The 288,358-nt window shown below is 38.0% G+C and overlaps 2 pseudogenes; both read left to right on the top strand.

Moving 5' to 3' along the window:
• The first annotated feature begins 64,728 nt into the window (after window positions 1–64,728).
• On the top strand, window positions 64,729–65,184 carry LOC119618759 (cyclin-dependent kinases regulatory subunit 1 pseudogene; annotated as a pseudogene).
• Window positions 65,185–78,231: 13,047 nt separating this feature from the next.
• On the top strand, window positions 78,232–79,408 carry LOC103238139 (MICOS complex subunit MIC19 pseudogene; annotated as a pseudogene).
• Window positions 79,409–288,358: the final 208,950 nt, after the last annotated feature.

Here is a 288,358-nt window from a genome sequence, read left to right on the forward strand (position 1 = left end):
TATGTAATGTGTCTTTTTCCTCTGGCTGTTTCAAAGATTTTTTCTTTAGCACTGGTTTTGAACAACTTGATACGTGTGCCTTGGTGTGGTTTTCTACATGTTCCTAATATCTCGGATTTGTTAACCTTCTTCAATCTCTGGGTTTATAGTTTTCATTAAATGTGCAAAAATTTCAGCCATTATTTCTTCAATTAATTTTCTTCCCCTTCTTCTCTTTTGGAGACTCCAATTACATATATATAATATATATAACTATACATATATAAAATATATATAACATATCTAATATATGGGAAAATTTCGAGCAATCATATATATAAATATATATTTATTTTGTTTATTTTATTTTATGTTATGTTGATGTTTTGTTTATTTACTATATATAAATATATATATTAATATATACGATTGCTCGAAATTTTCCCATAGCTCAGTGATACATCATTTTTTAAAATTCTTTTTTCTCTGTATTTTTTTTTGGACAGTTTCTATTGTTATGTTGTCGAGTTGATTACTGCTTTCTTCTATAACATCTAATCTGCCATTAATCCCATCTAGTGAGATTTCCTTTTCACACACATTGATTTTTCATTTCTAGTAGTTGGCCTTAAGTCTTTTCTATATTGTCCACCTTTCTGTTTAACTTTTGAAACGAATGAAATCGGTTTGTAACAATGCTTTTAATGTCCTTGTCGGCTACTAGTTTTAGTATCTGTGTCTGTTATAGGTCTGATTGACAGCTTTTTCCTTTGTTCTTTGCATGCCTGATATTTTTTGATTGAATGCTAGACATTGTGAATCTCACCTTATTAAGTGTTGGATATTTTTCTTTTCTAGGGGTATTCTTAAGCTTTGTTCTGAGATGTAGACAAGTTACTTAGAAACAGTTCGATCCTTTTTGGGTCTTGTTTTTCAATTTTGGTAGGTGAACTGGAGCAGTGGTTACTTTAGGACTAATTCTTCTCTACTACTGAGGAAAGATCCATTTGTGTACTCTACTGAGGGCCCTGTGAATCTTGAGGTTTTCCAATCTGGCTCTTGGAAGTAGACACCATTCCCAGCCTTGGATGAGTGCCAGGCACTGTGACCTGATCGTTTCAGGTGGTTCTTTTCCTGGACTTCACATTGCATACGCTGATCAGAACTAAGTTGAATGGCAGAAGGAAACACTGTAGATCCTGGCATTCGCTCTATGTGTAGCTGTCTCCTGTTTGATGCTTTATCCTTCAAATACTAGCTGCCTTGACCCCCAGAGCCTCAATTCCATCTTCACAACTCATGGATCATGCCAAGTTTGATCTGAGTTCCCCTTTGCGTCCACTGTGGCCTGCAAACTCTCTCGAGGAAGTAAGCTGGGACAATTGTAAGGCTCGTTTTATTTGTTCTCCATCTTTTAATAATAATTCTCCTTTATTTTCCTATATCCAAGGTCTCATGGATCATAATTTCATATATTTTGTCAAGTTTTTGATTGTTTTAGGTGAGAAGGAAATTTGAATGCCTTTATTCCATCTTGACTAGGTTATCTTGGTTTTCTTGACTAGGTTATCTTGGTTTGAAATTATATTTCCCACATTCTTCTAGAATATATGATTCTTAGGCTAGAATTAAGTCCAATTACCCAATCTTCTTATATTTTTTTAACAATCTTTTTTGCTTTTTTTGCTTTATTTTTTTCTCAATAGCATGATTGCAACTTGCTAAAGCAAAGTGATTTTTCTGAATAATAAGCTGATAGTTCTGTAAGCTTTTTCTTTACCTCGTTCCACAAATCATTATCCTTAACCACTGGAGAATTTTAATACTGATCTGTAAAAATGTCCTTGGCAAAACATGTCCTGCCATCTTCACCTTTATTTCACCTCATTGTATCATATGATGTTTTATTACAGGTGGAATGTGTGTGCAAATTGTGACCAAGAAGGTTAAGAACAGTATTTACAAATTTATTGAGTAATTAGAAATAATATATCTAATATTTCATACTTTGAATAATGTTACTACTATCCTCATGATAGTGGTGAATTTATATTTGATTCTTTCCCATTCTTCCCCATCATCTTGACACCCGATGTCAAATTATATCAACTGTGTTTTTACAAAATTATTCTCATCTGTTACTCCTCTGCACTTCTGCTTCCTAGTTTAGGCTCTCATAAAATATCACTTGAATTGCCCTAAGAGTCTCTCCTCTCAACAGCCTGTATACACTCAACAAGTTCTCAAACATGAATTGAATATGTTCTTGTTTCAAGAAGTGTTGAGAACTGACTCGGAATATACCAATCATGTTAAACCAAAACTTTAATGTTTGCTCCTCCTGTTAAAAATCCCTTCACGAATTCCATCCTCTGAGAAAACGAAATTCAAATGCATTTGTGTGACAGTCATAAGATCTTATACAACGTACCTTTTTGGTTAAATCAAACAGCTTTTTGTTCTCTCTGTACATCAAATATTCTCTTTGCTTTGTTAAACTTTAATGGAATGCGCATTCTTTTTTTTTTTTTTTTCCACTTCCAAGCTCTAACTCAAAAGCCTCTTTCCCACGCAGCCTCATTTGATCCTCTCCAGATTGAAAGTTTTATTCTCTTATGGCTCCTCCTACTTTTTACTTTATACTATTTTTATTTATGTATCTATCTTATCTCCTTTATTGACTATACAACAGTTTGAGGGCAAGGTAGGCTTAAGACTTATTCCTCTATCTTCTACTCTGCTTTGCACTGAATAATTGGTGTTCGACAAAAGCCTGAAGAATGGTAAGTGAAGGGGCACAAAGAGTCGCTTAAATCAATTTTATCCAAATAATTCTAAATGAATGAAAAATTTCAGGAATGTTAGGTCTGGTGCCTACTGGTGACCATGGGAGGAAATATAACTCCGGGTGCATTGGGTTGAGCAGGAAAGAACAACTTTTCGAGATTTTTTTTTTTTTTTTTTGATGGTTTTGTTTTAGGTCAAAGAAGATTAGTATATTAATAACTGAACACTAAAGCTTAACTGGAAAAACACCAAGGTGCTTGGTGTAGTGGTACTATAATCCAGTGTAGTGATCTTCTTAACTTCATTTTTCTAAAACTATCACTTTGGAAGTTGAGCTAAGACCAAGATAGTTTGACAACAAGTGGAGACACTTGCTTGGCACATTTACATGTAGAATAGATTTCTTTTCTTTTAAATAAAGGTTATGGATTCCATGAGGTCACGGAAGTGAGAAATATTGAAAATATTTTAGAAAAGCTTAAAATTTCACTTGATCGATAAACTCTCAGCTCTACCACTTTCTGTGTCCTTGAGTAAGTAACTTAACCTAAGTTTTAGTTTTCTCATCCATAAAATAGGGATAATAACACTCTACAGTGTTGTAAGAGTAAATTAGTTATTTTTAGTGAAGTTCTTAGTATAGTAGTTTTTGTGATGATAACCAGCATTATATAAGTTTTAACTATTATATATACCATGACTTACAAGAGTAGCTACATTTGCCTTTTCATTTCTTTCTTTGGTTGTAGGCTACATGCATGAGACACCTTATCTCTACTATTTAATACACTGTGTAGATGTTGAAATTGCTCAAATGATGTTTGTTTATTAAATGAGTACATTGAGGCCTTCTGTGGTGCTTAGTAACTATTAAAACCTTGTCATGGGAAGGGTTTAGATTAGAAATCATTCCATGATGGCAGGTGATATTAAACATTGAAATGAGAGGAAAAGGTAGGGGGTGAATCTGTTCATTGAAGTCTTTGGGATTAAGATAGTAGTTCACTTTTCTGAGTCATCGTAGAATCCTGCTAGAACAGTAGAGAAGACTAAAGGGCAGATGAAATCTTTTCTATTTCATGTTTTAAAACTGCAAATAACAATGGTCCAGTAGTATAGACAATGCCTCTTAGCATATTATTTATATTCAGGCTATCTACTTCAGAGAATATTAATTAAATAATCTTAGGGGCATGACATTTGCTAAATTCCTCCAACCCAATATTTTAAATTGCAAGCTACTACTTAACTTCAACACCTGAAATATAATACGATAACTGACAAAAATATGTGGAAAGCTATATATGTAAATGGGTCCCTAAAGTGCTGAGAAGCTCCCTAAGTCATTTAGTGCTGCTGTACCAGATTACCCTAAACTTGGAGGGCTAAACAACAAATGTTTATTTCTCACAGTCGTGGAGCCTGGAAATCCGCAATCAAAGTGCTGGCAGATCTTGCATCTAGCAAGGCCTCTCTTCCTGGTTTGCAGATGGCTGCCTTCTTGCTGTATCCTCATGTGGTGGAGAGCAGAGAGAAGGGCCAAGCTCTCTGGTATCTCATCTTATAAGGACACTAATCCTGTCATGAGGGCTCCACTCTCATGACCTAATTACCTTCCGAAGGTCCTACCTCCTCATACCCTCCCATTGTGGGGGCTAGGGGTTCAACATATGAATTTTGTGGGGAAGGGTCACAAACATTCAGTCCGTAACACCACCTGATTTCCAAATATACGCTTCTTCTGCTTGTCGTGATGCCTAAAACTCCATTGTTATAAATCCATTCTTTTCGAACAACATGCTTGACTGGAATTATCTATCCACTTTGACTTGCTGTTATCACAAACAGGCCAACACTAAGTCTTAGAACTATTCAGTTCTTAGACGCATTGTCTTAGTCTGTTCTCACACCGGTATGAAGAAATACCTGAGGCTGCGTAATTTGCAAAGAAAAAAGGTTTCATTGGCTCATGTTTCCGCAGGCTGTACAAGAAGCATGGTAGCATCTGCCCAGCTTCAGTCATGGCAGAAGGCGAAGGGGAAGTTGGCACTTCATATGCCGGAGCAGGAGGAAGAGAGGAATGAGGAGAGGTGCTCCACACCTTTTTTTTGTGTGTGTGTGTGTGTGTGCGCCCATTGTTGGCTAATGCTACACCTTTTAAACAACCAGATTGTGTGAGAACTCCATCACCAGACAGCACTAGCGGGATGGTGCTAGACCATTAGAAACTGCCCCCATGACCCAGTGACTTCCCACCAGGTCCCTCCTCCGACACTGGGAATTACAATTAGCGATGAGACGTGGGTGGGGACACTGAGCCAAACCATATCACATTTTTTCTTGATAGAGAGGGGAAGAGAGCATGGATATAAAGTGCTAATTTTAAATTAAATGGGGAGGAGTTGAATACTTTTTGGGTAGAGCACACAGGACTTTTGATGAGGGAAGGCCGCAGTGATTCTTCCAAGAGTGGCTTGGATGTCTGAGGTGCAGAATTGGAGGCAGGTAAAAAGTGGGACAAAGAAGCTACTGAAGTGGGACATCTCTGACTTGTCACTACTTTTTAAAGCCAGGTCTCATTTAAATTGAAGGTATTCGATTAGATACAGTGCTTCTCAGCCCACGTTGTACTCTGACCTTACACATCCACCCTGGTGAGAAGGAATGGAGAAGAGAAGTTTGGGTGGAATGAAGACCTGGATCACGACTACTGTCACAGTAGAGGAAGCACTTGTGAGTCCTTATTTTTGCCGACTTCTGTTTTTCTTGTCTGTGGTTGGGGGTTGAGATCCTGAGCTATGTCCTATCCAAGGTCCCCCCAGCTAGAACATGCTTGGATTCTATAAATTGTTTTCTGTGTAATATTCTTCCACGTAGATACTAAAGTTCACCAATTGAAAATTGATGACTACAACTCTTTTCAGCAACTTCACACCACCATACAGGTGCATGCGTATGTGACGTGATAAATTGAGTCAATTATAAGCACAATTCTGCGAAAACAAAGACAAGCAAAATTTAGTGCATCTTCCTCACTTATCTCTTTATTTCAAGCTCTAGAAGCTTTAGGGTCTGAATTATCTACATGAATTGTCCCAGCATCCCCCCTTCAATTTCTATATGGAGATAACTCAAATTATGGCCAATATTACTGCTGCCCCCAATCTCTTTTTGGCTTTGAGATAATAAACATCTCCTAACAACTTAAAAAAATTGAGATGCCCTTTTCACTTTGACCATACAGATGGAAAAATTGTAAATAACAGATCCTTGACACTCTTCAGAAATAAAATGTGATGAAGAGTTCAGTTGTCTGATTAAATTCTCCCCATAAAATCTCACCTAGCCTATTCTTACCCCAGGGATAAGGACTGTGCACACAATGGACATTATTTTTCTTTTGAACATACTCGTATCTTGTCAAGATGTCATCAATACAAATACCTTGACGTTTTTAGTGCAATGATTGGGAAGCAGGTTGAATTTTTCAATCCTCCCAGCCAATATAAGTCAGTCTGAGATACTTAATTTCTATTTGAGATCCTTCGTTTCTATTATAAACAGATCCCACAGTGGGAGATAAATTTCATGGTAACAGTTTGGACTTTTTTATGAACCACCTGCAAGTTTTCTGCAAACAACATGTTTTATGGGAGCTCAAGGCAATGTTCACCCATCAAGGCCTGACAGTAAGAGGAGGATGGATGAGGCCTTATCTCAGGCACACACGTAACCTTCCCTGTCCCCTGGCCTGACCTCCCTCTGCACTCATTTATGAAAATGATTCATCTTTAAAGAGCTTCCTTGCTCTGCCTGCAGGCTGTAGATCTTTTTGCACTGAACTTGTGTAGGCTGAGGTTATAAACTTCAGTTTGTAAGCCATTTGGAGGGGCTTAATTTTGAATATTGGAAAAAGAAAGTACAATACATGTACTTTCTTAAAGGAACAGTCTCATCCTGAGACTCTCTTCTACAGAAAGATGGTCCCAAGAGATCTATTGGAAAAAAAAAAACATCATTAGGATTCAATTTGTATTTATTTTGCTAAAGTCTTGCCTCAGCACATTTAAATAGAGAGTGGACAAGTAGTGCCGGCATTGGGCTGACGTTATCATGCCGTTCTCTCCCCATATCGAGAAAGTGGCTTTGGAGCACACATTTCATGTTGGTGGAAGGCACTGCAAAGGGTGTCATTTGTGTCAGGTCTGGTGGAAATCACTAGGTTTCTCTAGAATACTCCTTTGAACTGAAAAGCCTTAGGAGGTAAGGGGTATTAACTAGAAATAAGGAGAATAAGATCTCAACAAAAGTAGACATAGGAAAAGGGAGAATAAGAAACTATGAATTGGGTCATTTTTTAGGCTAAATCTGTGGATTGTAAGAGCCAGTATTTTCATAGTACTTGTGTGTGGGATTTCATATTGGAAATATGGCAAAAAATAAATATGTGTGAGAGTTTGAAGTTAAGAAAGAGAGGATAGAATAGGTTCATAGCATGGTTTTTAAAATTCAGTTTGTGTGTGTGTGTGTGTGTGTAATGCAATTTAAATAGGAATGAGATATCCTAGACCTGATATCTAGATACCTAGAGTGACAAACATTTTCTGTGTAGGGATAGATACTCACTTGTTTTTAGGCTTTGCAGGCCTTGTGATCTCTGTCACAACTACTCAATTCTGCCAATGTAGCACTGAAATAGACGTAGTCAGTATGCTTGGACATGGGTGTGTGCCAGTGAAACCTCATTTATAATGCTATCAAGCAGCCCGGATTTGGCCTGTGGCCCATAGCTTGCCCACCCCAGTCTTAGATTACTCTGGCCTCACACCAAGCCTCAACTAGACCTGTGCCTGCTTCCGTGTTCCCAGACCGAGACCGATGACACAAGTGTAGCCATAACTAAAGAGTGGCATTTTGCTACTTAGCAGTCATCAAAATGAGTCCCATGGGAGCCTGTGTTCTGAAAGGTGGCAACTGGTGTTCCTCGAAAAAGGTGTCTGTGGTTAAGCAAGTTTGGTAAATATAGGTGAGACTTCTTGGACTTACAATTTTTAAAATGCATTGAGAATGTGAAAGAGAAGATGAAGGAGGCAGCATTTCCCAAACCTGCTCATTCGTAGAACCTTCTTGTACTCCTGCCTCTTACCATCTTCAAAACACTATGGTTCCTTGGAACACACTTTGAGCAACCCTACCAGGGTGTGTCCCCCGGGGAGATTAGAGTCTCTGATGTTGTCTACCCTGCCCCATGACAGTAACTGAATTATGTGCTGCCTGAAACCAGATGTCTGCCCTACACAAGCTGGCTTCAGACACTCTCCCAAACTCCAAAAGCCATTCAGGTTGAATTTTTCCTCTGTCTCATACACTGATAGCTATTTTTCTTCTTATGCCAGCTTACCTTTCCCTAATAGGTATTAGTGGAGCATGACTGTGTGCCCACTGGCCTTCCAGATGACCACAAAATAGGAGTAGTAGAAATGAGCTCTTCCAACATTCCATTTATTGGAATAATTACAAAGATTCCTGTAAGGACTTGCCCCCTGGCAATCCCTAATGATGTAAAGCCCTACTCCAAGAAAGTCATGTCCTAATGTCTTACCTGAAGGAGAGTTTTCCTGTGCTCATAGACAGCAATGATAAAACATGGTGGCGGCCGGGCGCGGTGGCTCACACCTGTAATCCCAGCACTTTGGGAGGCCGAGACAGGCGGATCATGAAGTCAGGAGATCGAGACCATCCTGGCTAACATGGTGAAACCCCATCTCTACTGAAAATACACACACACACACACACACACACACACAAACATGGTGGCTGTGGAAATTCATAGAGGATGCTGGCTGTTCTCTGGCATAATGTTCTATGTGATGGAGTGCTGAGGAATTCAGTTCATCTCTGCTGAACACCCTTCATGTCCATGGCACAGGACAAAGTGCTATTGAAATTAGTAAAATTAAGAAGATATTGTTCTTGTCTTTGAGGAAATTCAAATTATGCAGGGATTAAAGGAGTACAGTAGTAAAATCATTTTCAAATCGTGGAACCCAGAAAAGGTACAGTTTCCTCAGGAGCGAGGGATGGTAATCTGTGTGGTTTCTGGATTCCGCAATCTTGCTTCAGTCAGAGTAGCTCTGATGTTATCTATTTTATGTACTAGAAAAATAATAGGTGTTGGAGTCAGACACATCTCTTCTATTTACTATGGTGCTGCTTAATCCTTCTGAGCTTGTTTGCTTATCTATTTAAAGTGGATAACACCCAGGCTTCACAGATTTGTTGTGAGGATGGAATAAATGAATGTACATGAAGTGCCCAGCCCAGTTCCTGGCACACAGCAGCACCTCAGTAAAGGCCAGCCAGGACAATAGAGTAGACCATGGTGAAAACCACAAGAAAACCACCGAGCGCCTTCCATTTCATCTCACAAACAGTTGGGCTGAAAATATTTGTTGGGAAAAACATTGAATAAAATACAAAGGAATGAATGAGAGAGAGGATTGGGGACATCTGGATGGGGGATCTTGGAAGACCCTGCAGGAGGGGGAGCATTTATGTTGCACTTTGACTCCAGGTCCTGAGGACAGAGGGTTTCTTGCCACCAGGTGACTTAGTGGGATAAAAGAGGTAGCCTGGGCCACGCAGATGCCTCAGAATCATTGAGAAGTCTTCTTCAGTGTGGCCAGGTGATATCAGGAAAAGACTTTCCTAGAGAAACATAGAATATAGGAGAATAAAAGAATGGGAGGGCAGAAGAAGGTGGAGAGAGCAAAAGAGGGACACACACACACATGCACACACACATGCACACACATGCACACACATGTGCACACACATGCACACACATGCACACACACATGCACACACACGCACACATGCACACACACACATGCACACACACAAGCACGCATATGCACACACACACGCACACACATACACACACACATGCACGCATGTGCACACACATGTACACACAACACATGCATTCACACATGCACACACATACACACACACACGCACACACACGCACACACGTGCACACACACGCACACACACATACACTCCCACACACACAGAAACTACAGTTCTAAAACAACACACCAGCTCTGAACAACAATCCTAATTTTATGATTTAATTTTCCTTCTAAGCAAGCACAGTGGGTTTTCTCTGATTCTTTACTCTGTAATTACAATAAATAGGTCACTGGTTTTTCCCTCCCAATAGATGATTTAGAATAGTTTTGAATTTAGGAACTAAGTTTATCCTAACTCCTCAATCCCCCAAATACTAATTGAATGGGAGACAGTTGTGTTTACCATTTGCGAGAGAAAAAATTTAAATGCCATTATATTGGATGTTATAGATGGGTAGAAGCAAAATTAGGGGAAAAAGAATAAGGTTAAGAGTGTCCTCAGGTTCTAAGTAGAGACAAGGGAATCCCTAGCATTCAATATTTCCTCATCTGAGAAATAGAAAAGACATTCTGTAATTTTCTTTCAAGTCTTTACTTACATGAAGCATGCCTCCCTCTTTCCAATACTTACACAGTGGATTTGATCAAGGCCTGTAGCTTTCTCTCTATGGTTTCTTCTGTGAAACTGATAGTTTTATGGCAATATTGTAAATTGAAACAAAATCACAACTACAATCTGAATTTTGTTGGGTGGTATTCCTGTTTCCTTTAAAACCTCCTGCACCAATTACCCTCCTTTCCCCTTCCCCTCCTTGCCCCCCATAACTAGAAGTTCCTGGGGACATTGCACCTGTGCACACAACATAACTCATCTGTGTCCCTTCCCTTGGAGCCAGGAGATTGGTTACTTTAATTCAGCTTCAGTCTGTCGCTTGGCTGGACACGTCTTGCTCGCTGGGTCTCTGGCACTGCTACAGTTACAATCTACAGCTACAGACCTCACCAATAAAGACCCTGGCCCTCTTAAAAAATTTTACTTATAAACTCTGAACTTAACTATCACATACTTTCAGTTGTGCTTACTTAAAGATGCTTTATTTCACCAATTAAACTCTTGGTAGAATCAGTCGTTGTATACCGTTTTATACCAAGGCTGGGTTTCAACGTGACAGTTGGCTGCCTGCATATGGCTTCCAGGCACTCAGTTCAACCAAGTCCTGCCCTTTCTCTACCCCTGCAGATCTACTTACGTCCTCAAAGGGCTTAAACCACGCAATGCTATGGGATGCCTCTCTCTACTTGAGATCCTACATTCCATTGGTTGACTATGAGTCTTACAGGGGCAAAGATGGCAGGGGAATCCAAGTACCAGACACCACGCTGCATCAGAATCACTTGCTCCTCTAACACTAAGGCTTTGTAATTGGGCCAAGTGTGTTTTCATGATGATTCTATTCTCAAGGAAGAATCATCCTGCAAGAGTCTCCTCAGTCATTATGCAAACGGATTTTTTATTCTTTGCCATTTTATTATTTCTGCAAGTGTACTCAGAAACTAAGGTGTGTCTTTCAATGATAGGTTTAGTTTAAGCTCAGTCTGAGATTCCCTTTCTAAATAAGAACAGACCTAATATTTGCAGTATCACTAGGGTATTCTTTCCTGTTATCTTGCTCCATAAATTGGAAAATGGAAAAACACATCTTGGAGTTATTTCTACGTTCAAAAAATAGCTGTTTTAGCCTTTAAAAAAGAACAATAGAATCTGAACCGGAAGAAAACTTAGAGCTTATCTCAGGCAATATCCTCATTTCACAGATGAAGAAAGTGAGCTCCAGCAGGACCACATGCCTTACCCAGTGTCCTCAACAGTTTTTTTCACGGCAGAACTGAGACCAGAATTCAGGTCTCATAATACTTGGTCCAGTATAATTTGGCACTGTATCATATTGCCCATTAGAAGTGTGTAGATACCCATTCGTTCGATGATTTTGTTAATCATTTAAGAAGGAAAAAATGAGGATGATTTTTATGCTCTTCTTTTTCAATTAAATGGTATACCTGAGGTTCATCTGCAGCACTTTTTTTTTTTTTTTTTTTGATATGGAGTCTTGCTCTGTTGCCCAGGCTGGAGTGCAGTGGTGCAGTCTGGGCTCACTGCAAGCTCTGCCTCCCGGGTTCCCGCCATTCTCCTGCCTCAGCCTCCCGAGTAGCTGGGACTACAGGTGCCCACCACCACACCTGGCTAATTTTTTTTTTTTTTTGTACTTTTAGTGGAGATGGGGTTTCACCATGTTAGCCAGGATGGTCTCGATCTCCTGACCTTGTGATTCGCCCGTCTCGGCCTCCCAAAGTGCTGGGATTACAGGCATGAGCCACCATGTCCAGCCATCTGTAGCATTCTTATAGTGGAAAGTCTCAGTGACTCAAGGCTAGGGTATCCTACCACATACTCAGCCATATCCCTTTTTTCACCTCCTTTTTCCTTAAACTCCTTGGCTTTGAACCTCAACCAGAGAAGAATGGGGTAATAAAGAGCGATAAAGATCAAAACAATAAGTGTAGTCATGTGGGAGGATAAGCATGCCATGGGGGTTTGGATGATCTGCAGATTGCACTTAGCTGTATTCAATTGTGGTTACTGCAAAAGGAGACACAAATGCTGGTGTCTGCATGCATCAATCCATAGCTACAGATCTCACCAATGAAGACCCTGGCCATCTGAAAAATAATTTGATTTATAAACTCTGAACTTAATCAATCACATACTTTGATTTTGATTACTGATAGATGCTTTATTTCACCACTTAAACGCTTGGTAGAATAAGTCTTTGTACGCTGTGCATTTTGGAAACACATCAACTCCAAGAGATGAGATGTTTCCATCACTGGAAATATGGTTTGCTCTGTTTACTTCTAAAATATTGACTTCTAGATTCTTGTTCTTTCATTTGAAATTTCCTGTTAGCCCAGTTACCACCTCACCATGGTTTTTACAGCATTTGCACAGGCCCTTTCCTTTTCAAGAGGTCTCTGTCGCAGTTCTAAAGCTGTTGTAGAAGCTAGCTGAAAATAAATGAGGCTCAGTGATAGAAAAACCATCCAGGTACCTGCTTCGAAAATGCTTTTGCGTTAAGTCTGGTCTTAATGCTAACAATGGCATTCAAAAACTCGTCTGGGTCTTTTCATCTTCCAAGTTCTTTGCATACATTAACTAATTTATCCTTATAACACTCTTGTCAGGTAACAGGTATAATCACTGTGGATTAGAATGTTTGGGGATCCAGAAGTTATTAAAATCTTAGATTCTCGGTCTTCTCAATAACGCCTCCAAACAGAAGTCCCTTCAGTGGTAACCAGGTTTCCACGGTACCCCTGTTTCAAAGGAGATACTCCCTTTACTGGCTCCAAATTTTAGAAAGCGTGGATCTTAGCAAGATAAAAAATTGAATACCTATAAAATATCTACCTTACTGAGCTGCCGAGAAGCGTTACATTTTTTCTTTCATTCGAATAAATTAAGGTATGAGTTACAAGTCACCCTTTTTTTAGTGCATGCTTTGGCATGACTTTTCACAAACGTTACAGTTGAGCAACCATCACACATAATCGAGACATAGAACAAGTCCATGACGCCCTCCAAATCCCCCCGTCACTTTTAGCCGATGCCTCCTCCTGCCCCCGATCACAGGCAATTCTGTCTCTATAGCTCTGCCTTGGCAAGAGGATTATAAATGTCATCATATAATATGCAGCCTTTGAACTCTGGTTTCTTCCTCTTGGTGGAATGCTTTTGATTTCATCCATGTTGTTGCATGTTTTCGTAGTGTACTTGCAATGTTGGGAGGTACCACAGTTAGTTAATTGATTCTGCACGTGAGGAACATTTGGATTTTTTTTCTAGTTTTTGATGAATGCAAATGAAGCCACTATAAACATTGCACACAGATGGACATGTTGTGTGGACACGAGTTTTCATTTCTCTTCGGTAGGCTTATAGTTTTAAAATTTACTTATCTTCAGGTGGAAAAATAAGAATAAATATGACACACGAAGCAATGTACAGAGGAAATCATTGTTGACATCCTGGGTATCCTGACACTTAAACTTTCTGGATGAGAGTTTCCTTAGATCCTAACTCACTAGGCACCCAGGGCAAAGAAGTGTGTCTTCAGGCTGCTTTCGAGTACTTGGTATATGCAAGCACCTTTCAGTCATTTAACAAATATTAATTGAGCAGTTACTATGTACTAGCCATTTTTTTACACACTATTCTTGATAACGAAGTAAGGAACAAGGATGTTTCTGAACAAATAGTGACACATACTTGGTTATCTGTATGTGCCAGTATTCTGTACTCCAATTACTCTGTCATAAAGTCTCTGTGTGTGTGTGTGTGTGTGTGTGTGTGAGAGAGAGAGAGAGAGAGACAGAGAGAGAGAGAGAGAGAGAGAGAGAGAGAGAGAGAAGGAAAACAAGAAGACTTTCCCACAAATCTATATCTTCTGACATGCAATGGTAAGTTGCATTTCAATTATCTGTTAATTCCTTGGAAGATTTCAGAGCTTTCTTTATGGTGCTCACTAATCTCTCCTATCATGACCCCAAAGTTGTGTAATGGATTGTGAACCAAGTGGCACCATGCACATAGACCAAGTAAATCAGGAGATGGCCTACTGGTATGAGGTGAGAGATCCTTGGAAGAGTCCTACCGATAAATTTCATCCCCACTGTGTTGTTATAAATGTGTAAGGTGCTGTTATTAGATATTTCCTGTTTTGTGTTCATCATTATTGTTGTTTTCAATAAAATATCAGATTGTACTGGAAGGGAGAGTGCAGACCACAGCATTATCTTATTTGTGTTAACTAAGAGGAATCTGGATGCATGAAAGCCACTCCCAAGAAAGTAACTATGAGGAAAGGAGAGAGAAGAGAAGCTTAGAGATGGGAATATGTGAGAGGTAAACTCTTCACATTATTGCCTGAGATTGATCTCCTGGGGAAAAAAGAGATGGAACTCTGTCGAATCATCTCTCGGTTCATTCTGTAGCGTGCTCAATTTTACAATCAAATCAAGACATTGACTAGGCCACTAGGTTTATTACCAAGTCTTCAATTCATTGAATAATTTTGTGTTTCTAGAAAACAAATAAAATAAAATATTTGATCAACAGAATTGTAATATGTGTGTGTGTATGTATATATATGTTTGTGTATAAACTTGTGTACCAGTTTGTGTATATGCAAATATACACAAACTGGTTTGGGAAGCAGGAAAAGCTTTTACTTCACACAACAAATATAGAGAAGATATTTGAAATGATGGGGTTAGCCCTAGAGAGGAGGGTGGGCGTTTGTCTGCTAATGTACACTGAATAATCTGGGTTTGCTCTAAACATTTCCCATTGAAATACTGAATGATTCCAATTATCTGGGCTACGATTATATGATTTTATATGAACACACTTTCAAAATTATGAAAAGCCCATTTCCTTCTCAGAAAGGACCAGGATCCCTCTTGCTGTCCCAGACCACCAGAGCTAACATTGGGTTCCAGTGAAATGGAAACATTGAAATGACAAGTAAGGCATTTTCGGGGAACCACCACTTGCTCCTTTCCTTGATGAATTGTCATGCTTTTCTGAGAACATAACCCATCACTCCTCTGAAATAGGGGATCAGATAACCAGGTCATGCTCAGCTGATTTGCCAGCCGATAAATGGTGAACTTTACTGAGGCTCCCTGCCCACAAGTTTCTTTTGAGAAGAAAAGGACCAGAGTCAGAGATAATGAGGCAGCCTCATGACTTTCAGCATAGTCATGGTTTCCTCGGCCCCCACATTGATAGCAGTAACTTCCTTGTCATCATCAACATCCTATTTGTCCATTTCATCTGTAGCAGCAAATGCTGCCGTAACAGAAATGATTAGAGGAACCGTGCCGGAGATGCAGTGAACATTCAATAAATATTAGAGAATGAGGCTAATAGCGGTGATGAGAGCTCTTCTCAGTGATTTAAGCAACGTGCTTCAGGAGGTGTGTTGCCTTTCCTACCAACCCGAAGTAGCATTCTACACACATATAGCCTGATGAAATGAGATATCAACATGGTTGTTCAGAGAGGGTATATTCCCGAGGTCTTGTATCTCCTTGCTCTTACTGTGATCCATGAGCATTGCAAATAAGTACCAAAAACGCTAAAGACCGGTGAGTGAAATGTCAGTCAGAATTGCAGATTGGAACGCATCTGATTATTGTAGGATAGTAAGCTTGAGAAAAGTAGCAAGAACTCTGTTAGGTGCTACACATAGGAGATGTTTTGTCTAGAATGGTGAGAGCATAGAGTAAGGTGGATTTTTTTTTTCTGTGGGGCTGTGTTTGGGGTGTGATAGAGTGATAGTATAGTGGGGACCAGGGAAAGGAGATTTAGAGGACCTTTAAAATTCACCTTCTAGGGAGAGATTTTGTCAATAGCAAATTGCAGAGGTACATGACAGGGGATGCGCTCTTTCTGATTTTTAAGTCTGGGGTGATAATACTAGTACTGCTAATAATAATAGCTGTAATAAGAGTTAATATTTATTGAGAAGTTACACTGCTTGGGAGCTGTGATAACTGCTTAACATTTATTATTTAATTTAATGCCTACTATATTAGTCTATTTTTATATTGCTATAAAGAACTACCTGAGACTGGGTAACTTATAAACAGAAGAAGTTTAATTGACTCACAGTTCCACATGGCTAGGGAGGCCTCAGGAAACTTACAATCGCGGCAGAAGGCGAAAGGGAAGCAGGCACCTTCTTCACAAGGTGGCAGGAGAGAGAAAGAGAGTGAGTTTGGGAACTACCAAATACTTTAAAACAATCTGAGCTTATGAGAACTCACTCCTATCACAATAACAGCATGGGGGAAACTGCCCCCATGACCTAATCACCTCCCACCAGGTCCCTTCCTTGACACGTGGAGATTACAATTTGAGATGAGATTCGGGTGGGGACACAGAGCCAAACCATATCACCTACAACAACCAATTAAGTTGGATAACTACTGTTGTTGCAAGGAGGTAGTTGTGGCTTAGATTTAAGTAAACTGCCCAACACCACACAGCTTGCTAAACAGGGAGATTTGAACCAGGTTCTGGAGTTGGACTGTGTGGGTTCAGATGGTATCAAAAGGAAGGATGGACAGCTTAATTTTCAGATTGAAATAAATGCAGTGTAAAAGTGGCAGAGATAACATTATGATTAATATTTCCCTCCAAATGTCTTTGCTTTTATTTTCTTTCAGTCCTCTTGATCAAGGGTCACAGACTACGGCTTGTGGATTAAATCTGGCCTGACCCCTGTTTTCATAGGGACTGTAAGCTAAGAATTGTTTGTATGTTTTTAAATGGTTGAAAAAAAAATTAAAAGAATATTTGAAGAAATGTGAAAATGGTATGACATTCAAATTTCAGTGTTTACACATAAAGATTTTTATTTTTTCATATTTAAAAGTAAATACAAAATAAAGAAGAAAGTCTATTATAAAAATATTTTTCTCATATATACATAAAGTTTTACTGGAACACAGAAAAGCCTACTAATTTAAGTATTGTCGATAGCTGCTTTCGATTTACAATGAAAGAGTTGAGTGGTTGTGAGAGGAACTATACAGTGTGCAAAGCCTAATGTGTGATTGTTCACAGATAAACCTTACCAATCTTTGCTTTGATTGCTGAGAATAAAGTACTTAAGGAGAAAGATTTTGTGTTTTTAGTAGAGGTGGGGTTTCAGCATGTTGGTCAAGGTGGTCTTGATCTTTTGATCTCATGATCCACCGGTAGGCAGTTGTTTCTAAGAGGCGATTCTAAGGGGCTTGGTCAGGAAGTATGCCATGTCGACTCCATTGCCTGTCATTCTACCTTCAGGGATTCTACTTTCTGGGAGACTGCTGGGATTGTGTTCTGTCTCCCTCACTTACTATGTAAGTTTGGTAAACGTTGCTTAACCTTTCTACGTTTCAGTTTCCACATCTGTAAAATAGTGAGAATAGCACCAACTTCAAAGGATTGCAGTAAGGATATTAAATGAGATAATCTGGTAAGGAGTTCAGAACAATGCCTGGCACATGGTCAGAGCATACACACATGTTAACTGATTGTCTTTATCATGCCAGTAAGTTTTTCCTATGACTGGCGCTTATCGCACTTGTTAACACCTGGTAGCTCCATCACTGAATTGTTCAATTAAGTCAGATGCATCTCTTCTTGACCTCCATTACCTCTTCCCTTATCAGAACTAGAATGGTTTCCTTAGCTTCTCTTGGCTCAGGTCAGGAGCAGGCAAAGCAGAGATACCAAGTCCTCAACTACATCTCCTCAACTACGGTTGGTTCTCTCCTCACTGGCTCCTGGGGCCAGTGTAACTATTCAGGTGGGCATGGGAAAAATCCTGTGAACTTGGAGACTGAAGCCTGACTTGGTAAATGCGTTCATGATCTCTAAAGGCTGGGAGACTTAGCAGGCTAAGCCTCATTTCCTTAACACTGAAGGAAATGAGCTGTCTCATGGGCAAGTGGGTTAAGTAGTTCTTTCGTTCGTTCTCTTTCTTTCTTTCTTTCTTTCTTTCTTTCTTTCTTTCTTTCTTTCTTTCTTTCTTTTTCTTTCTTCCTTCCTTTCTTCCTTCCTTCCTTCCTTCCTTTTCTCCTTTTCCCCTTCCTTTCTTCCTTCCTTTTCTCCTTTTTTCTTTTCTCCTTCCTTCTCTTCTTTCTTTCTTTCTTTCTTTCTTTCTTTCTTTCTTTCTTTCTTTCTTTCTTTCTTTCTTTCTTTCTTCCTTCCTTCCTTCCTTCCTTCCTTCCATCCTTCCTTCCTTCTTTCCTTTTCTCCTTTTTTCTCCTTTTCTCCTTTTCCCCTTCCTTCCTTCCCTCCTTCTTTCCTTCCTTTTCTCCTTTTTTCACCTTTTCTCCTTCCTTCCTTCCCTCCTTCCTTCCTTTTCTCCTTTTTTCACCTTTTCTCCTTCCTTCCTTCCTTCCTTCCTTCCTTCCTTCCTTCCTTCCTTCCTCCTTCCTTCCTTCCTTCCTTCCTTCCTTCCTTCCTTCCTTCCTTCCTTTCTCTTTCTTTCTTCTTTCCAGAGTCTTGCTCTGTCACCAGGCTGGAGTGCAGTGGTGCAATCTCGGCTTACTGAAACCTTCGCCTTCAAGGGATTCTCCTGCCTCAGCCTCCTAAGTAGCTAGGACTACAGGCATGTGCCACCATGCCCAGCTAATTTTTGTATCTTTAGTAGAGATAGAGTTTCTGCATGTTGGTCATGGTGGTCTCGATCTCTTGACTTCACGATCCACCCGGTAGGCAGCTGTTTCTAAGAGGTGACTCTAAGGGGCTTAGTCAGGAACTATGTCATGTCAACTTCATTGGCTGTCATTCTACCTTCAGGGATTTGTCACTTCACCAGCATGATGAGGGCAGGGGTAGGGATGGGAGTGGGAGTGGGGAACACTGGGAGGAAGAGTGGGACATGGCACCGAAATCCAGTCTTGCCTACTTGAGAGTGTTGCAGGGGCCAACTCCAATTATGTCGTCAGCATGGCATAAAGAAAGGGTGGGCTATGACAAGGTGCAGTGGCTCATGCCTGCAATCCCAACCATTTGGGAGGCTGAGGCAGGAGGATCACTTGAGCTCATGAGTTTGAGATGAGCCTGGGGAACATAGTGAGAACACAGTGAGACCCCGACTCTACAAAAAATTAAAAAGGCATGGTGACATGCACCTGTAGTCCCAGCTACTCCGGAGGCTGTGGCTAGAGGACTGCTTGAGCCCAGGAGGTAGAGGCTGCAGTGAGTTATGATCGTGCCACCGTACTCCAGTCTGGGTGAAAGAAGAGACCCTTTCCCAAAACAAAAACAAAAGCAAAAAAGAAAGTATAAGCCGCAGTGTCAGTATGGAAGACGATTTCCTCTTCTTCAGAGCTCCTGAGATGGGATCTTTCTAGAGTATGATAGATTTGATCCTTAAGCAGGGTAAGGACTTGATATGATTATTTCAAAATAAGTAATTACCAGCTAACTGGTCACTGTAACAGACTCCTCACAGTCACAGAGCAGTAGTGAAATGTTCTCATTCATTATTCAAAACCCACTCTCTGTATTTATTCAGTGCTTTATTCTGTCTCTTGTTCATCTGTGTTTTGTTTCTTAGGGGAATTGCACTAGAATAGGATTGGCAAACTTAGGCTCATAGGTCCTAGCTTCTAATTCGATTAATGACCTTCGGTATGACTTTGAGTTTTTGAGACTGTTAGTTTACCCCTTCTTATTCTTGAAGGAGAGACGGGGATAAATTCAGAGGCATTGTCGTGGATGGATTCTGGGTTCAGATCCAAGTTATTCAATTCATATCTTCATGATCCTGAATGAAGAAATTCACCTTTCTGTGTCTGTGTTTCCCCATCTGTAAAGTAGGCATATTTATAGTATCCCCCACATGAAGTTGTTGACAGGATCAAGTGAGTTAGCTGATTTAGCTAGAATGTTTAGAAGGGTAAATGTTATCAGATTGTTTGCTTATTGTTGCCATGATTATTTCTGAAAGACGTAGTCCTGTCTAGCATTGAATAGATTGCTACAATCAATCCACACGGCTCTCCTCTGACGTCGTTTTTGTCCCAATAGATGGAATCATGGCTCTATGAAGTAGAAGGACTTGCTTAAGGTCACTCAGCTAATAGGCGAGAGGGCAGGTATTCAAATCCAGTCTCCTTAACTGGAGAACCCATGCACGTTCTGTGAATACTTTCACTTCTAAGATCCATCAATTCTGTATTCAGACTGGGCCTAATAATGCAAGTTCGAACAAGTATTTGAATAATGAACAAGGTAGCACACTATCACTTGAATATTTTCAGGTGAAGTGTTTTCCTTACGTTCTCCTTATTAGAGCATTGAACTGTGAAGCTGAATAGCATGTGCTGTTTCAGATCAAGCTGCATGCCTCTTAGGGCTAGGTTTTGAGACATTTTTTTCCTACTGCCAGGCATGATACAGACAAGCCATAGACATTTTCTTTCTTATCTCTCTCCCGTGAGTGCCAAGCAAGTGAACCTCAGGTGAGTTTGCAACTCAGACGGAGTGTGTGGCCAGGTGGAACGTGTGATTGAGTGCTGGTGGAGGTGGGAGTGGGAAAGGCGAAAAACATAATTAATTGTTACCAGAGGGAAAGTTGAACTGGGTGGAGGTTTAGAATGAGTCACCTGGATCTTTGACTCAAGTGACTTAATGAGTTTCTGCAACGCCTTCTGATAAAAGTTTGGCCAAAGAGACTTGTATTTCGTCCAGGGTGTAACCACCCCAAGCCTTGATCACTGTTTAGAAGCAGCGACTGCCATTTTGCAAAATGATGATTCAAAGATTGGAAAGTAAAGGGAAAAGGCTCAGTTTAACTGGGTTGCTGTTTTGGGATACCACACGGCACAGGTGTTAGCTGATTAACCTATCGAGAATAAAGAAATATGATCGAGAAATACCAGAGGTGAAACTAGGCTCAAAAAGTGGGACAGAGGAACCAAGAAGGAGAGAAAAACAGATCAAAGCAGGGGAAGCAAGTCTTCGTTAGAAAATCATCCAAACCAAACAACAAACATGGGTGTTGGCAATCATGGAGTTGCCTTTCTTTGAAAACAACGGGTTCAACAAATATTTGTGAGTTCCTGAGGAGGTGTTTTAAGTCACTGTGCCTCTTACTGCATTTGTAACCACCTACTTAGTATACTGAGCTTGGTAGATAACCCCTGCTATTCATTTTTAAGCTTCTTTTAAAAATATCTAATTCCATTTGTTACATGTCCACAGGAGAAAAATGAGATGCTCCTACCTGCTAAAGGTGCCTTTCTAAAGTCAAACAATTGTGTTAAGCCTTTTCTTACGAACTCTAATGGTTTGTGATTGCAAAAAGAGTTCAGACATAGTAGCCTGATGTACAAGTTGTTTTTTTTTTGTTGTTGTTTGTTTGTTTCAGACAACATTTTGCTCTTCTTGCCCAGGCTGGAGAATAATGCCATGATCTTGGCTCACTGCAACCTCCGCCTCCTGGGCTGTTCAAGTGATTCTCTTGCATCAGCCTCCCCAGTAGCTGGGATTACAGGTGTGCACCACCACGCCCAGCTAATTTTTGTATTTCTAGTAAAGATGGAGTTTCACCATGTTGGCCAGGCTGGTCTCGAACTCCTGACCTCAGGTGATCCGCCTGCCTCAGCCTCCCAAAGTGCTGGGATTACAGGCGTGAGCCACCGCACCCTGTCTATACAGGCTTTTACTACCTGGAGCTGCCTAGTGTTTTCACTTTGCATCTTGTTGCTTCCCCCTGGGACCTCAATACTCTAACTGCTTTGGATTAGGTGACCTTCCCAGGCCATGAGAGTCCTTAGCTTTTTGGCCTCTATTGCATAGAATCTTCTTCTGCCTGGAATCCAAGTCCTCATTTTTCTGCACCTGGGAAACTTCTATTTTCCTTCAAGAAGCAGATTCTGCCACTTCAGAAAGATTGTGTTTTGGTTGTCTATCTTCCTATGCCCATTTAGGAATTTCTGAAAAACAGATACATATTTGTTACAATACAGTATGCATATATCAAAATTTATTTAACCTTTTCCGTAATATTTAGGGAGTTGCCACTTTTTTTCTCTCCTATAAATATAACACAATAATTGTGCTCGCCCATAGATCCCTCTGATTTTTGCCAACGCTTTTCTAGGACAAATTTGTTTTTGAAATGGTAAGAATAAAGAGTTTTAATACTTTCCTGCCCTCGGTACACATGCCATGTTGTTTTCTATACAAGTTTATCTGTTTCAGTGTTGGATCTGTCTCCACCCTGGGTCTCATTCTCAATCAAAAAAAAAAAAAAAGAAAGAAAGGAAAAGAAAAATTTTGCTTATTTTGTAAACAAAAGTGCTGTTTATATTTAATATAGATTTTTCTGATTAGTACTTAGGCTAAAGTTATCTTTCTGTTACTTACGAGTATCAGTATTTCTTCTTCTATGATTTGGCTTTTCTGGCCATTTGCCCATTTAGTTTTCTTTTTTAGAGCTGGGGTCCTGCTCTGTTGCCCAGGTTGGAGTGCAGTGGGATAATCAGAGCTCACTGTGGCCTTGAACTCCCGGGCTCAAGCAATCCTCTCACACCAGTCTCCTGAGTATCTGGGACTACAGACATGCACCACCAGCTAATTCTTTATTTTTATTTTTATTTTTTGTAGAGGCAAGGTCTTCGTTTGTTGCCTAGGCAGGTCTTGAACTCCTGTCCTCAAGTGATTCTCTTGCCTTGGCCTCCCAATGTGCTGGCATTACAGGCATGAACCACTGTACCCAGCCACACTGTTACCATATTTCATTGTACACTGTGGAATACTCTATTGCAGGCTGGGCACAGTGGCTCAAACCTGTAATCCCAGCACTTTGGGAGACCAAGGTGGGCGGATCACCTGAGGTCGGGAGTTTGAGACCAACCTGACCAATATGATGAAACCCTGTCTCTACTAAAAATACAAAAATTAGCCAGGTGTGGTGGTGGGCGCCTGTAGTCCCTCCCAGCTGCTCAGGAGGCTGAGACAGGAGAATAGCTTGAACCCGGGAGGCGGAGGTTGCACTGAGCCGAGATTGAGCCATTGTACTCCAGCCTGGGTGACAGAGTGAGATTTCCTCTAAAACAAACAAACAAACAAAAAATAAAAGAAACAAAATCTGTTGATCTCTTATCATATTCCATATACGTTGCACTGATTATCTCTCCTAATAATACCATGAAGCAGGCACTATTATACCCATTTTAAAGATGAACAAGTTGATGCACAGAGAGGTTAAATAATTATGTAGAGTCACAGAGTCAGTAAGGGATAGGAAAGGGGTACAAATTCCAGCAGCCTGATCTGAGAATCTTCACTCTCAGCAGATACCCTCAACCATTTCACTTCTCCCTTTTCAACATCAGGTTTGTTGAAATGTCACTCTTATTTAGTAAAATCCATCCTTTTAAGGTGTACAGCTCTATGCATTTTGACATCATACCAGAATCAAGATACAGTCACACAATCACCCACTCCTAGTCCGCCGTCTTCCCCTTTCCCAGTCCCTGGCAATTGCTCCTGTGTTTTTTGCTAATATAGTTTTGCCTTTCCCAGAATGTTATACAAGTGGCATTGTGCTGATTGTGCTATATATGGTTTTTGAGTCTTCCTTCTTTTACCTAGCCTCATGCTTCTGAAGTTCTTATCTGATGTAGCACGTGTCAGTAGCTCATTTGTTTTTATTGCTATGTAGTATTTCATTGTGATGGATGTAACTTAATTTTTGTTGTGGTTTTCCTTTTATGTTTGTATCCCTCATTTATACTATGTGCCCTTTGAGGGTACCAGTGATGCGCTGGTCATCTTTAGGATCTCGACACAGCACTTCACGCTTAGTTGTGGTTTGTAGATTTCCATCATAGAAATGAAGTAGTAAGGGACCATGGCAAACAATATACACACTCATTAATAGTAAAATAAATGAAAGTTATCCAAATTTTAGGTATCCATAGATGCCAATTAACCTAGCAAAACCATAGACAATTTTTTAAAAAAATCACTGAATGCTAGGATCCAGGGGACATACATTCATATATGACTGCCATTGGTGGAATTTATAAATTGGTTTAATTTTGCTAGACACAAACCTGCAATGATGTAAAAGGAGCTAGACACTCTTCTAGGTCTAGATCCATTCATTCAATTATTAGGCAGTTATACAAAAGAGAAATCTGAGTAAAGATATATATAGCAGAACGATTTGTAAAATCTCCCATTTTAAGCAATTCAAACACTCCCAAATTAGGAAATATGGAAGCTAACTACATATTCCAGCATAAATGGATACTATGTAGATTAAAAATGAGAATAACATGACTGATGTAATGTGCAAATATATGAAAGTAAGAAATTAGGATTGGTAAGTTTCTATTCATTTTTAAAATTTGTAAAATATATCTTGAAGAGTCATTACCCCAAATTACACACACACACACACACACACACACACACACACACACAGAGTATTTTTACTAAAGTAAGATAAAAAGAAATCTGTCTGTGGCAGGTTAGTTACTCAATCAAATGGTAATTTTGATGCTATGTAGATAGTGGTGCTGGAACAAAAGAATATCTAAAACACAGAGCACACCGTCTGATATTGTGGCCGAGGCATAACTATCTGTATATAATTAAAATTAAATGGAATCAACTTTACAGGTTTTTCAAGCCACTCTCCTTATCTGTTTACTCCCTCTTTTCTCATTTATAGGTTTCCCTCAATTGCTAGACATTTGGTGTGGAATTGCCTAGGTGAATTAATTAAATTGTTTTTATTCAGAATGAACAGAGAGTTTAATACGGATAGATGCAGTTTATTTTCTTTGAAAGTTTCATACTTGGCTGAATATTCACTTTCTATTTGGTTCCAGGTCTTCTCCGTTTTTGGAAGACTGTGCTAGTTTGGTGAGTATTTGACAATTCAAGTTTCTTCTACATAGAAGGCATCAGAATGACATTTCCTAGGAAAATTCATGCTGTGGGCACAGGCTGTGTGACAGTGAAAAGACAATATTGGGTGCTCTGGCTCCATCCTTTCTGTCCCCTTTCAGAACATGTTTTAAATCTATTAAAGACATTTTTCTTTATCGTGAAAGTTAATGTTGACTCTCATAGATCGACAGATCAGTCATTTGTTTTGGTGATGAGCACTTTTGCAATATTTCTTGTGTAGAGCTAGCGAGAACCTGACAGTACTTCTCCTAACAGTTGAGAAGACTGAAGTGTTGAAAACTTCAGTCAAAATTCAAAATGAACCAAAATTCAAAATGAACCAATGAATGGTTCATTCAAAAATGAACCAAACGTTCATTACGTTTGTGTTGGTGTTACCTGAGAGTGAAGAGAGAAAGACACATAATGAACCATGAATCACAGGAGCTCGGGATGTGAACATTGAAAGGGAGGATGGCTGATTCTAACGAGCCTTGAATAAGCACCATATGACTGCTGTGAAGGTAGGAGATCAGAGGCAACTGAAGATTACCCCTGATTGCTTACCCATGCAGTTTACCATTGATGTTAGGATATACTACATACCCAGATCTGAACCTCACAATCTTCTTCTATAGCGTTCCAAAAAGTGCTACATGAGATGCATTCAATGAATACATTCAAAGGTGAGGCAGAATAAGGACTGACTGGAGCAGACTGCATTAGGAAGATTTCCTGAAATAAACATGACTCATGAAATCTTTTTTTTTTTTTTTTTTTTTTTTTTTTTGAGGTGGAGTCCTCCTCTGTCACCCAGGCTGGAGTACAGTGGTGTGATCTTAGCTCCTCTGTCACCCAGGCTGGAGTACAGTGGTGTGATCTTAGCTTGTTGCAACCTCTGTCTCCTGGGTTCCAGCAATTCTTGTGCCTCAGCCTCCCTGGTAGCTGGCATTACAGGCGCCTGCCACTACGCCAATTTTTTTTTTTTTTTTTTTTTTTGTATTTTTAGTAGAGATGGGGTTTCACCATGTTGGCCAGGCTAGTCTTGAACTCTTGACCCCGGGTGATCTGCCTGCCTCGGCTTCCCAAAGTACTGAGATTACAGGAGTGAGCCACCAGGCCTGGCAGTGATTCATGAAATCTAACAGAACAGAAGAGGTGGAATATTTGGGGATAAAGGGAAATATGCAAGAGGAATGGAGAGTACATTGTCTTTCTTATTTATTGAGAGTATATCATGCACCTAACCCTGGAGATGGTGTTTAGGGATCAAGAGTAACCGAGGTAAGTTGGTGAAAGGAATGGTCCTGTCGTGAAGGAGGTTTCAATCTTACGGGGTGTCTAGGCAAGTTGAAGTCAATTATAAGAGTGGGAGAATGTTCATTTGGGCAATTGTAGGGCACTAACCGGTTGATTATTGGATGTGAGTTAATAGAAAAATCTTCTAGGAGACATTGGCAACTAAGTTAAGGCTTAAAGGAAGGGGAGAGAAAACCTGGGTACCAGAGGCTCTGGCTGCCATGTGGAAAAGTTTGGATGTACATTTCATCTTACATCCCCCTTGCAGAGGGAAATGGGGATGCAGTGAAAGTTCCTAAGCCAGGAAGTGATAGGATTAAGTTTGCATCTTTTTATTTTATTTTATTTTATTTTATTTTATTTTATTTTATTTTATTTTATTTTATTTTATTTTTATTATACTTTAAGTTCTAGGGTACATGTGCATAACGTGCAGGTTTGTTACATATGTATACTTGTGCCATGTTGGTGTGCTGCAGCCATCAACTCATCAGCACCCATCAACTCATCATTTACATCAGGTATAACTCCCAATGCCATCCCTCCCCCCTCCCCCCTCCCCATGATAGGCCCCGGTGTGTGATGTTCCCCTTCCCGAGTCCAAGTGATCTCATTGTTCAGTTCCCACCTATGAGTGAGAACATGCGGTGTTTGGTTTTCTGTTCTTGTGATAGTTTGCTAACAATGATGGTTTCCAGCTGCATCCATGTCCCTACAAAGGACACAAACTCATCCTTTTTTATGGCTGCATAGTATTCCATGGTGTATATGTGCCACATTTTCTTAATCCAGTCTGTTGCTGATGGACATTTGGGTTGATTCCAAGTCTTTGCTATTGTGAATAGTGCCACAATAAACATACGTGTGCATGTGTCTTTATAGCAGCATGATTTATAATCCTTTGGGTATATCCCCAGTAATGGCATGGCTGGGTCATATGGTACATCTAGTTCTAGATGCTTGAGGAATCGTCATACTGTTCTCCATAATGGTTGAACTAGTTTACAATCCCACCAACAGTGTAAAAGTGTTCCTATTTCTCCACATCCTCTCCAGCACCTGTTGTTTCCTGACTTTTTAATGATTGCTATTCTAACTGGTGTGAGATGGTATCTCATTGTGGTTTTGATTTGCGTTTCTCTGATGGCCAGTGATGATGAACTTTTTTTCATGTGTCTGTTGGCTGTATGAATGTCTTCTTTTGAGAAATGTCTGTTCATATCCTTTGCCCACTTTTTGATGGGGTTGTTTGTTTTTTTCTTGTAAATTTGTTTGAGTTCTTTGTAGGTTCTGGATATTAGCCCTTTGTCAGATGAGTAGATTGCAAAAATTTTTTCCCATTCTGTAGGTTGCCTGTTCACTCTGATGGTAGTTTCTTTTGCTGTGCAGAAGCTCTTTAGTTTAACGAGATCCCATTTGTCAATTTTGGCTTTTGCTGCCGTTGCTTTTGGTGTTTTAGACATGAAGTCTTTGCCCATGCCTATGTCCTGAATGGTACTACCTAGGTTTTCCTCTAGGGTTTTTATGGTATTAGGTCTAACATTTAAGTCTCTAATCCATCTTGAATTAATTTTCGTATAAGGAGTAAGGAAAGGATCCAGTTTCAGCTTTCTACTTATGGCTAGCCAATTTTCCCAGCACCATTTATTAAATAGGGAATCCTTTCCCCATTTCTTGTTTCTCTCAGGTTTGTCAAAGATCAGATGGCTATAGATGTGTGGTATTATTTCTGAGGACTCTGTTCTGTTCCATTGGTCTATATCTCTGTTTTGGTACCAGTACCATGCTGTTTTGGTTACTGTAGCCTTGTAGTATAGTTTGAAGTCAGGTAGCGTGATGCCTCCAGCTTTGTTCTTTTGACTTAGGATTGTCTTGGAGATGTGGGCTCTTTTTTGGTTCCATATGAACTTTAAAGCAGTTTTTTCCAATTCTGTGAAGAAACTCATTGGTAGCTTGATGAGGATGGCATTGAATCTATAAATAACTTTGGGCAGTATGGCCATTTTCACGATATTGATTCTTCCTATCCATGAGCATGGTATGTTCTTCCATTTGTTTGTGTCCTCTTTTATTTCACTGAGCAGTGGTTTGTAGTTCTTCTTGAAGAGGTCCTTTACATCCCTTGTAAGTTGGATTCCTAGGTATTTTATTCTCTTTGAAGCAATTGTGAATGGAAGTTCATTCATGATTTGGCTCTCTGTTTGTCTGTTACTGGTGTATAAGAATGCTTGTGATTTTTGCACATTAATTTTGTATCCTGAGACTTTGCTGAAGTTGCTTATCAGCTTAAGGAGATTTTGGGCTGAGACAATGGGGTTTTCTAAATATACAATCATGTCATCTGCAAAGAGGGACAATTTGAGTTCTTCTTTTCCTAACTGAATACTCTTGATTTCTTTCTCTTGCCTGATTGCCCTAGCCAGAACTTCCAACACTATGTTGAATAGGAGTGGTGAGAGAGGGCATCCCTGTCTTGTGCCAGTTTTCAAAGGGAATTTTTCCAGTTTTTGCCCATTCAGTATGATATTGGCTGTGGGTTTGTCATAAATAGCTCTTATTATTTTGAGATACGTTCCATCAATATGCATCAATTTATTGAGCGTTTTTAGCATGAAGGGCTGTTGAATTTTGTCAAAAGCCTTTTCTGCATCTATTGAGATAATCATGTGGTTCTTGTCTTTGGTTCTGTTTATATGCTGGATTATGTTTATTGATTTGCGAATGTTGAACCAGCCTTGCATCCCAGGGATGAAGCCCACTTGATCATGGTGGATAAGCTTTTTGATGTGCTGCTGAATCCGGTTTGCCAGTATTTTATTGAGGATTTTTGCATCGATGTTCATCAGGGATATTGGTCTAAAATTCTCTTTTTTTGTTGTGTCTCTGCCAGGCTTTGGTATCAGGATGATGTTGGCCTCATAAAATGAGTTAGGGAGGATTCCCTCTTTTTCTATTGATTGGAATAGTTTCAGAAGGAATGGTACCAGCTCCTCCTTGTACCTCTGGTAGAATTCAGCTGTGAATCCGTCTGGTCCTGGACTTTTTTTCATTGGTAGTCTATTAATTATTGCCTCAATTTCAGAGCCTGCTATTGGTCTATTCAGGGATTCAACTTCTTCCTGGTTTAGTCTTGGAAGAGTGTAAGTGTCCAGGAAAGTATCCATTTCTTCTAGATTTTCTAGTTTATTTGCATAGAGGTGTTTATAGTATTCTCTGATGGTAGTTTGTATTTCTGTGGGGTCGTGGTGATATCCCCTTTATCATTTTTTATTGCATCTATTTGATTCTTCTCTCTTTTCTTCTTTATTAGTCTTGCTAGCGGTCTGTCAATTTTGTTATCTTTTCAAAAAACCAACTCCTGGATTCACTGATTTTTTGGAGGGTTTTTTGTGTCTCTATCTCCTTCAGTTCTGCTCTGATCTTAGTTATTTCTTGCCTTCTGCTAGCTTTTGAATGTGTTTGCTCTTGCTTCTCTAGTTCTTTTAATTGTGATGTTAGAGTGTCAATTTTAGATCTTTCCTGCTTTCTCTTGTGGGCATTTAGTGCTATAAATTTCCCTCTACACACTGCTTTAATGTGTCCCAGAGATTTTGGTATGTTGTATCTTTGTTCTCATTGGTTTCAAAGAACATCTTTATTTCTGCCTTCATTTTGTTATGTACCCAGTAGTCATTCAGGAGCAGGTTGTTCAGTTTCCATGTAGTTGAGCGGTTTTGATTTTCTTAGTCCTAAGTTTTAGTTTGATTGCACTGTGGTCTGAGAGACAGTTTGTTATAATTTCTGTTCTTGTACATTTGCTGAGGAGTGCTTTACTTCCAATTAAAGGGGTTACTCTGGTTACAGAAGAGACAATGGATTGGAGAGAGACAAACTGAAGGTAAGGATAGTCTGAAGATTGTTGCAATCATCGAAGCAATCAATGAGCCAAGCCAAGGTCTCGATGGAGATACAGGAGTGTGTGCGAATTAATAAGATGGACAGGAGACAGAATCGCAGCAGTGCATAAGCCTTGTAAAAGAGTGAGACAAGACTAACTCCCAGGTTTCGGGTTTTGGCCATGGGATAGATGACGCTGCGTGTCCTGAGCTGGACACCACAGGAAGAGTTGTGGGTTTCAGAATATGAGGGGTAGGACAGGAAGAGGCAACAAGCTTAGTTTTTCTTTTCTTGTTTAGTTTTTCTTTTTCTTTCTTTTTTTTTTTTTTTTTTTGAGACAGGGTCCTGCTCTGTCACCCAGGCTTGAGTGCAGTGGCCTGAACATGTCCACTACAGCCTTGACCTCCCTAGCTCAAGTGATCCTCCTGTCTCAGCCTCCCAAGTAGCTGGGACTACAGGACTTACCACCATGCCTGGCTAAATTTTGTATTTTTTGTAGAGATGGTGTTTCACCATGTTGCCCAGGTTGATCTTGAACTTCTGACCTCAAGCAGTCTGCTTGCCTTAGCCCCCTGATTTTCTTAAATTCAAGATTCTTGTGAGACATTCATGTGGAGATGTCTTACAGGAAGTTAGTAATGATGGAATGGCAAAGAGCTGAGCTTATGAGAAAGGGACATGGATTTGGGGGTGATGAGAAGGGTCAGAAAAGACTTTGAAGAGATATGGAACAAATGATGGATTCAGGAATATAATTTATGCTAATGTAGGGTTCTTGGAATTATAGAGAGGAGAAGTTGATATTATCAGTGTCTGCTTATATTAATCCCTAAGAATCAGAACTTTAATGAGGCTTAAAGAAAAGTTTAGGAGGAAGCAGTGGTGCTAACTAGACTCAAAGCTACAAACTGGAACAGGAAAGACGTCTCATATTGGTGCTGTCAGTAATTTTACTTAAGCCATTTGTTTCTAGATAACATCAAACTTCTACCTGTAAGGTGAGGATAGCAGCCTGACCCACAGCACTGTTTAAAATTGATCATAACATACCTTAAAATGATCACCAGTCTTGATCATTTCAGGAGTTCCTCACTGCATTTGATATGGGATTTCTAAAAATAGTGTTTCATTTGCCCAACTAGGAACATTCATATTTGTAAGGTACTTGACATTGTATAAACACCTTCAAAGGCATTACATCATTGGATTCTCTCAGTAATCTAGTGAAATAGGCAAGAGAGTCATTATTATTCTTTCAATTTTACAGATGAGAAAACTGGGGCTATAAGAGGTGAAATGACTTGTCCAAGATAAGTCGCCATCTAGTAAGTGGCAGATCTGGAAATCTATCTAGTTAAGGCATCTGGACTACAAATATGATTACAGTTTTTACCACTATTCCATAACAGTCCATCACTTAGTCTTTGGATTCAGATTAAATGATTTAACTAGATCAACTGGACTATTCAGATTAGCAAATGTATGAGACAATCAGCCACACGCAAGCCATTGGGTAAGGCATTGGAGAGACACAATGACAAGTACAAGACATCTTTGGGAACTGAAAATCTCCTTGAGGCACATAAAAGTGTCTGATCAATTGGAAATAGTAATAGAGACATAAAATGATAGCAATAATCCAAGACATCTTAAAATGTTGGGGATGGACCTTCAGTACTCTATAGATTCAGAGAGAAAGTCATTTCCACAAACTTCGTGGAGGAAGCATGGCTTGAATTTAGCCTAGGAGATAATCAGAGAGAAAAATGAAAGCAGCTAAGGCCAGGACACACACATGGCACAATGGCAATGAGAAGGGACAGTCAAGATTGCTTGACAGGGAGTAGAACCGGTTGGTTGGAACAGATGTTTTATGCAAAGATGTTATGTTGAAAATTCTGTAGAGGTAAAGTGGGCAGTTGTTAAAGAGCTTTGAAATATTAATCTAAGAGGGCTAGTAAAGTTTTTTTTAACCTGTGTTGTTTTATCAGATTTGTTTTTGTTTTTGTTTTTGTTTTTTTGAGATAGAGTCTTGCTTTGTTGCCTAGGCTGGAGTGCAGTGGCATGATCTCAGCTCACTGCAACCTCTGCCTCCCAGGCTTAAGCGATTCTCATGCCTCAGCCTCCAGAGTAGCTAGGGTTACAAGTGGGTACCATCACACTCGGCTAGTTTTTTTATTTTTCAGTAGAGATGAGGTTTCATCAGATTGGCCAGGCTGGTTTCGAAATCCTGACCTCAAGTGATCTGCCTGCCTTGGCCTCCCAAAGTGCTAGGGGTTACAGGCGTGAGCCACTATGTTTGGCCAAGATTAGTTTTTAAAAAATCACATGGTTAATTCAGTGGAAGATTTCTGAAACTTCATGTACTGATTGATTCATTTGTTAAAAATTAATCTCATTTTGTTGTTCAGTTTCCTAACCACAGTGAGGGAAAATCTTCCGTCACCCTCTATTAGAAATCAACTGCATTTAAGTAATAAAAGTTAAACATAGAATTGATGTGCTATTTTCTACTAAATTGCTGAGGTTTTCAAAAAGCAACCTGCTGAGGATCTTTGGAGAATGTTTCATCTGCTAATGGAGAACCTCCCTCCTTTGGGGACTTTCCTGAGAATTTCCTTGAGGTTAGCTCTCATTGCATTCAATGGATCAAGTACTAACACATTGAAAAAGACAACTTTTTCCAACAAGGGAAAGCAAATGTCACAAACTGACAAAAGAAGTCAGAAAATGCGGCAATTCTTTGGCTTACAGTTAGAGAAGATGATGGCATCCGACATTTTAAGCCACCTGTTTAAAGCACACACACATCCCAGTACTTAAGGAAGCTAAAGCTGAGGCTACTTTAAATCTTATCAAAACCACTATCAGAAAAAGATGACAAAAAATGCTGTATGTTTACTGATAGCTCTAGTCACTATTCATGTCTGACAAATTATAGAGCCAGTAGACAACTTTGGGTTATCTCCTGAAGATATCAGTGATGTTACCACATTGGCGATGGCTTAGCCTGAACAGTGAGAAAAGGCTAAAGGCTTCTGTACCGACGTCTGATTATGTAATATTTGACGTGTGCCAAAAACTTCTAATCAGAATAAATGAGTTCTGAGCAGTGAAAAGAAAAATGCATTACCTGTGCTAGCATAGATCCTGAGACGCTTATCAGGAAACACATTTTATGGTCTCAAAAGAGCTGTGTGGTTCTTCTTGGAAAGGCGAGTACTTTCCAACTAGACAAAGGTTTCACTATTACTTGGTGCAACTGAGTCAGGCACTGTTTTGAAAGTAAACTGAGTAAAAGTAACATTCATTTATACAAATTGCAAATCCTTCTGATTCCACGGAAGAGCTAATTTCCACATTCAGAACACATGTGAATTCTTTGGCAGGATACACTTCATTCTACTCCAGCATGAAGTTAAATTAAATCATCCAGAGTAACCAATCTGGGGAACTGTCTTTTTAAAACACTACTTTTTTCTTCTTCTTCTAACAGATCTGGGTCCTATAATACAGGTAATATAAAGATTTCGACTTGAACTACATAAACAATCTTTCAACCACAATGGACCAACAGTAATTCTGAGTGAAGAGATTTATTTCTTGATATATACATTTTTACTATTATTGTACTTTAAGTTCTAGGGTACATGTGCACAACGCGCAGGTTTGTTACATACGTATACACGTGCTATGTTGGTGTGCTGCACCCATTAACTCATCATTTACATTAGGTATATCTCCTAATGCTATCCCTCCCCCTTTCCCCCACCCCACAACAGGCCCCAGTGTGTGATGTTCCCCACCCTGTGTCCAAGTGTTCTCATTGTTCAATTCCCACCTATGAGTGAGAATGTGCGGTGTTTTGTTTTTTGTCCTTGCGATAGTTTGCTGCAAATGATGGTTTCCAGCTGCATCCATGTCCCTACAAAGGACATGAACTCATCCTTTTTCATGGCTGCATAGTATTCCATGGTGTATAAGTGCCACATTTTCTTAATCCAGTCTATCTTGAAGGACATTTGGGTTGGTTCCAAGTCTTTGCTATTGTGAATAGTGCCGTAATAAACATACGTGTGCATGTGTCTTTATGTGCGATTTATAATCCTTTGGGTATATACCCAGTAATGGGATGGCTGGGTCAAATGGTATTTCTGGTTCTAGATCCTTGAGGAATCGCCACACTTGGCTCTGGGATAACTTGTATGTATATTTTCATTGTAAGTGACTTTGAACCTTTGGTATCCGGCCTCTAGAGTTTTGGTGGCTGTGTCTATTTTCAGAAATTTTCTTATGCTACTAACAATAGGGTTATCTGAGATACAACTGAATCTTTTGTGCTAGCAAAAAAAAAAATAAAAATAAAAATAAAAATAAAAATAAAAAAATAAAAAACTAAAAAAAATCACATCTTGGACCAGTTCTGATCTGTGGGCTGCCAGTTTGCAACCACTGATTTAGTTCTAAGTGAGTTACTCATGGACATATAATTCGTTGGTGACAGAGGTAGATCAACAACAGAGGTTCCCCTAATTTTTAGCCTTAAATTTTCCCCATCATATCATGCTCCCAATTTTATTTTATGTATTTCTTCTCAATCAAATGGCTCTGTACCATTAAATTGTGTTTTTAGGAAAATCAAATCTATCTGTTTTCCAGGTTGATTTCTTTCAATAAAACTTGGATTTATAAAAATGCTCATTGCCTTTCTTCTGTTTCATAGGAAATGTTGAAAGGGCTTCATGCTTGATTTTAAGTTAAGATAATAAAGTCACAAAAGACATAAAAACAATGTGTGAGCAAATGTCTTTGCCTGCTGTCGTCACAATTTTTATTTCAGTCATTGCCTGAAATCAATGCTTTGGTGAAGAATGCAGGTGGACTAAAAATGGAAATGCGCTGCAATAATTCCATAGCGAATTACTCACATTGTGAATACTGTTGGTTATCCACCCAACACCTGTGCTCCTGTACTCATTAATTAAGAACCTAATTATACATTCACCCCTCCCTCTGATGACTAAGGAGCAGATGACTTCCTTCTACACTGTGGGAGCAGATCATGCTTAATCTGGGACAGTAAGTGCAGGCACTTCTCTGTTTTCTCTTATTGGCCCAGGGGTAGGTCTATAGTAGTAGACCCGACAGACTGATGGGGGCACCTACACCCAGTTCTTGAGGGAGAGCTTTCTCTCTTGGTCCTGCCAGACATTAACAAGAGAGCTTTGTAGTTCTAATTGCCATGGGCAGCCACCTGATGACCATGAGAGTGACCAACCTTAAGGTGAAATTGATGCCTGTAGAGAGGTAAGACAGAAAGAAACACAGTCGTTGTTGACATGATTGTGCTGATGATCATACTGAGCCTGGAGTCTTCCTTTCACTCTCTGAATTTGCAGTTATGTGAAATAGTACATTTCCTTGAGATTTAAGCTAGTTGGTGTTGGAGCTTTCTATCACCTGCTGCTGAAAAGGTCATTGCAGACATTCTAAAGCTGCTAGAAGAGTGTGAGGAAAGGTGTGTCCACTTGTTTTGCCTTCTCCTCTGTGTGTACAATGGAAATCTGCAGTGCAGGAATGATCTTAACCATGTAGAAAAGCACTGGTGCGGGAGGCAGAAGCCTGGATTCCAGTTTGGGCCCCGGCATATTTATGGTTTCTGTGATGTTGGATTAAACACTTCGCATCACTTAGCTTCTTTTTTTTCTTTTTCTCTTTAAATGGGTATAAAAATACCTGCCCCAACTACCTTATAGGGTTTCTGTAAGAATAAAATAGGATAATGTCAGTGAAACTGCTTTGAAGAGTATAGGCTCTCTGTCTCTCTCTATATATAGTATATATAATGTTTATTTATATATAATATACAAATATAATATATAAAATATAAAATATAAAATATAATATATTATATAAAATATATATCATATATAAAATATAATATATATAAAATATAAAATATAATATATAATATAAAATATATAATATATATAAAATATAATATATTATATATTATATAATATGTATAAAACATAATATATAAAATATAAAATATAATATATTATATAAAATATAATATATAAAATATATATCATATATAAAATATTATATATCATATATAAAACATAATATATCACATATAAAATATAAAATATAATATATAATATAAAATATATAATATATATAAAATATAATATAAAATATATAATATATAAATATAATATAAAATACATATTATATATAAATATAATATATAAAACATAATATAAAATATATATTATATATAAAATATAATATAAAATATATAATATATAAAATACAATATAAAATATATATTATATATAAAATATAATATAAAATGTATATTATATATAGTATATTATATATAATGTATATTATATATATATATTTTTTGAGATGGAGTCTCACTCTGTCGCCCAGGCTGGAGCACAGTGGCGCGATCTCGGCTCACTGCAAGCTTTGACTCCCGGGTTCATGCCCTTCTCCTGCCTCAGCCTCCCAAGGAGCTGGGACTACAGGTGCCCACCACCAGGCCCAGCTAATGTTTTTTTACTTTTTTAGTAGAGACAGGATTTCACTGTGTTAGCCAGGATGGTCTTGATCTTCTGACCTCATGATCCGCTCGCCTTGGCCTCCCAAAGTCCTGGGATTACAGGCATGAGCCACTGTGCCCAGCCTCAATATAGATATTTTGAGTGTTAATCACCCACTCCTATGAGACAGGCTCTTTAAATATGTTTCTGATGAAATCATCACAACAAATCTTGCAGGTGAGTGGTGGTATCCCCAGTATACAAGTGGGAGAAACTGAGCCTCAAAAAGCCTAAATACTTTGCCCAGATGGCAACCAATAGAAAGAGCATTCCAATCTGGGTCTATCTGACTCCAAACCTGTACTTCACCCACTATGCATCCTATGTAGTGTGATGAGCTGTGGTTGGAAAGGCCTGTCAAAATCCTAGATGCAATGAAAATGGCCACCAGGAATTGCTATTACACCTTGAACACCTCCTCTCTCCCGGCTCTGTTGACCTCCCCAGTCTCATTTGCTCCCCTCGACAGCCTTGGGAGGTAAGGCATTACTATTCACATCTTATAGATGAGAAAACGATGTACGAAGTTCAAATATCTTGCCCAAAGTTGCATAGTAGGCAAGTGATTGAGACAGGATTCAGACTTTTATCTAGGTCTCCCAAAGTCTTAATTGAACCCATTACCTCCTAGGTTGGAAAAGAAGCAGGTGATGTGGGGGCCAAGGAAAGAGATCACTATTATTGAGGTGTAAGTGTGAGTGTGGCTGGGGTTTGAAGTCAAATGTACACAGGACAGCCCTGCTGTAATCAGTGCTGGCTACCTGGGTTGTTACTCTCTAATAACACCAATAGGTAGTAAATAGTTGTTACTCTCTAATGGCACTAATAGATAGTAAACAGATGTAATGGCACTAATAGTAAATAGATAGTAAATAATAGATAGTAAACTCTAATGGTAAACTCACACTTACCATTGAGGTGTAAGCATGAATGTGGCTGGAGTTTGAAGTGAAACGTACACACAACAGCAGTGCTGTATCAGTGCTGGCTCCCTGGGTTGTTACTCTCTAATCCCATGTCAGCCTTCCTATTGGGAGAGAACTGTTTTGCACAGCCCTACCCCAGTCGGTGTGGTGCAGGGAGGCCCCACCAGGAGAGACCAGAGAGGGCCAGCAAGTCTGGGAGAGACCTGAACAACAACCAGGGACATTTTTCCCATGAGAAAAACAACCAGAAACTGATAATCCCCGAGCCTATCACATGCTAATAATTTTTGATACAAATAGTTTTCAAATTGATCACTGCCTTAAGCAATACACTAAATGTAATTCAAAAGTTTTTAGTGACTTGGCATCACGGTTGTGCACAGGTACATTATTCTGTGATAGCAATTGTTTAGTCTGTCTTTCCCTAATGCCAAACAATTTGCAATCACTGGCTCCCAACGCATTTTTCTTCAAGCATTCTTTCTCCTTCCTACTTTGGGCATCTGATTTGCTGTAGTCTGAGAAATCGAGTAAATGCAGTTGTTAGAATTGCATGTAAAATAGGAATCAATGAAGCCTGTGCAACTAGCAGTGTGGTGGATGAGCTTTGGTCAATAAAATCTGATGAGGGCTCTGTGGCTGCAGGGATTTTGGGAGGTTGGGCAATCAGTTGCATTCCATATGATAGGGTTTTCCTGAAGACTGACTAAAATAATTCATGAGGTCACTTGGTCCAACCCTCTCATGCAGTGTATGAGGAAACTATGACTCAGCTAATAACAATGGCCAATATTTATTGAGTGCTTATGATGGTCCAAGCAATACTGTACATGCATGATCTCATTCGCTCCCCGCTCCCTGCCGTCACAGCTCTGTGGACTAGAGATTGCTACGCTCATTTCACAGATGAGAAAACAGAGGCACAAGAAGGTTAACTAACTTGCCCAAAGTTACACGGTTCATAAGTAGTTGAGAGAGAGCTCAAATCCACAGTCTGGTTGAGCACGGCCATTGTAACCACTGTGGGCAATTGGAAGTGACTTGCCTGAGGCCAATCAGGAAATCAGAAATCAGTGAAGTGTAAAGATGAGAATTCAGGCCAGACGAGATTATCAGCCTAGGAGTTGTAAACTGTGCCTTGATGTCTAAATCCGGTGTCACTACACACACACAAACACACACACACACACACGCACACAAACACACACACACCTATGCACACAAACACACACACACACAACACAATCATGCTGGTTTACAAACTTCCCAAAGTTATCTTTCAAATCACCTAATATCCCCCCTCACTCTCTCTTTATACCACGTTATAGTGCTTTTTACTACTGGTGAGTAAAGGATTAGATGGGATTTTGGCTGTTTGGAATTCTGCTCTTTGCAAAATGACCAATGAAAATTTGAGAAAGAAAATACCAGGAGAAACCATCCTGAGGATTAGCTTCATAATGAGAAGCCAAAATCAATGTGTAAAAGTTTTTATTAGGTGAGTAAATTTAAACATTTTTTAAGAGGATATTTCTAATCAAACAGTTATCAGCAGTCAATTAAGACTTTCTAGTCTTTTCCAAAGACTTGTGATTGAAGACCCCTCAAATTACTACTTTTTTAAAAAAATCAAATTGTTAAAAAGTAAAGGCAGGATTTGTATCAGGACTTCTCCCTCTTCTGAGGTTGTCTCAACAGGGGTTGTCTTAAGTGTCTGCTTTACTGTGTCAACCCTATACACTTATTTGTCAGAGATAAAGTAAATGGTATAGCCTGCAGTTCTGAACAGACACCTCACCAAAGATCTACAGATGGCAAATAAGCATATAAAAGGCGGTCCATGTCATCTGTCCTCAGGGAAATGCAAATTAAAACAACCATGATAAACCACTACACACCTGTTGGAGATGCTAAAATCCAGAACACTGAGCCCTCATTCACTGCGTATGGAAATGTAAAGTGGTCCATTTGCAGCCACTTAGGAAGACAGTTTGGTGGTTTCTTATAAAACTACACACACTCTTAATTTTTTTTTTTTTTTTTTAAGAGATGAGGTCTTGTTTTGTTGCTCAGGCTGGTCTCAAACTCCTGGGCTCAAGCGATCCTCCCACCTCAGTCTCCCAAAGTGCTGGGATTATAGGGATGAGCCACTACGACTGGCTAAAACCAAATATATCCTTACCATGGAACCAGCACTCACGCGCCTTGGTATTTGTCCAAAGGAGTTGAAAAATTATGTCCACACAAAAACCTGCACACAGATGTTTACAGAAGTTTTATTGATAATTGCCAAAACTTGGAAGCAATCAAGATACCCTTCAGTAGATGAATGGATAAGTCAATAGTGATCCATCCATACGACAGGATATCATTCCGTGCCAACAAGAAATAAGCTATCAAGCCACCAAAAGACACTGAAAAACCTTAAGTGCATATTACTAAGTGGAAGAAATGCATTGAAAAGGTTGCACTCTATGTGACATTTTGGGAAAGGCAAAACTATGGAGACAGTAAAAAGATCAGTGGTTGCCAGGGGTTGGGGGAGGAAGGGAGGAACACGTGGAGCAAAGGGGACTTTCAGGTAGTGAAACCGTTCTGTATGATACTACAGTGATGGACACGTGCCATTGCACATTTGCCCAAACCTACAGAATGTGTAACACGAAGAGTGAGCCCTCATGTGCACTGTGGACTCTGGATGATGACGGCATGTCAGTGTCATGTAACAAATGGACCACTCTAGTGGTAGATATTGTTAACTGGGGAGACTGCGGGTGTAAGGGAGCAGGGAGCATATGGGAAATCTCTGTGTCCTCCATTTGCTGTGACCCTCAAACTGCTCTGAGTAAGGTCTATTTCAAAAAAAATATTTCCTCAGAAGCTTTTATGAATAGCTCAGAAGATCTCTACTGCACAGGATAATTATTGCTGTTGATAAAAATTTCATTTAAGTTTGCAACTCTGCAAGGTTTCATTTTGGCAAATCAACATTTCGCATCAGTAATGCGTATTTCTTTAGACTTCATGTACTGGTGTTACAATTTTGCAAAGATTTCCAGTAGAGCATTTATTTGATCACATATGCATACATACGTATATGCGTGTGCCCACATGTATGAATGCATGTGTCTGAATTTGTACATGTCTTTACAAACACATACATACATGTGTGCCCACTGTATTAGATCTCTGGTGGTCACTGACTATTTACATGCAAATTTTGTCTGTCTCAGTTGTGGTCAATGGTAGTAGCAAACAGAAATCAGGATGTGTGAATGAGGTTATGTGTAACCATTTGCCATTTGCACTGTAATTAATTTTATATTCCATGTATCAACAGTATGTAAAACACCCTCTCTCATTGTCCCTGGAATCTAGGGCTTCTGCTCTGTGACTCCTGACAGTGGGACTCCAAATCTGTTAACAAAGCAGAACAGGAAGTCCTGGTCAGGGCAATGGGGCAGATACTTGGGTACAGCAGTACTTAGACCAGTCCAGGCCACTTCCTGCGCAAGCCTGGGAACCGCATTCCTTCACGTGCTTTGTCTACCTGCTCTCCTCCTCTGAAGTTAGGAGAAAGAGAGAGAGAGAGAGAGAATCATCCTGCAGGAGAGGAATCCTCTGTAGACACATGCTTCGATGGTTCCCAACCTTCAGGAGTTCAGTGGCTGATTCATGCATGTATTTGGAGGTGCCTTATCTAATTATAACTACACGGCTGTAACTGTCTTCTTTCAGCCAGTGTGCCTATCCAAGTTTCCATCTCTGTATCTGCTCTAACAGATCTTTCTGAAATAACTTTCACCATCACATACAAATGTTCACTTTGAAACCTGATAATTAAGTCCACGGAGCACTAGCTGATGTATTCGCTATTTTCCAGTTGGAGTTCTGTTCAAGATATCATTTTGTAGCATTGCGGTTTGTTTTGATGGGAGAGTAGGAACATTTATTTGCTTTGTGAAGTGAGAGGAGGCACCTAAATGCAAGATACATCTGATAGTGGGGAACACGGGGGGAAACGCTCCAATAACAGTTATAAATAGTAGTTGCTATTTATCGATCATCTACCATACATCGAACTCCATGCCAGGGGCTTTGCATACATTCTCGTAATCATCCCAAAGACTGTATAAGGAGGGCTGTATTGTTTCCACTATATGGATGAGGAAACCAGGACTCAATCCTTCTTGGCTATGAAACATATTTTTTGTTTTCTTTTTTTTTGAGACAGAGTCTCACTCTGTTGCCTAGGCTGGACTGCAGTGGTGCCATCTCGGCTCACTGCAACCTCTGCCTCCCAGGTTCAAGCTATTCTCCCCACTCAGCCTCCTGAGTAGCTGGGATTGCAGGTGCGCTCCAGCACTCCTGGCTAATTTTTGTATTTTTAATAGAGATGGGGTTTCACCATGTTGGCCAGGCTGGTCTCGAACTCCTGACCTCGGATCATCCGCCCGCCTCGGCCTCCCAATGTGCTGGGATCACAGGTGTGTGCCACCGCGACTGGCCCATATTTTTTTCAAAGGAGGCTTTAGACATAGAAAATTTGATACATGGATTCAGATTCTCAGAGTTTAATGTGGATTTTGGAAAATCATTCCTCGAGTCTGTTTTTCCCACAACTCTTTTGTATTTAGAGTTTCTATTGGATCCGATTTTACAAATGTGCTGAATGCACCAAAATTTTACTAAACAATGTACCTTTATTGTTTTCAGTGGAGCATGGGGTTAAGAGTGTGGATCTCTAGAATCCAACTTCCTGGCTTTCAATTCTGACCATGCCACTTCCCTGCTCTGTGAACTTGGGCACAGCAACGAATTTCTCTGTGCTTTCATGGTCTGGTCTATAAAATGGGTAATTATGGCTAGCACCCTCCTCAATGAACTGTGATGAGGATGAAACGAGTCCACGTGAGCCACGTTCTCAGAACTGCATTTGGTATACGGTAAGCAACATGTTAAGTAGGTTATTTTTACTTTAATTCACAGGTTTGGTTCCCCAGTTCCTTCCAAGCTACTGGAATGTCCCTCTTCCAAATGTAAATGTGAACAAGGGAAAATACATTCTTTAATACATGCCTTGTTGCATTTTGAATGTTCAGTTGCCATTGAGAACATATCCCTTCGTTATAAAAGGAAGTACTAAAGAAAAAGAGCCTGTGGTCCTAAAGGGCCCCCCAGTCTCAGACAGCTGATTAGCTGGATTATCTTGTCAAGGTTGTGAGAGGAGTGGAAACAACAGGAGTGTCCAGGGCCATTTCATTGCTTTTGTTAAGTACGATGAAAATTGACCAACTAGTAGCCCATGGCAATAGGTTAGTCAAACTGAGACTTGACTAAGAGGCTGATCATAATAATGTAAGGAGAAAAACGAGCAAGACATTTGAATGGCAAGGTTGTGTGGGTGGCAGGCTTGTTGTTGAGGTAACTGATGTTATAACTTTATTGCAAGCTTATTTCAGTCAAGTGAAATATCTCCATGACAAGCCAAGACAGAGCTCTGCAACAATAGACGCTTACTGTTCTGTTCGTTCATTCTTTCTCTTTCATTCTCTCTCCTCTTCTTTCCTTCCTTCCTTCCTTCCTTCCTTCCTTCCTTCCTTCCTTCCTTCCTTCCTTCCTTCCTTCCTTCCTTCCTTCCTTCCTCCCTCCCTCCCTCCCTCCCTCTCTCTCTTTCTCTTTCTTTCTTTCTTTCTTTCTTTCTTTCTTTCTTTCTTTCTTTCTTTCTTTCTTTCTTTCTTTCTTTCTTTCTTTCTCTTTCTTTCCTTCTTTCTTTCTCTCTCTCTCTTTCTTTTCTCTTTTTCTCCTTCTTTCTCTTTTTCCTTCCTTCCTTCCTCTTTTTATCTCTCTTTCCATTTCTCCCTCTTCTCTCCCTTCTTACCTCCCCCTTCTTCCCATTCCTTCCTTCTTCACTTCTTCATTTCCTCCACTCCTCTTTTGAATTTTGGATAATCAGCTCTTCTATTTTCTTAAAATAAATAGCCATCGAAACAACTTTGGTAACACACTCATTATAGGCAGCGACAAATGTGTAGGTGTTCATCTGCCACAAAGGTTAAAGAGCTTTAACCTTTCAATTGTCAGCTTTAACCCGATAATTCCTGTCAGCCCTGAATTATGAAAAATGTATGGTAGATAAATTGTCTAAATGCTTTAAATCAATGCCAGTAACACGTAGAGAATAGTGGAGAAAGTTTGGGCTAAAATGGCTGCACATAACAAAGAAACATTAAAAAAATGAGAAGTTGAATGTAGTCTCCACTTCTTCATTAACTTTGTTTTGATGAATCTGTACCAACTTGTTAGAATTACCATTGCTGTAATATTGGAATGGTATAGTAAGAAAAACAGAGTGTAATTATTCAGTGCACTCAGGGACTTCTGAGACATCCCGCTTCATTTTTTTCTATAGAAGTCAGCAAATTCAGCATCGAACATTCTGACAGGGAAGAAATAAATCAAACCGAACAAAATTTAAAAACCTAACACAAGAAAATATCTTTTAATGTTTGTTTCTGTTGCCCTTTCCTCTGTGATGATCTCACCTCTCAGGTTTTCCTCGGTTAGAAAGTATTTTAAATGAATTAAGGAGAGTCACAAACGAGATGTCAGAGCAAATTCTTACATCAGAAGTAATTATTTACCCACCTCCAAACTCCCTCAGATGTTGAACTGTTCAAAATCTGATTTATTTCTATCCTAGTCATCTTAGGAACTTGCGATCTTACTTTCTGAGCAATCACATAGGATGTATTTATTGCTTTAGTTATTACTTAAGACACATAACCCTCGCATGTCAGGGTTTTTTTTTTTTTTTTTGCTTTTGGGGCAAAGACTTTCTCATGTGTAAATCTTATTTACTTGTGAGATGAGCAGTCTGGACTGTATCTTATGCTGATGTTTCTCCTTGCAACAGTCCCTACATATCATAACAGGCTTCTCAATAGGTCTCTGTACGCCTTGACCTCTTTCTCACGTGAGTCTGTGCCCGGCAACATCAGGACAGCTTCTCATTGGCAGGGGCTGAGTGGTTGCCAGTAACTATACTTTTTTTCTGTCAACAAAAGGAGGAGGCAGTGCCGGGCCCCGTTTGGGATTCAGCCCTCGTCTTGTGCTAATAACGTGATGTGTCATAAACTGGGCTATTCCCACATTCACACAAGGAGCAACCCTAGGTTTGTTTTTCTTGGGAACCCAGGAGACATGACACTCTTGTCTGTAAATTCTCACCGAGTTACACATGACCTTGTTCACACCAGGACATGGTAGGGCTGAGGCTAGAAAGATAAGAGAAGAAGAAGATTCTTGGATTGTGGTCTGGTCTCTCTTCCCTCTCTCCCGCAGCCAAATCCCGGCAAAGGAGAAAGAGGCAGGCATAGCTCGAGGGTGAACATTTATGTTCATAATGAATGAGGCTCTCGGGAGGTCTAAAAATGTAACCCTCTGTCTAGAGAGAGGGGGAAAAATTGGACAGGCAGCTACGTCTTCTTTTATTCCCCATTTGGAAACAGAGTTCGATCAATGCAATTGACTTCAACCCATGAATATCATATGTGCATTTTTCCAGGCTCTTAATTTTAAAGCCAGTGTTTGGAAATGTTCAGTGATGACATACAGGTGACATAGAAGCCAACGACCAAGGTTGAATTTATCCCCGAGTTTTCAGGTCACCTGCTCACCGTTCCAAGTATCTGATTCCAAAGCAAATAGATCTGATTCCAAAGTGAAATATCGTATAGCTCTTAGGATCTCCTTTGGGGCATTTAAGCTAAGTAAAAGGACAAGAAATGATCTACTGCATGGGCTACCACTGCAGTCAAAGTCACTAAAATTTCTGGAGATGAAAATTTTATTTCATTTCTTTTGCATTAAATCATTCATAATGGGCCGGGCGGAGTGGTTCACGCCTGTAATCCCAGCACTTTGGGAGGCCGAGGCGGGCGGATCACGAGGTCACGAGATCGAGACCATCCTGGCTAAAGTGGTGAAACCCCATCTCTACTAAAAATTCAAAATATTGGCCAGGTGTGGTGGCGGGCACCTGTAGTCCCAGCTACTCTGAGGCAGGAGGATGACACGAACCCGGGAGGCTGAGCTTGCAGTGAGCAGAGATCGTGCCACTACACTCCAACCTGGGCGACAGAGCGAGACAACATCTCAAAAAAAAAAAAAAAAAAAAAAATCATTCATAATGGCTTTTCCCTTGTGAAGTTTTATGAACACAGCAACTATTTATTCGGATATGCAGATAAAACTCTAGTAATTTCTATTCTCTGCATAATCGTTACTAGGTCTTTCTGTGATACTGATCAGCTTCATTCATCTGAAAATACCTGACAGCTCCTGTGACCATAGTCAGCTCCCTGGGCCTCGGTTTCTCCATTTGGAAGAAGGTGATGTGAAACTATTGATTTATTAAATATTACTATCTTTTTGATTCATAAAAATAGAGAATTACTATGAGGAGTGCTAGTAACAATTTATTCAGAAGACTTCCCTGGGCAAAATATCTAGAATATTAATTCCATATTGAGAGAAAAATCTATTCATCTACACCCCACTGCTTCCACTTTATGCCTATTTGGTAGAGATGGGGAATGAGAAGCTGCATTTGACTTATGAGACCTATTAGTTTAGAGAAACTTGTATTACATGAAATTTTTATGAACTGACCTCCTACTGGTACTGATGCTGTTTTTTTAAACTTGTTTATTATGGAAACTAGTGGATAGAAGGCCTGGATGATTTCATGTTCTCTATAATAAATCAGAGTTATTAATCACCATGGTGTGTGGTGTAGTTGGTTGCAGTTTTCTCAATCAAAGAGTGAAACAAAGTAATTTTTATATGCTATTTTTAGGCATTTTTGGCTCTATAATGAATATTATTTTCAACATAAAACAGTAATTCAGAAAACAAAGCACTGTATTTTTGTGACTCTGGACTATTTCATCTCCCTCAAAGCAACCTATGTTATAAGCTCTTATCTTTAGAAGTTGCGTTCTTGCAAGGCTATTCTACAAGAATGCACACTTTGCTTAGACTCAAATCCATATGACATATTCAATTCATTATGTTGGGATTGATACTAAAAAATGTCAAATAGTTATTGGATAATTACATATCATTAGAAGATAATGTTTTTCCTTCAGCTTAACATTATTTAACAATTTTTTGACTGCTATGTTTGAAGTTCTTAAGTTACAATTTTTAACCTAGATACTCCTCTAAAGCTTTTGAGATGGCTTTTAAAAATGTTTGTGAACCAGGCACGGTGGCTCACACCTGTAATCCCAGCACTTTGGGAGGTTGAGGCAGGTGGATAATTTGAGGTCAGGAGTTTGAGAGCAGCCTGGCCAACATGGTGAAATCTTGTCTCTACTAAAAATACAAAAATTAACCGGGCCTGGTGGCTCACACCTGTAGTCCCTGCTACTCGGGAGACTGAGCCAGGAGAATCACTTGAACCCAGGAGGTGTAGGTTGCAGTGAGCCAAGATCGCGCCATTACACTCCAGCCTTGGTGACAGAGCAAGACTCTGTCACACAAAAAAAGAGAGTTTGTATAATGCTTGAGTGTTTAAATGGAGCACCAACTGCTGGTTATTGTGCTCATCTATATCTACATAACAGAACTCAGAAAGTCTCTAAGGAGAAGATCACCATGCTTCTTGGAGCTATGCAATGAAGACTCCTTTCTCTATTCTTCTTGGGTATTTTGTGTTGTCAGCATTGAATTTGTTTCAATTAAGTGGGGAGTCACAAACTTCCGCTGGATTTCCCAAACTTGTTTGATCCTCACCTGGGGTGTCTTTAAAAAATGGAGTGCTTAACAAAGGCCTATGTTCAGAATTTTCATTAGAGAGTTTGTCCTTTAGGTCTAAGGCAGTACACAGGAAATTCTTAGGATCAAGCAGATTTGAAAATAGTGTCATTGAGGAAAATCCAGAATCAGTTAATTCTGCATGATGATCTCATTTCCAAGAATGTACTAATCAATTGAGTTGGGCAAAAATACTGTTTAAAATAAAGAATGAAACACTCTACACAAATGCCATAAAATCGGAAGAAAATTCATCTTTCCTTTTAGTCCTTGCAGAACTGTGTGTTTTTAGGAGCATATTGTCAATCTGCAGTATTAGGAACTATAAGACCGTGCAACGCTGATTCTCCTTACAGTTGCTATTGATGAAACAATTCCAGACTGGTTGTTAAAATGACCAAATTCGCTCTTTCACTTGCCTCATGGTCCAGGTGCTTGGCAGAAATAGACCCAATGACCATTTTAAATTTCAGTTGCTAGTACTCCTACTTCGTTTATTCTTGATAATATGGATACTGTCTGGGAGTGTTTTCAGAATTTTCAATCACTTGTAAAATTCTGGATTATGGTGGCTACGGGTGAAAATGGCTATATCTACATAGGTGACTTAGTGAATATGGAACTGTTGTTCTCAATGCTCCAGCCCTTCATTAGGAAATCATGGACAAGCTTGTTTTTCTTGCCTGGGTTTACCACAGCCAAGCTCACGTGGCTGGAGACGAAACTGCCTTCTTTAAAGCATACCAAAAAAGTTTACTGTATGTTTTCTCCTCAATTTTCACAATTTTATTGGTCTTTAATAAGCATTTTCTCAAGAGCTTGGCAGTTTCTAAATGTTTTAAAAATCATTTTTTACTAGCGGCTTCCACGACACACCTGTGGAGTGGGTCTGTGCTCTCAGTCATGTTTTTATGGGACGTGTATGAGCAGAAACGCAAAGAGGAGAGACAGAATCCCACTTTTCAGCTCAGTGCCTTACTTTAACCCACAGGGAGAAAAGGGAGGACTTGCCTGCTCCTTCATGTTTGATGTGCTATGAGCAGCTTCAGTGATGTGGTTTCAACAGGCAGGTGCTTTCATTTCATTCTGTTTCTATTAAAAAACCTCCTCCGAAATGCAATTTATGGTAAATTTGGGAAAGTTGATTTTCCAACTCATAAGGATGAATGTATTGCTTAAAACCTAAGCTAAACAACACCAAACTTTAAAAAACTACCATGTCATTCTGGTCGTAGGGAATAAATCCCACAATATGATTTTTCAGTACGGATAGGTGACAAATTAACGTAATGATATATTGACTTGTGTACATCTATCCTTTACACGAAAGGTGTTTAATTTACTGAAATACAAGCTCGTGATTAAGATCTAAGAATTTTCTTTACTAACTTTCTGATTCTTCAGCCCCGTTCCTAGAAGCAATCCTTTACGTTTGGCCTATTTAAGCTCTCACAAAAACTATTTATCATAATTCTATGTGAGTTCTGAATATTTCTTTGTTTAACCATCTCCAACTTAAAATTTTCTTTAGTCACAATTGCATCATTTATTGGGCATTTGAAAACTTGAGTTTAAAGACCTAATAACCCCTTCATTCCCCTCTTTCTTTTACAACACTTCAGATTGTTAGGAAGAGGAGTTATTAACTCTAAATTAGTTTTTAAAAAAAACCTAAATAAGTAGCTCTTCTAGTAAAATTTATAAGTTTATAGAAAGCACAGAGAGTCTGTCTTCTCCAATCAATATGTGAATTAAGTGATAGTAGTTTTTTGCTCATTAAAAAATGTTTTCAATAAGAAGCAATGTTTTGATAAATGGAGGAAAAAGTTCAAATTACATAAAGCTTTGTAAAATTGTTTTCATTATCATATACATTTATTTTTAGAAGTCTGACTTTGTTATAGAATTATGTTATTTTTGTGATGTTAAAAGTTGAATTTATTTCTGCCTTAGTTAAACTAAATTTAAAACTGCTTTTCATGATTTGCTTTTTATGTAGAAGGTTAGAAAACAAACAGTCCAGCAAATGAGAGTTCAATGTCAATAAAAAATCTCCAATATGTATAACTAATAAATATTGAAAATATTTTTATTGTTAATAACTTGTTAATTGAGAAAATCAATTTCCTTTATCAGAGCAAAAATAAAAATTCATATTTAGAAAAATTTCATTTCTCTTTTCCTATTCATCTAGTCCACAGATCAAAAGCAATCAAAACATGTATTTTGGGGAAATATACAATTATGTGTGTGAATTTTGCTTTTATATAAAGGTAAAATGTAGGACAAAATAGGTTAAAGGAATTTTTGAATTTTTAAATGCAACTACACATATTATTAATATGTATTAGTGTATCTTACTTTGTGTCAGTAATATTTTTACTTACTTCACACATCATGAAGATTTTATATTTATCTCAAATTATGAATTTCAGAATGATGCAATAAAAGTTGACCTACATTTTAGAAATTATTTTACTGAATAACTTTTGATGGTGATATCGTAAGATAAGATAATTCCAGAGAAACACCAATAAACTAAACTTTGTTAAGAGGAAGTTGGTGAGGCTTTAATAAATTAAATAGAGGCAAATTCATTCCACGATAACTTTCAGAACAAGTATACTGCACTGAGATTAATTGTTCTTTTTTGTCTGCCTCTCTTTTAATTAATTTTAATGATCATCATCATCATTCAAAATTTGACATTCCTAATATATTGTCTTTTCACAGAACTTTCCTTGTACATCAAAGGATGGGTCGAGGGTGCTGTCGTCCAATTCTATTCCTCCGATCTCTTCAAATGCAGAGTCATCCAGGCTCTGACAGTTTTGACACATGCATAAGGACTGGCTACTTTGCATTTTTTTTAATATGGCAGAAAATTCGAACTAATATTTTGACAATAAGCACTGAAATGAGGGGCAATATTTCTTTAGATTTCATTGAATGGAAAAAGAATGAGAGAAAGGAAAATGGAAGTAATCTTCGACCTTGTAGAAAATGGGTGAGTTCCCTGGAACTAGGATCAGCTTTTACAACATCCTCCTCAGCCCTTCCTTGTACAGTGTAGGATTTTAGCTTTAAGGTAGAGATTTCTCCCAATATCATAGGATCTAATCGTTCAATGCATCATTCAAGAATGACAACAATAAAGATATAATTAGCCGTCATTGTAGTCAAGTTTACTACATTTCCCAGTAGGAAGCACATCTGTGTTTTTAGTCCCTGTGAAACTGAGGTCCAGTCTATAAGGGTAGATTGCACGCAGATCTTCCAGACGAGTGATTATTTTCTAGGGCAAAGGGATGGATCTTGCAGAGTTAGTTTTCCTGCAGTAATAAGCCTGATGGGATAAATCCAAACGCACTAACCCTGTATCTAAGGAACCCGGAATGGTGAGTGTAACTGAGACCCATCTGGTAGCCGTGATTCAACACACACCTTAGCGGCACTACCCCAAAAAGAAACACGTTGAACCCTTCCAAAAACTCATTCTCAAGGCATGCACATGCAAACAAAGAGAACCCCAACACTCACAGTTCATTTGAATTCACAAGGGAAAATTTTCGGGATGATTGTTGCTTTGACGTTGTCTTACTGTTGCAGAAGGAAGTCAAACCTGTTTTTAATTGCAAAACCAAATGGTTTATGCATGGGCTCTGCATGCTTGTGTGAACATGTTGCTTTTATAACCCCCTCCCCGCTCCACGAACACGAGACTAGGCTTGCCAGCATTGTGTTTGAGCGTGGACACATTTAAAATGAAGAGCCTTGCAGGGGTTTTTGAAGGTGAGTGGGTGGGGGGGGGATGTCAATCTGTCAGAGATGTCACCATAAGTGGATCTATCTGCCTATGTGTTACCACTTGCTAATTATGGATTTGGGTGATAATTGTCATATGCTTTGCCACAAAATGTGCAGTAAAATGCATTTTCTGGGGGTAGAGGGTGATGTGCGGAGAGGGCCGAAGCTAGGCTCTACGGGCTTGTAATCTACAGATTGAAAGGCTGTGCTGTAGAATTGTCTTACTGTTTAATGTTCCAATGAATACACATATTGTTGTGTGTGTCGGGTTGCTTTAGGCAACATTGCTGGCATTCCATTTTAGGAACGATGTGTGTACGCAGAACCGAGTCTGCAGAGAAATTTCTCTTCATATGGCCATAAAGGGCCTTCAAGAATACTGTCTCCTTATGAGTGCTGTCCTGGAGAGGACTCTGAAAGAAGATCAAATAAATGGCTGATGAAATAAGGAGCTTCCTTGTGTTTGTAAGTAGCAGGCCAATCACATCAAAGCTCAATCTTGGAAAAACTTTGAGATGGGTCTTAAATATTTGTTGTTCCAAAGATTACTTACAGATAAGGAAGAGAAAAGCCAGAGAAAAAGGCCAGTGATGTATGAAGGAAATCTATGCTTTTTTGCAAAGCATCTACAATAAAAGGCATAACCTAAATAAATATAGTTTCTGCTTCTGCGTTCAGTCCTTGAAGCTATTGCCACCACCAGCCACTGGTTGATTCATGAACTGTCATTATCACTTCATCTCTACTCAATCTCTGATCACTCTTCCCTCATCTGTTCTCATCTGCACATGTATGCATACACACACATGCATACACACACATGCACACACCCATGCACACACCCATGCATACACACATGCATACACACATGCGCACACATGCACACATGTGCGCACACACATGCACACACACGCACACACATGCACACACACATGCACACACATGCACATACACATGCATACACACATGCACACACACATGCACACACATACATACACACACATGCACACACACATACATACACACATGCGCACACATGCATACATACACATACACACACATGCACACACATGCATACACACACATGCACACACACACGCACAGACACATGCATACACACATGCACACATGCATACACACATGTACACACACATGCATACACACATGCACACACATGCACACACATGCACACACACATGCATGCACACATGTACACACAAGCACACACACATGCATACACACATGCATACACACACATGCACACATACAAACGGCACTTAGTTTGGTAACATAAGTCCCAGTGTTGAGTTTAAGAAGTCCACCCTCTAGTTGGTGAATAAAATTGGTGTTTTGTTCTGATGTTACGTGAAAGACTGTGAGTTGAGTTTTCTTATGGGCAGGGACGATGCCTTGCTTATCCTTCTGCCCTCAAAGTTGGTGTCCACTAAATACTGAGGAAGAAAGGATCCCTCCTAAAAATGCCCTTCTGAAAACTATTATTTTCTACTAAGAGAAGGTGAGTGCCTGGAGATCAGAGTCTCACTGGACACTGACGTTTATTAGTCCTTGATGCAATTAAGTGGCTTTTGGCCTGATCTATAAAAAGGAAACCTTCCCTAAAGGGGGTGAAGTCTCTACCTGTGAGTGACCTGTGCTCAGATTCAGACCACAGAGTCTAAGCAAATACACTGGACATTCTCTACTGACATATGCACAGTTAGCAGGATTCACTGGCCAACGGTTAGTCGTGACTGTTTTGTTCATCTCCAAAAGTATAGGAGTTGAACATGTGCTCTCAAAGCTGGCACTTAATACACGTTCCTGGGTCACCTATCCCTTTGCCCCCTTTGCCCACTGCCTGCCCTTGTGCATAGATTGTCATAGGGATGGATAAACACAGTCATGTGCAAACTCTTGCTTATGCTTTCCTTCTAACCTGGAACACCTACCCCTTACTTCTCATAAAAGACCAGTGGTATTTATTTATTTCAGGGTCCAGCTCATCCATGGACTGTTCTCAATCCGAGAAGCAGGGTGCATCATAATGGTGCTTTGACCCACTGATTTCCTTGGCTCAGGTTCAGGAGCTGGTGCTTGACAACCTTCTCTGGTCTTTGTTGCTTCTAATCTACTCATTCAGAGGATGTAACACCAATGTAGAACCTAAAATATATTAACCTCCCCGAAGACAGGGATAGCAATGATAAAGTCAGTTATGTATTATGAATCAACAAACTGTATGGAAGATGTTACAAAAATGACATGCATATTTCACATCAAGGGTACTATTATTACACATATTTAATAAAATGAAGGCATTAAAGCTCAGATACCTTGAATGGTTTGGCTGGAGGCATTTGTTAGAAGCCAAACTGGGACTCAGATTCAGGTCTGTAAAACTTGACGCTGTCATTTATATGCCGCATTTCCCTTTGATATAAGTGGCATCGTAGAAGAAGAACACTATGAGAAGGAAGAAGAGGCTTATCGGTTGCCAGGGCATGTCAGGTAGAATTAGATTATTTGCCCTTGTGCATAGTCCAATGGGATAATGAAAAGACAACCAAAGAGTTCTATCTTCTACAATTAGGGACTAGGGGAAAAAGGATTTTATTTATAGTACACGCGTAAGGAGGTATATGAAGGGTGGGAGGAGGTGGGCACTGGGAGAATGAGATGTCATTTAGTCTGTGAGTGACTGTCATCTGCAGAGGCCTGTGTTCAGAGTCTGGACATAAGAGGAAGGATGCAGCTCCTTGTCTTCATCATCCAAGAGCTACTTAATAGTCCAGTGAGGAAGAGAAAATGTAGGAACAAAGCCAAATGGAATAAAGAGCGCTTTTTAGTGAAGCTCACCGAGATCATGGCGAACACAGAGGAAGTGGACTTAGCCTAGCCAAGGTGAGGGATGTCTAGGGAATGAGGTAACAGGTGTGATAGATCCGAGGCTCTAGCGCGGTGAGAATATAAGTGACCTGGCTTCCCAAACACATAAGTCCCCCCTGTGCCAAGCAGTGACTCAGGACACGTGGGAATAAACTCCAACAAGAAAGGGGTACCTCAGAAGCACATTGCTCATAGGCACATAGAATGTGCCAACCGGGGATGGCCACATGATTTGGAGACCCAGAGCAAACTAAAAATACAGGGCCTCTTGTTCAAAAAGGCACGAGAAAAGTGCTGTGAAAGGCATTATAAGACAAAGCTTTTTGGGAGGCCGAGGCGAGCGAATCACAAGGTCAGGCGATCAAGACCACTCTGGCTAACACGGTGAAACCCTGTCTCTACTAAAAATACAAAAAAAAAAAAAAAATTAGCTGGGCGTGGTGATGGGTACCAGTAGTCACGGCTACTCAGGAGGCTGAGGCAGGAGAATGGCATGAACCCGGGAAGCGGATCTTGCAGTGAGCCGAGGTCGCGCCACTGCACTCCAGTCTGGGCGACAGAGCAAGACTCCATGTGAAAAAAGAGACAAAGCTTTTTCTTTCCCTCCAGGAACTCACCCTCTCTCGAGAGTGTTTTCTATTTGCATTTGCTGTTTGATACCATTCTTGGTAAAGAAAATTTTAAAAGGTTGATTATCAGTATGGATTTCACCACTCATTTTTATATTGTACAATACTAGTTTTCCTTGAAATTATAAGAGCATTTAACTAGTATGCAAAACGACTGAAATTACACAATGTCTGTTTTGTAGCTCATGTATGCATATGCAGTTTTTGTTACCAGAACAGAGGAAGCACTGCACAGAACTAACTGATCATTTTCTTTTTTTATTTTTTGAGACGGAGTCTCACTCTGTCGCCCAGGCTGGAGTGCAGTGGCGCCATCTCGGCTCACTGCAACCTCCCCCTCCTGGGTTCAAGTGATTCTCCTGCCTCAGCTTCCCGAGAAGCTGAGACTACAGGCACATGCCACAACACCTGGCTAATTTCTGCATTTTTAGTAGAGAGGGGGTTCCACCATGTTGGCCAGGATGGTCTCTATCTCCTGACTTCGTGATCCACCCACCTTGGCCTCCCAAAGTGCTGGGATTACAATTTCACTTCTTGATACATGCACCTTCTAACAACACAATGCACTGATCTTGTGCTCTCGAGTCTCTCTGAATTCCTACACCCCGTGGGTCATGGGGCAACACAGATGTTCAACGTGAATAAGGCAACAGGGAACAGAGGGAACACACATTATGTGTATTTTTGCTGCTTATGCCTGTTCCTCATTATCTCATTGGATGTGATTTATAAAACATTAGAAAAAGATAAAATTATTAAGAGTTTCAAGGCAGTGACAGCAGAGCACTACATCAAGCGTCGGGTCCTCTGGGCCTGGGGGTCTGCTGGGATTGCACAGGTTGCAAGCTCACACATCCAGTCTTGCTGTTAACACAATTCCATCTGTGAGGATGAAGCAAGGTCAATATATCAAACAGGAGTTCTCTGCTCTGTGATGCTTGGGCTGAGAGATCGCCTGTCCTTCATGTTGCTGGAAGTCCAAACCAGGAAAACAAAACTGATATTCATCAGGAAGGATACATTGATGCTCACATATGCCAGTGGGAACTTGAGTGGGACCCAGCTGATTTGACCTTCCTGCTCATCCTGTAGGTTTTCTGCACTGGATGGCTTGATTTTTCCTCTTTGTTAATAATAGGCTCAAGGCCAGCCAGGCGCGGTGGCTCATGCCTGTAATCCCTGCACTTTGGGAGGCCAAGGCAGGTGGATCATCTGAGGTCAGGAGTTCAAGACCAGCCTGGTCAACATGGTGAAACCCCATCTCTACTAAAAATACAAAAAAAAATTAGCCAGGCATGGTGACAGGTGCCTGTAATCCCAGCTACTCGGGAGGCTGAGTCAGGAGGATTGCCTGAACCTGGGAGGCAGAGATTGCAGTGAGCTCAGATTGTGCCATTGCACTCCAGTCTTGGCAACAAGAGCAAAACTCCTTCTAATAATAATAATAATAATGATAATAATAACAAGGTCAAAGTCAGATGCGGTGGCTCACACCTGTAATCCCGGCACTTTAGGAGGCTGAGGTGGGCAGATTGCTTGAGCCTAGGAGTTCGAGACCAGCCTGGGCAACATGGTGAGACCCCCGTCTCTACAAAAAATACAAAAATCAGCTGGGCGTGGTGGTACTTGCCTGTAGTCCCAGCTTCTTGGGAGGCTGAGGTGGGAGAATCGCTTGAGCTCAGGAGGTGGAGGCTGCAGTGAGCCAAGATTGTGCCACTTCACTCCAGCCTCGGTCCCCAAGCAAGAGCTTGTCTCAGAAAACAAATGAATAAATTCAAATAGGATCAGAAAAGAACAAAGGCCTTCTGGTTGTCTGTCATACCTGGGTACTCAGAAGACAAGATGAGGATACTGGAGAGTGATGGGGAGAGAAGGACCAGGAATGTGCTGCGTTGCTTCACTTTCTGCATGCAACCACACACGCCAACTTGGATATGTTGGTTTTCCTCCTGTGCGAGTCAGTAGTCAGTTTAGTTTTCTTCTGGTCAATCATTCTTTTTCATTTTATGCCCCAGTATCTTCTATGCATTTCTTCTGAGCATTAAAACTCTTTGGTGCTCAATTCTAAGTTTAGTTTTCCTTGCAAAACCCCCATTTTAGTAAATGTTCCTCATTCTCTTTTAATGAAATTTTTCTGGAACATGGATTGTTTTGGTTTCATTTGTCACTGGCTTCATATTCTACATTTTGAGAGACAGCAGACTGTAATATTATTAGTAATAATAAAATATTTCTTAAATATTTATTAAATGCTTATCTTGTGCCAGGTACCGCGCTAGGCATTTTATATTTATCAACTCATTTTGATGTTGCTAGAAACTTTGTGAGGTTGGTATTATTGTTAAAACTATTTTAAGGGCCTGGGTTCTTCACCCAGGGTTGGAATCCTGGTTCATCCATTTGCTAGCTGGGAGACTATGGGCAACTTAACCTCCCTGTATTAGTTTGTTCTCATGCTGCTAATAAAGATGTGCCCAAGACTGGGTAATTTACAAAGGAAAGAGGTTAAATGAAGTCACAGTTCCACTGCGAGGCTGGGGATACCTCACCATCATGGTAGAAGATGAAGGAAGAGAAAAGGGACATCTTACATGACACAGGCAAGAGGGCATGTGCAGGAGAACTGCGCTTTATAAAACCATCAGATCTCATAAGACTTATTCACTATCGTGAGAACAGCATAGGACAGACCCGTCCCCATGATTCAATTACCTCCCACCAGGTCCCTCCCATGACACATGGGGATTATGGGAATTATAATTCAAGATGAGATTTGGATGGGGATGCAGCCAAACCGTATCGCTCTCTGTGCCCTGGCTTCCTCACTGAATTCAAGTGAGCTACTTAAAATATACTTAGAATAAAAGCATCGCCCTATTTACAACATGAACTGGAACTCTTCCTCCAAAGCATGTTAATTTATAGCTGATAATTTCAGGTCCTGGACTTTGCAGACACCTTTTCAGCTTCCATCTTTGACTCATCCTGTCATCATCTCAAGACCTCATTTGCTCAGACTTCACTAACAACGGGCTGGCTGAGTCATCTAATTGAATGGCAGAAAACCACTGTTTCCACACCCTCAAATTGATTTTATTAAGTACAAATAAATATCCAATTCATTACAAATGAACTTTTAGAATTTGCAAACAGCCTCATGAGAGCGATACTCACAACCTTGATGGAGAGTATATATTCAAAATATACCAAGAGCTGTATAAAACTTATAATAAATACTCATCTCCTACAAATCAAAGGACTTGGTTTAGGTACAAGTTCAACCAGTATTCAGTTCTGTGACTTTGTATCTCTTATGCCACTTTCCTCCCCTGTGAATTGAGAATAATATTACTTCTATTTACTTTTTCAGAAATAGTGTGAATCCAAGGAGATAAAGTATGTGGATGGAACTTTGCAACTTAGAAACCAGTGAGTCTGTGACAGGTATTATGATCACCTGTTATAATCTACATACACAACACAAATTGAACATATGAAAGGATTTTTTTCTGCCATTCTGCCATCCGAAATATTGATTAGATGTCTAGAATGAAGAAGTGCTTTAGAACTATTTCTGGCTTGTATTTTCTCAACAAAACCACAGTTCTCTACTTTACCTCATAGACACTATTACCACCTGTTATATTTACTTCTAGAGTCTAGCTTAATGGTTTCTCCGAAGAAAAAGACCTGGAAGTGGATTCTGAGTTCATTTTAAGCAGAACCTAACTTGCTTTTCTTTACAAAATACAAATTCCATTTAGTTGTTAGTTTATTCTTTCGAGAAAGGATGTTTAATCTAATTGGCCCTTTTAGAGTTAAGATTCTTTCCCCAGAGGGCAGAGCAGCCCTTGCTTAATCTTTAGTCCACCAGTTGCACAAAATCATAAAATCGCAGTAGTACAGCTGCTCTGAGGCATTTTATGACTCCGAAAGGGAAGCCATCTCTATACAATAGTGATAATAACAGTATCATCTAACAGCTGAATACTGCTTTAGTTTACTGTGCACTGTAGCTTCGATGTGGTGTCTCTGCCAAAACTGATGTTGAAATTTGTTTCCCAATGTGGCAGTGTTGGGAGGTGGGGCCTAGATGGAGGTTTCTGGGTCATGGGGACAGGATCCTCATGAATAAATTAGTACCCTCCTTTGGGGGAGTTCTCCCTTGCCTGAGAATGGATTAGTTTTTGACAACAGGTTGTTAAAGACTCTGACTTCCTCTGTTTCTCACTCTTGAGATGTCATCTCTGGACATGCCCACTCCCCTTCTACTTTCTGCCCTGAGCAGAAGCAGTCAGAGGCCCTCCCAAAAGCCAATCAGATGCTGGCATCATGCTTCTTGTATTAGGTTGGTGCAAAAGTAATTGCAGTTTTTGCCATTGAAAGTAATGGCTGTGCAACCCTCCAAGTGTGAAGTGACAGCCTTGCGTGTGATCTTTCTGACTTCCCCAAGTTTGCATTTTTGACATTAAAGTTTACTTTTTAATTTTAAAAAATAATAATAATCCCAGCCAGGCGCGCTGGCTCACGCCTGCAATCCCAGCACTTCGGGAGGCTAAGACAGGTGGATCACCTGAGGTCAGGAGTTCAAGACCAGCCTGGCCAACATGGTGAAACCCCATCTCTACTAAAACTACAAAAATTAGCTGGGCATGATGGTGCATGCCGGTAATCCCAGCTACTTGGGAGGCTGAGGCACGAGAATCACTTGAACCAGAGAGGCGGAGGTTGCAGTGAGCCGAGATTGCGCCACTGCACTCCAGCCTGAGTGACAGAGTGAGACTCCATCTAAAAAAAAATAAATCTTAGGTAACCCTGATGGTCTCTGGTCTATCTCATCTCTAAATGTTATTAACTTCTTTATTAGCTTGAGTTTCCATTCATTCTATCTCATCTACCTGTACCTACAGGATATTGAGCAGGAGAAGAAAACATGGGTAAGAATGGATGGGCAGATGTTATGGGCGAAGGTAGATACTGTGAAATAGAATGGGAAGGAGGAAGGTCAGGCTGAAATGACCATTTGGACAGCAGAGGATGCTGGGAAGGGGACGGCAGAAGATGGAACAGCAATCCACACGATGCAGAACAAACATGATAGAAGGAGATATCAGAGTATTGATTAGCAGAGACTTCACTCAAGAAAACAGTATAGGCAGAGCGGCTGGTGGTGTTGTTACAGTGCTTCCCAGGGCACCATTATGGACCTAGGGCCGCAATGTTTAGATCAAACAATCTCTTCAGTATGAACATTAGTCACTCTTAAAGCACATATTCATTTACTGATCCATTTGTTGTATGCCAGTAGTTCTATGCAGAAACACTCCTCCAACTTCAAATACATTTGCAGATGTTGCTGTGTAAACATATCTTTTATTATATACACACCTCTATTCATACTTCAACCTTTCATTTAGCTGTAAAAGAGTCCAATGATCCTAGGCTCCATGACAAGGCTATTCCCAGTAATGTTCTCCTGGGTAAATGCTAAGCCATTGACAAGTGCTCTCCGGATGCCTCTGTACGGTGGGCTGTGCATCCCCTGAATAGTTGTGTGGTTTAGATTAGATCTCCCCAGTTTGTTGATGAGAATGTCAGGTAGGACAGAATCAAAGGCTTACAGAAGTCTAGAGAGATTACATCTATTGCATCCTTTTTATCTACAAGGCCTGTCACTCTATCATAGAAGGAAATTAAATTGGTCTGGCATGATTTGTTCCTCTAAAAGCCATGTTGGTTGCTACCCAGTCTGTTATGTTCTTCTGGGTGATTGCAAATTGATCATTTTGTTGATTTATCTTCGTAACTTCCCTGGCACTGTGTTTTAGGCTGACCAATATTTCTTTTCCTTTCTTTCAAAGATTGACATTGTATTTGCTTTTTTTCCTCTTCTTTAAGGATTTTTCCTGATGTGCATGCCTTTTTTATTTCTTTATTATAATTGCTTGAGGTCTGATGCTATGTTCCAAAAATTCATTTGCATATTTTAAATAATCTGTTATTTGATTAATTTTCAAAAATTGGCTTATTTTAGCCTGTTTTCATTCATTTCCTCTGCCCCTCTATTTAGTCACTTAGTCAACATTTATTGAGGACCTAGGACCTGGGAAAACAATGATCAGATAAACAATGAATTAATAAGTCTCTTGTGAAACTAATAGTTAAGTGTGGGAGACATACAAATTAAAGAGGTGACTACGATACAGTGTTGAAAGGACTGTAATGAGGTAAGATGGAACACCTAGAACAGGTATTTACCCCAATCTTGAGTACATCAGGGAAGGCTTCCCAGAGGAGTTGATGTGTAAACTGAGTTTTCTTGGCTAAGTACAAGTTAGCAGAAGCCAGATATGGAAAGTGCTGGAGAGAGAGGGCAGGACAGAAAGTAAGGCATTTCAAGCAGAGAGAACAGCATCAACAAAGGTATAGCTGTGAGAGTGACATGGGTTAGGGGACAGCATGGCAGTTCAGCAGGACTAGAGAGAGACTTCTTATGTCAGACACTGGATAGGCAGGCCTGTAATAACAGAGCTGGAGAATATGGCAGCGGGTGCTCATGAAGTTCTTCAATGCCAACAAAGTAAGTGTGGGCTTCTTCTTGATTGCATAGGAGGCATTCAAACCTCATTCAGTGAATTTTTTCTTTAGTACCTATCATTTTAATGAGAGACATTATCTTAAGGATCAGAAGATATAAAGAAATTTAGGATATATTCTTAAGCCCAAAGTGCCTTGCAAACCACTCAAGGAGTGAGAACTTACAGACATAAAACAATTGAATTGCAATATAAGTATTTTGGCTAAAGACCAAATAAGTCTTTCAGAGAAGCGTTTCTGGGAGTTCAGAGAGACCAATCTTTGAGGTTGGGTTTATCTATGTTATTTAAATTAACAATGAAGTAAGAAACATCTCGGGGTTTAATCACTTGGATGGAATCAAAACAACATACACTCAAATTATGAATGACCCCATATTCCAATGATTGTTTACTACCAGCCACAAACTTTGTTTGCCAATAATCTTAGTCCTCATTGCCATGGCAAGTACTTTAAAAAATGAAGGCAAGTGAAAAAATGCTACTGCTTTTTTTTTGAAAATGACACATTAAATAGCTCAAACCAACTCCCTGGCTGAGAAAAATTAGACTAGCTGGAAAAATATTCTAAAAAGTCTATTTGAATATATTGAAGAGATGACAAATTAGAGATAAATTACTAAACCAGGACCTTGAGGAGGATGGATGTTTAGGGCAATAACTAGAATATTTGGGGGCTTTCCTTTAACCCTGATGTTTTCTTCTCTTCCCTTCCAAGTATGGAGAGATTGAGTGGCACTTTTGACAATCTTTTAGTGCTAAGGCAACAGGTATTGGTTAGCAGGACTCGCTCAAGCTATAGGTATTAGTGAACTACTCTTACTTTAGTTGAGACTCTGAGGGTTGTGTCCTAAGAATACGAATAAACAAAGAGTAGGCCTTACAACTAGAAAAGCGCAGCTTTTTACCATTGCAACCCTTAATATTAGAGTAAGGGTTTCCTGCAGTATTAATGCTTCCAGGTATCTTGCACACTCAAGAAATATAGAACCTTTCTGAAAGAAGATAAAATAGATCTTGGTCTTACATTTTGTCTAGAATAATCATAACATGAGGAAGCAAGACAATATGAAGGAAAACCTGCAGAAAGATCCAATAACAGAAAGAGACCCATAGGATCCCCAGATACTGGAACCTTCAAACATAAACAACAAAAGAGCTTCCCTATGTCCTATATTCAGGAAGATAAAAGATAATTAATAACTTTATTAGAGGACTAGAAAGTCTAACAAGAACTCACATGAAAATTCTAGAATTGAAATAAAGTAATTGAAAATGTGTATACATGGTTTTAATAACAAGTTAGATTTAGGTTACATAGAAGATAAGATGCAGCTAAAAAAAGATTTAAAAGGTTATGAATCAAGAAGCCCTATGAACTCCAAGCAGTATAACTAAAAAGAAAACCACATTTAAGTACATTATAAAAAATCTTACCACCAGAAGCCAGAAGGGGGAAAAAAAGGCATATTGCTTTTAAAGGAGTAATAATGGGCTAATGACTGACTTCTCAATAGAAAAGAAAGTCAGAAGATGATAGAATAATATATTTAAATTGCTGAAGAAAAAAAAAAAAAACCCTGACAATTCAGACTTTTATACCTAGTGAAATTATCCTTTAGGAATGAAACATATTTTGAGACAAAAATGATAACAATTCATTATTTGTTGACTAGCAGTAATGAAAATACTAAATGTTTTTCTCTAATTAGGTAGAAATTGACTCTAGAGTGAGGTCAGAAATTAAGGAAGAAACAGAGAGAAAACAAGGTAGCCAATGGGAGTATATATTCAACATTGGCTGATTGAAATAATAGTTATGCCTTATGAGTATTAAAATGTATGTGGAAATCAAATACATGATAGCAATGTCATTTAAGTTGGGGAGGTGATAAAGTTTTCAGGCCATTGCGTTGTCTAGAAAGAATTGTAAAAGTATCAATTATGTTAGACTTTGAAAAGTCAACCATGTATAATAGAATGTTTAATGTAACCAACAGAAGATGTGTAAAAGACAGTATATCTTGGTGAACTTGAAAACACAGCAATGGAAATGATCAAAAATAAAACACAAAGATAAAGCTGAAAAGGAAAGCATAAAGGATCAATAGTCAGTGGGACAGTTAAAAGAGGCTAATATACACACAATCAGAGTCTCTTATGAAGGAGAAGAGAGTGGGGGAAAACTATGTGAAATATAAAAGTAGAAAATTTTTCTAATTTGATAAAAAGTATAAACAGAAACTCAAGAAGTGTAAGAAATCCTAATTATGAGAAACATTAAGAAAACAACCCCTAATCATATCACATTCAAGTTGCTGGAAACCACTGATAAAGAGAAAATCTTAAAAGTGATAGGAGGAAAAAAAATATAATTACAAAGAATCTATGATAAGAATGATGACAAATTTCTGCTTAGAAACAATCCAAGTGAGAAGACAGTGGAGCAACATCTTCAAATTAATAAAAATCTTCCATTTTAGAATTCCACATTCAACAAAATTATACTTCAAAAACAAAGGCAAAATTAAGTTTTCTTCCAGACATAGAAAATCTGTAAGACTTTATTACTATTTGGTGAATGCTAAAGGTAATCCTTCAAGAAAAAGGAAAATGATACCAGTCAAAACTCTGGATCTGTATTACACACACACGCACACACACACACACACACACACACACACACACACACACAGCACCAGAAATGATAACTATGAGGATAAATTTAAAAATATTTTTCCTATTATTTTAATGTCTTTAAAATATAATTGAGCAAGGAAGAAATAAAAATGTGTTGTATGATTGATAGCATATATAGAAGTAAAACAAATGGCAACAACAGTAAAAAGGGTACAAAGAAACAAGAAAGAGGACGCTTGTAATGTTCTTGTATTTTAAAGGCAGTAGTATAATATTACTTGAATTTAGACTGTGATAAGCTGAAGAGCCATGCTATACACTGTAGGGCAATCACAAAAATAAAACATCAAAGAATTTTAGCTAATTAGTCAACAAAGATAATAAAACTGAAGAATTAAGAAGTATTCAATTGGAGGCCAAAGTGGGTGGGAGCGCGTGCTGCTGGGAGTTGCTTGGAGGTTGGCGGCGCGGGGCTGAAAGGCTAGCAAACCGAGCGATCATGTCGCACAAACAGATTTACTATTCGGACAAATACGACGACAAGGAGTTTGAGTATCGACATGTCATGCTGCCCAAGGACGTAGCCAAGCTGGTCCCTAAAACTCATTTGATGTCTGAATCTGAATGGAGGAATCTTGGCGTTCAGCAGAGTCAGGGATGGGTCCATTATATGATCCATGAACCAGAACCTCACATCTTGCTGTTCCGGCGCCCACTACCCAAGAAGCCAAAGAAATGAAGCTGGCAAGCTACTTTTCAGCCTCAAGCTTTACACAGCTGTCCTTACTTCCTAACATCTTTCTGATAATATTATTATGTTGCCTTCTTGTTTCTCACTTTGATATTTAAAAGATGTTCAATACACTGTTTGAATGTGCTGGTAACTGCTTTGCTTCTTGAGTAGAGCCACCACCACCATAGCCCAGCCAGATGAGTGCTCTGTGGACCCACAGCCTCAGCTGAGTGTGACCCCAGAAGCCACGATGTGCTCTGTACCCAGAACACACTTGGCAGATGGAGGAAGCATCTGAGTTTGAGACCATGGCTGTTAACAGAGATCATGTAAACTTGCTGTTTTTGTTTTTTTCCTGCCGGGTGTTGTATGTATGGTGACTTGTGGATTTATGTTTCAGTGTACTGGAAACTTTCCATTTTATTCAAGAAATCTTCACAAGAACAGAAAACCAAACACCGCTTGTTCTCACTCATAGGTGGGAACTGAACAATGAGATCACTTGGACTCGGGAAGGGGAACATCACACACCGGGGCCTATCATGGGGAGGGGGGAGGGGGGAGGGATTGCACTGGGAGTTATACCTGATGTAAATGACGAGTTGATGGGTGCAGCACACCAACATGGCACAAGTATACATATGTAACAAACCTGCACGTTGTGCACATGTACCCTACAACTTAAAGTATAATAATAATAAATAAATTAAAAAAAAAAAAGAAATCTGTTCATGTTAAAAGCCTTGATTAAAGAGGAAGTTTTTATAATCTTAAAAAAAAAAAAAAAAAAAAAGAAGTATTCAATCTAAAAGAAGGCAGGCTGAGCATAGTGGCTCACACCTGTAATCCCAGAACTTTGGGAAGCTGAGGCAGGAGGACCGTTTGAGGTTAGCAGTTCAAGACTAGCCTGGGCTACATAACAATACTCCATCTCAACAAAAAGATCAAAAATTAGCTGGGTGGTGTCATGTGCCTGTAATTTAAGCTACTTGGGAGACTGAGGTGGGAGGATTACTTAAACCTGAGAATTTGAGGTGAGCTGTGATCATGTCACTGCACTCCAGCCTGGGCATCTACATCTCAAAAAAAAAAAAAAAAAAAAAAAAAAAAGGCAGGCATGGTGGTGCATGCCTGTAATCCCAGCTACTTGGGAGGCTGAGTCAGGAGAATCGCTTGAACCTGGGAGGTGAAGGTTGCAGTGAGCCAAGTGCACGTCATTGCACTCCAACCTGGGTAACAAAGCGAGACTCCATCTCAAAAACAAAAACCAAAAATCAAAAAAAGGCAAAAGAAAAAAAAAAAGAAAGAAAAAGAAAAAGAGAACAAAGAATAGATTATACAAGTAGAAAACAAATCAAAAAACAGGAGACTTAATCCTCCCATAGCAATAACCACATGAAATGTAAATGTTATAAATACCCCAATTAAAAGGCAGTAACTATTAAGTAAGATTTTAAAAAGCAAGACTCAACTATATTCTGCCTATGTGAAGCCAACTTTTAATATAAAAGCACAAATAAGCTAAAAGTAAAATAATGGAAAAAATTCAACCTTAACATTAGTCAGAAGAAAATGAAAATGATGATATTAATATCAGAAAAAACAAAATCCAGAAAAGACTAAAGATTTAAAGAATAGTTTTATAATGACATAAGGATCAATTTATGAAGATTTAACATTATAAACATTTTTTGAACCTATTGAAACTGCTTCAAACTATATAAAGTACAAATAAATAAACCTGTAAAAATAAACAGATAAGTTCATAAATTTTATTCAGATATATCAATTATTGGTAGAATAAGTTGAAAAAATGACTAAAATTGAAGACTTTAATAGTACTACCAATCCACTTTCACAGTCAACAAATCTACTTTATATTTATATAAAGTCGACTGTATTTCTACAGTCAACTAATCAACCTAATGACAGTTTCAGAAAACTCCATCAAATAACAAGAGAATACACATTTTTTTTTCAAGGGGTCTAGAACATATTTACCAAATAGATCATATGCTGGAAATAAACACACTTTTAAAAGTGTACACGGATTGCAGTCATACAAAGTATATTTTCTGACAGCATTGAAACTAAAATGAACAGAAAGATCTTTGGAAAATTCTCAAATATTAAGAAACCAAAGAATACACTCCTAACTTGCTCTTAGGTCAAATAGAAAATCAAAAAAGAAATAGAAAAAACGTTGAATGTAATTAAAATGACAACACAAGATATAAAAATTTGTGGGATGCTACCAAAGCATAATTTAGAGGGAAATTTATAGCACTGAGCAACACATTAGAAAAGAGGAAAGATCACAGATCTTTCCTTAAACAAACCTTAGCTTCTAAATTAAGAAACTAGAAAAGGAAAAGGAAATAAAACTTAAAATAAGCTCAAAATCAAAAATTAATCAATGAAACAAAAAAAAAAAGGAAAAAAAGCAATAGAGAAAAATGAATAAAACCAAATGCTGATCCTTTGAGAAGATTAATAACACTTATATAAACCTCTATTTGTACTGATTAGGAAATAAAGAGAGAAGACACAAAATATCAATATAATGAATAACAAAAGTGACATCTCTTTAAGTTCTACATACATTAAAAGAAAAATAAGAAAACCTTATGAAACATCTTAAGTCATTAATTTTGACCTCTTAGATCAAAGAAACAAACCTTTGCAAGACATAAACTACCAAAGTTCACTAATAAAGATATAATCTCTATATGCCCTTATTTGTTAAATAAATTTATTTTGTGGTTAAAAAATCTTCACCTTTACAAATCCTATGGACAACGTCATGTTTAGTGGTAAAACACTGATTTTGTTTCCCCCAAAGATTAAGAACAAGGCAAAGACTTCCACTCTTAACACCTTGATTCAACATCGTAATAGAGGTTCTAGTCAATGCAATAGGCAAGAAAAGGGAAAAGCATTCCTTTGGTAGAGAGAAACAGAGAGGACGCCAGTAACTGTTCTTATAAGGGCACTAATTTTATTGGATCAGGATGCCACCTGCATGACCTCATTTAATGTTAATTACCTGCAAATATAGTCACATTTGAAGTTAGAGTTTCAGCACATAAATTTGATGGGGTTTGGGGAGAGACACAATTTAGTCCATAGCACCTAGGGTTAGACAAAATGTATTAGCTACAATGCCAAGAACATGATATATTAAAAAAAGAATAAACCATAAACTAACAAGGATCTAGAACCAGAAATCCCACTTGACCCAGCAATTCCATTACCCTGTATATACCCAAAGGATTATAAATCATTCTACTGTAAAGACACATGCACACGTAGGTTTGTTGAGGCACTGTTCACAATAGCAAGGACTTGCAACCAACCCAGATGCCTATCAATGATAGACTGGATAAAGAAAATGTGGCACATATACACCATGGAATACTATGCAGCCATGAAAAAGGATGAGTTCATGTCCTTTGCAGGGACATGGATGAAGCTGGAAACCATCATTCTCAGCAAGGTAACACAAAAACAGAAAACCAAACACGGCATGTTCTCCCTCATAAGTGGGAGAGGAACAATGGGAACACATGGACACAGGGAGGGGAACATCGCATAATAGGGCCTGTCGGGGGATGGGGGGCGAGGGAGGGAAAGCATTAGGAGAAATACCTAACGTAGATGATGGGTTGATGGGCGCAGCAAGCCACCACGGCACGTGGATACCTATGTAACAAACCTGCACGTTCTGCATATGTATCCCAGAACTTGAAGTATAATTTTAAAAAAAAAATTTAAAAAAAGGAAAAAAACAAGCCACAGATTGGAAAAGGAGATTTTTCAAATCGTGTTTCTGATAAAAGACTTATATTTAGAATATATTTAAAAACTATCAAAATTCAACAATAAGAAACTAAAGCATCCAATAAAACAAAATAGGCAAATGACTTGAACAGCTATTTCACCAAAGAAGATACACAGATGGGAAATTAAAAAAAGGAAAGGATGCTCCACATTATTAATTATTAGAGAATTGGAAAGTAAAGCCTCAATTATTAATAGATACAACTCCACTGATTAGACCTATTACAGTATCTAAAATCGGCTAGGTACAGTAGATCATGCCTGTAATCCCAGCAAACTCAAAGCTGAGGCAGGAGGATTGTTGAGCCCAGGAGTTTAAGACCTTCCCTAGAGACAGGGATTCCTAGTTAGGTGTGGTGGTGCACACCTGTGGTCCCAACTACTCGGGAGGCTGAAGTAGGAGGATCACCTGGGCCTGGGAGGTTGAGGCTGCAGTGAGCCATGATTATACCACTGTACTCCAGCCTGGATGACAGAGAGACATCTGTCTTAAAAATAAATGAATAAAAGAAAAGACAGTGCATGAACTTGAATCAGTGAAAACCCTGGTGCACTGCTTGTGGAAATACAAAATGATAATAATATGCAAAAACAGCTTAATGATGTTTTAAAAAAGTTAAACATATACCTATCATGTACTTTAGCCATTCCACTTACAGGTGTTTATACATGAACAAATTAAATCATATGTCCAAACAAAGACTGTCCACAAATGTTCATAGCAGCTTTATCTGTAGTACTGTCAAACTGGAAACAACTCAAATGCATATCAACAGATAATGGATAGTGAAATTGTGATACATCCAGACAACAGAATACCCCTTAATGACAACATGAATAATCTTTAACACATGCAATAGCATGGAAGAATCTCAAAATAATTATGATGAGTGAAAGAAGTCAGACAAAAATGTACATACTGTATGACTCCATTCATAATAGAATTCTAAAAATGAAAACTAATCTGTAGTTCAAAAAGCAATTCAGTGCTTGACTGGGAGCAGAGGGTCATGGGGAAAGGTTGGAGGGTTACAAAAGGTCACAAGGAAACTTTTGGGTGTGATGGATGTGTTCACTATCTTGATTTTGTGATGGTCTCTTGGGTGTATACGTATGTCAATACTAATTAAATTGTACATTTTAAATATGTGTACTTTACTGTATGTAAAATACACCTTAATAAAGTTATTAAAAGCCAATATATGAGAAATGGAATATAAAATTTTAAAAATATACAGTTTACAATAGCATTAAATAACATGAAATATATCAAAGTAAGTTTGATCAAATATGTGAAAGTTCTCACTGGAAACTTTAAAAAATCTATGCAGAAAAATTAAAGATACAATACACACTGGGACATATCATCAAAAGATGTCAAAAATGTCAACTGTCTCAATTTTAATCAAACCACAAACTCTGTGTTTGTGAGTGTGTGTGTGTGTGTGAGAGAGAGAGAGAGAGAGAAAGAAAGAGGGAGAGACAGAGAGATTCTAAATGGACTGTAAAAATAAAAGAAAGACCAAGAATTGAACTATCTGAAGAAGTGCCAGATGGGAGAATTTACTCTAGTAAATATAAAGACATCTTTATAAAAACACAGTAGTTAAGACAGTATAATATTGCCAAAAGGCTTGTATTAGTTCACTTTCATGCTGCTAATAAAGACATACCTGAGACTGGGCAATTTACGAAAGAAAGAGGTTTAATGGACTTACAGTTCCATGTGGCTGGGGAGGCCTCAGAGTCATGGTGGAAGGCAAGGAAGAGCAAGTCACATCTTACATGGATGGCAACAGGCAAAGAGAGAGAGCTTGTGCAGGGAAATGCCCATTTTTAAAACCATCAGATCTCATGTGACTTATCAACTATTGAAAGAACTGCATGGGAAAGACCTGCCCCCATGATTCAACTAACTCCCACTGGGTCCTTCCCACAATACGAGGGAATTATGGGAGCTACACAATTCAAGATGAGATTTGGCTGTGGACACAGTCAAACCATATTAAGGCTCTACCATTGGAACAGAATAGAGAGTTCAGAAATAAACGTATGAGTATTTGGACATTTGTTCTTGACAATGTTGAGTAGTAGAGCAGTGGGGGTCTTTTTGATAAATGATACCGTGTCAATAAAAAAATCACAATTGGCCCAATCTTTCACTTTATGCAAATATTTATTGCAGGTGGATTGTATTAAGCTATAGATTCTGGAAGATCATATAGATATAAATATTTTTATGTTATATAAAGATTTCTTAAACTATATGAAAATTATTATTCATAAAGGAAGAGATTGAGAATTTAGATTACATTAAATGTAAAAACTTCTGCTCATCAAAAGACACAAGAAAGTGAAAATGCAAGTCAAAGAGCAGAAAGATTTTTCAGCACATGTAACTGACAAATATCCAAAATATAATGAGCTCCAATAAATCAAGAATGTAAAAGACATAGGATCCAAATGCTAAATGGGCAAAAAGCTTTAATTGGAACTTTATAAAGAGGCTGCCCAACAGGGCAGTAAACTTCCCCATTTTATAATATTATTAGTAACCAGGGAAATGCTGTGTAAAACCACAATGATATAACACTACTCATTCACCAGAATAGCAATAGTGAAAACAGCAACTACCAAGTATTGCCAATGATAGAAACACTGGAACTAATCTCTAACTTATTGCTTGTGGGAATAAAAATTGGTAGAACCACACTGAGAAGCATTTTGGCCTCATCTATTTAAATTAAACATTTACATTAATCAATGTAAATTTGTTATATTACATTAATTTAAATTGAGCATTTAAATCAAGCATTGTGATCTGCAATTCCATTTCTTGGTATATACCCAATGAAAATGTGTGACTGTCATAAACAAGAATGACCACTTCAGGATTATTTTTCCTTGTCCCAAACTGAAAACGACCCCCAAACCATCAACATGATAGTAGATGTGCTTGTCCAGTGACATTTATATTGTAATGGAAATAAATGAATCAATGCTCTGCTCAAAAATATAGTTGAATGTCACAAACAGTGTTGAGTGAAAGAAGCTAGACATTTAAAAATGCTTGTTGTGTGATCCTATTTATAGAAAATTTAACAAATAGGCAAAACTTTATTAAAGAATTTAGGGATATATGCATAGGTAGTAAAGCTATAAAGAAGAGCAAGAAAGTCAATACTACAAAAATAGGCAGAGTAATTTTTCCAATGCAGGTCAGCAGGGATTTCGAGTGAGATGCAGCAGAAAGAGAGTGCTGTAGATTGCTGTCACCGTTTTATTTCTTGAACATTCAGGTGTTTACACTGGTTTTCAATTTATGGTAATTCACTGAGTTCTATATTGATATGTTGCATACTTTATTATACATGCATTATCTTTCACTTTTTTTTTTTTTTTTTTTTTTTTAGGTGGAGGGATAAAAGAAGCTATGAAAATCAAAAGTGTCTCTGGTGGGAGTGACCTCAGTGGTAGATTTCTAGGTAAGCCTGACTTTATCTTAAAGGATCTTTTCCCCACACTGGCTGTTTCTTTCTACTTCCTTCTGAAATATAATGTGCAATTTCACCAATTATAGTTTCATTCTGCACGTTAATCACCTTTTGGAAAAAGGTAAATGCCTCTGGTTGTTTGAAGGACTGTCATCACAAATCTCTTGTTCCCCTATCCCAGAGTTCTAACACGTCTACAGTAACGCCTTTACATTATGGGTTAAGTCATCCTTCCTGAACTAGTCAGGAACTCCACCGTCATTTAAAAGTGGTTTCTGTAGGGATTAAATTCAGATTTCGAAATAAAATATGTGAATATGATCTATTTGTCATTTTGGGAATGCCTATACAGTGACTGGTATGACATACAGGAGAATTGATGGGATTTAGATTCTGACTAACCAGGCTCAAGTTTTGGTTCTACTCATTATTAGTTACTTTACTGAGAGAAAATTATGAAACCAGATTCCTAAGTTGGAAAATCTGGTAAAAATACCTATCCCCCATAGATGTCATGGGGTGAAAATGATATAAAATATCAAATAAATGTGTGAAATCAAGATTTCAAATTCACAACAGCAAAAATAAAATTAGATATAAGAGATGAAGACAGACAAACGAGAATGTCATACAGGACTAAGTCATTGCTGTGGTTAGCTGGCATTCCTCTGAGGGGAAGTATTCTGAGCAACTGCCTTATAACCAAATCCCTTTCTGTTATCCTTAAAGGCTCAGAAAACATCCACGGAGTACTTTGTACTTACCTTTTGGCAGCTTTTGTGACTTGATATGTATATTTTCATCTGAACTCTTCCCCTGTAATTTCCACAAAGGCAGAGATAAGTGTCTGGCATTTCGTCAAGAACAAAATGTTTGTTGAATTTGGTTAACTCAACTTGAATCTTTCTATCTACAATCTGAACCGCATCTTGACACGGAATGATCTGTATACACCCTCCCTATCTGCTACCTAAAGTATGTACTTTTATTTGTCCTATACCTATATTGTGCATGAAGCTACATTATGCATTGTTCTCAAGCATGAGGCAACCTATGATATATCTAATGAATTATTTTTATATAGTATTTGGTTTTTTTTATAAAGAGATATTAACTTATCATGGACTTTATAGCCTAAGTCTCTACAAACTGATAAAAAAATCGTGTCAGTTTTCAATTCTATTTGCCCAGATTTATGTGCATTGAGAACCTCCTAGTCATGACTTACGGGGTATGCTGGATATGGCCAGTCATTCCATGGGAGTCACAGCTGTGGGCCCACATGGCAAACAGTTCCACGACCTTGTCCTCGGTGGCTCCATGCCAACTCGACCCATTGGTTTTGCCACAGACATAGAAAAGCAGGGGAGGGAGCCACACCCATACCCTATTTGTCACAATAAACATATCCTTTCTAGCAAGCACGGCAATTGCATAACTAGATGTCACAAAACAAAAATGTTTAGCTTTTATATTCCTCCAAAACTTCTATTTCAAAGTTCCCAGTGCAAATAACCGACACCTATTCAACACCGTTTCATTGGTCATGGAGATGGCCTAAGTTCCTTTCCTCTTTGCTGCAACCGTGTGGAAGAACTGTAACAGTATTGTAGCTCAGTATCTCTGCAGGACATGTAACAGCAGGGACTGAATTAGCTCAGAAGCTATGGGCTGGGGTCTGGTGAACCATTCAGAGAAATGGAGGAATCAACAGGATATTCCAAGTGGCCCATTCTTCTGAGAAATTCGCAGTTGTCTCCCTGGAGCTCTTCCCAGAGAGCCTTCAATATAGCTATTTATTATTTGAAGTTAAATCAGACGGCTAATACTTAATGCTTGGATCCTGGCTTTGAGTACTAAATTAATAAAAAACAAAGAGATGCTACATTATATGTATCTCTTACATTGACAAAGATATATATATATATATATATATATTTTTTTTTTTAAGGTGGAGTCTCGCTCTGTTGCCCAGGTTGGAGAGCAGTGGCACGATCTCGCTGCAACCTCCGTCTCCTGGGTTCAAGCGATTCTCCTGTCTCAGCCTCCTGAGTAGCTGGGATTACAGGCAGGTGTCACCACACCTGGCTAATTTTCTTATTTTTAGTAGAGACAGGGTTTCACCATGTTGGTCAGGCTGGTCTCAAACTTCTGACTTCGTGATCCGCCTGCCTCAGCCGCCCAAAGTGTTGGGATTACAGGCGCGAGCCACTGTGTCTGGTCTGTTTTCGTCTTTTCTAGTTTTTGTAGAGACAGTGTCTGGTTATATTGCCCAGACTGGTCTCAAACTCCTGGGCTCAAGTGATCCTCCATCTTGGCCTCCCAAAGTGCTGGGATTACAGGGGTGAGCCGCTGTAATGGCATATGTATACCTTTCCTATCATACAAATCTATCTATTACTCTGTCCCCAGTGGATGGCTTACCTTTTCGGTAAGGAATGAGAAGGGAAGAGAGAAGGGTGAAAGACAGCTGCCTCTTGGGGGTTATGGTTTTTGAATGTTTCCTGGAGATTTTTATTCTTAGTTTCTGTCCACACTAATGAAATAACCTGGTTGTGTTTCTATTGTTTTGGTCCACAGGGTCAGAGGATCTTGTAGATAGAAGGATGGCTGGTTTCATGGTGACCCAAAATTAGCCCGGACTTCAAAGAACTTCCTCTTTTCTCTGCATGAAGAACTCTTTAAATAAGTCCTTTTTCCTTTTACAAGGTGAATGCTTCAAAGCACGTGGGAGGAGTATTTCCTTCTCAGTGTTTACCTTTCAAAGGTGAGGAGTTCACAGACGTTTCTCTGTTTGTACAGTAGAATCCAATCGTTGGTTTGGAGGCGAGGGCTCTCTGCGGTCCTCTCCTACTGTCAGGAGCTTCCCGTGCTCATTTTTCATTTACTGATACACTAAAGGAGCTGTGCCCGGAACCAGAAAAAAAAACTACATTAAATTCCTCTGGAGTATATTTCTGTCAACATTGTATATCCCTAAAAAAAGAACTTGGTCCTGTTTTTCAAAGCTTTTTTACTCTCACAGGTTACAAAATGTTCATGGAGTGGCCAGAAATGACAGGCAAAGTGGATGAGTGGGAAAGTGCATATATTTTCTCATTCCAAAAGGAGGGAGAATGACTATAAAATAAAGTAACAGGTTTCTAGCATATCCGCTTGGATTTATACACTCAATTGAGTATGATCCCCTCAGTTAAGATAACTTTGGGATGTTCTACAAGATATTCAATAATGTGCAAAATGGTGCAATAACAGCTTTGGAAATATCTTGAAATTGTGTTCAGGTCCCCTAGGACATCATTTTATACTATTTTTATCCTTATTTGTAACTTTATTTTATCTTCTGTGGGAAGCTCTGTGAGAGTAAAGGCAGGAACTGTACCTTTTTAGTCTAGAAACTCCCTTTGAGGAATAGAACAGTGACTTGTGCTTTATAGGATTTTTAAAAAATGTGTGGGTTATTTTGCATTCATATGAAAAATCTGAGTTAAATTTGATATTTTGTAATAACTAAAACCCATTTGGAATTGAATCTGGTAAAATACATTATCAATCCTTGTAATACTATATAACAAAACCAATAGATCAATAAAAGTTAATGACAAGAAATAGGTATTGATTTGTACGTATGATACATATGAAATACGTATTGATGAGTATTCATGATTGAAATACTATGATCATGGGTAATAGAACAATGTGTAACACCCACTGAAAAGCAAATGGAAGAAAACATACCAAATGCTAATGTGAGGGTACTTGGATTATGAATGATTTTTTGGTATATTTATAGTAGGAAAAAGTAAATCCACATTTAAAAAAAAAATAACAAATCAGATTTTCTTTTGCAATGATTACATAGTCTCTGCCTGAGGGAAACTGTCAATGAGAAGATCAAAAGTATTTTAAACAATGGAATCAATGTGACAAACGTGTTAATAAAATGAGTGAGAGAGCTGCTGTTTACTGACAAGTTCCTATGCGCCAAGCATAGTGTTATAGATTGCATGCAAATGAACTCTAATCCACAAAATAGCCTGTAAGATAAATATTTTAATTTTGATTTCTATTTTAAAGAAATAGAGAGTTTCTATTTTATAGAAACTGAAGTGTCGAGACAGTAAGTCCTTTGCCTGAGGTCACACCTAGAGTATGGGATTGGGTCTATGCCTTTTTCGCTCTGAAACCCTTGCCCGTTCAATGACATCAGAAAGCCTCTTTCTGTGTCCATTTGGCTTTCCCATTGGCTGAAGGCAAATGCCCTGAAACGAGAGACCTTTTGCAAACTGACCTGTGTCTGTCAATCCTTTCCCTTGTTCCCCAGCCAAACTGGCTGACTCACTCTCTTAATGCTCTTCACAGGCATTCTCACGCCATGCCCTCTTCCTCCCAGGACCTGCAGGATTCTCCATCCTTCTATACCCATGTATAACCAATTCAAAATCTCCAAAGCCATCAACATTTCTGGGCTTCTCCAGCTTGTGGAATCGTGCCCACCTTTGAATTTTTATTGACTCTGCTCTATTCACCTGGCAGTGGCTTAGTGGCAGCTCTTATATTTTCTCATATCACATATCAGTATTTTATGCATGTATAGTTTTCTCTCTACAATTGGAATTTTCTTTTCTTGAGGTCAGCATATGTATTTCATTTATTTTCGTATTCACTGTGGCAGCACAAAAGGGGTAAGTGAACAGAACACAGAGTCCGTGAATCAGAGGCTCTACCACGTCTGAATTATGTGGCCATGAACAACTCATATTGTTTCTTTACATTGTAGTTTCCTTATCTGTAAACTGTGGCTAATAATACTCAGTACTTCACAGATTTGTTGGGAATATTAAACAACATAATAAATGTAAGGCATTTGTACATGTATAGGACATTGGAAGCACTCAATAAATATTATCATTAGTAGTAGTACTCATTAATAAACTATATAATAATAATAATAGAGTGAGCAAAACAAAAGCACATACAGATCTTTTCACATCTCTTTTGGATCTTTTCAACATGCATAGGTTTTTTTTTTCATTAAAAATTTTGCATTTATTTGCTGCATTTATAATACTTATCACAGCGCTAAAATATTTTTAAAAACACTTGATACACATTTGCAGAATGCCTTTGAATAAATGTGGTCACTTTTAAATGATAACCAAAGTAAGAAAAAAAAAAAAGAGAAAAAAGAAACAAAGACCAGAAAATGAGAACTTTCAAAATAATGTCATGATTGGTATTAAGGCATGGGTATATTATAAAAATTAAGCAGTCTTGTACAAATAAATCTTATGTCATGGGTGGAAGGATCTCGAGTGTGTTGTGGTTTTTTCACACTAGCAGTTACTTGATTGTGGAGTGATTCACAAGGAAACAGGTAGCATTCATGTTTGACTTTCTTGTTTGTGTATCAGAGATGGCCAGTGACTCATCTATGGATCAGAGTACATGTCTCTCTTGGAGAGATTATTGGTAAACTATGATGAATGTTTTCAAGCTAATTGGTGATCAAGATGCTCAATGCTGTTAACTCATGTCTCATGAACATTAGGAAAAACAAATGACCTTACCATGCTTGTTTCTCCTGTATTATAAGCAAAGCTCTGGCAGATGGAATTCAATTTTAATCTTAAAATTTTAAAAAGTGGCAATCAAAAGCAATTCTCTGTTATTAATAGCAAAGCAAAGCTGTGTAGCGTCACCAGGAGACAAAAAAATAACTGTGGCATTTCTAGGCCGTCGGCTTCCACCTGGAGTTGGGTCTGTGTGGGTTTGTTCTGCTTCAGGCCTGTGCCTCAGGTGTTACTCTTGTGACTGGCAGGAAGAAGGTGACAAGTTTAGGTTACCATCATGTGTAATGACGGTGATTAGTCAACTGTCCTCCCTCTTCCTAAAAACAGTCGAGTACTTAAAATGCCAATCTGAATTGCAGACAGTTTTCACCGCTATAGACTTAGCAAGGAACCAGACGCACAGTGCCTTAACCCCAGGTGTGTTTATAGCAACATCAATGGTCATGAGCTGTTTCTCAGATGTTAAATTCTGACATTATTCAGAATTGGATGAGTAGAATGCCAATAACGTAATTTACAATGCATTACACAATGTACACACTGCCTCAGGAAGACAAAGCTCACTCGAAAAGTATCTCCTAGGTCGCGGCCTTGCTCCTGCTCTGTGGGAAAATAATCCAGGCCCCTTCATGTGAGTGTGGGCACAGGGGAACTGAAGTGCTCATGGTTCTGCTCTAGGTCTCCACGGGGGCAGGAACAGGAGTCACAGGTGGGACCTTGAGCACCCATTGGGTCACCTTCGAGGTGGACAAGAATGAGAACATCACCCATCACCGTGGTGAAGGGCATTGGGCTTTCAGAACATGTGATTGATTTCATGAAGGAATCCTCTCCATCTGGTTCAAAGTCTCAGTGGTGTTCTGGTGCTTATAATGCCTTGGTTTCTGATGAAGAATTGAAAAGAAGAGTAGCTGATCAGCTGACATTGGAGCAAGTCAAGGAACAAACTGAAGATCAGAAATGACTAAAGCAAGCCACAGAACTGGAGAAAGAGAGGGCTGCTGCCAATGGGCAATTAACCAGACCCATCCTTCGAGAGAGGATATCAAGCCAGGAGGAAGGTGCTAAGGCAATGCACCTGGCTAGGCAGCTGGAAGAGAAAGACCTACTGCTAATGAAGCGGGTTGCATTCTGCAAAGCGGAACTGGCTAGACTGGAGGAGAGGAACTCATAGTTCTGCAAATTTACCACTGAACAATATCAGAAAGTTGCTGAAGAGGTGGAAGCACAATTCAAGTGTATGAGTCTCATCCAGTCTGTGCTGACCTGCAGGCCAAAATTCTTCAGCGTTACTATGAGAACACCCACCAGACCTTCAAATGCTCCACTCTGGTCAATCAGTATATGCACTATGTCAATCATGCCAAACAGAGCATGCTTGAGGAAAAAGTATTAAAAACTTTTAGAACACGCAAAACACCTTCAACTTTAATTTCAGAGAAGGAATATTTTTTTTCCTAGTAAGAAAATAACCCATTTAAAGAGACGAGCACTAATGAGAAGACCATTCAGGAGAGACAGCGAAGAATGGATTCAACAGAATCATATCACATTTTGATGGGCAGAAATTTGAAGGGTGGCCAAAACCTAGATCAGGATTAGTCATCAAAGATGCTCTTCAGTATTAGTAAACCCTTCTTATGATGATTAAAAGAGAAGGGCAGCCCTCTCCACCTTTTGGTACTTTCTATTCAACTTCTACCGACCATAAAATGTTTCTCTTCTAAGTAACCCCCTTCATTTGGTGAACCACCACCCTAACAAAGTGGGATGGGGAGGGTTGGGGGTGTGGGGCTAAAGTAATTGGAGTGTGGAGAGGAGAGAGCCAGAAAACATAGCTCTTGGGCAGCAGTGCTGGGTAGAATTGTCTAGGCCGTGGCATGTTGGTTTTCTTGCTTTTTCTTTTTTCCTTTGATTACATAAGGGTGATTTCATTTTAACTTTTGGTGATCATGCAAGCAAGGAAACAAAAAGGAGAGATGATGTACCTCCTTTACAGAACTAATGTGTATGATCAGAAGTGAAATAAGGTATTTTTGTCAATATAAAGGCAACCTTGACTTACATAACCTCTATCGTGAATACTGACATCTTTACTTCACTCACTACCAATAAAAAACATATTTTCTGATAAAGAACATTTAAAAAGTACCCCCTAAAGAGAACAAATGTGTTATCCCAATCAACAAGAGGCAAATGATTTAATAAACAGTGCCAACTGTCCCCCGTTGGAACCCACTAAGTGCCAGACGCCGCCTCTGACAGCTCATCTTCACTTTTGTTAGAGTGATCTTCCTAAGCAGAGAATCTGAGGGTGACATTTTCCTGCTTGATGCCATGCAATGGCTGTCCATGTCTTTGGGACATGAGTCTAGCCCATCTTGGCACAGGAAATGCTCTTCTGGATCTGATGTCTTCCTACCTCTCCACTGTCTGGAGTCGAACTCTTCCTCCCTGCTCATCACACTCTCACTGCACCTCTCTTCCCTGGTCAGACTGCCTGCTTGCAAATCTTTGGTGGATGGTGTCTGGCTTGCCTCTCAGACTTGCTCTTGATGTCCTCTCTGTGTTGACAAACCACCCCCCCACCCCACCCCCAGTCCCATCCCTCTTTCCAAATACCAGCTTCTTCTTTAGATATCATCACCTTCACAACACCTGCCCCGAACATTTCTTCTCCCCAAGAACAATTCAGGTTTTGTTCTAAGATGTTTCTGTTCTTTAGTCACCACCACCTCCACCATCTCCAGGGCACTTACTGCAGGGTAATTGAATTGCTTGCTTTCCTGTGAGTCTTCCCAGACAGACTTCATGTTGCTTAAGGGCATGGTCTATGTGTCACTAGTGCTTGACATATAGAAAAATTCAATTAATATTTGTCAGTTAGATCTTCACAAGAACCTGTTCAAAATATACATTATCATCCTCACTTTATGGATGTAGAAACATGGACATAGTAAAGGCTGAAAAACATCTTCCAAGTTATGCAGTGAGTGGGTGGCAGAGATTAAATTAAACTAAGATTTATTTGAATGCAAAGCCCATTGGTTTTTAAGAAGCCACTATTGGCCTCTATGTTTAGAGGCAGCTGAACACATACAAATTGGTTATGATAAAACAGTGTGATTATTCGGAGAACTGGTCTTAATTTTGTAAAAAGAAAATCTAATCGATTAAATGAATAAACAATGGTTATGTTTCAAGTTGACTAACACAAGATTGTTAAACTTAGATTGATTGTGACTGTGACGTGCTACAAATGAAATTCTAGAATGTCAGTGAATAGTCTCTGTAGGAAAAGGTTTAACATTCATCTTGTGACAATAGAGCATTTCTACTTGAAAGAAGGCTTATTCCTACCTCTAACTTGCTATTCTCTATTAAGCAATGAGTTGGATGGCTCCAAATTCTTCCAAGTCAACTTGCAAACTGAAGCTTGGAGTTAGGTGATGGTGTGATAGGATGAGCAGGAATTGAGGGCTGGGGCTCTGAAGCCAGAAATTGAGGGTCGGATGTGGAGGTAAGGGACCTCTTACCAACAGAAGTCCTGAATGGCTATTCTTGATCCAGCAAGACTTTTATTCTGAGTGATACAAGAATTTGACCTCTTGTTTTCCCTTGACTTTGTTATGTCCTTTGCTTTCAATCTCTTTCTCACTCTTGGGAATTTGACCATAGTGTTAATAATAAACTGAACAGATTTTTTTTTAAAAGGTTTATTTCTACAACCCTGCCCTTTCCCTTTTTATTTTTCCACTTAGATTTAGTAGGTAAAAGATATATGGAGGAAAGATGGGTGGGTCTTTGGAAATAAAAAAGATGAAAATAAAATTCATTTTATTTCAATGTCATCAAGCCAGCTGTTTTGACAGTGGGGATGAGAGAGAGCTCTGCCATGGGAACCTGGGAGCTGGGATGGAGTGAACCAGAGAGAAATATCTCCCCAATTAGAAGCAGTAAAGAAAAGATAAGAGTGTAGAGGGGAAGAAGAGTCCTCCAGAAACCATTCTGGGCTGTCAGTAGGGTGAAGAATAAGATAAGGGTGAGACCTACCAAATAATAAAGGAGCTTTTAGTGGTGGGGAGGAAGGAGAATGAACAAGAGAGACGAATCCCATTCTATAGCAATGAGGGAAAAGAGGGTGTTCCTGTTTGGAACTACTTACCTTTTTTTTCTTGACATGAAGTCTTGCTCTGTCGCCCAGACTGGAGTGCAGTGATGTGATCTCAGCTCACTACAACCTCTGCCTCCCAGGTTCAAGCAATTCTCCTGCCTCAGTCTCCTGAGTAGCTGGGATTACAGGTGCTCACTGCCATGCCTGGCTAATTTTTGTATTTTTAATACAGACAGAGTTTTACCGTGTTGGCCAGGCTGGTCTTGAACTCCTGAGCTCAGGTGATCTGCCCGCCTCAGCCTCCCGAAGTGCTGGGATTCCAGGTGTGAGCCACCACATCTGGCCTGGAGAGCTACTTTCCTATGATGGTGTTTCCTGGAGCCTTCCAAATGAGGGTACAAATTAATGGTTCTCATATTTTAGCACATTTCTTACCTGGGAGGTTGTTAAAATGAAGATTCCCAAACTTTACCCATAAAGTTTTAAATTCAGTTTTGGATAGGTCAGTGGGGCCCAAGAATCTGAATTTCAAAAAAAATACTGCTGATAATTTGAGTATAGGTGGTTCATGTTCCATAATTTGAAACACATTGACTGTTCCTGTTTTTGAGATTCAGAGTAAGTAACTTTGTGACCTAAAATAGTCATATGACCTTATGCTTTTCTTTAATACATAAAGTTACAGTCTATTAATTAAACAATAGCATTTAATTTAAAATATACACTGTGAACAAAAGACCTATTTTTGTACATCTTAAGCAGATATCATTTATCTTATTGTTGAAAGTTCTATGGTAATGTTGTGCTTTTTCTCCAAATAATTGGCATTGTGACATTCTTCTATCTTCATTTCTTAATGGTTTAATATGATTTTTTTCTCCCTGTTTCTGCTTTCTATTTAATCTGCTACTGTCTGTTAAATCAGCTTCCCTTCACGGCAAAAACTGAGGCTGCTTTTGTTAGATTAAACATTCTTTTTTTATCTGACCCAGCTTTCAGCTTCATCTACTTAGTTATATCATTGGTTGGGTAACAGCAATTGCCAGGATGTCACCCAGTGGGAAAATCAATTCATGAAAGAAGGCCTGGTGCTGTGTGTTTGACTATAGAGCATCTCTTTTCTTTCTCCAAGCATATCTGTCTCAGCACACCTGGGTATTCCTCCCGAGGGCTAAGAAGAAGTTTGAATTGCCCTGCTGTTAATTAACAACATCCCTTTCCCCTTATATTACAGGTGAACTTGATTCATTCTCTTGTATATATTCCTAAGAGAGAGACTCACTGCAAAAGGACACATCACTATAAAATAAAGAGAAGGCCAATGGTGAAGTGCTTGAAAGATAATTCTCTTCTATTGTTCTAGGTGGTTTTTAAAATAAATGTGTCTCATGATAGAATCCAGCATCCAAGTAGGAGCTAAGGATGTTCTCATTCCATGAATTTAGATGTTTCAAAGATACAAGCCCCCACCCCACTCCTGACATTTAATATCTCTTAGCCTTTGAATTGAACTCGATTGTTCTTAATCTGGGCCTATGGCCTTTTACAGGGGGCGCAACAGATAGAGGCTTCATTGGGTCTATGGAATTTGTGTACGTGTCTACGTGCTTTTCTGAAGGAGATCTTTCTAAGCTTGCATGATACCAAAAAGATTAAGAACCATTGAAGCAATGCTCCCATATGTTGGAATATAAAAAATTAATCCTACATTGCAACAGTAGTATTTTTCCAGGGGACTCTGAGTTAATTTACATAGGAAGTTAAACTTAAAAGGGGAGGTTATTTCTTTTCAGGCGAACGTACTTTAGAAGGAAATACAAGATGACCCTCTGTCCTTCGAGCCTAAGGGGCCGTCTATCTGTGAGCTGCGTTCTGTGATCATCTACATGAACCAGTTGTAGGGTGTTCAGTTGGAGTTAATTCTCACACTCAATTTTAAAGTACACACTTTTAAATGCATTGTGACTATTGATCAACATTTAAGGATAGGGAGAGAGAAGGTGGACACTGAAAATATATAACACAAGCAAATTTCCTCTACCCCTCTCTACGTTATAAAACTTTCCAATAAAAGGATTATTTATTTTAAAAGTAATGCTGTAGTTACAAGTGCAGGCTAGTGACTTGTTTATAAAGAGATCAAATATTAGAAAGATATTGAAGAGAAATGGGGAATCTTAATGATCCCTTAAAATGTTTTCCTATTATTTACTGAGTCTATTGTTGCACTTTAAGTTATCTTGCATGCCACATAGAATTTTGATTATGATAAAAATCGATAAATATCATAATATCATATAATATTATAATTCAAGCCAGACACGGTGGCTCACATCTGTAATCCCAGCACTTTGGAAGTCTGAGGCAGGTGGATCACCTCAGGTCAGCAGTTCAAGACCAGCCTGGCCAACATGGTGAAACCCCCTCTCTACTAAAAATACAAAAATTAGCTGGGTATTGTGGTGGCTCAGGAGACTGAGGTATGAGAATCACTTGAACTCAGGAGGCAGAAGTTGCAGCGAACCGAGATCGTGCCACTGCACTCCAGCCTGGGCAACAGAGCGAGACTCCATCTCAAAATAAATAAATAAACAAATATTCAATATTCTTATCTTTAAAATGATGACACTAATACTAACTTTTGTACAGTGTGGGTTATATGAGTATTTAATATAGTAATCCTAGCAAAATGTTTAGAATACAGCCTGGTCCATATGTTTGAAATGTATTTGCTATTATTATTATTATTATATCTGCAGAGTAATTAATTGAGAAATGTAAAAATGGGATGCTTATATTAACAGCTAGCTTTCAATTTTTGTTTAATCTTCAGTGGGTCAGAGTTTTTAATACCTCGTTGGGCTTTGGACAGGGTTCACTTTTGGCTGAATATAGATACACCAGGGTCATGTATTATTTTCTGCTTTCTTGCTTTGTTTCTTACATATTCTTTTCTTTCTTGATATCCCCAGGTTGATTCCATCTTTTTCTCCATCCCCTTCTTTTGATCCAATAAACTTATCTCTCCTGTATTGGACTTCCTCAGGATTTTATGCCTTAGAGTTAAGAAATATTTAAAAATTGTCATCAAACTACTAAACGTTTTGGGCTACCGTGTAAGCTCTAGAAACATTAATGTCTGACACCATTTGCACTTACTGAGGAAATCCTTGGTAGTTGTTTATTGGAAGGACGGACTCTACTAATAGAAATTTGGGGCAAACAGAAGACGGTATTCTAAAGAGCAATATAACTTTCAACCCAAGGACTTTGTAGAAATACCATTCTACCCACTCATGGACATAATGACCATGCATCACAGAGGCAGTTGAGGGTCAGCCTCTGATTCCAGCCTGGATTTTGAATCTCAGCTCCAAGTTAAAAACTGGGTAACCTTGAAAAAGTTACTTAACCTCTCTGTTCCTACATTTTCTCATCTGTAAAGGAAGAAGGAAAAAGAGAGAGTACCTACATTGGAGGGCTATTGTAAGAATTAAAGCTAATGTAATGCAAAGCACCTAGAATAATAGTAAATGCCAAATGCATGTGCTTACCTAACTGTTTGCTATTATCATTTCTAGGGCAATCCCAATTTCATCTCTGTTTTCACTAATCAGAAACTAATCCTTCGTCAAGCCAAGGGTCTTGATTCTGAGTTCAGACTCATTAAGACATCTTTCTATAAAAAAGTTGGTTTTTGTTTTCAACTCTTGTATTAAGATAAAAAGGACCAAGGTCAGACATAATTAAAACCACCTAAAATTTCATTTCATTTCATTATTTTATTTTATTTTACTTTTGAGACAGGGTCTCACTCTATCCCCCAGGCAGGAGTAAGGTGGTGTGATCTCAGCTCACTGCAACCTCTGACTCCCGGACTCAAGCGATTCTTTCGCCTCAGCCTCCCAAGTAGCTGGGATTATAGGCGAGTGCCACCACGCCCAGCTAATTTTCGTATTTTTAGTAGAGAAGTGGTTTTACCATGTTGCCCAGGCTGGTCTCAAACTCCTGAACTCAAGTGATCCGCCCACCTCGGCCTCCCAAAGTGCTGGGATTACAGGTGTGAGCCACTGCGCCTGGCCCTAAAATTTCATTTAAGCATGATGTATCACACTTATTGTTCAAGAAGGCATGGGTGCATTCTGATCACTGTTATACTACTAAAAAAAAAATATTTGAGACCATACTTCCCCATCTCATCAGAATAGACAACAGACAAATGTATTACCACTCCAGGAAACTGACATTAGCAGAGCAACTCATAGGCTATATTTCTAAAGCAATAGAAGTACAAACTGCAAACAGAACAAACCACATGCCACTGCACCATTCTATTAGATTTCAATACAGCACAGCCCATTTCTTTAACTCACAAGTTTCTCTTACAATTTATTTCTCCTACGCCTCTTTCCCTTGTCTTTCTTATATGTTTGGAATGATCAGTGAAGATAAATGACTTGCCTAACACTAACTCAAATCAGATACAACCACCCACTTATATGAAAATTGCACCACATCCCAAATTTATGTCTGATCACAACCACCCAAACACTTTTAAGTTTTCTATTATCTCCTTACTTAGGAATAGGAATACAGAATTTTTTTTTTTTCTTGGAAGTGTTTTATACCCATGACTTAATAAATTAGGCTTTTTTTTTTTTTCTTTCTTTCTTTTTTCAGCAGAGTTTAATTAACCTGTGGAGCCCATGATGATGAGATATCACTCTGGCTTGCAGCATAGATGTTTCTAGCAGGGATTAAATATTTATATATGAAAAAAAAAAAAGAAGAGCATTTGCGGTTGCTCCACTTTGGGTAAAGTTACAGGCCTATCAATCTGAATGCGGCAGAGCATGAAATCGGGAAGTATTTTTCCCTCCACAGAATATTGGATTGCACAGTTAGGTGTATCTGGGGAGTAACGTTTCTGAATGGGATGAAGGATGGAACGTGGAACATACTTAAGGAATCAACCTTCCACTGTGATTTCTGTGCTAGCTCCTATCATGGGTTTTCAATCTCTGCCCCTGGGCACTGAGCTTGGTGAATCACACTCCACTCTTCCCCACTTCTTCTACGTGGCTGTCATTCAAGTTGTTGGCATGCATCTCTATGACAAAAGGGAGATACCCAGGTGGTGGTTGCAAGACAACAGAGACCATTTCTGCCATTGTTGTTGTTTGTTTGTTTGAGAGGAGAGAAACAGATGAAATGAATCATTTGATGGGTATCCTTTTAGCTAAGTACTTTGGCTGGCATGGAGGATAAAACCTTATTATAGAAGCAAAAAGAGAGAGACAAGCAAATTTTTTTTTTTTTTTTTTTTAAACGGAGTCTTGCTCCGTCGCCAGGCTGAAGGCAGTGGTGGAATCTCGGCTCACCGCAACCTCTGCCTCTTGGGTTCAAGAGATTCTCCTGCCTCAGCCTCCCGAGTAGCTGGGACTACAGGTGCACGCCACCACGCTCAGCTAACATTTGTATTTTTAACAGAGACGGGGTTTCACCATGTTGGCCAAGATAGTCTCCATCTCCTGACCTTGTGATCCGCCCACCTCAGCCTCCCAAAGGGCTGGGACTACAGGCCTGAGCCACCGCGCTGGCCTCTTTTTGGTGTGTTATTGCAGCTGCTAACTGGTTGATTTATGACTGTGCATCTCTTTGTAATGAGACTTGCGGACAAATTAAATACATTACAAATCTTATCTAAGGAATGCTTTTGGTTGCTACTCCATAGAAGGCTGGCAAGAGAAGATCTATATTTGTGCTGTCCTGTGCAGTGCTGCTAGCAACAGGTGACTATGGAGCATTTGAAATGCGGCTAGTCTGACTGAAATGTGTTGTAAGTCTAAATTACACACAAGATTTCACAGACTTCAAATGAAAGATAACTCAATATGTTTTATGTTTATTGTATGTTGAAATGACAATATTTTGGATATAGTTCGTTAAATAAAATGAATTTTTAAAACCAATGTCATCTATTTTTTAAAATTTATTATTATTTTTTATTTTACTTTAAGTTCCGGGATACGCGTGCTGAACGTGCAGGTTTGTTATATAGGTATGCTTGTGCTATGGTGGTTTGCTGCACCTGTCAACCTGTCATCTAGGTGTTAAGCCCTGCATGCATTAGGTATTTGTTCTAATGCTCACCCTCCCCCAGTCCCCTACCCTTACATAGGCCCCACTGTGTGATGTTTCCCTCCCTGTGTCCATGTGTTCTCATTGTTCAATTCCCACTTACGAGTGAGAACACGCAGTGTTTGGTTTTCTGTTCCTGTGTTAGTTTGCTGAGATTGATGGTTTTCCGGCTTCATCCATGTCCCTGCAAAGGACATGAGCTCATCCTTTTTTATGGCTGCACAGTACTTCATGGTGTATTTGTGCCACATTTTCTTTATCCTGTCTATCATTGATAGGCATCTGGGTTGGTTCCAAGTCTTTGGTATTATAAGTAGTGCTGCAATAAACATACATATGCATGTGTCTTAATAGTAGAATGGTTTTTTAACTGTGGCTATTAGAAAATGTAAAATTACACTTGGGGTTTGCACTTGCAGCTTGCATTATGTTCCTATCGGATAGCACTGACCAAAATCATCTGATTCAACAGCTCAAAGTTTCAAGTTAGCATTCACAGCTGGATCAAGTACCAAAGCACCCTTTTCACCATGACCGCAAGTCAACATTATTTGTATTCTTGTCGTTGGAAGGGAACAAAACAACCTACTCTAATGGACTTATTTGGTGAAATTGCCTCCCATTTTCCCAACGTCAGTTGTTGAATATGTACCTAATTACAAAGACTTCTTTTTTAAAAGTTAAAGTTCTGGAGGCAGCATAGTTCTGTTTCTTGAAGATATGAGTTCTACCGGACATGATGCCATTTGCTCGTGGGTAAGAGGAGTGTTTGTAGGCAATAATGATACAAGGATGAATTCAATGTGTGTGAAAGAGAGGGAGAGAGGTGGGAGGGGGAGAGAGAGAGAAAGAGAGAGAGAGAGACAGAGAGAGATTGAGAGAGAGAGAGAGAGGAGAGAGAACACAGGTGTTTCGGAGCAATTCTTGTAAATATTTCATAGATCAAAATTTAGGGGATTTCATACAGGTCTTGGTGCAAAAAGGAATTTTTCAAAGTGACACAAAGAGGAATAATTAAGGATGCATTTGAAAGTTAAGATTTCAATAATCAGACAACTTAAATTAGCTAGTCATCTACTACTTAGATTGCATTATTTTTAAATTATTAACAAATACTTACTCCAGGTGTGGTGGCTCACTCCTGTAATCCCAGCACTTTTGGAGGCTGAGACAGGTAGATCATGAGGTGAGGAGTTCGAGACCAGCCTGGTCAACTTGTTGAAACCCTGTCTCTACTAAAAATACAAAAATTAGCATGCACCTATAATCCCAGCTACTTGGGAGGCTGAGGCAGGAGGCAGAGTTTGCAGTGAGCCAAGATCTTGCCACTGTACGCCAGTCTGGGCGACACAGCAAGATTCTATCTCAAAAAAAAAAAAAGTTTAATTATATAATATAGAGACGGGGTCTCACTTTGTTGTCGAGACTGGTCTCAAACTTCTGGGCTCAAGCAATCCTCTTGTCTTGGCCTCCAAAAATGCTAGGATTACAGGCATGAGACACCACGTGTGGCCTGAAATAATTTTTGAATTAACACTTATTTGTCTCTTCAACTAATAGATAACCAAGAGGTTGAGCAGCTAACTAGAACCATGCTTTCTTTTTTTAAAATTTTTTATTATTATACTTTATGTTCTAGGGTACAGGTGCACTACATGCAGGTTTGTTACATATGTATACATGTGCCATGTTGGTGTGCTGCACCCATTAACTCATCATTTGAATTAGGTATATCTCCTAATGCTATCCTTCCCACCTCCCCCTACCCTACGACAGGCCCCGGTGTGTGATGTTCCCCATCCGGTGTCCAAGTGTTCTCATTGTTCAATTCCCACCTATGAGTGAGAACATGCAGTGTTTGGTTTTCTGTCCTTGCAAAAGTTTGCTCAGAATGATGGTTTCCAGCTTCATCCATGTCCCTACAAAGGACATGAACTCATCCTTTTTTATGACTGCACAGTATTCCATGGTGTATATGTGCCACATTTTCTTAATTGAGTCTATCATTGATGGACATTCGGGTTGTAGAACCACAGTTTTGACATTGATGCAATTAATGTATAGTACCTAAATTTGGAGTGCTAATCAATCAATGATGTCAGACCTGAATTATGAGCAAGAATGCATAAGACATGACAATGATTTTAGGTTAGTGCAGACTTTATTGTTCAAGTTTCTTTTCATGTACTAAAGCAGAGAATAAACTAGTCAAGATCTTTTGTTCTGCATCATTTGAATACCCATGAGTAAATTCTACTATAGCTCAGTTATAGTCCATAGAATTTCAGGAAGTTTAATAACAAACAATCCAACATAAATTTTTATTTGGTACCTGGTTGAGAGATTTAATAGTGATCTTTTTTCATAAACTTCCCAACATTTTTTGAATGGAAGTTATAGTAACTGGAAGGTGATTAAAACCTTTGATATGGATGTCAAGAAAAATAAAAAAAGAGAAAACATATATAACATAAAATTATAACATACTGGGCCATGTAAAGGTTTTGGGAGCTACAGATTCTAATTCTGACCCCATGTTAATCCGCAGTCTGATGGTAGATGACTAGATTATTATTTTTCTTTTCTATAACACATTGATAAACTGTGCTATTTCATGGAGCTTTTGGGAAAGAGAACAAAGCCCCAAAATATTAAAGCAATTGACACAAATAAAAGTCCTATATAAGACAACAGAAAAGCAGTGACTGATGAAATGAGAAGTTTTACCTCTGACTTATACCCCAGTGAGACTTAAGATACTATCAGAGGATGCCAAGCCAAGAGTTCTTTAAAGAAAATCAAGAATCCTCTGCTTCTGGGGTTGGTAAAATGCTGTATGAACTCAAAGTGTGGAAGTCCACTTTAAATGTCACTGTAATTCCTTGACATCCTTTAAAAAATTGTGTGCATTAAGCATCAATAAATACTTCTTGATGTCCATAAATCAATAAAATAATAATTAGTAGTATGTATTAAGGCCTAAAACCTCAACATATTTAGTAATATAAAGTACTACTATATTGTAATATGTTGAGTGGAAACTGTAGAAATGTCCTAATATGAGATGACATATGGTGTTGTGCTTTACAGGGAACTCTTATAGCTAAAGGCTAGAAGCCTGCTCAGGGAAAAAGCTAACAATCAGTCAAGCAATAGTAATTGAGTTCCTACCAAGTCCTAGCACTGTGCACAAACCGAAGGTCAGGCCTCAACTAGGTGGGAGTAATGGCACAGGACTACGAAAAAGCACAAAGTAACATGTAATTAAAAATAAACTAGCATGGTGAAGTCTGGTGATGTGGTAGTCAAGGGAATAGAGAGAGGGCACAGGTGGAGGGAATGAGGGTGTCCTGTTAAAGCACCCCAGGTAAGAGAGAACACAGTGAGATTCAGGAGGGAGCAACGCTCAGTGATTGCTGTATGCTTAGTGTGGGGGAAGCACTAAATGCCTTAAAGTCAGAAAACCTGGAAATGAGCACCAGGCTTTTTTCTTTAGCATTTGTATAACTTTGGGCAGACCTCTTCATCAAGCCTCTTTCATCATTGGTAAAATAAGAATAAAAGTTGGCCGTCCTTCAAACATGGTGATCAAGTTGGGTAAATGTACTCCAAAAACTGTAGTCTGAGTTAGCAGAGTTAGCTTAGGGAGTGGAAGGAGCTGGGTATGGTAGGGGCAGAGGTTGTGTGACGAGAATGGCAAGCTGTACAAATGGAGAGAAGGAAGCAAGCCAGATCTCAAAGTGCTCTGGGTACTCCACTGTGGAGTTTGCTTATTATCTTGTAAGTTAGAGGGAAGCACGAAAAAGATTAAGCAGGGGAAAGATATGATTGGATTTGCATTCTGCAATGCACAATGACCACATGCACAATGGGTTGGTTGGTGGGTGGCCGGGAGGTGAGGACAGACAGGGGGATGTGTACACTGGCCATGGCAATGGTTTAAGTGAGAAAAAAAATTGAGGTTGTGACACAGGGAAGGATGATGAGTTTGTGAACTTTTTTTTTAAAGAAAGAAAAGGCAGGCCTTACCAACTAGTTAAAAGTGGGGGCATGAGTGAAATTTGGGCATCTAGAATAATTCCCAGATTTCTGTACTGAGTGAGATAGTGAACACAAGAGAAGCACATTTAGAGAAAGGGAGAAATGATGATTTCTATCAGAACTTGTTGGATGTGAGGTGTTTGTAGAACATCCAAGGAGAATTATCCAGTAAGTGGGAGGATCTAAGCATCAGAACACTTATGTTCTACCTAACACAAGACTCTATAGAATGAACCTAACACAAGATTCTATACGATGCATTTCATCTTAGCATCAAAAGAAAGGCCTGGAACCTTCATACTACGTGGCAGGTGAGAATGTAAAATGGTGCCATCATTTTGGAAAAACAGTTTACCAGTTCCTCAGAAAGTTAAAATAGGGTTGCTATATGATCTAAAAGTTCCCTTTCTCATGTATCCCCAAAATGAAAACATGTGTTTACATGAAGTCTTGCACACAAATGTTGATAGCAACATTATTCATAATAAAAAAGTGAAAACAATGCAAATGTCCATGAACATGGATAAACAAAATGTGGTCTAGCTATTCAATATTATTCAATATTGGAATATTGGAATATTATTCAATAATAAAAGGGAATGAAGTACTGATATATTCTACAACATAGATGGACCTTGGAAACACAGTGCTAAGTGAAAGAAGCTGGGCATAAAAGGGCACATATTGTATGATTCCATTTATATGAAATGTCCTACATAGGCCAATTTAAAGAGACAGAAAGTAGATTAGTGATTGCCTAAGGCCGGGTTGGGTAGGAAAAATCGGGGAGTGAATACTAATGAGTTTGGCTTTTCTGTGGTGATAAAAATGTTTTAAAATTGACTGTGGTCATTGTTGTACAACTCTATAAATGGGCTAAAACCCATGAAATTATTTCCTCTAAAGGGTAAATTTTATGGTATGTGAAATATTTCTCAATAGAGCTGTTGAAAGCAAAAGGCCATCGGCACATAGGTAGGTGAACCTTTCCATTCCCACCCCATTGAACCCATCGAGTAAGAATGCATGATTCAGACGAGAGGACTTCGCTTTTGGCAATGTGATTGTCTAAACTAAGACACACATTCCAGTAATCATATCTAGAAATACTGAGTAAAACATCACAAAAAAGTTTAAGACACCACCTAAGCCTGCATGAAAGATGGGTTTTATAGGTGTCAGATATTGGAACTACAAGTACTGTTTAAGTAGGTGAACAAATTGGGAGGCGACAGGTTGGTTCCAATACAAAGCAAGAGACTGTTTTTTTTTCTTTTTTTTTTTTTTTTTTAAACCAACTGTGCTCAAGTGGCAGACAAGACCTTGTGAAGAGGGAGCTGTTATGGAAACCCCAGCTTACAGCGAGGGCTACACACTCAGCAAATGGAAAATGGAAAAAAAATCTACTCGCCACCTGAGAGAGACCAAAAAAAAAAAATTTAAAAAAATCTTATTTCTTGCTGATTTCCAGGCAGAGCAAAATTTTCTTATAAGAAATCAGAACCCAAGTCTTGTTCCTTAAGTAGGTTTGGAGTCTGAATTTCTAGCTAAGAAATTAACATACACTTGGTCAAAAGCCAGTGCTATTCCTGAGATATCTGGAAGCATCACACGCAAAGTTGCTGCAGAGGGGACTTTCCCTCAACCTAGGCAGTTAGGACTCACCATAGAACAAAATCCCACTGAAGATGAGCTCACAATCCAACATTTAAAGAGATGCCAGGAACAAATTCCTCACAATCAAAAGTCTCTAATTCAACAAATCAGAATACTGCCCTTAACCCCCAAAACTTGGCATAGTAAAACCAAATCTGAAAGAGACTATAAAATAAACATGTTTTAAAGAGATGAATTGTTAAGCAGTTTGAAGTCATGAAGTAGAGGCATATATGCTAACATGGAAAGGTGTTAAAAAGAGTGCTGAATTCAACAAAGAAGAAGAAGAATGTGAACCCTCTAGCACAAAACCATGTAGAGAAGAAGAGAATAGGAATGGGGATTGGGCTAAAAAAATAAATAAAGTCAAATAATAATAACAGCTCCTGCATGGACTGACGATGACAGCAGGCCATGACCGAAGGCACCATCACATATAGAGAAGTGCAAAGGCCTCAGATTCAAATCCTGGAGCTGCTACCTCATTGACAAGGTCACCTTGGATAAGTAAGTTGCTTAATCAATCTGTGCCTCAGTTTCTTCCTTTGTAAATTACCATTTACCACAGTACTCCTCCATGGGAGTGTTGAGAAAATGTATCATGCTTGGCAAATCATTTTAGCCATTGCAGCAGCCCCTGTGATGTACTGCCCAGGCCATGTGCAGGATAGAGGGATCCCCTCCTCCTGGTGTGGAGAGTACTGTAGGCATAAGTACTGTAGGCAGTACTGAGCTGCTTTGGGGAATCACCTGTCTGCAGACAGCTGCCTTACCTGAAGATACCCTCCCTTCCTGAGGTGGCCTATCCCCAATATGTGAGATGACGGAATCTGACCTCTTGTCCCTTCTGAAGACATCTCTGAAGGAACATCTTAGCCCTGCCTCCTACTGGGGTGGGATACACTTATATATGTTTCAAGGATCTCATATTTTAGAATAAAACTAAAGTAAGCATGATGCATGGACTTCATAAATCTGGGCTGCCTGGATTATTCTCCCACCATGACAGTGTGTCTCTAATTTTTCACTCTAATCTCAATGGTCTTTCACTTTCAGAATGGTAGATTCCACACAAGCGTACACCTTCATCATGCTGGTACCCACTATGCTTTGCTTCCTAGTAGATCTTTTTCTTTTAAACAAATAGTAACATTTAGTTCCCATTTTAGAAACCTAAATTCTGTATTTACTTTGTTTATAATATGCATACATAGATTGTTCCTGACAAGTTTCCTAAGATAGTCACTGCTTTGGAAGCTGCTCATCCACTTTGTTGCAGCCATATTGTCCCTACAATTTATCTTTAGTTTTTTTTCTTTCTGGATTTCTCACTCTCTGTTCCTTGAATTCAGTGTCCTTTCTTGATGGCATCTCGGAGCCTCTGACAAAAAACTTCCCACCTGTTCTTTGTAAAATAAACTCCTCTGCTCAGTCAGTATGCTTGCCATTAAACCGTAACTCTAACATGAGAAAGGGTTCTCTCTCTTCCTATATATATTGTACTTTTTTTTCATTTACTATAAATCACAAGGGCTTAATTTAGAAAAAAAATGTTGATTATTACTCTACCATCGACTGAACTGATTGTTAAAAACTCTATCATCTTTTCTGAAATCAAGTCTTATGATGAAAGAGGAATTCAGACATTAACTGTGCCCTCAGGTCTCTATTTCTTGACCTGAGCTTCAAAGTCTCCAGAGATACATGGTAGATTTTTAATGATTGTATCATATGTTCCTACATGAATCAGCAGAGGTGGGTAGTGATCATCGTCTGATTAGTCCTGGCAGGTTGTCTGCCGTAGCTTGCATCGGTGCTGTGGGAAGATGGTGGAATTCCCAACGTACTTCTGCAAAATTGTATGTATTCATCCCCCTCTGCTCTCAGTCGAGTGTTACCACCTACAGATCCTTTGCTTTCCCCGCTGGATACTAACAACCTTTTTCATCATTGCTAGTACCTATGGAATTGAGTGTTGAATGGAGCAGACAATAGTCTTTCTCTGTAATGTCGGAGTTATTCATAAGAAGAGGCAGTGTTAGACATAAGAAAGAGCAGTGGGCAAAGAATCAGACAACCAGAATTTGGTTCCATTCTTTTATTATCGAGGAAAAAAAAAATCAATATTATTTTAATATACAGTCCTGAGTCTCAAAAGGAATTTGAAAGCTTCCAGGGTCTGATCTAGGCCATGCCCATTCTGTCTTCCCTTGCTGTGTGCCCCTGACATAAGCGTGGAAACACGTATTCACTTACCTTTGCCCTTGGGAACACTTTGGTGGGGAAAATATTGATATAGGTTAGTATTTTTATAAACTGTCAAGTTGTATGTATATAAATTAATAGGAAAGTTTTAATGAAAAGTGTCCTTCCCTGGGGTAAATAATTCCTCCCTGTCTTTCTGCTGTGCTCTGTCACTCCATACTCGCACTCACTGGCATCGCTTCCCTTATCCTCTGGGAAACTTCCTCTTTCTGGCTTTCTTCCTAGAATTTTTTTCTCCCTTCTTCTTTAAGAATCCTTTATTGTACAAACTGGGCAACACAGTGAAAGCCTGTCTCTACTAAAAGTACAAAATGGTGGTGCTTGCCTGCACTTCAGCTACCAGAGGCTGAGGTGGGATGATTGCCTGAGCCTGAGAGGTCCATGCTACAGTGAGCTGAGATCACGCCACTGCACTCCAGTCTGAGCGACTGGAGTGAGACTCTGTCTCAAAAATTAAAAAAAACAAAAAAACAAAACAAAAAAAACCACGAAAAAAAACACTGTAGAGAATAATCTGGAGTGCTGAGAGGTATTATGTGAGGCCCTTTATCTCACCCTCTAGCGGGGAGATGCGCTTGCATCTGTATCAAGTAGAGTTGGTCATAAGCTGTTTTGCAGGACACAGTATCTGCTCCGAGAGCCTCTAACTGAACTCACAATTGTTAAGATTCCCCCATGGACTCTCCGGGGAAATTTATTTGTCATCATTTGCTGACAAGTTCTTACCCCATAGCAATTAAGTGCTGGGGAGAAATTTCATGTTGCTGGGAGAAAACATACTGTGTGGCCTGGAGGCCTCAGAATATTTCCATAAACAGCAGATGTTTGATTCCTGCTGCAGTGATTCATGAAGCCAGACTTGCACTCATGATAAGAATTTGAATGAGAAATCAAACTTTTACTTCAATCAAAGAAATGATTAGTGTCCATAAGATAGAAGTTTATGCATGCATTAGTGATGAGGCCCTGATCTAGTTGATTATGATATTTAAAGTCAACCAAAAGGGGCCTTATTTTCTGTTTTAAAAGTAATTGTAGAAAATTTGGAATATACAAAGTACAAAGATGGAAATGAAAAATCTGCAAATCCATCCTGCCCCTCCCAAGGACAAGTGTATCTTTAGTGATAAGAGACTGATAATAGGGAAAGGGCATTGTCAACGTAATACCAGACACCGTGTCGCCATCTCAGTGACCGAGATGGAATGCCAACCCAGGCAGACTGTTCATCATCTGTGCTCCTAATCCTTTGCGGCACTGCTCCCAACTGACAGTATCTGAAAGAGTGCTTCTAGGATCCCAGAATAATCGTAATGCAAATGACCAAGGTGCCAGGCACCAACCATGGGTCATCCTAGTTAATCCCCTTAATAACCCTTTGAGGAAGATACTATGATTATCTCTGCTTCTTAGGTGAGGAAACTGGGGCTTAGAGAGGTGATAAACCTGCCCAAGGCCAAGTTTACACAGCTCATGAGCAGGGCAGCTGGGATTCAAAACAGATCTTTTGAGCAGAATCCTTACTCTTGGGAACCATAATGAACATTTACGGCTTTCCTGGACTGTTAGAGTTAGAGGGGATCCTAGCAGTCATCTTTTCCAAATTGCTTATTTTATAAAACGGGCAATTGAGAATCAGAGACCTCAAGCAATTTGCCAAAGGAAATAGAGTCGGTCAACAGCCATGCCTAACATCCAAATCTCCTGGCTAGCAGCATGGTGTTCCTTCAGTTGAGCAGGGCTCCAGTTGCAGGAAGCAGAAAGGAGTTTCTGAACCTTGGGCAGTTTCTTTCAGAGGAACAGTTTTATATCATTTCTTACATCATTTTCTTGGATCATCCTCCATGACACACACACAACTTCTCATATTTCCTTTATTTTTCACATGCTAGGAATTCATCTAGGAAAAGTACAGTTCAGCTGGGTGCAGTGGCTCACTCCTGTAATCCTAGCACTTCGGGAGGCCGAGGTGGATGGATTACCTGAGGTCGGGAGTTCAAGACCAGCATGGCCAACACGGTGAAACCCTGTCTCTACTAAAAAATATGAACAATTAGCAGGTGCAGTGGTGAGTATCTGTAATTCCAGCTGCTTGGGAGGCTGAGGCAGGAGAATCACCTGAAAATGGGAGGCAGAAGGTTGCAGTGAGCTGAGATCATGCCACTGCACTGTAGCCTGGGCTACAGGGCAGGGCTTTGAAAAAGAAAGAAAGAAAGAGAAAGAAGGAAAGAAAGAAAGAAGGAAGGAAAAAAGAAAGAAAGAAAGAAAGAAAGAAAGAAAGAAAGAAAGAAAGAAAGAAAGAAAGAAAGAGAAAGAAAGAAAGAAAGGAAAGAAAGAAAGAAAGAAAGAAAGAAAGAAAGAAAGAAAGAAAGAAAAGAAAGAAAGAAGAAAAAGAAACAAGAAAGAAAGAAAAAGAAAGGAAAGAGAGAGAGAGAAAGAAAGAAAGAAAGAAGAAAGAAAGAAAGAAAGAAAGAAAGAAAGAAAGAAAGAAAGAAAGAAAGAAAGAAAGAAAGAAAGAGAAGTTTAGCCCCTAGGGTGTTAAACTCCACTTCCCAGAAACTCAAGGCAGTGTATGAAAGCCAAAATTCCATTCCCATATAAGTCATTGGATGGACTTTTAACTCTCTTGTTCCAAATGTACAGGAAGAGATCAAACACAAGAGAAAAATCGCCAGAACACTATGTCCCTAACTATGGGAGCAAACCTTTCTTTGTGCTAAATAGATGAAAGGTAACGGACGCTTGAACCTTAGCTCTGGTGAGACAGATCCAGGTGAAGTGTCATCATTGTCTGAATGGCCACATAGCTCCATTTTTCAATCAACAGAAGCTCCATGTATGGAAGAGGGGAGCAAGGCACAAAGGCAAAGGAACGAGGCGGTAAGTGAAATATTTAAGGTCATGAGGTGACGGAGACTTAGAAGCCAAGAAAAGAATTCCAGAGGAATCATCCTCAAGAAACAATGAATTATGTCTTCTCCAAACAATGTATTGAACAGACAAGCTCACGTTGGGCAATCTCACCGCTTTCTTCTTGAATTCCTTATTCTCTGTCTCTGTCTCTCACCCTTTTACCTCTTACACAATGTATTTCTTTAACCCCATATTTGCATTGAAGAGTAGGGTAAAGGCTCACAAAATCTGCTGCTTACCAGAGGTCTTGCCAATAGAGTATCAGGAAGACAGCCAAATATTCTCAGCGGCTGAGCTGACCTAACAATCAAGAGTGTATGCCTCGATGCAGTTGTTATCTTTCCTGGGTGTACCTTTTAGGTGCAGCCTTCTTTTGCACCTAAGTACGCCTAGAAAAAAGAAGTCTTCCAGGTTTTTCTGTATCCTGGAATTTCTTGTCTCACTTCCCCCAGTAAGTGACATAGCACCTGCTCTTTTACTGGTTGTACGTGTGTTTTTAATTAGACACATGTCTTTTGGAGGCATTTCAGGAGCCATTAAACTTTTTTTTTCTCTTTTTGAATGTAAAAAAAAAAAACAATTCCCAATTACTTCACTGCTTGTGTCAGGCTTGATTTTGACTGTGGCAGCCAAACATGTATCATGTTTCAAGTTATGTCAGTTGCATGATTTTTAACAAAGAAAAGTCATCTGGTGGATGACCATGCTTGACAAAAATCAAAGTAATGTTTACCATGTAGATCAATTTATTCAACTTACTGGAAATTTGGATAGAGGAAGAGAAAAATCTCTAATATTAGAAACTTCAGCATCCCTAAAGGGAAGTGCCGGACACGTCATTTGTAAGTCCTGGTTTATGGTATTTCCTCTTTTCCAGTGCTCAGGTCACTCTTAAACATTTGGCATAAAGTAGTGCATTAAACCTCTAATTCCCCTAGGGTACTAAATGATACCTCCCTATTTTGAATATCTGATGGTGGGTTGGCTTTCAGAAATCTACCAGACCTGCTTCTCCTCCCATGATAGTTTATCAATTCCATTATCATTCAACTAAGTAGAGTGGCCTAGAATTGCCTGAGTTTCCTGAAGAAGTAAAGATAATCATCATCAATAAATATTTATTGAACACCCTCTTTCTGGTTAAGAGACTGTGCCAGGCACTGTACAAAATCTGATTATAGCTCCACAGCTACTGCCCAAAGGGGCTTGCAATCTAATTATAGACAGCCCAGATGAGATAAGCACTGATGACAAGCTCTGGCCAGGCAATCCTGTGTTGTTCATCTAAAAGAGAGAGAGGATTTAAAAAACATAGTGTACTTTGTTGAGTTAAAGGAAAAATGACTTTCCCTCTCCTTCAATCCTTTGTGTTTATTTTCAGTCTGGGTTTAGGGAAATAAGTTTGAATTTGTGTAAATGTTGCTATCCATGAAGTCTTATCCACTGCTTTATAAAGTCCGAGGCACATTTCATAATTTTTGCTGTTCTCTCCCTTCCTTTCTTCTTGTACACCCCCAGGCCTTGAGCAGGACTTAATACCACTTAAAGCAGAAACAAGTGGTATCTAAGAAATAGCCTTTTCATAGCAACAAGGTTTTGGCCTTCCTTATGTTCTGAAGCACCAAAGCAGCAGAGAGACTCAGAGGAGAAATCATATAATGAAGGGAGAGTAACAAAGACCCGTCATGCTTTATACCAGCGTTTTCTCCAACAGCAACTCCTGAACCACAGCACTGACACCATCTGGAAACTTTTAGAAATGTGCATCTTCAGGCCCCACTTCACATGGACTGAACCAGGACTTGCAATGGGACTCAACCACTTGGGCTTTGAAGAGCCCCACCAGTGATGCTGAGGTGCTCTCTGGCTGAGAAGAGCTGCTTGTGCTCTGTGACTGAGAATCGCTGCTTTGTATGCTCCACAATCACAGGGGTTTTGAGACAGCTCTGTCACTGCTCCTATTTGGTGCCTACTGGTATACAAATCCCAAAGCAGACATGCTCCTAGAATGTCGTTTGACCGGAGTTGGAAAGGCATCTCCATAAACTCAAAACAAGCAGATTTAGGACATTAACAAGAAAGGACTGAATGAAATTTGTGAGAAGGGGGAGAGGCCAGAGGCGTTTGGAAGAATCTTGTTTCCTAGGTGGACCCCAGTTTGCTCTGGAAGAATCTGAGAGTGAATACAGGGATAGAAGCCCCTGTGATCTGCTATGGTGTCTTTAGTTCCACTGGAAGTTTGTAAAGTACAAAAGCCACTGTCAGTGTATTCACCCAAGTGACCTAATGATTCATCAGTGATGACCTTGTGAGTGAAAATTACCTCGGCTGTAGGAGACGATTGCTTGCCAGGACCTGGTACCAGGAGTTGCAAAGTTGGACATCTTAGATGTGGAAAAAGAGATGGCCAAGGCAACACAGAGCAAGACTGTTAGCCCACTTTCATGCTGCTGATAAAGACATACCTGAGACTGGGCAATTTACAAAAGAAGGAGGTTTAATGGACTCACAGTTCCACATGGCTGGGGAGGCCTCACAATCATTGCTGAAGGCAAGGAGGAGCAAGTCGTGTCTTACATGGATGGCAGCAGGCAAAGAGAGAGAGCGTGTGCAGGGGAACTCCTCTTTATAAAACCATCAGATCTCATGAGACTTACTCACTATCATGAGAACAGCACGGGAAAGACTTGCCCCATGTTTCAATGATCTCCCACTGGGTTCCTCTCACAACACATGGGAATTATGGGAGCTACAATTCAAGACAAGATTTGGGTGGGGACACAGGTAAACCATATCAAAGACCGACCAAGGAGAGCAGGAAGACCTGACATTCCTCTGAGAAATGGAAATGCAACTGTTGTGTTGAGCCCCCACTAACTTGCATAGAGAAGGCACAGGTTCAAGACGTGAAAGAAGAGACCCAGAGCCAACGAATGAGACAGAGAGCTTTATTAGGGGCTAAGACACAGGGCAGAGAGTCCAGTGGCAGTCGGCTGCATAGGAGAACCACCTTACGTACGGTCCAGTGGCAGCAGGCTGGGAAGGAAAACCATCATCACTTGCAAACAACATGCAGTCTATACGACATTTTCATTTAACATCCTCCCCTTAATGACCTCCACCTGGCAACCTTCATCCAACCCAAAACTCAGGGCCTCAATCCCATGTATGGCCTGTGTTCCACTGGACAGGCAGAAGGGCTCAAATGTTCTTCACAGACAAGGAGTGAATCTCAGGGTTGGCCACTTCAGGATTCCCTGGCTGGGAACACACATTCAGGTGCATCTGCCGTACATATTCAGGGCCATTCTCAGGGTATGCTTAAGCTATTGCTATCAGGTACGTTTATCATACAGCAACCATATGACTCTGTGTGGTCCTTACACAATGGATAGGTTTATGACTTGATTATCTAAGGAGGGAACGAAAGGGAAGAGGAAACAAATAAAAGTGCGGGAACCAATGGGAGGTATTTAGGGGCGGATCAAGGGAGTCCTAACAACTTTGTATACAGTATCTCATTTAATACTGACTCCTAAAGAGAGTTAGGTGACTGACTCAAAGTTTCTACCATCTGTCCATTTTGCAGTCAGGAGTTGAGCTTAGGTCTGATTGACTTCAAACCCTGTAGAATGCCAAAACGTATCAGATTCCTATTATAAGTGAGGCATGGAACTCTAAGAATTGTAAATACTTACTTCTCGCAATTTCACAATGACTCTCTTTTTTTGGCGTGATTATCACCCCCAATGTAGGAAACAGCCTGAGAGCCAGGAAACAGTAATGGAGTTAGGGGAACAGAGCCCTGTGACTTCCACCTTCACCTCTGATATAGTCGAGGAATGAGAGCTCCAGTAGATGTAAAAGCAATGGCGGACCTCAGTAAAGGGGGAACCACACGCACCGGAGGAAAGATGCTCCATGGTAAAATTATGAGGCTGTGCTCCGATTTCTTGGTTGGGGGAGACCTTACTTAGCTCATCCTGGAAGGATTTCTGGAGCCCAGAAAAGGACTCTGACTTTAATATCTCATTGGGATGATGGAGACTAAGCCTTACAACTCAAGACAGCAGAGGGTTTATACAGCCTGGTATTGTTCTTTTCAGTGTAATTTAAGTGGCTACTTTCAGTACAGAAAAGACTGACTGAAAAGCCAATAGTGATTCCAGGACCGAGAATGGAGAAGCTTTTTGATTTAGGGTCCCAGGAATTCCTACGTCTAGAAGAAATGTGCTTCAGGACTCGGAGCATCCTCAGAGAGCTCTATAAGACTCACGGGATTACTGAACCAATTCAGAACTCTAACATCTCTGCATCTCAAATTTCTTTTCAAGGATAATTTAAATAGGGAAACCCTTCTGGAAATATAGGACTTGAAAGCAAATAAAGGCATTCTATTAAGAATTAACTAAAATTAATACAGGAATATATTCCGTTAATTTCAATTTAAATTAATAGGGGCATATTATAAGACTTTGGTATTACTAGGATACTCAACATGAACAACATTTAGTTTTACAATGAATGTAAAAGCTTCCGTCTCTTAATGTTTTATATAATGCAGTTAAAAAAAGAATTCATTTAGCTATAATGTGCACATATATATTTTTAATATAATTATGTGTGTATGCCACAGCTATCCATTTATAGATTTAACTATGTATAATTTAAAAAATTTAAGCATATACAAATATAACATTTATAAAGACTTATTCATTTTAGATACATATGTCTATGTATATCATTCGTATAAAAATGACTGCAGAGGAAAACATTGAGTATGTTGTTTTCAGTTTATATCTTGCTATATTTTGAGGAGTAACATTTTAAAGATTGGCTTGCTTTAAAATACCATGGTAAAGTTATCTATTAATATAGTGCATTGGTTTGTTTGATAAAGAATTATGTCATTTAAAGAAATACTGGGCCATTATGTCCTAATGACAAGCCTAATGAGAAATGTCTGTCTCCAAATTTCACAAGAATAGAGAAAAAGTTGTTATGCAGCTGAGCCAAATTATGCTCTCCACTCCATCTGAGTAATTTAAACCCAGGCTGAATTGGGACAGGGACAGGTGTAATTGGCCTAGTGTCTGCTATTTCCAGCCTTGCAATTACCGTAATAAGGTTGTCTATAGAGAGGTCAGAAGCTAACGGCCAGTTTGGCTGTTGCCTTCTAAGACTGTCATCGATGGGAGAACAAGGAGTCCATTGGGTCAGAAGGAAAAGCTGAATAGATGGTGGTAATTGGTCTAGTGACAGGAAGATCTACCAGAAGACAACAGAAATAGTCAGCAGTGTTGAAAGACAAGGTAGCTACAGGGAAGCAATGTGGGATGAATGACGTCAGTGGATTTATAATTATAGCATAAATGAGGCTGAGGAGAGGCTGTGGGCCTGTAGTTAACAATCCAAAAAAAATGTTATGTGCTGGCTGTAAATTCATTAGAAAAAGAAACGTGTAGCCATAACCAGCTCTCTTGACTTATCCTACATGTCCAGGTCATAATGCAAATCTCAGAGGAAGAGAAAGTGCTGCTAGTCGATTTGGGAAGTGTCAAGCGTTCCGTAACGGACGGCTCTGGGGGAGTGTTTTAGAATGAAATTCTAAAAGGGGGTCTCTTTAAGCACAGACTATTTTACTTTCCTGAAAAAATCACACTGGTGACACTAGTTTCCTGGGGTGACTGACTTTCACAGCGCATAGATGGTGCCCAAGGATGCGGATAGTGCAAACTAGTTTCATTCCTAACGGCTTTGGACCTGCGTAAATCTTTCCATAGCCTAGACCAAGAGCCCACTATCTCTTGCTGCCTCCACCCTTTTCATTGTAGGTCTGTCTACATCTGTTGTCTTAGGTTCAGTCCCCTTTGTGAATTAAAATTTGCAGAACTGTTTACTGATGCTTTTCTACCAGTCTTGGAGCCTCCCCTTTTCACTGAACGAGTTCCAGTTCAACCAGAACTTTATTCATGGTACTCCTTTTCGATAACTCTGTAGTGATGAACAGTAGTTGTTACAATAAAATTCAGTCCAGTGGCAGTCTTCAAGTGTGCTGCTGTGGATTTCTAAGAATAGTTCCTCCAACGTACCTTGTATACTAGGAAAATAGAATTGACTTAAGAAGAGAAGAGGCTTTTGTTACTCTTAGTTTTTCGCCCTGTTGACTATGGAAACCACTTCATCTCTGCTATAACACTCCTACTGCGTCTCCCTATTCATTCCGGATATGGAAACCACTTCATCTCTGCTATAACACTCCTACTGCATCTCCCTATTCATCTCTGATATGGAAACCACTTCATCTCTGCTATAACACTCCTACTGTGTCTCCCTATTCATTTTGGATAATGTACTACCTTAACATCCGCTGAACGAATGCTTCCCCCCACCCTCTTCTTTTTCTTTTTCTTTTTTTTCTTAAGACAGGGTATCATTCTCATCCAGGCTGGAGTGCAGTGGTGTGACCATGGCTCACTGAAATCTCTGCCTCCCAGATTCAGCGATTCTCCCATCTCAGCCTCCTGAGTAGCTGGGACTACAGGTACACCATGCCTGGCTAATTTCTGCATTTTTTTGTAGAGATGGGGTTTCGTCATGTCACCCAGGCTGGTCTCGACCTCCCGAGCTCAAGAAATCCACCCACATTGGCCTCACAAAGTGCTGGGATTACAGGCATGAGGCATCGGGCCTGGCCTTTACAGATGCTTCTTAAATGGATGAACGAATCACAGAAGAAGATCTTTAAATGTAAAAGGACTCTTGTATATTAATATAGGTGACCTTTTGTTGAAAGTTGCAAAAATCTTTTCTGCAAATTTTCTATTGTCATTATGGAAAGGCGTGAAATTAGTTCACAGCATGCATGAAAGAAACTGCTGCTTTGTTTTCAGATGAGGCATGACAGAGCCGGTTTTTTACAAGTCAAAAAATGTATATTCTTGTGAAGGAGATTGGTGACTAAAGAGTGATATATATATATATATAAATTATATATATATGTATATATACGCACACATATATCACTAAAGAGTGATATATAATATATATAACATATATATATTACTCCTAGCGTAATACACACAAACACACATACACACACATATATGTTTAGTACAAATATATACATATGATTCTAGGAGTATAGAGAAGAGACACTTAATCCAGCCAGGTTCGTGGATAGCTGGGAGTGTCTGATATGTGTTTGAGATAAGTAAGAGACAAATTAATTAGTTAAGGCTTTCTGGATGAAGTGAAAAACTTAAGCAAAGAAACAGTCACCTAAGTAGGAAAATGAGATGGTAGAAAGAGATGGAACATGATGTCAGAGAGACAGAAAATGGTTGTATCATGAAGACATTTGTGAAATGTACTTATAGATTAAAGCATGGATTGAATATCTACAGGATGCCATTTGAATTGAATATTTACAGGATGCCATGTGATAATTTAAGACGGGAATACCCTGGCCACATTTATATTTTCTGCATGTAATGTAACTCTGGTATACAGTTGTGATACGCTTTTATTATGAAGTGTAAAATTCTTTATATCTTTTATATTTTACTATAAGATGCAAATTTTTCTTATAGTAAAATATAAAAGAATGGGATGCTCAGTTAAGTTTGAATTTTTTTTTCTTTTTTTAGAGACAAGGTCTTCCTGTGTTGCCCAGGCTGGTCTCGAACTCCCAGTCTCAAGCCATCCTTCCACTTTGGCTTCCCAAAGTTCTGGGATTACAGATGTGAGCCATGGTAACTGTCCAAGTTTGAATTTTAGATAAATAAGGAGTAACATTTCAGCATGAAACATACCTATACAGTATTAAATCTTGTGTGTTATTTATCTGAATTTCAAATTTACCCAGACTTCCTGTATTTTATCTGACCACACTGTTCCAGGGCAGTGTGAGCGATGGGTTCAGGGGACGCTAGGCAGGAAACGTGGAGCCCAATTAGCTGGGCAGAGAGTGGCTTGAATTAAGGCTGGGTAGTGGGAATGTTGGAGGAAACTGAGGCTCAGCTGGATGAACGAGTCCGTTCATCCCAAAGGACCCCAGCTAGGCAAAACCAAATTTGATTCTAGGTTTCTTCAACTTAAAAACCCATGCTTTTAATCCCCAATGGTTTATTCATCCATTAACTGGCATACTCACCCTGTTTTCTCATTTAAATGACAGAGACCAACTGGTCTAATGATTACGATCATTATTATTATGCAAAACTGCCTCAGTAGGTACCAACCCACTTTGAAGATTGGCTGTCCCTACATAAGGTTATCACTTCTGGATCAGTTAATGGTTGACCCCTTGCTCAAGGTCAACCGAGGGTTCCTTTTCTTTGCAAGCACTGCATGCACGGCAGATTCTGTGAGGTGCATGCCAAACCCAGGGAGAAAAATGGTGGAAATTGGAAAGTTACAAGGGTGATATTTTCCCGTGATTTGCTCTTTCCTCTATTGCTAATGCTGGTTGACTGACTAAGATCTTGACATATGTAAGGTTTTAAAAAATTTTCCTGTCAACCATAGGAGGTAGGTTTTATTATTATTTTTGATTTACAGAGGGGAAACCGGAAACACGGCGGGTTAGGTAATTTCCCCAAGTAAGCAAGTTCGCAAAGCCTCTAGTGAGTGCCTATCTCCAGGATGTATGGGTGTGTGAAGATGGAAATGAGAAATGTTTAGGATCAATAAAAATCATCCCCAAACTTAAAAGTAGCTATGGGAACAGATCTCAACAGTGTAGAGGCGGAGATATAACTTGGTAAGGCTTTCTTCTTAGCTGGGTGAGCTTGAGCAGGTTCCTTAAACACAGGATTTGTAAAATGGGAAAAATCCTCTCTTCATAGCCTCTTTAGGAGAAGAGCCTGTTTTTTAAGCCCAAAACTGTTTTATTAATGTTGCTATAATATAGTTTTAAGGTTTTTAAAAATTGTTATTTTACTTTAAGTTCTAGGGTACATATGCACAACGTGCAGGTTTGGTACATATGTATACATGTGCCATGTTGGTGTGCTGTACTCGTTAACTCATTTACATTGGGTATATCTCCTAATGCTATCCCTCCCCTGTCCCCCCTCCCCCTATCCCCTGGTGATGTTCCCCACCTTGTGTCCATGTGCTCTCATTGTTCAGTTCCCACCTATGAGTGAGAACATGAGGTGTTTGGTTTTCTGTTGTGGCGATAGTTTGCCCAGAATGATGGTTCCTAGCTGCATCCATGTCCCTCTAAAGGACATGAACTCATCCTTTTTTATGGCTGCATAGTATTCCACGGTGTATACGTGTCACATTTTCTTAATCCAGTCTATCATTGATGGACATTTGGGTTGGTTCCAAGTCTTAAGGTGATTTTTTAACTCAATGGTAATTTCCTGCCTATAAGCCAAGTAACGTTATCACAATTTGAAATACCTAGTTCTATTGATTATTAAATTATTACAAGATAATAAGATAATTTGTGATTATTAAGCAATTCAGCAAAAAACACTTCATGATTTAGTATCGTTAATATCATTCTTAGCTTCAACTTTTTTTCCCTAATATGCTTTTTATTATACTTTTTAGAAAGTGAGATTTAAGTTTCATCTCACCTGGACCTTGTCTAAAGTTTTTAGTTCTTGAATACAAAAATGATGTCATTAAATGAAGGGGTGGCCTGCCCCTCCACACCTGTGGGCGTTTCTCGTTAGGTAGAACGAGAGACTTGAGAAAAGAAATGAGACACAGAGACAAAGTATAGAGAAAGAAAAACTGGGCCCAGGGGACCGGCGCTCAGCATACAGAGAGAGGACCCACGCCGGCCCAGGTCTCTGAGTTCCCTCAGTATTTATTGATCATTATCTTTACCATCTTAGAAAAACGAAGTGGCAGGATAATAGGATCAACGTAGGGAGAAGGTCAGCAGTAAGACATATGAATAAGTTTAAGGAAAAGTGCTGTGCCTTGATATGCATATGTAAACATCTCCATAAACCTTTTTAGTGCATGAAAAGCAGCATTGCCGCTAGCACGTCCCACCTTCAGTCCTAAGACGGTTTTCTCCTCTCAGTAAACAGAACATACAATCGGGTTTTACACCGCGATGTTCCATTGCCCAGGGACGGGCAGGAGACAGATGCTTTTCTCTATCTCAACTGCCAAGAGGCCTTCTTTCCTCTTATGCTAGTCCTCCTCAGCACAGACCCTTCACGGGTGTCAGGCTGGGGGACCATCAGGTCTTTCCCTTCTCATGAGGCCATATTTCAGACTATCACATGGGGAGAAACCTTGGACAATACCTAGCTTTCCTAGGCAGAGGTCCCTGCGACCTTTGGCAGTGTACCTGTCCCTGGGTACTTGAGATTAAGAGAATGGTGATGACTTTTCACAAGCATACTGCCTTCAGGCACTTGTTTAACAAAGCGCACCCTGCACAGCCCAAAATCCTTTAAACCTTGAGTCACCACAGCACATGTCTCTTGCAAGGACAAGGTTGGGGGTAGGGTCAAAGATTAACAGCATCTCAAATACAGAGCAAAATGGAGCCTCTTATGTCTATTTCTTTCTATATAGACACAGTAACAGTCTGATCTCTCTTTTCCCCACAATTAAATGTGCTCATCACCATGTAAGGGATCCTACATAATGCATACTTAGGATAGAATAATTTAAAGCCTCCAGTGTTATGTAGCTTTGATCTTATTCTCCTTGTAATAAGAGATATTAACTAAATCAAGTAACATCTTTAAAAAATAAGCAGATTAAGATATATCTACATGAAATAACCAAATGGGTCAAGCTATGTACATTTTGTATGTTGATTAACGGAATGATCCAATACAATTTGACTACGGAAATAAGTAGGTCACGCATGAGGCAGTAATATAGACAGAAACCCAAAGCTACTTACTGTGAAAGTAAAGAAACCTAAAATCTCATATCAAACATCTTTACTTCTCCACACCTGTGTTGTTGTGTTTTAAAACTTGAATGACTCAAAGTTTTCTAAATAAATACATGCCTAGTTTTTTTTTTTTTTTTAGTTTAACTAACTCAAAATTATTCTGTAAGTTACTAGAAACTGTTCAAACACTGCTTCTTGAAAGAAAATCTTTTTTTTTTTCTTCTGGGAAATATACATTGGCTTTAAAACAAGATTCTATAGCAAATTAAGAAAGGGGATAGGGGCTTTTATCCATTTCTTTGGAAATGGACATAGAGACAATGAAATAAAACAAATAAGGCCAAGACAACAGTATTGTTTTATTATTTCTCAGAGTGAACTTCAGATCTTAGGGCTGAAGGCTGGCAGGGCTGTGTTATTTTAGGCTTGGTTACACATCTGGGTAATTTAAGAAGACAGTTTGTTTCTAGCTTTCCTGGGCTCTACAGCCGCTGTCCTTTTCCTTCCCCGTACCAATTCAAAGGCCAACTGCAGGTCAAATTTGGAGGACCAAAGCTGGTAATATAAATACATGTTGCTGGGCGATGTTGAGAACGGAGTCTGCAGCCTACAGTCTGTCCTCTGACTTTTAGTTCTTCATTTGGGGAGAGAAAGTTGATTGAAGTCTTTAAAAGCATTTTAGGCTGGCATACTTTCAATTTCTCAGGCCAAGTGGCAATTATCTGGAGAAAAGTAGTTGATTACATCTATATGAAACTTTTCATCTGGGTTTGCCAAGGCATTTTTAGTAATACAAATTAATTAACTTCACTAAAGTTAAAGGCAGTGTAGCATTTTTATTATGACCCATGGAAGGATTAGGCCATACAACTGGGAGGCTGCATGGTGTAATTCAATGTGTGGTTGTAGGGGTCACTAGCAGTAGTGTTTGTGGAGTCCAAAATAGATGTTCCAGTCACCAGCCTGAAGGCTTGAAGACCAGTGGAAGCTTTGGAATTGGTCTTCAAGCCTTCAAGCTGATGACTGGAACATCTATTTTGTAAAATGAAGTAAATTTGTAAAATGTAGGTAAATTTGTTTACCTTCATTCCTCTCTCCCTATTACTGTGCCTCAAACCTATGTGTGGAAACCTACCCTATCTAGATATGCAAATATGGAACCCCATGATAAACCTATGTTGTCCAAATACGGCCTCTATTCTCCATGTTTCCCAAAACTGCTGTAATCTGTGATATGTTCAATGAATTGTTTCTGAGTATTCTGATGTTTTAATAAATTTGTCAATAGCCATGGCTACGGATGGAACATCTTCTTGAAAAATTAAAAGACTTTTTAGTTAGATTTTAAATGCAGTATGAAGATATTAGTAGCTCACTTACCTTTACACTTAGGTGCATTTCAAAGTGAGTTTGCTTTTCTGAATAAATGTAAACTGACACGAGGAAAATTGGCATGTTAAGAGACAAGGGTAGGATTAAAAATGTGTTAGTTCACTGGTAAATTATTTAAACCATTGTGGCAAAGTGGGTGTTGACTCTATTTTTCTTGCTGGGCTCACCAGAATATTAAAGGGTGGTAATGTATTTCAGCAGACTTTTGTGTGAGTAGCTATAAATTGCAGAACTTCTGCCACAGATTATTAATTTTTCTTAACTTTAATTTCTGAAAATGAGAAAAAAGTGAGATAGTAATGCTGAATTTTGAGAACAATAAGGGAAACATGATACCTAATTTGGGAAAGTAATTTATAAACAGGAAATACGTGAAATGCATAAGATATTTAATAATAATATTCTGCAGTCTTCCTGGAAAATTAAAAACAATTAATAACACATTCATTTTAATGAAATACATTTGAAGTTTAAGTGGTGATATCGTAATTCATCATAAGGCATTAGATCATTATGAATCTAAAAAAGGGTATGTTTACAAGCATCCTATTTCTCTTAGACAGTTTTTGCAAATTCTCATAATTGGAGGGCCTAGCTCTTAATTGCCTTAAGAAGAGCATGCATTTGCCAGTTTTCCTTTCAGCCTTTTCCCTACTATGGTCTGCAGACAAAGATCCTGTATTTGATTTGATAATTTATTTAATTGACAGTTTAATGGGTCATGTTTCCTGGTTCCAATTTTAATAACAGTGTTTGTGGTTCATAGCTTTCTTTTTTAAAATTTATGTCTGTCCCTAGTCCAGGCTAGCAATTAGGCAATTTGTTTGTTTACAAATGATCCCTCCAAAAATATCAAATAGTATATTGATGATTTTGGGTCACGTCTGCACATTGACCCTGAATGTGATATGGTTAGAAGACTGTGAGAGAGTAATAGGCTTGGCCCAGAGTGAAAAAATCTAACTTAGATTCAAGAAGCCTGACTCCGACACTCATTGGGTTGAGTGATCTCAGAGCAATCATCAAGTCTACAGATCACTTCTTACGTTTGGAAAATGGGGTCGGCCTAGTCCCCCTCCCCCAGAATAGACGTGTAATAAATGAATGTTGAGTGCAGTTTCCTTCAATATAAAACAATTCTCTAATTCTATGATTATTGTTATTACAGACTTACAGAATCTCAGGGCTGGAATGAATTTTTGGCTCCACCAATTCAAACTTGACCAACATTTTCTCCAGTTGCAAAGTAAAGGGGGAAGAAACAAAGAAAGAAAAAGTAGATATGCAAGTCAGAAAGGCAATTTCTTCTCTCTCTTTTATGCTATAATCAATAAAATATTTCCCTATGATACATTCATCACCTCCCTCAGATTACATGTAAATGTCATCCACTGTACAGAAAGGACTGGGCTCTCTCTGGTTGACTTTGATACACGTCATATCTGAAACTCTGAGTTTGATTATCTTATGCAATTTATGTCCACCTTTTACAATTTTGTACAAAATCCAGCATATGCAGTAATTTGGTTACTTGGTGGTTACTTTCTGGTTTTATTGATTTGGAATTGGCCCAAGACCCTCCTGGTTTGTCATACATTTGGTTTCGGAATTAAAACAGGAAATACTGAAACAGATTAGAATGGAAACAACAACAAAGTGGTATTTTCCAAACATGAATAAAATATTGGTTTAAAGTAGAGGGGATTTCCATGACCAAAATCTTTTTTTATTTCCCTAGCTCCAAAAGAATTGTTTTCCCAATCTGGAATTGTGATATTCCACTGTCAGGCACTGATGAAATATGAGCTAGAGATAAAAAGATGCCTCAGGAAGGAATGAAACCAGAGGCTCACACCCAGGGGAGGGGCACAGTGCACCTGAAGATTGCCCAGGTGCCCATGGGGCTTGATGTTCACAGTTTTTTTGTTTTGTTTTTAGAGAATACCTCAGCTATGCAACATAGCTATGGCTTTGTGCCTGTGCTCGGTACAGGGATTTGACTGATAAAGTTCCCACTACATTAGACCTGGAGGCTGAGCCCAACATCTGGAGCCAAGTTTTGCAATCTAGTCTTTATATTGCTAGTGAAGAAATGCTCTCTGCAAATAGGCAGCAAACCACATAGTGTTCCTTCACAGCGTGAACGATTGGCCTGGGCATTTGTTATGGCATTTCTTTCTATGGTGCTTTCCATTTCAGATGAAGCACTAGTAAGAACTGTGTTTCTCTCTTTATTTTTAAGAAAAATAGCAAGAGAGGGTGTTGCTATGTTGCCCAGGCTCAAACTTGGGACTCAAGCAATCCTCCCGCCTCATCCTCCCAAAGTGCCAGGACTACAGACCCGAGCCACCACATGAGCCTGGCCAAATGAGAACTTTCTGAAAAAGACATTGTCATCTAGAAAACTTCTTCCCCTAAAGTCTTAGAATTTGATACTCAAATGGTTTCCTATTCAAAAAAATTTATGATTAGATGTTTTGGTAAGACAAAGAGATTTATTCTGAGAATCACGGCAGTCACGCTCTTTGATGGGTATAAATGGTCTCTGTGAAATGCTTTGTCTACTACACAAACATGACTCAATAAAGATTTCTTTTAGCAAATGTTAAACCCATTGATGGAATTGACTCAAAGAAGAATGGTCCTACATATTCCCTGACTAATTCAAATACCTTGTAGTCAAAATAGTAGTAATGCATTTATTTGTCAATACTTTATTTCTTTATCCCAAGGAAATAATTGGGTTGACTTGTCCCTTTGTGGTATTTTGTAAGATAACTGAAGGAAATGGTGCCTTTATGTAGAAATTGGCAGGAGGATGATTTTGTATTTTTCATTTGCTAGTTCTCTTCCCTTGTTAAGGCAGACAAAACTCATGAAGGATTTTTTTTTTTTTTCCCAAAGGCAGAACATAAATGCTGTGTGATGCACCTAGAGGGTTATTTGGATGCCTTCTGGCCTTTTGATGAGTGAACTGAATGAAATGGTGTATGTGAAAACTCTTTGATACATATATAGTTCTAAATAAATGCATAACATTAGTGGTTATTATAGTCTTTCCATCGAGGGTACAGTGTGCTCTCAGTGCCACACTCCTGTGCTGATCTTTTCGGGATAAAACTATCTAGAAAAGCTCCTTCCTTCCACCTTGTCTTTAGTACCACACTGAGTAGATTGTCTTTGTAGCAGATTTAATGTACTCATTGGCCCAAGTCTAGACAAGGAAAGTTACTTATGTGAAACTAAAGAGGAAATTATTGTGGGTAGATTGTTATTAAATTAATATTGAAGTCACATATACCTTTTTAGATGGCCTAATTTGAAGAGAGTTCACCTGCCTTGTCTCTGTGAATGAGAAAAGCCTTAGTTTAGGTCTATTCCTGGCAATCAGGTAACACTATCTCCAAATATAAGGAGGCATGACACTAGGTAGCACTGCATGTTACCAATGGATAAAACCAAGAAGCTCAGACTTGCCTCAAGTCTGTCTAGTTCTGTTTCTACAACTTTGGAAAGAAGTTCAGGAACATATGTATTACTCAAGAGAAGTATATGATGAAAAGCTTACTGCAGTTGTATAGCTTATGACTTCATGAACATTTAAATGCATTTACCACAAAGGGATAATGTTATTTATGTTTTGGCATAAATAGAGTTGAAATAAATATGATAACTATCTGCAAGTATTAACGTCAAGAGGTACGTAAATTCCTTGTATTGAAAAGCATATATATCTGATCTTTCTGTTTGCCACAAGTCTTGAATGATAAGTAACAAACATTTATTTAGAACTCACTGGGAGCAAGGTCCTATGAATAAGAAAATCTACAATGAACTCCTCAACAACTCAACAACAGGAAAAATACAAATAACCCCATTAAAAAGTGGGCAAAGAACATGAACAGACTTTTTCAAAAGAAGACATACAAATGGCCAACAAACCTATGAAAAAATGCTCAACATCGCTGACATCACAGAAGTGCAAGTGAAAACCACAATGAGGTACCATTTTAAACCAGTCAGAATGGCTATTATTAAAAAGTCAAAAACAACAGATGTTGGTGAGGATGTGGAGAGAAGGTAAGGCTTATACATTGTTGGAGGGAAGGTAAGTTAGTTCAGCCTCTATGGAAAACAGTATGGAGATTTCTCAAAGAACTAAAAATAGAACTACCATTAAATCTGGCAATTCCCCTCCTGGGCATATACCCGAAGGAAAACAAATCATTATATCAAAAAGATACCTGCTCTTGTATGTTTACTGCAGCACTATTTACAACAGCAAAGATACGGAATCAACCTACCAGTCCATCAATGGATGATTGGATAAAGAAAATGTGACACACACACACACACACACACACACACCATGGAATACTACTCAACCATAAAAATGAATGAAATCCTGTCTTTTGCATCAGTGTGGATGGAACTAGAGGCCATTCCTTTAAGTGAAATAACTCAGAAGCAGAAGGCAAAGTATTGCACGTTCTCACTTATGAATGGGGAGCTAAATAATGTGTACACGTGGACATACAGAGTAGAATAATAGACATTGGAGACTTGGAAGGTTTGGAGACTGGGTATGAGGGATGAGAAATTACTTAATGGATACAATATACATTATTCAGGTGAGGATTGCACTAAAGACCCCGAACTTCACCTCTTTCATCCAGGTGACAAAACTCCACTTGTATTCCCTAGATTTATACCAAAAAAAAAAAAAAAAAAGCGGGAGAGGGAATGCCATGTCCTCAAGTAACCTATGAGGGGAGAGAGGGAGAAATAAGATATGTAAGGCAAAATATGGGAAGGGCTGTGACTAATGTCATAATCAGGGTACCAGTCTACATACCTCTCTTGGGAACTCTGGGAGTTAGGTCAGGCCATGTGTACAAGACCCTGTACGTCTCCTGGAAGAAACAACAACCGTAAAGTTTGTCACCATTTTTCTAGGTCAAAGGGGAAGATAGGCTCTAAATAAAAGGGGTAGGAAAGTTGGCCTCAGACTCTTTTGTAGGTGCACCCAGAAGGGAGAGAATTTGGCTTGCTTAGAGAAACCTTACGCCCGCAGCCGGGCTGTCAGTTCTGAATGAGGAGGGAGCTACACTTCTGAGCACCCTTTACGCCTCAGTCACACGTTCCCTGTCTGGACCTGGCAATCCCCAGTGCTCTGCTCTGGGCTTGTCTTCTCCTATTCTTTTTACCCACAGTGAAGAGAATTTTTCTGCTCCCTTTTGTCCCTAATTTCTCCTGGTTCTTAAGTTTGGCTTAAATGTCACTTCTTCCAGGAGGCCTCTCTTGACCTCACAATAGGGTGAGGGGGTCTTTTTATATATCCCCATAAGCACCCCGCTTTTTCCATTCAGAGTGCTTATCTCATTGGACATACTTCCCTGTTGACGTGTGTCACTCACTAGACCGGAAGCCCCACGACATTGAGGTATGGGTCTCTCTTTCCACATTTCTTAGGATTCCGAGTCCTGCTTGCCTTCCCTTCAGTGCTGCTGCACCAATTCACAGTTGTGTGGACTCCTCCTGTGGATCTCCCCTCTTGCTCTTTTCACAAACAGTAATACTGTCCTCCTATGTCTTCCTCTCCTCAGTCATGCAGAAAGCTTCTCTTCAGTCTCAGTCTTCATTCATTTATTCTTATTTTTTCGCCCATTGCATCCAGTATTCTCAGGTGGTCTTCTATCCAAGTACTAACCAGGCTGGACCCTGCTTTGCTTCTGAGACTAGAGATTGGGTACATTCACAGTGCTGTGGCTGTAGACTCTTCACTCTTCAGAACCCATCTTCAACACCTAGGACTTCTCAAGGCTCGTTTAGTTGCTCCTGTAGGTCTTCCAGTACCTCCTACATTCATCGGTGCTACCTGCATCATAATTCATATAGAAGTAAAATATAATCACAAATATGAAATACATCTATAACTTGTTATTAATCTTTTGTTTATTTTTTAAAATTATTGTCTTCTTTTATAGAAAATACATTTGTTCAGCGGCCGGGCGCGGTGGCTCAAGCCTGTAATCCCAGCACTTTGGGAGGCCGAGACGGGCGGATCACAAGGTCAAGAGATCGAGACCACCCTGGCTAACACGGTGAAACCCCGTCTCTACTAAAAAATACAAAAAACTAGCCGGGCGAGGCGGCGGGCGCCTGTGGTCCCAGCTACTCCGGAGGCTGAGGCAGGAGAATGGCGTGAACCCGGGAGGCGGAGCTTGCAGTGAGCTGAGATCCGGTCACTGCACTCTAGCCTGGGCGACAGAGCCAGACTCCGTCTCAAAAAAAAAAAAAAAAAAAAAAAAAATTTGTTCATGATTTCTTAACAAAACAAATACTAGAAAATACAAAGAAAAAAAACAACAAATCACCACAAATCTTACCACCCTGAATTATGCAGCAATGATGCTTCATGAACATTATTGCAGCTCTCTCTGCAGCTAGAAATGATTGTTGCAGAACAGAATGTAAATGTTATAAACCTTGACAAAGGAGAAGTAGATCAGTAGACACAGAAACAATTTGATATCAATGGATCATAGTATGCACGCTATTTTCAAGAGAGTTAAATATTTAATTTTACTTTAATCGAATTGGATAAAGAAATTTCTAAAAATAAGATTCATTTCACAAAGGCTATCACACGAAAGGATATTATTACCCATAATGTCATTTAAAAATGAAAAATAAATATGAAAACATTAAGAACCATGATATGTTAAAATTATCTGTTTCAGTTTTAAAGTACACTGATTGTCCATCTTCTATAAATGACTTTGTAATTTCATTGCTTACATTATTTTACTACATTGAGTTACATTATACATAGATGCATAGATATATGTACAATATTTATGCAGATATATATAAATGTTATATATAGATGAACATTTTATATGTATGTATATGTGTGTGTATATATATAAAATTTATATTTTGGTCTGCAATAAAAATTTCCCCAGGGGTTTAGTCTCAAAAACTTTTTTTAACTTTAAAATATCTAGTCTTTTCTTGCTTTGTGTTTTTGTATTTCTTGTTTTGATTGTTTTTGGTTAGCAATGTTTAATCACGTAGTTTTTGTCCAAAAGGGCTCTAACGTACCCCTGGGCATATTCTTATGTAAGCATATCTGCTATTATCTTTACTTTTAAAAGAAAATTTGGCTGGATAATTCTTCCTTTCCCTTAAACTTTCTTTCCTTCAGAACATCCTAAGTGCTGCACCATTGTCTCAAGACGAGCAAAGTTGGAGTAAGGGAATCTGAGCTTTTCCCCAGACCCCTACTCCCATCTAGCATATAGTTCTTGTGGCAACTTGCTTTTTCTTTCCAGAAGTTTTTTTTTTTTGCTAGGAATATGGGATGATGGCACATAATAGCTGTGACTGTGTTTGTGTGTGTGGAGGGGTGTGGGGGTGATGTGGTAAGTATGTTGAAAACAATATATAGGATTTATTGTGGACAAGGAGTATTATTCTGGCTTCAGAGGTTATCTGTGAATTCATAGCAATGATATGGTTTTGAGGGTTTCTTTTTCTTTTAGAGAGAGGAGGAGGAAGATTGTTTAAAGCTTTTTTTTTTCTTTAAACCGAATGAAGTCGAGGTTAGTCCAGAGAAAAGTCTTATCCTTTGACTCTCTTCCAGCTAGAACTTTATTTTTCTTTGATCTATGAGACTGAAAATAATAAATCCCTGTAAACTTAACTCTAAACAAGAACTTGTAGCCATATCATTGAGTAACATGAAGAGACAGTTTTTCTGGGGATGTCTTACATTTCAGCATCAGAACAGTATTCCTGCCGAATCTTTTAACATTTCCTCTGTTGTAATAGGAAGTTTCTCTTGTTAAAAATAATAAATAAAACTAAATGTTAATGATATAAATGCAATTTGTTTTACCTTAGCCAATACATTGTTATTGTTGTTGTTTTATCCACATGTATTGCCATGGTACAACCACAAGATATGATGAGATCATTGGCCCAGCAGCAAGTCTTCAGTTAGGTACGCCTTTCCATGTGATGAATTAGAACATGCTTTTCCACCTATAAACTACAACTTAATTTGCATAACTTAATACAAGCACAATTAATGTAAACATTATACTTATGTAAGGTTATAATTTTGATTGCCATTTGAAGACATAAACACAATTAGTTTCATTATAAAATTACACTATTTACTTGCTACTTTATAACTGTTCATTACCTCCTTAATGGAACACAGATTTTCTCTATGATTTGAGAAAAGTCACTCCACATGTTACCTAGTTATCACACTATATTGGGAAGCAGAAAAAGCTATGAAAGGCTTCTGAGAACCTTAGCATGAAAAACTCTTCCAAAAAGTTTTTTACACTTATCAGTAGTTCCTCTTTACATCAGGTTTATAATCACCAGCAATCTCTTTTCCATGCTTGATTTGTGAGGCTTATTGAAAACAATGGCACTGACCTTCATTCTGACTCATTGGTTTCCATTGTTTTCAGGATTTTTCATCTATGAGAAGCAGCAGAAAGAAAAAGTTAGATTATTAGATTCCATGAAAGCAAAGTAGATTCCATGATTTTACATTTCCCACCAGGGTACAAGTATTTCTACTTTTCTATCTGATTGTCTCTACTTTCCTCCATGTTTATTTCTTTTCTTTTCTTTTTTTTTCTGTCTTTTTTTTTTTTTCCTTGAGACAGAGTCTCACTCTGTCACCCAGGTTGGAGTGCAGTGGCACTATCTCAGCTCACTGCATGCAACCTCCGCCTCCCAGGTTGAAATGATTCTCCTGCCTCAGCCTCCTGAGTAGCTGGGATTACAGATTTGTGCTACCATGCCCGGCTAATTTTTGAATGTTTGATAGAGACAGGTTTTCTCCATGTTGGCCAGGCTGGTCTCGAACTCTTGACCTCTAGTGATCTGCCCGCTTCAGCCTCCCAAAGTGCTCAGATTACAGGCTTGAGCCACTGGGCATTTCTTCTGCCATTCTGACAGCTCATCAATACTGGTTATTTGTAGTTTGTACATACATGCTTCAAATAATCTCTGACTCCCTTATAAACATCACAACCTGGTTCATTTCAAAGGGACCACATTCCTTTCTCAATGGCTGTTGACGTTTTTTGATGCACCTCTGAGTAGGTCCACACAGCAGATTCATATACTAGAACTGCTTTGTATCACAGGAACTCTTCTCATCCAGAGAGAAAACAACAATGACATTTTCTTGTTGCAAGTTACAAAATATTACATTCTAATCCTACAATTCCATTTCAATGGAAGAATCAGATATATGCATAAAGAAGCAGGTGCGAGGATATTCATTTTAGGGACATTTAGAAAACTGGAAAGAATTTGAATGTCTAACAATAAAAAATGTTCAACAAGTGATAACAAACCACGTCATGGGATATCAAATTTCGTATCGTAGTCATTTTACAGAACGGTTAAATACATGGTAATGTTTATAACAATCTGCTAAGCAAACAAAGTAATGTGATCACATTTTTGTAAAAGATATAGTCACACCCAGCAGCACCTTCCCTGCTCTGATGAGGCAACATCGCCTAGAGAAATAAAATATTCTACTGAGGGCTTTCTTTTGAACAATGGATATCCTCTTTACTCACTAACAGAGGCCTTACTAAGAGAAGCAACTTAGATTATTACTCAAATAAGTTCTCCTTCAAGTTTTCTGCTTACAAAAAGAAAAAGCTATCAAGTTATCCCAATTATAACCCAATGATACACATATTCATTTTATGTAGAGTCCAGAAATGTTTTGAAGCTGGAGTTGAAGACGGTTTAGTTCAAGGCTTTACTTTTACAGACAATGAACCTGAATTCCAGAAGAAGGAAGCCTTTAGGACAGACGAGGCTGGCGGAAGAATCAGTGCCTGAATCGGGGTCTGCTGTTGTGGGTGCCTAGTCACATATTCAAGTTTTTATTTTTTTATTCTTTATGCATGGCCAAATGTGGCCAAACGGAATGTCTTTTCTGGTTTCTGGCAAGGAAGCACTATGAACTATCACCAGCTTTAGCAACAGGCACCTTTTGTTCTATAGTAATATACATAAAAAAGTAAGATTGAGCAAGCAGATAAACCTTTTGTGTGCATAATTAATAACTCACACTTGAATTTCTGCATCTCATTAGAGGTAGTTGTCTCACCTTCAACCAGAGAAGACAAGCTTTATTTTTGTAGTGCTTTGCCCCATTCTGTTCAACGATAATAATTCATGGTGACAGATGTAATCCACCAAACTCATTATTTTCAACCCCGATCCATTTATTCTGCATTACCAATACAGTGTTGATGCCTATCGTTCCCTGAACTGGAGTGCCTGATGAAATGTTTTATTGCAATATGTCAGAGTTTAAATAATAGCAGGAATGAGGCTGAAGCCTTCCAAAGTTACTGTGTGTGTTATAAAAAAGTATGTAATGCACCCTGTACCCACAAGAACAGTCTTAGGAGGTGTGATTTTGATTAGCCAATTACATTTGGGAGAAGAAGAATGGACTCTATCTCTAAGAGAAAGCCACATCTTTTCATATATGTATATATGTGTGTGCATATATGTATGTGTGTATGTCTATGTATACGTGTGTATGCATATATACACATATGTATTCAGGTTTTTAATATGTATGTGTGAGTCTGTGTACATATGTATGTACATGTAAATTGTGTATATATATAAAAATTAAAATCACAGTGAGGTACCATCTTACACCAGTCAGAGCGGTTATTACTAAAAAGTCAAAAGCAACAGATGTTGGTGAGGATGTGGAGAAAAGGAAAGGCTTATACATTGTTGGAGAGAATGCAAATTAGTTCAACCTCTATGGAAAACAGTATGGAGATTTCTCAAAGAACTAAACATAGAACCACCATTAAATCTGGCCATCCCACTCCTGGGCATACACCCAAAGGAAAATAAGTCATTACATCAAAAAGATACCTGCTCTTCTATGTTTATTGCAGCACTATTCACAATAGCAAAGATATGGAATCAACCTGTATTTTTACACATATGTGTGTGTATATATGTACACATATGCACACATATATACATATACACACATACACACACACACACAGACACACAATATATAGCAAAGAGAAAAGTAAACAGGATTGGAAACTTTTTCTTTCTTTTTTTTTTTTTTTTTTTGAGATGGAGTCTCGCTCTGTCGCCCAGGCTGGAGGGCAGTGGCGCGATCTCGGCTCACTGCAAGCTCCACCTCCCGGGTTCATGCCATTCTCCTGCCTCAGCCTCCCGAGTAGCTGGGACTACAGGCGCCCGCCACCATGCCCGGCTAATTTTTTGTATTTTTAGTAGAGATGGGGTTTCACCGTGTTAGTCAGGATGGTCTCGATCTCCTGACCTCATGATCCGCCTGCCTCGGCCTCCCAAAGTGTTGGGATTACAGGCGTGAGCCACTGTACCCGGCCAAATTTTTTTCTTTTGAGGAGTTAAATTTCCCAAAATCTGTGGCAAAAAAGCTCACTCATAATTTAACGTATTGTGCTGTAAAACTGTTTTCTTTCTCTTCCTGATTTATATTCTGCCAAATCCTGGGGCGGGACTGGAGGATATTGTCCTCTGATAGGCAGTATAGGACTATGTGACTTCCTTTGACTTTAAAGGAATCGCAGAGAAGTTTGAATTGCAACTATTCAACCTTGAAGGGAGAAAAACTAAATGAAACACCTGTTTCTCTGATTACTGTGCCACAAGGCCTTTTAATTAGTTTGTGGAAATAGAAGTTTTAGTTATTGAAGCATATACTTATTTCCCTCCAAGAGAGTGGACACGTGACTACACACCATTAATTTGTGATTATTATTAAACTAAGAATGCAATTTAAAAGATTGTGTATTAATAGATACATTTTCTAGACTAGAAAGAGCTGCAGAATAAAGTAGGAGAAAAATCCATATAAAATGTCAATCTTTTATATCAGCACCAGTGATTGACTATTTCCATAATGGTGTTCAGAAGATGTATTTACACACATGGGAACTTCAGTTGGATATGCTGAATTAAACTGTTGATAATTATTTTATGGGTATTAATAATTTTAATTTCACGTAATGCCTTTTCCTCAAAGATTTAGACAGCAATATATCAGTGTAGGAAACAACGGCTGGAAAAAATAGGTACGGCCAAGTTGAAAATAACCTTAAAACATTTTCTCCATGTTGTTTTTATCATGTGGTAGACATTTCTCTCCCATGTGTTCAAGTACATGAATGTAGACACTTGGAAAATTCTGCTGGACTGTTAGGAACTCCTTCCACTTAGCTAGATATCATCCTAAATTCTCTGTAAGATTTCATCTCCGTAAAGTCATTGCAAAGCAAAGAGAAACATCTAGCTTTCTGATAGGTTTCCAGACACCTCTGCAACAGAGTTTTGAGAAGGATGTCTCGGTTGGGAGCATTTAGGGTATCAAACTCTTACACCTCATAGATATTAATTAAAATCAGGAAACTTTCATGTTGGATGTGAGATGCATAAGATATCAGTAACTTGGTGATCATGTCTTATACTGTGGTATTTTCCCCGCGTAACTCCTTGCTTTGTGCAGAACGGTCATTCAATCAGCATGTGAGGTTCGAGTTGCTCCCTGGGAAAAGCAATTGAATTACTGCTTAGTACCGACTGAAATAAGTGCAGGCAACTTGGTGAGAGCGTAATAATGTAAGCGCAGAAATGATCCCAGACCGTACAACAACTTTTCTATTAATAAAAATCATGAGAAACTACAAATAAACTACAAGTGTTCCTAGTGGCAGAAATGACTCAGCTGTTGTGAAATTTGAATTTCTCTCACTGTTTATACCTACGTATGAAACATACCTGACAACAGCATGAGACAGAACACGTCTTCTCATTTTTCCAGATAATTTACGCCGTGAGTTTGGCCAAAAGCACTGATTACAAAATACGACTGCAATTGGATAGCATAGCAAAATGGATTTCTACACCTATGGCATAAGGCTTGGTTTGTTTTGATTAAAGACATAATTGTGATCCAATTTCATAATGTTGATCACAGTTTCATCACCTGTGCCTGGAAGGAGAGGAAAATATATGAGGGGTATAGCAAAGTGCAAACTCATTAAAAATTGTCTGCAAGAAATTACGATTGTTACATTTAAAGCAAAGGTGTGGTATTGTGTTTAATTAAACAAAGTTTGTAAAGCGTTTTGTGAACTTTGCTTGGATTGTGCAAACTTGAACAAGGCACTTTATTCAAACTTATGTTTAATGGAATATTTTGAAAACATATAATTTGAGGATCAGATAGATAAATTATCATTAAAAACACCTGGCATAATTTTGTGTTTAGCAAGAGATCTTACTCCAAAAAGGTGACGTGTAGTGTGCTTGTTCAATTCTTTTTTTTTTTTTTATTTTTCTCAAAGACAATATTCTAGGTTTGTAGTGGGGAGTAAGTTTTTTGTTGTCATTTTGTTTCTTTTGAGATGGAGTTTCACTCTGTCACCCAGGCTGGAGTGCAGTGGCATTATCTCGGCTCACTCCAACCTCTGCCTCCCGGGTTCAAGTGCTCCTCCCGCCTCAGCCTCCTGCATAGCTGGGACTACAGGCCTGTGCCACCATGCCTGGCTCATTTTTTGTATTTTTGGTAGAGACTGGGTTTCGCCATGTTGCCCAGGCTGGTCTCTAACTCCTGAGCTGAGACGATTCACCTGCCTTGGCCTCCCAAAGTGCTGGGATTACAGGCTTGAGCCACTGCACCCAGCCTTGTTCAATTCTTGAGTGGCAAAATTAACATATTTGTTCAGAAGATGTTTACAAAAATGTCAAAAAGATATTGTAACAGTTTTCTTTGACTACAAAATAGATGCTTAGAAGATAATAACTCAGTGGCAAGTTTTTAAAAAAAATTTTCATGATGTGATTACACCTAGGTCTATTCTCAGTTAACTGTTTAAAAGCGAATAAAGGAAGATGAATCCTAGGACAACATCGTCAAACTTCAGCAAACTGCCGTCCTTCTCAGCCTCTTCACTCATTGTTTAAATGGAGCTTTCTCTGATGCTAAAGCTTTGGTAGAGTAAGCTACATCCTCCTTCAGTGTCAAATATTTGACTTGAAGAATATTTTAAGTACCTGAAAATCAACTGCATTTGTTGGTAAACACTTTTTAGCAGAATCTCCACCTAAGTTTGGATTAGGGTTTGCCTTCCAAGTTGTGCCTGGGCCTGTTTTTTAAAAATATAATTCCATTAATCAGTTCTATGGGAAAATTTATCATTTTTCATTCATTGGCTTGAGTGATTCATTTTGAGTATATGTAGATGAATTCTGAAAAATAAAAATTACAAATTTAACTTAGAAATTTGCAGTTTTATATTTAGCATAAATATTTTCACAGAAAGTTTACATTAAAGATTTTAAATTACTGAAGTTAATTCTCAATATTTGCATATGTCACAAGGAAGCTTCTCATGTCCCAAGGCTTAGAGAGGGAGAGGGAAAGAGGATCATCAGTCATGGTGTCCAGGGAGCAGCTAACAGGCTGAGTGGTGAGAGGAAGAGCCTATGGAAATGAACATGCAGTGTGTTTCTGCCCCTCACACAGACATGTACAAGAGACCTGGGGAACGCGCATTTGAGATGCAATGAGCAATGGGACATGAGGTCTAACACATGAAACCCTGTCTGGTTGGCAGGGATGATAAATGCCAATGGGTAACAATATTCTATGATTCAAGTCCTAATGATGAATTTGATAGTGATAAATACAGTTAGTAAATTACACTAGTTTAGAGTAAGAGATTTCTTTTAGAAGGTTGAATTTGAGTTGATCTTTAAAGATGAATCAGTTGCACAGGTTGGAGAGAGAATCTTTATGCACAAAGATGCAACTGCAGAAAAGAGGGCAAACATAAGTAGGTTAGACTAGAATAATTATACCCGTGAGCTTCAGAGCAAATGGCAGCTTATGGAACACTTTCACATGCAATAGCTCATATAATTCTTTAAGCAATGCTGTGAAACAGGTGGGGCAGTTGTTATTGCACAATTTACAGATGTGCAAACTGTGGTTCTGCAGAGGTGCCACAAACACTAGAGTTGGATCTCAAACACAAGTGCTTGACATCTTTTTGCTTTCCGGTTTACTGCAATAGGCAAGTCATGGTATGAGGTGTGCTATGATAAGATTAGGTAAAATGGGAAGAGATTTAGAGTCAGCAGAGTTGCTGACAATGCTCGAATTTCTGCAAAAATAAGAAGAAATGGATTTTTGTGTTTTTTTTTTTTTTAAAGAAAAAATCTGAATAATAAAATAAAAGGATCCAAGAATTTATGGTGAGGACTAGTAAAAAAGTAAACTTCATTTAACAATTATTTTTAAGCTAACCTAGGATGAAGATGCACAAGAAATATTAAAAAATGTAAGACATACATGGCAAAAACAAAACCAACAAAAGAAAAATAAAAATAAGAACTGAAAGACTTATCAAGGCCTAGCCGAGAGTTCTATGTGATTTGTACTTCCCAGCCTTTACAGTCTCTGAGGACTGTGGCTTACCTGTTGTAATTCAGATATCTCCATTTATTATGAAGCAGAGCACCTATGTACAATTTACCAGGGACATATGTGACCTTGATAACTATAAAGCATAAAGCCATCGTTCCAATATGTTTCTGTTGAGAAATAGATCATTTAAGCAGAGTGGCATAGTTTTTGGAGGCCAATTTGTCCACCAACATTAGTTTGCCTATCTCAGAATAACATACAGAGGGGCAAGAGTTTGAAATGAATGAAAATATATTCAATCCATAATCAAATGAAAAAGTTTTGGGAATGGTGCCAGAAAGCCTTTCTAAATTAGACTTTCTTCAGCACCTAAATTTAGCCATCTGGCATTCTATTTTAAGAGTCATTCAGATTTTTGAAATGAAGGATTTGCCTTTTAATGAAGACATCCTAATTTCATTATAAATATGGAACACGTTGTCCTTGACTTTGAATATGTTAAATTCCATGTGATGAAAGAGGTGACATCATTAGCCGCATATTTCATAACCAGTGGTGAAAAAAGAAATTTTCAACTTAAAAGGTATTATTCTATAAGTATCCATAATTATTACAATAAAAGTTATTGATTAGAAAAATGCCCAACTTCATTATCAAGGGTTAAATAATTTAAAAATGTGAGCAATATACTACAGGAAGTTTCTTAAATTCTTGCTTATTATGGAAAGAAGTCTGAAATTCTGTTAAAGGACACAGTATTCTTGCATTTTAATCCCATAATGATTATAAAGTATATTTTTAGCAGCATTCACTAATAATAAAAGAATATTACTATTACACACATATATGTATATACACATATATATGTATACACACACACACACACACACACAGACACATATATACACATATATTTTGAGATGGAGTCTTGCCCTATCACTCAGGCTGGAGTGTGATGGCTCAATCTCAGCTCACTGCAGCCTCTACCTCCCCAGTTCTAATGATTCTCCTGCTTCAGCCTCTTGAGTAGCTGAGACTACAGGTGTGTGCCACCACACTAATTTTTGTATTTTTAGTAGAGATAGGATTTCACCATGTTGGCCATGTTGATTTCGAACTCCTGACCTCAAGTCATTCCTCCTTCCTTGGCCTCCCAAAGTGCTGGGATTACAGGTGTGAGCCACTGTGTCCAGCCATATTACAAATATTTTTAAAGCTGAGATATTTTCAACTCAGTTCCATTAATAGTTGTCATTAAAATTTCTTCAGGAATATTGTTCTATGTCATAGAGCCCTCATTTATTTAACAGATAGTATTATTAGGTTATCATATGTCAGATGTTGTTGTAGGTGTCGCGGCTATAATCATGAATACAAGAATGTAACATTTGTTCTAATGAAGCTAACTGTCCAGTGGGAATAATAGTGAAATAAAGCAGCAGTTAACAGAGTGCAGGGATGAGGTTCTTGGCATAACACGCCTGGAAGGTGAATCCACAAGAATATATGCTTCAGATGTAATTATTTTTAAACAAACTGCTATGAATTGCTCTGTTTTTTTAATGTGAACTAGAGTTTTGTTGCATCAATCTTAAGGGTGTCTACTGTTTGCCAAACACCTTATTAAGTTCTTTACCTTCATTAATCCATTTAATTCACACTAATGGCTGCTTGAGGTAGATGGCATTACTCATATTTTGAGAGACTAAAGCTCAGAGGGGTAAAACAGCTGTGCCCTGGCCACACTTTGGCAGTGATTTCACAGAGCCTGTGATCTTTACACTGTGTTCTATATGCTTCCCAAGTCACAATTTTACCACATTGTGGAATAAATGTGTTCTATTGACTTATCAAAATTCTAGATGACAAATTTATTTGTAAAGATTATGTATAAAAACATTTTGACTTACTTTTAAAAAGCCTTAAGCCAAGTGAGTTAGTTATTTATTGCTACATAATAAATTATCCCAAAACTTAGTGGCTTAAAACCTCAAGTTTTTATTATCTACTTTAGTTTCGGAGGTCAGGAATATGTGAGCAGCTTAGTTCTGTGGTTCTGGGTCAGGGGTTCTCAAGTGGCTGAAGTCAAGACGTCAGCTGGGGCTACTGTCTCATGTGAAGGCTCAACTGGGCTGGAGGTTGGAGGCTGTAGCTATTGACCGGAGGCTTTAGCATCTCACTACGTGGGCCTCTGGAATTGCTGCTGAGGTCATGGCAGCTAGCTTCCCCCACCAGCCAATGATCAGAGAATGTGTAACTAGATGGAAGCTACAACGTCTTCTATAATCGAACCCAGACAAAACTGGGTCTGGGTCTGTATTAGTCTATTCTCATGCTGCTATGAAGAAATACCGGAGACTGGGTAATCTTTAAGGAAAACAGGTTTAAATGACTCATAGTACTGCATGGTGGAAGGCACCTCTTCATAGGGCAGCAGGGAAGAGAATGAGTGCAGAGCAAAGGAGTAATCTCTTATAAAACCATCGGATCTATGAGAACTCACTCACCATCACAAGAACAGCATGGGGGAACTGCCCCCATGATCTAATCACCTCCCACGAGGTCCCATCCCCAACTTGTGGAGATTACTTTTGGATTACCATTCAAGATGAGGTTTTGGGTGGGGACACAAAGCCTAACCATATCAGAGTATAATCAGGATAGAGGAACAATACAGCAACTTTGACAGGGGAAGTTTAACATAAAGAATTACTAACCATTGAAAGGGGACTGGAATAATGAGGGATGGACTAGTAAGTATAACCTAATCTGAAGAATATGCAAATAGAAGAAACAAAAGACAACCATGACTTCTAGGGCTGAGAGAGCCTTCAAAGAAGAATCCCCTCCCAGGGCTGAGAATCAGACTTCATTGGGCAGGTGTGACTATGAGTCACTGAATGTCAGAGAAGTCTCTATTGCATTGCACTTGTGGAACCTACTGGAAATATACACTCTGGAACTTTCTGGAAATCTCCCAAAGTTCTAGGGAAAGCTGTTCATGAGGAGGTGTCTCACTGGAAACACAGAAGTCATCTACTCTTCAGGATCTCCTGCTAAGCTGCTATACCCCAGGAGCTGAGAACAGTTGGAGTTGGATGCTAGAGAAGCTATCCTTATTGTAGGAGCTGGACACTAGAGAAGTCCTGTATGATTCAGGAGCTTACCAAGTGAATCCACTCGCACCAGGAAGTGAAAAACATTTCCTTTGGAAAAGTCTCTTCTGCACCCTCTGTTGAGAAAGCTTGACATAACAGCAGGTGGCGAAGAAGGAATATTTAAAGCGCTCATATCCATTTCCACAGAACCGACAAAAAGGTGACTTTGGAGCTGAGAGGCAGTAAACTGATAACCAGCAGAGTAAGATACCATCACTTCAGTTATATTTTATTGGTTACTCAGATTATCTCTGGTACACTGAGGAAGGGTGGAACACAAGGATGCAAACACCAGCAGGCATTGATCATTGAAAGACCATCTTAGAGGCTGGCTACCATAGTCTACCCTCTAGCACACAATGACTCACATTCCTCCCACTTGCGAAATACTTGGGATTAGCTTTCTATCAGTACCATAATAAATTACCACAGATTCAGTGGCTTAAGACAAAACAAATTTATCTTACAGTTCTGTGGCTCAGATTTTGGGTGGGGACGCAAGGCCTAACCATATCACGGTCTAATCAGGATAGAGGAACAATACAGCAACTTCAACAGAGAAAGTTTAACATAAAGAATGACTAACCATTGATAGGGGACTGGAGTAATGACGGATGGACTAACAAGTATAATCTACTCTGAAGAATATAAGAATAGAAGAAACAGACAACCATGACTTCTAGGGCTGAGAGAGCATTCAAAGGGCTGAGAATCAGGCTTCATTGGAGAGCGTGTGACTATAATTCACTGAATGTGAACCATAGCTTTGTGACATGGCTCTCACAAAGCTAAACTCAAAGTGTCAGCAGGGCTGTGTCCCCCTCTGAAGGATCTAGAAGAGAATCCCTTTGCTTACTCGTGAAAGTTGTTTGCATAATTCCATTCCTTGTGGGCATAGGACTGATGTTGCCATGTCCTTGCTAGGAATTAGCAAAATGTTGTGAATATTTATCACAGAAAACAGAAATCACAAAATTACAGTTGAAATGAGTTCACCTCTGAGTTTTAAAAATAACTTGGTCAATTTATGTTCAATATTTTTACATGATTTATAATGGAGTTTTCATAATTACTCAACGTGATACACCTGGCACAGAAAAGACATACTGTGATGTTAGGAATTGTAAACACACTATGAAACACAACTTTTATGAAAAATATTAATGAATGGTAGAAATTAGTTTCGTTTGGGCAAAAATATTGGATAACTTCTAATTTATTGGCCTGTGAGTATTAAAAGTTTGATTCTTTCATATACTCTTTAGTTTTAGTTTATTGTAAAATACTTTTCTGCCAGAAATTGTTTGTATTCTATAAATTATTAACAAATTCATCCCATTTCAAGCAACAAAATGTCTGTCATTGCAGTTTTTCACTTTCATATTCCCTTTCAAGTGATTCCATCTAGGTCATAGTGACCATCACTTTTAGTTTGTTTTAAGAAGCACAGTACATAAGATTCAGTTGTGTAATGATTCTATGTGATGATGAATGATGGAATGATGAATGAATATGGGAAATTAATATGGAGGGAAAGCCACAGACCATTATGTAGAGATAATAAAAAGGAAAACCCAGTATGATCTTTAATCATTTTTAAACTATCATATTGCATCTATATTTTCAATATCTTTCAAAACAACAGTTAACCTAAAGTATGAGTTATTATTATATTTGGGAAGAGTCAGAGTTTCTTATGAGAATATTAATAAAAACTTTGACCACTCTTTCCCCCAAAATGCACATATGTGCAAACATATGCATTTAATTTCAAGCAATTCATGTATCTCCTAAAGCCATAAGTAGAGTTTATGTATGTACTTTAATATACCATGGACTTCAAGTTAAACATTATTAACTGAATATAAAGAGGGGGAATTTATAATAATACCAATATCTTACTGCTATTGTTGATTAAAAGATAATGTTTTTCAATGCCAAGATGTGCTAGACTGCAACAAATTCTTTATAATAAACTTTAGTCCCAATATGGAGTAAATGATATTAAGCTGGACAATACATGGGCAAATATATATTTTATATTTCGTTGAGTGTCTTCTTTTAGGTACACTCTTTCTACGCCACGCCGAAACACTCCTCCTATCCCACCATATACACATATTTATTAATTATCCAGTTTACCAAATGTAGAAATTAGGCTGGACAGATTAAGTAAAACTTCTTTAGAGATTTTGTGTAATAATGGGGTCAAAGATTTCTATGATGTCAGTTTACTTTCCTCTGGGCACAACTTGTCTGATGACGACAAAACGAAAAAGAATGAAATAAAAGGCAAAAAAGTTTCAGATTCACTAATAATAGTGTTGGCTTCTGCGTGAAAATTAGCTCTGGAAAGAAAGTGCAACACAAAGCAAGACAAGCCAGGGCAGAATTTTTCACATTCCAGTGAAAGTTTTCAGGCAATTCTATCCATGGATATACCCTTAAAGGATGTGACCCGGGTGAGACTTACCTGCTGAAGGCAACTCATCCACAATGAGCAAATTATCCTGCCCTGGAGGACAAGCTATAATATTGGTCCCATGCTTCAGGAAGAGAAAATCATGTGTTCCTCCAAGAGAAGGAAACCAGGGGCTAGCAGAGGCTTGCCTAGAAATGGAATTGAAATATAAACTGAGAAGTTTCAGTTGATTTAGAATAGGAGGGTGTTCCAATGACCTTACAAAATGTTTCTGACAGGCAATAGATTCGAGTAAGAGAACAGCAGTGGCATCACACAAAAAGGAATTTAACAAATGTTGGCACTTTCATATCCCCTAGGGAGATGAGTGATGAAGACGAACTTCAAAAGTTGCAACTGGTTTGAGTCCAATATGGCTGGAATAGCTTAAAAAGTAAATATAACAGCCACCTAGTAGAAAATATTTCTTCTTCATTCCCCCAATAACTTTCTTCTTTTCACAAATGTATGCATTTGCAGACATATATGTGTGCCCCCCACCTCCATTCACAAACTACATAAACTTAAGAAACTAAACAGTGCTGATCGAAACTTCCTGGTTACTGAATCCAAAGGACAGGGTTCAACACTTCTACGTAATAGGCGTATTCATGGATAACAAGAATATAAATAAACTGCCTTATAAGATCATTTAATACGTGTGTGAATATCATAAGTATATAAACAAGTGAGGCTGAAGGAGGTATGTTTGTACCTTGGAAATTTAAAATGCTGTTATGTAGTTATCTTGATCAGATTATCTGAAGGAAATTGTCAAATGAATAGAAATACCATTTTAGAATTTAGACATGGTCATTGAAATTTGTGTGTGTGTGTGTGTGTTTTTAGTAAACCTCAAGGTATTATTTAAAACCAGTGTGTCTATGTCAAATAAATGACAGATAGGGGATCATGATGTAAGCATAACATTCCAGCTCTGTGTTGACACTATTGAGAATAAACCACAAATGGCTCAACAGGTAATGCTCACAATGGCTGACCTTTATATCAACTTTTTACTTTCTGTTTACCTGGTATCACTATATAGTCTTCTAAATGATGACTAGCCTCTAACAGAGCAAGTTACAGCAGTCAGAGAAAGAAACAGTGTCGTGATGTTAAATTATTAATATGGAACCACTAATACGCTTTGGACAGATTAAGTCTTCATTCCAAATAGGTCAATTATTTTCTTACTATTATCAAAGAGCTTATATTTTCTTTCTCTTTTTAGCTTTATTTATTTATTTATTTATTTATTTTTGTATAAATATATGAGGTACAAGTGTAATTTTGTTACACGCATAGATTGCATGGCGGTAAAGTCAAGGCTTTTAGGGTTTCCATCACCCAAATAATGTACATTCTTCCCCTAAAGTAATCTTTTGTCATCCACCCTCCTTCTACTCCTTCACCCAGCTGATGGTTTCATAATAACGAAAGCTAGGCTAACTCAGGTGCAGATATAAATATATATATACATACAGATGTGTACACACAGCTGTTAAATAGGCATAGAATTTTCATATGTAATGTAATAAATGTTTAAATATTTAATTATTCATAAGGGCCAGAAGATATTACTTAGAAACTTCAAAACAGGGAAAAATATATTTATAATATGTCTCCACATTTGATTATGTGATTTTATCTGCTATGTTAGTTTAGTTTAAAATGTTCACACATCAATATTTTAATGCCCTTATATTCATCTTTTATGGAACCTTCCTGTTGTTTCTTAGTTTATCCGCTAAAAATCTCCTTTAAAATGTTGTGGACTTCCTATATATCAAATTATGATCAGATGCGTTAGATTATTTGTCACAAACATAATTATAAGTGTCACAATTATGGTCAAAAACCTCTTCTAGACAGGCACTTCCTTATGTTGGCTGTGAGCTGGGATGACGTGCAATAATTCCCTTAAGATTCTTAGAAGCCTTTTGTCCAGACAAGAGCACCCATGAATCACTGACTTAGGTCATTCTGAGGTCTTTACAAGAGAACTTTCAGCTTCATCTTTGATTTAATATTGACCCCAAGGCCAAGTTTTATTGGCAGCCTTCTATTTGTTTCTTTCCTTGAAGTCATTTCTTCCCTTGAAGGTCTTTTGCTAACTGAAGAGACTTTCTGAGCATTTCATTAAATTCTGATTTTAAAAAGGACCCTAAACGGTTCCTTCTTTAGCCTTATTTCTCTCTTACAATACCTTAAACACAGATAATAGATGACAAATAACACTTTTACCATCCCTTCTTGGACTCCTCTTATCCAAATGTTCAGATTTTAGGGTACCTTTCCTGTCTTCTTAGTTAATGTGGGCAGCAGATTCACTAATTTTTCTGCCACTACATAACACGGGTTGCTGTTTTTCCAGCCTTCAAAGCAATTTTCTCACCACCTTTCTAGGCTCTACTAAACAGTCCCTTGCTGCATTCTGGTCTGTGTGCTCCCCACTCCTAAAGCCAATGGCACATATTTTAGGTTTTGTTATAGGAGCACATCACCTCTTTGCACCAACTTCTGCATCCATTGTTTATTGCTGTGTACAAAACATCCCAAAATTACTGGCTTAAAACAATAATTTGTTGTTGTTGTTGTTGCTATTTTATAAGTGAAGAATTTGAAAGAGGTTCAGCAGGAATAGCTTAGCTCTGCTCCACAGTGTCCAAAGTGCCAGGTAGGATGGCTGAGAAGGTTAGGCCCCTCTCCTCCATTGCTGTCACCTTGGACAGTTCAGCTGGGGCTGGAGGATTCAACATGGACTTACTCACTTTCTTACACCTTGATAGTCATCCTTTGCTGTGTTTTCACATGGCAGAAGGAGCGAAGGATCTCTCCGATGTCTCTTTTATAACGGCACTAATCCCATTCATGAGGACTCCGCACTCATGACCTAATCACTTCCCAGAGCCCCACCTCCTAATGCCGTCACACTGGGAGTCAGGATTTCAACATATGAAGTTTATGGGAGGAACATAAACATTCAGTCCATTGCAGTGGTGATGGTTACACAACTCTGAATATACCAGAACCCACTGAAATGTACACTTTAAAAGAGTAAATTTTATGGCATATCAATTATATCTCAATAAACCTGTTATAAAAATTAATTCTAACTTCTTTATAAAACTGTCTTTTAAATGTACACTTTAAAAGAGTAAATTTTATGGCATATCAATTATATCTCAATAAACCTATTATAAAAATTAATTCTAACTTCTTTATAATGCTGTCTTTTAATGTGGCTACTAGAAAACATGAAATTACATATGTGACCTACATTGTATTTCTTCTGGGGGTGCACTGTTCTAGATGATCAAAAGGCAAGCATTTTACGGAAGAGAGTAGTAGAATATTTCAATTCAGTGGTGAGAGTACAATGAGAAGGGAGAGCTGCTGTTTAAGAAGAATAATGTATTGGAAATGTTAACGATACTGCATGGATGAAACAAAAGATTGTGTTTAGAAGCAGATTTGTAGGAGATGACACTTATTCTGGGAACTGTTCTGATGAAAGGAAGTATCTTGAAATCTACAGACAAAAAGCTGGACAGTGAGTATCAAATTTGTACATGCTGCTTTTCTGTTTTACTGGGTGTTACAGAAAATGTTTCTATTTAGAAGACATTTCTTCAGTTCATTATTTTATATGATTGAGAGAACAGTAGCTAGAGTATGTTGATAGGATTTCCTAATATTTTGGGGTCTCCAAAAACTTCAGAGTATACCCCCAAAATAAAATATTAAAAGAAGACATTTGATGTAAAAGAGACCCTGCCATTAAAAAAAAACCTTAGCATCTTATTTGGGTTGTGTTTCTAAGTGATTTTGGCTTTAATGTTGATCAAATTGTCTTCGTTTTTGGCCTATATATTATTTTATAAAATACATTAAAATAACTGAGAATACCAAGCTCCCAGAATGAAAACACGTAATTCTCAGAGAGATATCTTATTAATAGAAACACTTCATCATTTTTGGGTAACTGATACAGAAAAACATTTTAAAACACTTGCTATAATGAAGTTTTCTTGTTAAGTCAATGTATTGTTTGAAATCTCATTACCATCTTTAGGATCTAAAGATGAAATAAATTAACCAGTTGGCCTCTGTAGCGAATTCCCAGCTTGGGGTGGGGATGGGTGTTTTAAACTTAGCAGTGGAAAAAGGGAAATAAATATATATATTTTTCTACTTTTTTTCCTGTTTTTTACTTTGAAACACTTTAACTGCACGTCTTTTGGTCAATGGAGAATATGGAAATTTTAGGCGAGTTAATTTTTTTTTTCAATTTTTGCAGGTACATACAGAGTAGGTCTATATATTTACGGGGTAAATGAGATATTTTGATACAGGCACGCAATGTGTAATAATCATATTATAGCAAATGGAGTTTCCATTCCCTCAAGCATTTATCCTTCATGTTACAAATAATCCAATTATACTCTTTTAGTTATTTTTAAATGTAAAATTAAATTATTATTGATTCTCATTACCCTGTTATTCTATCAAACAGCAGGTGAATTTTGGGAAGTTGATTGAGCTGTTTTGGTTTCAAAGACCCTTGGCATTAAATAACCATTGATAAGCTATTTAGCTTGTCTTGTGTCTGTTTATCTTAAAAATAAGGTGAATAAGTGTTGTAATTATCCATGTCATTTAGTCAGGGATATAATTTTTTGCCTTTTAAAAAAGTATTCAATAGAAAATGATCTGTGCCGATGTTAGAATGGTTTCATTAATTGCCTGCCGTCTCACTTTTTCTTCCACCTTCAGTTAGCTTGACAGTAGCAAGCTCTTGATGAAGTGTCAGCATTTAAGGAAATGCACAAACCTTTGTACTTGTAATACTTTGCTCAAGTCTGGATTTGCCCACTGTGCAAAACAGTTTTCTAAACTATCTGAAAAAAAAAATTCCTTTAAAGAATTATAGATGATAGTCATTATTAAAGTTCAAGTCTATGTGACTTTTAAAAATAAAAATATATAATTTCCTCACTGTTTACTTGGTTTTGAAGCATTAGTAGCGTTTGTATATATAAAAGAATATTTATCTATGATCATCAAAAATATGTCTGAAGGTGAAATTGAATGACAAAGTGAAATGAAATATTATATAGTATTCACGAATATGCGTCTCTTATAAAGCAATCTGCTTTAAGAAAGAGTATAAGAAAATATCACTATATTTATATAAGGCTCATGAAATAATTTTAAAGCTGTATGTTTCATAGTATATCAGTTGTTTTAAATAATAATAATCCAAATTACAGTATAAAGCAATATTACTAACTTGAATTTTCATTTGAACCACAATGGTTCAATTCTTGAATTAATCAGATAAATGAAAACCGATTTTATTGGTTATAATGATGTTAATTGTTTATACTGGAATATTCATAGGGCATTTTAGTATATGTGATCTCATTTAATATATGTATATAGCCATTCCAGTTGGCCCACTTTCATAATTTTCGCATCAATTGCTTATATTCCTACTTAGAACCATAAAGACATTTTTAGGATACAATGTATGACAAATGAAATGCTCCTGGTATATTGAGATCATTGTCATTTTAATCAATCAAGCAGGAAATATCTAAAGCTTCAACTTATGCTAAGCTGCTACAAAACTCCTTGGCCTTCTTGCATGAAAATTTCATCAGACTCATACAATCCCAGCCAAACCTAGTGCCCTTTATCAGAACCCATATTACAACTCATTCTGAGACCTACTGATGTCCTCTTCACCATGAATCACCTTCGGTCAAGGACCAAAATGCAAAGTGGACTCCTGGATCCATCCTAGCTCTGGGCCCTAAGACTTCTTCTGAATGCTGAGGTATCAAGAAGTGCTATTGTGTTATGGTGACGTGAAGTAAAGATTTTGTACAGGTCTTGACTGAAAGTTTCTCCTTTTTCTCCTTACAAATATTTTTCCAATGGTGAATCAGTAACTCTAGGCTCCATGCTCTCCCAAATGTATTAGGAAGACCACAGTATGTCATATTGAAAGAATGTTCCCTTGGAAATCAAGAAACAGGCCATAGTTTTCAATTTTATTATTATGGCATGTTTGTATATATCTCTTTTTACATGTTTTGTTTATCTGTTTTATGTTTCTGCTATTTTCTTGTATGCCCTGTTTCGTACAGAAAAGTTTGCTACACAGAACAGCAACAGATACAAAAATATCAAATGATTATATTTTGAGTTTCAAAACATAGATCCAGCCATAAGATGAAAAGAATTGGAAAAGTGGTCTTTGACTGATTAAAGGTTTCCCAGGAAGGAAAGAAGGAGAGAAAATCCAAGGAGAAAGAGAACTTAAAAGCCCCGTATATTAGTCCATTTTCACACTGCTATAAAGACATACCCGAGACTGCATAATTTATAAAGAAAACAAGTTTAATTGACTCACAGTTCCACACAGCTGGGGAGCCCTCAGGAAACTTACAATCATGGTGGAAGGCAAAGGGGAAGCAAGCCTTCTCACATGGTGGCAGGAGAGAGAGTGAACAAGAGGGGAACTATCAAACACTTACAAAACTATCAAATCTCATGAGAACTCATTTACTATGAGAGTAACTTGGGGGAAACCGCCCCTACGATCTAATTACCTTCGACCTGATCCCTCCCTTGATACGTGGGGATTATGGAGATTACAATTAGAGATGAGATTTGGGTGGGGACACAGAGCCAAACCATATCTCCCAGTTTTTGTGCCCATTCTGCTCGGCTTGGCCAACTTCACGATGGGCAGTGTAGTAGATAACAGAATCCCATGACAGGATTTGAAGATCTGAGAACAGAAACAATCTTTTTACGCTTTTCGAATAGAGACCAGGCTATCCAAGAGAACCTAGAGGGAAACGGAAATGTGTTCAGTATATGTATTAGGTAGAGGGATCTGAAATAATCTCCTGGAGTTTCCATGAGCCTCTAGAGTTGGGTCAGAGAAGAGTAAAATTAGCACCGTCATCCAGGAGAATAGCACAGAGGTAGGAGAAGATTTTAGACATCCCAAAAATGCCCACAGGCACTCAGTGGTGTGGAATTTAACTAAGCAGTCTAGGGCCTCAGCAAACCTCACAGAATGAGGATGAAGGTGTACTCTGCTCCAAGGAAATTGGAGACCTTAGTGTATGCTTGCACTAATGTATCAATATTCCACAAATTCTTGTTAAAGCTTTGACTGTGTGTGGTTTTTTGGACTCCAGTCTGATTTTTTTCTCTCATGGGAGGTTGCCTCTTTTAATCAATATCTCCTGGGAACATTTACCCAAATACCAGAAAGCTACTTCCCTCTTCTTCCTTGCTAAAGGAAGCCTGATTCTGCTCAGGCCTCAGGTGACCACACATTTCAGGGAAAGTGGGAATCTTACCAACTCCAGCAGGTCTTTATCAACAGGCCTAATGTAGTGGTTCTCAAACTGTGGTTCCTTAGATTTGCTACATCAGCTTCTCATGATGTAAACCTATGAACATCATTGCAGACCCACTATATTGGTAACCCAAGGGGTAGGGCCCACAGTCTGTGTTTTAGTCAACCCTCCAGGCTACTCTGATGCATTCTCCAGGTTTGAGAACCACTAGTTGAGGATAATCATGGCAACTCCATTCTCCCTGTAGATGGTTGGTTTAAGATGGGTCAATGCTACAATTCCAGCCAATAAAATCCAAAGTGAATATGGGAGGGCTTTTCTGAAAGTTTCTTCACTCTTAAAAGGAGAACCATGGAAGGAATGAGCCCTGCTATCCCTTTCTGAAATTTGAAGTTATTGTTTGACCATGTGAGTTTCTGCAGCAATTTGTCTGACAATGGGGAGGCAAGTGTGTAGGTGAAGATGAGCACAATGAGGATGAAAGAGTAGGTGGATAGAAAGCACTTTGCTCTTGTTTGACACTGCCCAGCTCCCAGCCTCACCAATTTCTGGAACCTCCCTATCTCTGGATGTCTCGTTGTATGAGATTAAACATTTTCCTTATTTTCTTGTTTGATCTGGCTGAGTCAGATTTTCTGTTAATTGCAGTAAAAAGCATAACTGTTACACGTGGTGAGAGAGAAGACCTATTATTATCATTCAGTCTTCAGTGTGATTTTAGGTCAATTATTATCTCTTTCAAGGGCGTTTGTATGTTAGGTCCTCTATTAGTGAATGAAATACATTATCTGCTCAGCTATAGGAAATAGAAGCATCAGACTAGAAATAGGGGAATTCCATGGCAGTGATTATATGTGCATGTGTGTCTGTGTGAGTGTGAGGAAGGGGTGATTCGTAGATGGTCATTAAGGTAGGTCTAGAAGTACTCTCTAGTGCTAAGCATTTTCAAGGGTGAATTCTATATCCAGGGCTCAAGAAGAAGTTTATATTCTTAACACACAAAATTGCTTATTTCATTCAGAAAATAAAAAATAATTCCAGTTGTTAAAAAATGATTTTCCCTTTTGTTTTGGCAGGAAGAGTGCAGACAAAAAGCATATTGGGGATTCGCACCCTCACCGTCCCGGAAGAAAGCATTTTCAGAAATATCTTCATATATCATGGGAGCTAAACTGGGTGTCCCATTACATTAATCCAAGGCAGACTGAAAGGGACCACCCACCGATGAGGAGATAAACACGACCGCCCCACAGGAGTGAGGGTGGATGAACAAGACACGACTGGTGGCAGTTGGTGTGTTTCCCTCAGCCTCAGGCTGGGGAGGAGTGAAAATGCTTGGAAATGCTTGACTCCCAGAGAAGTCGGTGACAGCACAACATAATTTATAAAATAATTAGGCATAGGTTTTGACTGGTATTTTTGGATATATAAGTCCGTCAGCTGTCAAAAAAGGAATGTTTTTTTCTCATTAGTTTCACTAAAGAACAACCTAATTTTCTTTTTCTTTTTCTTTTGACGGAGTTTTGCTCTTGTCACCCAGGCTGGAGTGCAATGGTGTGATCTTGGCTCACCACGACCTCTGCTTCCCGGGTTCAAGTGATTCTCCTGCCTCAGCCTCCTGAGTAGCTGGGATTACAGGCATGCTCCACCGCACCTAGCTAATTTTTTTTTTTTTTTTTTTTTTTTAGTAGAGACGGGGTGTCTCCACGTTGGTCAGGCTGGTCTCAAACTCCCAACCTCAGGTGATCCGCCCACCTCGGCCTCCCAAAGTCTGGAATTACAGGTGTGAGCTACCACACCCGGCCAAACAACCTAATTTTCTAAGAAGTGAACAGGTACCAGTATAGCCAGAAGGTGCACCAGTGGTATTCACACCATGTGTTAGGCAGAGTTGCTTCTATCTTCTGAGTAGTCCAACGAGATACAGCAATATCATCCAAAGAAATGTGTTGACCTCAGTTCCCTGTAAGCATAATTGTCAATAGTCGACACACTTTTAGAGAACTTATTTTGTGAGCATGTCATCCCTTTCTCTAGCTTTAGTCTAATCCATGGGTAATTTTGAGTGATCTAAACTGTCCAGGACTAATTCAGGAGTATATTTATATATATTACATATATTATATATATATATATTTATATATATAAAGGACCACTTTTTAAAAAAGTATATGCTGGAAATGCTCACACACTGTTGGTGGGCGTGTCAATTAGTACAACTTCTACGGAAAACAGGACAGAGATTTCTTAAAGAAGTAAAAGTTCACAACCATCATTTGATCCAAAAATCCCATGACTGGGTATCTACCCAAAGAAAAATAAGTCATCTAAAAAAGATACCTGTACCTATATGTCTATCACAGCACTATTCACAATTGCAAAGATATTGAATCCACCCAAGTGTCCATCAATAGATGACTGAATAAAGAAAATGTGATACACACACACACATACACACACACACACCCATACACCATGGAATACTACTCATCCATAGAAAATAAAATCATGTCTTTTGCAGCAACATGGATGGAATTAGAGGCCATTATCTTAAGTGAAGTCACTCAAAACTAGAAAGTCAAATACCACATGTTCTCACTTATAAGCAGGAGCTACATAATGTGTACATGTGGACAATGAGAGTGGAATAATAGACACTGAAGACTTAGAAAAGTGGAAAGGTGAGATGGAGACAAGAGACGAGAAATTACTTAATGGGTCCAATGACACTATTTGGGTGGTAGCTATGCTAAAAGCACAGACTTCATTGCAACACAATATATCCATGTAACAAAACGCATTTATACCCTCTAAAATCTATGAAAAGAAAAAATAAACTTAATAAAGAAGTGTCTTCCTTGAAGGAATTTGTAGATGACCTCAAATAAAAACCTGTTTCTTTAGGAACGCTTTTATTAGGTCAATGCAAAAGTTATTGTGGTTTTGGTCATTACTTTTAATGGCAAAAACGGCAATTTATTTTGTGGCAACCTAATATTATCTACAATATTGGGGGTCTCTCTTTGCCATTTGCACTGATGCAATTGTATGCCATCCAGAGGAAGACAGTAGCATGACAAGGGATTTGCAAAACTAGGGGATAGACTTTCTGGAGTTCCCGGAGCTTTTAACATACCCCAAGTGTTGTTTAAAAAAACTTTAAGATTAACGGAGAAATATTATAGAATAGCATATAAAATATGCCTGAATTTTAAAAATAAAATATGATACTTCAAAGATGTATCTTGGTCTCAGAAGGCTGGAGTGCTTTTATGTCTGGAAAGAAGAGCTCATTCTTCTCTTCCATCAGGAGCAGGAAACATGGAAACTGTTGCTTTGGAGAACTGCAATCCGTTAACTCAGCACTGCCACTGCGGGCCTGGATGGATTATCCTTACGGGCAGTTATGTACCCAGGACTCACTTCTAACTGAAAGCTATTTGCCCACAATAAACATTTGGTCTTTACATTTTTTCAATTCTTTAATTTGTTGCTCCACTTAAAAAATAACATCATATGGATTTCTTTACATTATTTTCTGTAATTGTCTTCCCCATAACTGTCCTCAGATCTATGCCGATGTGCTCCATAACCATCATCAACGTCCTCCAACTACCCACCACTTAAATTAGCTTATTTTTTTCACGTTTGAAAGCAAATTCTTTACTTGGCCATGGAGGCTTGCGATGTGCTAGGTCCTGTGCTATGTGCTTGACGTTCTGTATCTCACTGAATAGTCATAACCAATCTGTGAAGCAGATACTAGAAAACGTGTTTCAGAAAACAGAGCTGGTGAGTAGTAGACGAATAATCTGAGCCCAAGTTTTTCCAAACCTGATGTCTGTGCCTAGTGATATCAGCTGGGATTAGGGGAGCAGAAGGGAAGTGTCGTCGAAAGGAAAAAGAATTGGTTTATTTACTGTGGTGAAGATAAAGAAACACATCAAATTGATTGACATCCGATAAATTCAACAAACTAATTTAATGTATCACTTTTAACAAGATGACTGAAGTGCCATGTGAAGGTGACTGATTTTTGTCATGAAAATAGAACTAAAAGGTGGTTGTATGTGAAGTGCAAATGTCAAGGGGCAGTTACAGTGGGGCTCTTTGGTTCCGTGTGAAATTCCATTCCATTTGTGTTCACGGCAACTTCAGAATAAGTGACTTGAGCTAAGTTAACTGGATACTATGTTAGAGGAAACCCAAATAATAGGAATATCAGAATATTTAAGCAACAGACAGTTTAAGGCTTCCATTGCTCAGTAATAATAACGACAAGGTGACATGTGGACAACGTGAACATTTCCTAAGCAATTTTGGAAGAACTATTGCTCTTGACATTTCTTCTTCTTCTCCTTCTTCCCTTTCTCCTCCTCCTCCTCCTCCTCTTCTTCTTCTTCCCCTTCTCCTTTTTCCTCTTCCTCTTCTTCTTCCTCTTCCTCCCCTTCTTCCTTCTCCTCCTCCCCTTCCTCCTCCTCCTCCCCTTGCTCCTCCTACTTCTTCTTTTTCTTTTTCTTCTTCCTCTTCCTCTTTATTTTTTAAGACAGAGTTTTGTTCTTGTTACCCAGGCTGGAGTCCAGTGGCACAATCTTGGCTCACAACAACCTCCGCCTCCTGGGTTAAGCGATTCTCCTGACTCAGCCTCCCGAGTAACTGGGATTACAGGCATGTGCTGCCACGCCCAGCTAATTTTGTATTTTTAGTAGAAACAGAGTTTCTTTATGTTGGCCAGGCTAGTCTCGAACTCCTGACCTCAGGTGATCCACCCGCCTTGGCCTCCCAAGACATTTATTCTTTAATATTCTAAGTGTTTTGTATAAATTCATATATTAGGTCTAAATGACAAGATCTTGTAGGTATATGCACTAATAATGTTGGTCCCAGTGTTGTCAAATCTAAACTGAATGTGATATTTCTTAAGGCTTTAATGGGCACTATGCACTGTAAGGGATACTAAAAGCACAAGGCCTCATCTCAACTTCTCTACATTAAGCACGTTAGTTAGGGGTACACACAGTGGTGCATGCATATGTCTGTGTGTGTACCCAGAAGAGTATTCCCAGCTTAGGGAAGTTCAAGGTGGCATTCCCAGAGCTTCCACTGCTAAGTGGAAGAAGCTGCAGTCTGTTTACATCTATGAGATTTTTCACAGGTAAGATGTCATAGTTAGAGAATTAGCTATATAAATGTGTTAAATTGTATACTATGGTCACCAAATTAATGGAAAATAATCCACTATCATGGAGAGTTCTATAGAGATGAAAACTGAAGTGGACTTCATAGGATGACAAACTTCCAATGTTATTCAAAATAGTGATAATCATAATGGTAATAATAATAAGAGTAAAGTAGCTAATTTTGTTTTGACACCTGTTACGTACCAGGGACTATCCTAAGTACTTTATCTGTACTAACGCATTTACAAAAATCCTCTGATGTGCAAGACAGAGTTTTAGTAATTTGTCTACAGTTGCAGAAATAACACCAACCCATCCGGTGAATCATATCTACTCAGATCTGATTCTTTTTTTAAGTTGCATGAAAATTCCAAGAACCTGTATAATTGTTTTTAATCTAAAAATAAACCATATATATAGATATTTTTCACAGTTAGATAAGGGAACTATACAAAAACTCCTTTTGGTTAGCTCTGCCTGGGAAAAGTTTTTTTTTTTTAATGGTGAAAAACTTTGAGATTGAAAATATTTGATTCATAGACTACTTTAAATACCCTGTACCAAAATATTTCAGGATTACTTGTAGTGCATTTTAGAAATAAAAATAATACTACAAATATGACCACTTCTCCTCTTTCCACAAGTTCTCTTAACACTGCTAATCTTCCTGTAATTTCTACACTAGGGAAATACAAATACATCCACAGTGAATTTCCTCTGGGGTTTCTCTCTCTCTTCACTTCCCCCATCCAAGGTCAAGAGACTAATTCTGACTCTCACTCCTTTATCTGACCCCAGCGATAAAGTAAACAATGGAAAAAGTTTTTAAATATATGAAATCCTGTTCCTGTAATAGAGGGCTTCTTTCAGAAAAAGGGCAGATTCTTTTACTCTGAAGTTTGTAATGAAAAAGGACGAATTTTACAGTAGTATCATCTTGAATAACAGGCAATAAGCCTAATGGAATCAGTCATTACAGTTTGGAAAAGGAGCCCTGAGTAAAGTATTTCACCAAATGCTATGCAATTTACTCTGTGTCTATTTAGACTTGATGTATAGACTCCTGTCAATGACTATGAGTCTTTAGCAGCTCACAACCTCCCATTGAGGAAAGGGTAATGTTAATTCTGGAAATGGGGGCTCGTTCTGGTTAAGCAACTATTGAATTAGTCTTTGGTAACATATGTTAATGCAAAATAGCTATCAGTAGACATTTTAATGAATGTGTGAGACAAAGTGTAAGTTTACTGCAAAAGTTTCTCTTTATCAGGGATTTTGTCGAGCAGTGGAAACACATTTTGCTATGTCCTCCTTTATCCTGATAGAAACACACTAAGCAAAATGAGGACAATTAATGAGAACACTAAGTGTGTGCAAGAACCTTTCTCTCAGAAATTAGAAAACACTTATGAAACCTAGTGAAATAGAATGCTCCAAGGAGAACAAAGTCAAAGAATTTTACAAATTGAAAATGCGAATGTATCAGGGGAAAAAGTTCAAAAAGATCTCCCCAGCATCATTGAACAGATTACAGTTTATATATTCTGTTAAAAAGAAATCATTGGTTATGAAAATATTCAAACAACTGGTCAATACGCAACGATCAAACTATTTGTGGGTTAAATTCTTGAATTAATCAGAGAAATGAAAACTGATTTTATTGGCTATAATGATGCTAATTGTTTCTACTGGGATATTCATACGGCATTTCAGTACATGTGATCTCATTTAATACGTGTATACAGCCATTCCAATTGGCCCACTTTCATAATTTTCTTATCAATTGCTTATATCCCTACTTAGAACCGTAAAGATATTTTTAGGATACTACGTAGGACAAATGCAATGCTCTTGGTATATTGAGATCATTGTCATTTCAATCAATCAAGCAGGAAATATCGAAAACTTCAACTTATGCTAAGTTGTTGGTTATTTTGTATCGTAAGCCAGTCTCCTATTTGATTAATTTAACTTTCGTATTGTTTATTTTTTGCCTTTTTTATGGGTTTTGGCATGAAACAGACAGATTTCTAAAAAAGAACAGGCAGCCTTCAGTGTACAGAGCTGCCCCATACATTCCATTTGTAAATCAGTGAGTAGTTTGGGACCAGGAAAGCACTTTCTCAGGGAGGCAATGCAGGTAAACAGCAGGCGACGCTCCAGTGTGGCCCACAGCAATTTTACCTTGTACATACAGTGCTGGAATAGACATAGAAATTTAGTAGTCCCGAGTTTCATGAAAATCACTACTTTGGATCCGGTTTCAGCCGCAAATACCTCCGATCTCAAGTCCTCATTTCTTTTGAGTCTTTGCCGAGTGTTTGTGCATCTAAACCCCAGAATCACTTGAACCTTCACTCTGAAAAGAGCTGGAGATTTGGTTGGAAGTGGAGTCTGAATAGTTTTGAAGAGTGAGAAACTAAAGTTGGGGAAAGGGTTACATGGGCGACCAGTCGCTCTAATGCAAAAAGACAAGGAGGCGGCCATTGTTCAGTGCCTGGTCAAGCTGTAACAGAGCCTGAGCAAATGGACTTATTAAAATATCCCTCTTGTATTTTGAACCAAATAAAAACAGTTACACCAGTCCTACAGTAAAAAACCTGATATATATAGAAAGCCCCATTTGCTCAAGCTCCTGGCTCTTCCTTCCTTTGTCAACTTCCATAAACCCACTGGGGACCCTGATGGCCTCTTTGCCATGAGGCCAGGGTTGATTGGAGGTGACTCTTCTTGTGTCACTGTAATGTGAGATTGTAAAGCAATCAAACAACAACACGTGCTTACTCTAAAATTTGGTATTTTGTTCATCATGGGTGTCTTACTTTAATTATTATTTTAAAAATATATTGCATTTACATAGTTCCTAACTGGATTACTGAGTATTTTTCGTAATAAATTGCATGCCCCTAGCAAGTGCCTCGCTTACCCCTCTGAACCCTGGCCCTGCCACCATCCGTCCCAATTCAGAGATAGTCTGCTTTTGGAAATGTCTGAGATCTTCAGTATCAATCCAATTTTTAAAAATAAGGAGGAGGGAGAGGAGAAAAGGAGGGAGAGAAAGAGCAGGAGGAGAAGTGGTGGGAATTTTCAAGGGTTGTATTAGCATAAAACTCACTGAAACTAATTTACACTCCCACCAACAGTGTGAAAGCGTTCCTATTTTCTCCACATCCTCTCCAGCATCTGTTGTTTCCTGACTTTTTAACGATTGCCATTCTAACTGGCATGAGGTGGTATCTCACTGTGGTTTTCATTTGCATTGCTCAATCCCATTAGTGGGTATATACCCAAAGGATTATAAATCATTCTACTATAAAGACACATGCACCCGTATGTTTACTGCAGCACTGTTCGCAATAGAAAAGTCTTGGAACCAACCCAAATGCCCATCCATAATAGACTGGATAAAGAAGATGTGACACTTATACACCATGGAATACTATGCAGCCATAAAAAAGGATGAGTTCATGTCCTCTGTAGGGACATGGATGAAACTGGAAGCCATCATTCTCAACAAAGTAACACAAACAGAGAAAACCAAATACCACATGTTCTCACTCATACGTGGGAGTTGAACAATGAGAGCACATGGACACAGGGAGGGGAACATCACACACCTGGGCATGTTGGGAGGCAAGGGGCTAGGGGAGAGATAGCATTAGGAGAAATACCTAATGCAAATGATGAGTTGATGAGTGCAGCAAATCACCGTGGCAGGTGTATACCCATGTAACAAACCTGCACGTTGTGCACATGTACCCCAGTACTTAAAGTAAAACAAACAAACAAAAAAACCCAAAAAACTCGCGGAAAGCAAGTAGAGCCTTCATGTAGGGAACTCAGAGATGTAACTGTATCCTCCAAAGAGCATTGGCAGGACAGGATTTAAATCAGTGTTTCTAAGGTGTCTTGAATGCAATGCATTTCTAAAACAAAATTACACTCCAAGGAAAGGTGGCACATGTGCCCTGTAGAATTAGACACGACTAAAAGCCTTGGTGATGCTTTTTGACTGCGACCTGGAAACGTCAGTCCCGCAGCATAAGCTCTGTATAACTTTTGATGAGAAATCAGAACAAGTAGATGTTACCTACATTCAACTGTGCCTGTACAGATAAGGCCATAGAGACAACCAAGAATAAAGATTTCAAAGTTATGCTTCTCATAATCAGCAAAAGGTACTTATTAAGTTTAAATTGTGCAATGCAAGGTTTTAAGTGTTTTAACAAGTAAGTGGTATCCAGTTTCTCCTGGTGAGCCCCAAATCAGAGAGACAGGCACCTAGCTGACAAAAATATAACATCGCAATGATTGGCCTAAAAACAAACCAACCAACAAAAAGCCTAATGAACGTGGAGTTAAACAAACAAAAATCATGTATATGACATACACGTAGTGACCACTCCAGGTATTGAATTTTTGGGAAAGAGTTCAGTTTTCAAATATCATGTCTCATTGCCTCTGTAGTTACCTCTGTAGACCAATCCAACATACCAATGTATGTAAAAAGTAACATCATATTGGCAAGGCCAGCATTACCTACCTGGTGTATTTTGAGGTGTTATAGGAAGGATACTCTTCCTCTCAAAGTAACTGTTCCTACATTCTTCTCTAAAATGGCCAATATGGCAATGCTTTAACGTCAGGGCTATTGGAAGGATAAAATTTATGCCTAACTATGGTAGGCAGTCACTGCTCACCAAACATCTTGTGCTGGCAGTCAAATGCTTCCATGTCTAAGAACATCATAAACCTACTTAGCTTTGGAGAGGAATTGAGCTGCCAAAAACATTGAGCCTGGATAAAACAACCTTTAAAATTATTATTATTTTAACTTTTTATTTATTTTTAGAGATAGGGTCTCGCTCTGTCTCCCAGGCTGCAGTGCAGTGACACAATCTCAACACTGCAGCCTTGAATTCCCAAGTGCAAGTGATCCCCTCACCTCTGTCTCCTGAGTAGCTGGGACTGCAGGTGCATGCCACCATGCCCAGCTCATTTTCTGCTATATTTTGTTATAGACATGAGGTCTCACCATTTTGCCCAGGCTGGTCTTGAGCTCTTAGGTTCAAGTGATCCCCTTTCCTCAGCTTCCCAAAGTTTTGGGATTACAGTCATGAACCAGTGGTGCCTGGCCCAAATAACCTTTGATGAAACTGAAAACAACTCTTGTGTCTTCAAAATCCCATAAGCTGGAAGTACGCAGAAAAAGCCGATCAGCCTTCAGAGAGGGCATGTTCTTCAGTGCTCACTTTGTATGCGGCCAAGTTGAGATGGACGAGAAGGGAGCTCCCATACCGTGGATCCTGGGAAGCAGTAAGGAACGCAACTGAGGCACTTTTTGAACCCTCAGAGCAGGAGACCTTACAATGTTCTTCCAGCAGCATCTGAGAATTGCCACGAGCTGTGACCGTGGACTGCAGCTGCCTTTTATCTTCTGCTTTTCCCTTTTCTATATGGGAATGTCCATTGTGGTTTTCCTGGCATCATTTCTCCACATGATTTCAAGTGTGAGAGTCTGGGGAATGCATGTTTGTTTTAGTTCATACATTTCCAGATCAAGAAGAGTCATGTCTAGGTTTGATGAAGATACCATTGAGCAACGTCTAGATTTTGAGCTGGGTGCTGTGAATGGTCAGGATTGGGGGTTATCTCTTTCAGGGAAGTGACGGGCATGTTATGCATAGGAAGAAAGGACCAAAGGGTAGTCAAAGGAGCTGAAATAGCGACCAGCCACATGCAGCCCCCATTTCCCACTGCCCTTGTCATCAGGATGAGGCATGTGTCTGGGCCTGGCCAATGGACTGGGAAGGCAAGGAAGACTTTGGAGGCAGTTAAGAGCTGCTGTGACTCCTCCATCTCTCCTGTTCTCTGTGTCACTGACCTTCGAAACTCCAGATCATGGAGCTCCAGGTGCGTGCTGTTACATGCAAAATAAATGATTCTTCAAAATTCTTTAGCAAGAACACACTTTCTTTTTTCAAAAGTAGAGATGAGGTTTAAAAGACAAATACTTCAAGCTGGGAGTGGTGGCTCACGCCTGTAATCCCAGCACTTTGGGAGGCCGAGGTGGGTGGATCACCTGAGGTCAGGAGTTCGAGACTAGCCTGACTAACATGGTGAAACTCCATCTCTACTATAAATACAAAAATTAGCCAGGCCTGGTGGCAAGCGCCTGTAATTCTACCTGCTCAGGAGGCTGAGGCAGGAGAATTGCTTGAACCTGGGAGGCAGAGGTTGCAGTGAACCAAGATGGCGCTATCGCACTCCAGTCCAGCCTGGGCGACAGAACAAGACTCCATTTCCAAAAACAAAGATAAATACTTCAGTGAGAGGGACCACATAGGCCTAAATTCAAATTGTTCTAATACTGACAAAGGTAGATTATTTTATGATTTCATGTTTTGTTCTTGAAAGGGCAGTGGATATTTGAAAATGAGAAGGAAAAATGAATAGAGGAAAAACCAGAGAAGGAAAAAAAAAAAAAAAAAAGGAAAATGAACGGGTTGGTGGGGCATTAGCACACATTTTGCCTTTTCAACTTGGCTTTGGACTGGCCCAGATTTGGGGTTGAGGGACAAAAAGCCATAAATGGACTTTGTATAATGGGAAAGAACAGCTGTAGTAGAAATAAACGTCCTAAATCTAAATAGGGTTATTTTCAAGTAAAATAGTTTCATAAATCTCATACTTTAGTGAAGATCAGAATGTTTGCTCGACTAATTCTATCAAACTATATCAAGAACATAGAGGAAGTTTCCAACATTTTCTAGGAAAAAATAAAAAAGCATTACTGCAAAAATAAAATGATTTAGATGTATGTAGGTAAGAAAACAATGAACTCTTTTAGAGAAGAGTGTTTTGGTTTTCACAGGTCTGTAAAAACAGACTTGACAAATGTATAACTTTTGATTTACTTAGGATACATGAAGTTATTTTGGCATTGTGCATAATAAAAGTTTTAGCTGTATAAAATTGAATATAGTAAAATGCTGAGATATTTCACCAGGATTAAGCTAATCCTTCTCTAACAACAGAAAAAAATGGTTGCCAATAAACTCTATTTTTAACAGCCACTTGAGAGAAACAAGATGAGACTTATGAAAATCCCTTTCAAGAAGTTTTCCAGTACAGTAACAGTTTACACCCAACACATACATAAATACGTTTCAAAAACTTGGGTTCTGCCAAGTTACAAAGTCTGACTTGTTAGAGTTACATCATGTTTTTAAAGTATGTTTGAAATGAAGCTTGTCATATATCAGACTTCAGTGAATCTAGAAGGATTGTCCTTTTCTTAAGAAACTCAATGGGCTGCATTCCCTTCGAGTTTTTTAGAGAATCATTTTAGTATCACAGTGGCACACATGGAATGAAAAGCAACAATGTGTGCTGCATTTTTTAGAATATATTGTTCTTACTCATTCCAATGTACAGTGCAATTGAACTAACTTCCCCAGCCTTTGTAATATTGGAATCGGTATGCGGAGATACAAACCACTATAGAGAAAACACTTTATGAATGTAAACCCTTCAATATGGACCTTTTGCATTATAGTATCAAGGCTCACGAACCAGCATGGCCACAGTAACAGAATTCAAACCTGGCTTCCAAGATTTGTTTACAGAAAAGAAGATTTAAATGAAAGGTATGGGTAAAGGATCAGACACTAGACAGCCCTGAAAGAGCTGGCCCAATAGCAAGACTTATTTTGAAAACCAAGAGACCTATCTAGAAGCAGGTTAAAGTTACAATCTATGCATATTTGTTTTGCTAACACGTATGTAATTTACAAAATGGGCTCTGGATCCAGAATGCCTGGGATCAAATCCCATCCCACCAGTCTTCAATTGTGTGATCTTAGGGTATGTTTCCAACCCACTATGAGCCCATTTCTTGATATTTTTGTAATCTCCTCAACATTCCCTTCCTGGAAATGACCTCTAACTAATTATATTCTAGGTGTGAGTTTTCAATTATTGCTTATCATTCCAATTAAAGTGAAACAGACATGGGTTCTGTCTGTTGACCTCTCCACCATATTATCACTGTCTTTCCCAGTTCCTGGAATTTTGTTGGCCCTCAGTAGAAGACTGTAAAATAAATGGATGAGTGAATGAAGAAATGAGATTTTTAGTTATACCCTATTTCCAGTAGGAATATACCTGACATCAAAGTGGTCTTACGGGCTATGACCTTGGGCTGCCAAAGGCAGTTTTTCTAAAATGAAATATTTTTGAGATTAAATTATATCTTTTCCTTGCTGAAAATGTTGCCCTGTTTGAGTGGGCATTGCTAAGATTTTTTTTTTTTTTTTTTAATTTAAAGATGGTATCTTGCTATGTTGACCAGGCTGGACTTGAACTCCTGAGCTCAAGTGATCTTCCCAATTCAGTCTGGAGGGACTGCAGCTGGGACAACAGCTACACCTGGATTGCTAAGGTCTGCTTTTATGATTCCCTTTTTTTTTTTTTTTTTTTTTTTTTTTTTTTTGCTTCAGGAGTGAGTAACACCTTTCCGTCCACACATTCTTTCTATCGGCATGTTAATATATATCATCCTCTTACTATCCAATCTTTCTGGCTTAGGGTTAATTTTATCTTTTTAAGGTAACTTTGTAAATTTTTGTGGATTCATTAAATTTAAATTTTAAGGTTTGTTTTTCAAATGACATTTCCAATGACTTAAGAGGTAAAAATAGGTGCTTCTCTATATCCCCTATGTGCAAACAGTACTAGCACATCTGTCTTTATTATGGCCCTAGATTTATTTGTAGTGAAAAATACAATCACTGATGATAATTGAATAAATAACATGCTATTTTACTAGGGCTTTATGGACTGATGAAGAATGATTCTGAAAAATTTAAAATTAGATTTGTTTTACAAAAAGAAATACAATTTCATTTATCAGGTCATTTTTCCTATCAGATATAAGGAACGTTTTAGAATGCTGTAATTCTGTTCTAGTACCATAACTACTAAGAGAAAGCTAAATTGAGACTGGTTGAAGTGTTCCAAAGTTAACAACAACAACAAAAATAGCTTGACAATATTTTTAACTTATTCTTCCTCTTGTATCTCCTTTTCAGCATCTGTCTTTCAATTCTTAATTTAAATATCAAACATGTCAATCTTAGATTATAAAGTCTTTAATGTATGCATATATATACATCTTTCATGATCTCAAAACCTCTTTATACTGATAGATGTTTCTTGATGGTCAACTTCTTTACTGGTAAGCTGATTAGGCAAATGAGATGATTAGAAATCCCTGCATTCTGGTTTATCCTTGAAACGTATTTGTAATAAATGTAGCCTAAGACTCTTTCATAATGCCTAAATTAGCCATAGTAATTATCACCCAAAGTTTGTAGTTACTGGGTTTTAAAAACAAATCAGTCTGAAATTACAAAATGATTGTCTTATTTTTGAAGATCTTTGAACTTTCTACAGAAACTCTGTAGTGGAAGAATGTATTTCCTTTACAGTAAAAAAAAAAAAAAAATTTAAAAAATATGGAGAGAGTCTTTACTTTGATAGTCTTTAAATGATACTAATAGTGCAATTTTCACTTTATTACTGTCAAGTTGGGAGTTCCTCTTTTGTTTATGGCTGAGTGAGCTCCAATTGGATTAACCCTCTCACAGATAACTATATATTCCGGATAAAACATAAAGGGAAAAAAAAAAAGCCTATATGAGGGCATTTGGAAAGAGGCCCAGAGCAGGTGGATCCAGGAGGCAAGCTGACACTAGGCGAAGGGAACAGTGAGGTGTGAGTTTCTTGTTTTTATGGCTTTGAGGCTGTTGGCGGGCCTGTCTAAGACATGCTGTACTGCTGACTCGTTGGAACTCTGTGGAAAAATTGTGCACTTTCTGGCTTGAGGAACCGGAGCTGAGTTTGGGGCAGTCACAGCTGCTGGAAAGTGAGATAGTAAAAGAGGGAAACTGAGTAGGGAGCCCTGCATTATATGTACCTTATAGTTTGCTATTATGACTAATAGATGACTCTTCTACAAGGAGGCACATTGTAATATCCATTGGGAAAAAGTGTTAAACCAAATTAGCACCAGACTGTCAATCAATCTAATTCAACATATATGCCATCCTGATGATTATCCAACAGCATGCATATATATATATATATAGGACTTCATATGCTAACAGAAATAGAGCCCTCTCTTCTCAAAATACAAATGATGCATATACATTTAAGGTTTTTGTAGTAGGTTTCCACTTCTGTAACTACAGTTATTGTCTGTCTGGTGATATCTATTTTGATGCGTATATTTTTAGGGTATGGACATGAAAGTTTGTTGACTAGTAAAACGATGTTACATATTATTTTAAGAAGATACTTCTTTAGATACTTCTTTATTCATCTCTTTTTTGCATTTCTAACGTCAATGCATTGCTACTGGCTGAGAAACTTTCAGTGTCTGTCATAAATTGCCTCATGGGTCTTGAATTGTTTGTTTGTTTGTTTGTTTTTATCTGCTATATAACGTGTCCCAAGAATTTGTTAGGTGGCACCTCTCTCTCTGCTTGAACTGCTACTCTGATTTCTAATTCAACTTAATTATATTGTTGGTGCAAAAGTAATTGCTGTTTTTGCTATAAATTTGAATGGTGAAAACCACAATTATCTTTGCACCAACCTAATATTCATTCTTGAAGCTACTCTGCTTCCTCTGTCAATTTAGAATTTAAGCCTGTAGTTGATAGACAAGTCGACATCCTCTGTTAGACTGCATCCACATGGATCCTAGCCCAATATTGAGTGCAGCAGGGATGTTTAACAATTATTGAATGAATACATGAATCACAATTTAATGTCCTAGAGAAAAGCAGGACAGTGTTAAACAGACTAGAAAGGGAGTGATTTCATGGTCGGAATTTTCTTTGCTAGATCCAGACATCAGACTTAGCTTTATAACTGTCTATCAGAAGCGCCATATAGTATAATATTTCTTTCCTTCTTTTCTTTGGAACACCATTTTCTCTGGCCTTCAGGGAAACAACAATAAAAAAAGGTTTTTCTCTTATTTTGCTAAGTGGGTGACAACAGACACTGAAGGTGGACAGACTTAAGGTTAAATTTTGACTCTGCTCCTTATTCATCTGGCCTTTTGCACGTTACCTCTTCTTTCTGAATCTGTCTCCTTCATCTGTAAAGGATGGGTTGCTCTGGGGATTAAACAAGACACAAACAAAAAGTCTGTAGCAAACGGATACATGGTACATAGTAATGATTATATAGTAATGATTATAACTTAGTCTTATTAAGTTTCACTCTGTGCTGGGCACTTTATACATGTTATTTCAGAAAATCCCCATAGCTAGTAGGTACTATTTTTAGGTTCACTTGTGTTACAGGTGAAAGAAAACCTAAGACTTGAAGAGTGGTTTTAACGCTAAATCACTGGCGTTCCCATCCAGACTTCTATAGTGAATTCCAAAGTTTGCTTCCATCTCCTTCTCCATGTTGCTTCTTTAGAAGGTGGTCAGGAGACAGGAGCAGTTACCAATATCACCATCATCAACATTATATTGTTTAAGTATCTGATTTGTGAAACTGTAGACCGCCACTTATCTTTATTTTAAAAGGTGACTATCATCAACTTCATAGGACTAATGGTTGGGAGATGGTTAAAGTTGCCATTAATCAAAAGTTAGTGAAGATTTCTGTGTGACTACATCTGCTTCATGAAGTTCACAAAACTAAATTTTCACATCACACAAATTAGAGGATTGTTTGGCTTTTCCCCCAGAGAACTGTATTTTAAACTGTTCGCTAACTCTATATGAATTTATGTCTCCATGTGCCGTCCATGCCCAAAGGAATATAAATCATTCGATTATAAAGACACATGCATGCATATGTTTATTGCAGCACTATTCACAATAGGAAAGACATGGAATCAACCCAAATGCCCATCAATGAGAGACTGGATAAAGAAAATGTGGTACATATACACCATGGAATACTAGACAGTCATAAAAAAGCAGGAGATCATGTACCTTGTAGGGATGTAGATGGAGCTGGAAGCCATTATCTTTAGCAAACCAATACAGGAACAGAAAACCAAATACTGCATGTTTTCACAGGAGCTAAATGATGAGAACACGTGGGCACACAAAGGAAAACAACACACACTGGGGCCTTTAAGAGGGTGGAGGGTAGAAGGAGGGGGAGGATCAGGAAAAATAACTAATGGATACCAGGGTTAATACCTGGGTGATGAAATAACCTGTACCAACAAACTCCCATGACACAAGTTTACCTGTGTAACCACCTGCCTTTGTGTTCCTGAACTTAAAAGTTAAAAAAGAAAGATGTTTAGAATATGCCTAAATCAAGAAGAATAAATTTTCACTGGATTTATCATATTCAAAGGACAGGTTTTTTGTTGTTGTTGTGTTTTGTTTGTTTTGTTTTCATCTCATCTAAAAAACACACTGTCAAATTCGAGGGGAGTGTTAAACTTAAAGACCTTAGGGGTTGGGTCAATCATGATGACATTTGAGGTCCTGGTTCCAGGAAGTCTAGTTTTGTCTGACAGACGGGCCGCTCCACTAAAGGGTTGCCCTCACACTTCACCCTTGCTTGGCAAATGCATATAGAAATGGATATCCTGAGAAGTGACATTTTTTTGAACATTATTGTTCATTGTCTTTAAGGATTGCTTGATAGAAGACAAGCTATGCACTTTAACTCCACCTCCTTGCTCCCAGCCTACATTCATTAATTTTCTCTCTCCATAAAGATGTCTTAGCTGTCTCTTGATCTAATTTATGCTTCTGTTCTTATTTGGCAATTTACTTTCCTGGTTTAACATCCCAAACAAACAAGAACAGCTCTTCTGGGAATCCTTCACTCTCTTTATTTTATAGTGTTTCTTAAAGTTTGCATCACAGATCTAAATATTTTGTACGTCTTTATCGAATTATCAAATGCTACCTTAATTTCAAACATACTGTGGTGGGGGTGTTTCCTGTTATTAAAAGCTCTGTGAAATTTTGTTTTGGTGTTTCTCATCTGTTAAATATAAAAATTGAACATATTAAGGTTAGGAAAAAAATCTTCAGTAGCTTTGGACTTCTAAAAATAAATGCGACTAACTGAAAATTATAAAAAGGTCAAGATTGGGTTACTGTTTTTCATAACATTGTTTTGAAATACAGAAAGAAGGTTTTGACCTGGGTGGTGGGGCTCTATATTATCATATTTAAGTTTTCCTCTCTCCATCCTTAATTATTAATTTCACAATATTCTTTTATCTTTGTGTAGAGTAGGCCAGGGAGACCCCAAAAAAATACCATAAAACATTTTTGGGGCCAGGCGCAGTGGCTCATGTCTGTAATCCCAGCACTTTGGGAGGCCAAGGTGGGTGGATCACTTGAGGTTAGGAGTTTGAGATCAGCCTGGCCAATGTGGTGAAACCCCGTCTCGACTAAAAACACAAAAGTTAGCCAGTCCTGGTGGTGGGTGCCTGTAACCCCAGCTACTCAGGAGGCTGAGGCAGGAGAATCTCTTGAACCTGGGAGGCGAAGGTTGCAGTGAGCTGAGATTGTGCCACTGCATTCCTGCCTGGGCAACAGAGCGAGACTGTATTTCAAAAAAATAATAATAATAACTTGTATTTTAGTCTTACAGTTTGCATCTGACATGGCAAAAAAATGTGAGAAACTAAGCAGTGTTGTGTAATTCTAGTTTTCGAATTCTACAGCATGAGTTTATTGCAGCAAGGCTACATCTAACTGGTTATTAAGAAGAAGGTGGGTAGATACTTTTCTATTTCAAATGATGGCAAACGGGAATAAGTACACTTGGAGGCTTACCTTTTTGGCATTTTATTTTATTTCATTATAGAGATTATTCCAGACTTTATTTGTTGGATTTAAAATGTTTACCTTGGCTGGACACAGTAGCTCATAGCTGTAATCCCAATATTTTGGGAGGCTGAGGTGGGAGGACTGCTTGAGCTCAGGATTTCAAGACCATAGCTAGATATCATCTCTATGAATTAAAAGAAGTACCCTGGTGTGGTGGCACATGCCTGTAGTCCCAGCTACTTGGGAGGCTGAGGTGAAAGGACTGCTTGAACCCAAGAAGTCAAGGCTGCAGTGAGCCATGACCACGCCACTGCACTGCTGTCTGAGTGATAGAGCAAGACCCTGTCTCAAAAATAATAAATGAATAAAATTAAAAATTAAGTAAAATAGTTCCCTCTGCGTCCTAAGTCCAAAGATTGTTGTCTCTCTGACATTGTTCGTCGGTAAAAGGAAGTTCTTCCCTCATTCTGAAATTGTGAAGAAGACTAGATCTTCAAGCCCCAAAGACACACAAAGCCATATAATGGGTCAGGTTTTCTAAAATAGTGCAAAGGTGGTTTCAGAGAACTAGGACTTGGGAACTTGCACCCTTATTCCCCATTTCCTGGAAAACACACTTTGCCGAAATTTGTCGTCCTCACTAATTTGGGAGCTGCACATCCTTGGCTGCCATTGACTGGTCCAGTAATGGTCAGTTAGAATCTTTCCCTAGGATTTTTCCAAACAGGACTAACTAGAACCAAAGGAAAGAGAGAGAGAGAGAGAGAGAGAGAGAGAGAGAGAGAGAGAGAGAGAGAGAGTGTGAGAGAGGGAGAGAGAGAGAACAGAGAGAGACCATTATTTTCTAGTAGTAGAGCTAAAATGTGTACAATTCCTAGGTTGTTAGTGGTTGTAGTGGATGAATTTTAAGGGGACCACCACATCCCTGTTTCTGGTGTTCATTTGCATAATCCCTTCATTTTGAGCATGGGCAGAACCTGGGACTTGATTCTAACCTTCACTGGGCATGGCAAAGGAGAAGGATGCCATTCTTGTGATTCCATTAATTATAGAAGACTCCATCATGGCCTGGCATTGAGAAGTCCCGTCCATCATGAGCTGGTATTGAGAAGCAAGCTTCCATGAATGCAGCAACCACAAGGAAATGAATTCTACCAGTGACCAGAGAGAGCTGGGAAGCAGATCCTTCCCCAGTCAAACCTCTGATAAGGATCAAGCCCTGGTTGACAGCTTCACTGCAGGCATATGAAGTTCCAGGCAGAAGACCCAGATAAGCCAAGCCGTCATTCTAACCCACAGGAACTCTGAGGTTTATTTATAAAAATAGTTTTACGCTGCTTAGTTTGTGGGAATTTGTTACCTAGCAGCAGACAACTAATAAGATGGCCCCATGTTGCCCACTCTGTGGGGAAAGCTCGTTGGCAGGGTTAGACACAAGTTGATGCGCAGAGAGAACCAAATCAACGTGACTAGTTTTTAGTTCCAGTTACTTGTGAATCCTAACTGAATCTTTGTTCTCTCTGTAGCTTAACTTTCCAAACCTTCCATGCATTCTATGATAAACCAGTCCTCTTTTTCCCCTAAGTCAATTTTTTTTTCAGATCTTTTAACCAAATGAAGCCTAATGTACTCTGTTCACAGAGCTACAAAGAATAGTCACAAAGAATTAAATCCCATGAATCCTTTCCTTCATTTCCAGGTGAAGGCTGAACCTACGAGACACAAAAATAGCCAGATTAAATGAGAGGGGTTAGATTGTCTTTGGGATGTTTGGAGTCTGAATTTGTTAACCTCTCCTCTGTATTTTGGAAAAGCCTAACCATGGAATCATATAGCCAAAACTGCCAGATGTTTCTAGCCATCTGTGTATCAGGTCATACACAGATATATTTACAAGACTAACTTCATGTTTCATCTTTTAAGTGGATGTTTAGATGTTGGGTATAGGCTAAGTTTAAAAGTAACAATGTCAAAAAAACTGGCTGTACCCATTCGATTTAATTTCACTGATTTTATTTATTTTGGCAATTGCCAAATATAAGACTTACGGAAAGTCTTGTAGCCCTTTCTATTCTCAAATTATTCCTCTATATTCCTTTTTTTTTTTTTTTTTTTTGGAGATGGAGTCTTGCTCTGTCACCTAGACTGGTGCACAGCGGTGCAATCTCAGCTCACTGCAACCTCCACCTCCCGGGGTTAAGCAATTCTCCTGCCTCAGCCTCCCAAGTAGCTGGGACTACAGGCACGTGCCACCATGCCCAGCTAAATTTTGTTTTTAGTAGATATAGTGCTTTGCCATGTTGGCCAGGCTGATCTCAAACTCCTGACCTCAGGTAATACGCCTGCCTCGGCCTCCCAAAGTGTTGGGATTACAGGCATGAGTCACTGTGCCTGGCCTATTCCTCTATTTTATAAAATTTAATTTGAGCACAACTGACCTCAATCATGAACATTATTTCATCCTTTCCATCCTTAGCAATAATCTTCTGGTTAAAAAATTCTTAGATGTTTTTCTCAGTCTCCTCATACCCAGTGGAGGATGGAAGTATTATGAAACACAAAGCCATCAATTTAGCGTGGACCATGAGAATTTAGTTTGATTCTCCAAAGTTCCTTAATAACATTACAGGTTTGTAATTTTATGCTTGTTACACCTTTTATTCTTGGACGTAACAACATCAGCTCATCTGACGCTTTCTTTTTTCTTTTCTACTCTTCTAATATCAGAATTCTGGAAGTTGGCCACTCACTATAATATTGTTCGGTTGTGCTAGTAGCAGTTTTAGTCTCCAAAGAAAGTTCTGGATGGCAGAAAAGAAGGAAATGAGTACATTTCTTCATTAACTGCATTTCAGTTAATATACATCAGTGATGTGTACATAAGACTGGGAAAAGATGGAATGTGGAAGCCTTCTCAATCACAATCTTCTCTTGGTTACAGTTTCTTTTTAAAAATTTTTTTAATTTCCACTTTTATTCTAAGTTCAGGGGTATATGTGCAGGATGTGCTGGTTTGTTACATAGGTAAACGTGCCATGGTGGTTTGCTACACAGATTATCCCACCACCTAGGTATTAAGCCCAGCATCCATTAGCTATTCTTCCTGATGCTCTCCCTCCTCCCACTCCCTACCCTCCGACAGGCCCCAGTGTGTATTGTTCCCCGCAATGTGTCCGTGATTTCTCATCATTCAGCTCCCACTTTTAAGTGACAACATGTGGTATTTGGTTTTGCGTTCCCGTGTTAGGTTGATGAGGATAATGGCTTACAGCTCCACACATGTCCCTGCAAAAGACAGGATCTTGTTCCTTTTTATGGCTGCACAGTATTCCATGGTGTACATGTACCACATTTTATTTTCCTCTCTTTTTTTTGAGACATTTAATTATCTTTTCTTTTTCTTTCTTTTCTTTTCCCTTCCTTCCTTCCTTCCTTCCTTCCTTCCTTCCTTCCTTCCTTCCTTCCTTCCTTCCTTCCTTCCTTCCTCTTTCTTTCTTTCCTTCTTTCTTTTCTTTCTTTCTTTCTTTCTTTCTTTCTTTCTTTCTTTCTTTCTTTCTTTCTTTCTTTCTTTCTTTCTTTCTTTCTTTCTTTCTTTCTTTCTTTCTTTTTCTTTTTGAGACGGAGTCTCTCTCTGTCACCAAGGCTGGAGTGCAGAGCATGATCTCAGCTCACTGCAACCTCCACCTCCCAGGTTCAAGCGATTCTCCTGCCTCAGCCTCCTGAGTAGCTGGGACTACAGGCACAAGCCAAAACATCCAGCTAATTTTTGTATTTTTAGTAGAGACAGGGTTTCACCATGTTGGCCAGGTTGGTCTCGAACTCCTGACCTCAAGTGATCCACCTGCTTTGGCCTCCCAAACTGCTGGGATTACAGGTGTTAGCCACTGCCCCTGGCCCCCTACCACAGTTTCTTTATCCAGTCCATCACTGATGGGCATTTAGGTTGATTCCATGTTTTTGCTATTGGGTTATACTTTCTTTAATTAAGCTTGTTCTAAAAGGTAATGAGAGAGAGAGAAATTGTATGAAGATCCTCATTTACTCATTTATCTATTAATTCAGAGATTTACTTAACTGTTAACACAGACATATGAACCACATGTTTAATAAATGCTATTTGATGATAAGTGGGGTCTGCAAATGTGTAGAAAGATTGAAATTCAATATGCAGATGTTACTGTGCAGATCTTTTCTATTTCTTCATTAGAGAGATGCTTCTCTTTCAAGTGGTGTAAGGTGAGACCATATCATGCAATAGATCAATGAGATCAATAGATGCTTTGACTCATAACACATTTATTGTTCCTATTACATCAGTGCAGACAATTTGTATCCCCATTTTATAGAGGTAGGGGTTAAAAAATATAAAATCACAAAAACGGTGACCCAGGGCAGAGCTTCTCAAATTGTGTTCCTTGAATACCATTTTTCTGAAATCTCACTGGGTGCTCTCAGAACAAAATATTTCATGAGTAAATAAGGTTGGAAAATGCCCCTCATGGAATTTTATAATAAACATGAACATATATTAAAGGTTCTGGGCTGGGCACGGTGGCTCATGCTTATAATCCTAGCTCTTTGGGAGGCTGAGGCAGGTGGATCACGAGGTCAAGAGATCAAGACCATCCTGGCCAAGATGGTGAAACCCCGTCTTTACAAAAAATACTAAAGTTAGCCAGGTGTGGTGGTGCATGCCTGTAGTCTCAGCTACTCGGGAGGCTGAGGCAAGAGAATCCTTTGAATCTGGGAGGCGGAGGTTGCAGTGAGCCAAGATCACACCACTGCACTCCAGCCTGACGATAGAGTGAGACTCCATCTCCAAAAAAAAAGAGGTTCTGAGAAACTAAAATGTATAAAATTATAGTCAAGGAAGGATAGAGAAAGGAGAGAAGGTAAGAAGGACTCTACCTGAAGATTAAGTGAGCAAACTTAATGGTACCAAGGTAGACTCTTTCCCAGTATACCCCAAGAAATTTTGGTCCATGCCTGCAAACTCACCATTTTCTCTCCCTCCACTCCCAAAGCTTTGCTCTAAACAGCAGTATGAGAAGCTAGACCTAGGGTCATTCATCAATAAAACAAACATGTACTGAGCCCGTGCTTTGTGCCAGTCTGTGTGGGAGGTACTAGAAGCTTGATGTTGAGTTGGAATGATGGATATCACCTGCCCTCTATGAGAAGGGATTAACAGAAAAATAAACAAGCAGTTGCAGTGAAATATGACGCAGATCACCATCAGGGAAAAGTAAAGGATATTAACAGAGCGTATCAGTGAGGCTAAGGGATGGAGGTGGGCATGGAAGACTTCCTGGAGGAGGGGACACTTAAGCTAAAACCTGAGTGATAGGTTGTTGCTTACCAGATGAAGAAATAGAGGAGAGGTGTCTGTTACAAAAGAGTGACTTTTGCAGGAGAGAAAGGCTGGAGGGAGATTCTTTCACTATGGCTGGAGATGCCATTGAGAGTGTCGGTTGTTAAACAGGCCTAGACTGATTGGTAGGGATCAAATTTTGAAGGACCTTGGAGGATATTTTCTTATGAGAATTTCTTTTAATTGAAATTGGATTTAATTGAATTGGATTACCAATTAAAGTCCCCGCATCCCCCACCATAGACTGGAATTATGAACGTACATTGTTAATGGATCTATTAGCTTCAGAGCGTTAAGAAAGCAGCAGTGGTATGGAGAGCTTCAAAGTGTGCTCTAAGCATTCAGAAGACTCACATCAACTCATTCTATTGAGTGGGATTCAGGAGAATCAAGTTATTTTTAAATAGTTCTGCTTCATCCTAAAACTTTATGAAACTTTTATTTAGCATCTTTCCACCGAAGCCACTGGTAGATCTCCATGCTACCAAATATCAAAGCCAGAGATGCCCACATTTTTGTCCGGCATTTGCTATACTTAAGAGTATTATATGATTGTTCATTTAGCAGCAGTCTCTAAATAAGAAAATATTGCAACACATGCTTGATTTTTTTTCAATTAAGTTTAAAATGAATGCAGAAATCTGAGCGCTTCCTCCTTTTAAATGGTTTAAATTTAACAATACATTTTGCCTTGTGCAATAAAGAAGCAGCTGTAAATGCAATGAATATTTGTTTATGATGTCTTGGCGGTAATTGGGTTTAGCAAGGCATGCAAAGAACCGTTTTCTTCAAATGACTTATTGGAAATGTGAAAGGACGACAAGTTTCCTTTCTACAGGCAAGCTTCCTTTCTTCAACCCCCGCGATGATATTACGAATAAATTGCAGAACAGATTTAATACCACGCATAAAAGACCTTTGTCCCAGATGCACGGACATAACTTATAATTACTATACTATGTAAAGTATGCTATTACTATTTGACTTACATTTGCTATAATTACTGGGTATTATTCTTCAAGTAGCTAGGAATAAATGATCATTAACATGATGTCCTGTGTAATTCTGATATATGATAACTGGCACAATTTTAGGCTTCCCTTTGGAGGTAAAGTGCTTAGCTTATCATAACAAATTAAGACTTGGGAGGGGTCGGGGGATTGAAGCCTGCTTTCTAAAGGATCACTGAAAATGTCTGACCGCTTTCATAAAATGCTACTACTTTATCTATTTTCCTTTAACACGCTTAGTTTTGACCAGGCTATGTTTTTCTAGTGAAGAATCTTGATCCATCAGAACTGACTTTGTCCCAGCTGTAATGGAACTTTTTTTTTTAATTGCTCTGTGAAGACATTCACAGGATGAGACACAATTGTCTTTAATGTTAGAGATTTCACCCGTAACAACGAGGATGACTTTTTTTCCAGTGACTGAATTTTCACCTTCAGATCCCAAAGGTCACACAAAGGTAATGTTTTCCTTAAAACATACCTATTAAAGTGACCAGCCTTAACATAAACAAGATCTTTTAAAATGCAGACACCTGAAAAATCCAGGATTTCAATCCTGGCTCCAGTGTTTGAATAGGAAAAGGAGAACCAGGCGTAATGAAATTCCTTTGAAGCGGGACTTCTAACCCTAATTTAAAAGCAGTATTCGGGTTATTTATATTATGTATTTTCCACAAATGGATCCTCGGCTCAGGTTTTCTTATTTTATTGGAAAAAAAATTCCACTGGCCAATGATAAAATCCTAACTCTTATAAGTTAGCTTTTCCAAGTCTCACGTAATATATTTCTAGTCTAGTTTCATGTAATATATTTCTACTGTGTCATTAGAATGAAACAAACCCCCAACCTTTCATGAAACAAACTTTCCCCAACAACATTATCACAATGGCAATGCAAACATTCCTTCCATTTTTCTGACAGTTTGACTCAGATATAAAAGTTTATGAATACGTGTTGTTTTCAGATAGGATTTAAATAAATAAGAAAGAGGAATGGAAATGAATGTGTATTAAATGCCTACTACGTGTTGAGTGTGTTTATAGAAATATCTTAGCTATTAGTCACTTTGTTTTTAAGGAGAGAGTTTCGAAAGCCTACTTTCTCAGCACTCTTTTTTATGTGACTTGTGGTTTTCTGAACTTTGCAAGGCTCTTGCAATCTACCTTGCAAATTCACTGAAGGGCTGTTTGTCTCAAGCTGGAACTGCCCAGACATGATGGACATGGAGCCATAAAAGCTGGATGGTTCGGCCGTGTGCGGTGACTCACGCCTGTAATCCCAGCACTTTGGGAGGCTGAGGTGGATGGATCACGAGGTCAGGAGTTTGAGACTAGCCTGGCCAACACAGTGAAACCCCGTCTCTACTAAAAACACAAAAAAATACAAATAACAACAAGAAAACCCACTAGCCAGACCTGTTTGGCAGGCACCTGTATTCCCAGCTAATTGGGAGGCTGAGGCAGGAGAATCACTCGAACCTGGGAGGTGGAGTTTGCAGTGAGCGGAGATCGCGCCACTGCACTCCAGCCTGGGTGACAGAGTGAGGCTCCGTCTCAAAAAAAAAAAAAAAAAAGAAAGAGAAAAAGAAAAAGAAAGAAAAAAGCTGAATGGTCTGATTCATTGTAGGTCATCCTAGAGATAAAACCTGTGTTTCCAGTTCCCGGATATAAGACCAACTGAACAAGAAATGGAATTAACTGATTCTTACCATTTAAAAGGATTCAGCCTTATTTTTAGAGTATGGGCTTTACTTCCACAAACAGGAACTAAAAATATGGGGACTCTTGGGAGAGCTCTCCAGGGTAAGGAAATATCACAATTATTATTTTTTTTCCTGATACTATTTGAAAGAAGGACAGTAAAATATGTGGAGGAGGTTGCCTTAATTCTTGTTCTTATTTTATTTCAAAATATTTTTTCCTGATTATAAAAGTCAAACATGCTAATTTTAGAAAGCATAAAGACATATATAAAAGAAAATAAAAGTTGGACACAATGCTGCCATTAGGAAATAACCACATTCATTTAAGTATAGGTATAAATACATACTTTAATATTGGAAGACTTACATAAATATTTTTAAAATTGGGATCATAATACCAGCAACACCAAAAAAACTGACTATGCTTGTATCCTTCTCAGATTTTTATTCACATTGCAATTAGAAAAGCCCCAGAATTTGACTTGAAAAGCTACATAGTCCCAGAGGCAAATATTTTTTTCTGTTTTTTTTTTTTTTTTCCCTGTACATTACTGTGGATATCTTCCAGTGCTATTAAATATATTTGAAAATCTGGTTTTTCATGGATGCTTAGTATTAAGTTCTTTGGCCATAATACAGTTTATTTAGACATCCCTGCATTGTTGAACATTTCATTTGAAACCAATTTTTCATTATTGTAAATAACACCCTCAGAAAGTCTGAGAGGAACGTCCTAGTCTTGCTCACTGCTGTGTCGTAGGGTCTAGCACACTTTGCAGTACAGGTATGGTGAGTACTCAATCAAAAGGCTTTGAATGAATAAATAATTATTTTCTTCTGAATGTCTTCCAGTTCCTTGGTAAATATTTCTAGAAATGGAGTTACCTGGTCAAAGTTTATGAACTTTAAAATAAGGCTCCCTGTAGAAACCTGATTTCTTACTTAACATTAGCACCCATGAAGAGAATGGTTTATTTCTCCTGAAGCTTTTTAATAAACAGAAGTATTTACATTGCGTATTACGAAGATGGCCTCAAAATCCTCCTACAACACTGGAAACCCTTCTGATCTTCAAATGCTACCTGGCAGACAAAAATCAAATCAATTTTATCTTCTTTTTAAAAATGTTTCTTTAATCATTTTTAAAAATTTCTTCTCTTGAACTCCTTACAACTCTTAGTACTGGTTATTCTATACTTCCTTTCCAAGTTATTATTTACTTATGCTATTTAAAAAGATAGTATGGGAAAAAGAAAAAAAGAATCTTTGTATGTGTTTTGATTTTTGGTGTCTTATTATTATTATTCTTTTGCCAGTATTTCATGTGGCAATATTTTATCTCTTCAACTAGACTGTAGGTTCATTGAAGAATAGAGATTGTAGTGATTGAGAGCACAGGTTTTAGAGTCCTTTAATATGACTAACACTTAATGGCTCTGTGACTTCATGTGAGTAACTTAACCCTTAGTTTTCTCATCTGTCAATGGGGCTAATGATACCTTCCTCTCGTGATTGTTTTAAGGCTCAAATGAGAAAATGTGCTTGGCACAGAATCTGACATACATTAAGTGCTGAACAGGTTTTATAACCTTGTGGTTGTCTGGAAGAATATAGACATCATTTTGGAGATTATTGCTTGACTCAATATAATGAAAACATGACCTGCAGGATGGTGTTTCCGGCCCTGTCAGAAACAAATGAATGGGAACTGGGAAGAGGACAGTACATTTTCTGGTATTTACATTCTTACCTCTGGGATGTGCACCATTACCATGACAAACAAATCTAGGATTCTTTTAGGAGTCTCAGTAGTAATCTGTACCAGAAAAATGGGAAGACAAGAATAGTTAGTGCTGTCAATTGAGTTCTCAAAGGATCTCTGAATGCACCCCTTGAATCAAAGTTCTTACATGGGAACAACACGGGATTCACACTGAGATGACCCTTTCATTGGGAGAAAACATCTTGTTCCATTTCTCCCCGTGTTTTTCATAAACTGTTGGTAATACGTGCATACTAGTTTTGTAATCTGGTACTATTCATTGCTAAGACCTGTTTACCAAGATCTGTTTTGATGAGACTTTGGCAAAGTTTGATTAGTCATGAGAACCCTGTTTTCCACTTTTTGCATGTGCTGTCAAAGTACACTACTGTTCAAGAACTAGGTCAGCTTTAAAGCTCCCTCAGCCTACATCCCTCTCAGACTTTTATTCTATCCCAATAATAGAAACCAAACTTACAGCCTAGCAACAGTCATAGTCTCTCTGGACCCACTGATTTATCAGTGATGTTGGGAGGTGAAAAGGTTTTTTGACAAAATAAAACAAGTGAAAGTTCAAAGAACTTCTGACTTTTTAATCATAAAAAAGACTTATTTTCGGAAAAGGATGCAAAAATCTTCAGCACCAAAAAGGATAAAAAAAAAAAAAAAGGAGAAAAATGACAAAAAGTATCTAAAGACAAACATGAACTCAATTTTATCTTCTTTTAAAAAAATTATCTGAAATAATTAAAAAAGTTCTCTCCTCTTGAACTCCTTAAAGCTCTTAGTCATGGTCAAAAGAAAAGAAAAATGGCCAATGTATCTAAAAAGGTATGTTCTTTAAAGTTAGAATGCATATGATAATAAAGATTTTGAGGTCAAATCTTAGATTTTACATTCCTCTATTTTGCTTTACAGCAATAATTAAAAGCTTGAACAAGAAAGGAAGTTTCCACAGGCTTAGTTTTTCCTATTAGTTTCAAGTAATTTTTCTCCAGTGGAAAACTTGTGGATGTACGGAAGCCATACATATGTGTCCAGTTTTCATGTGTTTGAATCACTGCAAAGTCCTCTAGATTTTGAGAGCTGAGGGGTAGCTGAACATTCACTAGAGAAAAACCCAAGCGAATCTTTGAGATGCAGCCGTAGGGGCGGCATTCACCTTTCAGTGATATCTGTACTTCCCCTATCCCACTTCTTTTCTTCTCCTTTCTTCTATGAAAGTAGCACCACAAAGGCAAAGGCAAGTTTATTAGGAATAGAGAGTACATTGCATTTGGGAACAATTTTTGCCTAAGGGAAGGGAGTGGAGCATGGCAGGAAGAAACTTTTAGCCTGTTTTTTAAACAGGTAGGTGTGCTGTTGTTCACAAAAGACTGTTTTCCTGGAGGAGAAATCTGTACAGAAGGATAAAACATCAAAGTTACAGGACAGTTAAACCCATCTTAAAACTTTTGCTACGCTATCAGGTGCAAAAGGAAACAACTTGAGGAGGTGGAACTCAGAACACTTGGGAGAAGACACATTTCCTAAATTGATCAGAGGTCTTTTTACATTTGCAGACTTAGTGATCAAAGGTCTTCTTAAAACAGCAGTGGTAATAGGCACTGTGCAGGGTCACTCATAGGGCCATTTCACAGATGTGCAAATAAAATTAGAACAAATTTCTGTGTGGTCTGATTGAGCCTTGTATGCATAGACACTGCCTATAATCTTTCTGTTTATGACCAGATTTAAAATTCTCCAGATTTTTGAATTAGGATATCAAAAAGAAAAACAACAAACAAAAAACAGGGAAAACTGTTGTAGTATGGTGCGTACCCACCACGTAGCAGTTACATGGTGATTCGAATTCTGCAGCTCCGCGGGTCCCGCTTGGAGGAATTCCACGTTGTGTTTCCTCTCCTTCACCTGTTTCCCAAATGATAACATTGAGGCCAAGAGGGGCAAAAGTCTGACACCGGCCGGGCGCAGTGGCTCAAGCCTGTAATCCCAGCACTTTGGGAGGCCGAGACGGGCGGATCATGAGGTCAGGAGATCGAGACCATCCTGGCTAACACGGTGAAACCCCGTCTCTACTAAAAAATACAAAAAACTAGCCGGGCGTGGTGGCGGCGCCTGTAGTCCCAGCTACTCCGGAGGCTGAGGCAGGAGAATGGCGTAAACCCGGGAGGCGGAGCTTGCAGTGAGCTGAGATCCGGCCACTGGGTTCCAGCCTGGGAGACAGAGGGAGACTCGTCTCAAAAAAAAAAAAAGGGGGGGGGGGAGGGGGGAGGGATTGCAGGGGGGAGGGGGGAGGGATTGCATTGGGAGTTATACCTGATGTAACTCAGTTGATGGCTGAGTTGATGGCTGCAGCACACCAACATGGCACAAGTATACATATGTAACAAACCTGCACGTTATGCACATGTACCCTACAACTTAAAGTATAATAATAATAAATAAATTTTAAAAAAAAAGGTCTGACACCAACAAACAAACAAACAACAAACAAACAAACAACATAAAACAACTCTTACTAATGACGTGGAGTTAACCCGAATTCTCCAAATACCTGTTTGGAGGTAGATGGTGGGCTGTATTTGAATCTCCTCTCTGCCACTCATCTGTGCAAACTTCAGCGAGTCAGCTAATGCTCCAAACCTGCTGCCTTTTCTGCAAAATGAAACTAGGAGGGAATGGCTCCTGAAGGAGTTGTTTTAAGGAGCAAATGAAATGTACCGCAAATGGGCACGAAGTGCTTACCTTGGTGTCATGTATATAACGGACACTCAAAAAGATGGTGGTGATTATGATTACCTCTCTCACCTTTCAATTGATTATCTTTAATCAATATAAACAGGCTCTTGGGTTGCAGGTGTCTGAAAACACATTCTTGGTCCTTTGGTGACAATCATTACATTTTTAAAAAACGAGATTTTTTTTTTTTTTTTTTTTTTTTTTTTTGAGACGGAGTCTCGCTCTGTCGCCCAGGCTGGAGTGCAATGGTGCGATCTCGGCTCACTGCAAGCTCCGCCTCCCGGGTTCACGCCATTCTCCTGCCTCAGCCTCCCGAGTAGCTGGGACCACAGGCGCCGCCACCTCGCCCGGCTAGTTTTTTGTATTTTTAGTAGAGACGGGGTTTCACCGGGTTAGCCAGGATGGTCTCGATCTCCTGACCTCATGATCCGCCCGTCTCGGCCTCCCAAAGTGCTGGGATTGCAGGCGTGAGTCACCGCGCCCGGCGGAAAACGAGACGTCTTTTTTAGGACAGTAAGAAAATCCCATCTTCTGCTACCATTTTTTCTAGATTTTGAACTTAATAAATTTGCTCAGAGAGGAGCTTGGGCTACAGTTTGTTGGTGGCTCATCATGGATGACAAGTTAGGAACGGGTGGATATTTTATGATAACATCACAACGACTGCTATAGCTATTGAGCCTGCCTGCACAATACTTACCAAAAAGACTTGTGTAAATTCAGCATGTATGATCAGAGGACCTGGGCATCACAAAATGTACTTACTGGGGAGCATGTCAATTTGCAACGAATGTTTAGTGAAGCTTAACTCCGCCAAAAACAAACTTTAAATGACGTTATAATGGTGCAATGAACATTCATGTACATGTGTCTTTATGGTAGAATGATTTATATTCCTCTGGGCATATACTCAGTAATGGGATTGCTGGGTCAAATGGTAGTTCTGCTTTTAGCTCTTTGGGTAATTGCAGTACTGCTTTCCACAATGATTGAACTAATTTACACTCCCACCAACAGTGTTCCCTTTTCTCTGCGACCTCGCCAGCATGTTATTTTTCGACTTTTTAATAATGGCAGCCAGCCGGGAGCGATGGCTTACACCTACAATCCCAGCACTTTGGGAGGCCGAGGCAGGTGGATCACGAGGTCAGGAGTTCAAAGCCAGCCTGGCCAAGATGGTGAAACCCGGTAGCTACTAAAAATACAAAAATTAGCCAGGTGTGATGGCAGGTGCCTGTAATCCCAGTTACTCGGTAGGCTGAGGCAGCAGCATCGCTTGAACCTGGGAGGCGGAGGTTGCAGTGAGCAAAGATAGCCCACTGCACTCTATCCTGGTGACAGAGCAAGACCCCATCTCAATAAATAAATAAATAAATAAATAATAATGGCAGTCACAAAAAGGAATGAGATCATGTCTTTTGTAGGAACATGAATGGAGCTGTAGGCCATTATCCTTAGAAAACTAACACAGGGACAGAAAACCAAATATCATACGTTCTCACTTGTGAATGGGAGCTAAACCATGAGAACTCATGAACACAAATAAAGAAACGACAGACATGGGGTCTGCTTGAGGGTGGAGAGTGGGAGGAGGGAGAGGAGCCGAAAAGATGACTAACAGTACTTGGCTTAATACCTGGCTGATGAAATAATCTGTACAACAACCCCCCGTGACACGAGTTTACATATGTAAGAAACCTTCACGTAGACCCTCAAACCTAACATCAAAGTTAAAAAATGACATTTTTGGAAATATCACAAGTATTGTCTCACACACTTGTCAAAAGGGAAACCTGCACAGCCTACTGTGAGAAAGCAGAAAGAGAGGATCTCTGAGTCCAGGAGACCCAGAACAGCTTACATTCAGCTTTAGAGACATTGACTAAGAGGGTGGTTCTCACTTTTTTTTTTTTTTTTTTTTTTTTTTTTTTTTTTTTTTTTTTTGAGACGGAGTCTTGCTCTGTCGCCCGGGCTGGAGTGCAGTGGCCGGATCTCAGCTCACTGCAAGCTCCGCCTCCCGGGTTTACGCCATTCTCCTGCCTCAGCCTCTACAGGCGCCCGCCACCTCGCCCGGCTAGTTTTTTTGTGTTTTTAGTAGAGACGGGGTTTCACTGTGTTAGCCAGGATGGTCTCGATCTCCTGACCTCGTGATCCGCCCGTCTCGGCCTCCCAAAGTGCTGGGATTACAGGCTTGAGCCACCGCGCCCGGCGGTTCTCACTTTTTTATAATACACTTTCTAACTTTTTTTTTTTTAGCATATGCATTTTTCTCAACACTTTCTATTTTTTATTTCTTTTTAAAAAATTAATACTTTCACATTTAAATTTTAGATTCAGGGCATACCTGTGCTTGTCTGTTACATGGGTATTACATGCGTGGTGGTGGGGAGTGAGCTTCTCCTGTACCCATCACCCAAACATTGAACATTGTACGCATCAGGTAGTTTTTCAACCCCCACTTTCCTCCCACCCTTCACTCTAACTTTGTATTTCTTTTGTGAAGCATAATAAACACGTGTCTTTTAAATTCATGGACTTTGTTATTATTTTTATTTTGTAAACAGAGACGATTTTTTCATCCTTTTAAAAACGTTGAATTAATTTGCCATTCTTTCCATATCATCTTTCTCTTAGACTTGTTAATCCTTTTAGCTTTGATTATTGCAAACATTCACGAAATTAGCATTTTAAGTGGCCATTTTCTACAAGTATCTGTTTAGTTTATAACTGCAAATAAAGCTTGGGGAAAAAAATCTTTCTAAGAGCTGCTATTATTTTTTATAGGGTAGAATAATGTCACTTGCACTTGTAGCGACATCCATTCAATGGTATTTATTTTCTCTGGGACCATAGATCAGATCAAAGGGAAATTGTCTTTTCTGGGTGTGAGACCTACCATTGCCTATGGGATTAGGTTTAAACTCCATAAAACTGACCAAATCCTGCAAAGTTGTTTATATTCCATCTATACTATTTTATTGTAATTACTTACACAAATCTAGATCTTCCTTCCTTCCTTCCTTCCTTCCTTCCTTCCTTCCTTCCTTCCTTCCTTCCTTCCTTCCTTCCTTCCTTCCTTCTTTCCTTCCTTCCTTCCTTCCTTCCTTCCCTACCTCCTTGCTTCCTTGCTTCCTTCCTTTTTTTCCTATCTGTTCATCCACTTTTATAGAGAACTTTGCATTCCTTAAAGGCAGGGACTGTGTCCTATTTGGTTTCATAGCTGAAGAAACAAGCACCGTATCATGTTCTTGATAGACACAGAAACCAGGACGTTCTTCATGAATTCTCAGATCCTGACTACTGTGAGCCTACTGGGGGTGGGGAGTAAATAGTGTTCCTTTTTAAATTCCTAGTGTCTAGTATAGCATCTGACACACATGAGATCCAGAAATTACATTTGAGTTAAATACATAAGCAAATACGTTCAGTATATGTAGAAATAAAGCACTGAATTCAAGTGTCATAATTACTTTTGAAAACTATTTCACTTCTAAATTTTGTTACACTGTTGGCTTTTCATCTTTGTTTGTTTGAGACAGGGTACCATTCTTTCACTTAAGCTAGAGTGCAGTGGTGTGATCAGAGCTCACTGCAGCCTCAACCTACTGTGCTCAGGAGATCCTCCTGCCTCAGTCTCCCTAGTAGCTGGGCTGCAGGTGAACACCACCACGCCTGACTAATTTTTTCATTTATCGCAGAGACAGGATCTCACCATGTTGCCTGGGCTGGTCTGGAACTCCTGGGCTCAAGTCATCCTCCTGTGTTGGCCTCCCAAAGCGCTGAGATTATAGGCATGAGCCACCACTTCCAGCCAGCTTTTCATCTCTTGGTGGGACAAGAATTAATTAAGGTATTCCTAATTTTTCTTTTTCTGGTGATTATATACAGGGATTATTCTGAGTGTGTATAATGATGAGGCTGGTCTTTGAAAGACACCTACATAAATGAGTTAATTTCCATGATTGACTTTTGTTGTCATTTGGTTAAAAGTGAGGAGAATTTTGTATTGGCATCTGGAACAAAGTAGAAATAATTATTTAAAAATGGGAAACAAACCTGTCCCTTGGGTACTCCCTTTTCAAAAACCAGTTGTCCATATAAGGATTGATTTCTGGACTCTCAATTCTATTCTATTGACCTGTATGTCTATCTTTATGCCAGTACTGTAGTATCTTGATAACTGTAGCTTTGTAGAAAGTTTTGAAGTAGGGAAGTGTGACTTCCCCAAGTTTGTTCTTTGTTAAGATGTTTGTTTTGTTATGCTTTGCTATTCTGGGTCTTAAATTTCCATGCATGTTTTAGAATCAGTTTCTCAATTCCTGTAAAAAAGACTACTTGAATTTTGATAGAGATCGTGTTGAATCTCCAGATCAGTTTGGGGAGTATTGCCATCTCAACAATATAACATCTTCCAATCTATAAGCACAGGATGTCTTTTCGTTTATTTAGGTCTTCTTTAATTTCTTTTGGGAATTTTTTTTTTTTTTTTTTTTTTTGAGATGGAGTCTCGCTCTGTTGCCAAGGCTGGAGTGCAGAGGCGAGAAATCGGCTCACTGCAAGCTCCGCCTCCTGGGTTCACACCATTCTCCCGCCTCAGCCTCCCGAGTAGCCGGGACTACAGGCGCCTGCCACCACGCCCCACTAATTTTTTGCATTTTTAGTTGAGACGGGGTTTCACCGTGTTAGCCAGGATGGTTTCGATCTCCTGAACTTATGATTCACCTGCCTCAGCCTCCCGAAGTGCTGGGATTACAGGCTTGAGCCACTGTGCCCAGCTTCTTTTGGGACATTTTTCAATGTACATACTTTGCAGTTCTTTTGTTAAATTTATTCCTAAATATTTTATTCTTTTTGATGCTATTATAAATTGAATTGTTTCCTTAATTCCATTTGCAGATTGTTCATTGCCAGTTGATAGCAATGCATTTGATGTTTGTATGTTGCTTTTGTATTCTATGACCTTGCCACACTCATTTTTTCATTCTAATAGTTTTTGGTAGATTCCTTAGAATTTTCTATATACACAATTATGTCATATGCAAATAGAGATAGTTTTACTTCTTCCATTTCAATCTTCTTGCGTTTCATTTCTTTTTCTTGCCTCATTGCTAGAGATAATTTTGAAAAGTAAATTGAATGTTGAAAAGTATGCTTACTTTGTTCTCTGGAAAAATTGTAAAACTTGTTTATCATTTTTTTTTTTGAAAAGTAAGACATGCTATCTTAGTCTAAACATCTTCCGGTCCTGAAGAGGATTTTTTTTTTTCATTTGCTTATCCGACATTTGTACTTTTTTAGTACATTTCTTTTTATATTACATATCTATATGTATTATTTCAGTTTCTTGTATTAATTTGTTAGACCTTTTTATATATTAAGAATAATAACCCTTTGGCTGTGAAATAAATTACAAATATATTGCCTTAGTTTGTTGTTATTTCATTTATATTATGTATTGTATTTCTATGTAATCATATGTATGTATGTATTGTAATCATATGTATGTATGTAATCATATGTATGTATGTATGTAAATGTATTGTATTTCTATGTAATCATACACAGTAGTCCTTTAATCTAGGGATCTGTGGTGTGTATCAGGCCTAGGGGTGTTCCCTTCCCCATCTCTTAAATTATACAACTATTTACCCATGTTTTTCGTGTCTTTTCGTAAGTGCTCTATTTTTGAGAATAGACATTAGAATACCAATACACTAGCTCAGATATTTGATTCTGTAAGCCTTCATGATAAATTCGTTGGACTTCCATTACGTAGGAAAGATGAGTTGTCTGTTGCCTCTTGAGGCGACACTTCCTGACGCCATCTTGCCCCGTGGCAACAGCTCAAAAAATTCTCCCAGATGGAGGCTCAGCAGCTTGCCTTGCAGTCAATTTCCTCTGAGAGAACGCCACCTTTGCTGACTCCAGTCACAAATACAATCCAATTAAAAGCTATTATGTTAATGTGAATAGAGCGGGAGATAGAACAAGACAGCAAAATGTTTCATTTGGGCCCAAATGAGTTGATTTCTCAGGGCATAAAGAATCCCCATTAGGTTGGTTGCCGCAGTGACACAAGAAACATGCAAAGCAGGCTGCTGATTAAAATCTGGGAAAGCGAGATAAAAGGTTTATCGCTGTGACAAGGGCTGGTTGATGGACTATTAGATGACGCATTTGTATGTTTGCTTTAAAACCTTTCGGCTTCTGTCATGCATTGTCATTGAAAAAACTGCTCTTTTCCGTTAAGTTCTTATAGTGCTTATCTGGAAAACACAATTGATATATTCTTAGGAAAGTGGCAGCATGATTTGTCTGAGCACGTAACATTTTGTGTATTTGATGAAGGTGGCTTGAATTTGGAAGTTAGAGCAGTCAAAGAAGTTGAATCCTTTCTCAGGATCATTAAATTTAGTGAGCTGGTATGACTTGTGGAGGGTAAAATCTGCATTGAAGAATGAAAGAAGTAGAGTTTAGAAGATCACATTTTTTCTCTCTAAATTTTACATCATTGCTATTGGTTTAGAAGAAACATTGGAGGTTTTTTTTTATAACTGAGGTCTAATGAAATAAATTCAATCTGATGATGTTACTTCTAAGATCATTCATTTTTGGGTCTCTTATGTAACCCTAATTCTATAAGATTACAATTTCCGGTAGGTTAATGAAACAGATTTGTCATGGCACAGCCTATTTTATTATGTAACATTAAAAAATATTTTCTATTTACTTCCATCTTCTTATGGCTCCTAAGAGTAAGATACCCTAAGCATAGTAGCTGACATTGGGGAGGGGACTACAGTTGTTTGCCAAAGTCCATGTTTACCTTTCTTCCATTTGTCATAGAAGTACCAAGCACATGGCTGGCCGACTAGAATACATTTCCCAGCTTCCCTTGTGTCAGGTGAGTCCCCATGGCTAAGTTCCAGACAGTCAAATGCTAGTGAGAATGAGTGCGCTTCTTCAAGTTCAGACCCAGCCGGGCTTCCCACATCTGGTCCTCCAAGTTCTGTCCCATTCGGTCTGACTGTGCTGTTGAGCTCCATCCAGATGACTTTGGAAGCTGTATATTGAAGACGGAAGAGCCACTGTCAGCCTGAGTCCTGGAACAATCCGTTAAAGGAGGGACACTCTGTGGACATGACTACAACCCCCAGCCTATTTCATGAGCAAGAAACAAGTTTCTGTTATTTTTGAGTGTTTCCTGGTTAGGTCTATGAGTTATAATCCCAACTCATATGGCTTTATCTCCAGTTTATCAATGAGTCAAAAGTAAGATGGGGCTGGGTGCGGTGTCTCACTCCTATAATCCTGGCATTTTGGGAGGCTAAGACTGGTGGGTCATTTGAGCTTAGAAGTTAAAAGCCTGAGAAACAGCTAGACCTTGTCTCTACTAAAATTCAAAAAAATTATCCAGGCATGGTGGCATGCATCTGTAGTCCCAGATACTAGGGAGGCTGAGGTGGGAGGATCACTTGAGCCTGGGAAGTTGAGGCTGCAGTGAGCTGTGACTGAGCCACTGCACTCCAGCTTGAGTGACAGAGCGAGGTCCTGTCTCAAAACCAAAACCTCAACAAGCAACAAAAGGAAGTAAAGTTTGGGAGGCCAAGGTGGATGGATCACCTGAGGTCAGGAGTTTGAGAGCAGGTTGGCCAATGTGGCGAAACCTCATCTCTACTACAAATACAAAAATTAGTCGGGCGTGATGGCACATGCCTGTAATTCCAGCTACTTGGGAGACTGAGACAGGAAAATGGCTTGAACCCAGGAGGCTGAAATAATCAAGTGACTGTTGAGTGTTTACTGCAATACCAACCGTAATACTAAATGCTTTATCTACATTATTTCATTGAATACTTGCAGCCATACTGTGAAATAAGTCTGATTTTGTTGATTATGTTCATATTACAAATGAGAAAATAGAAGAGCATTTAGTGGCTTGTCCTAAAGTTAATAAGTGACTGGGATTGAATTCAAACTCAGATACCTGGTTTCACATAATTCTACTTCTTGTTTCTGATTTGAATGTCTGTTATTTTTCTTTCTTGCCTAATTGTTCTGTCTAGGACATCCAGTACTATGTTAAGTAGAACTGGCAAGCATGGGCAACCTTGTCTTTTTCTTGACCTTAGGGGAAAAGCTTTCTACTTTTAGAGTTGAGTATGATCTTAGCCGTGGGCTTCTCATATATGACCTTTATTATATTGAGGTGCATTCTTTCTATACAAAATTTATTGAGAGTTTTTATCATGAAATAAGCTCAAATTCTGTCAATTGCTTCATCTGTATTTATTGAGATGATTATATGATTTTTATCCTTCATTCTATTAATGTGCTGTATCACATTTATTAATTTACTTATGTTGAACCATTCTTTTATCCTAAGGATAAAGGCTACTTGATCACGTTGTATAATCCTTTGATGTACTGTTGAATTCAGTTTGCTTACGTTTTGTTGAGTTTTTTTGCATCTATATTCATCAAGGATATTGGTCAGTAGTTTTCTTTTCTTGTAGTGTCCTTGTCTGCTTCGGTATCAGGGTAATGCTGGCTTTGTAAAATGAGTTTGGAAGTGTTCTCTTTAACTTTTCGGAAGAGTTTGAGAAGGATTCGTATTAGTTCTTTTTTAAATGCTTGGTAAAATTCATCAGCGAAGTCATCTGGTTCTGGGCTTTTTGTTGTTGTTTTTGGAAGATTTTTAATGACTGTTTCAGTCTTCTTCCCAGTTATAGGTGTATTCAGATTTTCTATTTCTTCATGATTCAACCTTGTTAGTTTGTACGTGTCTAGGAATTTATATATTTCTTCCAGGCCATCTAACTTGTTCAGGTACAATTGTTCGTAGTAGTTTATTATGATCCTTCACATTTCTGTGATATCGGTTGTAACGTCTCTTTCACTTATGTATGTTTGTCGTGTGTGTGTGTGTGTTTGTGCGTAAGAGACAGGGTCATGCTCTGTCACCCCAGCTGAAATGCAGTGGTGCAATCATAGCTCACTGCAACCTTGAACTCCTGGGCTCAAGCAATTCTCCTGCCTCAGTCTCCCAAGTAGCTGGGACTACAGTCACATACTACCATACCTGGCTAGTTTTAAAATTTTTTCTGTAGAGACAAGATGTCGCTATGTTGCCCAGGTTAGTCTCAAACTTCCGGCCTCAAGCTATCCTCCAACCTCAGCCTCCCAAAGTACTGGGATGATACACCTGAGCTATTGTACCCAACCAGTCTTTTCTCTTTTTTTCTTAGTCTAGCTAAAGGTTTAGCGATTTTATTTTATTTTTTTAAAATCAGCTCATAGATTTGTTGATCTTTATTATTGGTTTTCTCATCTCTATTTTATTTATTTCTGTTCTGATCTTTGTTACTTCCTTTTTCTGTTAACTTTGGGCTTAAGTTTTTCTTCTTTTACTGGTTCCTTAAGCTGTAGTGTTGGGTTGTTTATTAGATATAATTTTGTCCTAATGTAGGCATTTATTTTATAAACTTTTCTCTTAGAGCTGATTGGCTGGATTTATGTTTTGGTATGTTGTGTTTCCATTTTTGTCTCATGACATTTTGTAATTTCTGTTTTAATTTATTTTCGAACCCATTGGTTGTTCAAGAGAGTGTTGCTTAAGTTATACTATTTGTGAATTTTCTGTTTTTCCTCTTATTATTAGTTTCTAGTGTCATACTATTGGGGTAAAAAATATTTGATATAATTTCAATTTTCCTAAATTCGTTCAGACTCATTTTGTGACCTAACATATGATCTACACTAGAGATTGTTTGATGTGTGGTTAAGAAGAATATGTATTCTGTTGCTGTAGGATGGAATGTTCTGTGTACGTCTATTAGGTCCATTTGGCCTTAAGCGTAGTTCAAGTTTAATATTTCTTTATTGATTATCTCTTTGGATGATCCATTACCAAAAGTGAGATATTGAGGCCCCCTATTATTATTGCATTGTCTGTTTTTGCCTTCATGTCTATTAATATTTGGTTAATATAGTTAGGTCCTCTGGTTTGGGGTGCATATATAATTATTATATCCTCCAGGTAAATTGACCTCTTTATCTTAATATAATGACCTTTTTTGTCTTGCTATAGTATTTGACTTAAAGTCTATTGTGTCTGATATAAGTATAGTTATCCCAACTCTCTCTGGTTTCCATTTGCATAGAATTCTTTATTCCATATTTTATTTTCAGCCTATGTGTATCCTTAAAGCTGAAGCAAGTCTGTTGTAGACAGCACATAGTTGGGCTTCAAAAAGTAATGATAATACAATATATATATTGCATTGATAGTTGTATTTTTTAAATATATATATATATAGAGAGAGAGAGAGAGAGAGAAGGAGAGAAAGAGAGAGAGGAGAGAGAGAGAGATGGAGTCTCTCAGCATACAGCAACCTCTGCCTGCCAGGTTCAAGCAATTCTCCTGCCTCAGTCTCCAAAGTAGCTGGGATTACAGACACAGGCCACCACACTCATCTCATTTTTCATATTTTTGGTAGAGTGGGTGTCTCACCATGTTGGCCAGGCTGGTCTTGAACTCCTGACCTCAAGTGATCCACCTGCCTTGGCCTCCCAAAATGCTGGGATTACAGGCATGAGCCACTCCACAAGGCCTAAAAAAACACTGTCTATTAGGTCATTCTATGCCTTTTGATTAGAGATTTGATCATTTACATTTAAAGTAATTATTAGTAGGTAGGATCTTTTTTTTTTTTTTTTTTTTTTTTTTGAGACGGAGTCTCGCTCTGTCGCCCAGGCTGGAGTGCAGTGGCGCGATCTCGGCTCACTGCAAGCTCCGCCTCCCGGGTTCACGCCATTCTCCTGCCTCAGCTTCCCGAGTAGCTGGGACTACAGGCGCCCGCCACCTCGCCCGGCTAGTTTTTTGTATTTTTTTTAGTAGAGACGGGGTTTCACCGGTTAGCCAGGATGGTCTCGATCTCCTGACCTCATGATCCGCCCGTCTCGGCCTCCCAAAGTGCTGGGATTACAGGCTTGAGCCACCGCGCCCGGCGCTTACTATTGCCATCTTGTTAATTGTTTTCTGGGTGTCTCGTAGTTATTTTGTTCCCCTTTTCCTCTCTGACTGTTTTCTTTGTGAATTGATTATTCACGGTTGTATACTTTGATTCCTTTCTTTTATCTTTTGTGTATCTATTGCAGGTTTTAGCCTTTTGATTACCATAAGGCCTACTTAAAACATCTTCTAGTTATAACAGTTTTTTTTAAACTGATAGCAACTTAACTTTGATCATATACAAAAATTCTACCCTTTTACTTCACCCTGCCTCAGATTATGTCTTTGATGTCACAATGTGCATCCTTTTATGGTATATTGTGCATTCATTAAGAAATTATTGTAGCTATAGTTACTTTGAATACCTTTGTACTTTAACCTTTAACCTAGATGTAAGTGATGGACACACTACCCACACATATTAGAATATTCTGAACTTGACTTTATATTTTCCTTTACCAGCGAGTTTTATACTTTTATATATTTTTGTGTTACTAGTGGACATCCTTTTATTTCAGCTTGAAACTGAACTTCCTTTATCATTTATTGGAAGGCAGGTCTAATGATAGTGAACTTCATTAGCTTTTGTTTGTCTGGGGAAGTGTTTTCTCTCTGTCAATTCTGAAGGACAGTTTTGCTGAGCAAAGTATTTTGGTTGGCAGTTTCTTTCCTTTCAGTAGTTTGAATATATTTTTCTACTCTCTCCTGGTTTACAAGTTTTCTACTGTTAAATTCACTGATTGTGTCATTGGGGTTCTCTTGTATGAGATGATATTTTTTTCCCTTGCTGCTTTCAAAATTCTCTTTCTGTCTATGATTTTTGACAGTTTAATTATAATGTGTCTTATTGAAGTCCTCTTGGGGTTCAGTCTGTATGAGGCCCTATGAGCTTCGTACACCTGGATGTTCATATCTCTATCCAGATGTGGGAAGTTTTCAGCCATCACTTCTTTAACAAAATTTGTGACCCTTTTCTCTCTCTTTTCCTTCTTCAACTCCCAAAATGCAAATATTGTTTGCTTTATGGTATACAATGATCATGTAGCCTCTCTTCACTCTTTTTCATTCTGTTTTTTTTCTCTCTCTCTTCTAAGTCTTGGCAAGTCTTCAAGTTGAGATTCTTTCCTCTACTTGATCAAGTCTGCTGTTCTCTATTGCATTTTTTATTTCATCCAATATATTCTTCAGCTCAAGAAATTTTTTATATTCTATTTTTCTGTGGAACTTCTCATTTTGTTCATATAATTCTACTTCTTGTTTCTGATTTGAATGCCTGTTCTTTTTCTTTCTCGCCTAATTGTTCTGTCTAGGACATCCAGTACGATGTTATTCTTTTCCTGGTTTTAGTGACTTATCTGTCTGTACTATCTTATAGCTTACTGGGTTTCTATCTTATAGCTTACTGGGCTTTTAAAAATACTTATTTTGAATTCTTTGGCAATTCATAAATCCCCATTGTTGGAAACTGGTCATTGGAAAATTATGGCGTTCTTCTGGCGATGTCATACTTTCTGATTTCTCCCTTCTTGTAGCCTTGCATCGATATTTGCATATTTGATTGAGTGCACCTTTCCAAGGTGCTTGCCAGTGCTTATGAACTGGTTTTGTTGGAGAAAGTCCACCTGAGGGTGGGTGCAAGGGCACTAGCAGAGTGAGGTGTGGCAGTTCTAGCTCTGGGAAGGGCCTATGGCAAACTCCCTGTGCATCTTTGTCAGCTGAGATCAGCATTGGTGAAGATTGCAAGAGTTTTCAACAAACAAGGCTGTGGGAATCCATGGCAGCAGTAAGGGATCTTCAATAGCAAAGGGTGCTAGGGATCCCCTGATGTCTTTTTCTTCTACAGGGGATATCATGTCTGAAGGGATCTTTCTTGATATCAGGTCTAGCTTGCAGGTTTCCTTATTGCAATGGTGGCACTGTTTGACTGTGAGCTGCTGGCACCTGTGCAGTAGCCACAGAGCCAGGTTTGGAGCACAGGTGTGCATGAAGCCAGGGTCTGAAGTGCAGGTACACATGAAATAGGCACAGTTCTGAAGTCAGGGGCATGTGTGGGGTTGCAGGGGTGACATCCCTCATCCCAGGGCAGTGTAACAGTAGCTCATTCTGGGGGAGCATGGAGAAGAATTATCTCCCTTTCTTTGGAGTCTGTGGTAGCAATGGCTGTTGTTTACCCAGTGGTGAAACCTGCCAGTGCCCCCTGCAGAGTAGGCTGCTGGCGTTTGCTACCCAAATTCTGCATTTTACTTTCGTTCATTGATACCTATGAGCTTTTGCTAATATTTTAATTGCACAGCTTCTACTTTGTTTTACTAGCACACTGTTAATGCAAAGTGGTAATCATCCCTGGTAAGGAGCCACCGGTGGAAAATGCAGAACAAGGCAGAGGAGGCCCTAGTATGGATCCAACCTATGGATAACTATCTGAGAACATTTGTGCTCAGCTTCTTTGGTATATTGGCTAGCAGTGTTTGACATGAGGCATTTAGTGTGGGAGCTGGCCAAAGACATATTTGGTGAGAAATACTGACTGCCAGAATAAAGCTCATGGAATCGTTCTGGATTAGATTTGAGTCAACGCACTCATTCAAAATGATTTGCTGAGCAACAAATAAATACAATGAATTTTTCTAGACATTCCATAGCAATGCATTCAGTAAGATATGCTAGGTACAATGTCGTTGCGTTGAAGTTGATGAATATCAGGTAAAGAAAATATTCATACTACTAGATGGAATTTCAAATAATCTTAAGATCTGTATGAAAAAGAGCTAAAGAGGCTTGGAAAAACAAGAGGTTCTATCCAGTTGAGTGTGATGGTTGGTGTATGTGTAAATAATTATTTTTAAGTTGAACTTTTGTTTTTCAGAGATGGAGTCTCATTGTGTTGCACAGGCTGAACTCTAATTCATGCCATCCTCCTGCCTCAGCCTCCTGAGTAGCCAGGGCTACAGCTTCATGCCACTGTGCCTGGCCGGAAATAAATGTTTGAGAAGGCATACTCTGAGGATGTTCTCAAGAGAATACACAAAGGTAAAGAGGGACTCCAGACATACATACTTTTTTCCTTTTCTCCCCACTGCATTGTCTAAACCTGAGAAAACACCTTTCTAAAGCCTCTGTCTTGTTAAAACGTAGCCTCTTGAGTGTGGTCTGAAACAGTGGAATATTTCCTTCTGTACTTGCAAAGAAAAATGTAACTAGGAAATATGTAACTTTGGACATTTTAATATTTACTGTAGTATGTAGTTAATATTTATTATTCAAAATATCAGAGCACATTGTGTAAGCTTTATTCTAGGGTGTAGGTGACCACTGTGTACCCGTGTTGATAGTTTTTTAGCAGAGCGCTGTGGTACTAGCACACTGGGCTGGTTACTGATAGATCTTGGGACACCGTTCCTGTTTCAGAGTCACATGCAAAGCCTGCTTTGTAAAGTCCTCAAATAATGTGAGCTAGGTAAAAGTACAGCTGCCTTTGACTCTACTAATCACATAATAACAGGACATAGTCAGTTTTAAGGGTGGAATGTGATACTTGCAAATTGCTTCACAAAAGGCCAATTGTCTCTTTTGGGATTTGGGCCACTGTTTTAACAAGTTTGCCTGGATGTGCATTCTAACTGCCCAGCCACGGACTGCTAATCCCACTCTACCACTGAAAGAAGACCCAGTTTTGTAATTTGTATCAAAATGGGAAAGGACCACAGGCCTGTAGGTTTTTATGTGGTTCACCTCCTGCCAAAGGGATGGGGAATTTGTGGATTTCCTGAAAAAAGCTGGGGGTGGAAAGAAAGAAGAAGGCACTAAGCCGCCAACTAAGAAGTGTCACAATATATTTGATGACAGTGCAGAGGAAAATAAAACACAAGGCATGCAGAGAAGGAAACCTAAACTGTCCGAAATTTCCACTGAGTGTTTAGGGCAAGGAGTAAACGGCTAAGAGCCATAATAGGGTGAGATATACCATACGATTGAAGAGGATGAGCAACTCTTTGCCCCAGTCACCTAACTTTGGCTTCGCTCCTAAAACTTGCTTAGGGTATCTCTTACAGAGTAGCTGTACTCTATCGAGTGTCTATTATAGTCATAGAATATTAGATCTGGAAGAGGCATTGGAGATCACCTGGTGGCAAAGAGTCGGCCAGACCTTGTGTGAATGCAAAGTGTTCCCTGTCTCTTTCTGTGCATGAGTAATTTTGGAAGAATTCCAGGATTATTCCAGAGCTCCAGGCAACCCAAGGATGTATCTCATGTCTTTTGCACCCTCAGAGACCTCTTGCTTGTTCTTTTTTCTTTTCTTTTTTTCTATATGTAACTTTTATTTTAAGTTCAGGGGCACATGTGCAGGTTTGTTCTATAGGTAGACTTGTGTCATGGGGGTTGGTTGTACAGATTATTTCATCACCCAGGTATCAAACCTGGTACCCATTAGTTATTTTTCGTGATCCTCTCCCTCCTCTCAGCTTCCACCCTCTGGTAGGCCTCAGTGTGTGTTGTTCCCCTCTATGTGTCCGTGTGTTCTCATCATTTAGCTCCCACTTATAAGTGAGGACATGTTGTATCTGGTTTTCTGCTCCTGTGTTAGTTTGCTAAGGATAATGGCCTCCAGCTCTGTATTAGTCTATTCTCACATTGCTATGAATAAATACCTGAGACTGGGTAATTTATAAAAAAAGAAAGAGGTTTAACTGACTCAAAGTTCTGCATGACTGGGGAGGCCTCAGGAAACTTACAATCATTGCAGAAGGCAGAGAAGCAGCAGGCACCTTCTTCACAGGGCAGGAAGACAGAGTGAGTGTAAGCAGGGGAAATGCCTGATGCTTATAAAACCACCATATCTCATGAGATTCACTCATTATCATAACAGTATGGGGGAAACTGCTCCCCTGATCCAGTTACCTCTACCTGGTCACACCCTTGACATATGGAGATTACAAGTCAAGATGAGATTTTGGGTGTGGACACAGCCAAATCATACTGAGCTCCATGCATGTTCTTCCAGAGGACATATTCTTGCTCTTTTTAATGGCTGCATAGTATTCCACAGTGGGTTTTTTTGGTTTTTTATTTTTTATTTATTTATTTTTTTGACAAATTCTCACTCTGTTGCCCAGACTGGAGTGCAGTGGCACCATCATGGCTCACTGCATCCTCAACTTTCCAGACTCAAGCGATCCTCCCACCTCAGTCTCCTGAGTAGCTGGGCCACAGGTGTGCACCACCAAGCCCAGCTAACTTTTGTATTTTTTGTAGACATAGGGTTTCACCATGTTGTCCAGGCAGCTTTCAAATTCCTGGGCTACAGTGCTCCTTCTGCTTCAGCCTCCCACAGTGCTGGGATTCCAAGTGTGAGCCCCTGTCCCAGCTCCCATGCTTGTTCTGATCTACTGCTACTATGAATGAGAGAGGCTCTGTGAGACATTTTCCTTCTCCAACACTCCTTCCTCCAAAGATCCTTCCAGGAATTGAGGTACAACTGATCTTACCATGCTCTCAAACCTTTTGGAAGGCCTAATATCTGCCCCTTTTGCATTGAGACCCGAGCCAGGTGCTGCTAATGGTGGTCACGGTGGACTCCAGGAACCTAGTCGCAATCACTGTTTTTGGATACCCTGGGTACAGAATTGGGTAAAGAGCATGCTCCCATGCCTGGCATGGTTTCACCAAAAACATCATGCCTGAACTGAGTAGATCAAACACCTTGAGAAGAATGTGAAGGCCTGTGTTTCAGGCCCCCACACTCCTCAGCATCTTGTTGCTTGAGACAACATAACTATTGTCAGGAACATTCTAAGAACTTTCCTGCTTTTGCTGCTGAAATTGAAGAGAAGCAAGTACAGCATTCCTAAATCGCTGCTTTCCTTTTTCCTGTGTCTTGATGGATAGTGGTTTACTTTTTGGCAAGAGTGAGTTTGAAGAACTAATAAAGAAATGGCTATTTTGCCCAATGGCATTGGGCAAAGATCTTTGCACACTAAAAATAAAGCAAATTTATAAAAGATTAAAAAACGAGTAGACTAAATGGACTAATTTCTCCATAAAGAATGTAATGGCTCCAGCTAGTAAAGGGATGCTCCAGCTAGTAAAGGGATGCTAACTGGAGGGAATAAGACCTGAGACTGAACAAATATTTGCCTGCCTCCAAAATATTCTTAATTCTTCTCAGCCACATATTCACCTTGAATTTATTTTCTGGTGCATGCAACTAATCACTACTTTAGCAGATTATATGATACAGTTTGGATCTGTGTGCCCCACTCAAATCTCATGTCGAATTGTAATCCCCAATGTTGGGGGGTGCTCGGTGAGAGATTATTGGATCTCTGGGGTGGATTTCTCATGAATGGTCTAACACCATCCCCTTGGTGCCGTTCTCATGGTAGTGAGTGAGTTATCGTGAGATCTGGTTGTTTGAAAGTGTGTAGCACCTGCACTCTCTCTCTGTATTTTTCCTGCCATGTAAGATGAGTCTACTCCTCCTTGGCCTTCTGCCATGGTTGTAAGTTTCTTGAGGCCTCGCCAGAAACTGAGCAGATGCTGGCAGTATGCTTCTTGTATAGCCTGTGGAATTGTGGACAAATGAAACCTCTTTTCTTTATAAATTATCCTATCTCAGGTGTTTGTTTCTAGCAATACAAAATGGACTAATACATTATGTAATAAAAAATGTATTATCTCACAGTTTTCACTGGTCAAGAGTCTGGGTACAGCTTAGCTGGGTCCCCTCCTCAGGGTCCTACAAGTGTGAAATCAGAATGTCAGCCTGGTCTGTGGTCTGATAGGGACATTTCAGCCTGTGTTCAAGCCCCCAGGTTGCTGGCAAAACTCAGTTTCTTGTAAAATTCTTGCTTGCAGGACTAAGGCCCTCAGCTCGCCCATCAGACCCAGCCTCTGGCCCTGTCCACATATGGCAACTTGCTTCTTTAAGGCCAGCTTCTCTGCTGTTTCAGATCTCTTTGGATTTTCGATCTCTGACTGCTAGACTGTCTTTTAAAGAGATCACCTGATTAGGTCAGGTGCACCCAGGATTATTTCCCTTTTAATGAACTCAAAGTCAATTGGTCAAGGACTTTAATTATATCAAACTATCCCCCTTACTCTTGCGATAGAACTACTCAACCATGGAGGTGATGCCGCACCAGATTCACAGGTCCTGCCCACATGCAAAGCGACGAGGGGCAGAAATCTTGAAGGCTGTCTTAGAATTCAGTTTACCACACCTTCCCAGGTCTTATCATTGCTGATGGCATTTTAACCTCATACTTCATCCTCATCTCAACATTCACCCCACCCATGGCTCAGCAGAAGCCTCTGCTTGAGGACACTCTTCCTTTGAGGACCCAAACATGAGCTGATTCTTTTCTTGGTCTTGGGTTTTCTTTATTTTTGAGGAGAATTGTTACAAAAACAGAGAGTTTCACTGTGTCTGGGGACTCCTGTGTGTTTTAGAACAAAGAAGATATTACATTGAGCTAAATGCCTAACCCGGACTTCAAAAGGGAAGAGGGGACCATACCTGATTTGAGTTCAGGCACACCAAAGGCTAAAGCAATTTTGCACTCGATCTTGTCTTGCGTCACATGAGCAAATGTATTGGGCTAGTTGTCATTACTTTTTACCTTTATTTGTTTATTTTCCATTGCACAATGACTCAGCAAATGAGAATACCGTCAGAATGTCAGCCTGTACCACATTTGGAGGTCAGGCTCTTGACATTATGGAAAGTTCATGACCGCTTCTCAGCAAATTTCCCAGAAGAAACCTTCTGAACTCCTGCTCCTCATTCTTGAGAAATGTAAATGTTTTGTAAAATAGTTTTAGATTGTGTCATGGTTGTCAATGGCTCATAAAATTCATCCAGGATGGCTATTAGATAACATTCTCCGCTTCACCTGTTTCTGACTAAAATGGTTTGGGATGGTGTCACCGAGAGACCTGATACCCCTTAAAGCTGGGAAAACAATACATTCTCCTAGAATGGAGTGTGTGAGTAAATGAGATGAACTTTACATTTCTTCTGGAACCTAAAGCTGTATCTAGAATTATGCCCTTGCAGATACAAAACTGTTTATGTCCTGAAAGAAATTATGATTGTGTCATGGTGCTAAAGAAGCTGGTGTGAAAAACGCCAGTCAATGGTCTGTTTGGATATTTTATTTACTTAGCATCGAGTGCCTAAGTATTGCACAATATCTTTAGCTGCTTCTACATCTATATCTGTATCTGTCGCCAACCTTAAATGTCTTACAGAGAAAGCATCGTCTGAGTGGCTTCGGTTGCAGTTTGAAAGACAATTAGCAGTTTTCTTTGGAGCCAAGAAGATTTCAAAGAAAATAATGGCTCCTAATACTCACATGTGGTCTCCCACACATATTTTTTCCTTTATCAGCTAAGTACATGATCACTGCCAGCGAAAATGCTCTTTGCTGCCAAGGTAAGTTCAACAAATGTAGCTACTCTGCTCATTCTTTCCTTTGAGATTGTAACCGTGGTGAAATATGTAAAGGCAATATCTATTAATCCTCCAGCATTAAAATAGTCAATTACCTACTTTCAAGATTAATATGTTTCCTTTTTTAAATGGGGAAGAACTTGGAGTTTGTGACTGTGTGGCTGACATGGCAGCTCAATAAGTTGGCAACAAAAATACTCGCCTTCTGAACAAGATGTGTCTCTCTTTATTAGTATTAACTAGAATGGTAGCCTTGGCAATACCTAAAACCTGGGCTAATGTCTAGACATTGCTCTCCATGACCAGGCATAGCATGCAAATTTCTCGCCATTAAAATTATTTACATGAATTTAAAAAGATCTTTAAGTTTCTCTCTAAAACTTATAAAGAGTATTGGAACAGTATTCTTCCAAATATTACATTGATATTACATTGTATTTGTCTATGTCTTTAAATTAATAAACATTTTTTATTATTAAAGCAATGCACACTCTAGATAAAAATTTCAAATAGTAAAATGCAAAAGAAAAAAATTCACTACTTCTCAGATTCCTCTGTTCCACTACCCAGAAGCAGCCATGGTTAACTGTGTTTCTTTGCAGAAATAAAGGTCTCTCTCTTTCTCTCTCCTTCTTTCTCTCTCTCTCTTCTTTCTCTCTCTCTCTCCTTTCTCTCTCTTTCTCTCTCTCTCTCTGTCACACACACACACACACACACACACACACACTGCACTCACATAAATAGTATCATATGTTTACAAGTCAAAACTCATCAGATAAGTCGTCCCTATTCATAACTCCTTTGAATGTTTCACTAAAATTAAACAGACTTATTTAAATTCTAGGACTTCTCAATTTCATTCTATCCTGGTAAAGAATGTATATTCATTCAGTACAAAAATGCAGGATCATCTGAGGTTATATTTGTCAAGTTGAGATATTCCAAAGCACAGTTTAAAACATCAAAAGTAAATCATGTATACAGTTTATCCCTCAACACTTAATCATGTCTTCCTGCTTACAAATACTGTTATCAATAATTTTAGTTTGCTAAAATCTAAATTGTAATTTTTTTTGTTGCTTGATTTGCTTAAAGTTCTCCAACTGATTTGGAATAAAATGTAACCAAAATTTAGATGGGTAATTTACTAAAAGTTCAATACAATTGTAGAACACATTAGTTGATTTATGAAGTGATTCTTAAAAGACACAAACATTTTGAGAATCCTATAGTGATGGCAGTAATAAAGATCAAGGATTTACTGCCATGCTAAACTGTGTGTGTGTGTGTGTGTGTGTGTGTGTGTGTGTGTGTGTGTGATCAACATCAGCTTCACCATAAAAAAAGTTTTACTATTGCATAATATGGTAAAAGCCTTTGTAAATTTTAAGAAGTATGGCTTACATTTCATTTGGTAGAATATCACTGATATTGTTAATTTAGTAGGAACATAACTTTTAAAATTATAGATTTCTTAATTTAGTAAGGACATTACTTTTATCATATTATACTTCACTAAAGTTATTGGCTCTTTAGTTGTGAATTTTCAACTGAAATTATAATGACATTTATAATAGTAGGAAATGTTTTGCCACAAACAATATAACTTCCATCTATAAATGTCTAGAAAAACTGAACTAATTTTCAAAGTAACTGACTTTTGTTGGAGCATCTTATGATGCTGGTATACCAGTTTTATTGTTTAAGTTCTTTTTTTTTTTAGCAAGCAGATCCAAAATATTAATAGTTACTGCTTTTGTACATGTCCAGGAACACTTGGAATTCAAAATGAGCACAACTAATTTAGAAAGAGTTATCTGATCTAAATGAAAAGTCATGCTTCTCAGAGGAGTATACAGGCTGACTTCCTGCAGAGCACATATGAATCCTCTGTCTCAAACACAGTCTTTCCCACCTAACTACCCACATTTGAAATACCTGTTGGTGCATCTTCACAGAGTGGTGTCTTCTGTGTTTCCTATAGTGATATTACTGTAGTGATAAGAGTATGGTAGGTACATCGAATCATTTTGTGCCAGTTACACATGTATCATCAACTTCTTTTGTTAGATAGAAATTCAGTCATTCATTTTTCATGAAATATACTCTCTCATATTTGAACCCATTATCGCCTAAAGGGTTTATTGCAAAATATACAAGTATAGCCAAACAATAAAGCGAATCAATAATAATAGATCCACACATGGCATGATCTGAGATAATGACAGAAGTTGAACTATAGAGATCTAGGTAATCTACCCTGACTGATTGTATTTCTGCTATTAATACAAATGCATTGGAAAGGAAAACATCCAAGACAAATGCTGAGCCATTCAGGATTCCAGGACAGCAGCCATGACCCAGGACTGCCCTGGGCAAACTGAAATGCATGGTTACTATACCTACAGTGGATGCCTATTAGTTTGTCTCCTGCTGGTCTGTTTTCTTATTTTAGTAATAGTGCCTTACTTTCTTTTTCAGGGAACTGTACTTTCTCAGTCTAAGCTCCTGTGTTTTAGGTCATGGTAAATGCACTCAATGACTTCAGGGACAGGTACATAATCGAGGAGATAGCCAATTGGAATGCTGAATCTCTTAACCTCAAAGATTGGTTCGAAAATAGGAATGTGACCAAGACCGGGTCAATCTGTGCCCTCTGATAGGGAAGTGCTTGGCTGGGACTCCCAAAAAGGGAGCCCTGCCTTCTTCCGGGAATGCAGGTGCCCAGCAACATGGATGCCTAGGACTCCAGATGGCCGTGCTTGTAGCTCAGTGGGAAGAGCCTGCCCAAGAATAAAACCCAAGCAGAGAAAAGTAGAAGCTGAGAGATGCAGGACTAAAAGGAATACAATAAAATCTCTGAATCCAAGAATTGCCGAAAACATTTCTTTTTCTTTTGATCCTCCTAGTTACAGGAGACAATAAATTTTACTACTACCCATTTCAAATCTAGTTTAAATTGTATTTTCATTACTTAAAACCAAACCAACAGAAGCCAGTCTGATATAAAGCTAAGAGTGGCTGTAGTGATGTCATCCACACAAAACTAACCAGGTAATTTAGTTTGTATTTATGGAAAAACTACCTGGTTCTCCTAGGCAGCAGGAGGTGGGAGGGGAAGACTCTCTGTGTTTGGGGAGCAGTAAATGGGAGAGATGTCAAATTTGATTATGGGATAGCACCTTGAGTCAGAGGATGGGTAGGCAATAAAACTTATTTTTTTTTTCCTTATGGTGATTTGTATCCTAAAAGAATGGCTAAATAATAGAGTACCAATTGTTTCAACTGAGAATGGGTTATTTTTGAAACACAAATTAAAGAAAAATAAACAGCTAAAAGATATCCACCCCCACCCCCGGCCCCACCACCGAAGGGAAAAACAATGTGATCAATAACAATGAAAAAAATGGAGGTGCTATTAGAGGTTTTCAATTAAGATGTGCCTAGGTTAATACAGATGTTAATGCAGTTGTGAGTTTTTTAAACCTGAACAACAGGATAGTGAGCAGTGGGCTTGACTTCTTGAGACTATTCTTTTAGAGAATGAAAGAAAAAAAGCATAGGAGAAATTCCTTGTGGGTGAAGAGCAACTGTCCCCTTTAAAAGGCTTATGAAAGTAAGCTATAACAATAATAGATATTTTAAAATTTCTATTATTTTATTTCTGTGATACTTTAAATAAGGAAATGTTGGGAGCAATATAATTCCTGAATGAAGAAAAACCATTCAATAAATTATAGTACCTCCCTAGACTAAAATACGAAAACTCTTTTTTTTAGGAGAAAAATTAATGATGCAACAAATAATACAATGTTAAATTAAAATAATTAGGTCCAAAATATGTAAACATGTTTGATTTTCATGAGAAATAATTATTAATAAGTTTAGAGTCCACTTCTGAAAGGTGAGATAATTGGTGCTTTTTTCTTTCCTAATTATAATTTTTCTATATTTCATATTTTCTACAATAATAGAAAAAATAAATTTTTAAAAATAAATCTAAAAAAAAAAATCTCATGAACTCCAATTCTTAAATGTCTCCAAGGAAGACTATTTAATTATCTTCTGAGTTCATTCCAAATGTCTTATAACATTTCTAATCTGGTGAGAAGGAGGCAAAAAGAAATTCAGAATATCTTTAAATGCAAGATGAGGTGGCAAATTGAGACTATGGTGAGGATTAATCAAACTGCAAATGGCTACAATGGGAGTTATGGAGTCCCTGGTTGCCTGCCTAGTGGGGTTGAGGGACCAGCAGCAGTAAGCTCACTTAGGAGCCTGTTAGAAATGATGACATTGGTCCCGACTCAGACCTACCCAATGAGAATCTGCATTTTAACAAGAGCCCCGAGCGATGTGTAAAACATGCATTTGGAGACCACTGATGCAGAACTTCGGGTTGTAGGAATTTTAGTCGGCCTGTTTTATGCTGCCCTGGGGGTTGCATTGTTGGGGCAGGCACTGTAAGTCACAGCTATTTTATTTTTCTACAGCCATCCGTGGAAGATTAAAAACAAGTACAGGTAATCATTTCTCAACTCTTTTCTATGTTGAGTTATTCTTGATTGAATATTCATAATTTCAGATGATTCAGCTTGGAATGTTACTGGAGAAGAGTCTCGCTTGTCATTTAATGTCTTCATTCCAAACAGGTGTTTTCTCTCTTTTGCTCTGCTATGCAAAGTTAAGAACTTCCTATAAGGGAAAACACAGAGACAAAACTCATTGCAAAATTAGTTTGCTCCCAAGCTACCATGCTGCTTAATCTCACAGGCTGGAATTCCAGCAATGCTGTTTTCATGATTTTGTTAGTGTTAGAAGCATACCTTTGTTTTGTTTTGCGTTGTGTTGTGTTGTGTTGTTTTGTTTTGTGTTGTGTTGTTTTGTGTTGTTTTGCTTTGCTTCATTTTTGCCCCATCCTGAACACAAAGTTGGGTTATACTGGCAGTTGTCATAATAGCTCATTACACCCCTATTTGGCCAAGGATATGGGTTAAGGAATAAATCAGAGTCTTGATGGTTCAGTTCGTGCCACTCCTGGCTATTAGACGTGTGTCACTGAGCAAAGTTCCAATCAAAGCCGGTGGGGAGGCAGCGAGGGATCACAGAGCATGCCTGTGCCTAATTGCCGGGTGGCCGACTAAAGGAAGTTTGTAATAAAAGGCCATTAACTACCAGCCTTTGCAATCAGTGAAGCAAGAATACTAAGAAATTATGTTTATCAACTAACAATTTGAAAGAAAAGCCTTAATGTAAATGATTTTTTCATTCTCCACTCTCATCCTAAAAAGAAAACAACAATAACAACAACAACAACAAAAAACACAACCAATCAACCAACCAAAAACCCCATAGAACATACAGTCAGTTTAATCTTAAATTAGATAGTATGGAATTCACAAAATTTACCTTTTACAGGGTAAAGGATAGGGAGGTTTTTTTCTGATCATTAAAATGTTCTTCCCTAGAGAACGTTGTATAACCCACCCAATGCCTTTTAAGTATGAATTTGTGAAGGAAGATTATTACCATATTTATTTAAAAATGTACTTGGTATAGAAGAAATTAATTCTATAAATCAAGCCTAATTAGCCATTATATAACATATAAAATATCTCTTCAATAGCTTTCCTGGGCATTTTCTCAAAAAGTCTTCTCTGTATTGATATCCTTTCTATTTTTCTATCTCCCCCAACACAAAACTGTTGGGAGAAAAAGTAGATTGAATCTTGGTTTTAGACACAATGGTGTCTGTGGTCCCAATTATTAACTGCTAGGTTACTTGCTATTGAAGCTATGAACCCCAGCTCCATTGGTACGCAACTGGGCAGGAGCTGACCAGCCGTGGACAGAGCAAGGCCAGCTCTTGTGGCAGCCTTATGAAATGCTGGCTGTCATTTTGCCCTTTGACATAAGTGAGTAACTGCCCAAAGTTTGACGGACTCCTGGCTAATCTTATTTATTACCCAAATTGTAGTTGTTATTTTCCTTTCAGAGTTTATTAGGGAATTCTAACAGTATTTATAGCATCCTTTTCCTAAAAGCAACAGCAAAACAATTCAAAGGCACATACATACGAAGTTTTGTTTTCAGTTTTGGGGCTTCATGCGTCTGACCTGCTAAACGTGTTCTGTGAGCTGTTATGTGTTCATGAACCACAGGTAAACAACCTCTGGTTGTTTAAACAATTAGAGGGAAGGAAGACGAAGATGTGGGACCCTGGGACAAGTACCTACAGACATATTTTTCTGCTCACATAGCTCCATTGTTAATATAATGTTTTTTCAAAATATAGTAAGGCTGGGCACAGTGGCTCATACCTGTAATACCACCACTTTGGGAGGCCAAGGCAGGTGGATGACCTGAGGTCAGGAGTTTGAGACCATCCTGGCTGGCCAACATGGTGAAACTCCGTCTCTACCAAAAACACAGAAATTAGCTGCGTGTGGTGGTGCGTGCTTGTAATCCCAGCTACTAGGGAGGCTGAGGCAGGAGAATCGCTTGAACCTGGGAGGCAGAGGTTGCCCTGAGCCGAGATTGCACCATTGCACTCCAGCCTGGGCAACAGAAGGAGACTCTGTCTCAAACACACACACACACACGCATATATATGTAATTAATTTGTGTTGGTTTTTGTCTAGTTCAGCACTTAATCCCAATCACCACAGCACTTTCACATGGTTACAATTACCAGCATCTAACAATCTTAAAAAAACATTGTTTTAGCTGAAATCTTAGTTTGATTTCACAGAGGCAATTTGTAACAGGACAATTAAACAATGACATCCGTGCCCTAAAAGTCAAAGCATTGTTTAGTAGTGAAAGCAGTTTGACACAAGTACATACACAATATGTTGTATAAGTGAAGGCATGTCTTAATTCCTTTCTGCATTCATTTACTTTTTTTTTGTTTTGAGCACTTACACAGCAGCACATTCTGGTGGAGGCGCTGGGAGAGTCTTCTCTTATTGGGAAGGAAGCTTGCATTCCTACCATGGGGGATTCTGTCAAAGGCGAAGAACTCTGTCTGATGAATATTTGACAGAATTATCACTACACATACACAGACATATAAAGAGTAATGTGTATAATCGCTTCAAAATAAGTTCTTACTAGAATCCAATTAAACTAACCTTGCTGGTACCTCTTCTCCCACCTTGCTTTCAACTTTCCTTGCCCTTCTATTTCCATCTCAATTTAGAAAGAAAACACACACACACACACACACACACACACACACACAAAGAAGTATAAATAAGAAAATAATCTTTGGCCTGTAGGGGATATTTTATCCATCTCTTCCAAGGGATGGACTTTTATGCAGAGAGAGAATCTTTGGCAGCTGCTTATAGAATATGCATGTCTTGAAGACAGTAACTATATTTTTTTCACTTGAAGAGAATAATTGTAGATACATGTTGAAGAATAATGTAAAATAATTTCTTTGTGTAACAACTACAACAAATGCTTACATAGCACTAAGAATCACATGCTTTTCTAAATGCTTTACATATATAGTGCAACTGAAGCAAAACTGTGGATTAGCCCTTGAAATATAGAGGGTTATGTTAGGAGAAGAGAGTTTCTGGTGAGAAGATCAGTTCTAGCAAGACTGTGTGATCAAACTAAAGACTTTAAACTTCATCAAATTCTGGAATTATTATTATTATTGTTTCTTTTTTTGAGATGGAGTGCCACTCTGTGGCCCAGGCTGGAGTGCAGTGGTGCAATCTCGACTCACTGCAACCTCCTCTGCCTCCTGGGCTCAAGCGATTCTCCTGCCTCAGTCTCCTAAGTAGCTGGGACTACAGGTGCCCGCCACCAGGCCCGGCTAATTTTTTTGTATTTTTAGTAGAGACGGGGTTTCACTGTGTTAGCTAAGATGGTCTTGATCTCCAGACCTCGTGATCTGCCTGCCTCAGCCTCCCAAAGTGTTGGGATTACAGGCGTGAGCCACCGCACGCGGCCTCTGGAATTATTCTAAGTAGAGCAGTGATTTGACAGTATGCTCTTTGTAAGCAGCTCCCTGGCTGCTCTGTGGGAGGCACTGGGTCTGGAGGTAGGGAGAGGACTCTGTGTGTGGAAGGAGGCTGAAGGAATTCAGGTGGAAGAGGGGAGATATAGATGATTGGGGGTGAGATGTGTACATATGTGGGTATTTAGGGGGAAATTCAGGACAGAAGTCATGTTTTTGGCAATCATAACTGCGCAAAAACCAGTTACCTACAGAAGTGAGATGGAGGGTGAAATGACCGAGGCTGACAGGGCAGGACTCTGGTAACTGAAGAATCTCTGCCTAACAGAAGACAGACAATGTTCTGAGCCTGTTGGATGTTGACATGGGAGATTTGGGGTCCAGGCTGGGTGGATTTTTGCAAAGAACTGGAATATGGATTTTTCTGTAAGATGTTCTTTTTGTTGTTGCTTTTAAAATATTGACAGCTAATTCAAAAGGTGTATATACCATAAAGTTGGCCAAATAAAACACAGGCAGGGACAGCTTGAATTGGGCTGGAGTGTCACAGTTTGTTGTTGCTTTTTGTTTGTTTTTTCCCAAATCTCTGGGGTAGGTGCCGGTATTACTCACTAAGAAAGAAAACAGGGACAAAAATAACTGCATAGGTGTGTTTTTATTTTCTCTCTGACTTCCCCTATTTTCTGGGCCTGAAGACATTAGCATATATTTAATTTAGTATGCATCTGTGTCAGGCACTGTGATCATCACTTCAGTTGCATTAGCAAAGCATGAGCTTAAAAAACCTTCCAACAGAACATCTACTCGATAATTATTTATTGGTTCTGCCAGGAGTCTGGAGCCCAGATAAAAATTTTCCAATATTATCCTTCTATACAGTTTATATCTATGTGATTCCTAGGACAAAATGCATTATGTGGATGTGTGTTTGGGTGTGCTGGAGAGTGGGAAGATCTTAAGTCTTGAGTCTTTATTGAGCAGGAGCTAAATTTAGCAAGAATTTATACCTACCTGAAGGTTTGGAGGATTATCAAGATGGTGGACAAGGACCACTGGGGAATTTAGTGTCTGACTTATTCTGGTTCTTCATAAAAATGTTTATTAACCGCTACTGGAAAAAACATACTTTTACGTTCATTTTCCTTAGTGTCTTGTCTCATGTCTTGTAGTAAAAGGAATTTAATAATCCAAATGGGAAACTTCCATTACCGCTTGTGGGAGAGTGTTGAGTATTATTTTGAGAGAAATGGTACTTTTGTTGCAATATAATTCCAAAGCAGAAGTTGTGAATTCTGTATCCATATGACATGAGAATTCTCTTGATCAATGATTGAAAGGTCTAAACCTGAAATAGTAAGGCAAGTTTTAATTGTTTTAAAAGATGGCAAGATGATCCTGCTTTGTATTGTATTATTTCCAAACAAACTTTTGACATGCCTGAAGGGATAAATACACAGATTTCAGTTTAGGAATTTCATTAGCCAAGCAGGTGATAAACTCACAGTATATAGTACTTTTTTTTTTCACTTTTGTTAGGAAACTTTGGTCTTCAGAATAGAAAGATGAAAGAGAACTAAAAATGATGGCAATCAAAAGCACAGGTTAGCAATATACATTTTTCACTCTTCTCTGCTTGTTCGATTTTGGATAATATATTGATCTGTGGCCACCAGGAACACATTGCCTGAGGGCCACCAGAAGCAATATGGAGTGTGGAAAAGTATTAGGGTTACACTAACCTGGGTTTAGACCAGTGATCTGCCATTTACCTACTGTGTGGTCTTAAGCAAGACATTCAGCAATAAATCATACCACCTCACAGGATTGTAGTGACGACTGCACGTGATGAGTATTCACAGCTTAAAATGTCAGTTGGGATTAATTAATGATAGTCATTCCTATTATTGTTATGATTATGATTTTGGGAATAATGCTTCAACACCTTTTCGAAAACTGATGTGTCGGATTTGACCAGTGCTCCTGTGAATGACCTTAAAAATTTAAAAATCTTTAAAAGTCATCTGAAAATCAGAGATATGACTTTTTATCTGTCTTTTAATTTTTTTGTGGTTTAATTGTATTTTAATTTTATGCCTTTGGTTTTTATAATTTTAAAAACTTGAATAACTATAAACTATGAGATCAAAATACCTGGTCTGTATTTAATGAGCATGTTACTCTGGCTGTAAATGGAGGTTAAAATCTCCATTTTACTATTAAACAGGTGACTTACAAGAAGATTTCATTGTTGAGGAAACCAACTGGGTAAAAAACTTACCTCCTGATGGTTTTGCAATGTGAATAAAAATGTTGGTTTACCTCCTATTAGAAAACATTTAAATTGTGATCTCTCTAAATATTTTATTTTCTACATATTTATGGGTGTTTCAAGAACTTTATATGTAACGTGATTTCAATAGAATCATGTCAAATATATATGTTTATATTTAAGATTGTTCAAAGGAGGGAAATTTGTTTATGTACTGAAGAGCTAACTGCTAGTTAAAGAAGACATATATATCTTTGACATAAATGGTAAGCAGGGCAATAAAGTTCTTATGTACAAAATTGGAAAGTCAATTACAGTGTCAGAATAATCTGTTTTAAATAAACAGTAATTAGGGAGATACTTCTCTATTTCTACAAATTGGCTTGCGTGGATTTCTTTCATTCACCTAATTGTAATTTCTAGATGAATGCTACTGATGATATATCCCCACGCTTTACAATGCGTACTAGGTTACGTTTTCTTGCTATTGTCATTTGTAAGCAGCATCAGGGCCAAAGTTTGACCCTAGTTTTGCATAGATGAATCCCCAGAGGATTTTACTATCCTGAGGGCATCATTTTGTCCTTGAAGCAACATCAAAGTAAATGTGCTTTATTATAGCATGAAAGGTACGTCTTTACACGCCAAAAAATATATTCTAAGAATGTCATGGTAAAGATGAATTACCTATTCTGAATCTCTGTTCTCTGGAGCCTCTATAACATTTCAGAAGAACTGAAATGATTATAAATTTGAAATGAGTGATATGAAACTTCTTAATTTTGGCTATCATTACAATCTATTCAGTTGATTGTGTGGCAGCCTTTATGGATTTATCAGGCAGGCAACCTGAAAAAGAAAACTTTTCTTCTTCCTTTAAATAAAATGTATGAACATAGTTTTGAGATATCCCATAGTTGTTTTATTTTTATTGCTATCCAAATGAGAAAAGTTAATGTGTATGGTCTTATTATTAAGAACTTACAGATATTAAGTAGATGGCTAGAATAACCAATTTAATTTTACTGGTGAATGTTAAAATGTCTTTCCACCATGAGTTTTTAGTAATACAAAGAAAGGAAGAAGGAAAGAAGGAAGAAAAAAAGGATGGAAAGAAGAAAGGAAGCAATAAAGGAGGAAAGATTAGTCTTATTTTAATCATTCAGTCATGTATAATGGATAGGGGCATCTCATTATAAATAAAAACTCAGTGGGATTAACTAGAAACGCATGTGAAGGGCCTAAAGAAAGAAAACAGGGCAACATGTGCAGGTTACGCTGTTACTGCAAGTAACTTTTTAGTTTTTTATGATTTTCAAATAATTTATTACTCTCAAATAAATAACCCAGGAAGGCATTTTCCCTGAAATGAACATTTATTCTAAAGCGTTATAGTATATCAAAGAGTTCTTATATTTCATGTCAGAAAATGCTTTCATATAGCATGAATAAGTATGTGCGTATCAGTGTCATTTATAGCTGATAGCTATAGTTATTTTTTTTTGATATTTAATATGAAGATGTTTGTGTGTGCACATGTGTGAAATGTTTGTTAGTTGTAGGTAGGTACAGCACTGCTTCTGTGAAAGTCGGGTAAGTAGAAGAGGCTAAGAGACATTTGATTCAGCTTAAGAACTGATTTAATTCAGCAAGTGAAGAACTAACATAAGAAAACAAAACAAAACAAAACAAAACAAAAATGCTGGGCTCAGTGGCTCACACCTGTAATCCTAGCACTTTGAAGGGCTGAGGTGGGAGTATAGCTTGAGGTTAGGCATTGCAGACCAGAATGGGCAAGTGAGACCTCTGTCTCTACAAAATAAAAAATAAATTAGTCAGTTGTGGTGGTGTGCACCTGTAGTCCCAGCTACTTGGGAGGTTGAGGCAGGGGGGATCACTTGAGCCCAAGAGTTTGAGGCTGCAGTGAGCTATGATCACACCACTGCACTCCAACCTGGGTGACAGAGTGAGACTCTGTCTCTAAATAAAATAAAAAATAATAAAAAGGAAAAAAAAAGTATAGATTAAAAAAAAAATTAACTAATGCCAGGAGCAGGGAGGGATAACCATGATAGTAACTGCTAGTTAATAGAATTGAACACAGGGACATTTCCATGAAGTGACAACCCAGAGAGCATCACTCTTCAGGTATCTGGAGTCTGCCAAGGACGAGATCCAGACGCACTTAAGGTAAGTCCTACAAAAAACAGGCAGAACGAGATCTTCATTTCGCCGGAGAGCTGAGAGATGGGATGTCAGATCGGATTTGAAGGAAAGCAAGGGGCCTCCCTTGGACAAGAATTGGTGACTTCGGAGAAGCCAGTCAGACAGGGAGAGCACTAGGTTGGAAGAGACAAGCTCAGGGGAATAGAATAATGCCTGACATCAAGTACTCATCTAGTTTTATGTCCTAAATGGCTGATTTTTTTTTCTTTTTTTTTTAAAGAGAGACAGTGTGCTCTGTCATCCAGGCTGGAGTGCAGTGGTGCGATCTCGGCTCACTGCAAGCTCCCTAATCCGCCTCCTGGGTTCAAGCAATTCTCCTGCCTCAGCTTCCTGAGTAGCTGTGATTACAGACACACGCCACCACACTGGGTGTGGTTGCTCATGCCTGTAATCCCAGCACTTTGGGAGGCAGATCACGAGGTCAGGAGTTCGAGACCAGCCTGGCCATCATGATGGGTTCCTATACTACCCTCTCATGCATCTCACTAACCAGCCTGTCTGCAGCTCCAAGTTACTCCCATTGAAGTTGGTGTTCACATCACAGTTTGCAGTGCAGTTGAGGTCTCACTGTGGACATGTGGTGCATGAGAGTTGAGAGGCAAAAATGCATCTCAAAGCCCAAGTCTTAAGAGAGTCTTCTGCCTTGCAACCTGGCACCAGCAGAAATGACAAGTGGTTAAAAAAAAAAAAAAAAAAAAAAAAAGCCTCTTTCCCAGGCACCTGTTTCTCTTTCTGCGGCAATAACTGTAACTATTTGGCTAAGCTGAAAGGTGTCTCTGGGTACATTAATGTTTTAGCTTATGTTCTATGGCTACTGTTTTCTGTGGCTCAATTATGTGGTGCTTAGTTTTCTTCATTAGGGCTTAGAAAACCAATGGGAGAAATCCATGTCTTACAACACCAATTAATTTTGTTAAAATAATCTTTGAGATGTAAACTGGCTTTGCTAATGAATAACCTCGGTGTAATATCTCTGGGCTTTGGTTTCTCATCTGTAAAGTGGAAATAATATTTACCTTACAGATATATTGTAAGGAATTAATGAGACGAGTAAAGCACCTATCTTAATTTCTGGCATATGGCAAGCAGATAATAAATGGTAGCAATTGTTATTGTTAAGACTGAGTGTATGGTAAGTGGATTTATTTATTCCATTAGCTAACTGTTTCCCAAAATAAAAATTTTAATTTGGGAGTAGTAGATAAAGTTGACCTGAAATAATAGGCAAAGTTTGCCCAGAAGCTTCTCTCTAACAGACCATCATTCTATTCTGGATTTCACAACTTTTTAAAAGATAAAAAAGGTTTAATTAGATCCCATTTGTCTATTTTGGCTTTTGTTGCCATTGCTTTTGGTGTTTCAGTCATGAAGTCCTTGCCAATGCCTATGTCCTGAATAGTATTGCTGAGGTTTTCTTCTAGGGTTTTTATGGTTTTAGGTTTAATATTGAAGTCTTTAATCCATCTTGAATCAATTTTTGTATAAGGTGTAAGGAAGGGATCCACTTTCAGCTTTCTACATATGACTAGTCAGTTTTCCCAGCACCATTTATTAAATTGGGAATCCTTTCCCCATTTCTTGTTTTTGTTAGGTTTGTCAAAGATCAGATGGCTGTAGATGTTTGGTGTTATTTCTGAGGCCTCTGTTCTGTTCCATTGGTCTATATATCTGTTTTGGTACCAGTACCATGCTGTTTTGGTTATTGTAGTGTTGTGGTATAGTTTGAAGTCAGGTAGTGTGATGCCTCCAGCTTTGTTCTTTTGGCTTAGGATTGTCTTGGCAATGTGGGCTCTTTTTTGGTTCCATATGAACTTTAAAGTAGTTTTTTTCCAATTCTGTGAAGAAAGCCATTTGTAGCTTAATGGGGATGGCATTGAATCTATAAATTACCTTGGGCAGTATGGTCATTTTCATGATATTGATTCTTCCTATCCATGAACATGGAATGTTCTTCCATTTGTTGGTGTCTTCTTTTATTTCGTTGAGCAGTGGTTTGTAGATCTCCTTGAAGAGGTCCTTCACATCCCTTGTAAGTAGGATTCCTAGGTATTTTATTTTCTTTGTAGCAATTGTGAACTAAAGAGCTTCTGCACGGCAAAAGAAACTACCATCAGAGTGAAGAGGCAACCTACAGAATGGGAGAAAATTTTTGCAATCTACCCATCTGACAAAGGGCTAATATCCAGAATCTACAAAGAACTTAAACAAATTTACAAGAAACAAATAAACAACCCCAGCAAAAAGTGGGCAAAGGATCTGAACAGACACTTCACAAAAGAAGACATTTATGCAGCCAACAGACACATGAAAAAATGCTCATCATCATTAGTCATCAGAGAAATGAAAATCAAAACCACAATGTGATACCATCTCATACCAGTTAGAATGGCGATCATTAAAAAGTCAGGGAACAACAGATGCTGGAGAGGATGTGGAGAAATAGGAATGTTTGTACATTCTTAGTGGGAGTGTAAATTAGTTCAACCCTTGTGGAAGACAGTGTGGCAATTCCTCAAGGATCTAGAACTAGAAATACCAATTGACCCAGCAATCCCATTACTGGGTATATACCCAAAGGATTATAAATCATGCTACTGTAAAGACACATGCACACGTATGTTTATTGCAGCACTATATAATAGCAAAGACTTGGAACCAACCCAAACGTCCATCAATGATAGACTGGATTAAGAAAATGTGGCACATACACACCATGGAATACTATGCAGCCATAAAAAAAGGATGAGTTCGTGTCCTTTGTAGGGACATGGATGAAGCTGGAAACCATCATTCTCAGCAAACTATCACAAGGACGGAAAACAAAACACCACATGTTCTCACTCATAGGTGGGAATTGAACAATGAGAACACTTGGACACAGGGCAAGGAACATCACACACCGGGGCCTGTCAGGGGGTGTGGGGCTGGGGGAGGGATAGCATTAGGAGAAATACCTAATGTAAATGACAAGTTGATGGGTGCAACAAACCAACATGATACATGTAGACCTATGTAACAAACGTGCATGTTGTGCACATGTACCCTCGAACTTGTAGTATATATATGTATAAAGATAAAAAAGGAATATGTTACAGAGCAGGAAATAGAGTGTACTGATGATGTTCATGGTTGTCTATTTATAAATTATGCGTGATTACAGAGGGACAACATAAAAATATATGAAGAACAAGACAGATTTTAAGAAATTAAGAATGAAGTTTGAAAACTATTTTGTAAAAAGGGACAAAAAAAAAAAAAAAAAAAAAACTGTCCAGGAGCATAAAGTAAGATCCTTATTGCAATTTTGAAAATTAAATTTACTTCAAATCTTCTTAGTATCTAAAGGAAAAACGTATATACTGATGGAGCAACTCTTCTGAAAAATGACTCAACATTATGGTTATTTTGTGAAACGGTTTGAGAACTTCTCTTGGAAGTTTTTCACTATTACATTTAGATCTGGCTACAAACTTCGTACTGCTCTTCCTTCTGCGATGTCAAAGGGCATGCAGCTGAGATGTGCATGGCTTACATGCAAGTGAAGTCTAAAGAATAGTGTTGGTTCACATGACTTTCCCCTGTTACTCAGATAACTAATTATAATCTGATAACTAAGTTATCTGAGTCTAATTAACAATGAGGACAGCACTTTTGTTTTGTTTTCCTTTTTTTTTCTTCCTGAGACAAGATCTCACTCTGTCTCTCAGGCTGAAGTGCAGTGATGGGATCATGGCTCACTGCAGCCTTGACCTCCTTGGCTCAAGTGGTCCTCCCACCTCAGCCTCCTGAGTAGCTGGAACCACAGTGTACACCACCACACTTGACTAATTTTCGTATTTTTAGTGGAGATGGAGTTTCCCTATGTTACCCAGGCTGATCTGGAACTCCTGGGTTCAAGTGATCTGCCCACCTCAGTCTCCCGAGTGCTGGAATTACAGAGTGAGCTACTGCACCCAGCCAGCAGTTTCTATTAATTCTTTAGCTTCTAGTCATGAGCTACAAAGGGACTTGAGTACAACCACCCAGTTTCACTTCTCTGGGGGTCTCTGACTCACATTCATTTGGTACAGAACCTTATAGACAGCATATGGGGAAAAATTTGTTGAACTGAATTGAAAAGGTAATAAAATGCTTGGGGAAGTAATTCAGTGCTATTTAAAAATATTTATGTTGACATAGCCTCAGGAATTGCAGATTCTCATAGTCATGATAAAGTTCTCCCTTTGATAGCTCAGACATAAAGTAATTGAAGTAAGTTTAGATTTTGCTTCTGCTAATTACTAGCCATGTGACCCTGGGCAAGTTTCTTAAGTTTGCAAAAAAATACAGTTTCCTCATCCATAAAACCTGAGAAATAATATTACTTGCCTCATAGAATTGTTGTTTATGTTAAATGTGATCATTTATGTAAAATGTTTCATATAGCACCTAGCACCTAGTAAACAGTCAAAAATCTAATTTCTACTATCGCTAATTGGATGTTTAATACAGTCTATTACTGAGGTCATCTTTACTGGATTCCAGTGACAATTTAAAATTTTAGATTGAATAAATATTACAAATATGCAAAATGTAAAATGATATGATCAAATAAATATTTATATGGAAGACTTACTTTATTAAGATTTTAGCTTGCAATACATGATTGAGAATTTTATTTGAGCAGAATCCTCAATTGTGAAAAGAGGGGTTCAGATTCAATAATCACCAAGGTGTTAATATTTAAATTCTGCATAGTACTAATTTTTATTTGAGAAATTTAGTAAGAAATTTATATTTATAATGATATTCAAATTAGATGTCTGATTCATTACTTATATTGATGATTTAGATTCATCCAAATATTCAAGGCATAAATATCTTAACCTAATACAAAACCAACTTGTTGAGATAGAACATATAACACATATTGGGAAAATGTTGAAATAAACTCTAATTACCATTGCAAAACCTGTTTTTTTCCTCTTTAATTTTTGTGGGTAGACAGTGGGTGTATATATTTACGGAGCACATGCGATAGTTTGGTACAAGTATGCGATGCAGAATAATCACATCATGGAAAACTGAGTATCCATCCCCTCAAGCCTTTATCCTTTGCAAAAACCTTTTTTGAGTTTGTTTCCACTGGGTATGTCCTTTAAGTGTACCATTGTGCTTCCTTTATTTTAGAGAGAAAAAAAAGGGAGCAAAGGAAGTAAGACGTAGTGAGGGAGACCAAAATAGAAGACTCTGGAACTCTTGCCAAAGAAATCACTGTGGTAGATTTGCAACCTGATTTCTAGACTGGAATTGTTCAGATGAAGTCAGATAAACTTCACAGAAACATCTGTACTTCATAGCGTTGATCTGAAACACCAAAAACTCTGGCAATTCTCCCATTCCTCTCTCCAGTTTTCTCCAAAGTGAGTGTATGAAAGCTCTGTCCTCCACCACTGCTGCAAACCTCTAATTCCCAATTCTATAATGATTCCAAAAGGCATACACCATGTGACTCTGTGCAAGTTGGATTGAAAGACAAAAGTTTGACTCTTTAAATTTATGTTTGGTTATTTATTGTCCAACATCTATTTTAGAACATAGTCCTTCTTCCTTAGGCCCTCCCTCAAATCACCCAACTGATACCTAAGTCATCTATTGAACGATTTTTTAAAAAATATAAAGTAGTATTTATTTATTGAAGAAATCATAATTGCCTATAATTATACAAAGTGATGTTATGATAAATGCATTCAGTGTGGAATGATTGAATCAGGATAACATATCCATGACTTAAATAATGATCATTTATTCCTCCTGTCTAACTGCAACTTCATGCCCTTTGGCCAACGTCTCCCCATTCTCTCCACTCCCAGCCTCTGTTAACTACTATTCTATTTTCTGTTTCTATGAGTTCAATTGTTTTAGCATCCAGGAATAAGTGAGATCATGTGGTATTTGTATTTTTGTGCCTGCATTATTTCACTTAGCATAGTGTCCTTCAGGTTCATCCATGTTGTCACATATGACAGGATTTCCTTCTCTTTTATGGCAAAATTGTATTCCATTTTATGTGTGTACACACACACACAGAGACACACACACATATCCTAAGGACCTGAAGTCAATATTCAAAGAGATATATGCACTCCTATATATATAACAATGTTTGAATGTTATATATCAATGATTGATTCAGTCATTCCACACTGATTACAAATGTTATACGTGTGTGTGTGTGTGTGTGTGTGTGTGTATATATTCTTTTTTTCTTTATTATTCATCCATTGATGGATACTTGGGCTGATTCCATAACTTGGCTATTTTAAATAATGAGGCAATGAACACAGGAGTGCATATATCTCTTTGAATATTGATTTTAGGTCCTTAGGATATGTACGCCGGATGTAAATTCTTTTTAACATCCTCTTATTCAAACACTCATAGTCTGTGTTGTTCCTCCCTGCAATGAATAGTAAACCCAGATTTTTAGATTGAAAATTGCTCCCAGTATTTAGTATACTATTTTTGTTTTTTAAGATTTGGGATTTTCCTTTCATGAGACAGGGAGTGATAGAGCCTGGGATCCAACCTGCCTGGGTCCATAGTCTCTGCCCTAAAACACACAGAGTAGTTGGTGCAATGGGAAACACTGACATCACTCAGGAATGAGATGCACGTTATCGTGAGACTGGGCTTAGAATAAAACCCGATGGAATATACAAATATAAGGGGAGCTTAGTGGAAGATAAACTGGCAGAAGAACCTGAGAACAAAGAATAGAAGATGTAAGATAAGGCAAGGGAGAAGTGGTGTCAGGAAATTTGAAAAGTGTCACAGGTTGCAGAGAGGTGCAATGAAATAAGTAATGAAAAAAGAAATGCCTACTGGATTTCACAATTGGATGTGTTGGGGAATTCCAGGATGGACTTACAGGAGAAAGCCAGCATTTGTAGAAGTGGAGGAGCACGTGGAGGGTGAGAGGGTAGGGTAAGTGACTCTCCACTGGAGGCAATGAGAGATGGGCTGGAAATCACAGGGAGGTAGAAGTCAACATTTCTATTTCTATATTTCTAACAGAGGAGAAACTTCCACGTTCATACAAATCATGGGGAAAGAGAAGAGAGAGAGGGAGGCTGGAGCTAAAGGCAGAGATAACCACAGAGAAAGAGTAGAGATCTCAAGAGAGAGGAAAGTCCGTCTGGGACATGCATGGAATCAGAGGGCTTCTACTAAGGAGAACCAGCCCTTTTGTTGGTCTGAAGATGCCATGATTCTGGACACAGGTTATTTTGTCAGAGCTCAAGAGGGAACAGGCAGGAAGGTAAGCAAATTCCCGCCTAACGGCCTCATTCTTCTCCGCGACACTAAAAGGGAAGCTGTTTACTGAGACTCTTGGAATACGGGAATTAGTAGCTGTAGGAGAGTGATGGAGACTTTTTAGTAAAGATTTGTGCTTTTGTTTTCTAGCTGAGTATTTTATTTCCTTATTCATAGATTTTTACTTAGGAGGTAGGAGATGAAAGCTGCTGGAATGAAGTTGGATGAGCCCATTTCTTCTATTAAAAGGCTTTACTGGCTGTGCAGTCTCTGAGACTGAAGTTACTCATGTGGGTCATGAGCAGGCAGCTGCTTTAAGGATTTGATCTTGGGTTCTCAGGACCTCTCTGGTGCCTCCCTGGAGCAAGTCCCTGCAGTGACAGATGAAATCTGTAGCAGAGATCAAGTCTGGTAGGGAGAACAATACCTCCTGTCTCCTCAAGATGCTCAGGAGTGAAAAATACAGAGACGTAAAAATGTACAATTACACTCAGACAGTGATTAACAAAGCATCAGTAAATCATTTAATGTAACTCATTGGAATCTGAATTTAAACCCAATGTTATGGGGATTGCACAACTTTTCTATACTTTACAAACCTTCCCCTTGTAAATAATTATTTGGAAATCATTATTTAACATGATAAAATTAGGTCATAGGTCACACTCATACATGGTCACATGTACTCATTACTTTAATTGCAAACCTATGATAATTTGTTGGTGAAGTAAGAAGATGTGAAAAGATGCCCTGGAACAAATTTTCCTTCTATATTTCAATTCAAGCCATCATTGTGAATAGACTAAAATAATTCATATTTCTGCTGAAAACTACATAGGGTTATCAAATAAAATTCGGGACACTCAAATGCATTTGAATTTCAGATAAACAAAGAATAGATTTTTAGTGTTAAGGGTGCCCCAAATATTGCATGGGACATAGCTATAGTAAAAATATATTGTTCTTCATTTTAAATTCAAATTTAATTGAGTATCTCATGTTGTTATTTGCTAAATATGATTACCCTAAAATCTCATTGCTCATAACTTGGTTTTATGGATATAGAACCATTGCGGGAAGGTGGATGGCTAAAGCAGCCTTACTAAGACCTCTCCTAATGTTCTCCTGAAAGAGAAGTGCACATTTTAACCAGCTTCCTAAACTATGGACCCATCACTGTCATTTTCCTTTTCGAAAGATTCCAATGTGAGTAAAACATTGAATTGGAATATTTCGGGTTCCCATTTTGCCTCTGAGCTTATTAGTAGGATTCGTCTGGATCATCTCTAGCCTGAAATACCTGAGGAAATAGATTATATCAAAGGGAGAATTCACAGCATGAACAACAGCAAGCATGATGATTTCTTCAGATATGCTGCAGTACAACTGAAGACACAGGAATCTAGGAAGAAGAGCCAGTCTCTCCATTGTCTTGCCTTTGCACCCAGAAACATGTTTGTTTTAAAGTGAAATTGTTCTAGGAGTTTATGTTCTGCTTTTCCCGCCTTCCTTTGCCCCACAGGCATACATACACGTATGCACACACACACACACACACACACACACACACACACACGAGCTGGGAATTTTGATTTAGAACCCTTTTTTTATTTTTATTTATTTGTTTAGGCACACGGTCTAGGCCTTAGAGGAATACGGTCCAAGATGTCACCAGCGCTGGTAATTCTATTTGCAACCATGGGTCCTTGGGGTCTGGGCCTTGCTACTCTTGGCTAGTATTATGTTGGTAGGCAGGGTTTCCTCTTTCCAAAATGATGACACAAATGAAGCTTATTTTTCTATTCATTATCCTTTATATGCTCTTCATGCCTTCTTGTTCTTTCTTTCAGTTTGATGGAAATCATGAGTCTTTTCTTAAAACCCACCCTCCCCAACACCAAAGCTGTTACCTTCCTTCCCCTATCAAAACATGCTCTCAGAAAAGGGTTCTACATCGCCTTCACTCAGAGGCCTGAGTCTTGATCAAGCTTAACATGGCAACTTGTTCGGCTGGGCGCAGTGGCTCACGCCTGTAATCCCAGCACTTTTGGAGACCGAGGCAGGCGGATCACCTGAGGTCAGGAGTTTGAAACCAGCCTGGCCAACATGGTGAAACCCCTTCTCTACTAAAAATACAAAAATTAGCTGGGTGCAGTGGTGGGTTCCTGTAATTCCAACTACTTGGGAGGCTGAGGCAGGAGAATGGCTTGAACTCAGGAGGCGGAGGTTGCACTGAGCTGATATCGAGCCATTGTACTCCAGCCTGGGACACGGAACAAGGCTCCTTCTTAAAAAAAAAAAAATGCAATTTATTTTCATACTTCTTCCCTTACAGACCTCACAAAAGAAGCAACTCCAATTCTGAAGAAGGTGTTTCTTAGCAGCTGTTGGGAGGGGACAATTTACAAAGAGGAAAAGTCTTCCAAGGACATGGGAGACAGTATTTGGATGGCTGTATATTCTCTCTCCATACCATGCTGCTTCAAACCCAAGAGTCTATAAGAAAAATACAGTCTGTGCACACATGGGCTCAGATGCTTATATTTTTGACTTGTTCTATTGCTGTTTAATTAGGCATATCATGGCTGAGGACTGAAATGCTTGATGACTATAGTGAGTTCTCACTTCACGTCATCCATAGGTTCTTGGAAACTGTGACTTTGAGTGAAACCACATATAATATAACCATTTTAAAAAAAATCATCCACACTATAACTAAACAACATTGAACCAAAGGGCGTTATTTGAGGACCTGCTGTACATTTCTGTTACAGTCATGGTTTCCAAGAACGTACAGATGATATTAAATGAGGACTTACTGTGATTACTTCTTTTTTAAAAAATAAATTGATTTTCATAGGTTTTGGGGGAATGGGTGGTATTTGGTTACATGGGAAAGTTCTTTAGGGGTGATTTGTGAGACTTTTGGTGCACCCATCACCCAAGCAATATACACTGTACCCAGTTTGTAGTCTTTCATCCCTCACCCCCCTCCCACCCTTTCCCTCTGAGTCCCCAGAGTCCATTGTGTCATTCTTATGCTTTTGCATCATCATAGCTTAGTTGCCACTTATGAGTGAGAATATATGATGTTTGGTTTTCCATTCCTGAGTTACTTCACTTAGAATAATAGACTCCAATTACATCCAGGTTGTTGCAGATACTCAAACTCTGCATACACCTGATGGTGAGAGAAGTAACTGAGGGGACTTCAGACAGTCAGTGTCCCAGAATGAACGATGAAAGGTGAACAGTAATTCAGGCTCCTAGAGCCGAAAGAAATATCTGACTTACGAAAGAGAAAACCAAAATCTAGAAACAATAAGCAACTTATCCAAAGTCAGAACTATTTAGTAACAGAAATAAAGATAAAATATAGGCTTCTAAATTGTCTTGTTTAGTTCTAATTTAAAGACTAACCTATTTTATCATACGTGTACCGAAAAGTTTATTAAAAAGCACAGCAAGCTAAACAGTAATTTTCCCAACAGTAGGGACATGTAAAACAAAAATATTTTTTCAAGGAAACAAAACAAAACCCTTTAGAATAATATTTTAGGTAGGTCAGAAATGCAACTATTTCAACCCAGTGCATTTAATTACAGATAATTTTATAATTAAAACTTATCTTTACTCCGAATAAATAATGGCCAAACTTTGCTAATATGGATTAAGGCCCAGGCAATTGGACTTGTATTTAAAGAAATGTCCAGATTTGTCATTAATTAAGTTGAAATTATTACAGCCACTTTTTTCCTTTAATTTAGTAATGATTAAGAATGGCATGTTGCTCAGAGCTAAGGAACAAAGAACAGGTATGCTGTCTTATGATTAGAGAGCAAGGCTAGGAGCCAGACTTGTGAGCCTAATTAGAGAATTTTGTAAAGCACTTTGAAGATGAAAAGAACTATAAAATCCCAAAGAATATTGATATTGCCAGTCTCACTCTTAGTTCTGCCACTGGCTTGCTGTGTGGTCTTGAAAAAGAAGAGAGAGAAAGCAATTGTTAACTTTGAACACAAGGATGCAATGATATATTTCGCTTCAGTTTTACTGTTTTCTTTTTTTTTAATTTAAATATCAATCTAATGAGCAAAAAAAAAAAAAAAAAAAAAAAGAAAAGAAAAATAGAGACAACACACTTTTTTCACCTTAAATAATAGAGTAGGTTTTTAGTCTTAACCATTTGTCTGGAAAACTCCAACTGCATTTCACTTAATTTTTTTTCTCCTAACATAGGCAAGTCTTACTTTTTGTCATAACATGCTCCTTGAAGCTGACACTTAGCATCTCATGTTTCAGTAGAGAATTATCTACTACTTATTTAAAAAATACAGATTTCAGAGCTATTATTCTAACACAGATATTCCAAATACCCTAGTTTAAGGAATAATGTACAAGAAATATCTTAAAGTCAATGATCAAAAGTAGCCAAGTGGACAACGAGTTTGCGCAGCTGCAATCCAGGCATGCAAACTTATTGTCTTCATTTGCCTGAAGGGTATTTGAGGTTTTCATATTTGCACAGTGGCATTGTGCTGACTGGCTACTAATTTCTAGTCAAATGGTTTCAAAAACAGGTTTAAAACATGATTATCATAGAAAAAGGCATTTTTATCCCTTAACATTTCCAAACAACTGAAAAAAATTGAATTCATTTAAACTGTGTAAGACATCTTTAACATGGGAACGCATTTTGATATTCTTTTCTATTTATCTCTTACTCTTAATGGTTTTCTACTGACCCTGAGTTAGGAGGTCTGATGTCCACATGTGACAGGCAAAACACCTCCTTGCACTCTGCCTAACACTTAGGGATGACTTCTACTTTTTCAGAAGCAACCCAGAAAGTAATGTGGAGGAAAAAATTTAAGTCGATGCTTTCTTTCAGAAATAAATGTTTCAAAGATAATACCCAACGGGCCGTGGGACAGTACCATCAAAATATTACGATCATAACTCCTCAGCAAACTGCAACAGGTGTGCAAGACATTTATCCTCAGGGACTGAAAACTTGCTTTGAAACGACACGTAAAGCTCTAAATTTCAGAGACCACAAGCTCCTTGGCTTACAGTGCACCTAATGTGGCAATTGAGAGGTGTGGAGTTCACAAGCTGCGCAGAAAGCAATTTTGCTTTCATACCTGGTGTTCTTGTGCACCCTGACTAGAGGAATCCAAGTGCATAAGTTGTAATCTTTCCAAGAGCAGTAGGTTGATATCAAAGACTCTTCAGTGAAGCAGGGAATTGTGGCAGTACTTCAAGGAGCGGGATTGCAATTAACTCCTAAATACAGATTGAGGGAATGCCCTGCTTGGTTGCTGCAGGCTTTGCTTGTGCTTCAGAGATGAATGAATGGGAAGCACAGAGCATGCAGAGATGATAACCTGCCAGGCTGCAGAGAGTGTGAGCAGAGAGAAAAGTCACAGAGTTGATGGGAACATGTACTCGTTGAAATGGGTTTTGAAATCGGTCATACAAAATATTTTATACAATGTGGTAAACCAAGGCTCTGTTTTCCAATTGTAATAACCAAAAAAAAAAAAAATCAAAATCCTTTTCATATTATTTTTCGTGTGTGAATGTGTGTGTGGAGTGAGAGGTGTGTATGTGTGTGGAATGTGTGTGTGTTGGTGGGCTGGGGAGAGGAATGTGGTTCTGCTAACAAGGTGACTCTGACCCTGTTTTGTGTGGGCAGCAAGATGTGAATAAATGTCACCTAGTAGGGAACTGTTAGTGACTTCCCTTAGCACAAAGTGGGTATAGTGGCACTATCTGGGGGACTGTAGACTCATAGGATATAGAGAAATTAAGCTAAGGAATATATTGTCTAATCGGTAATGCATTCCAGCTTCTTGGGAACAGGAGATAACAATAACAACAACACACACAGCATTATTCTTCCATGAAGAGAGTCCAACTGGCTAAAGAGAGCTTTCCTTAACTCACAGCAGGAACTGAACCTTTTCAGAAAGCAAACTTGATTGCATATAATAAACCAATTCCTTTCTTAATTAATAACCACTTAGAAAAGCAACACAGTAGGCATAAACAACTGTAGGTCACTTTATCTCTGTCTCAGGCTTTGCCGTTTTCAACCATGACAACATCATCCAGTTCACGCAGTTGTCTTACGTTGCCTTGTCTTCTTGTGTCTGGCCAGAAGTGGGACTTAATTAAGGAGAACTAGCTTCTTTTGGGGGCATTCTAGCCTTGTGCCAGGGATGTAGCACCAGCCAAGAGTTTTTGTTTTTTTAAAAATCATTTTCTGGGTCCAGGCATGTGTTTCTGCCTCAGCTGTAAATCCCAGGTAAGAACATTCTGTGTGTGGGCATATATGTATGTATCTGCATACATGGTTGAGAGCAAAGCACTCCATGTAGCCATTCCATTAACATGTCCAGGCAAGTGATAACAAAAATACACCCAATCTAGTAGAAAAAGAAATAGGAAATATAATTTAAAAGTCATCTTGCGTTCTGAATGGTGTGTAGAGATAGCGAGCGTGTTTTTCTAACCCACAATTGGGTGTTACGGACAGCCGGAATGGATCATGTGATTTTGGAAGAGTGTATTTTATGTTTTGAAAATATTTTAAATTTGTAATTCATGACCATTGAAAATATAAAAATGGGGTGTGTTTCCTAGTGCCCCATTTAGTTTTTTCTCTATCAAACTAGTGTGATAATTGTATGAGAATTTTTATTGCCAACACTGGGAAAACTGCCTTTTTTCTCCACTGGCTGCTTTCTGCAGTTCCAGTGATGGGTGTCGGAAGCACCTGTTTTCTCACAGAACTCACTGTGCCTTCTATCTCAGGTTCACCACGAAGCTGAGGTTCCATGCCTAGGAAGGGTATTCCGACTCTAGTGGTGTCAGGACTGGGCTTGGTTCTGTAGTAACAGAGACTCAGGTATAGTGGATTAAATAACATCAAAGTTTACTTAGTTCTCATACAAAAGAAGTCCAGAAGAGATAATAATGTAATTTTCAAGGCAGTAACCATCCTATAGATAGCAATTTTAAATGCCTAAACAAAATTGAAAAGAATAAAGCAATTATTTTAAGGTATTGGAAAGAGACCAACTGCAGGCAGAAATTGGAGAGGATTCAATCCTTGAGATAAAAGTTACACTGGGATAAAACCATGTTGATACAGCTTTTCCTCTGAGCGGACCTCCAGTTCTCAAGCAGCAACATCTAGAACTCAACCAGAAACTTCAACCTTATGGGTTTGAGATGTTCAGAAAACAGAATTCAGAACAGCCAGACTGTTTGTGTGTTTATTTATATTATTTTTCCTTTTTTCCTAACTATTTAATTGTTTGTTTATTTTATTTTAGTCTTGCTATGTTGCTCAGGCTGGTCTTGAAATCCTGGGCTCAAGCAATCCTCCTATCTCAGGCCCTTGAGTAACTGGGATTACAGACATGTGCCACTGCTAGGGAATTGGCAATATTTAGAAATGAAGGGGGAAATCTTAAGTAGAAGGGTAAAACAGAAGGGAGGAGCTTCAAAAATATACATTCGAGTGCTGAGCAAATCCTCGTTTGGCACTGTGCATTCATGAGGGAATATAAGGAAACCAGTGGAAAGCCACAACTGGAAACCCGAAAGAACTAAGCAGAGATTTCAGGTATTGTCCACCACAGAAGAGGTTTGAGTTCTGACCAGGTAGAATGGCTTGGTAAACATCTCAGGAATGGATTGAAATTCCAGAAGGGTTATCCCTTAAGGAATAAAGTCTTGGTCTCAGGATTGAAGGACTCATTTCAGAACAAGAGCAAAACCCACACAGAATCACACGAGCGATGTTAAGACCATCTTTCCACAAGTACATAGTAATCAACCAGAAATTTAATCGCCTGCAAGATCGAAATTCAACACCCTTCTGAGGAATCTATGGAATCTCCAAACTTCAATTTTTAAAGAGTATCATTCAAAATTTCAAGTCTAAATGAAGATTATTAGACATATGAAGAAACAGGAACATGTGATTCGTTTTCAAGAGCAAACTAACCCTGTAGAAATAGAATTTAAGAAGACCAAGATGCTGAGATTATCCGATAGGACTTTCAGGGAATCGAAGGAAAGGAACAGTTTAATTAATGAAGAGATGAGAACTGTCAATAGAGATATAAAAACTATAAACAAGAATGCAAGGAAGATTTTAAAAGTGAAAAGTGAAAAATTTGTTGCATGAAAATAACTGATAGGATGAAAATGTATTTCAATGAAAAATGTGTTTTACAGTTCTAGGAAACTAATACAATCTCCACCCCACCCCCATCTGCACAATTGCTTCCAGAGTCAAGATCCTAGGAGCAAGTAAAGATCTTTGGCTTAGGATCCTATGGTGTTTCTATCATTGAATTCTTTAGTTGTTTTCAATATTATCCAACTTGACCTTTTATTCAGTGGCTCTAAATGGTTTAATGCAAATTTCCTCACTAGGCAGGTTTCTAAAAATATTTCATGCAATGTAAAATTGTATATTAAATAAAATTTTTGGAGAACTTCTTGACTTTTTATAACATTTAATAAAGGTGGTTGGTTAGAAGAAGAAATTAAGATATGGCTATGGTATATGATCATGTCGAATATGACCACTGCATTTGTCAATATACATTTAAATTTTGCTAATTTTTAAAATCATTCACAACTAAATTTAAAGATATCTTCATACTTAGCAGTTCAATGTATTCAAAAGTAGTGTAAAATCAACCAATATGCTAGTACTATGTTTTGATGAGTCAATTAAAACTTCAGCATTAGCCAAATCTAAGGATATGAGAGTTTGTTCATTTGTATCAAATATTTTAAATCAAACCAAATAGATATGGTGGGAATGGAAAAGCATTTTACAAGCATTTGTATGGTATAAAACAAAGGAAATTTCTGGTTGTGCTTTTCTGTTATTAAAATGTAGTAATGCCTTTTTTTCAGGGCTGAACAAACTGAAGTGATTTTTAAGAAATGGAACACTCTTCAGTTTTGAAAACATTATGCACCTCTTCACTTGCAGTATTGGTAAGAGAGCAAGATTTTAAAAATGAAAGAAAACAATTTGATGCTTTAATCCTAAAACTGATATAATCTGGGTATTGGAATTAGAAACCATGATGATCATCCCATGATTTGAACTAAAAATAAAACACAGTATTCCAAAGAATGATTGGAGAGGATGTAAAACTAACATGACTTAATGTCCTCATTGTCCCTGAAAATAGGAGAATTCATAACAATTGGCCAGGCAGTCAGACAACTTGAATTCTAATTCTAGTTCTATTAACTGCAGTTCTGTCCCCACCCCTTCAAACAAAAACAAAAACCAAAACCAAATCTTAAGCCAATTGTGGTTTAGTCTTCTCCTTCACAGCATGAAGCAGGTAGATTACCAGATCATCTCAAGGCCCTTTTCATGTTCTGTGGTTCTATGAATTGGCACAAAATAGTAATTTTTCAAGGATGGTTTCAGGATAAGAGTTAAAATACTCGAATTTTGATTTACGTAAAATGTAGTCAAGAAGTTTCCTAGTTACCATTCAAAGCAATGAGAGTAGATTGAGTTCATTTCCCTCTCTTGTCATTTGCTAACCCTAAGTTCATGAAGCCTGTAGTGATTTGTTTCAGCACAAACATAGGGGGCATATCTGGGTTGAATACTGAAAGTCCTCTGGTTGTACAGAACTCAAGTTAAGCTCAATGCAGAGAGATCTGATGTTCATATCTCACTTTTACGTTTTTGTTCTTTATGTCTCTGTGGAAAAACCTTAAATCTTAAGCAAGGGTGAAACTGACATCTATTCAAAATGATGTAATTTTGAATAGGGGAGATAATATGGAATTGTTTGTGAAGCAATGAACACTGCATAACAAAATCCCAGGTTGCAGTTTCAGCTATTATTAACTTTGCAACCTTAGCATTTTATTTGCTTACCTGTACAAGGAGAGTCCTAAATCCCTTTGGTTCTTTAAATCCCTTTGGTTCTAACACCATAGGGTTGTGTTCCATTTTTATTTAACCTGTCACTTTGGCAATATTCTTTGTATTGTAATTTAAAATTAAAAACCTGACTTAAATATCAAGCATTTCATGAGCACCAAATAAAAGTAGTCATAGCAATTTGAGATCAGCGGTCAACATGGTGAAACCCCGTCTCTATTAAAAATGCAAAAATTAGCCGGGTGTGGTACTGGCCACCTGTATCCCAGCTACTTGGGAGGCTGAGGCAGGAGAATCGCTTGAACCCAGGAGTCGGTGGTTGCAGTGAGCTGAGATCGTGCCATTGCCCTCCAGTTGGGTGACAAGAGTGAAACTCCGTCTCAAAAAAGTAAAAAATAAAACTAAAAAAGTAGTCATAAAGATGGCAAGAAAGGGACCTCATTCTGAAGGACTTGGCATAGTTTACCCTAGATGGAAATTTAACAAGCAATGCTGAGCTCAATGTAGATTTTACACAGTAATCAATATCATATAAGATATTTGCATTAATGTTTCATGGGGAGTGCTTAATTCTTACTTTTGGGAGGTCATTTTTAACATGTTCCTGAAATTTCTTTTCCAGGTGTGTACATTATAACGAAATAACCTAATTAATCTGGGAAACTAGGACACTCACAGAGAAATGGTATAGTTTAAGCTTAAGTTACATTAGTAACAACATTAGAACTATTGAAATGACATTGTACCTATTATTATATTTTGGGGAACTCATATTTACATAGAGCTTTATACAAAAAGAGAGCTTATTCAAAGTTAATAGCTCATATTATTTGTAATATCTTTTTTGTTAAGAGTCGGTTGTGAAATGCCACCAGAAATAAGCTGTTTAGCTTTCCTAGCTATAGATATGTAGATAGAAAGGAAACTTTATTTGCCTTAAAGACACTGAGGCAGGATCTCTAGGGTGAATAATTAGATTCTTGTAATTAAATCCGTTTGGAGCTGTTGCTGGTCATGGCATTTTAACCTCAAACCTTTTGCCTACCTAATGCAGGAATGACTCACTTGGATGCAATGCAGGAATGAATTGTGCAATTGCAAAATTAGGTTGTGATTGTTCGTTCATGGGAAATCATTATGCAAGTCAAGAAAATGTAATTTTCAGGTGAACAATTGTTTCTCACTGGGTGGATATGAGTGTGTCTGGGGAGGTTACACTGGGATTTTCCATCTATTAATTTGCCTTTTTCCAGCATGTTCATTTTATTCACAGTTCAAAAAGAGCTTGCCCTTTTCAAACGCCATCATTCTCTCTTCAGTTATGGAAAAAAATATTTTTGCAAATATCAGGATGATATAAGTAGTAGACACATTGGGCTAAAAATTCCTCTTGCAGAATTTTACAGATATATTTATTCTAATACTTGAAATGGTATAACCTCACTAAGATACAAGCAGTAGGCACAGTATTTATTAATTAGTTTATTGCCTTCAGGACAAAAAATATGCTGTATAAAAGTGAGGTTGATTTTAATTCCTTGGCTGGAAGTACTCTAGGAACCCAGGCTTGCTTGCTGTTTTGCTGAAAACAGCTAAACATGCTGAAAATATATGGAACCATGTTCTTAAGTGCCTCAATAATTTGACAAAACAGTGCAGAAAGCACTCCATTGAAAGGTGAACACTGCAGATGACTTATAACTTGAGGGCAATGGTAAACTTAGACTTTAGTTTTCATGGTTATTTGTGGGCTTGAAGGACATCCGATAAAGCTCAGGGTCCTCTCAATGGGAAAAGTTAAAAAGAGACCTCCTAGAAATAGGAATGATTTTACACTGTTGGTGGGAATGCAAATTAGTTCAATCATTGTGGAAGACGGTGTGGAGATTCCTCAAAGATCTAGAACCAAAAATACCATCTGACCGACCCAGCAATCCTATTACTTGGTATATACCCAAAGGAATATAAATCATTATATTACAAAGATACATGCACATGTATGTTCATTGCAGCACTATTCCCAATAGCAAAAACATGGAATCAACCCAAATGCCCATCAATGATAGACTGGATAAAGAAAATGTGGTACATATACACCGTGGAATACTGTGCAACTATAAAAATGAATGAGATTATGTCCTTTGCAGGGACATGGATGAAGCCAGAAGGCATTATCCTCAGCAAAGTAACACAGGAACAGAAAACCAAATACTGCGTTTTCACTTATAGATGAGAGCTAAACAATGAGAACACATAGACACAGGGAGGGGAACAGCACATACTGGGGCCTGTCTGGGGGTGGGTTGGGGGGAGGAAGAGCATTAGGACAAATGGCTAATGCATGCTGGGCATAATACCTAGGTGATGGGTTGATGGGTTCAGCAAACCACCTTGGCACATGTTTACCTATGTAACAAACCTGCACATCCTGCACGTCTACTCCAGAACAACAACAACAACAACAACAACAAACCAAGAAAAGAGCCCTCCTAAAGTTGGCACTCAAAGTATACACTCTCAGTTTAATGAACTAGAAATAAACTTGTCAATCCTCCCACCAATGGTCTGAAACAAAGGGTGACTGTATTATGAATAGGAAAAATAAACTTCCTTAATAATTCATTACTATACAGTATCCCTCACACAGGTTTGCAGCACAAATCCATACTAGTTAATTTGTCAAAATAATACCTCTCTAAATGATCCTGGGCTTATTCTCTGTCTGTTTTTTTGAAGAAGTAAGTCAAATCTTCTTTGCAAAAACACACAACTTCATCTTCAGTTCCAAAGAATTTTCACAGGTAAATTCCAAGAAATAATGAGCTCTTAGGCAAAAATTATGAGACATACACACAAAACCAAGGCATTATGAATGGGAGGTAGCAGAAAAACTATATATTCAGAAAGATTTCTAAAGCTGTAATTATGAGAACACCGTAATTCCATAATATAAACTGTGTATGTATAACATAATTATAGAATCAAGAAGGCATTGGCACTATTTGTGCCAATAAGCATTAGAAAAATGTACAGTATGAAAAATGACCAAACCTATTTTATAAAGAACTAAATAACACTTTGAGAAATAAAAAATCTCATTAACATGAAAATCTCAGTGAGAATATTTGACAACATATTATTTTAATAAAAAAATTAGTAAACAGGAAGTTAGCATTGAGAAAATTATCCAGAATACAGTACTGAGATAATGTGGAAAATACAGAAGAAATGTAAGATAATTTTAACTGATATTTCAAAGGGGAAGAAAGAAAAATAAACACATGCAAGCAATTTTGAAATCCAACTAGAAAAATTCCATTTAATTTCAAGGGGTTTGCCCAGTTGGATTTCAATGATCCATTAAACCCCATTTAATTTCAATGATCTTCTGTAGTCTGAGCCTCTGCCCTCTGGGCCCACAGCTCTATCCTTGAAGTCATCATTTCTTCTTCATAAAGGGTACCATGCGCTTGAAGCTGAGTAATTTTAATAGCCTGTTTTCTGTTTGTGTGTTTTGAGAGTCTGACATTTTTTGTTTTGTTTTGTTTTGTTTTGTTTTTTTCTTTTTCATTTTGTCTCCTTTCTGCTTCTCTCAGTCCAAGTTGTCAGGGCATTTATTGACATGCTTAAAAACCTTGTGGGTCTCCTGTGTATGTCATAGGGATCACTTTGTTAGATAAGAGGTTTCTCTACAGATCTTTCCTGTATACTCTCATCTGTATTTTTAGCTTCTGCTGAGATAGCTTAAAAGATCCGTGAGACAATGGCTAATCTTCCTTGTGATTAAATATTTTGACTTTTTGATTGATCTTTCCAAGGTGCTAGCAAAAACTGTCTAGGTACACCTTGGCCTTCTCTCTAGAGCATGCATTGTGGATAGCAAATCTTCTAATTTAGAATTTTGTTATAATCTGGGAGGCTGAGAATTTCTCGATTCATCAAGTCCTGGTTACTTTGGACTTAATGTTTTTTCCTCAAATGAGTTCTTATCTCTTACATTTTTCTATCAGCAGCCGGAGGAAACCAGGTCATGTCTCTAACAAGAGGCTTGGAGATCTCCTCTGCTAAATGCCCACGTTCATTGCTTAGTAGTAGTTTATTCTACACGTAAGTATAGGGCACAAATCAGTGAGGCTTTCTGAAACTATGTAAAAAAGGATCTCCTTTCTTTCAGTTTCCATGTGCATGTTCTACGTTTCTTTCTGAGTCTGTAACAGAAGAGCTTTTCACATTCTTACTTCTACCAACAGTCTGTTCGTGATGATTTACCTATGCCTGGAGGTGATTTAGGTTTCCCCACCGTGCTCCTCACTTCTTTCTGAGTCTTCATCAAGAGTCTTAACATCCATACTTCTTCTAACTGTTCTTTCAATACAATCTAGACTTTCTATCACAGCCCTCAAAATTGCCCATTATCCTATCCCAAAGCCAGGTTCACGTTTGTATTTGTTTTGGTTTTGGTTACAGTATTTTTTTTTTTTTTTTTTTTTTGAGACGGAGTCTCGCTCTGTCACCCAGGCTGGAGTGCAGTGGCCCGCTCTCTGCTCACTGCAAGCTCCGCCTCCCGGGTTCAGGTTACAGTATTTTTATTGTTATCATGTATTTGTTACAATAGCACCCCACTCCCAGGTGCCAACATCTGTATTAGTTTCATATGACCTCTGTGACAAAATACCAGAAACTTAGTAGCTTAAAACAACACAAATTTATTCTCTTCCAATTCTTGGGGTCAGAAACCCAAAGTCAGTATCACTAGAGTAAAGTCAAGATTCTAGTAGGGCTGCTTCTTTTGAAAAGGAGTAGGAGGAGAAACTGTTTCCTTGCCTCTTTTAGTGTCTAGAGGCTGACTGCATTCCTGGGTTTGTGGTCTCTTCCTCGCATCACTCCAATATCCTGTTCCCATCATCACACCTCCTACTACTGACTGTGACCCTCCTGCCTCCCTCTTATAAGATTTTGTGATTATATGGAACCCATCTGGGGAAAACAGGAAAATCTTCCCATCTCAATTTACTTAAGTTAATCATATCTGTAAAGTCCCTTTTACTATGTAATGTAACATATTTATGGGTTTTGGGGTTTAGGATGTGAACATCTTGGGGCTGCCTTTATTCAGTCTACCATAGTAGATAAAATACTAAAAGTACTCAATTCAAAAAAAGGCAGAAAAACAGAGAAGAATAGATGGAGCAACTGGAAAGCATATATAAAAATTTAGGCTACAACTCTGACATATTCATAATTACATTAGTGGAAAAGGCTCTAGACCTTCCCAATGACCAACAGGGAAAACCAGACTGGAAACAAAGTAAGAATCAACTATGAATTGGCTACAGGAAACAAACTTTAAATAAAAGGCAATGATAGGCTAAAGGTAAAAGGATGGAAAAAGAGATATACCATGCAAAAGCAAATCATAAGAAATCTGCAATCACTATGTTAATAGAAGTTAACGTAGTCTTTATTATAAAATTTCTCCCTTTCTGCCCACTAATATTCCTTCTTTTGGGTCATAAAGACATAATTGTTTTAAACATGCGTACACTTGGTAACAGAGCTTTCAAATACATGCAGAAAGCCAGACACAAAAAAATCTTAAAAGCAGAAAGAGGAAAAAGACCTATTGCCTTCAGGGCAGGAATACAAACCTGGACAGCTAATATCTCACTTTAAATAACTGAAGCCAGAGAAGATGGAATGAATGCTTGAAGTGATGAAATAAACAGCTACTAACCTAGGATTCTATGTTCAATTAATTGTTCTTTAAAAGTGAAGGAAGAGAATAGAAAAGTACTTTCCTGTAAGCCTGCAGTATATGTGTGTGTGTGTGTGTGCGCGCGCGTGCGTGTTTGTATGTGCACGTTCATGTGTAATTCTTCAAAGGACAAGATTCCAGATCAACTCATAAAATACAGGAGTGTAAGAGGAAATCTATAAAGAAAAAATGTTGAATCTCGGCCATAGCAACAATAATGCCTCACTGAGTTTAGAAAATTTTTGACTAATCTCAACCTCAGAAAAAGATGCAAAAGTCCAATAAAATTATTAGCTGATCAAATCAAGATTAGTACTCAAACTATATCTAGTTGGGTACATTATTCAATCAAAGATGGCTTGAAAATTAGAAAATCAATTCATATTATCCATCTCATACAGGAAGGTGATTAGTTTCTCACCAAATTTATACTTACTTCTTCCTGGGCGCCAAGCTATAGAATATTTCCTATGTGGCTGAGTTTTATCCAGAAGCACATGAGACAGACTGGTGTGTGCAAATTCCAAGTCTGACCTAGAAAACCTACCATATGTGTTTCTCCTTATTCCTGGATTGCGGTGGTGATAACTAGTATCAAATCGATGTTGAAAAACAAATGGTGAAAGGATCACTGTCAGATTGCCTCTAAATGACTCTTCGGAGGAGAGAGATGTCCTCAGCAACCTCGTTACCCATCCTGACCCTAACTTGGATCATGTTTGAACTACTACATGTTTGGTTAATTAGGAGTTAACATACTCCAACTCACCATATTCACAAATCGAAGGAAAAAAATCAAATACAGAGAGAGTTTTGTGAAATTTAACATCCAGTCATAATAAAAATCAACAAGCTAAAAATAGGCATTTTTTTAGACTTTGGTAATTGTTGCATACACTATCCCTCTCAAAACAAAACAAAATGACAAAAAACGTAGAGCAAACATCTTACTTTATGGTAACAATACTGATCTCGCGAGTGTAGTGAAAAAATAAAAGAATGTGATAATATGAAGTCTGAAAAGGATGACATGAAAATAACATTTTTTATTGTAAAAAAGGATAGATTTTTAAAATGTATAAAATGTCTTTATTGTGACTAGACTAAAAAATCATGTACAAAAATCAGTTATATTTCTGAGTAATTACCACAAGCAGCAAACATATTTGCTACCTCTTCTAATAGCTTTGGATATTAAAATAATATAGGAATAAATCTTACAAAATGTTTTTGAAACACTTTATTTAGAACGTTTTATGAAAGAATGCTTTCACTTCAGGAAAAAGAAAGCCCCAGAAACATGGCAGTTTCCACCAAAATTAATATAAACACTGAATGCAAACTTAATCAGGACAGGTTTGTGCATGTCTCTGTGTGCATATAAACTTAACAAGCTGATCCTAAAATTGATATGGGAGAGCAGAAAGCCAAGAGTGGTGCAGACAGTTCTGAAGAAGAACTAAAAGGTGGAGGTAATTTACCCTGCAGATGTCAAGATTAATTTTGAAGCTATAGTAATTAAGACTATGATATTGATTAAGGAGTAGATTAATTGATCAAGAGGACAACATATAGAGTACAGATACAGATCCACTAACATGGAAACTTGATTTATGACAAAGCTGTTATTACAGATCACTGCAGATTGATGGCTCTTTTATTAAATGAGGCTGGGAGAATTGGCTATTAATACTAAAAAAAAAAAAAAAGGACCCTTGTCTCACATTTCATAAAAATTAATTCCAGGGAAATAAAAGACCATTATGTGAATGATAAAACTATAAAACTTTTATAAAGTACATTTTGCAAAATATTAGAAAATATTTTCAGGTATATTTGTGACCTTGGGATAGAAAATGATTTATTAAACAAGAAGCAAAAAGTGCAGTCAATAAAAGAAAATATGGTATATTTTAACACATAAAATAACATCTGTATATCAAATGTAATAATGCAGAGAGTGAAAAGACAAGGCATAACATCGAAGAAAATGTCTGTAACATATAAAACTCCCAAAGGATTAGTATTTAGAATCTCTCTGTCTTTATAGAAATAGACAGATAAATAGTAAATACTAATATATATTTACATATATATGTATGTATGTGTACATGTCTATACAAATGAGGCAACGGGATATAATCATTAGAAAAATCAGATGAAAACTCCAACAGCTCTTTCACAAAAGAAGAATCAAGAATGACTATAGGAGAAAAAAGTTCGATCTAATTAGTTATCAAAGCAATGAAAATGTTTTAAATGCGTTAATTGTTTACATCTCCCCTATTGGCAAAAATTTAAATGTCAAACAATATTGAATCCTGATGAAGTTGTAGGTCGCTGGAATACTTTTGATGGTTGCTGGGTGTGTAAATTGACATAATTGTTTTGGAAAGCCTTTTGAAATTATTAATAAACTTAAATATGATTATGCTTTGTGACCTAGCAATTCGGTTCATAGGTGTGTGTGTGTGTGTGTGTGTGTGTACACATCGAATATATATAGTGAATATGTGTATTTTATATGTAATTTATTTTTATATTTATTTCATATTTTATATTTATTATATATAAGTTTAGTATATAAATTATATATATAATATATAACTTCTTGTAAGTGCACCAAAAGACATAAGCAAGAGTGTTTATCACAGAATATTTTTAATAGTGGAAAACTGAAAACAACACATATCCACAGCGGTGGAATAGAAAAATAAACTGGAGTATATCTGTCTAATGGGATACTATTTAACAATGAAATAGAAAAAGTTATAGCTATATGTAACAGCAAAGGTGAAACTCAGAAATGTAAACAGGCTTGTCAAGAATGTCCAAAAGCCTATTAGGAGGGATACATTTAATTTAAATGAAGTTTGAAAATGTGAAAAACCTAATCATACATCGTTGGAGGGATGATGTTTCAATGGTCTCCAAGGTGGTTAACTGGACCTTCGGTGCTAATAGCATCTTGCCTCCATCCTTTCTCTCTAGTTTCCTAATTCTCTCTGGAAAGCAGATGTATTTCAATTTATTCTGCCCCATCTACAACCAATGATAACATTTGCAGAAAACTTTTATAAGTTCATTGCGAAGCTCAGATGTGGGGGAACATAGAATTAGGCGAAGGGATCCAAGCAGTACTCAAGTTCACAGTCGTGTGCTCTTAAATCAGTTTCTCAACCTTGACACTATTGACATTTGTGCTGGAAAAATCCTTTGCAGGGACTGTTGTGTGCAATGTAGGATATTTGGCAGCATTTCTGAGCTTTATGCGTTAGGTTTCAGTCTCCAGACATTGTCTGATATCCCCCGAGAGTCGAGGGTGATGGGCAAGTTACCTATGGTCGAAGACCATTGTCCTAGATAACACACCTCCCTGCCTTCCCGCCGGGATATCATAGAAACAAAAAAAAACGAGGATTCTTTGGAAGCGTGGGGAAGACTTGTGTTAGCAGGGTGTGAGGCGTGCATCATACAAGGTCTTGTAGGGCTTTCAAGAAGTTGGACCATCTTTGTAGTACTGCATAGACCTTCCTTTTGCTTAAGGTTGAACCCCTGCAAAAGAAAAGCTTGTTTGTTTTAAGACATTCAAAGCTAACCTTTGTTCCTTAAATCTCAGACAGGTCACCACAATTGCATGACACAGGATTCAGTATTATTATGAATACTGCTATTCTGTTCTCTCAGTACCTCTTGTCTCAGAAAGACCTCAGGACTAACATCTCTTGAGTCCAAATTCAAATTTCTTATTAATAGTAACACCTTCATGGTCGAGGAGAGTGCCTCTTTGCTTACTTTTTCTTTCCTCACTTGTTTCCTTCCTCCTTCCCTCTTCACTTTCTTTCTCCCTACCAAGTACTTTTTAAAAACTGATAGGAAATGTATGTCTCAATATATTAAGGAAAAGTGAAAGTGTCCAAAGACCATTCTGATGACCTCCCTACAAATGATCTTCCACAGTGGTCCCCAAAGTGTCTTTGACGTGTAGAGTTCTACGGCACTCACTTTGAAAACACCGATGTAGGAGAAGCAATACTTCAGAGGAAATGAATATATAAACAAGATACACACCCCCAGATTGAGAAATCTCAAGAATGTTAAAAATGAATGAAACACATCAGATTCTGCTTAGTCAGGTAAATGGAGAATGGATAAGAGAGTCTCTTGATATTCAAACACACAATAAATCTTGTGATACTAGAATTTTCAATCTTTTAGAATTTAATTTACATAGCCTTTTGTTTTTGAAATTAATCAGGGCGGATCATTAGAAAGACAATGTTGTTCTACGGGAAAAGCTTAGTACCAAAATGTTTGGTTTGGCTTGTGTTACCCATTGACCTATGGCTCTAGGAGAATCAACTACCTGTCTCAGTTTCGTTGTCTTCAAATTGGGCCTTAGAACCATGCCCACATCAGAGAAGAGTTCAAAAAATTACATGACACGACATTGGCAAGGTACTGTGCCTGAGGGAGGATAGAGTAGAATAGATTTTGGCGAATACTTGTTTTATCCACCCTGGAAGCCTACAAGAAAAGTAGTCGGTGAGTCTCTCCTTTTCTGGGCTATGCATTAGAAATTAAGGTTCAAAGTTGTAATGGCTTTAAAATGCATGAACTTTTCATTCAACACAAAGCATCAAGCTAAAGGCAAAGAATAGAAAGTAAATGTGTTTTGCCATGACGATAGCCCAAGTGTGAATCAAGCTCTTCTTTTTTCTTTTTCCTCTGGTGGTAATTTTCAGCATTGCCACATACCTGGAGTTCCTCTTTAGTTGGTGGCAGTCAGCAGGGTTCTCTGAAAATGATTTATAAACAAATTGTGGCTGTTCTGAAACTAGGGCAACTGATATCTTGAGCTTCATCTGCTTAGTGTTTTAGACCTGGTCCTGGTGTTAGTGTTCCCATATTAAAGATTGGCCGTGGGCCTTCTGAATGCCAATGTATGTGGATGGATGGCCCAAGGTCCTTAACCACAAATGTTAATGCTAAGAATGATGATGATGTGTGTGTGTGTGTGTGTGTGTGTGTGTGTGTGTGTGTGATGAGATACACTGAAACTGAAAACAGCAGAAAGGTCTAAACACGATATGTTTACTTTTTTTTTTTCCTTTTGAGATTGAGAAGTTTTGAAATGCATATGAACAAGATTAAGCACATGTTACACGTTGAAATGGTGGAAATTTGCTTTCCTTGGTCTTGGAATAGTTCCTCATTGGTAAGACGCACTTGATCTTTTTTTTGAAAAAAATAAGGTTCAAGGAAGTTTAAAGCTATATAAATATGCTGTAAATAAAATAACTTCTCAGATCGTAACTGTGATTTTAAATGGTTTCAGATGAAGCTGTTGAAATCACATTTTCTTTTATAAAAAATACAAAATTGAATGAATATTTCATTCAAGATGAGTAAATAGAATGCTTGAATTTTTTCTATTGAATTTTAATATTGTTTGCACTGCCAGTTAAATGTGTGGGGATATGGCTAAGCAGTTTCTACACTTCCAGATGCAATAGATGTTATATGTAAAACATTTTTTCTTTTCCATATACCGAATACATCCAGTAATACCTGCTATTGTGTTATTCATGCCCTGACAAATTGTTGAGGGTTAAAAATTACATTACTGTGGCAATTCTTATATGAGAAAATGTGTATTTTCTATTTTCACTTTTTCTCAAATTTTAAATATTTTTTTACATATGAGTATACAAAAAAAGGATTCTCTCAAGATGGATGTTCAACTGGCAACTTTCATCTGAATTTAGGAAAAAGTCAATTTATGATATTTCTGAATTGTGGCTCTATCTTCATAAGTTAATTCTGTTACACTTTAAATTGATGAAAATAGCGTACACAAAAAGATAAAAACTGAAAACATTTTCTGATTTTTTCCAATGTAACATTTCAAAGTATTGCAGTTGTCCCTCAGTGTGGTACCTGGTTTTTATTATATTAATCCACGCTAACAAAAATAAATAAATAAAGTGTGAATGGCATCATAAACATGTAAGATTTAAATTCCTTTTAGTTTGCTTTAGCCATTTAACCATGAGGTCATCTAGGGGCTACAGTCAGGAAATTCCTAGCTAAATGCCTGTACAACACGCCTTCATTTGATGCAATTTTGAAGCTATTTTGTCAACATTCACTGAGGATGAATTATATTGCCTTTAAAAAAAGTGTATCCTAACACTCACCTTCTTTATTTGTTATAACAGTACCATGAATACTTTTACTTTTTCCCCTATTACATTATAGACCCATATTCAAATTTCTGTTTACTTGAAAGGCAATTTTTCTGCAATGAGATTCAAGGGAAGTTGAGATGAAATAACTTGGCTATCTCTTCTTTAGAGGTTGAAATCAGCCATTGTCATATTTTTCCCATCATTAACAAAATTCTTTCTGGGCTAAGCTTGCAGTGTAGGTTTGTTTTCCTAAAGCTGAAATTTGTAAATACTTTCTGTGTCTCAAATTAAAACAGATTTACCACCACAGAAAGTCTAACTTTTAAGCAACAATTTCCTTTATTTGTATAGTTTCTTTCATTCAACTGGATATAGAAACCTGTGCTTTCCTAATATTGAGAATAAATGTTTAAATATCTTAAGTTCATGTTCTCAGTCTTAATAGAAGCTTTTTTTCTTGCATAATTATACAAGGGAAAAGTCTAGCTTAGAAATTAGGTTGATGTATTAAAAATGGAGTATGGGTGGTGGGCAGGTCCAGAAACATCATTATGTTGTAACCCCAACACCAGACTCGGCAGGAACTGTATATGGGTAAGTGACTGGAAATAGGAAGGAAGGCAGGGCCCAATCAGAGTCCAAGAACAGAGAACATTTTTCAAGTTCAAACAAATAAAGCATCTCTGTTGGCTAGTTTAGTTCACCAGCCACCAGAGGAGAAACAGACAGGCCCAAGGAGACCCTATTTCTTAGTGCCAACACTTACATATATCTTCCCCTTCACAATTGGTCTTTGGGAGGCAGAGTAAGATATTGTAAATCTCTTGTTGCACGTACTCACTGTGTATTTAGAAATTCTTGGGGAACTGTGCAAGTGCAGGGGAAGATAGATGGAGTATCTAATTAAAGACAAAAATGAATGAGGTAGAATCTATTCAGTAGACTAATAAATAGTTAAGATCTAGTAGGATTTCTCTTTTGGAGTGTGCAGAGATAGTGTGGAGACATTTGCTAATGTAGCCATAAAGGTAGACCTATTGTCCATTGCAATGATAGCAAGAAATACTATAACATAAAATATTTCCAAATTGGTTTGGGTGAAAATAAGCTTACTTCCCAATAAATGTCAGATGGCATTTGTTGTAAGAGGTAACTTTGAAGGAATATAAATTAATATATTATTTCCAACCAGAAATGTCATGCATTTTTAGAAGTTCACAAAAGTATGTAAAATATGCATTCACATGTCTATTAATTGTAATTTATTTCAGTAAAGAAAGGTAGCTTATACCACCTGTGGCCATCAGATTTCCTATAGACTATGCCTCAAGAAATTATCTAAATCTAAGGTGTTAGCAAAATAGTACTTACGTGTATTTTCCAGTATGAAATTCACCTTCAATATATGTATTCATATAAGTTGTTTAGCTGGGGCACTGCTTTACTTAAAAAAATCTTCCACATTCTCCATTTAGAAAAAGTAAACATCTAAAAGGAATGTCTCAGCTGTTAAATTTCTACAGAGGTTAAAAAAAAAAAAAGGAGCCTGTGATCACCTGGCAAGAAACTGCATAGAACACTCACTTTGATGAAAGTTTATGATCCCGAAACGCTGCCTTTCTTGCCTGTTTTTTCTTAAGCACATCTCCGGGCATCAGAAAAGAGATGAGGTTTGCTGTAATTGATCCAAGGCTCTGATACATTATGAAACACTATCTTTAATCTGAACACATTCAAATTTGCATGTTTAGTGTAGAAGAGAGGAGACCATATTGTAGATTAAGAGTGTCCTTACATTTGCGTAGGCCATGATGTGATTTCCAGAATGTGTACTCCAAAACTTACAACAGAATGCACTATAGAAATGGCCAGCCCAACTTCTATCCCTTCTATAAGTCCATCCCTTATATTGTCACTTAATTGTATATTCTAAGATTGGCTCAAAATAAATCAACCTGTGTTGATAAGGGAAGCACTGTAGTGTAAAGTTGGTTTACAGGAGCCTATATAGATGGAGCAGGACTCAATCAGGTAAATGGAAGAGTCCCAGACTGAAGAAGGACCACTTCACAAAGAGAAAGGACTTCTCGGAGAAAAGTTCTGAACTGAAAAACTTGAAGTCAGCGCAGCTACACAACTATTAAGATAAAAACATAACCCACCAACTGTTCTGTCAATTGGTGTTTTGCTTACTCAGAGATCCCAAGCTCATTCCATCAGGTGGACTTTGCTCACTGATGTGGCTAAGCTTGAGCAAACCTTCTTGTTACTCTTAAAGCTTTTGAACCAAACTGTGTGTGTAAGATGCAGTGCCTTTACCTTTGAAATAGGACATACATTTACCACATCCAGCATAGTGCCTGACTTACAGCAAGGGCTCAACCTACAACAGTCAATCATACTGACTTTTCTACACTTCCAGATGCAATAGATGTTACAAGTAAAACATATATTTCAATATTGTCTTTTTTTTTTTTTTAATAGTATGAATGGTGAAAAAGAGAGGCACAGAGAGAGCTTCTAGTGAAGTTCAAACTTCCTGAAATGCTGCTTTTCTTATATAGTCCCACTTTGGCAAATTCTTTTAAAAAGTTTACCTTGTCTTATTCTTTTAAATTAACTTCTTCCTATAATGCAATAGTTGATGTTCATAGTTCTACAACTTCTTAATTTTACAAATTAGTACAGTCTCACGATTTCATCTTGTACTTGTCCACAACATAATTTCATTTCAATTTATTAACACTTTGAAATAAGCACAAGATGGCACTCTATATTCTAGCCTATCTATGTTTTGCTCCTAATTCTTGCATTGCTAATATAGTTAATAAATATAATGTAACTAGGCCGGGCGCGGTGGCTCAAGCCTGTAATCCTAGCACTTTGGGAGGCCGAGTAGGGCGGATCACGAGGTCAGGAGATCGAGACCATCCTGGCTAACCCGGTGAAACCCCGTCTCTACTAAAAAATACAAAAAACTAGCCGGGCGAGGTGGCGGGCGCCTGTAGTCCCAGCTACTTGGGAGGCTGAGGCAGGAGAATGGCGTAAACCCGGGAGGCGGAGCTTGCAGTGAGCTGAGATCCGGCCACTGCACTCCAGCCTGGGCGACAGAGCGAGACTCCGTCTCAAAAAAATAATAAAAAAAATAATAATAATAATAATAATAATGTAACTAATAAACACATTTACAAATTTCAGCATGTCTTAACCCTCAGTAAACTATATTTGCCTGGAAGCAGATATGTCAAAAAAAAAAAAAAAAAAAAAACCACCCAAACCAAGACACAACATAAAACATATGATACGGTTATTTCAGCTATCAATGTTGATGTACATCAGCAAAATTGTTTATGCAGTTGTAATTTTCTGTTTCACATCTGGAGTGTTTTCGTATTCTACAGCATTTCTAAATTAAACCACATTTTCAATGGTCTTGCTTCCAGTATCCAAAATTCTTTAAAGGTTTTTTAAAATTAAAAAAAAAATTAACATGTATTTTAAGAAAAAAATGGTCTCATTTTATTTTGGCTTGACCCAAATGTATTTTCAGAGTTAAATCCAAGGCTGGTAAAATAAATTTTTATTTGTAAGAAATAGGAAGTTGGATCTTGCAAAATAACAAATGTATGATAAAAAGGAATGTGATTTAATTTAACTTCAGAAGCTGCAGGACATATATGTAATACTTATCCTTCTTGTACCAAAGTTGCTAAGTAAATAAGCATGTATTTGGACTCCCAATATCTGACAGTGTGCATCTGTAAATAAATATGTTTTCAAATCAGAGTATTTACAAAGTTGTTCCTCCTTTGCTAATCTGTCAGGAATCAGATATAATGTTCTTCTTGGTCCACTGGATAACATCCAAAGCAACAAAGCCATTGAAAAGAATTCCACTTCCTTTGCTGGTTGAGGTGATAGTGACCTCATCAACTCCAGCAGGGGAAACTGGAGAACTCTAAAACCAGCTGTTTCCAGGAGGAAAAAAATAATAATTTTAAGACACTGCATAATATTTTTTTCCACTTATCTTACATTTGTACTTTTTGAAAATTAAAGTACAGATCTGAAAAGGGCTATGGAATTTAGTAGTCAGTAGCATGCCTATTTTACAAGAAAGTATGTCACAGGAAAACACAATGATTAATATTTATAAATAAGAATTGCATTTGCCCTTCCCAGGTTTTATGTTGCAACAAAAAAAGGTACAAACCACTGAAAGTAGATCTTCTTTTATCTGTGAAATATGCTATGTCAGTCTTATCATACCCATTACTTCTTATAATCCAAGTAAAAATAGACTGTATCTATTCAAAGGAAGATAATTTGTGATTTTTGCACATACCCACTATATACCAGACAGTAACATGATATTTAATGAATGAAAAGAAACAGAGAGAAACACACAATGAACAAACAGAAGAGACAGGAGAGGCTGCAGCAGCCACAAAGCACAGATATTTCCATAGTATAGAAGGGTTCTTTCCGGGCCCACCTTTCACAATAATAACTTAGTAGAAATTCTTTTCAAAATATTGATTTCATACCTAATAGTAGAAAATAGCATTACTTATTTGATTATGGAATGTGCTTTATTTTTAAGATATAAGGAATAATGAGAATTAAATTCTGTCATGTTGAATTCTTAGTTAATAAATTGAAGGACGATCTTCAATACTTCCACTGTTGAAGCTGTAATGAATGAAACTCAATTTCTGCACAACGTATGTCATATAAGGAGAGCTACTAAATAAAGTGGTAATACTAAATTTCACCTCTCTGCTCACCGTAAGTAAATGAAGAGTTGATTCCTACATCTTGAAAATGGAAAAAATGTTTCTACACGTTCAGCTCTGCTCAAAATGTCAATAATTCTGACCAACAGAAGCTGTTATGTTCCCAGGTAGTTGGACTTGAAAAATATCCCAGGTCCATTTATGCTTTTGCAATCACTATAGGGCTGGATTCTCACACTCTGCCTAACTCTTCATTGAAGAGAGTTCTGAAAACTTTTCTTTTGCTCAAGTGAATTTTTATTTCCAGGAGGATGTGCTTTATGCAATAAAGCAAACAGCTTAGAAGTGATAAAAAACCTTCCTCAATATTTAGCAGAGGCTCCTTGGAGACATCCAGCCAGTACTTAAAATTGAAGTTGGAGGTCAAAATGTGGAGAATGGCAACTTCTGAATGACTCTCAAATGCTGCCTATAAAAAGTGATATTAATTTGATACTCAGATGGCCTTAAATATGTGAAAATAGCAGTGTTCATGCATCTTGGGCAAAAGAGGAGTTAATATTTCTGTGTTCTCTGGGTGGCTTGATGAACTTTGCAACTTAGGGAAAGTCACTTCTGTTTATTTTTGTGTGTAGGCATCATTTACCGTGTATGTGAAGCAGGGATAATAGCTCCTACTTGGAAATAACTTTGAAAACTCATGTATAAGTGGGAAGCAGCATTGCATTAGTATGATGTAGGTTTCGGCAAATGTACTGTAAGCTATTGTAAATAAGTGATCCTATGAAGGTACACACATAAATCTGCTTCCATAGAAAACTTCTGTATACATTTATTAAAATGTAGTACCCTATAATATTAAATTTCATGTCGGGCAGCTTCTCTAACTTCGTTCAATCTGTTGACCTTTACTGTAGAGAAAACCACTCTTATTTATTTGCAGGTCTTGGCTATAAAAACGTGACGGATGTAAAAATCAATTCTATGCACTGTACGCAGGGCAGTAATTACAATTTAGAAATCAAAAACAAGGAAACTAAAAAGATGTTAGTATTTTAAGTTATGATTTTATTTTTCTAAAGAGTTGTTTATGTTTATTAGATTTATTCTATAATTTCTAAGAATCTTCATAATTAAACAAAAATTAAATTGCTATATAGTTGCATATATTTAAAATAATTCTTCATATTTAAATGGTAAAAATATAAGGGAAAGCTATTTTGTATTAATTGTATTATGAATTCATGGTTATATCATTTTTCATAAAATAGCAATTAAAATATTACAAGATATATATTTTACATATATTAATGTTTTGAGTACAGGTTTAAATTTCTTAAATGATATATGTCTATGATATCAGCCTTAAACCGGGAGAATTATTTCTATCTTACTTTACATTTTTTTTTTTTCTAGCTTTCTCAGATTGAATTGCATCATTCTTACAACTTACTGGAGGTATTGAAGAAGACGTTTATATTCCTTGATTAAAAGTTATGGTCTTATTTTTCAAATGTATAATTAAAAGGACTTACAATCTGCCCTCTCAGGACATCAAAAAAAATTTTAAAGTTATGGTCTTTCAGTTCATGAAAAACATACATTCAGATATTTATATCTTTAGGGATTTGATTTCTCTCTTCCTACAATGAGGTCATTTCTTCAAAGGGAAAACATCTGCGAAGCTAGTCTCAGGTAAGGTTTCTAATTTTTCTCAAAGACAGTGTTTCTCAGTGGGCACTAGACGTTGGTTTATTCTGCTGTGAGAACACAGATCATTTTTCCTTTTCATTTTTAAATGAACTTTTCCCAAGCCAAATCCTATTCTTGAAAGCCAATAAAAGCTAAGATTTATTTATTGGGTGCTTACTAAGTGGCAGGTACTGTGTGTTAAGTACTTCACATAAGCTATCTTGCCAAATCCTTATACACGATCTATTAGGCTTTTACTATATTCATTTTAGTGAAGAGGAAATGAAACCATTAAGAGTTTAAATAATTTACCCAAGGTTATGCAGCCAATGCATAGAAAAACATTTTAACCTGTTTGCCTGAGTCTGTAGTATAATGTTAAAGAAGAATTCCACATAGAATGACACTAGAGATGTCCCTGAAGGCAATTCTATAAGGGATTAATGTAACTGCCTTAAGTAATCATAGAAACACTTTGAAAATAAATAATGTGATGTTTGTGGAACATCTAAAAGTAGAACAGTGGATATTCCTTAGTAAGGAAGAATAATTTACAAACTAATCTTGCCAGGATGAACCCTTTTTTAAATTAAGATAAATTATTTTTCTTCCAGTTATTGGCTCCTAGAGATAAGTGATGACTACTTAAATTTCTAAAAATGTAGTTGAAATGAATCTCTTTTGCATTTCATAGCAGAGACATGAGGATAGTCAACTCTTGGGCTAGTGGCTTGCTAAGTCAATCCCTGTCAATACATTCAAACTGGCAAACGACTTTTGAATAGCGTAAGTTGAACTCTGGTTCCTGAATTTGCTCATCTTTCTTATGGTTATTACATACCATTAAAAATAAATAGTAAAAACATATGAAGACCTGGTGAGGATCACATGACAGAATGACTCATTCTTTCTAGTCTCTCTGTTCCAGTTGGGTTGGTCTTCAGTTCATCCTCCATATTGTTTCCACCCAAAATTTCTAATCAACTTTTATGTCTTTAAGTTCTTTTTTTATTTCTAATTGATTTATTGTAAAGTTTAGACTTGAAGGAGTCCTTAATATTCAGGTTCCAGCCCTCCTTTCTAGCCAATCTCTCCTTTCTAGCCAATATCTATACATACAGTCCCGTCCAGCCCTTTAGATCTGTTTATCCCTTTGAAAGTCAAGTTCTCTGAGCTGTCCCTTTGCCTGGAATAAACTTCTCTCCTACTGTGACGTTTTAAAGATCTAGTTCAAGAATCACCACCTTTTAGACGTTGCTCAACAAAGTTAAGTGTCCTCTTCAGAGCATTTCTTTCAAGCTTTCTTAACATTTTGGGCACATTTTTATGTAAATATATCACACGATATTATGATTATTGTTTTACTTCTATATCTCCCTTGGGATATTCTGATATTCTTGAGGTCAGAGGTTCTGTTCTGACATTAATTGAAAGATGGTAAATATGCTCAATTCCATGATTTTTCAAACTATATATATAACACTATATAACTATATATATAAAACTATATATAACTATATATAAAACTATATATATAACTGTATATATAGCTATATATAAAACAACATACAACTATATATAACTAAATATATATAACTATATATAACTACATATATAAAACTCTCTATATAAAACTATATACATATATCTCAAATTCCCAAAAGAATAGACTCTATTGAATTTAACGACCATTTCATTTTTTGCCTACTTTACATAATTTTACTATGTAGCAGTTGCTCAATAAATATTCAATGACTGTAATTAACGATTTCACAGAAATATGCAAAAAATGTGAAAACCAAATTAACCCCACAAAGAGATATATATTTAAGTCTCTAAATTATTTGTCTTTTATTCCAGTTAAAATATTTTTTAAATTCACAAAATGGTTTGAGCAGTATATCAGTATGGAGGTCCATGGAGTTCTAAATTACATTAATAAGTAGAAAATGTACATAATAGGAGAAATATTATCCAGCCTGAGCTCTGCCTATAGTCACTTCCTCTCTTTTTACAGGGAATCAGGCAAGTTTAAATCAAAGGAATGATCCACCCATTTGCTAGGTGTTTACGCCACGTAAAACATTGCTTCAGAACCTGTTACAAATGACCTTCGCATGAAATGAAGTGTTCCATGTTATATTATGAAATTTAAGGACACTCTGCTCTTTCACTAGAGGCCATATTTTGGGGGATACCTAAAAAATTTTAGTGGTTAATGTCTAATCTATTAATTCCCTCAGCATGACAGCAGAAAACAAGTTTTCAAGGGCTTCCTGAGTGTAAAATCTGGACCCAAATCTCTAGGTCTATAATTTCATCAGCAGGAAGTGGCTTTTTGCAGACCCTACTGCTGTGTGATAAAGCCACTGATTCTGTGGCTGTTGATAAACTCCCTACATTAAAGTCTTCAACCTTCAACAATTTTCAGTTCCAAGCAAAACCTAACAGTTTTATTTTCTGTGTGCTTCTCATTTACCCAGAGTAATATGCTGTCCTTTTCCACGGCCTATCAGGTTAGCTCAGCTCACGATGGTGAGAAGAGTTTCCTAGGTTCATTTTCCAGAACACTAGCTTCTTCACATTGACTGGATTGGAACCCTTCTTTCCCTAAACTAATAATGAAGCCGCCTTTACATTTCATCCATGCTGGCAAGAAAAACTCTAACACATGGCTAACTTACGGTTGAATTTTCTCTCTAGTCTGTGGGTTTTCAGAAAAAAACTACCCTAAAAGCTCTTGTAGGACTTTGAGTACGAAATAATGAAAAACAGAGAGAAGTACCCAACAATTTTCTTATTTAGCCTTTTTGGTCAAAGTAGATGAAGAAGACAGATTGAAGGTCTGATTAAAAATGATCGATTGTTTTTGTGTTAGCTGCTGCTTTTGTGTGTGTGTGTGCACGCGTGTGTGCATGTGTGTGCGCGCGTGCGTGCGTGTGCGTGTGTGTGCGTGTGCGTGCGTGTGCGTGTGTGTGTGTGTGCAGAAGCTATGAGCAAAATGTTTTTGCGAAAACAAGTGTTAAGTGAATCGATGGTTTTCAGTGCATTTCTGCAAACAGGCTCTGCTGGAAACAATGGTGTGTCCACAGCCAATCCAAACGGGTTTTTTGATTATCACAGGAGGGTGGGGGAAGACAGACACTAACATCAAGTGAGATAGGATTCAGTAAGAAGTTTTGAGATTGACCTCTGGAATCAAACTGAGCTGCTAGAAGCCGTCTAGAAAAAGCCAGTGTTAAATGCAATGATGAACTGAGGTCAGGGTGCCACTTTCAGATTCACCAGAAATCCTATACAATTATAAGGGAAGTAGGGGTGGGAAAAAGACTTATGTAGATTTATTTCTATTTACATATAGTTATTTCTGCAGAATAAGGCAGTATAATACTTGAAGACAGGTTATGCTAGCAATTCGTCTACCCTATTTGCTTGAGAGTGTTCATTTACCTATTTGCTTAAAAGTGTCCTTTGAATGAAAAATTTGGCACCAATGAGCATTTCTAATGGGGAGATGGTGAGAATGTCCCCTGGTGTTCATCCAAGTCTCAATGTCATAGGCTCGTAGACACACAGTATCACATATAGGAAACCCTGCCCCGGATTATAAAATGAGTCTGGAGTGGGTACATATATATATCCGACAACACAGCCGTTTGCCTCTTCTTACAGACTGCAGCCTTGTTTTGGAACAGAGAATGTGGGAGAGGACATTTTGAGCCCAGTACTAGCACAGCTTCTTAAGTTTCAAGGTGCCTGCTTTAAATACCAGAGACATCTCAGGTCCCAGGGTGACTTTAGATTGGAAAGAACTGATCGGCTGAGTCACTTGCTTTGAAACCCATAAGAGAAACATGTGTGACTAGACTTTCTGACAGTATTTATGTCAAAAATCCCCATCAGAGTTGGTTTGTTTCTTCTAGTGAAGCCTGAGGTGGGTGTGGTGAGACTAGCGGTCAGCGTGGTCAAGTCCTCCATAGTCACTGCCGTTTTTCTTCACCGTCGAGTGACTAACTCAGCACTGCCCATGGCCCTTCACACACATGGCACTTCGGTGATAGTCGAAGCAATGAGAAACTCAAGCTTTCTCACTGCCGCCAACCGACAATTCGGTTTCTTTTTTTCTGTTCTACGGTTGCTTTATACTGCTCAAAACTTGCTGAAGATCCGGTAAGAAGGCCAGGCAAAGATGGGTATGAAAAAGATAAAAATAAAAAGAACATTTTAATAAATTGCACAGTGAAAAGTGACCTTAAATGATCAATGTTGGAGAATAAAAGCACAAACCCAAAACTGTATTTTAGTGCAGCTGGTAAAACGAAACACACGCGGTGTTTTAATTTCAGGCAGCAATGTTAGATTCCAAAAAGTGAAATTGTATGTGTGAAGCACTTCAGAGGAAAGTGATCCACTGTCCAATGGTGTGGGTCCAAGCGATCTTGTGGATATTCACTTTTACAACACTCTGAGAATTTTCTTAGATGTAATCACTTTACTTATTAAACAGGGCTAATGATAGCTGACCTATTCCAAAATTTTAAGACTTAGATAAAATAACCTGCATACTTCTAGGTCTTCACACAAAGTCTTTAAACAAACAAAAACAAACAAACAGCCCATCTCTTTCTGTTAATTTAGTGTATTGTCTATTTATTTATTTTTCTTCTGTATTTTTCCTGAATAATACAGAAGAAATATAAATAGTTATTATTTTACTCCTCCAACACACGAACTATTTTCTTGTGTTCACATTCCCTTCTAGTTCTTTGCCAATATATAAAATTCATTGCGGTGCCTCTTATAAGTAACATCATAAACGTACCGTAGGATGTTTTACCATGATCTTCTCTACTGAAATGTATCTTTACAGAGTCAGCAAAAACTCCATAGTTTTTTTGAACTTCTTCTCTGAAAAGGCGTCTCTCCTCTACCTGAACTCCCTCAACTCCCCTGCGCTTCACTGAATGACCCTCTCTTCCACAAGTTTCCTTTCAATCACTTAATGTTGTTTTATTTCTTGTTTTATTTGTTATTTTTCTTATGGAGTCTCACTCTGTCTCCCAGGCTGGAGTGCAGTGGTGGGATCTCGGCTCACTGCCATCTCCACCTACTGAGTTCAAGTGATTCTGCCGCCCCAGCCTCCCGAGTAGCTGGGACTACAGACGCACACCACCACGGCTGGCTTTTTTTTTTTTTTTTTTTTTTTTTCAGTAGAGACATGGTTTCCCCATATTGGCCAGGCTGATCTCGAACTCCTGACCTTGTGATCTGCCTGCCTTGGCCTCCCGAAGTGCTGGGATTACAGGCATGAGCCTCTGTGCCCAGCCTGTTTTATTTCTTTACCCATTTTCCATCACTATTAGATAGGAAGCAAACACCAGAAACCTAGAAAATTTAGGTGTATGTGGTGTCTTAGGGGAAAGTAAGTCATAATTTTACTTTACTTTTCATAGCAGAATGGAAAAAAAATCAATGTCTAGATCATAATACCATATTTTTAAAAAGTACAGACAGAATATATAGTAAGTTTCCGTTTTAGGAGTTATTCCTACATTTCTTGAAGAATATTTCTTTTTGAAAAACAAAATCTACCATTATGGCCAAAAGACAAATTGAATTGTCTCACAAAAATTTAGCTATATTTCACACCAAAATAGGATTGATTGCAAACTTATAGTATTTGTTTGCTGTATCACAAAGAAAAATAATCATAATAAAACCCACCAGATCTCAAAAAGGTGCAGTCCTCATTAGACAGCCCAGCAATGATACTGCTCAGTCCTCTGCTAGACAAGGGGCTACGGGAGCGAGGGAACCTGATAAGGTTTTGTTCCCTTGAGGACAGTAAGCAAATAAGCAGAGAGAAAAATTCCTCATTCCACCAAGGAAAAATCCTGAGACCCAGAGAGACTGGGCCATTTGCTTGAAGTCACATTTCTAAGGTGAGGTAGAGTTAAAAGAAGTCCAATATTACGACTGCTCATTGCTATTTATTCCTAAACAATTTCATCTGAGATACAGGTCTATCATTTTCTGTACATTTGGGATTCTCAAAACAGAATATGCTACTCTTACGCTTTTAAAAATGAATGTTGCCATATTCATATTTGCCCTATCCATATATTCATAGATATATGAATATGGCAGCATTCATTTCTTAAAAACATAAGAATAGATTTGGACCTTGGATTTCTCTCTTTTTTATTATTATTATTATACTTTAAGTTCCGGGGTACATGTGCAGAACGTGCAGTTTTGTTACATAGGTATACACGGGCCATGATGGTTTCCTGCACCCATCAACCTGTCACCTTCATTAAGTATTTCTCCTAATGCTATCCCTCTGAAATATAAGAAAACTTGAGTGTAAAAACACCAGGAGGGACTGAGGTCAAACAGAAGGGAGATGACTTCCTTATGATGCTAGTGAGGGAGAACCCAGGCTACTGCTCAGGCTGAATTCTTAAGAAAATACGATTTTTCAAAAAATCTGAGTTAGTTTAAACGATCATGTGGTAAAGATGATAAATGGAAAAGATACCTTTCAAGGTCATTTCTGGGCAGATAATTTTAGTAGCGAATATTCATATCAAGTCATTTCATTCAAACATGTGTAACAGCCTTCATGTCTACTCCTCCAACGAAGCTGAGTTGTGTCATTGGCACAGAGTAAAACAATCATTTTTCATTTTATCATGAAAGGATGAAGTCTTTAATTCTATACAGTACAGCAGGCAACTAGAAATGATACATGTTTCTTGTTTAAAACCTGAGTAAAACAAATAATTCACAGCAACTATTTCAAAGTATAAGAAATATAAGGAGGAGAAGACTTACTAGCACCATCAAAGGGTTTTACAATTCATCAGTTGAAAATCATAATTTGACTTTTCGACAGTCAGTTGCTCTTGCATTTTTTTCAAGTTCAGTTATTGTTGAGCTTACTCCAGTTATCTCTGTTTGCCAAGTACAGACGGCAACATTTAAAGCCACAGCATATAGAAAAATAGATTTGAAGCTTAGCCAGGGCCACTTTGGATATATCCAGAAAAAATAAATACAAACTTTATTTTAGTTGATGGAGTAGGGGAGGGCTGCCATAGAAGATAAGTAAATGCATTTTCATGACAACTCTAATAGACTGGCATAGAAGCAGTCTGTTGGATTTCAGAAGTTAGACATGCAACTATTTCTTTTCCATTTACCTCCCATCCTTTCTTTTAAAAAGGAAAAGAAAAATGAAGGGGGAATAAATTTTCTTAGCGTTCAAAAGAATGAGCATCTAGAAAAATTAATGTAACTTGAAGTTCCCCCTAGGAACCACTTTGAGGCTAGAGTGACAGTTTTGACAAAGTTGGCCGCAATTAAAATGTTCTCAGTCCAGTGAGGAGCTTTTTAAGACTGGGCACATTTGTCTACACTACCTTCGTTTTCATTTAAGGTTTTTGAGAAAGAACAGAAGAGCAGACAAACAAACTCAGAGCACCTTCCCAATTTTTGGATAGAATTTCACTTAATGCAACTGTGGCGCCAGTACCATAGATAGGATGGTACAGTTCAAAATATGTTTATATAATGTGGCTGCATGCCTCTGAGATCTTTTAAATTCTTTCCTGAGAGCTTCAGTCACTCAATGTTCACTCATCCAAAGCCCTTTATATTCTCAAATATCTCAGTTAGTTTCACTGTAAAAGCCACACACTGAACAGAGGGAGAAACTGAAATAGATGCAGATATTTCAAAGTTCTTAGTTTTCTCTTGACTCTTGAAGACTAAAGGGGAGAGATGTTTAACACAATAATTGTGACATTACAAAATACATACCTTTGGAGATTACTGTATTACATAAAACTATGAAGTTTGATTAGTGCCCTAGAAATCATAATTTTAAAAATGCTTGCCATTAGGAAAGACTTTGGCGTCATCTGTATTTTGCCGTTGAAGAAATGAAGATTCATAGCCCTCAGGTTATTTAATTTTTTCACAATCAGGTAGAACAGAAATCCAGTCATTGTTATTTCAAGTTCAAAGCTCTTTGTAAACATAATGCTATGTCTCTGTTTAGTAGAAGTTGAAATCTGGCCCAGAGTCATAAGTATGAACATTTCTTGTCATCTAGCTGTTCAACAAGCAATGTAAATGACTCATATTCTTTGTAAGTATTGATTTCATCCTGAAAACCATTCAATTGATAACAATTAGCAGTCTTAGATGAGTGGATGAGTACCATCGGGTGAGGATTGAAGCTAATTAATGAGGAATTCTGGGAAGCCGTGTTCTTCCTTTCCTGTTGGATGGTTAGACATTAAACCTTGGAGTTGTCAAATGAGCAACACCTTTGCATCAGTATTAAATTCACACACGAAGAAAATTAATTACAGGAAAGCTGCCTCAAACCCGCTTTGTCAACTCTCTTGACAGGAAATTCTCACTTAGGCAGGAAAAGTCAAGTACCGCTACCGCTATCTTAAAATATTCTTGATTTTATAAGCCCGTGCTCATTTTTAATTTTCTTCTAAAAAAGAAATTAGGGTGTAGACACTTTTTATTTGGTTACAAAGAGGCAAACACAACTCTCTGAAAGAATAAGGTGTAGTGAAATAACAAATCAGACTGTAATTCTTATTAGATTGTCACTACGTAGTATCCCCACTACTAATGGTAAGAATTCAAATGTTCTGTTTAGCACTGAGCTCATACATAAATGCTGGACCCTAGAAAGGGTCATATGTTTTTTATTTTACAAATTGGCTAGCAAGGTCGCACCTACATTATGACTGAGAATGGGGAAACAAAATAATTAGTTGAAGTCATTCTGGTTTATCTGATGTTATTTGGAAACTCCAATTATAGCATAGTTTCATTTAAATCTTCATTTTCAGATAAATGCCTTGAATGATGTCATTCTTAAACTAGTGATTTGAAAGAAGTTCTCTATGTTGAGTAAATATAGATTTACTAAATCTAGATGGCTAAAATATCTTGGATTTAGGACTGTTGATGACCTTGGAAAGGGTATCTATGGCAGTGGTTTCCAAGTTCCTTGCTTGAAATCCTTGTGATTTTCTGAGAATAATGTCTCCAGGAAGCTCCTCTGTGAGTGTTCAAGAGTGTGTTCTGTGTTACACCGCTTACCTAACTTGCCAGAGTTGGTAGTCTTTTGTTCCTTCCTTACTCTTGATAATTTTAAAGCATTTATTATGGTTCCTTTAGGTTTCTGAGTGAAATGGGATGTTATTATATATTACTCTCACAGTTCAAACCCCTCCTCCACCACTAACCACACATAGACTTGACTGAGTATAAATTACATGTCTATTAATAGTTGAAAGCTGTTTCAGACAGCAAACTCTGTTTTTGGCCTGAGATTAACGGTGTTAAGTAGGTAAATCAGACTAAGTTTTCAACTGTTTATCTCCATAAAACCCATTTAGTTCTTGGAAGAAGCTCTTGCATAAATCTACACTACTATCTAATAAAGATGTTGATAATGGAAAGACTAGAAAGATTATAATAAACAGAGGAAGATAGATGTGCATTTCTAATACTTGTAGGGTAAATTCCAAGGTCATACATAACTTTGTGTTACCACACACAATAGTTAAGAGGTAGTGTATAACTCATACAACAATTAGTTTGTTAATTTTGCAAAGTAATAATATCTATAAAATTCAAAGTTAAAAACTGGTCATGAAAGGTATTTTCCATATACTTTTTTTTGGCTGATCACATATCTCTCATTTGGAAAAGTAACTAACACATTTTCTCTTATCATTCAGCAGCAATTTACTTCACTAAACATTTATTAAGTTCAAAATTTATGTAAGTGTGATGAATGGGGTATAAAATGAGCATCAAAAAAGGTCAGGCCAAAAGAAAGAAGATAATTAGGAAGGTTTGAAAGCGTGTGATGAATTCCATTTTTCAGAATATGGTTCTCTGAAAGATGGAGAAATACCTGTCATTGTCAAAAGTATAAAAATGAAAGGTAAATATATAAAACATCTTTTTTAATACTGAGAATGAGAAAGGAGTGAAAATAAAAAAGATCGAAAGAGAAAGTACAATTCTCCAAAGGTAAGGTAGTGTTGGCATTGGCTTTGGTCTTGAAAGGTGTACACGTTTCCGGTGGGCTAAGAGCTGAGTCTCAATGGATTGTATGTAGAGGACAGGAGACAGAGCTTGTGTCCTTTGGCAGGGTGAGTTCAAATCAAAGACCCCTCCACTAAGTAAGGATCTTTAATGTGTGACCAGCTCAGAGAGTAAGCAAGAGAAGGACTACATGTATCAACCTTTTCCTTGACAAGAGTAGAAAAATTTTCTGACTATAAAACCCACACTTATATCTGTAGATGGAATTCAGCTATTTGTGTGACATGCAAAATACTAAGCTGAAAATTTAATTTCTAATCATACTAGGCTGGAAGCATCTCAAAGAGCCCAGAAGAAGCAAACACAAAGAATCTCCAGTGAAATGTATCTTAAACTAGGCTTCAAATTACTCTTGCTGATAAAATTCTAAGGAAATTAGCTCCCAACTGAGAAATTAATAAGTAATGAGAAAAGATTTTATGAGTGAGTATCATGGGAGTAATAATCTTAGCTATCAGATATGTAAATTATAGAATATAGACCATAAAATAATTTTGTTTAGATTTTTAAAGAAATAAAGTTTGAAAACATCATTCGTGAGCAAAAGAAATAAACATTTTAAGCAGATTCGGAAAAGTATCAAACTGAACATCTGCCTATGAAAAATACAATAAATAAAATTTTATAAATGGATGGATGGATGTCCACTTCCTAGAATATGGAAGAATAGGTTATTTGGACCTATCCTGCTGCTTAAAATAATTGAAAATGCAGATAAGAACTTTTTAAAAAATCTTAAAATGTAAACACTGAGAAATTACCAGGTAAAAATCTAGGGAAATCCAGAGATGTAAATAAAGCACTCAAGCTGCCACAGCCTTCAGATCATTTGATAATCTTAGATGGACCTTAGAGATGAAGAATGAATAAGTTAACACCTAGAACTAGTGTTCTTTTCATTTTGAGCTGGAATCCTATATAGCCACAAATTTAGAGAAAGGATGAATCAGAAATAAACCTTTCCTGCCCCAGCCTCAAACTGTCACAAGTAAAGTTGGTTTTGCACTGAAAACAAAAGAAGAAAAAGAAAAGTTTTCTAATCCCTGTGCGCATTTTTAGTTCAGATTTGCATCACCCAAGTGGTCCAAAAATTTACCAATTTGGAATTTAATTTAAACTATTTCCTGACTGAAGGTCCGTAGGTGCCTAACCAAAGAAAATGCAGGATTAAGAGGAAGGCATTCACTTTCTTTGGAAGAAAACATTAATTTTCATCACAGGTCTCATAGAAACTCCACAAATAATTTTTCAAGGACAATGAGACCACATAGTTAAAAAAATAATAAATATACAAGTAAATAAGGAACCATGGCAATGATCTATTAGAAGAAAAGGACAAAACAAAACAGAGAACCAAAATAAACCTGTAAAGATGTCAAATATTAGAAACATCTAACAAGAATTGTATAGAAATTATGCTTACTGTATTAGTCAGGGTTCTTTAGGGAAACAGAAACAATTGGACAGATATGTCTATAAATAATTGTATTATTGGGCATTGGCTCATACAATTATGGAGGCTGAGAAGTGCCATAATCTGCCATCAGCAAGCTGGATGCTCAGGGAAGCCAATGGAATAGTTCAAAGGTCTGAGTGACAAAGAGCTGAGGGTGTAGATTCCAGTCTGAGTCTGAAGGCTTCAGAAGCAGGAGTGCAAACGGCAAGAGAAGATTGATGTTTCTGCTCAAGTGACCAGGTACAGTTAATTGAACCTTCCTCCACCTTTCCATTGTATTCAGGCCCTCAGTGAATTGGATGATGCCTATGCATATTAGGGGGATCCATTTACCCAGTCTTCCAATTTACATGCTAATCTCTTTCAGAAAAACTCTCAGAGACACAGTCAGAAATAATGTTTAATGAGGTATTTGGGCATCCTTGACCCAGTTAAATTGACACAAAATTAATCGCCACATTATACTATGTTTAAAATATTCTAAGACAACACTGAAAATATTCATATGTAACAAGAAACTATAAAGTGACCCAGTATATTGGGAAAAAAAACAACCAAAGAGATTTTCTAGGAGTGAAAACTTAACAGTTGAGATAAAAAATTCGATGACTGGGATTAGTGCAAGATTAAATAAAGCCAAAGATAAAATTAATAAACATGAATATATGTAAAAATACACTGCTTAGATATAACATGTAGAGACAAAAATACTTAAAGAGAAACCATGATGAAAAATTATGAGATTTAAAGGGTTAAAAAATTTTTTACAATATATTTAATTAAAGTCCTAGAAGGAGAGCAGAGAGAGACTAAGGAAGATGATTATTTTCACAGATAGTTGCTAAGAATTCTTTATAAATGATAAGAGAAACCAGTCACAGATTAAAAGAGCTAAATCTCAATACATACATGCATGCATCCATCCATACATATATGTCTAAATAGTTACATAAATAAAGATATATATGATAAATACAGAATATTGAATGAGTAAAAGAGATTTTTGCCTAGAGGAGTATAGACAAACTGCATGCAGGACTGCTGATAGGAAAGGGAATGCCTTCAAGGACTGGTAATTAGAGGAGTAGTTTACTTTTTAACAGCAATATTAAAGCCAAAAGATGGTGGAAGTTATCCTCAAAGTCCTGAAAAAAAATTTAGCTTAGATTTCTATACCCAGCTAAACTATCTTTCAATAATAAGGGTGAAATAAAGTCAAGAGGGAAAGTGGCAGCTGCCAGGCCCCATAAAATCAAGGTCTGAGATTGCACAATATTACTTCTGCTTCATGCTATTGATTAAAGCAAGTCACGAGGCCAGCCCTGATTCTAGCAGATGGAAAACTGACTTTATTGCTTGATGCATATAGAAACATTGAAAACAGGTAAGGACACAACTGGGGATGGCTGTCTTCAGAGGGCATCTATCACAACATAAAGAGCTCCTCTGGATATTATGGCAAGGACAAATAACAAGAAAACTCAAGCAAAAACATGTATATAAGGCCGGGCGCTGTGGCTCATGCTTGGAATCCTAGCACTTTGGGAGGCCGAAGCAGGCAGATCATGAGATCGGGAGATCGAGACCATCCTGGCTAACACAGTGAAACCCCGTCTCTACTAAAAATACAAAAAAATTAGCCAGGCATGGTGGTGGGCACCTGTAGTCCCAGCTACTCCGGAAACTGAGGCAGGAGAATGGCATGAACCCGGAGGCAGAGCTTGCAGTGAGCCACGATTGTGCCACTGCACTCCAGCCTGGGAGACAGAGCGAGATCCCATCTCAAAAAACAAACAAACAAACAAACAAAGAAGTATGTAAAAACCGGAACATAAACAAAATGTCAATTAACGGTAGAGTAGTGAAGCATTGTTTGTATTCTCTAAGTGAAATGCTTTATAGTAGTGAAAATAACCTAAAGCTATACTCAATAACATGAATGAATTTAAAATACAATATTGAGCAGGTATAAAAGAATTCAAATTTTTATGTGTCATTTATTTGTTCAAAAACAACCTAATTAACATACTGGTTATTTGTGTGTAAATATATGGCAAAACTGTGAAAAAAGCAAGAGGATGACAAACCCAAACTGCAGAAAAATTCAGGAAAGACAGCGAAATATGAATGTTCTGTTTCTTAATTTTTGTTGTAGGCACATAAATGTTTGTTTCCTCTTTTTCTTCTTCCTGTCTTCTTTGTCTTTAAAATTGCTTGTGTCACCCTTTTGTATATGTCACATATTTCACAATAAAGGTAAAAGTTTAAAGTATGAAACAATCAAGTTTTGGGTGAATGTGAAGAAACAGACACTCATATGTTTCTGGTGACAATAGAAATTGGTGTGATCACATTTCAAAACAACTTGTCAATATTTAATACGTTTGACAATGCAAATTGTCTCTGATCCTGAAATTTAGCAGAGAATCTCTCAGTCAGCTGCAAATGGAGATATATTCAATGGCATTTATTGCAGCATTGACTATAATATAATACTAAAATTACAATGTAAGGGGAAAGGAATCAAAAAATTGGTATAGCCATACAATTGTGTACATAGTTAAAACTACTAAACGTGAGCTTATGTATCCATATAGATAAGCCTGGAAAAACAAAATTTAAGCAAAAAAATATTCAGAGTGACATGGAGTATATGCTATCCATTAAGTAATTTTTAAAACATGTAAAACAGTTTTACGTAATGCTTACAGATAAATACAAAATAAATATGTGAAAGAATACACACCAACTTCAGAGTAATAGCTCTTTGAAAACCTCTGTCTCAAAGAGGTCAAAATATTTTCTCAAAATTACCCAGAATTTTAATTTTAATGTCTGTGGTCTTTAAACTTGATTGCTGGGAAATCGGGAGCTGAAACACCATGAGGATAAAGGGAACTGAGGAGTTGGGGAGAAGCATTAATAGAATGTGGGATGTGCTTTGGAAAGGGAAGCAAAGAGGTGTGTCTTCCTTTCAGAACTGTCTTTGTCATACTTCATGCAGAAAGATGGGAGAGTAAGAGGAAAAGAAGAGAAAATCTGTTTGATGACTCTATCTCCGGTCTTTGACAAGGTACCCAAATACTACAATGCTACTATATTTTTGTATAATGTTTTATTCCTTCCAAAGCACTTTGACATATGATTTGCTATGTACAAAGAAGGTAGGACAGGAAGTATTTTTCTAGTAGTACTTTTCGGAGCCTGAGGACCCCCAAAACTAAATGTCTTACTTAAAGTGCTAGTAGTAAATGTTTCAGGGTGGAATTCTTTTCTCTTTTAGAATTGTAGTCTTTTTCATTTGACAACCCTCTCCTTGTACCCCTGTGTTGGTCTATCTTCTGCTGCAAAGAGAATATCACAAATGTGTTTATCTAACACAGCTTATTTTTATGTTCAGGAAAAGTTTGAATATAAGGAGAAGAATAGGGTCATGCATTCTATTGATATCAGAACCAAGCAAAGGAAGTTCATAAATCAAATTGGCAGTGAATCTTCAGTGGCATGTAAACTTGGGAACGAGTAAAAGTGTAGCTTACTTTACTGGGATGATGGTATCTGCAAAGCACGCTGCAGAGTGGCGTGGGTAACATGATGGCATGGTGGTGAACTGACAAATTAAAAAAAGAAGTGGTCAGATCCTCATTATCCTAGACAAAGCCCACTCTGCACACCCTTGCTTGGATCCTTGGTGTCCTGAGAAAACAAGCTTCTCTTCCTTACAATGCAATCCGTGTCAGTCTCTCCTCCAGGGGTCAAGCACCTGGCCTCATGTAATTGAAGTTTTATATTATAATTAATATAAATGTATATTAATTTAGTAAATAATAATTTAATGAAAACTGTACTGGTACATAAGGTCATGGGAAAACAAAGTCTTTGAGAACTATACTGAGTTCAAGGCTAGTCTAGGGAGTGCACAGGTTACACAGGGTATTAACGTTGGGAGATAACATGTTCCTTATTCAGTTATGTGGTTGAAAATGCCAAAGAATCTCTTTTTATAGCAGGCTTTATTTAATAGATTGTAGTATAATCAGAGAATTAGATGATGCTCACCCTAATTTCAACAATCTTAAAAAAATTCTAGTTGTATACATTGTTATCATGTCCACCTATTAAGGAATTTTTCAAGGACTGAGGGCAGGAATGGGAAAATGGATGACCAGGCTAAGAAAATGATTCAGGGAAGTCTGGGAATTTCAAATGGTCTAAAAGGAGCAACACTGCTTTCCAATTAAGAGCTAAAGTCTACAATTCAATATAGAATTGGATTGAGACATCAGCTCATCTTTGATATGTTATGTGATGTTTCAAGACTTTATCTTCTTAATTTATCTGTATAAGATAATTAACATAATGTTAATATAATCCATCTGTACAAGGTAATATACATCTGCAATATAATTTATTTATACAATGGGAAGAGTAAGAGTATTTACCTTAAAGAGCTGTTGCAAGAATGAAAATCTGTGATGCATGTTGCCAAGTGCAAAGTGCCTGGTGCATAGAAAGTGTTAAATTATCATTAGCTATTCATTTCTGCAAATTGTGTTATTGTGAACCTGTTTTTTTGTTTGTTTGTTTTTGAGATGGAGTCTCGCTGTGTCACCCAGTCTGGAGTGCAGTGGCGCGATCTCGGATCACTGCAAGCTCCGCCTCCGGGGTTGTGAATGTGTTTTTATCAGGGCACCCACTCAACTCATCACAAAGTGATTTTCTTCTTTCCTTCTCCATTTATGGGTTAAGCTGTAGAGAGACGTTGCCTAGTTTTGTAAGCAAACTCCATAAAGGGTAAGAGTAATTTCTCTTTAGAAAAGAAAACTTGTAAGTTCAGGGATACATGTTCAGGTTTGTTACATAGGTAAACTTATGTCATGATGGTTGGTTGTACAGATTATTTCATCCCCGAGGTATTAAGCCTAATATCTATTAGTTATTTTTCCTGATCCTCTCCCTCCTCCCAACTTCCACCCTCCAACAGGCCCCAGTATTTGTTGATCCCCTCTTTGTGTCCTTGTGTCCATGTATTTTCATCATTTAGCTCCCACTTATAAGTGAGAACATACAGTATTTAGTTTTCTGTTCCTGTGTTAGTTTGCTACCCAAAGGAATACAAATCGTTCTATTATAAAGACGCATGCACACGTGTGTTCATTGCCTCACTGTTCACAATAGCAAAGACATGGAATCAACCTAAATGCCCACCAGTGATAGAATGAATAAAGAAAATATGGTACATATGCACCATGGAATACTATGCGGAGTAATTTCAATCTTAACCAAGATTGTCAAACATTAGTGGATGTTGAAAATGGTATTTAGGAAGCACATACTCATTGTTTTAATTCATCCTTTCACATGAGGGAATGTTTTATTGAGCAAGTGAAGAGGGGCATGAATCAGTGGCAGCCCTGAAACTTTGAAGCACAATGCCTTTACATCTCAGGCTTATTTTCCCAACGCCTGACCACATCCTGACACTTTCAGAGTACCACACCCTTAGCTCCCAAATGGACATTTTCCATTATGAAGTATACGTACTGCTTAAAATCGAGGGTTTTCTTTTTCTTGAAAAACTCACATAATCTAATTGCATCATGTTTGCCTCCAAGTTTGGGACTGTAATTTAGACTTTTTCTCCCTTTAGTTTCTTTTTGTCATATATTCATCTCAGCAATTCCCCGGAATAGATCCTTGTGGTTCAGAAAACTTCATAAGAGCATTTAAAGAATCAGGAGTGTTGCTGTTTGAAGAAAAGAAATGATGAATACATAAATAAGTATTAACTATGGTTGACTAGTCTGGCTAAGCCTTCAGAGAATCCTCTGGAGGTCTGAAAGATCCACTAAAAAGAAATTTTGAGTAAGGTGTTTCGGTTATGCTGTGAATATGCTGTTTTTTTTTGTTTTGTTTTGTTTTTTTTTTTTAATAAACCAAAGACTATTCTTTCAATATACACTACTACCAAGGACTTTGAGCATGATCTGTGAAAACTGATCTGAAGTGCAATTTGGGGAAGTTTGTTTTCATGTTAATCCTCTTAGGGGATCTATGTAAATTGAGATCTATATAAATATCCATTGTTCATTGTCAGTATGTAGAAATAATATATATATGAATACATATATATATATATAAAATATTCGTCTTGTATCCTTTAGTCTTGCTGAATTAGTTCATTAGCTCTAATAGTTTTTTTCTTTTAGTTTGATTGTGGCTTTCCTAGGATTTTTTTCTGAATAAGTTCAACTTTATTTCTTCCTTCCAATCTGAATTCCTTTAGTATTTCCCTTTTTCTTTCTCCCATTTTCTCTGTCTCTCTGCCTTATTGCAATGGATAAACCATCACGTCCAGTACAATGTTGAATAGATGTGGCATGAGCCGATATTCTTGCCTTGTTTATAATTTTAGAAAAAAATCACCGTGTTCAACATTCTGGTGGTTAATTTAATGTGTCAATTTGACTAGTCTACTGCGTTCAATTGCTTGGTAATACACTACTTTAAATATTACCATGATAGTATTTTGTATAAGGGATTAACATTTGCAATCAGTAAACTTTAAATCAAACTTGTCCAACCCATGGCCTGTGGGCCGCATGTGGCCCTAGACGGCTTTGAATGTGGCCCAACAAAATTTGTAAACATTCTTAAAATGTTATGAGCCTTTTTTTTTTTTTTTTTTGCATTTCTTAGCTCATCAGCTATCAGTATTAGTGTATTTTATGTGTGGCTCAAGACAATTATTCTTCTTCCAATGTGGTCCAGGGAAGCCAAAAGATTGGAGACCCCTGCTTTAAGTGAAGAATACCTTCTATTATGTGGGTAAAACTTACTGAATCTATTGACGGCTTTAAGAGCAAAAACTAAGGTTACACAAAGAACAATGAATTCTGCCTCAAAACTGTACTGTGGAAATCCTGCCTGAGTTTCCAGCCTGCTGGATTTCCCTACTGATTTCCACTTGTCAGTCCCCACAATTGTATGAGCCAATTCTAATTGATCATTCAATCTCCTGTTGGTTCAATTTATCTGAAAAACCCTGACTATGCAATTATTAAATGTGATGTTAGGTGCAGGTTTTTCATAGATTCCTTTTAGGAGATTGAAGAAGTTCCTTTCAATCTCTCTCTCTCTTTTTAAAGAGGTTTTTGTTTGTTTTGTGAGTTGGTGTTGGAGTGTGTGTTAAATTTCTGTGTCTGTTGAACTTATCCTGTGGTTTTTGTTCTTCATTCTATTAACATTTTGTTCACACTAATTGATTGTTTGCATGTTAAACCAATCTTGCATTGGTGGGATAAATCCCATTTGACCAGAGAATAGAGTGCTTTATATGTGTTGCTAGCTTTAGTTTGCTAGTATTTTGTCAATGGTGATTTTACATCTATATGCATGAGAGATATTGTTCCATAGTTTTCTTTTCCTCTGTTGTCTTTAGCTGGCTTTGGAGTTGGAAGTGTTCCATCACTTTTTATTTTTCTGAATGAGTTTCCTAAGTATTGGTATTGTTCTTTGAGTTGGTAGAATTCACAAATGAAGTCATCTGGGCCTGAACTTTTCTTTGTGGGGAGATGTTTAATTACTAATTTAATTTCTTCATTTTGTGTAGGTCTATTCAGATTGCTATTTCTTCTTGAGTCAGATTCATTAATTTGTATCTTTCTAGGAATATATTCATTTTACCTAACGATATATTCATTGTTATATGGTTATTTATAGCATTACCTTATAATCTTCGTAATTTCTGTAATACCAGTTATGATATCTTCTTTACTTCTTGATTTTGGTCATTTGAGTGTTTTCCCTTTTGTTTTTGGTCAGTTTAGCTAAATGTTTCTCTGTTGTTTTTCTCTATTTCTTGGACTTTTGTTGAATCTTCACTGTTTCCTTCCTCCCATTTACTACATGTGGATATCTGGGATCCACTCCAGTCCTGTCCTGTGCGTGTGCACTGATTTCCAGACCACAAGGAACATGGGAAGTTTATCAAGGCCTTTAACTTTTGTTTAATCTTTCAGCTTTCACTGTTACATTTCTGGATAGCCCACCAATCTAGTATTTTCCCTATCCAAGTCTGTGCCTCAGATTTGCTGAGACATTGGACGTCTTCATTCATTTGACATCAAGTTCACTGTATTAGCCTGTTTCTACACTGCTACAAAGAAGTATCTGAGACTGGGAAATGTATAAAGAGAGAGGTTTAATTGATTCACAGTTTTGCATGGCTCTGGAGGCCTCAGGAAACTTACAGTCATGGCGGAAGGGGAAAGGGAAGCAAACGCCTTCTTCACAAGGCAGGAGGAGTGAGTGGAGTGGTAACTGGCAAACATTTTAAAACCATGAGATCTCATCGGAACTCACTCACTAGCATGGGGGGAAACTGGCCCCATGAAAAGTCCCTGCCGCTGCCCAATCACCTCCCACCAGTTCCCTTTCTCAACACACTGGGATTACAGTTCAAGATGAGATTTGGGTGGGACAAAAAGCCAAACCATATCAGTTATCACTATCTCTGACAATACCCAGGGGCATTGAATTTGTTTCCATTCTTCTCCAAATCAAGTCAGCCTCCACTGGTAGCAAAATTACTGGTTTTCATGACTTGACCTACTCTGGTAATAACTACCACATTGACTAAACTGGAAGAGGGAAATGGGAACAGGCTTAGAGATTCTCACTAGTTTTGCCAGAGGTTCAGTAGTTTTTCTTGAGTAAACACTTCTCAACACTGTAGTATGCCTCTGGTTAATTTTCTGAGGTCTGAAATAGTTCTTTCTGGCAATTTTGTCTAGTTATATAATGGATTTTTGAAGGGAGACTTTACTGAGGCCTCACTTTGAAGTCAAGATTGCTGTCTTAAGCCACTAGGTTTTGGAGTAATTTAGTGCACAGCAATAAATATCTGGAATGGCACACTCTTTTTATGTGCTTAGTATACCAAAGTGAATATGTAAAATTCCTATTTTCAGGACAAAGCAAACACAGTAAAAACAATGAAGTCAGAGGAGCATAAAATAAAGCTAATGCTATTAACAATATAATCTTCTGTTTCCTAGGTAAGAAAATCGTAGTACAAAGGCAATGTCACTTGTGTATTAGCCCTGTGTTACAGCACACCTGCATTAGTCTATGTACAAGATTCTAGGCATAGGTTCACGGACTCCACTGTATCCTCCAAAGTGTTGTCATTCCCAAGAACTAACGTGTTGAAATATACTTTATAACAAATCATTTATCGTTATTTTACTTTAATGTTATAGATAACTTGTTATGTAGATACTTTGCAATTGGCTATGTGGCTACATGACATTATATATAAAAAATTTTATTTAATATAATAAAGAAGGAATTGTAAGACATTTGCTCTAAAAAGGAGTATTGAGATAGCATTGAGAATCTCTAGACTAGATAATTTTTTTTTTTTTCTTTTTGAGATGGAGTCTCCCTCTGTCACCAGGCTGGAGTGCAGTGGTGCGATCTCAGCTCACTGTGACCTCTGCCTCCCAGGTTCAAGTGATTCTCCTGCCTCAGTCTCCTGAGCAGCTGAGACTACAGGCACGTGCCCCCATGTCCAGCTAATTGTTGTATTTTCAGTAGAGATGGAGTTTCACCATGTTGACCAGGATGGTGTTGATCTCCTGACCTCGTGATCTGTCCACCTTAGCCTCCCAAAGTGCTGGGATTACAGGTGTGAGCCACTGTGCCCAACCTAGACTAGATAATTTCTAATAAACCTTTCCATGTTAAGATAATATTACATTTGCTTAGATCTGCTAAACTAATTTATCATCAATGTTTGACAAATTTAACCCTGTAGTTTAATAGGAACCTTCAAAGAACGTGTTTTAGGCTCTGACTGGTAGGTATAACTTCTTTCCTGTTTTAAGTCTTGATCAGTTTCTATGTTGATCCCCAAAATAATCTAGAGATAAAAGCAGTGACACTAATTGTTTAAGCAGCTTCAGGAGGCTTAATGAAACTTCATCATTTATAATTCATCTCACGCCTAAACACAAATTAAGGAATAGTGACGACTGCTGAAGAATGTCAACATTGTTTTTTCTGAGTACTTGAAATGCCCCCAAAGTTTGGAGCTTTGTTATTTGCCTATTTGGACTAATTTATTTAATCATATCATTAAAGGCATTCATTCTTATTTCACTGAGCAAAGGTCTTGTTTTAAAAAAATATATCCTGGTCAGGCGCAGTGGCTCATACCTGTAATTTCAGCACTTTGGGAGACCAAGGCGGGTGGGTCACCTGAGGTCAGGAGTTCAAGACCAGCCTGGCCAACATGGTGAAACCCCATCTCTACTAAAAATACAAAAACTTAGAAGGACATAGTGGCGGGCACCTGTAATCCCAGCTACTCAGGAGGCTGAGGCTGGAGAATCACTGAAACCTGGGAGGTGGAGGTTACAGTGAGCAGAGATTGTGCCATTGCACTCCAGCCTGGGTGAAAAGAGTGAAACTCCATCTCAAAAAAAAAATACATACATACATATAAATAAATTAATAATAAAAATATATCCTTAATGTATGCAAGGCACTACCCTAGAAACTATGTTCTAGTGTGTAAGGCATGTGTGTTAGACAGGTCTGTGGCCTCAAATAGGACTCCACTCAGATTGTTCAACTACAGAGACTTGAAGGAAGGACTGTTTACAAAGGCGAGCAGGTTCAAGAGAAGACATCGCAGTGCCTAGGATTAGTAACAAAGGAAAGCATTACTATTAGGCAACAAGGCTTGAAGGGGAAACGGGGCTTGAAGCTATTGCTCTGACAGTAGCTACCAGAGCTCTTTGTAAGATGGACCTGTGGAGGACGGGCCCCTCTGCAAGAGCTGTAGTTGCCAGGATCAAGGCCCAAGGAAACATACTGCAAATTCCTCTCCTCACTTACTTCCTGTTTTTGCCTCCCCTTGGGCAAACCCAAGCCCAAGGACCCAGCTAATGCATTCTGTGACAGGGTACCTCCTGGGCACAGAGTAGGGCTGAAAGGGATGGAGAATGGCTGTGGGACAGCACATGGGGAATGAAAGGCGAGGAACTTGCCTGTCTAAAGGGGGCAGAAAAGATGTCACCAGACCATTACAATATATGACAGTTACAGTACAGGCAAGATAAAGGGTGACACAGAAGGACGTGAAAGCACAGAGAGGAAGATTGATCCCAAAGCTGGAATGTGAAAAGGTTTTAGTGAGGCATGGCACACTGTCTGAATTTTGAGTACTATTCACATAGACAAAGAAAGGTAGGTAGTAGGGTATTCCAGGCAGGGACTTCGAGGCCCAGCCTAAGTAATTATAGTTACACATCCTGTGTGATGGGCATATGTTCTCAGAAATGCATCATCAGGCAATTTCGTTGGAGACCATCACTGAGTGAACTTACAGATGTACCTAACAGACGGCAGAGTCTACCACACACGTAGGTTAGACGGTGTAGCCTATTGCTCAGGCTACAAACCCATTCAGCATGTGACTGCATTGAATACAGCAGGCAATTGTAACACAATAGTAAGTATTTGTGTTTCTAAATATATCTAGGCATAGAAAAAGTACAGTAAAATATGGAATTATAATCTTATGGGACCACGATCACATATGCAGTCAGTTGGTGGCCAAAATGTTGCTATGCGGCACATGATTGTATTCAAAAGATTAAGATGACTGAAATAAATATAAAATGGAGTTAATGATCTCTATTTTAATTATAATTTAATGCTTGTTTCACTCACCGTGTTTTACTACCAGGATTTCCCAAGTGTGTTGGGAAGAACCCAGTCATTCTTAAGCTATTAATGTGTTTCTCAAGAAATAGCCTTTTATGATTAGAAATAATAATGTTAGAATTATTAGAAAGAGACTAGGTTAAAGGTATCTTTACGGCATGGTTTCTCAGTTTTTGTTACATTGTTATGCTCTGTAATATCTGAACGAGCTGCAGAGAATTCAGTCTCTCAAAGTTAGTTGAACACAGAAATAATTTACCAAGAAGCGTCTCTTGGGTCTGGCATTCTAAGGAACATGTTTATCAAGATGTGCAAAATATATTTCCCCGACTAAGACAAACATCTTTCCAAGTATAAATAATGTAAATGAATAGAAATCCCCTAATATTTAAGTGAATGTGAATAAAAAGGGCTAGTCTCTCATTCCACATCTATTTATGTGACATAATGGTCACCCATTTTTATTTCTGCGCATGTTGACATTTTCAATTTTATTTTTTAAAGGCTGTGGGGTCTAATCCTCTGGAGTTGGAAGATAGACCTGAAATATGCTGTGTAATCTAACTGTAGAAATAGGAATTAGGACATAGAGATGCTTTCCTTTCTCATTGTTCTCATTTGTAGTTTCCACCTAAAAAGTGATAATTGGAGTTGAAATAATTACTTTCCCACTCCAATTGCTATGCATGTATTTTCAAGTTTTGGATGAATCATGGAGGTCTACCATTATTTCCTATGTTTCAAAGTAATACAAATTTACTGTGGGTTGACTCCAACTCCAACAACTTGTGAAAAATCCAAGGATCTGATTGCAATGAGCAGAAATGTCAATATTAGAAGATCAAGACTCCTTGATGTTTTTAAAAAACTTTCAATATCTTACTCTATTTGTACTGTGTAGATTTTCCACTTGATAATATTTAAAGGAGAACACTTGAGCTATTTAATGCGTTTTCCTATTACATTTGGTACACTAAGCTTTTTTCCTGCCCTTGCTTTATTTGGTATTAGGGAACAACAAAGGGATTGGAAAGGTGAGTGTATGTCTTCTGTAAGATTCAGTGCTCAGAGCCTCATGGACCAAGATGTATTAAATTTTATATGAAGCCTTGTGTCTGCCCCCATGATGCCTGAAGTGTTTTGGATTTATACAAATAGATAGATTTAGTCTGTTGACAAAATAAAAAAGATAAAGGAATGCGTGAAGGTGCCGTCATATCTATTGCCATATAGCATTATAATGTTTAAGTAACATCACAAGGCAAGAATGCCTTTTACTCAAAGAGCTTGGAAAAAGTGGCTTCTGATCCCAGACTTGGTCCTATCAGCAACTTGCTACACAAATTTTGGCTAAGTCATTTGAATTCAGTGTCTTTTATACCAAAAAACAATCAACCGATCAATACAGTATAATGCAATACAAATGGAGGAAGACTAATTTTCCTTACATAGTTTCAGGAGGCACATTGCTTACTGATTCTTTAAAAATGTCAAGTTCTCCTCCAGAGATGTGCATCTTCATTCATTTTTATGTAAAACAGATCACATCAAAAGAGACAATTACTACTTGAAGCTGGATGTTGCTTTCTTGATCACCCTTAAATTGAAATCCTTGTGTGAGTGGATAATAGACACTGGAAGGAAGATGAAAGAATCAGACTTCTATCAGGGGTGCTAATTCACTGAATTTGCAGCTTCAAAACCATCCCCAAGGATCAAAAAGCCCAGCCAGCACAACTGAGGAAACAATGATTCTGTACGTCAGTCACCCACATATGATACAGCTTAATTTTGTCAGCTGTGATTGGTGTGAATCGCTCTGATGAAGTCCACGATTATAACATCACAGGAAGTGAGATCTGCAAAAGATCACCAGAATGGGAAATTCCTTGAGGGCACTGGGTCTTCATCACTGCTCAAATTTTGTCCACAAGTAAAGTGACCTTTAATGAAGGGAGCGTGGGATGGCATTCTAGTTTCTGTGCTGGTATTTTTGTTTTGTTTTGTTTTTGTTTTGTTTTGATTTTTGTTTTTTTTCTTATTTGAGAGCATGACAGCTGCATATGGAAAAGTTGGATCAGGGAATTTTCCCTCAAATGATTTTGATCCGTTTCTCAGTGATGATCTGTATAATTATTCCGTGTCAAATGTCCATTCAAAAATCATGCCATGAACTGACACATCTAAATCAGAACTCTACTTTGATCTACATGAAATGTGTGGAACTCCAGATAAAATCAATCTCTTCGGGAAGTTTCAAACTAGTAACAGAAAAGATAGACACTCTGTGTTTTTCTGATAATTCACTGAGTTTTCTGATAATTCACTGAGTTTCGTGTATGTGAACTGGTAACTTGGGGAAAATATTCATTCTTCTAGTTGATATGTTTTGCTTATTTTTGGACCTTTTAAAGTTTTGTCTTTTTAAAAAACTTGTTATTGAAATATGACCTATATACAGAAATATGAACAAATTGTAAGGGCACAGCACAATGAATTTTTGTAAAGTAAACATGCTCATGTGGCCGGCACCCGGATGAAGAAATAAAATATAGTATCACAAAAATTTCAGAAGAATCCTACTGATCCTTCTCAGTTACTATTATTAATTATAAGAATAATAATATGCCCATCAAAGGGTGATACTATTTAACTTCTAGTACCCTTTATTAATGCTTGAAATTTATATAAATGACTTATGTGGGTTGTTTTTGAGTGTGTCTGACTTCATTTCCTTAACGTTATTTGGTTAATCCACATTGACGTGTTCATTTTCACTGAGCCTAGTATTTCACGGCACAGACATACCACAATTTATTCATTCTATTCATGATGGACATTGAGTGACTTCTAATATTTATTATTAGTAATATTATATGACTAATACTACCATGGAAAACATTCTCATATGTGTCTTTTGGTGAACATACATACATTTTGTTCAAGTTCATACTTGACATTGCAGGCATCCAGGTTAAGAGAATGCTCTACTTTAGTAGATACTGACACATGGTAAGGTGATGGTCCTGGGATTCTTGAGGGATGAAAGGTATATCTCATATGGACTCAAATGCAAGAGCTAAACACAGGTAGAAAGTGAAGATGGCATTTTGCTTCACAGCAGGTTCGTAGAGTTGTGCTTTTAACTCGTGTTATGCTAAGTATAGAGTTGTGTCCACCATCGTAGCCTGGAGTTTCTCACACTATTATAAGAATCTAGTTGCCTTTCTGAAGTCTCCAAGTGTTCAGCTGTACAGTGCCTAACTGAAATCTCCACTGCTGTTATTTGTATGTTTTTAACAGTTAAAAGTTAACTTCAACAAATATCAAGGAGTCTCTAACTGGAAAAGCTTATTCGCTTTGGGGGCAGAATAGCAGGATGGGGTGGCCATCAGAAGGCCCCGTTATGTCACATTCTTCCAAAATAATCATGTTATGGTTGTAGGCAAATCAGCTCCACAGACAACCTCTCCTTTCATGTATAAAAATTCACTGTGGGTTGGTCTTGCAGTGAATTGATCAGAAAAAGAAAAAGGATTTCAATTTACATGAGAAAAATGAAGAGCTAAGGGTAAAATTCTGTCATCAAATGTATAAATATGTGGTGAGGGCTAGGGCTTGATCAGAAAAGGATACAAAGCAAAAGGATTTCTATATACTGACTCTTTCCAAATGGAGATTAAGTGCTATGGGAAGACAGGTTTTTCTGATACATCTAAAATTGGTTCAATCTAAAACCTGTCTATTTAGATGCAAATTAAATGGCTAGATTAGGTAAAGTTCCATAATCCCTGGAAGAACGTCAAAACATATCAATGAATGAAATCACGTTTTCTGTATGGAAAACAGAGCATATACAGGGTTCCTTTACAAATCTTGTGTCTGTAAGGTATACCCTGCATAATTTACTTTGTACTATTTATGAGCTGTAAAGCTCTGATGCACAACTTCAGGAAATGAATAATTTATCAATCTTTGAAAGATATTCTGGAGAATTTCTGAAGGCAGATGGTAGAATTTGCAGTGTACTAGACATAATTTTTCAACAATAGTAGCATAAAATTAAATGCTCATTCAGAAAAATACAGACATGAGACTTTAAATTTTACATTGTGATGGAAAGATTTTCTTCTTTATTTGGGAAAATAGATTTTTATTGGCTATAAATATATCCATTGCTCTTAGAGAGATTTCCTTAGCAGATGGGCATAACAGTTATATTTTTAACTTCCCTTTTAATAATATTGAATGTAACTGACTTAAAATTATTTGATTTATATTCATACCTAACTCTTCCAGGGGCATATACTGCAACTTGACTTATATTGATTTCTAAATTTATTGCCTTGTTCAAATTGGCTGAAAAAAAAGAAAATGATTATTTTTTCCTAGAAGAACATGATACTGAAAGGAGGCAGGTTTATAACTTGATATGGTAGCAGTTATAAGTGAATGAATGAATGAATGTTCATATGAATTTGACCAAATGAGAGAAAATGCTTCTTATAAGAGAAAAGTTATGTAATTATTTTTCATCAGAGGCAGAAAAGATTTACACACAGTGGTAAAACAAGAAACATAAGGAAATGGTATCTAGATATATTAAAATATGAACCTATTTAAAATTAAGTGTTTTGCATTTACTGTTAATCGCTAGGAGGTGTTAGCCCAAGTACAGTCCTTGACCACAACACATACAGAATTGTCCTTTGGTAGTTCTGGATATTGGTTCCAGGACCTGCCTCAGATAACAAAGTTCATGGATGCTCAAGTCCCTTATGTAAAATATCACAGTAATTGTATAAAACCTACACATATCCTCTTGTATACTTTATCTCTAAACTGCTTATAATACCTAATACAATGCAAATACTATGTAAATGGTTGTTATAGAGTATTTTTTTTTGTTTGTGTTATTGTTATTCTATCTTTTAAAGAATATTTTTCAGCTGGGGTTGAATGGATCTGTAGATACAGAACTCATGGATATGGAAGGCTGACTGTATTTTCTTTAGGTATTAGGCTGGTGCTAAAGTGACTGCGGTTTTTGCCCTTACTTTTAATTGCAAAAACTGCCATTACTTTTGCACCAACCTTAATAAATAAGATACCATGTTCATTACAAAAAGGTCAGACTACCTGAAAATTGTCAGTGAATGTTGAACAGGGCAGCCATTCTAGTTAGAGTACTCCGGGAAGTCTTCTTTGAGGGAGGGAGGAAAGGAGGGAGGGAGGAAGGGAGGGAGGGAGGGAGGGAGGGAGAAAGGAAAGAAGGAAGGAAGGAAGGAAGGAAGGAAGGAAGGAAGGAAGGAAGGAAGGAAGGAAGGAAGGAAGGAAAAAGGCATTCAAGAAGGTGATCAACAGGATTCTTCACTGAATAGTTAAAGGAAATAGGGATTGTCTCTGAAACCTGGCTAAAATAAAAACATTGAGCACTCAGGGACATAAACATAAGAACAGTAGACGCTGTGAACTACTAGAGTGGGGCAGGAAAGAACAGGGTATGGGTAGAAAAACTATTGAGTATTGTGCTTACTACCTGGATGCACTATAACTACGTAACAAAACTGCACATGAACCCCCTGTATCTAAAATAAAAGTTGAAAAAATATATATATATAAAATATATAAATTTGGGGAAGATAACTATAGAAATGGGAAGAAGTAAAAAAAAAAAACTCTGCATTCAAAATATAATAATATTTCAATAGTTCCTAGCAAGCCCTGACTCTTTTCCCAGACCTTAACACTTTAAGTAAATACCTCACCTATGAAATAGACATCATACTCGGTAGTTAACATGATTTTCCAATTGGTGGATTATAGGCAAGTGGAGCATGTTAAGAATTTGCCTAGATGATTATAGGCAGTTGTAGCTTGTTAAGAATTTGTCAAGAATGGCTGGTGCTGTCTAATTGCTCTTACGTCACACCAAGTACCATCAACTTCTCCAAAGATTAGCCCTAGGGAAGGCCGTGGTTATGTTAAAATAATGAAGGTTGATATACAATTAAATTTATTTTATTTCTGAGAAAGCCCAGGTTTTATTTTCACTTGGTAGTTTTAAAAAATAAATTTGCATAGAGCTAGTGAAATGAATGATGTATTTTCCATCATCACTGATGATGGAAAGAGCCTTCAGGTGGATGGGATGGGATGTGTAGCACACATTTGACACATAGGTTCTCATAATGAGAGCTCAGTGGCTACCGATCACTCATTTGTTGGATTGTATATTCTCTCAGGCATTCTTACGTGAGAGCTGTATTGCTGTATTTCTGTCACCAGTTTACTCTTAAGTTGTGAAGCAGCATCATTGTCTGGGGTAAATATCTGAAGTTCATCCTCTTGCACCAAGCAGATTAAGGAGATGGGCACACATGAGGAGTTTAGGACCAGAGAGTATTTTGTTTTTCTGTTTTAACAAATTTATTTTGCAAAAATACTCTTACAACAATGCACACACACCAGCATTATTTGTAGATCAGAAAACTGAAATCTGGCCCCCACCCCCTACTGCTGACTATTGCATGTGCCCTGTTCCTAGAGATGAGAGACTGAGCAGGTTCAGCCCCCAACACTGCAGGGCTGGAATGTGAACCTGGGCAGGGGCCTCAGAACCCACCCCTGGGCATGTAAACCTTGGACAGAGATTCAGAAGACCGAGCAAGAGGAGGTAGGGAGCAGAGGTTTAATAAGCAAAAGAAGGAGAAAGGAGAAGAGCTCCCTTCCTTGTGAGGGAGAGGGGCTTCCAAAAGGAAAATCTCGCTTGCAGTGACTGTAGCACATTTTATAGGCAGGTTTAAGGAGGTGCTGTCTGATTTACATAGGGCCCACAGATTGGTTTGACCAGGTGTGACATTTATATATCACTTATGGGGAGGCTGGTCACCCTATCCTAGTCTTATTAGGCAAATAGACTTTCTACTTCCCCAGCGCCATGTTGTCTGCTCCTGACTACTGTACACGTGGTTTGGCAAAGAGAAGGGAAGACGGAGCTACCATTTTGATCATCCCTAGTCATAGGTAGCCTTTTTCTGTAGACCCAACTGCCATCATTCACCCATGCAAGCTTTCAGCTTGCTTGTTTATGCCTGCAGCTTGATTTTACAGGCTGCTCTTTGTTAGAAAATTATTTTGGGGCTGCTTTTCATTAAAAGGAAAACCTTACCGAGGACTTCCTTACCTTCACTGTCTGCCTAAATAATTTCTTTTAAACTCCTATATGAGTTGAAGTATGCAAAACATCAGGTTTTTCATTTTCTGGGGTGCTGGTGGGAAATCTTGGCAGCATTTCTAGTATTTCCTCTTAATCCCCTCAAAGTTCTAAAGCTGTAACATACTTATCCAGTTCACAGAATTTGATTGATCGATTCTACCATTCTAGATATGTTTCTCAAATTATTTTCCCAGGTGCCATTCTGCTCCTCCAGAAGTTGAATGACTTTGTTATAACACAGGGACACAGGGGCTTTGCTGTCGTTGGCATTACTCTTGGGTAGAGATAGACAGCGAGATAATCCTCACCTAGATCAGCATTTTGTGCTTTGGTTACTACACGCATGTGAAGTCGAGATAAAAATATGAGACTTAATTTAAGGATGTTTATGAGTAATAATTACCCACTTCCTTGTGACATTTTTAAAGAATTGCTGCTTTTTCAAGATGTCGGTTGTTTACACTCATTTTGAAATGTTACTGAATGTACTTCATAGGTAGTCGATTGTAAACAAATTATGCATAACTATACACAGGTATTTATAACTTGTGAATGTATATTTATATTTTAATCCTTCAGAACTGACTAGATCCAGCAGTTAGCTAGAGTGTCACGGTCCTTTCTGAAGAAAAACACAATGATAACCACTATTCCCTGCCTAATTTTTACTGTTCAGCATTGACTCATTGTACCTCTGGCTACCAGTCAGAATAAAGCAAGTGTGATTTTTCAGAGTTCTTACTGGACTCTTTCACTTTTCCATTCTGTTCTGCTACTCTCTTACATACACCTCCCTCAAATTTTGACTGAAATTCTCGAATTTTCTAAGAAGAAAGACAACATAAGTATAGTTGAGGCGGAAAATGTAAACATTCCTAAAGATTAACGTGCTGAATAAATGCATACCAAGTATACACATCCTATCAGAGGTTGGCAAAAGAGGACTTTCTGATCATTTTGATTTACACTCAAAGGTGGAACGGAAGGAGAAGAATTTAGAATTGAGTACACAAAACGGTGGCCTGTTAGGCTGCAGATGAACTTTTTGTTGTTTGTCCTATATTTTATTTTTAAAGTACGAATTATTTGTGAAAGTCCTGTTCTTTTCCAGTGATATTTCAAAATTCATTTGCATTACTCGCTTGGCCTGTGTAGGTTCTTAGTATGTAGTTTTGGAGTTTATGAGTACTGAGTGCCTAAAACTTCCGCTTTGGGCCATGAGAAGATAAAAGAGCCTGAATTTACCATTAGACATTAAACAACTAGAAAACCAGACAGAATCTGTGAAACAGTGGGTTTCAGATATTGGCAAACACAGAGTACAGAACACTAGTACTCAGAAGAAAAATGGTTAAGATGAGTCCTGCAAGTGCTTCAACTCGCAGAAGAAAAATACTTTTCAGCATGCAGATCAGGGAAGGGAAACCCAGACAGTATCTCATGGTCTTGCTGAGTCGAGGGGGCAGAATTCAGAGTTCTGAGGAGAAGTTGCAGGGCTAAGTACTAGAAAGCAGTTTGGTACACAAAGAGAGAGTGAGCTTTAAAGTCTTTAAAGAGCTTCCTTGAGACTTTGGCAACACACTCATCTATGTGTGTGTGTAAGGAGACTGAGGGCAGGGAAAAAATGCTGGAGAAATAGATGAGGTGAGACAATCACTGAAGCACACATGGGGCTGTTAATATTTTGTGCTCCTGCCAGACAGAGGGAGAAGATCTCTTAATACATGGGGGATTGTGCAGTGTCCTCAGAAGGCCTTGGTGGTGGTGCCAAATTAGCCCCAAACTATAGGATGTACTGGCCCTGTCTTAGAAAAGCTTAAAATTAATTCTGGAAAGAATCAAACTAATTCTAAGTAACGCAACTTAATCACCACAACAAGCCCCAAAAATAATTTTAAAAATCTAGCATCCAACAATGGAAACTTTATAATTTCTAGTATCCAATCAAAAATTACCAGTCATGCAAAGACACAGGAAAATATAACCATAACCAAGAGGCAAAAAATTATTCAGTAGAAATGGAGCCAAAAATAAAAGAGATGACAATTAGTAGGCAAGGATGTTAATGCAATTATAAACATATTCCTATGTTCAGGAAGTTTGAGGAAAGAAAAAATACAAGAAAAAGGGAAGATATGAAAAAGACGCATATTTAACACCTAAAGATTAAAAATAAAATTTCTGACATAAAAATAAAACCAGATTGGTTAACAGCAGCATAGAAACTGCAAAAGGAATTAATCAACTTGAAGACATATTAATATGCACTGACCGCAGTGAACTACAGAAAGAAAAGGAGACCAAAAAAAAAATGAATAGAAAGTCAGTGAGTGTTGAGGGAGCATCAAGCAGTCCAAATACATGTGTAATTGGAGCCTGAAAAGGATAGGAAAGAGATAAAGGGATAGAAAAACATATTTAAAGAAATAATAATGAAACTTTTCAAGTCCGTTGAAAATTGTACATCCATAGGTACAAGAAGCTCCAACAAAAAACAAAAGGAGAAAACTGCTCCAGAACATATGATAATCAAGTTTCTAATAACCAGTGATAAGATAATATTTTATATTTGAAGGAGAAAGAATACTTCGGTGTCACTGTTCTATTGCTATGTAACTAATTACCATTAACTTAGTAGCTTGAAGCAATTCCCACTTACTAACTCATAGTTCTGTATGTCAGAAGTCTGTTTGACTCACATAGGATCCCTGCTATGATCTCACAAGGATAAAATCAAGATGTTAGCCTGGGCTCTTGACTGGAGGCTCTGGGGAAGAGCCCTCTTGCAGGCCCCTTCTGGTTGTTGGTAGGTAGGATTCAATTCCTTGTGGTTGCAGAACTGATGTCTTCATTTCCTTGCAGGCTAGTACATGGGGACTGCGCTCTGTTCCTTATAGCTCTCTGCATTCCTTTTCACACTTAAAATATTTCTGACTTTCTCTTTCACCATCAGCTTGAGAAAACTCTGCTTTTAAAGGGCTCCTGTGATCAGACTAGACTCACCCAGGTAATTTTTCTTTTGATGAACTCGGTCAACTGGTTAGTAAACTTAAGCACATCTGCAAAATTCCTTTTGCCATGTAATGTAACATAATCATGAAAGTGATGTGATATCTCATCATATTCACATAGAAGTGATATGATGTCTCATTATATTCATATGCACAGTCCTATTGGCTGGGGCTGGAAAGCTTGGGGAGCTATCTTAGAAGTAAGCATATTACAACTTCTCAACACATTTTGTAAAGCCAGCATTATCTTGGTACTGAAACCAGACAGAGAAGTCGGTAGATCTATGTCTTCATCATGTAGATAAATAAAATATCAACATTTTATGGGTCAAATACAGCAATCTATAAAAATAATAATAAATCATGGTAAAACAAGTGTTATATCAGAAAATTAAGATTGGTTCAATATTTGAAAATTATATAATATCATTTACTGTATTAAAAACAAAAAAATAATCACCTCATTATATCTGAAAAAGCATTCGACAAAATTCAACATCCACTCATCATTAATAAAGCTCAAAACTATCAGTAAACTAAGAAAAAAAAGAAACCTTTTTCTGAGATAATAATGGGTCTGGGAGGAAAAACCAGCAGATAACAAAGTTATTCACAAAAGACTGTATACTTTCCTCTTAAGAACGGAATAAAGCAAAGATGTCTGCACTTATCAATTCCTTTCAATATTGGACTGGAAGTTCCAGCTTGTGTAATAAAACAAGATAAAGAAACAAAAGTCGTATTCCGCAAAAGGAAAGAAGTTAAACTCTTTATTTGCAGATGCCCTGAACATCCATATAGGTAATGCTAAGGAACTGACAAAATCTGTACTGAAAATAATGATTGAATTTAGCAAGGAAATAGGATATGGAATCAATATTCAACAAAGCAATTGCATTTATATATATTGGCAAAAAGCAAAAAGAAATTGAAATTTAAAATTCACTATAATAGCTGGTATAAAATTGCAGGGATAAATTGAACAAAGTATAGGAAATCCTGTACATGGACTACTAGGAAACATTGCCAGAAAAATCTGTAAATGAACAGAGAGAAATGCCATGCTCATGGATTGCAACCAGTCATGGATATTAGTTGTTTAGATGTCAGTTCTGCCCAGATTAGTCTATAGATTCAATGCTCTCACAATCAGTATCCCAGTAAAATTTTGCTAGAGAAAGAAAGGTATAGAATAAAATTGATACAAAACTGCTTTTCTGTAGAAAAATATTTGTGGAATTACATTATACGGAAATGCAAGGAACCAAATAGTCAAAACAGCTTTGAAAAAAGAGCAAAGTTGAAGATTATTAACTACCTGATTTTGAGACCTTTTAAAGCTGAAGTAGTCAAATAGTGCAGTAATAACATAAGGATAGACAAATAGCCTAATGGAAGGGAATGGAAACTCCAAAAATAGTCAATTGTATATGTCTAATTGACTTTCTTTGAAGCTGGAGAAAGGATTTTTTTAAAATAAATTGTTCTAGAGCAATTAACCATCCACTTACAACTCAATAGGAAGACAAATAACTAATTAAAATGGGCAAAATATTTGAACAGAAATTTAACTGATGAACGTATACAAATGGCAAACAAATACACAAAAAAATGCTCAGCCTCACTAGTTATTAAGGAAGTGCAATTTAAAACCACATGTGATATCCCACTATACACACACTAGAATGGCTGAAAGCTGGACTGTCAATAGCAAGTGTTTGCAAGGATGTAGAGCCACTAATTGGAACTCTTATACATTGTTAAAAGAATGCAAAGTGATACAGCCACGTTGGAAATGTTTACCAGTTTCCTACACAATTAAACCAGTATCACATGCACAACAATTCCATTTTAGGTATTTCATCCAAAAGAAATGAAAATCTGTTTCTATACAAAGACATGTGCACAACTGCTCATAACAGCTTTACTCAAAATATCTAACACTGGAAAGCACTGCGTGTCTTTCATTTAGTGCATAAATAAACACGTTTTGATGTGCTTTATATAGTGAAAACCTAGTCAGCAATACAAAGCTATTACTAATACATATAACAATGTAGATGAATTTCCAAAGTGTAGGTTAACTGAAAGAGGTCAGGCACAATATTGCAAATTAGTGTTTGCCAAGGGCCAAGGGTTGTGAGCGAGAAATATCAAAAGTGGGTAAGGGATTCTTGCAGGATGTTAAACATTTTCTATATCAATGTTGTGTGGAAGTTCATAGTCATACGTGCTTACTCAATCTTGTAAAATTGTTGAATTTTATAGCAAATAAATTATACCTTGCTTATGCTAACAAAAAAATAAAGCACAAGTTGAGATGGTTAGGTGACCAAAGATGTGCAGAATGACAGAAGGGTGGAGTCAAAAAAGCACAGTCAAGTAGGACAGAGAGGAAGAGGCCACTGTCTTAAAAGGCACACTACATAAAGCTAAAATAGGCATCAGGGAGCGAAACAGACAGGGTGGCATGAGTGTGGTCTGCCAGATGACATAACTGCAGATAGTGCCAGAAAGTGATAACTGTAGAAATGGTAGCACCGATAGATCAAGTGATAGTTTGTATCAGGGTATCCTGTGCCCTGAGAGGATAAAATTTATGAAGACAATCCCGTCCCTTTTCCTATGACAGTGCCTGGTGCATAGAAGGCCTATGACATGTATTTTTGGGAAGAAACAATGAGTAATGCAGGTGGATTGACAGCAAGACGGCAACACAAATGGAGAATCCATGCCAGAAAATGATTGGTAGATCCAGGGAGGCAGGCAGCTCAGTCCCATCTGAAAGTCCACCATCTAGGTCACGACTGGTGCTTTCTTAGGGGCAATCATAAGGGAAGAGGAAGGAAAGGAGCCAAAGCAATATTTAGTTGGGCATTGTGCTAGGTAATTTTTATCTTCATTTGCTGATTAGATCCTCACATCAACTGTGCGATAGAAACATTCTTTTACCTCCCCATCTTGCAGTTGAGGAAACTAAGAGTTTGTTTTTGTTTTTAATGTATTTTCTTTGTTTTTGTTTTTTAATTGACAAAAATTGTGTATATTTATTGTATACAACATGATATTTTGAAATATCATACAGTGTGGGCCAGGCACAGTGGCTCACATCTGTAATCCCGGCACTTTGGGAGGCTGAGGTGGGAAGATTACTTCAGGTAAGGAGTTCGAGACCAGCCTGGCCAACATGACGATACCCTGTTTCTACTAAATATACAAAAGTTAACTGGGTATGGTGGTGTATGCCTGTAATCCCAGCTACTTGGGAGGCTGAGGCAGGAGAATTGTGTGAACCCAAGAAGCAGAAGTTGCAGTGAGTGTAGATCACACCATAGCACTCCAGCCTGGGTGACAGAGTGAGACCCCATCTCAAAAAAAGAAAAAAAAAAAAAATTATACACTGTGGAATGGCTCAGTTGAGCTAATTAACCTATGCATTACCTCATATACTTACCATTATTTGTTGTTAAGAACACTTAAAATCGACTCTTTTAGCAATTTTCAGACATTATCACATGGTTATTAACTGTGTTCATCATTTTGTACAACAGATCTCTTGAAATTATTCCTCCTATCTAAGTAAAGTTTTGTCCCCATTGATCAGTATTTCCTCAGTCTTCTTTCCTCCTCTTCCTCATAGACCCTGGTAACCACCATTCTACTCTCTGCTTCTATGTTATCAACATTTTTAGATTGTACGTACAAGTGAGATTATGCAGTATTTGTCTTTGTGTGCCTGGCTTATTTCACTTAACGTAATATTTTCCAAGTTTAACCGTGTTGCTGCAAATGACATGGTTCCCTTATTTGTATGGCACAGTATGCTATTGTATACATGTACCACATTTTAAAAATCATTTATCTGTTGTTGGACACTTAGTTTGATTCTGTATCTTGGCTATTGTGAGTAGTGCTGCAATGAACATGGGGATGAAGATATCTCGTCAACATACTGATTTCACTTCTTTTGGTTATATACTCAGCAGTGGGAATGCTGAATCGTATAGTAGTCCTATTTTTAATTTTTTGAGGAGCCTCTGTGTTATTTTCTATAGTGGCTGTACTAATTTACATTCCCACCAACAGTGAGCAAGAGTTCCAGATTCTCTACATCCTCGCTGTCTTTTGTTTTTGTTTTTGTTTTTGATATAAGCCATTTTAAAAGGTGTGAGATGATCTCTTACTATGGCTTTAATTTGCATTTTCTCTGATTACTAGTGATGTGCATTTTCTCATATACCTGCTGGCCATTTGTATGTCTTCTTTTGAGAAATGTCTATTTAGGTCCTTTGCCCGTTGTTTATTGGGTTATTTGTTTTCTTGGTATTGAGTTGTTTGAGTTCCTTATATATTTTGGACATTTACCCTTTACTGGATATATAGTTTGCATATATTTTCTCCTAATGCATGGATTATGTCCTTACTCTGTTGACTGAGAGAAAACTAAGTTTTGAACAGCCTCAATTAGTAAATTGTGCAAAAGCTCACATCTATCAGCTGAAAAAGCTGGGCTTTATGCTGCCTGAACTCCGAAGTGCACTTTTCCCGATTGTCCCAAACTGACTTTCAGCAGACCAGAGCCCCAGTCCTAGGTTGGCATAAAATCTGAGTCATGAGGTGCTGGTCCACAGATTATCCAAAGGTCAAAACAATCCCAGAATTTTTGTGGTTGAACAGGGACTCCTGCATCAGCTGGTGAGTGGTGTGTACACTAACCATCTACATAATACCAGGCTGTTCATTCAGTTAAAACCATTGTATTGCACTTGTGTGTCTGACACTATTTTGGATGCTGTTAGTTTTTTTCTTCCCATCAAGTTCAGCCTTTTTTTCTCATCAAGTGCAAGTCAAATGGTCCTAAAATAACACCCCGGTTTCCCACTTACTGCATTCAGGCTGCAAAATGCAATTGAGACACTTCTTTCTCCTTCATATTCACTTTAATCTGCTGCCTTTGGAATCACATGGTGCTGGGAAAACTGAATACCACGGTTTGGAAAACCCCTTCTCCTTATGGCAGGCACAATAGCCCATTTGTCCAGTGCTGCGGCACACAGAGGCCCGGATGTTGCCTTGTGAATTCAGTGAGGGCAGGTGGGACCTCTTTCTCCCAATGGAAAGAGAACCAATGTCACCGCATCAAGGTGAGTACTCATACTGTGTTCCTTTCCTCGGAAACAATTATGATGTGAGGAGAACAGGGACGATTGAGGCTTTAATTGCACCAGGGAATTTGTAGGATGCAAGGGAAAAAGAATAAGTATTGGATCTTTGGGGTTTTATAAAAATTTATTGATATTGGTTGTTGTAGGAGTTTGAAAACTTTTATCAAAAGGAGCCTACCATGTTGAAGAGATTTAACATGGAATGGCGGTTGTGCTGGGCATTGTGGGGAGGTTCCTAGAGGGAGGCAGTGGGAGAAGAGAATGATTCTGTTGTGGCATAAAGGAAATCTTTAGTAGAACATCATGTGAGCTATGAGAAACCCTTCAAAATATAGTCCTTTTGGTATTTTTACATAAAGTGTTCCCTTGTGGTTAAGAATGAATGAGAATCCTGATAGATATTGTTACATATTGAATCACGGTTAAGGCCTCCAAGAATTTATGTCCCACCCATAAATGTATGTCCCACCCATAAATATATGTCCCACATTAATAGAAAAAGATAGAATACACATGCAACAAATAGGAAGGGTTAGGAATAAGTCAGTTCACCTGCTAAGTGTTTATTGAAATTAGACGCTACTGTTATCCTCGGGTTTTGATCAGGCCCCGCTAAATATTAGAGTCTGACATCTGTGGGGATGTGGGTGTATTTCTTTAAGTTAGACAATCTCTAACACAATATAGTAGCAAAAGTACATGAGTATTAGCGAATACAAAATAAATAAAACCGATGAGAGACCATTGTGGTCAGAATTGACTTATGGTCTCTAATATCCCTTGAGCTATTTTTCCTGCTGACTCATATGATGGATGGTAATAGACTGATAGGGTTCTGGACCAGACAAGTAGCTGCCTGTGAACTGCAGCTTGCATCCATCATACACATATTAATTGATTCATTAATATGAGTTACACAGTCCTCTTTTTCCCTGCGTGCTGTGTTTAGACTTGTGACTGTCAGAAATCAAAATACTCTGTTTTAAAAAGTTGAGCAGAAATTGCCTTAAACCCAGGCAGAGTCTGCAAACATTTTAAGCAAATATTGTTCCACTTTCTAATTTTTAAAATAAACTCCAATATTTCTTTCCTTTTTTAAAAAGTATGTAATACAGAGCACAAGATACAAAATCAGGTATGTTTTCATATGGTTTTCTTCACTGCCCTTTCTAAGTGAAACAGGGTATTACACTTGTTAGCCTTGAAAGTAATTGTTCTTGTGTATTCCTATTGTTCTTGTGTAATCCTCTCCTTAGGCAGTAAATATTATGTTTATTGGGTGTACATTATATGCTTAGCATGTGTCAGACAGTCTGAGTGACACAGAAGAAGCAAAAGACCCGGTTCTTCCCTTAAATACCAGGTCCCAGCCCTGGTGAATAGGAGAGTGCATCTGCGTTAGAGATTCAACATGAGCAGACACAGAAATGAGTGTCGGCCATTCACGTTGTGGGAACCCCTAATGTGAGCAAAATGTGTGTGTTCCCTTCTACTGGGCTAAGTGAACATTGGCAAAGTGCAATACAAGGTGGAAACATCTATCACAATAGTCTCAATGTTGGTGTCCCTCCAATTCTTATGTTAGAACCTAATACTGTGATTGAGAGGTGGATCCTTTCAGGGAATGATTAAGTCATAAGGGCTACACCCTCAAAATGGGTTTAAGGCCTTTATAAAAGAGGGTGAAGGAGCTACCTTGCCCTTCTGCTCTAAGGGCAAGGGGGAAGGGGAGTCACAGCAACAAGGCACCATCTTTGAGGCAGAGCACAAGCCTCACCAGACACTGGATCTGTCATCACTTTGATCTTGAACTTCCCTCCTCTAGAACTCTGAGAAATAGATTTCTGCTGTTTGTAAATGACACAGTCTAAGGTATTTTGTTATAGCAGCCTGGACAGACTAAGACAGCTATACTTTGTGAAAAGCCATTTATCATCTTAAGGATGTGATAGAACAAAAGAGGGACACAGAGTAAATAAACATTCCTTGTGAAAACTAAAATTGCTTCACACAGCAGGGTAGTGTTACCCCAGCGTTACTAATCATATGACATGGAAAACTCTAGATATTTGGAGGAAATTTTCAGTTTTATCTGAATTTTGTACATTTTCTAAATCGGTTTTAAAATTTACTAAAGAAATATGTGGCTGAAAAATAGCATCTAGACTGTTTAGTGTGTGTGCAAACATTTTTGCTGTGGTTTTTGTGCGAAGCAAAGTAAGATGTGTCTTCTATGTGCCCATTCATGGCTATTCCCTACAGCCCTAAAGTCTTCACCAATATAAAGCAATAATTATGCACCTTTCTCTATATTGTATCCCTCGGTCCTGATGTATCTACCCATCTTCTCTTTCGACAGCTGTTTATGGGTAAATGCTTCAGTTTAAGTTGGAACTAGGATGGTTAAGCGTGGCTGAGGTTGGGTTGCTCTTTTCTATCCTTTGAAAAGTTTACTATAAAGTAAAGGGGATACTAATTTCAGATGTATTTCTATTAAATAAAGCATACAATTATTGTAGTTGAACGCAAATGGAATTTTTATATGTTCCATTCCATTAGAATTGGAGGAATAAAGGAAACAGGTTTACTAACATTCATGTTAATGTAGTAACATACGTTCCTTTGATCCACAGAAAAGACACTCATTAGGAATGGGCTGGAGGGATTATTATTTTTTAAATGAAAATTTAATTAGTATATTAGAAAAAGGAAAATTTATAGCAAAACAAAAACAAGAATCTCAATCTGATCCCTACCCTCCAAAAAGCTAGCAAACAAGAAAAACTCCTTCCCTTCTGAATTAAGTTGAATCTAGGTATATATGTTGAACCTGAGTACATTATAGCTTAAGAAAATTATTTTAAGCTAGAAATGATTATAGGGATATATATACGCACACACATATACATATATGTGTATATATATGTATAAACAGGAGGTGGATATATTTACTGCAATTCAATCAGGAAAAATAAATTGGGGTAATTATGTTGGATACCAAATAGTGTCTGACTTGTCAAAAATATACTAACTTAAGGTGACTTAAAATTATGTTCATAGTTTAAAATAATGTTATAAAGAGAAAGTTAATTAGCTGTTCTGGTTATTTAAGAGTAACTTGTATTGGGGCAAACACAAAATAAAAAATAATCTTTTGTTAGTCCCAGGGAAGAATTACATGGCTTCTTGAAGTATGAAGTAGCGAGGGTTGAAGAGCAACTCTGAGAAGACATTCTGTAATCGTCCCTAAAGCTGCTTTGAATGATTTACATATGGACCATTTGCCTAATAAACTCTTTTCAACATCTGCTTACACATATATTTCTAGGATAAGTCTAGTTATTGAACTATTTTGGAGCCACGAGCTGATACCATTGTTGTAATCAAATCTGAAATATTAAAATAATTTTATAAGATGTTCAGCCTAAACATCATGCCTAGGGTTAATTACAGTCTCTGGGATTAAAGAATGTAAGTTATTCCAAGGACGTGACAGTAAAAGGCTCATCATGAATGTGTGTTTTTCTTTTCAGGGGCAATCATTCATCCTGTTTGGTGTGAATTATTATGGAAAAAGGCATCAGCACTGGAAGGGGGGGTTACCTATTGTAGAGTCAGAATCATTACAATTTATAGAATAAAAATCACTACAATTTTAATTGTATTAGCAATATAGAATTGAAATTTTATTACTTGATTTTACCTACATGATACTCATAGTAAAATATAAGAGAAGTGTATCTTAAAGATCCAATTCTGAGTTGCTGTTTATGAGTAGTAAATTTCATGTATCCAAAGAAAAGCATCAAAAATATTGAGCATCTCTATTATAAGGTAAGTGTGGTTCTTTGTCCTTGAGGAACTTACTGTGCAGTTAAGTAAAGAGAATCTCTTCAAGTGGTCTGTCTATATATCCATTCGCCTATCTATTGATTTGTCTACTTATTGACTCATCTATTATTTATATGTAAGAAAAAGTCCCAAATAAGATATATAGACAGTATTACAGGAGGCAAAAGACATGAGAGATCGTTATAAACTAGGAGAGAAACTCTATCATTCTCAAAGGTTTCCAAGCAAAGGTAATATTTAAGCTTGGGTGTAAAAGCTAGAAATGATAATTGAAATAAACACAGAAGGTGAAATTCCTTGACTCAAATTATTGTCTTAGTTCTGCTATTTGGTTGTATGATTGTATAGAGGTCACTTAAATTTTCTGAATTTAACCTTCCTTATCCATATAATGTGAACGATGACAAATTCTATTTCTTGAACACCAATAGCCGTAGCAATTCTCCAAGGTGCATATTATTTAGTTACAGTTTAAATATTATGATATGAAGATTTATGAAGGTTAAGTGATTTCTCCAAATGTACGAAAACCTATGGATTCAAACTCAAGCCTTATCAATTGCAGTTCTACCCTGTTTGGTTTTCCTCTACAACTTGCTTGTGTTTCTTCCAAGACTATTCTGAGGAATAAATAAAATAGACTACAAAATGCAACTGAAATGTGAAGTACGTATGTATTGCTATGATGGTGACTGTGATAGGATTATTTTGCAGCAGGGAAGGGGCATTCCAGGCAGTGTAAATCAAATCATACAGGCTTCACTTGTATGTTCCTTATAATCAGTGTTCTACCAGTGAAGCCATTAAGTCACAAAACTACTTTTCATTTCTGTTTTATTATGGATTTTATCATTTAGCAACCAGATGATTGTCAACTTATTACACATGTGTTGTGTCTCAAGGAATAGCTAGAAATGTTTCTCTAGTTGGGCCTGGCACAGTGGCTCACGTCTGTAATCCCAGCACTTTGGGAGGCTGAGGTGGGCAGATCACCTGAGGTTGGGAGTTCGAGACCAGCATGACCAACATGGAGAAACCCCATCTTTACTAAAAATACAAAACTTGCCAGGCATGGTGGTGCCTGCCTGTAATCCCAGCTACTGGGGAGGCTGAGGCAGGAGAATCACTTAAACCTGGGAGGCGGAGGTTGCAGTGAGCCGAGATTGCACCATTGCACTCCAGCCTGGGCAACAAGAGTGAAACTCCATCTCAAAAAAAAAAAAAATTCTCTTTCATGTTCATACATTTTGGAAGACCCTATTGCATAAGCCCTGGCTCTCACCACACAACGTTTTAGAGTTGGTTTTTCTTTTACCTTATGAGAGTCCCTGGTAACTTTAAAGATACCATATCCCTTGAGGTGTGTAGTGGCCAGTGTCTGTCTGAATGTGGAACAGGTCTGCTAATAGCACAATGTTTACCCACTGCTCAATCTCAAATCAATCACAAGTCCACAAAGAAGGCTAATTATAAACATTTATAAAAGGTACTGGTTGCTGCCATTTGTTTTGGGTAAAGGCATTTAAAATTTTAATTTAGTTTTTGCTAGAATTCAGGAAGCAAAGGCTGATTTATTATTCTGAGATATTATGTACATTTTTCTTAAATATGAATGTCTTCCTGAGCTGTAAGATTCAGAAGTAGCAGAAATGTCATTCTTATTTTTCAATAATGTTTCCAGGGCTTGTTTGGGTGAATTCTAAGTGGCCCATTGAAAATGAGTGAAATAATTGCTCATTGTAGCCCTTTGGTCAGTGGCCTGAATATATCATGATCTTTTGTACATGGAGGTTGCATTGCTGGAAAAAAAAAAAAAAGAAAGAAAGAAAGAAAAGAAAAACACCTTCATTTAATGATTTCTGCTTAGGATAGAAAGAATCTTTTATCACTTTACAGTGAATTCCATTAATGGTCTAGTCATGGTGAATTGGTTAAAGGCAGGAATGGTGTTTATGTGTAAATGCAGCCCTTCTTGATCAATTGTACATACAGAAATGATGAGCCAAACCTAGGAACTATCAAATCAGAGACGTGAGTGATACTGTCTATTTTTGGATGCCATACCTGGTGCATAGTTGACCTTCACTTGAATAATGACAGAGATATACCACATTCTCGGGAATGAATTTGATGTTTAAAAACAATTACCTGAAGACAATTAAAACATTTCTTTTAAAATTTGCTTTCGGGTTAGTTTACCTGATGGTAGAAGCACACAGATCACCTGGGAAGCTCTTTCAGGAGGACCTGATTCATAATGCAGATTGATGGCTAACCTATGCCCCTCTTCAGTAGTACAACGAGTGTGTAACAGTTTTACAGCAAAATTATATTTCTGTCATCACCCAATTCAGAAAATCTGTCACTTTCGAATGATGAAATATTGCTATCTTCTTAAAGCGATTTGAAAAAAACTGCACTGAAGGTATTTTTGTTCTTTTCAATCCTATGGGTTTGGGTAGTATTTACACTAGGAAATTACTCTGTTTAAGAAAGTTTGTTAAGATTGTCTTTTCTGAAGACAGAAAAGATTCTCATGTTTTCATAAGAGTCTTTTCACATGTCTCCCATAGTTTATGTAAGAAATACATCTCTGAGGAGAGGTAACATCTGAATATCCATAGTTACAGACTTATATAAAATATGATACTTAAATAGGTCCAATGTTCTGAATTATCTCCTCCCTAAAGGCTCTCTCTCTCTCTGTGTGTCTCTATTTTTCATTTTAAAGGCTATAGATTATAAATAAAATTAAGGCCAAACATAAAATAAATTAGATTGCTCGCACATTTTTTTTTCTGATAGAAAGCATATTTGCAACTAGCTGCATTATTTGTAAGCAAATCATTTAATGAATAACTATTATTTATTTTATTTTGTAATTTTTAAAAGGTAGTTTTACCATTCACAGAATTTGGTATTATTAACAGTTATTATCCTACTCTAGCAATATGCACAGTGATAATCTTAATGATTTAAAGGTGTTAGAGGATGTCTAGCCTGGTCCCTTAATTTGTAGAGGTTGGAGACACACTCCTTGGGACTTGTTTCCTCAGGCTGACCTAGACACTTTATAACAGAAGAGACATGGGTGCTGAGTACGCCCACATTCTATTTATAATTTCTGGGTGTGTTATTGGTTTGTCTACTTTTGTATTTAAAAAATTCTAAAACTTTGTTATACTATTAAAAAGTAGCATGAGTGTACATCATAGGGGTGCATTCTTTGCCCTTTACTATTCAGTTATTTTCCGAATGAAACATGCTCATCATTTAGCTACTCTGATAGAACTCTTATTCACGAATGCTTGGCTCTGGTTATTTATAATGTATAATAGCTTACTTCAGAAATGGTAGGCTGACCTTTTGCCATATTTTAAATAATCTTTTCTAGCCCTTTAATATTAAGTTTGAGTTATTGAGTTTTCAGGGGAAAATATATGCAAGTAAAATCTCTGACCTTTGTGTGGATTTCATATGAATTTTCTCGTTTCCAACTGCTCGTGAAACACAAAGATATTTTGATTATGTTTCTTAATTTTCAGTCAATAAATTCATCATTGGGCGATTTATAACATTATTGCTTCTTCAGGTGACTGAACTTTAGGACACAGCTGCACCATTGTTCTGGCCAACGTAATTGTTTGTAAAGCTGGGGAAAACATTTGCGGATGAGTACTTTTTGGGAAACTTTGTGTAACATGCAAGTATAAATAAGCTTTCTATGCATGACTCACTGCCATATCTTTGTAGACAGACCGAGGAGAGGAAATAAAAACTCTGCATTTTGGTAATTCTTTTCTTGTGGAACAACTTGTTAATACACAGAAAGGCATTTCAAGTTTTGATTTAAATGGGAATGGGTTAATCAAATGAGTATTGGAGTGCCATGTTCAGATATGAACATGTATAGACTGATACTTCACAAAACGCTTTCTAACATTTAAATTGGTGAAGCCAAAGCTACCACTCTGTCAGACAGATAAATACTATTAACTTGAATTGACTAGAGCATAAACTGAGATTCAGAAGGTTTAAGACTTGATTGACAGACACATTGATCATGATGCTGATCAAAGATAATGAATCAATCAACTCCATTTGATGAAATCACATCAATGTCTTGGTTATTACATTAGTGAAAGAGTGCTTTATTTGTAGTTATCCTTCCATTCTCACACAGGCATGTTAATTTATGTCATTCACAGATTTAGTCGGAAAATTGTAAAAAGTTTCATTGTTTCTTTCTGCATCCTCATAGCATTTTCAGGATTTTCAAAATGTTGGAAGACACAATGAAACATGGCCTATTTCAGTAATTTAATTGGCTAGCCAATTCTGCAGACTACAAATTACATTTTTAGTGGTTTTTAACTTTGTTTTCATTTTTCATAGGTATAAGTTCATATATAGTTAAAAAAATTACACCAAGGGGCATACAAATTTTTCAAGACTCAAGACTCACTTGTTTAAGGCAGAAATTAATTAATACTATTTATCAAATTGCATAAACTCAGCTAGTTGGAGAATAATCTACATAATTAAGTCTGGTTTAATTTAAAAAGAAAAGCAAACATAAAGTATAAATTTTCCACCATCACATCTCTTCAACAATACACATTTTCTACCAGCACATCTCTTCAACAATGTGTTGAAGCACATATGCTGAAAAAGGCAATTCTTATGCATCTACTGAACATTATTGTGGGAAAATGTCTCTGGAACATTCTTGTGGGAAGATATGGGAATAAAGAGATGCCAATCCAGATCACATTCCCTGTTTTCTTTGAAAAAACAAAAAAACAAACAAAACGGTAGGTGAAGCTCTTGCTCACTTCCACAATGCAGATAATTGAATATGTAGAAAAAGATTGAGAAGGGGGTTGCCTATCTAGGAAGACAGTAACTGCAGTTCTAAGTAAACTGATAGACTTAAGTCGTGTAATAGCTACATAGTTTTCAAATAATTTCTTCACAGAACTCCTGCACTCAGCCATTGCAAAAAGTCTTGAAATTACTTCTATGGGATTCTGTTCCCCGGTTGACTAAGTTGAAACGTGCAGGTGTATGGCTCAGCGAAGATCATACTCACTCCCTGTTTTTCCTCCGTTCTTGTTATTTGAGTCACCAATTTGAAATGCACCATTACCACCAAATAACTATTTAGCAGTACACAATCACACAATTGTGTGAAGCAACAAACATAATGAGGGATGCTGGGGAAATAGGATCCTTTATTCAGGGTACCTATCCTGCACTGAAATGATGGAGGCTTCTGTAGCTTTTGTAACAGAGTATCCTCTCAACAATTACCTTCAGCTAATGGCATGCTAAACTGGACAGGAAATCAAGTCTTGGAATGAATGGATCCATTGGTCCAAGTGACAGAGCGTCTAGCACAGTTTTAACATGGCCTCAAAGGAGCCAATGTTCTCATTATACAATTATAGTCCACTAAATTAAAGAATATTGATGTCTTCTCTGATTTTATATTATTACTTTTTCAATTCAGTATTAGTAAATGACATACCTTATTACTTGGATATGTAAATGTTGGGTATTTCTTTTTATCACTCTAACACCTCTTCTTTATTTCCCAGATCACATGGTGTTTGTGAGCTAACATTAGACTTAAGATGACCACTCACAAAATACTGTCATTGTTATATAAAAATTACTGTAAAAATCTGAAATTGTGTTCTGAACATAGATCTGGAAACATCAATTTAGGTGACTCTTACAAGGGGACTCAAGAAAAATATTATTAATGAATGAAGGTCAAGATGCCAAATAATTTATACCTAAGATGTTTTATTTTTCAGTGAACCAAAGTTTAATCACATTTAGCCCTCAAAAGGATATATATATATATATATATAATGTACATAAATATATATATAATTTTTTTTACTACATGCTCAAATGAGATGATTTCTACTTTCTTCTAGGACAGTAGCTGGAATCTTCTGCCATACCTGCCTCCACAGCATGTACTGCTATGCTTCGTAAAATGCAATGGGAAAGTTGAAACGCATTACCTTGAGAAGCCTCATAGCATTTTCCCCATACATTCGGGGTGGTCAAATATGATAGACCAAGAAACATCATCATTCCTGGAAAACTCCCCCAACTGGAAACACACAATTCATAATACAACAGAAACACAACTCCTTCAGACGTTAGAATGCAGATAGCTTCTTCACTTTCGGTAGAAAGGTTTTGAGGAAAACTCATGAAGTGTTTTGAGGTGTACAGCTTTTTGTCGTTTCACCCAGTCACTTGTTCCCTCATTTAGGAAAGAGACTAACTCAAGGGCACGCGTGTGAGTTGCGACGTGTACCAACGGCACTTGGAGAGTCCAGATGGTATGACGTCTGAAAGAGTGCAAGGAGCGATCAAGGTAACAGGCAATGAGTTGGCTGCACAGATTTTAACAGGAAGAATTTAATAATACTAAACATAATTTCCCCAAACCTGACACAATCCCCCAAAATCCATCAATAAGACAGATGATAAAATGTTACGTTTCTATTTATGGAATATCAGGCAACAGTTAAAAAAGACGTGTTTTGGATCCATGTGCACGAAGATTATTCATAATGTATTAAGAAAAAATGGTGGTGATGTACTACAAAAATCATGATCATTTATAAATAAAAACACTAAGTGCGCATGTTTGTATATGTTTACACAAGCCTGAGAAAAGGTGTGGAAGAAGACTGATACTGGTG

This window comes from Chlorocebus sabaeus, chromosome 9, assembly GCF_047675955.1.
Source record: "Chlorocebus sabaeus isolate Y175 chromosome 9, mChlSab1.0.hap1, whole genome shotgun sequence".
Taxonomy (NCBI): Eukaryota; Metazoa; Chordata; class Mammalia; order Primates; family Cercopithecidae; genus Chlorocebus; species Chlorocebus sabaeus.